Source organism: Monodelphis domestica, chromosome 2 (genome assembly GCF_027887165.1).
Source record: "Monodelphis domestica isolate mMonDom1 chromosome 2, mMonDom1.pri, whole genome shotgun sequence".
Lineage (NCBI taxonomy): Eukaryota > Metazoa > Chordata > Mammalia > Didelphimorphia > Didelphidae > Monodelphis > Monodelphis domestica.
Genome location: NC_077228.1, coordinates 232,062,421 through 232,350,778, shown reverse-complemented (window position 1 = coordinate 232,350,778; position 288,358 = coordinate 232,062,421). Strand labels below are relative to the sequence as shown.

Genomic DNA, 288,358 nt, shown 5'->3' with positions numbered 1-288,358 from the left:
AACAAAAGGATAATTTAAGGTTATAGTTCTGTCTGAGGAGCCAGAGAAGCAAAGTAAAGCTTCCCCGGTGACTAAGGGGTATTGAATGTGCTCCCCCCCCCCAATCTGACCTCAGTTTCCACAACTGAAGAAGCAACTAACTTGACCTAAAACTTTGAAATTGAGAGGAAAAAAAAATCAGGCAGGGTCTATCAAATGTCAAACTCCTTAGAGGCAGAAGCTGGAGATGATGCAAGACATTGGAAATGTGGTCTGGTTATAGGCAAAGTCAGTCTGATACTGAATATCCTAGAGAAAAGCTCACTAGAGTTCATTATACTCTTTGCTTGGATAAAAACCCAGGAGAGCAAGACCAAAATCTCTTATTGGACTGAAGAATCCTCTCTTACATTTAAAAGGGAAAATTCTCTTTTCTCCAAACAGAACCTCAAAAGATGAGAATGTGTGTAGATACAATCAGTTTTCATGATCCCTGAATTTCTTGAGGAATTTGAATATAGAAATGACTATCACAAATGTCAGTGCTGGAAAAGACCAGTGAGTATCTGATGCATTCAATAACTGGACAAAAATCTTCTCTAGGGCAGAGGTATCAGATACATAAGTGGCCTGCAATGTTCTCAAGTATGCTGAAATCAGATGAAAATGTAATTGTGAAATATTTAATAAAATAAATTTTAAAACTTTAAAAATAGACAATATTACATCTTGAAATTAAGTCAAAACAGCCCACAAGGATCCTTGTTTTATATTCTTTGTTCAGTTGTTTTTTAGTTGTCTGACTCTTCATGACCCCTTTTAGGTTTTTCTTAGCAAAGACACTGGAGTGGTTCACCATTTCTCTCTCCAGCTCATTTATTTGACAGATGAGGAAACTGAGATGAACAGGTTTGTGACTTGCCCATATACAGATTAGTGACTACTGTTTCTTTTTGATTTTGAAATCATTGCTCTGGAGCACTCCCAACAAATGATATCTAGCCTTTATGCAAAGATTAGCCCCGATACCAACCATTCCTAGTGCTTCAACCACTTTCTGCCCACTGTACTAAGTTGGTCCACTCCATAGAGGACTAGACTTAGAGTCAGGAAGACTCATCTTTCTGAGTTTAAATCCAACCTCAGACACTTACTGGCAGTGTGACTCTGCCAGTAAGTCAAGTCACTTAGCCTTATTTGTCTCAGTTTCCTCATCTGTCAAATGACCTGGAGAAGGAAATGGGAAACCAGTCTAGTATCTTTGCTAAGAAAACCCCAAATGGAGTCAAGAAGAGTCAGATATCACAGAAACAACCGAACAACACAATTACTTAAACTGTTTGGTTCATCCTTCATTTTCTAAGAGGACCAGGTGATGCTTTCACTTTGTGCTCAAATTGGATTTAAGTGAGTCAGAGTTGTATAAAGTTGTCAGCCTCACTTTCTTTTCTCTTTCAGAGTCATCCAAGTCCAGTAGCAAGACAAAAATCAGGATGACTAGTGATGGCCCCAGATGCCTGAATCTGTCTATATCTCTAGAATTAACCTCTCCAGGCCTACATTTTCAAATTTCTTCTATACACATTCTTCTAGGGGATCTTAATGATAGGACATCACAAGTACTTTTAAATTGAATCTAAATAGAGATTTTTTTGAGATGATATATGTTCGTGGTATTATTGCTTATAGTTAGCATTCCCTAAGTATTGATTGAGCAACTAGATTTTTAGGTGTTTGTTTCTACTAATAGACTTGGCTCTGTAGCTACCTCCTTTTTCATCTTTGTAGCCTGCCGTGCCCTTCCCAACTTTATTAATAATTCTGATCTCTATGCTGTATATATATAAACTCTTAAAAATCACAGAATAATAGAACTTCAGCCTGCTAATTTCTGTTCAACAATCCTGAAATGTTCTCCTTCCTTACCTGTCTCTTTCTTTAAGAACAATTTGGGTACTGTCTATTATGCAAAGCCTTTCACAATTTTTGTCTCTGTGTGTGTGTGTGTGTGTGTGTGTGTGTGTCTGTGTGTGTGTGTGTCTGTGTGTGTGTGTGAATAGCCCTAAAGCTCCCAGGTGATTTACAGGAACTATTAATGACAATTCTGAACATATTTTTTGGTGAGGGATGGAGGAGAAGGAATCATATCACTACATTTACATTACATCCATTTATGAGGTAAAATAATCATAATAAGTACTATATTTATGTAGTATTTTAAGGTTTATAAAGTGATTTACAAATGTTTTCTTATGTGATGTTCACAGTAACCCTGGGAGGTAGGTGCTATTATTATCTGCATCCCTCCTCCACATTTCACTATGTCTTGTGACAAATCATAAGCTCTTTCCTGATGTCCCTAGCTGTTAGTTCTTCTCCTCCTACCCCAGCCCTCCAGACCAAACTACTTTGTTTATATTTTGCATTTACTTATTTATGTGCCTATTAGAGTATCAGTGGAACGTAAGCTCCAAGAAGACAGGAATTTTTGTCTTTGTCTCCCTAGCACCCAGCAGTGTGCTTTTTGCATAGTAGGAGCTTAATAAATGCTTGCTAATGGAATTTTCAGAGGTTTTTATTTCAGCAAGGTGTGGGAGGAAGGAAGGAACAGAAAAAATTCTTTCTGGCTTTTAAAAGCCTCCAGTCAATACTCAAGGTAGCAATTATAATGATAGTAAAGAACTGGAAATAAAGTAGATGTCCATCGGTTAGAGAACAACAACAAATTGTGGCACATGAATGAATGTAAAGGAATATTCATGCATTGTAAAAAATGATAAATAGAAGATACTAAGAAGTATCAGAAAACTTAAATGATTTGATGCAAAGTAAAGTCAGCAAAACTAGATAATAAATGACTAAAATAATACAAATAGAAAGAACCAAAAGCACACCTAAAACAGTATGATTATAACGATCGAGTTTGGCCCCCCAAAATGGAGGAGAAAATGTACTACTTATATGCAGAAATGGAGCATAATGGGTGTAGAACATTGCACATATCAGACTTGGTTGAATTGTTGATTATTTGGGTGAACTGTCTTTTCTCCCTTTCTCTTGCTACAAGGCACAGCTCTCCAGGAGGCAGAAAGTGATACCTTTGGAAACAAAGATGATATAAAAACAAAAGATATCAGTAACAATTTTAGAAGCTTCAGACTTACTGCTCATCCCTCTACACAGAGTCCTTAGACTTGTTCACGTCTTGATTCCCTATCCTATTTGTGGAAGGGTTCTTATATAAGAACCACAAAGTGTTCCAGGTAGGAGTTACCTTGGAGAAATCATAGTAAATGCTTAATAAATTCTCTTTCATTCATCCACTCATTCTTTCACCTAGATTTTTAAAAATTTTATTTAGTCAATTTAGAACATTATTCCTTGGTTACAAGAATCATATTCTTCCCCCACCCTTCCCATAGCCGACACACAATTCCACTGGGTTTTACATGTGTCCTTGATGTTTGCACTAGGATGATCATTTAGTCTACATCCCCAATCATATCCCCTTCAACCCATGTAATCAAGCAGTTGTTTTTCTTCTGTGTTTCTACTCCCACAGTTTTTCCTCTGAATGTGGATAGTGTTCTTTCACATAGATCCCTCCGGGTTGTTCAAGATCACTGCATTGCCACTAATGCATTCACCTAGCTTTATTATACTCAATTTAGAAATGAATAAACTTATGGCCTTATGCTCTTCTGCCTTAGAACATATACTTAATATCAATTCTAAGAAAGAAGGTAAGAGTTAAAAAGAAAAAGAAAAGAAAGGAAGAAACTGAGACCAGAGAAGGGAAGGGAATTTGTTCAAGGCTGCACAGCTAGTTAGTGGCAGTAGAGTCAGGATTAGAACCCGGGTCTCTTGACTCCTTCACTGGTGCAATATGTAATCAGGATAGGACAATAATTGCTTCTAATCATTTAGCCAGCATCACCACTATCTCTGCACCTGTACACTGTTGTGCTTGGAGCTTGGGCTATGACTTTCCAGAGCTGGTAAATTGCATGGGGGACCCCCCTTGCACCCTGAAGATCTTCTCTTTCTTGCTAATGGCTTTTCAGGCGTCCTCTGACTCGCCCTGAGACCTAATCCTCCCAGCCGGCTTGATTAATAATGAGTGCAAAGCCAGGGAAATTATTAATTTCCATCACTCAAGTTTACTTCTGGGAAAGTTTGCCAATTAACTCAGCAAGCTGAGGCTTCCCAAAGAAAAGTGGAAGGAGCTAAGAGGCTGCAGGAGAATTCATTGGAGGGGAAAAGAGAGTCTAAGTATCCTTGGAGGACTCTGTAGAGCAGCAATGAAGTCAGTGTTAGGGCGATCTGGAGAAAGCCCAGTGGTGTATGAAACTAGGGGTGATCTGGAAAGAGGACAGAGAAACAGTACCTTCTTTACCCAGCTTCATACAAGGTTAGGAAAAGATGTTTGATCCCCAATCCCCAATTCCCCTCTCTCTCTCCAAGGGCAGAGATGGCAGGGCTATATAAGGAGTTTAGCTTAAAAATAATAACATGCTGCCTATCAGAGCCACATACAGAATAATGTTTAAAAGGAGTTTTGCCAAATGATCTAATAATCAGTCATGTGAGATGTAAAAGAGTTAACGAGATAGGGTAAAAGTCTATCATACATTAGATAAGGTCATTTTGCTTGATTTTGGAATGTGTGGAGTGCCTTCTTCCTCTGTTTCTTAGAATTCTTAGTTTTCTTCCAAGTTCAGTTCATGTACTTTCTTCTTCAAATATACTTGTCTCTTTCCATGTTGTATCCTGACCAGTAAAACATAAACTTCTGGAGGGCAGGGATTATTTCTCGGTGCCTTACACACTGTCAGTTTTTAAAATGCTTTTTTAGGGGGCAGCTGGGTAGCTCAGTGGATTGAGAGCCAGGTCTAGAGATGGGAGGTCCTGGGTTCAAATCTTGCCTCAGACATTTCCCAACTGTGTGACCCTGGGCAAATCACTTGGCCCCCATCGCCTAGCTCTTACCACTCTTCTGCTTTGGAACCAATACACAGTATTGATTCTAGGACAGAAGGTAAGGGCTTTTTAAAAAAATAAAATGCTTTTTTAGTATACCTCTTATTCAAATTAGAACATAAGTGTACAGGAGAGATACCAAATGTATGAGAAATTAGAGATGGAAGACTTTCCAGATGGGCTTAATCATGGAGGTCCCTGTCTCTCTTTCCCCAAACATTTCCCCTCTTTTGTTGTGTTGCTAATTCATGTGTCTCTCTTCCTTCAAATATGTAGCTCAAAGTTTATCTCCAAAAAGTTTTTCCTTGAGTTGAACCCCCTCATTTTACAGATAAGGAAACTGAGACACAAAGAATTTAAGTGAAGACCAAGGTCACACATCTAATAAGTGCCTGAGGTGGGATTTGAACTAGTTTTCTTTACTTCAAGTCCAACCAATTTCCTGTCTGCTGTAGTATTGTATCTTTTCACATTTCAGTTTTGTTTGAAGACTTTCCTGTACTTTCCAGGAGTATCATGAGGTGATGGCTCATTTAAAATTAGTTTCTATTATAGTTACATGGAAAGAAAAGAGGGACAGCTTCTGAAGAAGTGGTCATATTCATTCTTAACCAGACAAAATTCATTATACATTTCCATCCAGTTTTCATTTTTACCTCCTTTCTACTTTCTCCTCATCCTTTCCTTTTCAATTTTCTCATATACTCTGCCCAATTTCTGCCCTGCCCTAACACTGTACCTCATTTCTGATTTCCTTACAGACGCTGCCATTTCCTGGTCCCCATCCCAAACTGTCAATGATTCACCCACCCCAGTGAAAAATGCCTTGGAAGGGCTCTCACCGAAACTCAAAAGTATTTAGAAATATAAATTAAAACAAATTGCATTTTTATATCACAAATAAGGGCAGTTTTATCGTTTTTATTGCATAACAACCATTAATGAAGTACAGTTCCAGCCGCCTTAATTGCTTGGAGACTAAAGTTCAATTCCTATCTTTAGTACAGGCCAGATGATGCAGTGTGTCATGTTAAAGTACCTGGCATATTAGAAATGTAAATAAATTTATGGACACTATTAGGAGAATGAGAAAGAGGGAATCTATTTATCTGGTATATTTATTTAAGGGGGAAGTCTTGAAGGTTAAATAGTGAAGCCATAAAGCAGTTCCTGGAAGAAAACTAGAGAGGACCTACTATCTGGGCTACTAGAATAAAGTGATCAGTAGATTAATAGGGGCAGGAGAGAGCAAAGCTCCTGAGTCAGAACAAAGGCCAGTTCCATTTGGGAATTCAGATGGCCTTGGTAAGAGTAGGTGTGTCCACTGATACTCATGAGTTCTAATCTATTGCAAACCACTATCCTTTCTGTTTCCCCATCCTGGCCCCTTTCTAAGGAGGGTCAGGTGACATTCAAGGAAGATTGGGGTATTGTTTCTGCAGGGCCCCCAGAGTACTATGGGAAATTCTAGCCCAGATGTGGCACTTGCCAGAGCAGAATGAAATCCCCCTTGTGCCTCACTGCTCTCTCCCTCCCCCAAACTGTAGGGAATAGAAATTGACCATCACTTGGAAAGAGTTGCAGGATCCTGAGGGGAACCTAGTCAATAAAACAGGCACCAAAAATAGATGAAACCAATAACCTTTAACATTTTTTAGTGGCCTTTCTTCTTCTAGGCATAATTTTCCTGGGATCTCCAATATCCCTGTTGTGCAGGAGAGTGCTAAGGCTTCCTTTCATCTCATGGATGAGGAAGGTAAGGGTCCAGAAAAATTATGGAAGGTCATGATCAAAAGTTTAGTGTGGAGAATAGAGCCCAGTGTTTCCTGACTCCCATGTTACCTAAGAGGAATGACCACACTGTGATTTAAATTGTTCAGTTTAGGATTCAGTGGGTTTCAGTTCCTTAAATGCAGGTAGGGTTAAGGGTGGGAGGAGGGGAAATGAGAAACTGGAATCTGGGAATCTAAAGAATGGGGTCAGAGGTAGAAAGGGATCAAAACCTGTACCCCCTGGTACCTGGGGAAGGAAGATCACTGATTTAATCCTTTTTGCTTGATTCTGTTCCCCCTTCAGGAGGACAGAAAGGTGGGAGGTCATTGATGCAGCACTCTTTTCCAGTGTTCTAGAGTCCCCTTCTCTCAGATTCCTTCTCCTTCTCCCTCCTTTCCCCCCATTGAAATGAATAGGGTTAATGTTTCACCAACTCTAAACTAGTTTTGACACCAAAATGGAATATTAAGGGAGGATTCCAAGGAGAGAGATGCCTCATATCTACAACAGGAATTTAATTGGGATTTAGAAAGGGAGAGAGGTTGCTAAAGGAGAGGTCAAGGTAGGTTGTTTTGGGAATCACAATTGTCTACTGATGAGGGAAAGTGTCATGGAGGGATTACTCCTAACAATGTAGAGAATAACTGAATCTAATAACAGAAGGATGGATGAAGCACCACCACCAATAACAACAAAAATAGAGGTTTAGAGGTGTCCAAATGCTTGGGGGGGGGCTTCTTAGAACTAGAGGAATTTTTTTTGCTACCTTCCAAGACCTGAGAGCAATTTCCCACTGAGGAAGGGGAGTGGAGGTCTGTACCTTTGAGAGATGGGAGCCAAGGATAGTGAACAGTTGTTCATTTGTAATCTGGAAAGGAATGAATACCTTCCTAAGGCTAAACCAAGTCTGGAAGGAAGAGGCAAGAATGAAAGAGAAGGAAGGTGGGAAAAGGGAGAAGATGGCAGACTTGGAGAGGTTCACTTGCTGCCCTATAGGGATAATCTGGGCAAAAAGGGTTTTTCCATCTTCAGGGTTTGGGAATGGGATGGGAGCTTTAAAGGCAAAAAGGGGACTATGGAAATTTTCCATTTCCCAGAGTTTATTGGAAGGAGAAAAGGAAGTTGACTAGGAAAGAACTGCATGGAGATAACTTGAGATCTATTTTCAAGGAGAATTGCTCTGGGTATACATCCCATCCAGGATCTTGAGCAAGGCATGTTTCTCTAGAAAGCCACCAGGTCTATTGTTAAACTTTCTGAGACCAGAGAATTTTTCCAGCTGACTGTGGCAACAACAACAACAACAACAATAACAAAAAAAATGTAAAAATGAGAAACCCAGCAGCAGTAATTCTGGAGAAACAGCTGCTGTCTTTATCAGCCTTGAGGAAAAAACAAGGTCAGGAACATGGAGGGTTTAATTTAACACACACACATTCATAATCACGCTCATTCTCACTCAGCCCCAACATACCAACTTAAAATTTTACATGCTCTTTCACACTCATGCTTGTGTGGCCCTAGTTCACACTCCGAACTCTGAAAGCAGGACCACGTGGGAGGGGGGAAGGGAGGAGGGATAGAGGGAGGGACAGAGGGACAGAGGGAGAGAGACAGAGAGAGACACTGAGGAAAAGGTTCAAAGACTTGATCCCTTCCCCCTCGCCTTTCTCCTCCCCACCCCCATCCCCAGAGCTTTCCAGGCGGCCTCAAGAATAGGACTGTGCAGGAGGCCCCTGAGGAGCGTGATGCCACAATCCAGGCGACTGGCTAGGGTCTCAGCCGTTTACAAGTGAATCTCGGAAGCTGAGGTCTGAAAAATAAGAGCCTAGAGGATGGCGGGGGAGGTGGGGGTGAGCAGCTAAGACTGTGGTAGTAAAGAGATAAAGGGACTGCAGTAGTTGGGATGTCGGATATGGGGAGAGGTAAGTGAAGTCTGCAAAAGGACCATATACTTGCTCAGGGTTGGGGGCACAATAAAAAAAGAGCTCTGCATTTGGGGTCAAAGGACCCCAATTGTGACTTTAGTACTTTGCTTGTATCACCGCGAGTCATTAACTTCTCTGAGCCTCAATTTACTTATTCAGTAAAAAAGAAGAGCATTGAACTAGATGGTCCCTTCCAGCTCTAAATCAACGAAGATCTCCGTTTGTCTCCGGTCCCTAGTTTTTCAGGTTTAATTCTGCCAGCAGCACGGCACCAACGAAATGGGGGATGGGGAGAAATAAGGGGGAGGTGAAGCTGCCACTCTAGGGAGAACAGAGGACTACTTTAATGAGAAGCGACAGCCGAGTGCTTCGGAGCCAGCAGCAGAGAGCCGGGGAAAGAGGCCCAGGCACCGAGGCCCTCTCCTTTGCCCCCGTTCTTGTCTCATTTTCTGTATTGTCACTGCTCCCCTCCTTCCACCCCGAGATTTGTTTGGTTTCCTGTGTATGGACTTCCGAAAACCCAACGAATCAGCCGGGGTCTGTGGCCTTCAGCCCCTTACTTTGCAGGCCCCCTCCCCACACACACACTGAATTTCTGTAAGCGCTGAAGAACTCGCAGCGCACACAGGCTTGCGTGGGTATTAGCACAAATACACAAGAGACGGTCAATCCAAGAGATCTCGTATTTAATACAGTGGGGTCAGAGACTCACACCTATTGTGTGAGTCTTCCACCGCAGTCAGTTCCATCCCCAGTTGGATGGTCTCCAAGTCCAGAAGAGAAGGAAAGGCTCTCAACCAGGAGCAGGGGACCAGGATAAACGCCCAGGACCTTGCCGATATTGTACAGGCATATGCGTATAACCCTAGGGGTCCCAACATACACCCGTAGTGCCAGTCGGTTTCTACTAGTGCATAAACTCCTTAGGGGTAAGGGACCAAGTGCCGCATTTTGTAGTTTAGCTACTATTCACTTTGTAGTACAGTTAAATACTTGTTCCGACTCTGAGTGAGAGTTTCTGTGCCTGGAGGGAGATGGAGGTGGAGGTAAGCAGCCTAGACCACTGCGGCACACCCTGAGGGCTGGCACCTTGCATATTACACGGACCCCACCAGTCATCCCTCCCTTCCCTTTTGGGAAAAGGAGCACCCATCCGGAGATTTACAATCCCGTGTACATAGCAAGAACTTAATAAGTATCCGTTGAAGAAAGGCAAGGAGGACAGGACTCTGGCTAGTGTTTCTCCATTTTGGAAATTACAGCTGAGGGGAAGATGAACGAGTGGGATCCTGGTGATTTTGTCCATGAAGTCATGTGCGTGGGGGTAAGAAGGTTAAAGATTGGGAAGAGATTTGAGAACACGCTAAATACTACTCGGAACATTTGTGAAGAAAAATACTTCCTTGCCCCTTTTTGCCATATTTGAAGTGGAAGGAGCGGGTGGGAGAGGGCCACCCTACCCCCAACGACCTTAATTCATCAGGCTGCCAAAGGAAAGAAGAGGTCCAAGACAGAGGGTGGTAGAAAAGTGAAATAACTGAGTCGGTAGCTCTCCCTCCAAGGGTCAACAAAGGCTCCCTTCTTTCCTACGTGCTCCCTGAAATAGAGGCTGGATTGGAGAAATCTGGGAGATCTTCCCCCCCCCCTTTCACCCTCAACCTAATGCATTGGGACAGTTTCCTGCAACTGGGCTGGAATGAAGCCCATGGGGAGAAAGTAAAGGGGAGGAGGAGGAGCCCTGGTTATAGCCAGTTCCCCAGAAGACCCAGAGCCCTTGCTAATAAAAGAGGGGAGTTCTCTCAATCCGTCCACTTCCTACCCTCCTTTCCTGCCTCCTTAGAAGAGGGGGTGTTCAAATTCCCTAGCCAATCACAAGGATTATTAGTGTTTCCGAAACTGGGGGGAGGGGACGAAAAGGGAGGGGAGAGGGTTGAATCCCTGCTTTATTTTACTTTTAAAATTATATATCTTCACGTCACAATCGTTTTTTGTTAAGACCACAAACATCCAATTTGGCTTGGCATAATAAAATCAGTCGGAGCTCCCTTAAACGGAGCCATTCTGGTGAATTAAGTTGTGAAATCTAATCTATTATATCCATAAAGGAGAATGCTTTCATTGTAAATTCAGGTTATAAAGAAACTATACCTGTGCAGTCAGCCTACCTTTCAGATTTGCTACTTGATGGCTTATCAAATTACTTCAAAATGCTGGCTCCCCTTTCTATATCTCAATGTAACAAAAATTAAATGTGGCAATATTTTTTAACAGCAGGGAAAGGTCAGAAATGGGCCCAACATAAGGAGAATAATTTTTTTAAAAAAGATTCTCCCGTCCTCATTTTTCTACTTCAGTGCTCTAGTTGGGGGCTTGTAAAGGTGATTTTCCTAATTAATTTGAGTAGAAAAATAATAACCGAAAACCTGAACTATACTTTAAGACTTACTCCTGCTGAATAGATGGAATCAGAAAGAGAATGTGTGAAGGGGAGGAGGGGAGGAAATTGGAAATATACTAAATAATAATTTTTAAGATTTCTTTCTGCTCTAACATTCTGTGTTACAAATGGACAAGTAATGCAGAGACATCAGATTTGGTAGCCATCTAAAGCTCCTCCCTGTCCATTCTTGTGCTCACAATTAGATAAGCAAATATATATAGAAAAGAGAAGCTGTAGGTATCCCTCTGTGTGTGTATTTGTGCACAAGACACACAGAACCATATACAGGCACACACATACAGAGGAACTTGATCTATTAGCACGACCAACACTCTATATTTAATCTAGGATATTCATTGAACTGAAAGGCTTTCTCCCTTACTCATCTATATAGGACTCAATGCCTGCCTCTCCTCCTTTCCCCTTTCAAAAAACCCTTCCATTATCCACAAGATTAACAACTTCCTTGGGAAACTGAGTCACAAGGGGAAAATAGTATTAATCATTGGAAACCTGGGTATAATGGAAAGAGGAAAATAATTTTTAAAAATTGATTACAATTAACTGATCTCTCCCCCCCCCCTCCATATTTTGGGGAAAAGGAATGGGTTGGGATCTGAAGGGAGTCTCAATTCAATTCCCCTTCTCCCCCACAAGAATTAACTCAAATAACTAATTATTCATTTGCCTTTCAAAATACACTTGCTAGAAAAGGACCCAAGGATTAGATACTTGTCTGAAATCAGATTCGTTGGAGAGCTTTTTCCTTCTCCCTCAGAAAGCTAAAGGTTGGGGCAGAGCTGGTCGATAAGTTTTGAAATTCAAAGGGGATGGGACAGAAGATGAAGACAAAAGCCTGGAAAAAGATTTATGAGGCGCCGGGCGAGTGTCCTGGCCCCAGTCTCTCTTTTCAGTCCGACGTTCTCTCGTCTAATCTTTGATTTCCATCTAATTATTTTTTCCTGCTGCTTCTAACTCACTGTCTTGAAAGCAAAACAAAGGAAGAGGGGTGTGGGGACAAGACAGGCCTCAGGAGAGAGGGAAGCAGGGAGTCTCCCCACCCACTCCTTCCCCCCACCCCCAGCTCACACACACAGAAGACAGGGATCCTTTGAAACTCCTTACAAAAATCTAACGGATACCCTAACTTCTCCACTCACACATACTCCCTGGAAAAAGTAATCTGGATCTTGGTCAGGCTAAGAAATTTTGGGCCACAAAATTGCCTCCAATTTGGACATTTCAGAACAGGATGCTGGAAGAAAGAATATCTTTCCTCCCCCTTGCTGAGATCGAGTAGAACGAAAGGCAAGGGTCTCGGCCTGCCACCAGGGCTTGGAAAACTTTAGGCAAGCATGAAGAACATAGGGCCGGGGCTGAAGGATCCGTACACTGAAAAATCCGTCAGGAAGCCACAAGGAGGAGTTGGGAGAATTAAGAGTCAGCATCTAGGAAAAGCGAGAGGGATCCTAGATAAATATACCCTATACAACCAGGCACAAATTCAGCGGTGCCTGGATCTCAATCCCTGTTGCCAAACTGTCTCAGCCTGGATGCAGGGTGGAGGGAAAAGGATATGTTTCCTAAGAAGGGAAGGTGCATGAAGAAATCATTCTTTCTTCCGAGTCTGTGTAGTCTGAGGACCCCGGGGAAAACCCTTAAAAAGTGTAAAAACAAAATTAAATGCAAAGAGTATGGATTAAATGCAAAGAGGATGGAGCTCAATCCTAGAAAGAATAAAACCATTGTATTTGCTTTTTCTAGGGCTCTCCCCCTCCCCCAGGAAAAAAGTCCTCAAAGCAGAGTGCGCGTTTGAATCCCTCCCATCTATTTTCTTTAAAGAAAAAAAAAAAAAAAGAAAAAGAAAGCCCCAAATGAAAAATGTTTAAAGTGGTCACTGTCCATAAGTCAACTAAAAATAGGGATAATTAGAGTGTGGGGAATTTGGGGAAACATAAATCTTCAGCGCTTTTTTCCAAAGGAAGCTGACGCTTTCTGGCTGGTTTGGTTTTATTTTGAGGGAGAAATAAATTTCCCTTGGTTTAGGCTGGGAGTCCAGGGTCGCTGAGTGCACACAGACCGCATGGAAAGGATTTTTTTAGGCAAAAAGATTTTTGCCTTAACGCACAGACTCCCCTCGGACGTTGAAACCGAAACTTGGAGTTCTCCCGCCTCAGAAAAATTCGTCCCCTCCTTTACCAGAGGCGGCGAAGGAGCACTGGTCAGGGAAAAGGGAAGCCAGAAGTCCCTAAGAGAAGTGGCCTCGGACCTTCCCAAGGTCTGCCGAGGCCTGGGCTTCCTTTTCTGGGCTGCAAGAGCCACCACAAGCTGAGACACAGCCAAGGGCAGTAGTACTTCCGTAATAGTACCACACCATCTGCATTAGAGATTTATCTGTTTCTTCCCCGCCCCCAACCCCACTCCACTACATTTAAAAAAAATTGGGGGGAGCAAAAATTTAAAGGAAGGTGTAGCATCCGGGGTGTCAGGAGACAAACTTTTTTAGTTCTATTTTTCAAAACTTGCCTCCATTGGAGACAATTCCCAGTCCTCATTTTCGTCTCTTCCTCTGTTGGGCTCAGACCCTTTGTTCTGTTTAATTTATGGGAAGGATAAAAAAGGAGCCAAAGTTTTTTCTTCCTGATCACTAAATATTATTCATTTTCCGGCCTAGATTTAAATACATTTCACCTGGAGGGGGCTTTCAGGAAGAGATCTGGCATACCAAGTTCCCAGCTAAATAAGAACTTTATCTCTCCTACTTACACGAAACAGAAAGTCTTCAAAGAAATCAAATTAAATGCAAAATTTTTTAATTCTTAACTAGGATTAGGAAGGGGAGAAATCTTTTTCTCATCTATAACTTTTGGGGGGGGATGATAAGCCCTCTTTAAAGATAACATAAAATGGACTTCCTGTTCTTTCCATATTTCGTTTCTTTTTCAAAAAGGTAGCTCTCAAAAGATGGTTGGAGGGAATTTTAAAGAAAAACGCTAAACTTGGGTGCTTTTCCTTCCCTTAAAAAAGAAATTGGACGGGTTTTTGTTGGAAGTGAGTGGGGGAAGGGAAGCCGACACAAGGGTGGGAAAGAAAGAATGATTAGCCAAGGGAGAAGTACTCCACGGGAAAAGTGATGAGGAAGCTTGTAGGGGAGCTATGCCGGTTCTTTCCACAATGCAATACCAAGTTCCCGGAGACCCAACCAGCAAAGGCCAAATCTAGGCGGGTTTTGAGGAAAAGCTGAGACTGTGGTCCTCAGAAAACAAAGCGCTAAGGCTCAAAATGTTTGGGAACTCTTGAACCGGCTGCAGTTTTTTTGGCTGGAAACCCGAGGCTACAGGAGGGGAATTCACTCCAACCATTGCATCCTTTCTCCCCCTCCCCATTCCCCCACCCGAGCCCCCGGCCCCAGCATGCGTTTGGAGTTTGAATAAGGTCTGTATTGCGGGGCTGCGAAGCTGGAACCAGCCTATAACTCAGCTCCCACAGTGGCTTAATTGCTTCCGATCCCCAACCCCGAGTAAAGACACGTTTACAAGAAAACCACTTACACACCAGCGGCGATTTTATTCTCTCTTTTCTTTTGGAGAGAAAATTAAAAATAATAATAATAATAATGAAAACCGCACGTACCTGGCAACTCTCCTGAGCTTCTGACCCTTCAGAGCTTCCGAAAGCTACAGAGAAGGAATTTACGACCCCCCACTCCACCCCCATCCCATCTCTCCTCCCCGCCAAGCTTCAGCAGAGTTATTCTGCAATAACCAAGACCATCCCGCTTGTGGGGATTCTCCTTGGCTGACCGGTTTTTGGGGTGTGGGTGTGGGTAAGGAGACATCCTTTTGCCATGGATAGAAAAAAAATTTCTTTCTTATCACTTAAAGAAAAAAAAAAAAGCCACAGAGTGGGTAGGGAGAGGTGTAGCTCCCGATTCCACTCGGCACTGTCCGCAGGTCATGTACCATTTGGCTTTGAGCAGTCAACTCCAGTTCGGTCTCCCAGCCCTTGCCGGTTCTTCTTTTGCACCTCTGCTCGGCTCCTGGCTCAACTGTACCTTTGGGAGGTCACCAGGTCTGGACTATTTCCCATCCTGTGGCAGCGAATATCTGTTAAAGCCTCAGGAAAAGTTGGGGGGATGGAGGTTCTCAGTCAAAGCACTTGGGGGAGCCCCCAAGAAAGACATTTAAGGAAAGCCCAGATTCTCTATCTGCCAGCGGCGAGTTTCGAAGAATCCAGTGACGCAGGCGGGGTGGCGCAGGTACCCCCTTCTCGTCTCCATAGCCTTTGGGAGTTGCCAGTATCTTTTCCATCTTCTTCCCAGCCACAGCCAGCTCAGCCACCCACCAGGCAGTGGCTCCACACAAATTGCTGCCTACGCCGCCACCTTCAGCTTTCTCCAGATCCTGGCTCGGAGAGCCGCCGAAATGCAAACCCCAGGCGCTGCCTCCTACAGCAGCTTCCAGCTCCAGGTCTCACCCCCGGGGAAAGAGGAGGCGGCGAGAGTAAGAGCAGGCGGAGAAAAGGAGGTGTCGGCAGCCACGGATTCTGTCTGGGAGTATCCCAGGCGAGAGGTAGAAGGGGAGGGGAGGGAGGAAGGCACGGGAGTGGTGGCAGGAGACAAGGGGAGGGAGGGGGGAGGCGGGAAGGCTGAGGGGTTGGGGGAAGGGAGGGCTTTGCTTCTTCCGTCTTGCATTTCCCACGCGGGCTTATTTAGTCAATGGAAGTACTTCGCCACGCCTCTTTAAGGAGGTGGGACCTATCCCTTTAGGATGACAAAAAAAAAAATCCCTAATTCAAACCTTGCAGTTAGTATTCAGTCAGCGTTGATTTCGGTACTAACCCTAGTATCCAGATGTTGTCGGAACTCTCTTTTCACCCAGTCCCTTATTGAGTAGCAGGTATAGACTAATCTAAGAGCGGTGCGGCTTCTTAGCCTGGGACAAATCAAGAACCACCTTAAATCTTGCAAACACCCTTTCCCCTCCCCCAAGATGAACACCACCTCTCCTCCTCCCTAGCCCAACTTCATTTCTCACACACTCAGCTTCCTCAACCAATCCTGCACCATGAAAGACTCTCCCTTTGTTTGTGCCCGGAGCCCCAGCCTATGAGAGCTAGGAAATAGCCACAATCTTCTACAAGGGGTGGATCCAATCGCCTAGTTGGTGGTGAGAGTTCGTAGCCCATAGGAGCTTCGGGCTTTTGACTCTCCCGGCTTCGTACCTTTAGCTTTTTCAACTTAATCCAAGGAGAGCTACTATACTACTGTACCACTAAATTCGTTGCCTGTGTGTTTGGCGGATATTTGAAAATTCCCCCCTCCCCCCAGCCTGACACTCTTAAGTCTGGATTGAAGGAAGAAAAGAAGTAGGAATGATGCATATCTTTAAATTTTTCCTTTGGGGGGGGGGGGTGGTGGTGGTGACTAAATTCACTAAAGAAAAACTGGCTCAACTTTCTTTTGGGTTTCTAAATTTCCGTATTTCTCCCTCCTAGTGTAGAAGGGCTAAACTAAAATACCATCGATAAAGCCAGAAGGATAACTCTGGTTATCTTCGACAAAAATTAGGCACAAGAATAATTTGATTGAGGGACAGCTAAGTTACACATTGCGAACCAAGCCTGCAGGAAAACCTGGGTTCAAATCCGACCTCAGACACTTCCTAGATGTGTGACTCTGGGTAAGTCACTTAACCCTGTTTGCCTAGTCTTTGCCCTTCTGTCCTTCCTAAGAATTGTTACAAAGACTGAAACTGTGTTGTTTTTAAGAATAACTTGAGAATATTCTACAGGTAGTATCTCAAAGCATTTGAGATCAGCAATTGTTTACCCTGCTTTTTTTCTACACCGTGGTGTCCCCAAGTATAAAAAAAACTTTAGTTTTAGTTTTAGAGTTAGGTATATGTATTTACATACATATATATACAAATACCTTTAGGCAAGTGGTGGGATTGTTGCAAAGTCAAACCATCTAGGTTTAAAGATTCCAAAAAATAGCCAAATGAGAATAAAGTTCTAATTAGATGACCCCTTAAATTACCTCCCAGATCACACCTTTTTTTTTTTAATAGTGCCTACCTAGATAGCAAATGGAAACTTTGTGGTGATTCATAGTATAGACATTAGGAAAATCACTCAAAAGTCAGAAAACTTTTTGTTCCCCCTCCCAAGTCCTGCACTATTTAGTTGTGTGAATGAGTTGGGCAAGTCATTTAATCTTTTGGGGTTTCTTTCTTCATCTATATAAAACAAAGATGAGACTAAAGGACTCTTTTAGCTCTAACATTCTAGTATTCTGTGCTTAATAATAGCTAATAATAATAGTGTTTATATGGTGTTCGCAAATGACTTTACATGCATCAACTTAGTTGATTCTCACAATAACTCTGAGGTAGATGCCATGATTATCCTCATTTTAAAGATAAGGAAACTGAGGCAGGCAAAGGTTAAATGACTTGTCCAGGATCACACAGCTAGTAAGTGTCTGAGCTCAAATTTGAACTCTGTTCTTCCTGACTCCTGGTGCAGAGTTCTTTCCATGGGACAGTTAGCTGCCAACATGAGAGGTGGCACGAAAAAAGAGTTTGGAAACTTGAAGTGAAGAATATCATCACATCTACTGGTAATATGAGCCTAAATAAATCAACTTTTCGGTGCTCCTGGGGAACCCTCTAAGAATAAATTACAAATAAGGTTCTGAGCTGCATAGTGGGGTATCCACCAAGGAGTTCTTCATATTAAGGAACAGCAGGTTCATATCTACCCCATTCCCACTGGGGAGATTTGACTCAGGCTCAGAAATAGGTATTTCTGGAACTGGACACTCTAGAAGGTTTGAGTGATTCTTGTATTTGTTGTTGTTCAGTCATTTTTCAGTCCTGTCTGACTCTTTGTGACTCCATTTAGGGTTTTCTTGGCAAAGATCCTAAAGTGGTTTGCCATTTCTTTCTCCAGCTCATTTTACAGATAAAGAAACTTAAGCAAATAGGGTTAAGTGACTTTTCCAGGGTCACACTGAGGCTAGATTTGAACTAAGAAGAGTTTCCCTGACTCCTCTCTCAGTACTCTATCTACTATACCACCTAACTGCCCTGATTCTTATGTGAGGAATTAAATGGGAATTAGAGATCTAATCATTAAAGAGTACAGTCCTTCCCATATTTGGAGAACCTCTTTTAGGGATAACCATGGTATGGATTGAGAGAAATTCCCAATTCAAGTCACTTAAGCAGTTCTTTGAAGTTCACATCCAGTACAGAAATAGTTCTCTCATCTAGAATGGTTGTTGCCCCACCCCTAACCCCCATATTGTAAGCTTCTTGAGGGATGAGAATGTTTCAGTTTTTAGCACTTACAACAGTGTCAGGCCCATATAGCAGTAGGGGCTTAAGAAATACTTAATAAGATGAAGGGAATGGGGGCAGCTAGGTGGCTCAATGGATTGAGAGCTAGGCCTGGCCATAGGACAACCTGGGCTCAAATTTGACCTCAGATACTTCCTGTGTGACCCTGAGGAGCTAGTCACTTAACCCCAATTGCCTAGCCTTTACTGTTCTTCTACCTTAGATTCTAAGAACGTAAAAGTAAAAAATAAATAAAAAGAATGTTTTCAGATAAATCTGGAAAGACTTGTATGGACTTATACAAAATGAAATCAGCACAGCCAGTAAAGCATTTTATACAAAATGACAATATGATAAAGACAAGCACAATGTTCAACACAATGACCAATCACAATTCTAGAGGACTCAATATGAAACATACTTCCTGCCTCCTGATAGGTGATAAATTCATACTACAAAGTGAGACATATTTTTTTCTATGTGGCCAGTGCATAAGTTTGTTTTGCTCACCCATTCATATTCATATTTTGCTTTCTCAATTGAGGGAGGAAAAAGAGGTCAGGGGCACAGAATGCAGATCTGAAATTTTTTAATTCAATTTTTAAAAAAAGAAATAATTATTGATCTTTAGGGACTTTCCGATGATCCTTGCAAAGTTGCAAGCACTTGGGTGATTTCCTTGATCAGAAAAGCTTTCCCTAGATAATTCCAAGACCTCCATTTAGTGACCTAAGGCAGTGCTGGGGTGAAGTTTTTAAGAGCCTTCCTCATACCTCCACCGCTTTTATTCCACCAACTATTCTCAGTTTTATCTCTCAGCTCACCAAGCAATCTCCCAACATGCCCCAAAACTCTCACTCATGATATTGGCCCTGGCAGACTCTTAGGGCTGGTTAGAGAGTTCAGTAACTCTTCCAGTGGCCCTGGGCTTTTTCATTTATGTACAAAAGATATGAGTCCTTAATGTCTTGAGGGTAGGGTAATCAGCCAATAGAGTGTCCAGTGTTTTCCTTTCTCCCTTTAGTTAGAGAGATCAGGGTTGAAAGCTACTAGTTCCCAACAAAGTTTTACTTTTCCATGCCCCCAGGGAAACTGTTTAAGACATATCAGTGTTTCTTCCTTCTCTCAGAGTCTCTACTGAATGTGAATAGAGAAAGATCTTGAACATTCCCACATCTTTGCTTACTGACCAATTCAGCTAAGATGTCACAGAAACTGACCTTTGACTCTTCCAGCTTCTATTGAGGGACTTCTAGAACTGGAGACACTGTCTTGAGAAAGCGAGATTACATTTATTTTGCATGGCTCCAAAGAGCAGAATCAGGACCAGTAAGAGTTTTCAGAGACAGATTCTGGCTCTACAACATACGTAAAGGAAAATTTTCCTTGAGACAGACTTGCTAGGAAAGGCAGAGGGTTCCCCTTCAAGTGAAGGCTGCATGACCATTTGTCAGGGAAATGATAGAGGGAATTCCCATTCAGGCACTTAGATTAAGATGCTCTCTTAGATTCATTCCAACTCAGACACTGAAATTCTGTGAATTATATTCATTAGAATCTAGGCTTATATTTGTTAACTTAACTCAAAAGGGGGTTGGGGGTAGGGGTAGACTGGAAAAGAATCATAAAAAAAAAAAAAACCAGGGTCATTTGAGAGACCAAAAAAAAAAATATCTACAAAGAAGTGGCAGTCAATAAAACTACCCAGAAATTTGGCTCACCAGCAGGCTGGCTCCTATCCAAATTGCCTCAGGTTAAACTTCTATCTTCAGGTTTCTCTCTGAATCTTCTCTGGAGCCTGGGAATCCCATAGGAGGTCTGTGTGTGTGGTGTTGGGGCTTGGGGGAAGGCAAAGGAGGGTAGACCAGGAGTCCAAGTGTAAATAGGGTTGAAGGTCAGGAAGGGGGCTGAGTAATGTAGAGAAAGAACAGCTGAAAGCTGTTGGAGTAAAGGGATTTTGAGATAAGAGTTGCAGAGCAGATGTGGGTCAATGGCCAACAGAGGAAGCTAATCAAGTGAGGCCTGCTTGGGCTGGAGGCTGCTTTCTATTACAGAGGGATCCCTGCCAAAGGGAAATTCATTGCTTATTCAGCAAAAATGGGAGCAAAGGGTTCAGGAACCCAGTTGGAGAGAGGAGAAGGCACATTAGAGATTTTCTTATGGGTACTGCTAACCCACTCAGGATAGGATTCCCCCAGAGGGCAATGGGACTCCCAGAGCCCTGTGTGATCCTCCTCCTCAATGTGCTTCTTTCCTTGGGATATGAGTATGAATTCTACCTACACAACCTAGATTCTGAAGGATGAGAACAAAATATCTAATCCTAAAATGTTGAGGTTTTGGAAGGGATGTGGCATATCTAAATGCATCAATCAGCTAATAAGCTTACCACATATCTGGTATTCTACTAGGAACTAGAGATACAAAAATCAAGATAGAACAACAGTTTTTGTCCCCAAAGAGCTTACATCTGAAGTGGAAATGGGTAGGAGACAACATATAGTTGGACCTGATGAATTGTATGATGAGCCAGGGCTATTAAAGGATTGGGGGATTTTTTTTTTTATCATTGAAGTAGAACATACCTAGATGATATTGAGTTGGAATAGGCCACATCTGACTCTTATCTGATCACAATCTGTTGTCCTTCTACCTCTTCATCTGCCTTGAAGCCCCAAACCCTATTCTTTACCTCATAGTGACCTGAAGTTCCTTGATCCTTTAGTTCTTTCCCAGGTCATCACCCCATGCACTAGACACACTCTCTTCCCTTAGTAAACCAGTTAAACTCCACACTGCCCTCTTTAATCTTTTGTCCTTTTATCCTATCATTGATCTTGACCTGCCAAGCACCAACCCTGAATTACTCCCACCATTACTCCTACTCTGCTGACAAAGCTAGAGAAAATCATAAAATGCCGCTAACTAGATCCACTATAAATATATGTAATAATAATCATCTCAACTGGGTCCTCACTGCAGTAAGGTAATCCTTTTTCACCCCCCTAATTGACTTTCTATTCCACTCACCACAGTGGCTTTTCCAAACTTTGTCATCCCTCCTCAAACCTCTCATGGCTCCTCCTCCTCCCACTCTCTCCCCTAGAATCATGCTTCCATTTCACTGAAAAAAAAATTGAGGCCATTTGCCAAGAGCTCCCTCTTCTCCCTTTCTTTTCAAGCCACATCTCTCAGATAGATGCCCTCTGCCAACACCACATTCACTTCTGTCTCACAAAAAGAGATGACTCTTTTCCTTGTCAAGGGAAACTCTTCTATTTGTACAATTTCCCCAATTCCATCATGTCTTCTCCAGCAGTTTGCCCTTTTTATCATCCCCACTACTCTCTCATTTATCTTCAATCTCTCTTTGTCTATTGACTATTTCCCTACTGTCTATAAATGTGCCCATTTCTTCCCCATCCATAAAAATCTCTGACTTGATCTGTTAATCTCTGTTATTTCATATCTTTCCTACCTTTGGTGGCTAAACTCTTTGAAATGGTCATCTGTAATAGGTAACTCTACTTCCTTTCCTCTCACTCTCTTCTTAATTCTCTTAATCCAACAGAAACTGCTCTCCCCAAAGTTAGTAACAATTTTTTAACTGTTAAATACAATGGTTTTTTTTTCAATCCTTATCCTTCTTGCTCTTTCTGCTGCCTTTGACCCTCTGAGCCACCCTCTTCTCCTTGACATTCTCTTCTCTCTAGATTTCCAGGGCACCACTTTCTCTTGGGGCTGTTCCTCCTCGTCCAACTGTCCCTTCTTGGCCTTCTTTGTTGGATCTTTGGGTGTCCCACAAAGGGCTCTATCATGAGACCACTCCTCTTCTTCTACAATACTATTTCACTTGGTGATCTCATCTACTGAAATGAATTCAATTATCACATACATGTTGATAATTCTGCTTATCCAGTCCTAATCTCTCTCCTGACATATAATACCATATATCCAAATGCACATTGGAGATCCCCAACTGTATGTCCCATAGACATCTTAATCTCAACATGGCCCAAACCAAACTCATTATCTTTTCCCCAGAATGATCCACTCTTCTTAACTTTTCTGTTACTGTTAAGGTCTCTACTATTCTTCAAGTTGCCCAGGCTGGCAATATAGGTATAATCTCAGATTCCTCATTCTCCCTCATCTTTTATATCTAATCTGATGACTTTCAATTTTACCTTCATAATATCTCCCATATACATCTCTCCTTTAACACTGCCACCACCCTAAAGTGGGGAAAGGAAAGAATAAAATGCTTATTAAATACTTAATCTGTGCCATGCATTATGCTAAGCAGTTTGTGAATATTATCTCATTTGGTCCTCACAATAACCTTTGAAAGAGGTGCTGTTATGATGTAGATACTATTTTACAGTTGAGGAAACTGAGACAGACAGAGGTTAAGGAGTCTGACTAGTGACAACTAATAGGTATCTGAGGGTAGATTTGAAGATTTGGGGATTTTCAGATCATTGAAGTAGAACATACAGAGATGATGTTGAAAGATTCTTTTTTATTTTTAAACCCTTACCTTCCATCTTAGAATCAATGGGGGTTAAGTGATTTGATCAGGTTTACACAGCTAGGAAGTGTCTGAGGTCAAATTTGAACCCAAGACCTCCCATCTCTAGGTCTGGCTCTCAATCCACTGAGCCACCTAGTTGCTCCTATGAAATATTCTTACATATAAGTGATGTAGAATGAGGTCATGGAAGTTAAAGACAAAATATTAGGGAAATTAGGATGCTATATGGGGATATAAACATTTATGTGGATGTCTCCTAGTATAAGAATAGGAATTAAATGGAAAGTAGTCTGACAGAAATTTAGGTTTACACCAGTATCTCACACCATATACTATAATATTAATAAGCTCTGAATGAATTCATGACCTAGATACAAACAGTTGTATTATAAAAGAATTAATGGAACTGTTTCCCAGTTCCACCTATGGGATCAGTAACAGGCACAGTACTCCATTGCATAGCTTTAACTTTTGCCATTGTCTCAATAGTTAGCTACTTTTACTTGAGACTGGCACTGGAGTCTTTTGACATTACCATTTTGCTTCTTGGCGTGTATCACTTTTCACAGTCCATCGACCATCTGCTCTCTTTCCCAGCAGACAAATAAGGTACAGAAGGCTGATTCAATGAAGCAAGGTTCAAGTTCACTGCTAGCATACTGTCTAGTAGAAGTCCCAAATTTTTAGCTGCGTTGTTATTTGTTCGTAATCCAGTTCACTGAGTTTTACATATTGTACTGATTCTTTTTTTTTAAGGTATCACCATGGCTTTAGTGTCATGTAGTCGTCAGGACAAAGTATCTGAATCTATATTAGTCTTTCATGGCTGGTAGTATACCTTAAAGACTTGATTGGCTAAAGCTATTGTGTGATTATAGGAAATTATCCTAATACCTGCCTGATACCCTGTTATCACATTCTAAGTCCTTCATTACAGAATCATTGGAAGGATAGAACAGTAGCTGTCTCTCCCTTCCACTGACAACATTCTTGGTTTTTTGTGACTATATTATCTGAGATGGGAAGAGACCTTCCTCTCTTAACTCATAATTGGTGAGCTTGAGAGGAAAATTTTAAATGGAGGAAGTGGTAGGGGGAGCTGGCCAGCTTTGGAGAGAGATCAAATAATGAAGTGAGAAGTCAGACTGCTGAGAATTAAAGGAGTGAGAGGCAAAAAGTAGAAGCACTGATTGTAGGTATCCTTCTTAAGGAACTGAGCCATTAAAGCGAGGGGAAATATAGAATATAGATAGAAGAGATGGGTGGATTGATTGAGGTGTTTTTGAGTATGGGGATAACTTTTATGCTTGTAGGCAGTAGAAAAGCAACCAGTAGACAAGGAGAGATTAAAGATTAATGAGGGAGCAAGGATAAGAGATGGGGCTAGGGAAGACAAGATGGAATGGGATCACTTGTACATTTCTCTAAAGAGAAGGGTCATTTCATCATGTGAGACAGAGGTGAAAGAGGATAGTAGGAGATGATGAAGGAAGAAGAGAGAGCTTTGGACCAATGGCCTCGATTTTTTCCAGTGAAAATTGAGGCAAAGTTCTCAGCTGAAAGAGTGGAGAGTAGAAGAGCCATAGAAGGTTTGAGAAGCAATGAAAAGGTTTGGAAAAGCCACTGTGGTGAGGGGGATAGTGAATTGATTAAAGGGGCATAAAGGAATTACCTTGCTACAGTGAGGGCCCAGTTAATATTACATAACATAAATTTGTAATGGACCTAATCAGAATTAAAAAACTTTCATCAATGCAATGGACAACTTTGCTACAACTCCTGAGGCCCAGGGATGAAATAGGCTTCTTGATAGACAGGTGCTGGGGTAGAAGTGAAAAATATGATGCATTTCTTAACACAGGGCAATGTGTGGGTTTGTTTCATTAGACTATGCTTATTAGAGAAATTGTTTGGTTTTTTTAATTTTGGAGGAAGGAATTGAGAAAAAGAAGAATAAAGATCATGATTAAAGAAAATACAAAGGAGCATTAAAAAAATAGTACACAGAGGGGGCAGCTAGGTGGCTCAGTGAATTGAGAGCCAAGCGTAGAGATGAGAGGTCCTGGGTTCAAATGTGACCTCAAATCTGGCCTCCTAGCTATTTGATTGATCCTGGGCAAGTCACTTAACCCCCATTGCCTAATCCCTACTGTTTTTTTAAATTTATTTGATTCTAAGACAGAAGGCAAAGGTTTAAAAAAACTAGCAACAATGATTGTTAAAATTTTTTAAACATGTAATTGGGAAATATTTAAAGGTATAAAAATAATTTACAAAGCTTTAAGTGTTATAGAAATGTGAGTTATTGTTATCCAGATATAAAAGGAGTGCTTACAGCTCCTAGTCCCAATGAATGTAACCAACAAAATGCTCTAAACTCTAAAAACTTTATCATGTGAAAAAGCCTCTTTGTATTTCAGAATCAATCAATCAAATGTGCAAACTAGGTGTGAATAATTCTTAGATACTTTTATTCAGTCAACAGATCAAAGGTAAGTTAGGTTTAAAGACTTATAGTAAAGAAGATGAAATAAAATGATAAAATTGATTGGGATTGATAGAAAGAATTATGGCAAAGGACATCTGGGAGACTCAGTGGATTGAGATCCAAGCCTAGAAATGGGAGGTCCTGGGTTCAAGTTTGGCCTCAGGCACTTCCTAGCTCTGTGACCAAGAGTAAGTCATTTAATTCCCATTATCTAGCCTTTACCATTCCTCTGCCTTGGTACCAATACACAGTATTGATTCTAAGATGGAAGGTAAGGACTTAAGAAAAATAAAAATAAAAAAGAACTATGGCAGCAGGTGGTGCGATAGAGTGCTTATCCTGGAGTCAAGAAGATTTCTCTTCCTGAGTTCAAATCCAACCTCAAACGCTTGTTCACTGTGTGACCCTGGGCAAGTCACTTAACCAATTTGCCTCAGTTTGCTCATCTATAAAAGTATATGAAAAAGGAAATGGCAAACTATTCCAGTATCTTTGCCAAGAAAACCCCAGATGGATCACAAAGAGTTGGGCATGATTGAAAACAACTAAACAACAACAACAAAAGATTTAGACATACTTCTGAACTCTGTATATCAGAAAAGGAGACTCCAACCAGAACATTTCAGCAATTGCTCCAAGCATAAGCTTTGGGAGGATTTTGAGCATCCAGAACCTTCTATCTATAGCCAGAAGGCAGAAAGGGGGAAGAGGAGTGAATCCAGAGGGAGTGTTACACTCCCTACCTCAGTTATGGGAAAGAATGAACCAGTAACAATCAGTGTGTCTTCCTGAGAATGGAGAAAGAGGACAAATTAGATACATAGAAGAAAGGCATGACATTCAAGGAAGCAAACAAGAATTAGTTTCAGATATTTACAAGGTCCCTGACCCCATGGATCCCAGCAGAGAGATGCTCCAATCCCACCACCAAAATGAGAGAGAGAGAGAGAGAGAGAGAGAGAGAGAGAGAGAGAGAGAGAGAGAGAGAGAGAGAGAGAGAGAAGAGGGGATTTCTTGAGGTCTCCAGGAAGGAATAAAAGGACTGTCAGGCAACCAAGGATTATGAATTAAGGGAGCAGCTGGGTGGTTCAGTGGATTGAGAGTCAGACCTAGAGATGAGAGGTCCTAGGTTCAAATCCGGCCTCAGACACTTCCCAGCTGTGTGACCCTGAGCAAGTCTCTTAACCCCCATTGCCTAGCCCTTACCACTCTTCTACCTTGGAGCCAATACACAGTATTGACTCTAAGACAGAAGATAAGGGTTTATAAAAAAAATTATTAATTACCTCTTTGTTACATATGCTGTCTAAACTTGAGCCCACTTTCCTCTAGACTCTGTGCCAGGTTTGTGCTAATATTTAGCAACCAGCTTTCAAAACAAAACATAGGGGGCAGCTGGGTGACTCAGTGGATTGAGAGTCAGACCTAGAGATAGGAGGTCCTGAGTTCCAATTTGGCTTCAGACACTTCCCAGCTGTGTGACCCTGGGCAAGTCACTTGACCCCCATTACCTATTCCTTACCACTCTTCTGCCTTGGAACCAATACATAGTATTAATTCCAAGATGGAAGACAAGGGTTTTAAAAAATATATACACAGGACCGTCTTTTAAGTTTAATCTACATTATTAATATTTTTCCATCACTTTCTTCAAAAAGATAAATCATGCCCTGATTTGTAGTGTTTGTTACATTTGTAGTATTCTAAGATGTAAATATTGGCACTGAAAATTTAGTAGATGCAGAGCTAGAAAAACCCTTCCTTAGAAGACAGGGGCCAGAGGTGACCAAACAACATGAGATAACATTTCTGAGTGAACTCCAACCAGATGGAAATGTGATTGGGAAATATTTAACAAAAATTAATAAAAATACAATAATTATATTGTTAATATGGAGTTTTCTAAGTCAATGTGTAGCTTATAGAGATCCATTTTTTGTAAAGATACTTTATTTTACCAAAATGGTCTCCCTTCTTCCCTTCCCTCCCTGCTCCCAGCATTGGCAAGCAATTCTATTTGGGTTATACATGTATCAAGAGATCCATTTTTTAAAAACCCTTATGTTTTGTCTTAGCATTGATACTAAATATCATCGGTTCCAAGGCAGAACAATAAAAGCTAGGCAATAAGGGTTAAGTGACTTTCCCAGGATCACCACGCTAGGAAGTATCTGAGTCCACATTTGAACCTTGGACCTCCTGATTCCAATTCTAGCTCTCTTTGCACTGAGCTACCTAGCTACCCCAGGGATCCTTTTTTTTTTTTAAGTTAAGGATTCCCTTTCCTATTTGAGTTTGACACCTCTAATCTATCCTGAACCCATTGTTTTACAGATGGACAAAGAGAGGAGAGAGAAATGAAATTATTTCAAGTTTATTGTTGCTTGACCTTCACTTTCCAAGAGGACCGACTTTACATGTGATGTCTTGATTTGTGCTTATATTGGATCTAAGTTAGGCAGTGTTGTATAAAGCTATCAGCCTTATTCTCTCTTTCACAGTCATCAAAGTTCAGTGGCAAGACAAATTCAGGATGACTGGCTGTAACCTGCGATGCAGTGGTTGACTTGGGTATCTTCAATGTCTGACCAGGCTTTAAGCATTCCATGGCACTTGTATTTGCCCTCCTTCATTACTGTTGGAACAAATTGTTCTCATCCTCCCCATTCTGCCAGGGGAATTCTTTCATATGCTTAGAATAGACACTAGTCTAGAAGAGACATCTAACTCTCCAACAGGTTTGAGGCATGCTGGTTACCCTCGAGATAATTTCAAGGTTGTAACAGTTAGCTAAGAACAAAACTGGCACTAGAATCTATAGCTCCTGACTTCTGGGCTAATGTTTTTTTGGATTCAGTTTGGATAACAAGCCATACAAACCTGAAGAGGGGTCATTGTATAAAGAACAGAAAAGCTCTTTCAATTGAAATGGAAAGAATGCTAGTTTGGGAATTGGAGGATCTGGGTTGGAATCCAGGTTCTGCCTGCTGTGTGACTTTGGATAAGTCATTGAATCTATATGGGTCTCTATTTCCTTACCTGTGAAATGGGGGAGAAGGGAAATAAGAGTACTGACCTAAATGATTTTTTAAGGTCTTCTCCAGCTCTTAGTCTGTGAAACTGTGATTCTCTAATCAATCTAGTGGAGAAGTGCTGTGTACACTCAGGTTCATTTGTCTGATGAATTTGTCAACACTCCAGTTTATGATACTTCCTGTTCCAGTTCAATTGCCAACATAACCACAGACAGACTAATGGCATGTTCATCATCACACCTGGGGAGGTGGCTCCAGAGAACCTGTCCTCACCTCACCTGAATGAGTTGTCAGAGAAGCCAGACACCTTGACAGGCAGGAAGAGTTAGAGGTGGCTGGCTGATCCACCTGGGAGTTTCAGGAAGTTTCCTTGCAGAGAGAACCCCTTCATAACAGGAGTCGCCATGGTGCCCCCAGGGTCAGCCGACAGGGTCGTTATTATATTGGCTGAATGAGGAAGTGCCAGCCTCTATGATTCTCAACACCTGTCCAACTCCTCCTGTCTTCCCACCTTCACTTCCAGGCATGCATACATGAACCCAAACACAGACACACACCAGAACCAATGTGATGGTCTCTTCTAGCTTGAAATCATGTAATCCATTTTCCAATCCAGGTTTTAAAGCAAAAATTTGAAGGGAAAAAAAGAGAAATCATGATAATAGTTCATACTTATGTCATAAGATTTATAAAGCTTTTCATATTGTATTTCCTCTTTTTTTGCCTCATAGTAACCTAAAGGCTGTTGTTGTTCAGTTTCAATCATATCTGGTTCTTCACTGATGCCATTTGGGGTTTTCTTATCAAAGATACAGGAGTGGCTTACTATTGTCTTCCACTAGCTCACTTTATAGATGAAGAAACGGAGGCAAGCACAGTTAAATGATTTGCCCAGAGTCACACAGCTAGGAAGTGTCTGAGGCTGGATTTGAGCTCACTAAGATGAGTCTTCCTGACACTTGGTCTGGCATTCTATCCACTATACCACTTAACTGCCACTAATCCAAGGAGGGAGGTTCTATAATTATCCCCATTTTATAGATGAGGAAACTGAGATCATGAGAGATAAGGTAAATTGCTCCTGGGGTCACACAACTACTAGGTGTTTAAGGCCATATTTGAACTCAGAACTTTTTCTGACTTCAGATCTTGAACTCAGGGGTCTCTCTGAGCTTTAATATTTTATGTTCTTCTCAAGATGTACAAGGAGTGAGTAAATCTCACAGCTCTCAGATCAGGGACTACTGTAGGGGTTAGGGGTGGGGAACAGGGGGATGACTTTCTTCCCCTTCTGGGGGGACTCTGGGAATAATAACATCTACTTTTCTTTGAGGCTATCTCTCTCTATGCAACACATAGAGTGGAGAAATGGCATGAATAATCCAAACGACTGTTGTTTGGCTTTGGAATGAATCAGATCCAATTTCCTTACATTAGACAGATCCCTCGTTTTGGCTCAGGATGATGTTAAAATGAGTTTACATTTCTTCAGTGTATACCATCAGGTTAGATATGGAGAAGCCAAAAGTGACCATTATGATGAGAACTGATACTTTTTACAGTGCTGTATGCTTTCCCAAATCCTCCCATATCATCAATATTTCTATGATCTTATTTTTGACCCACCCTAGTGAGGTGAGTTGCTAGCATTATCATTCTTGTTTTATAGATGGAGAAGTTAGTGTAGGCAGAAGATAAGTGATTTCCCTCCTAAAATTACACACCTAGGATTATGTCCAGAGAAGAAATTACAACACAGATTTCTGGACTCCAGACACAAAATGTTCCGTATCAGGAAAATACAACTCCTCCTTTTTTTATTTTAGCAATCAGATTGAGGGCTCAGTCACCCTACCTGAATTGGAACTGGCAGGTTGGATCCCCAAAGGGGTAATTACAGACAGACAAAGAATTCTAGAGGGTAACCTGTGGATGACTATTTGTAACAGGTAGGAGAGAGAGAGAAAGAGAATAAGCATTTATATAGTACCCACTGTGTGCTATGTGCTTTTACAAATATTATTTCGTTTGATCCTTAAAACAAGATTCTATTATTTCCCTCATTATAGTTGAAGAAACTGAGGCAAACAGATATTAAACAACTTGCCCCAGGTCACACAGCTGGCAAACAAGGTTAAATGACTTCCCCAGGATCACACACCTAGTAAGTGTCTGAAGCCAGCCCTATTTGAACTCAGATCTTCCTGATTCCAGCTCCAACACTCTATCCACTGTATATTACCAGCCGCCTTTACTGTAGTGTAGCTCACCAACCCTCACTAGTGTCTTCCCAATTAATAATCAGCCAGGATCCCAGCGACTTGACTCTGAGCAAGTCACTTAACCCCCATTGCACAGCTCTTTCTGATGTGGGCAAAGTGTTGATTAGCATCATTCTTGAAAGAACTTGGCCTCAGACCTTTATAGCAGATAAAATGGGATTTTATTGTGGGTCTGGGGACAACACATCATGTAGGCTCCTCTTCTTTAAAGTGTAGATGTGCATTCTTCTTCTTCCTGGGGTAGGAGTGTGCCCCCCTCCCTAAGGGAGAAGACATATAATAGACATCTGTAGGCTGATTGGTCCGTGGACTGTCTCCCTAATCAATACAAGTCCTCAGACACTGGTCATTCCATCAGGATCCACCCTCCCTCCCTCATTATTGCCGCTTCTGCCTTGGAACCAATACACAATATTGATTCTAAGATGGAAAGTGTAAAAACAAATCAAACAAACAAAACACACCAACAACAATCCGCTAGTAGTCTCAGTTGTTAGCAAAGGCATTTTTCCAAATAGTCAGTAGTTATAAACTTTTGTCCCCTGCCCTGAAAATCCAGTATACATTTTCCAAAAAATATACATAGAGTCTTTGTGGGGTGGGTGTGTGCATGTGAGGAGAGTGGGCAGAAACTTAGTGTATAATGGTAATGAGGAACTTATGCAGGGAGGACATGTATAGCAACTCCCAATTCTGGAACAGTAGGACCCAATGTCCCATCTTTCTCCATAGAATCCTTCTGAAATTCATTGTGGAGCATGGCATCAGTGGTGGATAAGTCACTCCACTGCTTGGCTGTCTCCGTTGTCTCCTTTTAGGGCATAGAGGTCTTTACTGGATGTGTGGATATATTGGACTGCCTTGGCTTGCTCTTTGATAGGTAGCTTCAGTGTCTAACTCCTCTAGACTCTGGCTCAGCCAGACATTTCTGTGTTCCTATTGTTAGAGGAGTTATAGTGCTCTTTTCAGGTGAAGTGCTACTGGGTATTTTCAGAAAGGTTAGTAATTCTTAGTTTAGGAGCATACTTAGAGCCTTTCCTCTTTGACTCTCTCAGGGTTGTAGTTCTAAGGTTTATGACCTCCCAGAAAGGAGGTGGGAGAGATATAACTTTTCCTTTTTGACAACCTGTTTGACAGCTCTTCCTAGTTTCAGATCTGGGTTGTCTCAGTGACAGGCTCCCCTCTTCCTAATGATGACTGGCCAGTTCCATTTTCCAGATTCCTGTTGGGGCCTCATGCAAATAAGCGGGTCTATGTTCTATGGATCCTTCTTTTTTTCTTTTTTTCCCCATTTGAATTAGTTTATTTAGTCAATTTAGAACATTATTCCTTGTTTACAATAATCACTTTATTTCCCTCCCTCCCCTCCATCCACCCTTCCTGCAGCCAACACGCAATTTCATTGGGTATTACTTGTGTCCTTGATCAGAACCTATTTCCATGTTGTTAATGTTTGCGCTAGGATGTTCATGTAGAGTCTACCTCCCAGCCATATCCCCTCGACCCATGTATTCAAGCAGTTGTTTTTCTTCCGTGTTTTTACTCCCACTATGTTTCCTCTGGATTTTCTGGTAGATTCCTCCAAGTTGAATCCAGAATGGTGGTCTGAGACCTGTTATTTCTAAGGCTCTTGGGTTCTGGGTCTTGGACAATCCCCATTGGGTTTAAGGGAACAAATACAATTAAGATATCTGAAGTCTAAGGATACTTTCTAAGCTTCCTTTACACGAGAAAGGGCCTTACCTTTGCATTTCTTTTTTTTTTCATTTTTGCCCCTCAAATCTTTCAATTTTGTAGAAGCATAAAAGGGGCATGTTCTTTTTAGAGCATTTAAAGGACCAACAGTCAAGTGTAAAAAACCTTCAGGCTCTAGGCTATTTTCTGAATGTATTCCTAGTTGGAAAAAAGAATCTAGGATCTGAACAATTTATTTACTGACTTTTGGGGTTGAAATGGAATTGTACAAATATTGTGGTCCCTCCCACTGCTTGATTTTATTGAAGCCTCTGGCAGTGAATGTGAGCTCTCAGGGGTAGATATAATCCCCAGATAGAAGGGACCTGAAAGTGGCAAGGATGATAAAAGATGGAAATAATGTTGGAAGGACTGTGGGAAGAAAGACAGTGTTAGTGGACCTGTGAATTGACCCAGTTTTCCTGAAAAAAATAGTTTTGAATTGGTTCCAGCCAGCTGATTATTGGAAAATATATCTAAGAAGATCAGAGTCATAGGGGAAGGTCCTTTATATCTCAAAATATTTTTAATAAAACATTTTTTCTAGCAATACTGGAAATAAAGTGATGCCAATTGATAGAGGATTGGCTGTGTATGATATATGAATATAATAAATTAAGATATGACAACTTAGAGGAATTCAAAGAAACATGAGAAGACTTGAATGACCTGATACAGAGAACAACAAGTAGAATTGGGCAAAAAATATACACTAAGACTATAATAATGTGTACTCCCAGTCCAAAGTCTATTGATATGGGACTCTTTTTCTCATAGGAGAGAGCAATGTATCAGGTATCAGACATCAAGGGAAGCTAGAGGAAAGGGGAGATGTCTGCCTTCATGCTGGAGTCTCTTCAAGTTTCTTTAACTCTCTTTATGTCTCTAAATTCTTCAGGCTGAAATTCAGGCATGTCTGCCTTCTAACTTGAGAGAGAAGATAAAAGATGGGAAATAGCCAACATGAGAGGATCTGGTGGTCTCTAACATGTCCCTGTCTCCAGCTTGCTACACTATAGACTTCAGGAAACTATTCCTTGCATGAGATCCAGGACTCTCTTTCTTGGTTGAGCTGATTACCCCAGTCCCAATGGGAAAACTCCTTCACTCTTTATTGTTTGCTGTGTATTCTCCTATGCATACTTTCTCTGACTTCTATTTTGCTGCCAATTTGGATAAATGGGTTTCTTGGCTAGTCACTATGTGTATTCACTGTGGAACTAGAATTTGATGGAAAAGAGTTAGAGTCTTGGACATAAAACTTTGGGGTTCTTTCCCCCTCAATAATGAAACAGTGATCGGGGCAGCTAAGTGATAGATAAGTAGATAGAGATGGGAGGTCCTGGGTTCAAATTTGACCCCAAACACTTTTAGTTGTGTTACTCTGGGCAAGTCACTTAACCTCCATTGCCTAGCCCTTGTTATTCGACCTTGGAACAAATCATAGTATTGATTCTAAGATGAAAAGTAAGGGTTTAAAAAACAATTGAAACAGTGATCTGAAGTTACCTGGAACCTAAAAATCACATCCTCTAAACTAACAATATTAAAAGGAGAAGGTATTTATAAGTCTAGCTTGGTATTCCCTCTCCTTGAGGTGATCAGAGTGATATTCTCTGATCCCAACTTCCTGATTCCCCTTCTGGCAGGAATTAGTCTCCCTTGGAGAAGGTGGGGGGGAAGGATAGAGATGTCTATTCTGCCTTCCTTTCAGTCACATAATGATACTCCATCATACTACATGAAAGGGATAGCCTTCACTACAAATGTAAATGAAAACAACACTAAATATTGGTAGAGAAGACACCATTAGATGAAGTCACTGTCTGGCTGTTTGCTTAAAAAAACAAACAAACATTTTTTGTACTTGTTACAAGAAAAGTTTTAGTAGTGGTGGTTGGTGGAGTTTCAAGAAAACAAAAAACAACAATAAAAACTTTAAAACTAGAAATGGGAGAGAAATGGCATGAGGTTCTTTGGACCTTGGTTTCCTTGTCTGTATTTGGAGAAGTCAGACTAGATGACTTTGAGGGTCCCTTTTGTAATAAATGAAAGTAAAATTATTAAATGTAATATTAATAAAAATATTATAGTCACTGTTATAAAATTAATTCTCAAGTCAGGAGTCTGTTAGTAGCTCTTAACAATCTAATTTTAACAACAAATGGAGGTATAGGGAAAAAAAAGAAATATAGGAAGGGGACAGAAAATCTTACCTATCTAGAAAAATACTCAGCCAAAATCCAAAGCAAAAATGGGGTGTGGGGTAGGATAGTGGTTTCTATCATCACACTTTCCATCCTAAGTCCTTCCACCATTATATCTGAGAACAAGGTAAATGGTTAATGACATCATACATCAGGGCTCATAGTCAACATGTCTTTTCTCTTCCCTTCCCTTTATCTATACCTACTGCAATCCTTCTTTCTACCTCACTAGTTACTGTTCTTTCTCACTCCTTTCTTCTGCCCTCCACCCCACATTCATCCCAATCCCTTCCTAGTGGGGAAAGCTCACATCAGAGAATGATGTAATAGGACAGGGACCTTGCTCTGTCATTGTTTTGCTGTGTGGCTTTGGGCAAATTACTGAAACATCTTGGGGCCACAGTTTCTTCCTCCTTCAAAATGAAGATAACAATACCTGGCCAACTCTCTCACAGTTATACTAAGAATAAAAGGAGGAAGACAGTTGGCCTACATGACTTCTCTTCAGCATTGGACTCTATTGTTCACTCTTTCCTCCTGGATACTCTTTCCTCTCTGAGTTTTCATAGCACTACTATTTCTGGATTTTCCTGTGATGCAGCCACACTTTCTCAGTCTCCTTTGTTGGTTCTTTATCCATGTCATACTCATCAACCCTTGGTGTCCCCCAAGGCTCTTTTCTTTCTCTAAAAAAAAGGGGGGGGATTTATTTTTACATTATTATCTTTCTTTTCCATTGCTTCCTTCCTCCATATTAGACAATTTTTAAAAATGCTCACAACAAACACAAATAAGAACAAATTTCCACATTGGTCATTTCCCAAAATGCATACCTCATTCTGGATTTTAAGTCCAAGGCCTCTCTATTAAGAGTTTATGCATGGTTCATCCTCATTTGTGGTTATGATTGCATTTTTCAAAGTTCTAAAGTCTCTCAGAGTAGTTTTTCCTATAAAATTGTCATATAATATATACTATATAATGGTATATAAATTGTTCTAGATTTGTTTACTTCATTCTGCATATGCCCACAAATGTCTTCTTAGCTTTCTCTCAAGCTACCTATTTCATCATTTCTTCATTATTATTATTATTTACCAATTACAAATAAAATTTCACACAACTTTTCCTAAGTTATATGATTGAACATATCCTCCTCCCTCCCTTTCCATTCCCCTTCCAGTACTGGCAGGCAATTCAGTCTGGGCTTTACATGTATTATCATGCAAAACATATTTCTATATTGTTCACTTTTATGAGTAATCTTATAAAACCAAAACCCCAAAATGTGAGCCCAAATAAACAATTGAAAAATCATATGGTTTCATCTGCATTCTGACTCCAACAGTTCTTTCTCTGGAGGTAGAAGAATTGCTATAAATATATACATTTTTTAACATATAGGTCTTTCCCTTTTTTGCTTTGAGCTCTTTGAGGGTATAACCTAGAAGTGATTTAGTTGGGTTAAAGAGTTGCTTAATTTGGGGGGCATAGTTCCAAATTGCTTTCCAAGAGTGACTGGGCTGATGAACAATTCTACCAACAATGCATTAGTGTGCCTGCCTTCCCCACTTCCCCTCACCAGAAGCCCTTCCAATATTTGTCATTTTCCTCTGTTGTTGTCTTTGTCAATCTGATGGTTGTGAGGAAGTCTCATAATTGTTTTAATTTTCATTTCTCTATCTAGTTTTTGGGGTTTTCTTTTCTTGAAAGTTAGTTTACTCTGTCTCCTTGTTGGTTCTTTCACCACTGTATTCTTTTTCTGGCAATATTGAGGATTCTTGTGGTGACATGGAGGTGTTCTGGTTTACTCCGACATCTTGACTCTGCACCCAGAAGTTGATTTCTCTAATCATTTGTTATTTTGAGAATTTTTCTCATAAAAGTCATTGACAGTTTAGATTTCTCTCTTTGAAAACTGCCTTTCATATCATTTGGGAATCTGAGGATCTAAAGCCTTCAAATCTGTCAGTCACTCTCTTCTCCTTGATACTATCTTCTCTCTAGGTTTTCCTGACACCACTCTCTCTGTTTCTCCTCCTACTTATCTGATCACTTCTTCTCATCTCCATTGCAGACTTGGATCAGCATCCAAGTCAAGGCTGTTAATCTTGGATGCCTCCAAGAATATATCCTGGGTCCTCTTCTCTTATCTCTCTATGTTAGTTCACTTGCTGATTTCATCAGCTCCCATGAATCCAATTATCCCTATGAGCATAATTCTCAAATTGATTTAAACATCCCTAACCTCTTTGATGACCTCCAGATTTGCACTCCCCATTGGATAGCTCAAATTAAATGTCCAAAACTGAAGTCATTACCTTTTCTCAAAAAAAACCTCCCCACCTTCAGATTTCCCAATTACTGTGGAGGGCATCACTTTTCCTAGCTCCCCAGGCTGAAAACCTAGGTGTCATCCTCTACTTCTTCCTTTCTTTTAGCCTCCATATTTAGCCTCTTTCCTGTCAACTTGAATTTAACATATCTCAAATACTGTAAGAATGACCATCTATAGCATCTTTTAAATATGCCTTCTTTCTCCTTCATTACTACTATTCTGGTACAGGTTCTTATCACCCAATGCCTAGACTATTGCAATAGCTCACTGGTTGTTCTCCCTGTATCATGTCTCTCCTAACTACAATCTATTAACCTCAGCTGTCAAAGTGATCTTCCTAAAAGTCCAGCTTTGACCATGTTACCCTCCTGGACTCAAACCCTAATGGCTCCCTATCACCTTCAAAATCAAATATAAAATCCTCTGTTTGGCATTCAAAGCCCTTAATGGTGGACATTTTTCACTGGCTACCTTCTATTCCTGGAATATTCTCTTTCCATGTCCCCAACTCCTAGTTTCCCCAGATTTCTTTCAGGTCCCAGCTAAAATCTGACTTTCTAAGGAAAGTCCTTCCTGATACTGTTTAATTCTAGTGCGTCCCCACTGTGATTATTTCCAATTTATACTGTATATAACTTGTTTATACATAATTGTTCGTATGTTGTCTTCCACATTAGAAGATTAACTCCTTGAGGGCAGGCACTGTCTTTTGCCTTTCTTCACATCCCCAGGGTTTAGCACAATCTCTGGCATTTAGTAGGTGCCTAATAGATGTGAACTGTAGTATGTGATGATCTTGTTAGCATAATGAACCTATAAATCCATGGGTTCAATGATAATTTCTCTGCAGAAAATTGCTAGATTTCTGTTCTCCCTCCTGAGCTTTAGCCATGCTTTACCAATTTCTTTTAGGACATCTTGAACTGGATATCTTGTAGGCATCTGAAACACAACTTGTCCAAAACAAAACTCATTATTTTTCCCCTTAAATCCTTTCTGTTTTTTTTAAACCCTTACCTCCCATTTTAGAATCAATACTGGATATTGGTTCCAAAGCAGAAGAATGGTAAGGGCTAGGCAATGAGGGTTAAATGACTTGGCCCAGGGCCACACAGCTAGGAAGTATCTGAGGTCAAATTTGAACCTAAGACCTCCCATCTCTAGGACTGGCTCTCAATCCACTGAACTACTTAACTGCCTTCAACCCTTACTGTTAAAGTTACTCCCATTCTCCCAGTCACCCAGGCCTGCAAACTAGTTGCCATCCTGACTCCTCACTTTTACTTATTCCATACATCTTATATGTTCCTAAGTCTTGTAGAAAGGAAGGAAGGAAGAGAGGAAGAAAGGAAGGAGGGAGAAAGGAAGAAGGAAGGGAAGGAAGGAGGGAGGGAGGAAGGGAAGAAGTGAAGGAAAGGAAGGAGGGAGGAAGGGAAGAAGAGAGGGAAGCAAGGAAGGAAGGAAGAAGGAAGGAAGGGAGGAAGGGAGAGAAGGAAGAAAGAACTTACTAGGTACTTACTCTGTGCCAGGTACTATGCTAAGTGCTTTACAAATATTATTTAGTTTGATCCTCACAAACTGAGATAAAGAGAAGTTAAGCAACTTGCTCCACATCACATGGCTAATAAATGTCTAAGACCGAATTTGAACTGAGATATTCCTTTCTACAACCTCAGTATTCTATCCACCTAGCTACCTCAGATTCCTTTGTATCTCTTGTAGATCTCTTTCTCCACTCACCCAGCCAGCACCCTAGCTCAAGCCCTCAGCTCTTGCTTGAATTATTGCAATAGCCTTCTAACTGGTCTTCTTCCTTCAGGTCTTTCCCCATTTTAATCCATCTTCCCCTCGACTTCCAAGGTGTTTTTTCCCTAAAGTGTAGATTTTTCTACATATCCTCCCTTGATCCTATTACCTTCAGGATCAAAGGTAAACTCCTCTGGTATTTAAAACTCTTCATACCTGACCTCTTCTTCCCTTCCCAGTCTTTTATCTCCCTGTCTACATATTCTGTGATCAAGTTATACCGGTTTACTTGCTGTTCCTCATGTGACACTACAGTATTTTCATCAACTGTTCCCCCTCAACATCCCAACTAAAAATGTTCCTTCTGAATTGTAGCAAACTCCCCATATGGGGAACCCCCATGAGCAGAAGCCATGAAGCTGCCTAGGAAGAGGCAAATACCATCTCAATCCAGGAACAGAATAAGTCAAAACTCCCATTGCCATGAGTAACCCCTTCATTTACAGGTTGGTCAAGACGGGGAGACTCAGTCTTTAAAGAGGGAAGAGGACAGTTAGGTGGCTCAGTAGATTGAGAGCCAGGTATAAAGATAGAAAGAAGGTCCTGGCTTCAGATCTGGCCTCAGATACTTCCTAGCTCTGTGACCCTGGAAAAGACACATAAACCCCATTGCCTAGCTCTTATTTGCTCTTCTGCCTGGGAATCAATTTTCAGTATTGATTCTAAGATGGAAGGAAAGGGTTTTTAAAAATGGAAAAAGGACAAAGAAGTGAGAAGGAAGTCATCTGATAGTCAGCATACCCAAGACTGAAAGAGTCCCAGACAGAAATATCTTTATTTCAGTATCTCAAGGTAGGGCAACAAGGACTTTATATTTTGCTTTTCCTTCTGTGCTTAAAAAAAATTGTACATTTCCTCCCAAGTCCTTAAGACTAAAATTCCATTTTAACAAATATTTATTAAGTACATTTTATGTGCTAGACACTGAGCTAAAGGCCTAGGATGCATAGACCAAAAACAAAACAAAACAAAACAAAAAAAGCCCAAAACATATCTCTGCCCTGAATAGATCAACAAACATTCCTTAAGTCCTACTGCCAGGCATCGCACTAGATGCTGGGGATGCAAAGACAAAAATGAAACTGTTCTTACCCTCAGTGAGCTTAGGTCTATAAATAGATAAAAACAAGCTAAATTTCAGAGACTAGAGATGAAGTATCACATATGAGGAAGAACAAAAAAGCCCTTGCTTCTTTCCCAGAATACAGGAAGGAGAATAATATATAATCATATATCTTTTTATTCAACAGATTACAATAGATTTTAATTTTTTAAAAAGACATGTCATTGTCATCATTTGACTTTTTTCTTCTTCCCATTTCTTCTCCATAGCCAGAACAACTATGCCAGCAGGAATAGGACCTCTAGCAGGGGCAGCACTCCATGTTGGGGCAGGTCCATCAGTTTCTCCATTGCCTTTGAGTCCAACAATGTTTCTATTGGACAAGACCTTTGCAAATAAACTAGGTCAAAAAGGTTCAACATTTACACCTGTTGCTTTAATAAACACATTCATTTTCTCCACTTTGATCAGGACCTGATTTCTTTGAAGGATGTGGGAGGAGTGGACTCAGGTAAGTTCAGCGCTAGGGTAGCCGGGATAGGTCATTGCTTCTAGCAGTGCTAGTGGTTGGCTGAAGTGACGATTCACACCAATTTAACATTAACTTCAAAAGAAGGATCCAGCATGTTATAGTCAACTAAAGAAAGCCCCAAGAATCTTTTTGAATATATGGGTGAATGAAGCATTTATACAGTGCCCGTTACATGCAAAGCCCTGTGCTAAGCCCTGGGAATACAAATGGAAAAGTCAAATAGTCCTTGCTCCCAAGGAGCCCACATTCTAATGGAGGAAATCACACAGATGGAAACTTTTAGCTGGAAGTCAGATGAAAAAGGTCCCATGGTCCTTAGGGTGCAGCAACAAAGCAGATGTTGTTTTATTCTTCTTTAATGCCGTTTCCACTGTTGAAATTGTATCAGTTGATACATGTTGAACTATTTGACAGTGCCCAGAGTTTTGTTGGCATAAACTTTCCTTTCTGGGTTTTTAGCAGCTGTGCTGCTAAAGGGCAAGGGCAGGGGCTTAGATTTCTCCTCTGTATCTCCACCCCCACTTCCTCTTTCCAGAGATGAGAAGGCTTCCCAGACCTTTTAAGGACAACTTATCTAACTCTGGCATTCAACTTTCACCCAACTTTTACCTGTGGCTTCAAGAAACTGTACCAAGTGCAGCAGCCACACTCTAGTAAAACCATCTCAGCAAAAGGGCTAAAGCATGTTGAATGTAACTGACAGCCCTTAAACCTGCCAGAGTGACTTAGAGGAATGTCCACACTGAGCATGTGAAGATATTCTTCCACCTCGGGGGGAGAGGAAGATGAGAACAATTTGTTCCAATGGCCATGAAGGAAGCTAAAGCAGGTACTGTGGAGGACCTCAAGCTCGGTCAGATGCTGAAGATGCCAAGGTCATCCACTGGCTTCCCACGCCATCACCAGTCATCCTTGGATGACTGGAAAGGAGAATGAAGCTGATGACTTTGTGCAGCTCTGTCTCACTTAAATCCAATTCACCAGTAAGTCAAGATATCACTGTCATTGGTCTTCTTTGAAAACAACGGACAAGGAAGGAAGGAAGGAAATAAGCAGTTATTAAGAGTCCACCAATTATCGGCAAGTGCTTTACAAATATTATCCCAGGACAACACTGGAAGGTGACTGTCAACATGATCTCCATTTTGCTGACAGGAAAACTGAAACAGAAGCCAAGCCTCTTGCCTGAGGTTACATAACTAAGAAGCGTCTACAGTCAGATTCAAACTTAGGTCTTCCTTACTGTAGGACTAGCACCCTAATCACTTATGTGCCATTTAGCTGCTACCTACCTATTATATACAAGAAAGAGAGCTAGCAGGGGCAGCTAAGTAGCACAGTGGATAGAGTGCCAGGCCTGGAGTAGAAGGGAACTGGGTTTAAATCTGGATTTAAAGGGACACTTTCAAGCTATGTGACCCTGGGCAAGTCCTTTAACCCTGGTTGCCTAGCCCTTGCCATTCTCACTTAGAACTGATACTAAGACAGAATAGAAGGAAGGAAGGAAGGAAGGAAGGAAGGAAGGAAGGAAGGAAGGAAGGAAGGAAGGAAGGAAGGAAGGAAGGAAAAATTAAGGAAGGAGGAAGGAAGAAAGGAGGAAAGAAGGAAGGAAGGAAGGAAGGGAGGAAGGAAGGAAGGAAGGAAGGAGGAAAGAAGGAAGGAAGGAAAGACCCCTATCAGGGACTGGATTTTGAACTCTCACCCCAGAAACTATTTCATGAAAGTGGTACTTAGTCTAGTTACCAAACCTTTTATAAAAATAAGACCTCATTAAGGTCCTTTTTCCCTTTGGAGATAATCTGTTGACACTATAGTTTTCACAAGATACTTCCTTCATGATCTATGAGAAAGAACATTATCCACATTCAGAGGAAAATCTGTGGGAGTAGAAGCACTGAAGAAAAACAACTGCTTGACTATATGGGTTGATGGGGATATAGACTCTAAATGATCATCCTAGTGCAAACATCAACAGCATGGAAATAGGTTTTGATCAAGGACACAAGTAAAACCCTGTGGAATTGTGCATCGGCTATGGGAAGGGAAGGGGGAGGGGAGGGAGGGAAAGAATATGATTCTTGTAACCAAGGAATAATGTTCTAAATTGACTAAATAAATTTTTTTAATTAAAAAAAAAGATACTTCCCTCATATTTGTTCTAGTTCACTCCAGTCTCTTCCTCTTCTCCTAATCCCTTTGATTCAGAGTTTATCTGCTGAGGCAGAATTCTGTTCCCTGTGGTATCTCATTTCCAACCATCCCAACCCCCCTTTATGTCCAGTCCCTTTCTTCCTCTTCTCTCTCTTTTCATCAAGCTACATGGAACCTTAGTTTTTAGTCTCCTAGATGGCATAAAGGATAGAATGCCAGACCTGGAACCAGGTAACCTGAATTTCCTGAGTTCAAATTTGGTCTCAGACACCTACTAACTGGGTGACCCTGGGCAAGTAACATAACCTTCTTTGCCTCAGTTTCCTCATCTGGAAAATGAGCTGATGAAGAAATGGCAAACTGCTCTAGTATCTTTAGCAAGAAAACTCCAAATGGAGTCAGAGTCAGATAAGACTACAATGACTTGGGGTCCGCTGGGTAGCTCAGTGGATTGAGAGCTAGGTCCAGAAATAGGAGGTCCTAGATTCAAATCTGGACTCAGATACTTCCCAGCTATGTGACCCTGGGCAAGTCACTTGACCCCCATTTCCTAGCCCTTACCACTCTTCTGCTTTGGACAGAAGGTAAGGGTTTACAAAAAAGAAAAAGACTACAATGAGTTGAACAAGTCTTCCTCCAGAAGAAGCTGTAACCTCGGCCACCTTCTCTAAGGTTCTGACACACTGAGCCAGGAAGAGGAGTAAGTAAGTATTTCTTGATTTTTCACTGCTACTCTCAGATGTTCCCTCTGTTGTCATCAGTTAGTAATCACTTTGATGTTTACTACAACTTTCTATATCATCTTATCCAGGTCCTTGTTGATTTCTACCAGCTTCCAAGTCAACTTCCCTTCTTTGTTGAAAAGTTCAATACCTGTCTCATGGCCACAGCTTGCACACCAATTACTGTTCTTCTATTCTTCCTTAGCCATCAACTATAACAAAGAAGGTAAAAGTGATGATCCAGATCTCTAAAACTCTGGGACTATGATCATTACTTCCTATTATTCCATCTCTCCCTTTGTCTTCTAATCCTAATTCTTCATCCATACTGTGTCCCCCAGTTTCTCTACCCCCTTGTTCTCCCAAACTATTATTTGTGCCCTGCTCTTACTTTTCGTCTTCAATAGTCTTGATCTAGATTTGGACACTTCAAATATACAATTATCCCTTCCTCCTTGCAACTTGCCTCATCACAGTATCCATATATCACTGGTTGGCATAAGAAATAAAATGAGAATTTGGGGGGAGTTTTGTGGAAGCTGAAATTGACAAAGAAAAAGTTTAGAAACTCAGAAATGAAAACTTAACCCCAAATTTAAAAAAAATGTACTTTAAACACCCCTTTATATATCCCAGATCAGATTGCTTGCTGTCTCTGGAAGTGGGGAGAGAAGGGAGTAAAGGAGACATTTTGGACTGTATAACTTCAGAAAACTTATATGAAAAACTGTTATTACATGTAATTAGTAAAATAAAATATCTTTGGGGGCAGCTCAGTTGCTCAGTGGATTGAGAACCAGGCCCAGAGACAGGAGGCCCTGGGTTCAAATTTGACCTCAGACACTTCTTAACTGTGGATAAGTCACTTAACCCCCACTGCCTAGCCCTTACTGCTCTTCTGCCTTGGAACCAATACACAATATTGATACTAAGATGAGAGGTAAGGGTTTAAAATAAAATAAAATATCTTTATTAAACTTAAAAAAAATAAACACCCCATAAAAGAAAAAAAATTCAGACTTCTTCTCTAGTACAAAGGGAAGGCCAAAAAATTTTACGCTGATTTTCCAATTCTCAAGAGCTCAATGTCCCTAATCCCTGAAATGTAGAAGGGATTATTGCATACTGTTTTCTATCCTTTAAACATTTCTGTCTTTATCTTGTCATTGCAAATGACTTGCCCCATTTGAACCCTGAGTTACACCATCCAGCTTTTCCACTGCTACTTGTGTGCTTCTGAACACCACAAGGACCCTTAGATCCTTGACACACAAACCACCACTATATTTCAGACTCATGATATTTATGTAACCCAGTTCAGACTACCTTGTCTCTCCTCCAATGCCTGCCAGACATAATTATAGAGACAGGGGAGAACTTTAGAGCATAGAAATATTCTGGGGTAGAATATGCATGGGTACGTAGAAAAACTCAGGGTTTCTGGTTCTGAATATGTTGAAAACAAATTTCTCCTGTGGTCAAGTGTCAACAAGATGGAGAAAGGGGTATAAGGAAAATCACTATGGGATTCCATGCTTGTTGAAACAAGGAATGGAACGGTGTGCTGCTACCCAACCTGGCACTATGAGCAGGGAAAATCTATGATGAGCACAAGACAAGAGTCAAGTGCTAACTGGGAATGGACTGAAGTCAGTTGAAGGAAGCAAATTATAAGGGAGCCCAGCAGAGAGACAAGGCTCTGATTGGATAGGACTAGCCAATGGCAATTGGTAAGACTAAGTGAAGTCCAGTTCCTGCTCTTTTCCTTCTTGTTTTCCTAGAATTCAGTGGTGGGGCAATTTCTAGGCAAAGTTTGAATTTCAACCCCAGTACTTCCTCAGACTGACTAGATGGAAGAATGAGGAAGAAAGGAAAGTTCACCCCCCAACTGCAATTGTATTGCATCCTGCCATGCATTGATTTAATAATTATTTATATGATGAAGTCAGACAGAAATTAATATTGTTTTGCCTATCTTATGAGTTTGAGGGAAGAGGAGCTAATCCATGGGGAAATGGGGGCTCAATCCAATTAAAGACGGAGAATTTTTTTGATTATGGTCATTTCTATGTGAACTCCAGAGTATACCAGCTAGACTGCCTTTGAACTCACAGAGAAAGATAAGGAGATAAAAAGCCTATGGGACGTTGGTAGTAGGGTTGTCCCTAGATTAATATTTTGTCATGGTTTCTAGTCTAACATCAGATGACAATCCACAACCACACTCAACCCTGATATATCATCCAGTATCTGTTGCCTTGATTTCCAATGTATATCAAGACCTTAATCCCTACTGGGTGTGGCTCATCTGAACTTGATTTTTTTTTTGTTTATCATAATGTGGGCTATTTAGAACACTCTATGTACTTCAGGAGTCCACCAGAAAAAATTTGGGGTGCCTGAATGGCTGAGAAGGTCTATGGAAAAATGTATTTGGGATATCCCAAATAGCATCATTTGGAATGAATTGAGATCCTGGCTCTGATATTTATTACTTGTGTGTCTTTGGCCAAGTCACTTTTCCTCTCTGGTCCTCAATTTCCTCATCCAAAAAATGAGGGCAATTGTAAGATACCTCTAAATTTTCTTCTGTCTCTAAATCAATGATCCTATGAAACAGAGGTTCAGTAGAGAAGTATATTCACAAATTGACAAATAATTTTTAATTGGCATGTAAACTAAATATCAGTCGAGACTGGAAAAGTGTTTGAAGCTTGATATCTAAGAAAAAGGCGTGGATTTACAGTCAGAAGACCTGGATTCAAATTCTGGCTCCTCATCATTGAGGAACAATTTCTGTCAAGGAAGATATTGGCCGGTCACAGACACCCTAAAATTTAGAGTTCTTCCCAGTTTGAGAAGAAAGGAAACAAACTTAAAATCAGACCTTGAAAGGAAAGGCATATGTTTTTCACCTACAAGGCATAGCAAGAATTTTGAAGAACACAGAGGAAAGAAAGAAGACAGGAGAAGAGGGAAATGGCAGTCTTACCATAGCTGCATCAAGATAAAGCAGTGTCAACCACATCTGCAGTTCCTTCTTCAAGATTATGAGAACATTTTTAAATTTTTTCCTAATTAGATGTAAAGATAATTTTTAACATTTAAAAAAATATTAAGTTTCAAATTCTCTCCTTCCTTCCTTCCTTTTCTCCCCACTCACTTAGATTGTAAACAATATGATATAGATTTTACATGTGTAATCATGTAAAATATTTTTCCATATTGGCAAAAAAAATTAAATATTTATTTTTACCAATTACATATTTTCCTAAGTTATATCATTGAACTTCTCTCCCTCCCTCCCTCCCTTCCTTCACACACACTCCTTCCCCCAATGCTGGCAGGTAATTCTAACTGGGTTATACCAGTATTATCATGCAAAATACATTTTCATATTGTTCATTTTTATGAGTAATCTTATAAAATCAAAACACCAAAACCTAAACCCAAATAAACAATTGAAAAATGGTATGTTCTTATCTGCATTCTTACTCCAACAATTCTTTCTCTGGAAGTGGATAGTGTTCTTTGTCATAAGTCCCTCAGAATTGTCCTGGATCATTGTATTGCCAATAACTGCTAGATCTACCACAGTTGATCATCCCACAATATTGCTGTTATTGTGAACAGTTTTCTTGGTTCTGCTTATTTCATTAGTTCATGAAAGTCTTTCCATCTCCTTTTGAAATCATCCTGTTCATCATTCCTTATAGCACAATAATATTCTGTCACCATCATATACCAAAATTTGTTCAGTCATTCCCCAATTGATGGACATCCCTTTATTTTCCAATTCTTTGCCAACACAAAAAGGAGCAACTATAAATATTTCTGTACAAGTAGGTCCTTCCCCCACCCTTTTTTATGTCTTTGGGATACAGACCAGGTAGTGATATTATTGGATCGAAAGTTATTGTTTTATAGCTGTTTGGGCACAATTCAAAATTGCCCTCCAGAATGGTTGGATCAGTTCACAACTCCACCAGCAATGCATTAGTATCCCAATTTTGTCACACCCCCTCCAACATTTATAATTTTCCTTTACTGTCATATTGACCAATCTTATAGGTGTGAGATGAGACTTGTTTAAATTTATATTTTTTTCATATGATTATTGATAGCTTTGATTTCTTCATCTGAAAACTGCTTATTCATATCCTTTGATCAGTTGTCTATTGGGGAATGACTTGTATTCTTAGAAATTTGATTTTGTTCTTTATGTATTTGAGAAATGAGACCTTTATCAGAGAAATTTGTCATAAAAATTTTTCCTAGTTTGTTTCCCTTTTAATCTTGGTTGCCTTGGTTTTGTTAGTACAAAACCTTTTAAATTTAATATAGTTATAATTATCGTTTTATATCTTATAATGTTCTCTATGTCTTGTTTAGTCATAAATTCTTCCCTTCCCCATAGATCTGACAGGTAAACTATTTTATCTTCTCCTAATTTACTTAAAATATCACCCTTTATATCTAAACCATATACTCATTATGACCTTATCTTGGCATAGGGTATGAGATATTGGTCTATACCTAATTTTTGCCATCCTATTTTCCAAGTTTCCCAGCAGTTTTTGTCAGATAGTAAGTTTTTATCCCCAAAGCTAGGATATCTCGGTTTATCAAACACTAGATTGCAGAAGTTATTTATCCCTACTTTATTCCATTGATCCAGTGTTCTCTTTCTTAGCCAGTAACAGATTGTTTTGATGATTAGTGCTTGCTTTACAGTACAGTTTAAGATCTGGTTCCACAAGGTCACCGTCTTTTATTTTTCTTTCATTAGTTCCCTTGATGTTTTTTTTTAAACCCTTACCTTCTGTCTTGGAATTAATACTGTGTATTGGTTCCGAGGCAGAAGAGTGGTAAGGGCTAAGCAATGGGGGTCAAGTGACTTGCCCAGGGTCACACAGCTGGGAAGTGTCTGAGGCCAGATTTGAACCTAGGACCTCCCATCTCTAGGCCTGGCTCTCAATCCACTGAGCTACCCAGCTGCTCCCTCCCTTGATATTCTTGACCTTTTGTTCTTCTAGATAAATTTTTTTATTTTTTCTCATTCTACAAAATAGTTTTTTGGTAGTTTGATTGGTATGGAATTGAATAAATAAATTAATCTAGGTAGGACTATCATTTTTATTATATTAGCTCAGCCTACCCATGAACAATTAATGTTTTTCCTTGCTATCCTCTGACGGTGACACTCTCATAAAAGACAAAAAAGGCATCAGCAACAGGTGGAAAGAGCACTTCAGCCAGCTCTTCAACCTACCCTCCTCAGTCAACCAAAGGTCCCTTGACCAGATCCCCCAAAACCGCATCATCGAGCAACTTGACGTCCCTCCTTCAATAGAAGAAGTCCAAAAAGCCATTAAACAAATGAGGGCAGGCAAGGCACCCGGTAAAGACGGGATCCCAACCGAAGTGTACAAGGCCTTAAATGGAAAGGCGCTCCAGGCATTCCACATAGTGTTGACCAGCATATGGGAAGAGGAAGACATGCCCCCAGAACTCAGAGATGCCTCCGTCATAGTCCTATACAAGAACAAAGGAGCACGAGCAGCCTGTGACAACTACAGAGGCATCTCACTACTATCTGCTGCTGGAAAGATCCTCGCCCATGTTATACTCAACAGACTCTTGTCATCTGTCTCAGAGCAGAACCTGCCTGAATCACAATGTGGTTTCCGACCAGATTGCAGCACCATCGACATGGTCTTCACGGTGAGACAAATGCAGGAAAAATGCCTTGAGCAGAACCTGAGTCTCTACATTGTCTTCATAGACCTGACAAAGGCGTTCGACACAGTGAACAGGGACACATTGTGGGTGATCCTCAGCAAGCTCAGTTGCCCAGCAAAATTTGTCAAACTGATCCAGCTCTTTCATGTCGACATGACAGGGGAAGTCCTATCTGGTGGAGAGACTTCCGATCGCTTCAACATCTCCAATGGCGTGAAACAAGGCTGCGTCCTTGCTCCGGTGCTATTCAACCTATACTTCACCCAAGTATTACGACATGCTGTGATGGATCTAGACCTGGGCATCTACATCAAATACCAACTGGATGGCTCACTATTTGACCTTCACTGCCTGACCGCAAAAACAAAGACAACAGAGAGACTCATCCTGGAAGCTCTCTTCGCAGATGACTGTGCTCTCATGGCCCACCAAGAAAATCATCTTCAAACCATTGTGGACAGGTTCTCTACTGCAACAAAATTGTTTGGCCTGACTATCAGCCTCAGCAAAACAGAGGTGCTGTTTCAACCTGTACCAGGGAGGCCAACGAACCAGCCGTGCATTACAATCGATGGCACGCAGCTTTCCAACGTCAACACTTTCAAGTACCTGGGCAGCACCATCGCCAACAACGGGTCCCTAGACCAGGATCCATGCCAGGATCCAAAAGGCCATCCAGGCACTCGGGTGGCTGCACTCCAAAGTCCTCCAACACAGCAGTGTAAGCACTGCAACGAAGCTCAAAGTGTATAACGCAGTGGTCCTCAGCTCGCTCCTGTACGGTTGCGAGACATGGACACTGTACCGGAAGCACATGAAACAGCTGGAGCAATTCCACCAACGCTCTCTCCGGTCAATCATGAGGATCTGATGGCAGGACTGAATCACCAACCAGGAAGTCCTCGACAGAGCCAACTCCACCAGTATTGAAGCCACCATGATCCTCAAAACCCAGCTACGATGGTCTGGACATGTCATCCATATGGACCCACAGCAAATACCAAGACAGGTATTCTATGGTGAACTGTCAGCTGTACTCAGGAAACAAGGCCAACCAAAGAAAAGATACAAGGATCAGCTAAAGTCAAACTTGAAGTGGGCAGGCATTATACCAAAGCAACTAGAACTTGCTGCCTCTGTCAGAAGCAGCTAGCGTACCCACATTAACCATGCCGCCACCACCTTTGAAGATGAGCATCATCAATGCCTTGCTGCTGCGCGTGAATGCCGACACCAGGCCACAACCGCACCTCCCATAACAACTGGCGTTCCATGCCCCATGTGCCACAAACTTTGTGCTTCAGTCTTTGGACTTCATAGCCACATGAGGGTACATCAATAGATGATAATGCACAAAGACAATCGTCATTCTCGGCTTCCGAGAGACTACTACTATAGTTCTAATTTTATTTGTGTGAAGTGTTTTGTAATTGTGTTTTTATAATTCCTGTGTTTATCTTAGCAAATGGATTCCCAAGTATTTTATATTGTCTAGAGTGATTTTAAGTGGAATTTCTCATTCTAATTCTTGTTGCTGGATGTTGTTGGAAATGTATAGAAATTTTTGTACCTTTATTTTATATCTTGCAACTCTACTAAAGATGTTAATTATTTCAACTAAAAATTTAAAAATAAAAACTAAAAATTTCAACTAAAAAGTATACTGTAAAAAGGAATTCTTTATTCCTTTTTTAATTAAACAGGGTAACTGGAGGTCCTCTTACCATATATGACTGATTAACTTAAAAATAGGCAAGGGGAGAGTTAATCCTAGCTTCACAATTCCCCCTGTGATTCTTTGGGAGACTAGTTACCCCAATGAATCATGTAATATAAATAGCTCATACCTCTAAAGATCTTCTAGGTAAAGGTGCATACAATAGTGTACTTTCTAAGAGGAAACTACAATAGTTGGAGATAAGAGGGAAATAGAAGAGAGAGAGCAAAACCAATGTTTACTAGGTGCATTGACAGAAGGCCAATTAGGGGGCAATCCCCTTTGACATAGGAATTACATTCAAAATAAATGATATGTTCAACTCTCTTCAGTTCAATCAATTAAACCCCAAAGTTCATTCTGGATCTTCTGATGCAGTGTAGGTTTCCTTATGGCACTTTCTCCAAACAGTTTACTTTCTTGATTCAAGGAGTTAACGAGCTTCTTTTCCTGAAATTTCTCTCAAAAAAAATCTTTTTTAATCTTGGATTTTACAAAAATTATACAATCCCCCTGAGGAGGGTGTTGACCAACACTCAGATCAACTCAGGATACATGCTTAAGTTATGGCGTGTATAAGTCAAGTGTCAAAAGAAAATCAAAATCATAAAAAAAGAAAAACAAATAGAAGAGAAAAATTAAATTTTGGGAGAAAGAAAAAAATAAAAATAAATATCAAAATCTATCTATCTATATCTATATCTATATCTATATCTATATCTATATCTATATAAATTTCTGAGTAAGCAAGAGTACTCCCATAACAGGTTCTTAAATCAGGGTCCAATTGAAGTGATTTCTGTCCCATAAGTCTGTAGGACAAATGTAGTAATATTGCATTTACCCATTGGCAGCCGTAGGATTGCAGAATGTTGCCATACTATAAAGAGAGAAAAGGGGAATAGGTGTTTTTGAGGACTTCCGGTTAAGATGGCGGCTTAGAGAAAGCTGAAGTTCAGATCTCCGGAAAACCCTTCCCGACCGATCTCAAACTAGAAGCTCCTAAGGCGCCGAAATTCAAAACGATCAACAGCACAGAACCTGGGAACCCTCCTCCTGGACCTGGACCCGGTTCAAAAGGTACGGCTCCCCTTAAAAGCCAGAACCCGAGATCCCTCGGACCTCAGGGGTAGGAGCGCAGAGTCCAAGGCTCCCGGAAGCGGCAGCCGCGCCGGGCTCAGAGAGCAGGGTCTGAGGAACAACAACCCTCAGGGTCTTCTACCCAAGTCCCAGTCCGGGTGAAAGTTACTGCCTGGGGCTTCCGCTGCAAAGAGCCGGTTGGTCAAAGAGCCGGTAGGTCCGGGTGAAAGTTACTGCCTGGGGCCTCCGCTGCAAAGAGCTGGTCGGTCCGGGTGAAAGTTACTGCCTGGGGCCTCCGCTGCAGAGAGCTGGTCAAAACAACAGCAACCCTCAGGGCGGGCAAGACAGCCTCACGGGCTGGATCCTGCTATCCAAGTCTCAGTGAAAGTCTGTGCTCTCGGAGCTTGGGGAAGCGGCAGCCCATCCCCCCGCAGGCCCACGAAACAGCCTCACGGCCAGGGATTCTGAAGGCAACTTCCGGAAATCGAGCCAGGGGGAGAGTGTGGCCTCGTGGTCCGACCCTTCCATTCCAGTTCCAGTGAGGCATATTCAATTTAACCCAGGGAACGCTCATAGAACCAACATCTGCCCAGGACTAAAGCCACTGATCACCAGACAAAGACAAGAAAAGCCAATCCTCCACGTTCAGAGATGACAAATTCCACAGAAGCACAGAAGCCCCAAAATACCAAGAAAAATAAGAAGAAAGGGGCGACTCTGGACACATTCTATGGAGCCAAAATACAAAATACAGAGCAGATAGAAGAAGATATACAAGAAAATTCTCCAAAATCTTCCAAAGGAAATAGAAACTCTCCACAAACCCATGAAGAATTTGAATCAGAAAGGACCAAAAAGATGGAAGCCCTCTGGGAGGAAAAGTGGGAAATGATGCAAAAGAAATTCACGCATCTACAAAACCAGTTTGACCAAACTGTAAAAGAAAACCAGGCTTTAAAGCAAGAACTAATAAAGCAAAGCCAAAACACCAAGAAATTAGAAGAGAACATAAAATATCTCACCGACAAGGTGATAGATCTGGAAAACAGGGGGAGAAGAGAAAATTTAAGAATAATTGGACTCCCAGAAAAGCCAGAAATAAACACCAAACTGGACATGGTGATACAAGATATAATCAAAGAAAATTGCCCAGAGATTCTAGAACAAGGGGGCAATACATCCACTGACAGAGCTCACAGAACACCTTCTACACTAAACCCCCAAAAGACAACTCCCAGGAATGTAATTGCCAAATTCCAAAGCTATCAAACAAAAGAAAAAATCCTACAGGAAGCCAGAAAAAGACAATTTAGATATAAAGGAATGCCAATCAGGGTCACACAAGACCTTGCAAGTTCTACGCTGAATGATCGTAAGGCATGGAACATGATCTTCAGAAAGGCAAGAGAGCTGGGTCTCCAACCAAGAATCAGCTACCCAGCAAAACTGACTATATACTTCCAAGGGAAAGTATGGGCATTCAACAAAATAGAAGACTTCCAACTTTTTGCAAAGAAAAGACCAGAGCTCTGTGGAAAGTTTGATACCGAAAATCAAAGAGCAAGGAATACCTGAAAAGGTAAATATTAAGGAAAGGGGAAAAATGTTATCTTCTTTTACTCAAACTCTCTTCTATAAGGACTACATTTATATCAACCTATGTATACTAATATGTGGGGAAAATGTAATGTATAAATAGGGGGTAAAGAAAGACCAAATAGAATAATGGTTCTCACACAAAGATTCACAGGGGAAGGGGAGGGGAAGAAAACTCCTATAAGAAGGAGAGGAAGAGGGGGGGGGGGTTTACTTAAACCTCAATCTCAGGGAAATCAACTCTGAGAGGGAAAAACATCCAGATCCATTGGGATCTTGAATTCTATCTTACCCAACAAGGGTAAGGAGAAGGGAAAACCAAGGGGGGGAGGGGGAGAGGGAGAACAAAAAGGGAGGGAAAGAGAGGGGGGAGGGGGAGGGAACAAAAAGGGAGGGACTAAAAAGGGAAACATCAAGGGAGGGGACAAGGGGGACTGATTCAAAGTAAATCACTGGACTAAAAGGTAGAGCCGAAGAAGAAAAGGTTAGAATTAGGGAAGGCAATCAAAATGCCAGGGAGTCCACAAATGACAATCATAACTTTGAACGTGAATGGGATGAACTCACCCATAAAACGTAGACGAATAGCTGAATGGATTAGAATCCAAAACCCTACCATATGTTGTCTTCAAGAAACACACGTGAGGCGGGTTGACACCCACAAGGTCAGAATTAAAGGATGGAGTAAGACCTTCTGGGCCTCAACTGATAGAAAGAAGGCAGGAGTGGTAATCATGATATCTGATAAAGCCAATGCAAAAATAGACCTGATCAAAAGGGATAGGGAAGGTAATTATATTTTGTTAAAAGGGACTCTAGACAATGAGGAAATATCATTAATCAACATGTATGCACCAAATAATATAGCACCCAAATTTCTAATGGAGAAACTAGGAGAATTGAAGGAAGAAATAGACAATAAAACCATACTAGTGGGAGACTTAAACCAACCATTATCAAATTTAGATAAATCAAATCAAAAAATAAATAAGAAAGAGGTAAAAGAAGTGAATGAAATCTTAGAAAAATTAGAATTAATAGACATATGGAGAAAAATAAATAGGGATAAAAAGGAATACACCTTCTTCTCAGCACCACATGGCACATTCACAAAAATTGACCATACATTAGGTCACAGAAACATAGCACACAAATGCAAAAAAGCAGAAATAATGAATGCAGCCTTCTCAGATCACAAGGCAATAAAAATAATGATTAGTAATGGTACATGGAAAACCAAATCTAAAACCAATTGGAAATTAAACAATATGATACTCCAAAACCGTTTAGCTAAAGAAGAAATCATAGAAACAATTAATAATTTCATCAAGGAAAATGACAATGGCGAAACATCCTTTCAAACCTTTTGGGATGCAGCCAAAGCGGTAATCAGAGGCAAATTCATATCCCTGAAAGCTCATATTAACAAACAAGGGAGAGCAGAGATCAATCAATTGGAAATGCAATTGAAAAAACTCGAAAGCGATCAAATTAAAAACCCCCAGCAGAAAACCAAATTAGAAATCCTAAAAATTAAGGGAGAAATTAATAAAATCGAAAGTGATAGAACTATTGATTTAATAAATAAGACAAGAAGCTGGTACTTTGAAAAAACAAACAAAATAGACAAAGTACTGGTCAATCTAATTAAAAAAAGGAAGGAAGAAAAGCAAATTCACAGCATTAAAGATGAAAAGGGGGACAGCACCTCCAATGAGGAGGAAATTAAGGCAATCATTAGAAATTACTTTGCCCAATTATATGGCAATAAATACACCAATTTAGGAGATATGGATGAATATATACAAAAATACAAACTGCCTAGACTAACAGAAGAGGAAATAGAATTCTTAAATAATCCCATATCAGAAATTGAAATCCATCAAGCCATCAAAGAACTTCCTAAGAAAAAATCCCCAGGGCCTGATGGATTCACCTGTGAATTCTATCAAACATTCAGAGAACAATTAACCCCAATACTATACAAACTATTTGACATAATAAGCAAAGAGGGAGTTCTACCAAACTCCTTTTACGACACAAACATGGTACTGATTCCAAAACCAGGCAGGTCAAAAACAGAGAAAGAAAACTATAGACCAATCTCCCTAATGAATATAGATGCAAAAATTTTAAATAGGATACTAGCAAAAAGACTCCAGCAAGTGATCAGAAGGATCATTCACCATGATCAAGTAGGATTCATACCAGGGATGCAGGGCTGGTTCAACATTAGGAAAACCATCCACATAATTGACCACATCAACAAGCAAACTAGCAAGAACCACATGATTATCTCAATAGATGCAGAAAAAGCCTTTGATAAAATACAACACCCATTCCTATTAAAAACACTAGAAAGCATAGGAATAGAAGGGTCATTCCTAAAAATAATAAACAGTATATATCTAAAACCAACAGCTAATATCATCTGCAATGGGGATAAACTAGATGCATTCCCAATAAGATCAGGAGTGAAACAAGGATGCCCATTATCACCTCTACTATTTGACATTGTACTAGAAACACTAGCAGTAGCAATTAGAGAAGATAAAGAAATTGAAGGCATCAGAATAGGCAAGGAGGAGACCAAGTTATCACTCTTTGCGGATGACATGATGGTCTACTTAAAGAATCCTAGAGATTCAACCAAAAAGCTAATTGAAATAATCAACAACTTTAGCAAAGTTGCAGGATACAAAATAAACCCACATAAATCATCAGCTTTTCTATATATCTCCAACACAGCTCAGCAGCAAGAACTAGAAAGAGAAATCCCATTCAAAATCACCTTAGACAAAATAAAATACCTAGGAATCTATCTCCCAAGACAAACACAGGAACTATATGAACACAACTACAAAACACTCGCCACACAACTAAAACTAGACTTGAACAATTGGAAAAACATTAACTGCTCATGGATAGGACGAGCCAATATAATAAAAATGACCATCCTACCCAAACTTATTTATCTATTTAGTGCCATACCCATTGAACTACCAAAATACTTCTTCACTGATTTAGAAAAAACCATAACAAAGTTCATTTGGAAGAACAAAAGATCAAGGATATCCAGGGAAATAATGAAAAAAAACACATATGATGGGGGCCTTGCAGTCCCAGACCTCAAACTATATTACAAAGCAGCAGTCATCAAAACAATTTGGTACTGGCTAAGAAACAGAAAGGAAGATCAGTGGAATAGACTGGGGGAAAACGACCTCAGCAAGACAGTATACGATAAACCCAAAGATCCCAGCTTTTGGGACAAAAATCCACTATTCGATAAAAACTGCTGGGAAAATTGGAAGACAGTGTGGGAGAGACTAGGAATAGATCAACACCTCACACCCTACACCAAGATAAATTCAAAATGGGTGAGTGACTTAAACATAAAGAAGGAAACCATAAGTAAATTGGGTAAACACAGAATAGTATACATGTCAGACCTTTGGGAGGGGAAAGGCTTTAAAACCAAGCAAGATATAGAAAGAATCACAAAATGTAAAATAAATAATTTTGACTACATCAAACTAAAAAGCTTTTGTACAAACAAAACCAATATAACTAAAATCAGAAGGGAAACAACAAATTGGGAAAAAATCTTCATAGAAACCTCTGACAAAGGTTTAATTACTCATATTTATAATGAGCTAAATCAATTGTACAAAAAATCAAGCCATTCTCCAATTGATAAATGGGCAAGGGAAATGGATAGGCAGTTCTCAGATAAAGAAATCAAAACTATTAACAAGCACATGAAGAAGTGTTCCACATCTCTTATAATCAGAGAGATGCAAATCAAAACAACTCTGAGGTATCACCTCACACCTAGCAGATTGGCTAACATAACAGCAAAGGAAAGTAATGAATGCTGGAGGGGATGTGGCAAAGTAGGGACATTAATTCATTGCTGGTGGAGTTGTGAACTGATCCAACCATTCTGGAGGGCAATTTGGAACTATGCCCAAAGGGCGACAAAAGAATATCTACCCTTTGACCCAGCCATAGCACTGCTGGGTCTGTACCCCAAAGAGATAATGGACACAAAGACTTGTACAAAAATATTCATAGCTGCGCTCTTTGTGGTGGCCCAAAACTGGAAAACGAGGGGATGCCCATCAATTGGGGAATGGCTGAACAAACTGTGGTATATGTTGGTGATGGAATACTATTGTGCTCAAAGGAATAATAAAGTGGAGAAGTTCCATGGAGACTGGAACAACCTCCAGGAAGTGATGCAGAGCGAGAGGAGCAGAACCAGGAGAACATTGTACACAGAGACTAATACACTGTGGTATAATCGAACGTAATGGACTTCTCCATTAGGGGCGGTGTAATGTCCCTGAACAACTTTCAGGGATCCAGGAGAAAAAAAACACCATTCATAAGCAAAGGATAAACTATGGGAGTGGAAACACCGAGAAAAAGCAACTGCCTGAATACAGAGGTTGAGGGGACATGACAGAGGATAGACTTTAAATGAACACTCTAATGCAAATACTATCAACAAAGCAATGGGTTCAAATCAAGAAAACATCTAATGCCCAGTGGACTTACGCGTCGGCTATGGGGGGTGGGGGGGAGGAAAAGAAAATGATCTATGTCTTTAACGAATAATGCTTGGAAATGATCAAATAAAATATATTTAAAAAAAAAAAAAAAAAAAAAAAAAAAAAAAGAAAAGGGGAATAGATTTTGAAGTAAAGGGGAAGTATGTTTCCCTGATCTAATTTTACCTTCACTCTCAGGGATAGGGGAGCCAAAATGGCAGCCAAACTAAGGTACTTGTCAGAATGTAGCACAGGGAAGACCTGTGACTAACCTATGTTAAACAGTCACTACCTCTAACCTCAAACAAGTCCTCTGTCTTGGTGCAGATCTCATTAATCACACAAGGATTGTTAGTCTCCTTGACCTTGTGCTTCTTGGCACTGTACAATGGCTCTTTTGTGATCCCTTCTCCTGGAATCAGACACAATTATTAATCATAGTCCCACAATATTTATCAATCAATATAAGGTTTCCATAGTCTAAAGCTTTTGGGTATGTATTGATATTAGGGCTAATGGATATTTTAAAAGATTAATATTGATTGTATGTACTTTAAGTATGAAAAATAAGAAAGGGAAAAAATCAAATATTCTATTGAAAATAAAAAGAAAAGCAATAATAAAAAAAATTCAAGAATTCAATGTATCAGCCAAAACAGTATTTACTTGTTCATGGACTTTTATCTCCAATGCATGTGACACGATACAGTCAATCAGTGTCAATAGAAGGTACTCTCTTTTTATGTGAGCAATGAATCCAAGAGACCTTTTCTCCAATTTTGATAGCTAGTGGAGTAGTTAACAGTACTTGGAACAGACCTTTCCAGGCAGGCTGAGTTGCTCCAGTGTGCTGGAAGTTCTTTATGTACACCTTGTCTCCTGGGTTTAGGTCATGAAGTGAAACATCTATAGGTCCTGCTTGTTCTGCAGCTCCGAATTCATGGAGTTTCCCCCTACCCAGTAGTGATGTGTATGCAGGAGAAAAAGGCTTAACCTGTATGGGAGGATGACCCAAAATCATCTCAAAATGGTAAGATATGTAGATCTCCCCTGGGCCTGCTTCAAAGATAAAATAGAGCTAGGGAGAGAACTTGAGGCCATTTTAAATGAGTCTTAGTGCACAATTTTCCAATCATGGTCGTAAGTTCTCTGTTCATTCTTTCAACTTGGCCTTAGCTCTGAGGATAATATGGTACATGGAATTTAGGAGTTATCCCCACAGGAATAAATTTGAGATAAAACCAAATAGTGATATAAAATAAATAATAATATTATATATATATATATATATATAAAATAAATAATAATATAAAGTAAATAATAAAATAAGTAAAACCAGGCATAGTGATAAAAATCTATTTGCAGATGTTCAGGAGGTATATAAGTCAGAGGACACCCACCAAATGCTTTGCCACGACAGGTGTGTGGTTATATGCTTTGCAGGTGGGGCAGGCTGCACACACTTTAGAGGCTATGGTAGTTATATTAGAGGCTATTATTATAGTTAATTAAGAGTTAATTAAGTACTTGGACTAATTAGGATTTTTGATAACTAGAAATAGAGAAAGAAAAGTGAAGGGTTACCTTAAGAAGTCAGCTATAATCTTCATGGAAGTTTCTTAAGAACATTGCCAGGAACCTAAGGGGTCTGTTGGGAAAATAATGGACCCTCTTGGAGTTTGAATACTCTGGGAGTGGTTGGTTGGATCTGCCCTCTGAAAAACTCTGGAATAGCTGGTGACAGTTGATGTAGGAAAACTTGGAGATTTGGAAAAAGTGTTGTGGAGAAGATCAACTGTAAGGAGAGACAGATTGCTTTTTCTCTGTGTCATTACAGAGGGAAGTAAGACCTGAAGGGAGCTAGCTGAAAGAGTGAGAGCAACTGAATTGATCTCTATCTGGAGGAAGTAAAAGGAGACAGTGAATTTATATATATAAAGATAATTAGTATAGCTTAGTAAGAATTAGATGTTGGGCACTGCTGGGCTTGTACCCCAAAGAGATAATAAGGAAAAATACTTGTACAAGAATATTCATAGCTGCACTCTTTGTGGTGGCAAAAAAATTTGGGGAATGGCTGAACAAATTGTGGCATATGTTGGTGATGGAATACTATTTGCTTAAAGGAATAATAAAGTGCAGGAATTCCATGGGAACTGGAATGACCTCCAGGAATTGATGCAGAGTGAAAGGAACAGAACCAGGATAACATTATACACAGAGACTGACACACTGTGGTACAATAGAATGTAATGGACTTCTCCATTAGTGGCAATGCAGTGATCCTGAACAACTTGGAGGGATCTACGAGAAAAAACACTATCCACATTCAGAGGAAAAACTGTGAGAGTAGAAACACAGAAGAAAAACAATTGCTTGAATACATGGGTCGAGGGGATATGATTTGGGACATAGACTCTAAATGAACATCCTAATGCAAACACCAACAAAATGGAAATAGGTTTTGATCAAGGACACATGTGAAATTACATATCAGCTCCGGGAAGGGTGGGGGTAGGGGAAGGAGGGAAATAATATGATTCTTGTAACCAAGGAATAATGTTATAAATTGAATTAATTAATTAATTTAAATTTTAAAAAAGAATTAGATATTGGGGTTAGAATTAAGTTAGAATTAAGGAGTTTTAAGTCAGGCTTGAGGATCTCAAGCAAGAAGACAGCCTCTTGCAAGGCAGAGGGGTACTGGGAAAAAGTTTAGTTCTCTTAGATTAGGGAATTATCTTCAATCCTGTATTTATCCTTTCTGTCCTTTCCTTGATCCTTTCAATAACGTAATAAGTTTGTGTCTCCAGTAAGTCTACATCATCAAACCTCTAAATAGACCCAACTCTTACAACTGAATCTCCACTGACGTCAGTTAATAGGCAACTGCCTACTTAAGATCAATAACTATAGTTCAACGGATACAGTATCAGTTTCTATAATTACACTATCCATACTCTTTTAACAGAGTCTACAGTGCCCTGGGTGCCAAAGTGACCATTTTTATGAATGGATTGACATATTTGGTGATAAAAACTTCAAGGAAGTAGGGGTTTTCCTTCAAATGGCACCCATACTCCATTGATCTGTTTTGCTTTGAACTCATTTCCATTTTCCCACTTCCTTTTCATTATAGGAAAGAGATAAATCTGAATCATTACTCGTTGCCAAAGTTAAAATTAATTCAGACCCTTCTAAGGCAGCGAGTTTTGCAGCAGTATCTGCTCAGTGGTTTCCTCTAGAGACAAGGTCAGTTCCACCTGTATGAATAGAGCAATGAACTATGGCTAGGGCTTTGGGTGGCTAGAGAGCAGAAAGAACTTCATTAGTAATTTCTGCATTTGCTATACATTTTCCAGCTGACGTTAAAAAGCCCCTTTGAAGCCATAATATTCCTTTTTCAAATAGGAATATTATTTCAAATGCATATTTAGAATCTGTGTAAATTGTTGCCTTCTTGCCTTTGGCAATTATACTGTAATGTTTTAGATCTATAAGTTCTGCACCTTGAGCACTTATATTTGAGAGCAGTGAAGTTGACCACAGAGTGGCAAATTCTGTGACTACAGCAGCTCCAGTGTAATGTATGCCACCCTTCATGAAAGAAGAACCATTAGTTATGATTACCATCTATTCCTCTCCATCTTATTTTCCCCTTTAAATTCTGTCCTTTCTTTTTTCACTCTGTCTCTCCACAAAAGTGTTTTTCTTTTAATCACTCCTCCAACTTCTCCTTCCCTTTTATTACTCCTCTCCCCACCATTTCCTTCTTATTTCCTTTTTGCTTCTCTGTAGGATAACATAGAATTCTAGACCCCAATGAGTCTGGCTGTTATTCCCTCTCTGAGTCAATTCCAATGAGAGTAAGGTTTAAGTATTACCCATCACCACCCTTAACCTCCCCTGTAATAGTTACCCCCCCCCAATGACTCTTTATGTGATATAATTTATCCCATTTTTACCTCTCTCTTCCCCTTTCAACACAATCCTCATTTTCACCCTTGATTTTTTTGGATATTATCCTAAATAGTTTCCTACCACACTTTCTGTTTATGTATTCTACTTCTAACTACTATGATAATAATAAAAATTTTAAGAATGACAAATATTATCTTTCCATGTAAGAATATCAACAATTCAACTTTATTGGATCCCTTAAATGTTTTCTCTATCTTTTTTTTTTTAACTTTTTGATGCTTCTCTTGAATTTTGTATTTGGACATCATATTTTCAGTTGATGTTTGGTCTTTTCTTCAGGAATGTTTGGAAATCTTATATTTTATTATATGAACATATTTCCCCTGAAAGAATATAGCCCATTTTTTTAAAATTTTATCTAATTAATTAACTTAGAATATTTTTCCATGGTTACAAGATTCTTGTTCTTTCCCTTCCCTATCCCCACCTCCCTCCCATAGTCAATGCACAATTCCATTGGGTTTTACATGTGTAAAGATCAAGAACTATTTCCATATTATTGATATTTGCACTAGCGTGATCATTTAGAATCTATATCCCCAATCATATCCCCATCAACTCATGTGATCAAGGAGTTGTTTTTCTTCTGTGTTTCTATTTCCAAAATTCTTTCTCTGAATGTGGATGGTGTTCTTTCTCATAGATCTCTCAGAATTGTCCTGGATCATTATAGCCAGTTTTGATAGGTAGATGATTCTTGCTTGTAAACCCAGTTCCCTTGCCTTCTGGAATTTCATATCCAAGCCTTCTGATCCTTCAATGTAGAAGCTGCTAAATCCTGTGTAATCCTGACTGGGGCTCCCTGATATTTGAATTGTTTCTTTCTGGCTGCTTGCAATGTTTTTCCTTGGTCTGTGAGCTATTGAACTTGGCTATAACATTCCTGGTAGATATTTCTAATTGGTAAGATTGAATTTAAAAAGTTAGAACCCCTCTTCTATGGCCTGAAGGAGACCCCAAATTAATCTCTCACTTTGCCTGCTATTGGGTAAGTGGGTATAGGATTTCTTAAAGCTAGCTAGAGTAATGATTATTGAAAAATACAAATGTTGCCTGACTTTCCTCCCAACACTTGCCAATTGCAAATCTAACTAGAACATCATCTGTGATCCATGAAAGCCCATGCAGGAGCATATCTGAAGTTTACTTCTATGAGTCCCCCAAAGAATACATAACTTCATTCACATTGACCCTGGGATTGAAGTAGGTGCCTTGGATAGACCAGGCAAATCACTGTAATCCTGGAACAAAGTTCCCAGGGCTGAGTGCCCTGACTCAGTCTCCTTCATGTTCCCAACCCCTCTGCACAACCAGCACCTGCCAGAAAATTGTATAAAGTCTGATTATTGATAGTGTAAAGTGCTCCCTTAGGGTGAGTTTGTGCATGCAATCATTTATGTTCCAGGTTTTCTGAGATGTCCCTAATTTTAGCAAGACTTTTTATATAAACAAATTAAAAATAATTAATCTCAGATCTTGTTTATATTCTGAAAATATTGTCATCATGTTCCCCTTCTTTAAACAGATGTCCAGAGAAGTAATCCAGAAGACCTGTGGTCAGGCTGTTGCTCATTTAGAAAAGGTCTGAATGAGGGAGTAGTCAATGGAAAGCTGCCACTAGCTAAGTCCTCTGAGAGACTATACACCTAGAGGTTAAAGTAGGATTGGAATAAAAATGAAAAGGAACATAGAATCATATGATTTAATGTTACAAGGGACACTTAGAGACTATATAATTCTAACCCCCTTGTTTTACAAATTAAGAAACTGAGGCTTAGAGAGATTAACTGATTTTTCTGAATTCACAAAGTTAGGAAGTGCAAGGCAGGGATTCAAATTTGGATTTTTGGACCCCCAAACTCCTTTTCATGAGGTATACAATCTAGTAAGAGAATGAGGGATGTTGAATCTCAAACCTTACCCAATGCCTGATGTTTCTCAGAACTGTTTCCTCGATTTGTACTCCCACCTTTGTTCACACTGGACCTAACTGGCATTCAGCTTCTCACACGTGACTCCAAGAAGCTGTAGCATGCCCAGTTGTCTACACCTCAGCAAAACCCTCTCAGGTCAGTGACTTAGGAAAATGTCTATCCCAAGCAAGTGAAGACTTACCCAGCAGAATAGATGATAACAATTTGTTCCAACAGCTGAAGTTGGCTCTGTGGAATGCCTAGAGCTTGGTCAGATATCAAAGAAGCCATTATTATCCACTACATCCTGGGCAATCGACAATTGTTCTGACTTTTGTTGGACCACTGACCTTTGATGAGTTTGGAAGAGAAAAAGAGGCTGATGACTTTGTGTGAATCAGCCTCGCTAAAATCCAATTCACAAGCAAATCAAAACATCATCCCATGAGATCATTGGTCCTCTTGGAAAACAAAAGAAAAACAACAAACAACAACAACAATCCCCCTTACATGGAATGCCTGTTCTCCTCCACTACATTTATCCAATGTTTATTTCAATCTTATGCTGACAATTGCACCAAGCAGACTGGATCCTCACTCAGTAGGCTACAGCTTTGTGTTCTGAGGACAATCCTATGGGTGTCTTTTATTTTAATAACCCCAACTAGTGTGCTTTCCCATTAACAATCGATCAGTAGAAACAATTTACTTTTTAGAAAAGGCATTTATTCAATTAGTATTGTAACAGCAGTAGTTAAAAAGCAGTTCTCCCCCCCAAAATGGGGTATACTCTCCCACACAAATACAGAGTCTAGTGGGAGAGGAATGGGCATGAACTTAAAGTTTCATTGTAGTGCCACATGTGTAAGTAACATTTGTGGCCAAGGTAACTCATAACCCAGGAACAGAAATCACTATATGACTTTTCTTTCTTTGTAGAATTCTATAAAATTCATCATGGGTCAACAAAGATCTCATCTCTGAGGATTGCCATCTTTAGGAGCAGTGTGTACTCTTCTTGTCATGCATGAGATTTGAATAAACTTTAGATAAATATAATGAAGGAGTGCAGGCATTCCAGGTAAGGGGTTTGTTGTTATTAAACTCAAATAGAAAGGAGACCTAAGAGGATCCATAAGCTCCCTGCAGGCTGAATAATGACCTAGTTTTAAAATGTAATATTATCTATGGTTTATTGTATTTTTATTTATGTTGTTAAATATTTCTCAATTGTGTTTGACATTGTGAACTGTAGATTACTCCACCCTACTTAGTCTAACAAAATCAGGAATATCTACACACATACTTAAGGATTAATTATTTAGGAGGATGGCTTATGACAGACATGTGCTAGCAAATGACAAATCAGAAACAACTGACAGACCCCTGGGCTGTCCTAAGTCAAGCCTAAGATATCATTGGTACATGTGAGATGCAGGAAAGTGATGTAAAATCATCTATATATTTTGCGTCACTTCCTCTTTCCAGCTCTTTGACAGAGGAGAGGTGGCTGGCAGCAGCTTGCTAAGCATGTCAACATCTTGGCTTTGTGGCAGCTATTGTCCAGGGTTGGCAGTAAGTTTTCCTTGATACTATATTGGGAGAAGCTTAGTAGCCTAGTTCAGGTGAGGCATCTTCACTGAGCTCTCTCGGAATTTAGGCTGATTCTTTTCTCCTTTACCTTCCAAACACTATCCTCTTAGAAAAGCCTCTAATCTTCTTCAAAGACCTCATGGTGGAGGTCTTTGAACTACCCCTGGCACAGGCCAGATGGGAGAAATCCTATACCTTTTTCCTCTCTCTTCTTGATTTCTTCCCTATATATTGATTAAACCACCATATATTTCCAAACTGACTTGGCTATATTATTTGGGATATCCCCTGGCAACCAAAAAATCAAATTTAGATTAGGTCACAACCCTAAATTATCCTTACAACATTTATCCCAAGGAAAGGTTCCTATTTGGAAAGGGGAGATACTGTGTCCAGAAAGGATTGTGATATAAAAACAAAATCGTATAGTTAAACCAGTTCTTATTCAGCCTATACTAGTACCTTTGAGTTTAAAAAAAAAAAAGCTAAATCCAGGTCCTTACTTTTATTTTCTTTAAGCTCCATATTGTTTCAGTCTATTAAGTTGCTAAACTATTTCTGAGAGTAAACTGACATCTTCTGCCTAAAATCCTAAAGGTCATTGTGGACTTTGGGTCCCAATTTCATAGTATATATTCATCTGGAAAATCCAGATCAATTGAGCTTTTGCTCTTCTACTCCACTTACCTTCTCTAGGAATCATTCTTTCCTTAATTGACCCCCACCTGATTATGGCCACTCTATTCTATCCTAAAGTATTCAGTTTATACTACTATACTCTATCCTAAAGTACTTGGTTTATACTACTACAAGCCTAGCTGAGAGGGTAGCTGGGTGGTGTAGTAGATAGAGTACTGGGCCTAGAGAAAGGAAAACTCATTTTCTTGAGTTGAAATCTTGCCTCAGCTACACACTGTGTGACATTGGGCAAGTCACTTATCCCTTTTTGCCTCAGTTTTCTCATCTGTCAAATGAGCTGGAGAAGGAAATGGCAAACCAATTTAGTATCTTGGCCAAGAAAATCCCAAATGAGATCATAAAGAGTTGACATTGAAAAATGACTTGACAACACACCTAACTGAAGTGAGTAAGCAAGTCTGTCCTTTTAAATGCCTTAGTTCTATGTCTTCCATAATGTTTTTCAGTTTCTCTAGAGCGGGTACTATATCATCTACATTTCTTTTGTATTTGCCCTCTTCCCTCCACACATATATATAATGTGTCTGTTTCATAGCTCCCCTTCCACTGGATATTTAATCTACTGTTTTGGGTGAGTGACTGGGTTGCTAATGAAAAAAAGAGGGCTGATACCTTTGATAACTTTACTTCCTTCTCTTGACCCAGTGAAAGAGGAGCTGAATAATATCTAGTCACTTCCAATCTCCACTCCCTTTCTTTTTTTAAAGATATTTTATTTTACCAATTACATGTAATAACAATTTTCCACATAAGTTTTCTGTAGTTGTATAATCCAAATTGCCTCTCTCCCTCAATTCTCTCCCCCTTCCCAGAGATGGGAATTTTGATCTGGGTTATACATATATTATCATGCAAAACCCATTTCCATATAATTAATTTTTGTAAAGAATAATCATCTAATGCCAAAATAAAAACCCAAATAAACTAAAGTTAAAAATAGTATGCTTTGATCTGCATTCTGACTCCTACAGTTTTTTCTCTGGAGGGCAATAGCATTCTTTGTCATATGTTCTTCAGAATTTTCCTGGATCATTGTATTACTGAAAACAGTTAAATCTTTCATAGTAGATCATTGCATAGTATTGCTGTTACTGTATACAATGTTCTCCTAGTTCTGCTTATTTCACTCTGCATCAGTTCATGTAGATCTTTCCAGCTCTTTCTGAAATCATCCTATTCATCATTCCTTATAGCACAATAGTATTCCATCACCATCATATACCACAATTTGTTCAACCATTCCCAATTGATGGATATCCCCTTAATTTATAATTCTTTGCCACCAAAAAAAAAAAACCCTCTATAAGTATTTTTGTAGTAGGTCCTTTCTCCTTTTTTAAAAAATATAAACCTAGCATCTCCACTCCCTTTCAGTGGCCTTTTCCTCTTTCTCCTTACTATTATCGAGACTGCCCAACATGTTAAAGACTTCACTGTACAGTAGAAGGATTAGATATGGAATCAGAAGAACTGATTATAAACCCTACCTCTTTCTCTTACTACTCTTTTGATGCCATGCAAATCATTTAATCTGATAATCCAGTGGCTAGAGCACTAGAACTGGAATCAGGAGTTCCTGGAATCAGCTGAGTTCAAATCCAGTCCCAGACATTTAGCTGTCTGACCTTGGGCAAATCACTTAAGCTCTGTCTTTCTCAGCTTTCTCATCTATAATATAGGGATAACTTCTCAGAGGTGTTATAAGAATCAAATGAAAATTTTAAATATAAAATGCTACTTGAATTTTATTATTCTAATTATTATTAATACAGGGGTTTGGACTAGATAGCTTTTAAAATCCCTTTTGTTGTTATTCAATCATTTCAGTTGTCTCCAGTTCCTCATGATGCCATTTGAGATTTTATCTTAGCAAAGATATTGAAGTAATTTGCCATTTCCTACTCCAACTCATTTTTTTATTTTTAAATTTAAATTTATTTATTTGTATATAATATTTTTCCATAGTTACATGATTGATGTTTTTCCTACCCCCCCCTTCCTGCCCTGCTTCTGGAGCTGACAAGCAATTCCAGTGGGTTAAACATGTATCATTGTTCAAAACCTATTTCCATATTATTCATATTTGCAATTGAGTGATCATTTAAAGTCATCATCCCCAATCATATCCCCATTGAATTATGTGATCAATGATATGTTTTTCTTTTGCATTTCTACTCCCACAGTTCTTTCTCTGAATGTGAATGTGAATGTGAATGTGTTTCTACTCCCACAGTTCTTTCTCATAAGTCCTTCAGAAAAGTCTGTTACATTTGATTGTCCCACAGTGTTTGAGTTTCTGTGTACAGTGTTCTGGTTCTGCTCCTTTTTCTCTGCATCAATTTATGGAGGTCTTTCCAGTTCAATAGAAATCCTTCAGGTCAGGAGGTGGAGTCAAGATGGCGGCCTAGAAGGAGCAGAAGTTCAGACCTCTGAATACCCTTCCTTATCGATCACAAACCTAATGCTCCAAGGGGATTGAAAATCAAACCCAACAACAAGACAGAGCCAAGGAACCCTCCTGCTGGGTTCAATTCAAAAGGTACCCCCCCCCGAAAAGCTGGAATCCAAGAACACTCCAGTTTAAGGGGAAGGCAGAAGGAAGGTCCCAGTACACCTCCCCCCACCCACCAAGAGTGCTGAGCCTCCAGCAGCAGTGGGAACCTCTGGGTGGGCAAAGGTGCTGGTCTGGAGGGTGTACCTTGTGGGCAGGGCTATGCCAAGCTCAGAGCATAGAACACAGACAGTGGGGAAGGAGCTGGAGAGGGAGCATAGAGCTGGCAGCCTGGCCAGAGCTGTGGAGAGCCTCCATATTTTCTCCAGCCTTCCAGGAGGTTTTGGCCTCAGAGAACACCCAGACCAACCCGGCTGAACTTAATCCCATCAAAAGTCTTCAGAACTCAGGGAAGCCCAGGCTCCATACCCATCCTCATTGACAGCTGGACTTTAATCCAATCAAAAGCCTCCAGAGGACAGGGAAGCTCAAACCCCAACACCCTCCCCCACAGACTGCACCGAGAGATCTTCTGTCAAAGCTCCAAGAGAGGAGACTGACAGAAGCCCCCAAAACCAAAAAAATGAGAGGAGCAAGAGCACAGACAAATACGAGGAGCAAAGAAGGGCTGAATCTGAGCAAACAACAGAAAAAGAAGAAAGAAATTACAATAGACACCTTCTGCACAGGTAATGAGCAAAGAGCGAAAGAAACAGAGGGGGAGGGATCAACAAAGGAAAAATAAGAAATCCCAGTGAATTGGATAAAGGCTTTGGAAGAACTCAAAATGCAATTCAAAACACAATTAAGAGAGTCTGAAGACAATTGGGAAAAGAACTTAAAAACTAAGATAAGTCATCGGGAAACAGAGGCACTTGAACTAAAAGGAGAAAAGAGTATCTTGAAAGCCAAAATCAACCAGCTGGAAAATGAGGCAAAGGAGATGAAAGATGAGGCAAAGAAAATGAAAGATGAGGCAAAGGAGATGAAAGATGAGGTAAAGAGGATGAAAGATGACTTCCATAGAAAATCAGACCAGAAAGACAAGGATGACCAAAAAGCCAGGGATGAAATCCATTTTAATTTTAAGAACCAGAATACAAAAAATAGAATTAAGTGGCCTCACAAGTCAGCAGGACACTATAAAACAAAACCAAAAGAATGAAAAAATTGAGGAAAATATGAAGCATCTCACTCACAAAACAGAGGATTTAGAAAATCGTTCAAGGAGAGACAATTTTTTTTTTAAATATATTTTATTTGATCATTTCCAAGCATTATTTGTTAAAGACATAGATCATTTTCTTTTCCTCCCCCCCCCCACCCCCCATAGCCGACGCGTAAGTCCACTGGGCATTAGATGTTTTCTTGATTTGAACCCATTGCTTTGTTGATAGTATTTGCATTAGAGTGTTCATTTAGAGTCTATCCTCTGTCATGTCCCCTCAACCTCTGTATTCAGGCAGTTGCTTTTTCTCGGTGTTTCCACTCCCATAGTTTATCCTTTGCTTATGAATGGTGTTTTTTTCTCCTGGGTCCCTGCAAGTTGTTCAGGGACATTACACCACCACCAATGGAGAAGTCCATTACGTTCGATGATACCACAGTGTGTTTGTCTCTGTGTACAATGTTCTCCTGGTTCTGCTCCTCTCGCTCTGCATCACTTCCTGGAGGTTGTTCCAGTCTCCATGGAACTTCTCCACTTTATTATTCCTTTTAGCACAATAGTACTCCATCACCAACATATACCACAGTTTGTTCAGCCATTCCCCAATTGATGGGCATCCCCTCATTTTCCAGTTTTGGGCCACCACAAAGAGCGCAGCTATGAATATTTTTGTACAAGTCTTTGTGTCCATTATCTCTTTGGGGTACAGACCCAGCAGTGCTATGGCTGGGTCAAAGGGTAGATATTCTTTTGTCGCCCTTTGGGCATAGTTCAAGGAGAGACAATTTAAGAATCACTGGTCTACCAGAAGACCATAACAAAAGAAAAAGCCAGGACACAATACTACAGGAAATTATTAAAGAAAACTGCCCCAATATTCTAGAAGAAGAGGGAAAAGTGGAGATTGAAAGAATCCACAGATCATCTCCTGTACTTAATCCCCAACTGACAACACCCAGGAATAGTATAGCCAAATTCAAGAACTATCAGACCAAAGAAAAGATATTACAAGCTGCCAAGAAGAAGTCATTCAGATACCATTGAACTACAGAGAAGATGACGCAGGATCTGGCTGCATCCACACTGAAGGTCCAAAAGGCATGGAATATGATATTTTAAGAAGCAAGGGAACTAGGTCTACAACCAAGAATCAACTACCCAGCAAAACTGACTATATTCTTACAGGGGAAAGTATGGTCATTTAACAAACTAGAAGAATTCCAAGAATTTGTAAAGAAAAGACCAGACCTGAACAGAAAATTCGATGCCCAAGCACCTAATGATGATTTTTTTGATTTTGAGAATCATCAAAAGGTAATTTAAAAAAGGAAAAAAGAAAAACAAAACAAAACAAACAACACCCCCCCTTTTTAAAGAGCCTCAATAAGTTAAAATGTTATATATCCCTATAAGAAAAGAGGTCATTTGTAACTCTTAAAAACTTTTGTTATCATCTGGGCAGCTAAAAGAATTACACTTAGAGGAAACAGAGACAAACTGTATAGGATGAAAGGACAAAACATAAATAAGCATATAGATATATGCATGCATAAATACATACACATGTCTATATATGTATATATACAACTAGAGCTAAAAAAGAGGTTAATACTAAAAGAAATGGGAAAAGAAACAAATGAGGGTAAATTTATATGTCACAAATAAGCTCATGGCGGGAAGGGGGAGAACATCAATACACTGGAAGGGTAAAGAGGTTGGAGATAGGAAATACTCAATTCTTACATGCTTTGAAATTGACCCAAAGAGAGAAGAACAATCCAATCCATTGGGGAAGAGAATAGATTTGCACCCCATAGGGGAATAGAAGGATAACAAATGGACTGGTGGGGAGGGAAGCAATACAAGGGAGGGAGAGGGTGGGGGGGGTAAGTTTAGAAAGACTACAGGGAAAATAAGAGGGGAATAAGAAAGGGGGGTAGAAAAGGAAGTAAAATAAGGGTGGGAACAGGGGGGACTGATTAAAAACAAACATTGGAGTAGAAAGAAATAGTGAAAGAAGAAAAGGCAGGACCAGGAGTAGAAATCAAAATGCTGGGAAATACACAGCTAGTAATCGTAACTCTGAATGTGAATGGAATGAACTCACCCATAAAATGCAAGCGAATACCAGAATGGATTAGAATCCAAAACTCTACCATATGCTGTCTACAAGAAACACACATGAGGAAGGTAGATACACATAGGGTGAAAGTGAGAGGATGGAGCCAAATCTATTGGGCATCAAGTGATAAAAAGAAGACAGGAGTCACAATCATGATATCTGACAAAGCCAAAGTAAAAATAAATCTAGTTAAAAGAGATAGGGATGGTAATTACATCCTGATAAAAGGCAGTATAGACAATGGGGAACTATCAGTACTCAATATGTATGCACCAAATGGCATACCATCCAAATTTCTAAAGGAGGAACTAGTGGAGCTCAAAGATGAAATAGATAGAAAAACTATACTAGTGGGAGACCTGGATCTTCCTCTATCCAAACTAGATAAAACAAACCAAAAAATAAATAAGAAAGAGGTAAGAGAACTGAATGAAATCTTAGAAAAATTAGTTAGTAGACATGTGGAGAAAAATAAATAAGGACAGCCACACATGGTACATTCACAAAAATTGACCATGTATTAGGGCATAACAACATTGCAAACAAATGCAAAAGGGCAGAAATAATAAATGCAACCTTCTCAGATCACAATGAAAATAATAATTAGTAAAGCTACATGGAGAGGTAAATCAAAAATTAATTGGAAATTAAACAATACAATTCTCCAAAACCAGTTAGTTAAAGAACAAATCTTAGAAACAATTAATAACTTCATTGAAGAAAATGACAATGATGAGACATCCTTTCAAACCTATGAGATGCAGCAATTAATAACTTCATTGAAGAAAATGACAATGATGAGACATCCTTTCAAACCTATGAGATGCAGCCAAAGCAGTACTCAGGGGGAAATTTATAGCCTTGAGTTCATATATTAACAAATTAAGAAGGGCAGAGGTCAATGAATTGGGCATGCAAATTAAAAAACTAGAAAGTGAACAAATTAAAAATCCTCAGATGAAGACTAAATTAGAGAACCTAAAAATCAAAGGAGAAATTAATAAAATTGAAAGTCAAAGAACTATTGATTTAATAAATAAGACTAAAAGCTGGTACTTTGAAAAAACAAAGAAAATAGAAAAGTACTAGTCAGTCTAATAAAAAAAGGAAAGAAAAAAACAAATTGACATATCCAAGATGAAAGGGGAGACTTCACCTCTAATGAAGAGGAAATTAATGCAATCATTAAAAACTACTATGCCCAATTATATGGCAACAAATATGGCAATCTAGATGATATGGATGAATACTTACAAAAATATAAATTGCCTAGACTAAAAGATGAAGAAATAAATTACCTAAACAACCCCATATCAGAAAATGAAATTGAATAAGCCATCAAAGAAATCCCTAAGAAAAAATCCCCAGGTCCAGTTTGATTCACAAATGAATTCTATCAAACGTTCAAAGAACAACTAATCCCAATATTATACAAACTATTTGACAGAATAAGTAAAGAAGGAGTTCTACCAAATTCATTTTACGGACCAAACATGGTACTGATCCCAAAGCCAGGCAGATAAAAAATGGAGAAAGAAAACTCCAGACCAATCTCCTTAATGAATGTAGATGCAAAAATCTTAAATAGGATACTAGCAAAAAGACTCCAGCAAGTCGTCACAAGGGTGATTCACTATGACCAGGTAGGATTCATACCAGGAATGCAAGGATGGTTCAATATTAGGAAAACCATCCACATAATTGACCATATTAACAAGCAAACCTACAAAAATCACATTATTATCTCAATAGATGCAGAAAAAGCCTTTGATACAATACAACACCCATTCCTATTGAAAACACTAGAAAGTATAGGAATAGAAGGGCCGTTCCTAACAATAATAAACAGTATATATCTAAAACCATCAGCAAATATCATCTGCAATGTGGATAAACTAGAAGCCTTCCCAATAAGATCAGGAGTGAAACAAGGATGCCCATTATCACCTCTATTATTTAACATTGTACTAGAAACACTAAGCAGTAGCAATTAGAGAAGAAAAAGAAATTGAAGGTATTAAAATTGGCAATGAGAAAAAAAAATTGGCAATGAGGAGACCAAGCTGTCATTCTTTGCAGATGATATGATGATTTACTTAAAGAATCCTAGAGAATCAACCAAAAAGCTAGTCAAAACAATCAACAATTTTAGCAAAGTTGCAGGATACAAAATAAACCTGCATAAGTCATTAGCATTTCTTTATATCTCCAACCCATTTCAGCAGCAAGAATTAGAAAGAAATTCCATTTAAAGTCACCCTAGACAATATAAAATACTTAAGAATCTATCTGCCAAAACAAACACAGGAACTATATGAACACAACTACAAAACACTCTCCACACAATTAAAACTAGATCTAAACAATTGGAAAAACATTGATTGCTCATGGGTGGGATGAGCTAACATAATAAAAATGACAATCCTACCCAAATTAATTTACTTATTTAGTGCCATACCCATTGAACTACCAAAAAACTTTTTTTTAATTAGAAAAAAAACATAACAAAGTTCATTTGGAAGAACAAAAGATCAAGGATATCCAGGGAAATAATGGAAAAAATGCAAAGGAAGGAGAACTTGCAGTACCAGATCCCAAACTATACTATAAAGCAGTGGTCATAAAAAAACAACTTGGTACTGGCTAAGAGACAGAAAGGAGGATCAGTGGAATAGACTTGGGGTAAATGACCTCAGCAAGACAGTCTTTGACAAACCCAAAGACCCCAGCTTTTGGGACCAAAACCCACTATTTGATAAAAAAAACTGTTGGGAAAATTGGAAGACAGTATGGGAGAGATTAGGTTTGGATCAACACCTCACACCCTACACCAAGATAAACTCAGAATGGGTGAATGACCTGAATATAAAGAAGGAAACTATAAGCAAATTAGGCGAGCACAGAATAGTACACTTGTCAGATCTTTGGAAAAGGAAAGACTTTAAAACCAAGCAAGAGCTAGAAAAAAATCACAAAATATAAAATCAAATAATTTTGATTACATCAAATTAAAAAGGTTTTGTACAAACAAAACTAATGCATCCAAAATTAGAAGGGAAGCAAGAAATTGGGAAACATTCTTCATTACAAAAACCTCTGACAAAGGTCTAATGACTCAAATTTATAAAGAGCTAAACCAGTTGTACAAAAAATCTAGCCATTCTCCAATTGATAAATGGGCAAGGGACATGAATAGGCAATTTTCAGTTAAAGAAATCAAAACTATTAATAAGCACATGAAAAATGTTCTAAATCTCTTATAATCAGAGAAATACAAATCAAGACAACTCTGAGGTATCACCTCACACCTAGCAGATTGGCTAACATGACAGCAAAGGAAAGTAATGAATGCTGGAGGGGATGTGGCAAAGTTGGGACATTAATGCATTGGTGGTGGAGTTGTGAATTGATCTAACCATTCTGGAGGGCAATTTGGAACTATGCCCAAAGGGAGCTAAAAGACTGCCCTTTGATCCAGTCATAGCACTGCTGGGTTTGTACCCCAAAGAGATAATAAGGAAAAAGACATGTACAAAAATATTCATAGCTGCGCTCTTTGTGGTGGCAAAAAATTGGAAAATGAGGGAATGCCCTTCAATTGGAGAATGGCTGAACAAATTGTGGTATATGTTGGTGATGGAATACTATTGTGCAGAAAGGACTAATAAAGTGGAGGAATTCCATGAGGACAGAAAAACCTCCAGGAAATGATGCAGAGTGAGAGGAGCAGAACCAGGAAAACACTGTACACAGAGACTGATACACTGTGGTACAATCAAATGCAATGTACTCTCCATTAGTGGCAATGCAATGACCCTGAACAACTTGGAGGAACCTACGAGGAAAACCACTATCCACATCCAGAGGAAACACAGTGGGAGTAAAAACACTGAAGAAAAAACAGCTGCTTGAATACATGGGTTGAAGGGATATGGTTGGGGATGTAGACTCTAAATGAACATCCTAGTGTAAACAACAACATGGAAATAGGTTCTGATCAAGGACACAAGTAATACCTAATGAAATTGCTCATTGGTTGTGGGAAGAATGGGTGGAGGGGATTATTGTAACCAAGGAATAATGTTTTAAATTGACTAAATAAATTAATTCAAATGGAAAAAAGAAAGAAAAAGAAAAATCAACTTTACACAATAAATTGGAAGTGGATGAGAAAAAAAAAGAAATCCTTCAGTTCATCTCCAACTCATTTTTTACAGTTGAGGAAACTGAGGCAAATAGGTTTAAGTGACTTGCTGAAGGCCACATGGTGCCTGAGGCTGGATTAGAACTCAAGTCTTCCTAACTTCAGGCTCAGTGCTCTATCTCTTGTACTACCACTTCTAAGATCCTTACCAATCTAAAATTATGAACTTTTTTTTTCCTGAGGGATACTTTTGTTTTCAATTGACCATGAGACCAAAACTCCCTTTCCCCCAATCCTTACCAAAACAGCCCCACCCTCCAATACCTGCCAGCTCCAGCAACACCTGGCCAAACACCAGGATATCCTGTTCCTTAGCCTGTACATTTACATCTTGCATGTCTGAGTATCAGCTTGGGAATCAGCCCCCTACCACCAGAGACCAAGAATTTCCACCCTTCTCAGGGACATCCAATGAACTTAATCCGGGTAGCTCACCTAGCTCAGAGGCAACCAATAGAAGCAACACAGATTATATTATCCCTGCAACCACCTACTTCTCCTACCCTATAAGAAGTTACACCCTTCTCCACTTCCTCCTCCCTCCCTCTGTTATCCGGTTTGACCTACTGTGGCCAGAGGAAAAAAAGATGGCGGTGGCCGCTACCTCTGGGGCAGTCCAGCAGATACGCCGATTCACCACTTCAGTGGCCAGACCATTTGCCAAACTTGTCAGGCCTCCAATTCAACTGTATGGGCTAGAAGGTCGATATGCCACTGCTCTTTATTCTGCTGCATCCAAGCAGAATAAGCTGGATGCTGTTGAAAGGGAGTTAAACAGAGTAACAAAACTTCTGAAGGAACCCAAAACAGTTGCCTCTTTTATGAATCCCCATATCAAGCGTACCATTAAGATGGCAGCCCTAAATGACTTAATAGCCAAAGAAAAGTTTTCCCCCATCACAACCAACTTCATGAAATTGCTTGCTGAAAATGGCCGTTTAAACAACACCCCAGGAATTATTTCAGCATTTTCTACTATAATGAGTGTGCATCGTGGAGAAGTTCCTTGTTCAGTTACTACTGCGTCTGCTTTAGATAGCGCAACTCTTTCAGAATTAGAAGCAGTCCTGAACAGCTTCCTACGTAAAGGTCAAGTCCTGAAAATGGAAGCCAAGACTGATCCTTCAATCATGGGAGGAATGATTGTTCGTATAGGAGAGAAATATGTGGATATGTCTGCAAGAACCAAGATCCAGAAGCTAAGCAGGATTATGAGGGAAGCTGTTTAAAAGTAATGTTTTTCCACACTTCGTTGATGGAACTTCTAAAATTTGTGGAAACAATAAAGTACTTAAAATTTAAAAAAAAAAAAAAAAGAAGTTACACCCTTCTCCACTCAGGTGGAGATTCTGCAGCCGTCTTTACTGGTGTTGGACTCCCCCATTTCCCCTTGCCTCTCCTCCCATCCACCCGACAGCCACATCTACTGGCACCAGGATCCCCTCATAACACCTTTCCTCCAATAAAGCTTTGCTATATCACTTCACTCCAGTCTCATTTGTGTCTTGGGTTGGACCCCCATCAGTTGGACTATTTTATTTTGTTTTATTTTTCCCAGAATGGGAGTAGTTTGCTTAATTAAAGATATAAAGGGTTTTTTTTAAATACCACAGCTAAAGTTGGGTTTTTTGTCCAGTAGGGGAATAGCACTGGATCTTTAACTTTGGTTCTCTATTGCTTCTGTTATCTATTTTTTTGATGGTTGGGCAAGTCATCTTTGCAATTCCAAAGGTTTCAGACTTCTTATCTGTAAAATAAGAGTAATAGGGGGCAGCTAGGTAGCTCAGTGGATTGAGAGCTAGGCCTAGAGATGGGAGGTCAAATCTGGCCTCAGACACTTCCCAGCTGTGTGACCCTGGGCAAGTCACTTAATCCCCATTGCCTAGTCCTTACTGCTCTTCTGTCTTGGAGCCAATACACAGTATTGACTCCTGGATGGAAGGTAAGGATTTTAAGGGAAAAAAAAGTGCTAGACCAAATTGTTCTCTAAGATCTCTTCCACATAAAAGTTTAGCTAGCTATAACTATGCCCACCTTTGTATTTTTGGAAAAACAGATACATTATTGATAGAATGGTAACTTGATTCAACCATTCTGGAGAACAATCTGGAATCACACCCAAAGAGCCTTAAAACTATGCATACACTTTGAACCTCAAATATCACTACTAGTTCTGTATCCCAAAGAAATCAAAGAAAGAGTAAAAGGACTTATTTGTACAACAATACTTATAGCGTCATTTTTGTAGGGATAAAGAGTTAGAAACTGAGATGTTCATCAATTTGAGAATGACTGAATGAGTTGTGATATATGATTGTAATGGAATACTATTGTGCCTTAAAAATGGTGAAAAAGATAATTTTCAGAAAAACCTGAAAAGATTTATATGAAGTGATGCAAAGTGAAATGACCAAAACCAGGAGAACATTGTACACAAGAACAGCAATATTGTAAGACAATCAACTGTGAATGATTCGACTATTATCATCAATACAGGAATCCAGAACAATTCCAACGGACTCATGAAGAAAAATACTATCTATTGCCATAAAAGAAACGAAAATCTGAATGCAGATCAACGCAGATCATTTTCTACTTTATTTTCTTCCTGAGTTTTTCCTTGTATTTATTTGTCTTCTCTCACAACATGAAGAATATAGAGATTAAAAAAACTAATCATAACAACAAAGGCAGAAATGAAAAGTGAAAGGAAGAATTAATTTCTCTCCATCTCTGGATTCCAGGTCTGGCTTGTTATGTAATGTTTAAAAATAACCTAGACTTAAAGTAGGCTCCATTCTTCTATTTTGACAGGAGGATGGGGCATGTGATTCCAGGGACCACATGATGAGGCATGGGATGGTGGTCATCTAGGGCAGGAGATTCAGAAGGTGAAGTATCTTGTCCAAGGTGACAAAGGTTGTGTCAATGGCCTGGGATACAGAATGGTCAGCTGATTCTGAAGTCCTGAGTGCTTGTGGCTCCTGAGTTCTTGTAGTTTTGGTTTGCTTGGTGTTGGTCATTTCCCAGTCTTCCCAGTCTTTATATACCTTTTCTCCTAACACACATTATTTGATCCAGTGACACTATTTCTGTGCTATTTCTCAAACAAGACACTCCATCTCCTAGCTCCAGGCATTTTTACTGGCTGTTCCCCATGCTTGGAATTCTTTTCTTCTTCATCTCTACTTCCTGACTTCTTTGGTTCCCTTTAGGCCCCCTAAAATGCAACTGTTTGTAGGAAGCCTTTCTTTTGATGATTCTTCTTAATGCTAATTGCCTTCCTTCCATTGATTATCTCCAACTTATCATGACTGTATGTGTAGTTTCCCCTCTGTTGGATTATTAGGAACTTGAGAGCAGGGACTATCTTTTGCCTTTCTTCATATCCAAGTAACTCTGATGTGTGGGATTGCCAAGCTCTTTTCAGGGCTGCTCCACCCACCTTTCCCTCTTATTTTTCCCATCTTCATTTTCCCCCTGTTCATCCTTCTCTTTCTCTCCTTTCAGCTGTCCTCTGTTCACAAATAGTTTTATTTCTGCTTACTTGCCTCTTCTAGTTTCTCCTCCATTTTGCCTCTCTAGATTTATATGCCTCAATGTGGATGTTGGACTGTAAGGATAATTTAGGGTTGTTACCTAATCTAAATTAATTTGATTGCCAGAGAAAATCCCAAATAAAATAGCCAAATCAGTTTGGAAATTTATGGTGATTTTAATTAATATAGAGGGAAGGAATTAAGGAGAAGAGAGATAAAGAGGGTATAGGATTTCTCCTGTCTGGCCTGTGCCAGGGAAAGTTCAAAAACCTCCGCCACAAGGTCTTTGAAGAAGATTAGAGACTTTTCTAAGAGAATAGTGTTTGGAAGGTAAAGGAGAAAAGAATCAGTCTAAATTCCGAGAGAGTTCAGTGAAGATGCCTCACCTGAACTAGGCTACTAAGCTTCTCCCAGTATAGTGTCAAGGCAAACTCACCTCCAACCCTGGACAATAGTGCCACTATGCCAAGATGTTGACATGCTCAGCAAGCTGCTGCTAGCCACCTCTCCTCTGTCAAAGAGCTGGAGAGAGGAAGTGACACAAAATATATAGATGATTTTACATCACTTTCCTGCATCTCACATGTACCAATGGTAGCTTAAGCTTGACTTAGGACAGCCCAGGAGTCTCTCAGTTGTTTCTGATTTGTCATTTGCTAGCATATGTCTGTCATAGGCCATCTTCCTAAATAATTAATCCTTAAGTATGGGTGTAGACATTCCTGTTTTTGGTTAGACTAAGTAGGGTAGAGGAATCTAAAGTTCACAGTTCCCATCTTGTGCCAATTATGATGAGAGTAAGGTTCAATCAAACATTCAATCAACCTGCCATTCCCAGCCCTATCATCTTCCTTTCCACTGTATTGATTCTTATATGCCTTCTCATGTGAGATAATTTACTCACACCTTTCTCTCTTTTTTTCTATTCCCAGTGTATTCCTCTTTCTTACCTTGATTTGGGGGTGGTGGCATGGGGGATGGAAAACATGCCATAATATTCAACTTACTCTCTGATCTCTATCTTTATATGTTCCTATTTATTGCTCTACTAGTGATAAAGTTTTCAAGTATCTTTAATGCCTTAAGTATCTTGGGTACATCAAGTATTTTATACATATAAATATGTATGTGTGTATATATGTGTGTGTGTGTGTGTGTATCTTCAGCACTTCAGTGATCACTTAACTAATTTAACCACATTGTTTTTCTTAATTACTTCAAAGTATCTTAAATTTCTTAATTTTGTGCCATAAGTATCTTGAGTATTCTAGTTACCACTTTCCCATGCAAAGAATGTAATCAGTTTAACCCCACTGTTTTCCTCAATACCTTAAATGTATTAAGTATTTCAGGCATCTTTTGTAACATAGAAGTCTTAAGTATCCTAGTTATCACTTTCTCATGCCGAGAGGTGATTAATTTAATCCAACTGATTCCTTTGAGTTTTTTCTGTTTATATTTTTATGCTTCTATTGAGGATGAATTTGATTATTAAATTTTTTTTTAGCTCTGATTGAGGTCAGGAACGCTTAGAAGTCTTCTATTTCATTAAATGTCCAGTTCTTCCCCTGGAGAATTATGTTTAGTTTCATGCTGTAGGCGATTTTTTATTGTAAGCCTAGATTGTATTCCACATCTTATGCTCCTTTAATGTAGAAGTTGCTATGTTCTATGTAATCCTGACTATGCTTCCACAATATTTGAACTATTTTTTTCTAGCTGCTTATAGTATTTTCTCCTTGGCTTGGGGGTTTTAGAATTTGAATATGATTGTACTGGGCTTTTTAAATTTGGGATTTCTTTAAGGAAGTAATTGGTGGATTCTTTCATTTTGTATTTTCTTCTCTTGTTCAAGAACATCAGGACAGTTTTTCCTAATAATTTCTTACAATATGTTGTCCAGGTTTTTTTGTTGATCATGGCTTTCAGATAATCCACTGATTCTTAGATTATTTCTCCTGGATCTATTTTCCAGTTCAGTTGTTTTTCCAGTGAACGATTTCAGACTTTCTTGTTTATTCATTCTTTGGAATTTGTTTTATTGTTTCTTGCTGTCTTATTGGGTTATTATCTTCTATTTGTCCAATTCTAAATTTTAGAGGGTCATTTTTTGAGGTTTTGTACTTCCTTTCTTAGGAAGTTATTTTCCTGTTTGAGGTATTGTATTTCCTTTTTCAGGGAACAGTTTTCTTCAGTAAGTTTTTGTGCTAAGCTATTACTTTTTTCTATCATTTTGTTTTTTAAATTTCTCTTCTAAATCTCTTGTTATTCATTTTTCTATCCTTTTTTTTGAGCTCTTCCATGAGTTCATTTTGGGCTTGCCATCCTTTCACATTTTCCTTTAAAGCTTTACATGTTTTCATTGTTCTGTTGCTGTCTTCTTCTGAGCTTGCATTTTGATCATCTCTCTTGCTAAAGTACTTTTCTAACATTGGGCTTTTTCTCTGTCCTTTGCTCATTTGGGAGGTTATTTTTCCTTTGATTTTTTTCTATTTGCTGAAGTTTAGCTCCATTCTAGTATAGGAGGGAGTACTGTCCCACCCTTGTACTGGGCCTGGGGTTCGCTCAGCTGTTTCTATCCCAGATTGAGAATTTTGCAGAGAAAGCCTGGTTCACCTGTTGTATGGAGATATACAGCTATTCGGTTCAACTGGTCAAGATGGATTCTCAATGCTCAACCATCTTCCGTGTCTATCTTTCATCCAACTCTCATCTGTGGCTCCAAGAGACTATAGCATGCATATAGTAAAACTGTTACAGCAGACAGAGCTAAACCAGATTGAGGGTAACTGACAGGCTTCAAATTTATCAGTGAGTTAGGGGAATGTCTGTAGAGAATTGTTTGTTAATTAAGTAAAAATTCATTAGCAATGGGTAAAGGAGAATTTTCCCAAGGTGCTTTGAGAGTCAGTTAATCCAATGGACTTCACTCTTTGGGCTAACTCTGTTCTGAAAGGAAGTCCTAAGAGCCACTCAGCAAGATTGGAAAAATCTCAGTTTTTCACATCTAAAAATCATCTATCAGGTCAGACACGTGAAGATTGTTGCGTGCAATACCAGTGCAAGGCCCAGCAGGATTGCTGTGCCAGTGGAGAAAGGCTATGGAGATTCTAAGCTGTATTTTTCATCAAGACAACAAGGAAGAGAAATCTAACTTGTTCCTCTTGCTTATAAGTTTATAATTTAGGGTAGGATAGTTAGATAAGTAATTTTTGGTTTTTCAACTCTGTTTGAGGGAGAAGCTGATCCTTGAGGATCAGATTTGGTTGGATGGCTATAGTAAGATTTATTAGTTTAGGGACCTATATATTATAAGAATTTCCTTTCTACCTGTTTCCTTTTACTATCCCTTACTTTGTTTTTTTTTACCCACAATAAAAATGTTATATATATATATATATATATATATATATATATATATATATATATATATATATATATATATATATATATATATACTGGCCTGAGCCCAAATTCTTTAGACTGCTCTGAGAAGCCATCTTTCTTAACAGTCAAACCAACAGCCTGTCCACACAGGACACAATTATTGGTAATATCATACAATACCAATAATCAATGTCTATCCTAAACATGTGAAGACTTTCTTAGTGGAATAGGCAGATGAGAATAATTTATGCCAAAGGTCATGAAGACAGCTAAAGTAGGCACTATAGGGCTCCCAGAGTTTGATCTGACATTGAAGGTGACAATGACTATTCACTGTATGCCCAAGGTTACTAATAATAGAATCAGGACAAGAACTCAAGACCTTTACCTTCTAATCCATTCCCTTTTTTTGATTCAACATGTTATCTCATATCTCACTCATTTCAGCTATCCCTTCTAAAATATCCAAGACTGATAATCAACCAGTCTCTTATTGAACATTGCCATTGACATAGCATGACTCTTTCAAGAAATTCATTATATTTTTGTATATTTTTAATTGCTAGTTTTTCCTTATAACTGGCAGAAGCCTGTCTCTGTATATAGATTCTATATTCTTGTTCTACCTTCCATACAGAATGAATCTAATCCTTCTTTTGAGGGACACCTCTTTAAATATTTGAAGAGAGCTATTATGTCTCCCTCTCTTCAGTTCTTTCCATTTTCCTTTATCACCATCTAATGACCTCTTTTTTAAAACTTTTAAAATATTTTTCAATTATAATTTCTAACAATTTTTATATGACATTTTTACTTAGATTCTCTCCTTCTCTCCCTTCCTTCCCCCTCCCTGAGGCAGTAAATAGTTTCATATAGGTTATAGCAGTGTTGTCATGCAATACATATGTCTATATTCCTTGTGTCATTAAAGAAGACACATATCTCACAAACAAGAAGAAACTCATGAACAGAATAAAGTGAAAGTGTAATGTTTAAAAGGGCTGTATGAAAATAGTCATAGCTTGGCAGCAAAGGAATGTGATAAATGTTGGAGGGGATGGGACAAAATTGGGACACTAATACACTCCTGGTAGAGTTGTGAATTGGTCCAATCATTCTGGAGGCCAACTTGGAACTATGACCAAAGGACTATAAATGACTATCTACCCTTTGATCCAGCCATACCAATATTGGTTAGTATCCCAAAAGAGATAATAAGGAAAAAATACTTGTACAAAAATATTTATAGACATGCTTTCTGTGGTGGCAAAAAATTGCAAAATGAGGGAGTGTCCATTGATTGGGAAATGTCTGAACAAATTGTGGTATCTGACAGTGACCAAATACTATTGTGCTGAAAGGAATCATGAACCAGAGGAATTCCATGTGAACTAGAAAGACCTCCAGGAATTGATGCAGAGCAAAAGGAGCAGAACCAGGAGAACATTGTACACAGAGACTGATACATCGTGGCACAATCTGATGTAATAGACTTTTCTACTAACAGCGATGCAATGATCCAGGACAATTCAGAGGAATTTATGAGAAAAAAACACTATCCATATCCAGAGAAAGAACTGTGTGAACAGAAATGCAGAAGAAAAACATATGATTGAGTTAGCTCTTTCCTGTTTGTAACAATGAAGATACTTGGTTTAACAAAATCAGGAATGTCTTGGGAACTCTAAATTACTCCACCCTACTTAGACCATACTTTAGGGGAAGATAAAGTTATAATCTCCTGATTGAACAATGAAGGTACTTAGTTCTCACCTTATAGTGAAGCTAGAACTTTAAGCTAAGGCTATTTTTAGATCTTAATACAAAAAGGTGTTAAGTAACTATAAAGGTTAAATTAATCACAAAAAGGTCAAGTAACTCACAAAAGGTGAACTTAACAAAGAAGTGTTAAGTAACTCTAAAGATATAATCAAATCAAAGAAGATGAGAACTAAAAGTATGGGCAGTCCTGGAGAAAAGCCTTTGATATGATTGGTAAACATGAAAATTTAGAGGAGATCCAAGAGTGAAAGGTATATATATTTGGGATGTTTGCTCTCTCTGGCATCTTATTGGTGGTGGAGAGTTAGATGAGAGCAGCTTTGCTACAAGCTATTTGTCCAGTTTGGTGGTGAGTTTCTGGCTGAGTTTCTTCCTTTACTTTTCCAACTTTATCCCCTTAGAAGCTTCTAATCTTCTTCAGAGACCTAGAGGCAAGAATTTAAAACTCCCCCTGGCACAGGCCAGGCAGGAGGAATCCTATATCCTCTTCCCTCCTTCTCCTTAAATTCCTTCCCTCTATATTAATTAAATTACCATAAATTTCCAGACTGACTTGGGTACTTTATTTGGGATTTTCCCCGGTGACCAATTAAATCTAGGTTTTAAGTCACAATCCTAAAATTATCTTGACAATATGATTAGGGTTTTATGTTAAAATATCACTCTACTGCAAATATGAATAACATGGAAATAGGTTTTGAACAATGATACATGAAAAACCCATTGGAATTGCTTGTCAGCTCTGGGAAGGGGGAAGGGAAGAATGGTGGGAAAATCATGAATCATGTACCCATAGGAAGATATTCTAAATAAAAATTTAAAATATTCATAGGTGTATTTCTGAGGAACTTATGAGAAAGAACACTATCCACATCCAAAGAAAGAACCTTGGGAGTAGAAACACAGGAAAAACAACTGCTTGATCACATTGGTTGATGGGGATATGAATGGGGATGTACACTCTAAAAGATCACCCTAGTGCTAAGATCAATAATATGGAAATAGGTCTTGATCAATGATACATGTAAAATCCAGTGGAATTGGCTATTGGCTATGGGAGGTGTGGGAAGAGGGGAGGGAAAGAACATGAATCATGTAACCATGGACAAATTTTCTTAATCAAATAAAAATTTTAAAATAGTTGTCCTCTTTGTGATAGTAAAAAAAATGGAAAAATTAGGGGGTATCTCTTGATTGGGGAATGGCTGAACAAATTGTGATACATGATGGTGATGGAATTCTATTGTGGTATGTGAAGATTGAATTTAACTATCTCCTGATTGAATGAAGATACTTAGCTCTTTCTTTATTGTGAAGACAAAATTGTAATCTCCTGATTGTAATAATGAAGATACTTAGCTCTTCCTTTATAGTGAAGCTAGAATTGTAAGCTATAATCTATTTTTAGGTTTTAACTACAAAAAGGTGTTAAGTAACTACAAAAGGTGAACTCTTAACAAAAGAGGATTTAAGTAACCCAAAAAGATAAAATCTAACCAAAGAAGGTGAGAACTAAAGAATGGGCAGCCCTGGAGAAAAGCATCTGCTGTGATTGGTAGATGCGAAAATTTAGAGGAGATGACACAAGAGAAAAAGGTCTTTAAATAGAGGGGGAAAAGACTGGAGACAGTCAGTCACCTGGGCTTGGAGTGAAGGATCAGTCACTCGGAGCTGAAGGTAAGGCAGACATTTGGAGATTCGGAGATTCATTCAGACATTCGGGCACTGACTCGGAGAAGCAACTGGAATAGACAACCAGACTTCTTTTAGACTGTTATTGTTGGTGAGTGAAAAGCTGACTTAGTGACTCAGCCTTTCCAGAGGCGTGAAGCCTCCAGGTAAGGCCCATCTTCTTGAGACTCTCTTCCCCTGGCTGGGACTTAGAAATTATAACTGGTATAAGAAGAAGCCAGAATTTTTTTTTCTCTCTCACTCTCTCCTTAATATCTTCCTTCTATTGTAAATATTGTAAATAAACTACCATAAATTCCATTTACTTTAGTAATTCATTTTGGGATTCAGATTTAAATCCCTGGCAGCCACCTAATTTATATATTTCAGTCTCAACCACACAAAAAAAATTTAACAGGTATAAGGAATGATGAGCTGCCTGATTTCTATATGAACTGGAAAGACCATCACAAACTGATGTGGAATGAATTGAGCAGAACCTTTGTACACAGAACACTGTACACAGAAAGTGAAACATTGTGAAATGATCCAGTGTAATGGACTTTGCTACTAGTAGCAATGCAATGATCCAGGACAATTCTGAGAGACTAATGAGAAAGAATGCTATCCACATTGAAAGAAAGAACTGTGGGAGTAGAAATGCAGAAGAAAAAATATCTGACATGGGTATATGATTTGGAATTTTGGTTTTAAAAGATTATTTAAAAATTAATAATATGGAAATAGGTATCAAGTGATAACACTTGTATAACCCAGAGGAATTATTTGCCAGATCTGGGAGCAGGGAGGGAAGAGGGGCAGGGAAAGAAAATGAATCATTTAAGCATGGGAAAATATTAAAAAAATTTAAAAAAGGAATGCTTTCATCTGCAATCAGACTCCAACAGTTCCTTTTTTGGTTGTGGATAGCATTTTTCATCATGAGTCCCTGGGCATTATTTTGGAACCCTGCAGTGATGATAATAATTTGGTCCTTCACTGTTGATTATTATATATAATATTGTGTTCTCCTGGTTCTAATTACTTCACTTTGTTTCAGTTCATACAAGTCTTTCCAGGTTTCTCTGAAATCCTCCTGTTAATCTTTTCTTATAGCACAATAGTGTTCCATTGGAACAATATACCACACTTGCTCAGCCATTCCCCAATTGATAGACATCCTCTCAGTTTCCAATTCTTTGACACTATAAGAGCTGCTATAAATATTTTTGTACAAGTAGGTCCTTTTATCCTATATTTGATCTTTTTTGTGATATAGACCCTGTAAAGGTATTGATGGGTCAAAAGATACAGTTTTATCACCCAGCATGGTTCCAGATAGTTCTCCAGATGATTATATCTGTTCACAATTCCATCAATTTTCTGACATCTTCTCTAACATTTATCATTTTCCTTTTTGGTCATATTAGCTATTCTGATAAGTGTGAAGTGGTATCTCAGAGCTGTTTTAATTTGTATCTCTGCCTCCTGACTTCCCTGGCTTCCTTCAAGTCCCAGCTAAAAATCCACCTTCTCTAGGAAGTCTTTTCTGATCCCCCTTACTGTCAGTCCTTTTGAAGCAATTTTTGTGGTAGCAAAGAACTGGAAACTGAAGGGATGTTCACCATTTGGGGAATGGCTGAACAAGTTGTGGTATTTGATTGTAATGGAATACTTTGGGACTATAAGAAAATGGCAAATATAATGATAAAAAAAAAAATCTGGAAAGACTTATATTAACTGATGCAAAGTGAAGTAAGCAGGACCAGGAGAATATTGTACACAGTAACAGTAATTAATATATGGCAATTAACTGTGAATGACTTAAATATTATCAGCAATGAAAGGATCCAAGATAGCTTCAAGGGAAAAAGTTATCCATCATCATAGATGGAATTATGTAGCCTGAATGCAGATTGAAGCATACGCTTCTTCACTTTATTTTCTCCATGAACATGCATGATATGTATCTTTTTTCACAATATAAAGAACATGGAAATATATATTGTATGATAACTCATATAGAACCCATACCATATTTCAGGGAGAGGGGAGGAAAGGGAGTGAGGAAGAGAGCATAGATTGCAAAATATGAGAAAATGATTATTAAAAATTATATCAACATATAAGGGGGGGGATGCTAGTCCCTTATTTCTGTTCATTATACCTAATTATCCTGTGTGTATTTTCTTTGAATGTGGCTGTTTTCATGTTGTCTCCCTATTAGACTATAAGCCTCTGGAGAGCATATTTTTGCCTTACTTTGTATCTCTAACATGTAGCACAGTACCTGGAACATAGTTTTTACTTAATAAATGCTTATTCACTGACCATCTTTACCTTCCTCTGAAGGAACTCTAGTTTGTCAGTCTTCCATATGGGCTGACCAGGTTGGAACAGAATAGAGCTATAACTGTATATAGCTTTATGCTGAATTAACTTTTTTACAGGCATGACACACATAAGCTCTCATATTGAGTTTATAATCACCTAACAGCCTCAAAATGGTTTTTTTCTCTTTCATACAAACTGTAGTTAAGCCAGACCTTCCCTACCCTTTACTTAGTGCAATTGATTTTTCAAAAGTTGAATCTAGGACTTTACATTTATTCCTCTTAAATTTCATATTGTTTCAGCCTGCTAAGATATTTCTGAATATTGATTCTGTCATTCAAAATATTAGCTCTTCCTCTCAACTTTGTGTAAACTTCCAATTTCATAAGAATATTTTATACATCTTCATAAAAGTCTTTGAACAGAACAGCCAGTATAGAAGAGAAGGAAAAGCAGAAGACCAAGGGTCTTGGCTTTAATCCTAGAGTCCTCATTTAAAGAATCTCAGTTTCCCATTTGTAAAACCGGATAATACCTTTTTGAGAACCAAATTAGATGATGTTTGCAAATGCATGCTGCATAAATGAAGCCAGGAACAGTCTTGTGGCATTCCACATACAGGTAAAATGGTTCAACCACCCAAGACTCTCTAATCTATTATCCCACATTTTGCCAGTCTGCAGATTTCTTGAGAGATTTGGTCAAATGCTCTCCTAAAATCGGTAGACATTATGTCTCTAGTATTTCCTTAATTTATCCATTTTAGTAGCCCTATCAAGAAAGGAAAAGAGATTAGTTTGCCATCACTTGATATTAGCGAACCCATGCTAGTTCCTTAGTGATTGCCTCTTTCCTTTTGAAGTTGATTAAAGAAAAGACCTCTAATGATCCACCCTAGAATGTTGCTAAGGGTCAAAATCAAGCTTATAGACTTGTAGTTTCCAGAATATATATTTTTTCTTTTTTCGAAAATCTGGACATTAATCCCATTTTAAACTCGAAGTACACCTTTGTCTGTCCGAAAAAGCCAAATAACCAAAGCAAAGGTTTTGGTGACTTTTCATTATTATTGTCCACATTATTGCCCAGATTGTCTACTTGAGATGAAGAGTTAGACCTGGATACTGAAATATCCTGAATTTATCCCTTGCCTTGGGTCGGTGGGGTCAACTAACCTCCCCAAATTGAGGGTGTGTCCTTGGGCCTGAGGGAGAACATTCTGATGAAGATCCGAAAAGGAAGAGGAAATTTTTGCAAGCTCTGTGAGAAAGATCTTGCCTTGAAGAGCGTGTGTGTGTGTGTGTGTGTGTGTGTGTGTGTGTTTGTATGTGTGTGTGTGTATGTGAGAGAGAGAGAGAGAGAAAGAGAGAGAGAGAGAGAGAAAGAGAGAGAGAGAGAGAGGAGCGCCCGTTTTTATTCCGCCTTATAGCAAGACCACTGGGTGCTGCGTCTCCTTCCCGGGCTCAGCGGTCTCCAGGCAGTGACCTTTCTGGATACGAGGACAAAAGACTACTGGAGGGAGGAGGTTGAGAGAATATAATGGAGGAAGGCAGAGACTGCGAGAGCCACAGTGGCGTGGCGCCTTTAAGAAAGTAAGGCGGCGAACTCCAAGCTACGCCGGCTCTCTAGTCCCTGGGCCTGTGCCAGGAACCGCCGGGTGCAAAACGGGGAAGCGCCGTATAGTGATGTGCTGCCAGGCGAAGGTAAAGCAAGGCGGGTCGCGAGGCAGTAAAGCGCTGCTGCTGTTTGGCAAGCACTTCCAAGAGTGTCTCGTGTGGTCATTTTTTTTTTTTTGGCCAGAGAGGATTTTAAGGGCAGGGCAGAGGGGAATTTCTGGGATGCTCCGGAGCTCTGTGGTTCCCCGCCCTGGGCCCATATTCAGAAATATGCGGAGATCCCCGCAAAACCGAGTTTCCGCCAGGTACTGGAAGTTTCTTTGGGGGTTCCTGCCCTTCTATCCCATTCCCAGGCTTCTAGTCCTGGCGGTTGGGACGGGGGCCACCAAAGCGGAAAGCGGCCGTACAATCAAAAGGGGATTGGGGGAACGGCGGACCATTCCCCAGGGGCTGAAATGGGGGTTGGGATAGTAAAAGGAAGGGGGGGTCGCAATGGCCGCAATTGGGCACGACACAGATAGCCGTTGTCTCCTTTCTCTCCGCATTCGCCGCCGCGGCCCCCACCCTGGATTTTTCTATAAGGTAGAGTGCTCTTCTCCACTCCTACCCCTCACGCCCTCCACATTTCTCCCGGAATGGGTAGCGCGAAAAGGGAGCCGCAATTCCGCTTGAAAATATACGAAAAGATCATATGACGGCCACTTAGGGGCTAAAGCAAGGCGCACCCCTCCCCCCCTTTCCCCTGCCCCGCACCTCCCTTGAAAGGAAAAATGAATTAAGAAGGAATAACCTTGTGCCGCGAACTCAGCGATGTCTCTCTTCCTTTCCAATTCCCCTCCCCCTAACTAACCCCCCCACCAGAAAATGCAAGAAGAAATGGCGTAGAGGTGGAAAAGAGATTAGATTTCGCTTCTCTCTCATCAATTTTCTGTTTAATGTCACCGGGCCCCATTGTGGGAGAGGGAAGCACGTCACCCATGCCATAAATTTGTGGTTATGGAGCGCCTGGCCGCCTCCCCGCTCTAATGGAATGGGATTTACTCGGTGCTAGCAGGTAGGGGACGCAGGAGCTGCAGCCTCGGGAGGATTTAAATAAAAATAAAATAAAATCTCACATCTCGATTTTTAAAAAAGTTATCTTTTCAAACCTCCAAATTCCCTGCTCAACTGGAGATCCAGAGCAACTCCCACTTTACTTGGGGGAGGGGGTGGATCCTTCCTCCAGGACAAGTCTTCGAGGTGTTGGGTGCCGTGCAGCACTCCCCCCCCCCCCTCCCTTCCCGACCCTGGATTCGGAGTCTGGAGAGGCCATCTCCCCGGGGAGATTCCGCCAGGACCTTGATCCTCTGAGTGGACCGCCAATCCCGGTAGGTGGCTTTGATTTGGATTGGGGCGGCTTGGCATTTCTTCTTTCGTTCTCTGCCGCGTGGCTGCTCCTGCGATGTAGGGGGTTTTCCTTATGGAGATGGGGAGGAAACTCCCCCTACCCCAGCTTTCTTCTCTCCTCCACCTTCAGTGTTTCTCCTCTCCAACCCTTCTCCCCCGAAGAAAAACACACGGCCTTCCCCACCACCCCCCTCTGCCGCTTGGGAGACTAAAGCTTCATGGGACGTGATGGGGACCCACCAGAGCAGGGTTTCAGGCTCGGCTTTATGCAGATCCGCCCCATTCTGTGTCCTCAGCCGCTGAGCTACTCCCCTCAGCGGGTGCAATGCAGGCAGAGATGGCTCGCCCATCCAGAGCTTACCTTTAACTTTTCTCAAACCCTTTTCTCCAGACCCGGTCCTTTCCAGGAAAAAAAAAAAAAGAGCACGCCCTCCATTTCCCTCCACCCCCATCAGTTCCCTACTTTTTTTCCACCCCACCCTCCATCAGGATCTTGCTTCTGAAAAAATTTTCCTAGCCCAGCCCACTGACTATCCATCCTTTGGGGTTAGACTGTTGGCTCTAAGAGAGTTTTTCTTTTCATTAAACGTGTTTGTTACCCTCACACACACTGAGATTTTAAAAAAAATAATAATAATTACTGCCTTAGTAGTGTCTGTGGTTTTTTATTTGTTTGTTTGCCCTCCTAAACTAGGAGTCTTTTGCATGGACATTAAAGGCTATTTATTTAATATATATAAAAGATATATGTATATATACATATATATTCAGCCACCCTATCCCAAGGGATGAAGAAGTATCAGTAAGGCTTTGGGAATTCGTTCCTTGATCTGGTAAAGATTTTCTATCTTTGCATTTTGCACATTATAAGTAATAATAACATTAAGGGCAAAAAGTCAAAGTAGATAGACATGGGAAACCTATTTTCCCCCTGCAGCCCACCTCTTGGTTGTGGGCCTTGGATTGAAGAAAGGTTTAAAAAATAATCTAGATTCCAGGTTGGCTTCATTTTCCTTCTATTCTAAACATGAAATCTTGCTCCCAAGGAACCACATGTTTGCCTTACAAGTTGCTGAGTTCCTCCTCAATTTGAACCAGTATCTGGACCTGATACCCCAGTCAAGAAGCAAAACTAGTAGCGATCGGAACTGGGAGCTATGGTTCGAACGTTTGTCCCACCGCAGCCAAGCTGCACCATCCTAACCCACTCCCAACTCCCCCCACTACATCTCCTGCGCACTTGACAGGAGGGAGAAGGTTATGGGGGCTAACCTCTCGAGGGGCAAAAGCGAATACTTACTCCAAGGGGAAATTTTTGCTCTCCTTTCCCCACTGCCTGAAAAGAACTCCATTCTTTTGGCGGCAAAGCTTGGTGAGGGGAAAGTATATTTTCATTACTGAGAAAGAAAATTCATTAAATGATTTTGAGGGGATGGACGTGGCTGTTTGCAAAAGTGGCGACTGCTCTTCTTTGATGCTCCGGCTTCCAGTTCCTAGGGAAGTAAAACGGCCGTTTGCACGTACAGGCCCCAATGACCGTGCCTGCTCTTGTCGCTATCTTCGGGAAGAAAAGGGGCTGTGTGGAGGGGAAGGTGGGTAGGGTGAGAGGTCCTCCGGATTCTATTCTCCCTCGGAAAAAAAAAAAGGTGTAAAATATATAGCTGTTTCGTCGGGTCTGGAAGCCACTCCTTATTTCCCCCTTTTCCTGGCGCTGGGTAGAAAACGCAAAAGGGAGGATCGAAGATGAAGCGGGTTTGTGACTTAGCTGCTTTGGTTCAACCGCTTCACCCTGAGCTACGCTTTAGTTCCGAAAGGGGATAGAGGGAGAAGGGTCATTCTTCTCCATTCCACTCCCTCCCTGAACCTCGTCTACAGAAGTTTAAAAGGTACTGCGCTATTTGAGCTATTGGAAAATTGGGATATTAAGGGTAAAATAAATTCTCTCAAAGCGGGACTGACTCTGGAAGCCTGCTTGCTGTAAGAGCGGAGCGGTCGTTTTCTCTCCCTGTTGTGTGTGTGTGTGTGCATGCTTGCGCGCGCGCGCTCGTGTGTGTGTGTGTGTGTGTGTGTGTGTGTGTGTGTGTGTGTGTGCCGCATGGAGCTTAGTAGCCAGGGAAGAGATGCAGCGAGATCCCAGATCCCAGGCTTGGCCTGGAAGCCGGTGCGCTGGTGCTAACTGGGCCCCCAGGGGTGGCTAGCTACTTCTGCCCTCTTTCTGATACCCTCTTACTCCTCCCGCTCCACCTCCACCACCCCCCACCCCCCGCGCTGGAGTGGGAGTCCACAGGCGCCTGAGCCTTGTAAGGTGGAGGGTCATCGTCTGGGGAGGCAGGATTCGGGGAATCAGTGGGCGGGTGACGATTTTGCAGAAAGGAAGGGAAAGAGGAAAAGTGTTACACTGTGAGTGAGTGTGTGTGTGCGTGCGTATGCTGGCAGAGATAAGGAGCGTGCTTAGCATGTGTTTGCTCAAGTGTCACATTTTGTGTATCACAATCAAAAGTAAGGAACTAGCAGCGGACTTTTCTTTCTCTGACCCAGAGCTCCCGTAGTCTCTCCTCCCCGCCCCACTCCGACCCTCCCAACCCCCTCCCCCCATTCCCCAGCCCAATTCCCTAGCTTTGCCCTCCGGGGTCGGGGCTGGAGTAGAGGCTGGGTCAGGTTGAGGAAAGGCTGCGACCAGGCAGGCTCCTCACAGTGGGGGACCGCAAGGGGGAGGGAACTTTTCCAATTCCTGGAAAAGGCGTGGGGTGGGGGTGTGATACATACAGTGGGGGGGGGGGGAGTTTTCAGTAAGCTCTTCCAAATCATAGAGGAAAGGAAAGAAGGAAGTGATGGGAGAGGATGATATCCGACATTTTCCCTCTCTGCATTTCTTTCCTTCTCTGGGAGATCTAGTCATCTTTTCCCCTTCACCTGAGAGCTGGGATCGACAAGACCTTGTTTGGGGCGGGGTTGGGGGAGTTTGAGGGGGGTGATGAGAAGGTAATGCCAGACAGGTACTTATTGCTCTGGGAACTGATTTTTCCCCCCCTTTTGGTTTTTCTTTGTTCTTTCTTTTTTCTGGGGTGGAATTCCCTGCTTTGAGCCTTGGGTCACACATTGTGCCAGGGGACAATGTGACCTGCGTTAATTTTCCCTTGTCAGCTCTGGGATGGCCCTCTTTAAGAAGGAGGACAAGGTCTGGAGACTACTGGCGCAGGGGGGGGGGGGACACATAACTTTACCAGGAAACCAGAGGAGATGTCTTCTCCCTTCCCAACCCAGTGATCAGCCATGTAGGTAGGTTCCGGAACCCTTAGGTGTAATATCAGAGAGTCCTTGGGGGGAAATAATTTTGACTCCTCCCCAAGGCCACCCTTTCCACCCATCCACCCCCTTTCCTAATTCTAGACACATGCTGACAGTGATGCATAGTCTTACAAATAAGCCTGTACTCAGGGGAGTGAAGCCTGCCGTCTGCTTACCTCTTGTGTAGTTCTTTAACTGAGGATGAGCTTTACTAGAGAATTCAGGGAATGCCATTCTATTTTTCTTCTGGAAGGCCTGAAACCTCTCTGTTTGGTAGTTTTGCCTGTAAACAGTTTTGTGTCTGTAGCTAACTATCCCACTTCCTTATTTCTGCAACAGAAAAGATATAAAAATCATCCCCTTCCTCGAACTTCTCCCTCAATTGCATCCAAGTGGAGTTGTCAGTCAATCAATGGAATATTTACAAAGTTAGCCTGACTTCAAGTACCTTCTGGCAGTAACTGTCCCTACCATTACCCTATTTGGGCAAGGAAATTAGGGATCAGTTACTGTATTTCTCTTGAAATTCATATTGGACAAATAGGATAATTTTGGATAATTTTACTCAGGGGAGGAAGATTAAGAAAGAATGGACCAGAGTGCAATTAGGCTTATGGTTAGAGACCCAAACTTAGAGGATCTAGGTTCAGATTTATCCTCAGACACTTCTTAGTTGTGTGACCCTGGGCAAGTCACTATAATTCTGTTTACTGAGACCTTGACCATCTGTCTTAAAGTTATTACCAAGACAAAATGTAAGGTGTTTATTTTTTTTTTAATGGGCCAGTGATTTTACAGGTATGGAGATCTTCAGGTATGGAAACTCCTGCATTTTGTTCAAAGCCAGCAAATCCAGAGACTAAATGATTAGCCTATGGTCACACAGTATATATCAGAGACTGGACTTGAGCCCAGGTTTCTCCAGTTGTCCTGATGCCATACTGCCAGTCAATGAAAAATGAATGTGTAATACACATATGAACACACACACCTACTTTAAAGAAAAAAACAGCTGTACCTTTGATTTCATTGGCTCCTGCTGAGTAACTTTTTTCTGCTGATGCAGATCATCTCTGTATCTTTAATCTTAGAGAGTTTCCTGGGAGCACTGAGAGTTAGTATCTTGACCAAGATCACACAGCCTGTAAGAAAAAGAGGCAGGCTGGAACCTTATTCTTTCTGACTAGGAGGCCAGCTCTCTGTCTACATTCTAGCAGAAAAATATGTGTGTACAATACACACATGTATCCCCCCAAATATATCCTACATACTGAATCATGACTCATTCCCCAGGGGAAGAGAGGGAATAAGCATATATTAAGTGCCTAATATTTGCCAGGCACTGTGCTAATAAGGGCTTTATAAATATTATCTCCATGGCTGCATCATCCCTTCAAAAAATACTTTTGAAGCTTCTAAGATTCTTTATTGATCTCTTGGAAACCTACTCTTCTCCCCACCCCTAACCTCATCTCCCCAGATTCCACAGAGAACAGAGCCTTCTAAATTGGAGCAGGTACTGGCCTCTGGGGTTGTGGGAGAGTATATGTTGGGGGGTGGGAGGGGGGTGGAGTAGAGTTATATCTGCCAGGACCAAGCATCGATTTCTTCTTTCCATTAGTGACCTCATTTGGATTGTACAAATTCGGATTGTACAATCTTCTTCCTCTTCCCCTTGGGGAGAAAGGGGAAATTTAACCGAGGGCAGTGGCTAGAACTGGGATGGAAGAGGCCGTTTCAAGGGAATGAAGTTGAGAGGGGTGTTCCAGACCACCAGATTTTAATTCCTGGAGTCCCCAGCAGTACCTTCCCTCTTACCCTAATGGTTCTGTTAGTCTCCCTATGGTCCTTTTTCTTCCCTTTAATAACAACAATAACAATCATAATGACCCTAATTTTTTTTGGAAAAAAGTCAGTGTGGTACTGGAATGGATTTGTCTGTTTATTAAAATCACTTGAATTTAATCCAGATGGGTTTTCTCATTGATAACCTCCCACAACAAGCATACTGAGTTATGCTGTCCCTGTGAATACACTGAGATGTATTTAGCTACAAATTAAGACCCCACATTTAACAAAGCATTATTCACTGAGCTGAGGAGGTGGAGTAAGCAAGCTCCTGATCTGGTTAGAGTGAACTAACAATAAAAATTAAAAGTATGCATCATCCTTAGGAAAAAAGAAAAGAATGCTTATCTGACTCTATCTTCATTTCAGTGCTATTCCTACAACTCCACTCCACCTCACAATGTCTGAATCTTCTGTTTACACTGCCTTAATATGTATGCACAGATGTGTCTGTATTTATGTGTATGTGGATCTGATTGTCTGTGTTAACTCACAAATGAACATAATGTGTAACTGTGTGGGCAGGTCATGGGATGAGTCTCAACCCTGTTTCTGTCCTTCAGTCTTAGCAGAGATCCTGTCTTCAAAAGAAATGGAGCTTTGATCCCTAGAAACCAATACAGACAGTGCTCTGGCAGAAGGAACCTAGAATGTGTAGTGGAGATCCAGGTTCTAAACTGAAAACTTTTAGATTAAATGGAGGGAATAAACTAGAGAAAGCACATGAACATTGACTGTGTTGTTCTGTGGGGGGGGATTTATATATGTGGATTGGCATCCTTTTGGACATATTCAAACTCCTTTAGGGTCCCACAGCAACGTTCTTTTTTATGCTATTCCTTGATTCTATATTGCCTTCCTGTTCTCATGCCAGCAACTCCTTTCTCATCCTTGCTCTAAACTCTAATCTTGAGCAAGGGGAAAACAATCGCAAAGAAACTCCCATCTCCGACAAATCTCAGAGAAGAGGTCTCAGAGGCCTTAAGGCCTCTGCCTAAGGGCCTATCTTACCCTGGAAAGTTATGAAAGAATGAAACTAAAGGCTACAATCTATATAAATCTATATGGAATTAGATTGTTCATTTGGGCAACTAGAGACTGAGATGTTTCCCTGGGGCAATTCATGAAAGGGACAGTTTCTCTTTTCCCTTGGCCTGTTGTAGCCTGCTACCTTAGGGGCAGGCAAGGGTCAAGGGTCACACTCCTACAGATGACTGAGATTCCCCCTCCTTCCTCTCCTCTGTTTTGGTAAACATGCTGCAACAGAACTTAAACTATGCTAAGAACCGATCCCCCCCCCCAAGCCCCCACTCAAACACACATATCTACAACTGTTTGGAAAGAACCCTAGGAATTTACTGGGGACTTTTCACCTTTACTATCATAGGTGCTGCATGAGGGAGAATCACCTTGGATTCTTGAAGTTGTTTCTGGGCATCATCTGAAACACAAACCTACCAAACCTCATTTTACTCGACATATCCCCCCAGATCTCTAGATATCAGGGAAAGCTTCATCTTTACTCACTGGGGTTCTCTGCTTCCTTTTGGCATAGTCTACTCAGACCTAGGTCTTCCTGGCAATTGTACAGAATACACATCTGAGAGATGATGGCCGGATGAATTATCAGAAACCTGGCCTCTTGCACACGGTTCTTACAATCCTGGTGAAAAGAATAACATAAAAATATATTCCAGGTATCAGCAAGTTCAACAAGGGTCTCTTCCTCACAAACCCTGTTGATTTCTGGTAGTCAGGAACAGAGAGCCTAGAACATGTGTGAGGAGGCAACACTGTCAAAGGACCATGTTCTGGGGAATCCAAATTCTATAGGTATTTATTGAGGGACGTATTTGTTTTCATCTTTATTTCTTTGCTTTTGTCCTACTCTACCTTAAAAGAATACACACTTCCAGAATGGTTCCTGGGAAAATTGTCCCTGTTGGTTTCAGAGGAGCTTTGGGGACCTAAATTTCTTCTGGTGAGGTCTAAGAGACAAGAAATGCCTGCTCCATCTCCTTCCTTGGATCTCTGCCCAAGCAGTCAGAGACCAAACCACAAGTCAAGTGTGTATACATTGGAGGGTAAGGGGGAGATTTCCTTCTCCCTTACCTTACTCCCTTCAAATTTAGGGTCAATGAATGGTTGTTGAATTGAGACACTCCCAGGTGGCTGCCGAAGAGATTATCAAAAGACCAGCAATGGCTTCTTTCTCTCTCCTGCTTGCCTTCACTAGGAAGAATTGAGTCATTTTTCGTAGTCAAGAAATTGTTTCTAATTTGCTCTTTGACTAATGGCTCTCTGAACAATGGAGAGGCACCAACAATCGCATTAGTCAAAGACACCCAACATACAATTACCAGAGCGTAGATTTGCATCTATCTGGCTCTTATTTTGGCCCTTATTTAGTGCCCTGAGTTAATTCACAATTTTGTATAACTCACAGGGACCCCCCACCCCAACCAACCACCCTTAGTGGTTAGTTTTGTCAGTTATTACTTACTTCGTGTTCTCTAATGGGATGGAACATGCTTATATGACCAGGCAGGCCTGAGGACTCCAGGGACTCAGCAAAGAATCTCAGACAGGCCGGGAATGGATCGCACTCTTTGGACTCTCCACTTCCCTTCCTACTAGGGATTCCTCTCTCCAGTTCTGTGCCTTCCCCTACTTCCATTCACCTACCCCAACAAACCTTCTGGAATCTTCTCCGACGCCCCCATCAACCCTCCTGCCGGGTGCTTCCAGAGTGGGAAGATGCTAGCTGCCCGTTTTCAAAGCCCAACTCCACGTTTAGACTACCCAGCAGGGGAAGGAAAGGGAAGCTGGAAGTTGTGTGTGTATGTTAGAAGTGAGGGGGAGGTGTTGAAAGGGGTGAAAGCAGGCAGTAGGTGGAGAGGATTGGGCTCCCCGGCCCATTTCTGTAGGGGATGCTTCTTTGTCCCAGGCATAGGGAGGGTGTTTAACTCGATTCTGGGCGGGACACCGTGGGTGAATAAGGTGTTTGTGTGTGTGACACGGTATGTGGCTCTATCATGAGTTTGTGTGTACATGGAAAGATGTGCATGGTAGAGTCTGCACCACTGAGGTGTGAGGACAAATCGGTATGGCTGTGTATATCCGTCTAAAGGCATGACTAGTTAATGTGAAGCTGTGAGGGGTTATCTGACTCCTTTTTTGCAACCCATATACAAGCCTGAAGGATGTAACAAGACGCGACCAATTCTGGTGGAAGAGAAGTGTAGGTTTTATACCATGCGTCGATTTCCAGGCATACCAAGCGAGGTTTGAGGGAATATAGGGCCGGCCTTGGGCAACTCGGACTTCTGCAGCCAGGGCCTTAGAAAAAAAATAATTGGATAGGTCTAGTGAACCCCGAGATATGAGGAACTTACAGTCCGCTTAGTCTGGGAGACTAGCGGGTGCGAGTGTGGGAGAAGAGAGAAAGAGAGAAAGAGAGAGAGAAAGAGAGAAAGAGAGAGAGAAAGAGAGAAAGAGAGAAAGAGAGAGAGAGAGAGAGAGAGAGAGAGAGAGAGAGAAAGAGAGAAAGAGAGAAAGAGAGAAAGAAAGAAAGAAAGAAAGAAAGAAAGAAAGAAAGAAAGAAAGAAAGAAAGAAAGAAAGAAAGAAAGAAAGAAAGAAAGAAAGAAAGAAAGAAAGAAAGAAAGAAAGAAAGAAGAAAAAAGAGGAGAGAAAGCATCTACTGAAAAGGAAGATGGGATAAAGAGAGAAAAGCATTTATATGGCTCCTTATCTGAGTTTTCCTGGTTAGGAAGAATCGAACCTGCTTAAGGTTTCTCTAGTGACTGGAGTTGAACTGGGGAGAGGGGCTCCTGAAGTAAGTAGTACGCGGAAGGAGACTTCCAGGCGCCTTCCCTTTCATTTGTAAAAACGGAGGAGATAGCTCAGACCCAGACTCTCAAGTGTAAATATTTACCTCCCCCCAGCCTTATTATCTGCACCCTTTTCTTCCAATCCTTTTTTTCTCTGCCTATCCCGTACACCTTTCTCTATGGAAGGCGAGAGTCTACAGATATCAACATCGTGTTCCTGTAAAATTAAAAGCATTTGTTAGATTTGGACAGCAGAAAGGGAGGGGTGGGGTGGGGGTGGGGAAGAAAACAGGAAGCTTTAATCCTGGTGCTGATAATATGACCATCCAAATATATTCCTATCCAGAGCCTTTCTGGGCTAGCCCGACCCTTGTATCTTTCTGAGAGTGGAATAAAGTGATCTTATTTTGGTAGTGCAGAGTAACTAGGTAAGGCAGACCGCTTCTTCAGGGCTGGGCATCTGCCAGCCACCTCGCTATATACAACAGGCCCTGTCTCCAGCTATTTACTGTAACAACTGTTTTGAAACATTTTTTTTTAATCTCAGGGTTTGTTTTTTTTTTAAAGTGAGTCTAAGAGATAGTGGAGGAGGAAGAAAAAGAAGAAAAGGAGACAGAGGGAGATAGAAGGGCTAGCAGAAAAGGAAAACAATTAAAAGGCAGTAAGATTAGTGCAGGTTTTTTTTCATCTTTCCCCATTCATGTCCACAAGCAGTTCCCTTGAAGATTGAGAAGGAAGAAGCAAGTTTTTGTTAATTCTAAATGTGTATGTGGGTGGGAGGAGGTAGGGGGCTGGGCTAGTAGCAAAGCAAACCTACTAAGGTTTTTTTTTTAAGGAGTTGGTCCTTCCCTGCCCCCAAGTAATCCCACAATAAAATTGGCTGCTATTGATCTTGCACTATTTTCAAGAAGTGATCCCTTGAATTTTGGAGGGAACCCACAAACCCCATGGAAGCAGAGCATTACCCATGTGTATATTTTAGCCTTTGCAGGCCTCCCTGCCCCACCCCCCATGAGGTTTTCCCACTGCCCCTCGGGTCCTCAGCCTCCTCCCCATCATCTCTTTTCCTTTGTGTTGTGTTTTCATTCCTCAATCCTCTTCCCTTGGTAGTTGGGGGCATTTTCTGCCCCCTTATAGCCTTAAACCCGTGACTGGGGCACTGCTGGGTGGGGGGAGGGTCCATCATCCACGCTCCAGGGCTCCTGGACAATTCTTAAAGCGCCCAGGCCCCTTCCCCCTAACTCCTGGGGGGCTGAAGACTCCAAGAGCCCCTCCTGATCTTTAGATGCTTTGCCTAGTCCAGGACCAAAGAGAGGGTCAGTCAGGCACTGGAAAGGCTAGGGGCTCCGGTCCTCTTCTTTCCCCTCCCTTCAGACAAAGGGCAGCAAGGACTCGGACAGAGGCTTGAGCCCCACTTCCGGGAGCAAGCAAGGCCCAAAGTTCTTTTTCTTAAACCAATTTTGATAATTTACAGAATATTTTTAGCAAACAAGTCTAAAAACCCACCAGACTGGAAATTTTTCTGTGTGGTTGTTCTAGGTGGAGTTATTTTGTATGTCTCTTTCTTATGCACCTCTCTTTTTAAAAAAAAAATTCGCTTAATTTTTAAAAATCGGAAAATTTAACCTCAATGATGGGAATGGGGAGAGGATATATTAACATGAACAGACTGAGTGGAAACCTGGATAATTAGGCTAGGAGAATAAGAGCAATAAAAAGGAGGAGGCAAGCAGATGTTTTAAGAAGAGGTCGAGTCCTTTCTTATCCCTGATTGTGTCTCCTTTTACCCCCCTCCCCAAATAACCAAAAAACTAATTTGTGTGGGAAGTGCACATTGCCTAAAAATTGTTTGCTTTTAGAGCTAAGCAGCACCTATTTTTCTTCTACTTCTAAAATCTGAATCTTTTGGATCAGATTTCTGATTTAGGTTTCCCAGTGATGAGAGGGAGAAAGAGGAGATGAAGAGCCCATGAAGGCGAGGAGAAGAAAAAGGGATAAACGATATAGTTGGACTAGAGAGGCAATACAGTCACACTACGGGGGTAGTTTAGAATCTAGGACCTGGACACCGAGAAATCAGCCTGTATATTGTGTAAAAAGATAGGTAAATTAAGGTCCGGTCCCGGAATCTTTCTTCCTTCCCTTTTTGATCTTGCCTTTTATTGGCAACAGCTTCAACAGAATTGTCCCTGGAATGACTTCTGGGGCTGGCCTGGCCCCATGTGTGAGGAGAACCCGTTGCAATCTGGAAAAAGGGGGAGAGGATATTGGGACTGGGGTTCTCTAGCTTTGCTCGGCTACTCTTGTGAGCCTTAGTTTTCCAAGGGAGCTTGATCCAGGTATTTAATGTATTTGTTCCCAGTTCTTACTAGTTTTTTTTTTTCCATGTCACTTTCTATTAAAAGGATCTCTTCCCCGATGCCTTGGCTAGAAGCAAGTTACTAGGCTCTCTCCTTTTTTCTCCGCTGCACCCGGGTCTGTAGCATAGACAGATTCAGCCTAAGGGTGCAAAGCAGACAAGGGACTGGGGGTGGGGAGGGAGGTTCCTTTTGCTTCCGATGCATTGGTGTCAGTGAACCGAGCAACACCAAATCTCAGCCAGGGACCTGGGAATCAGGGCTTTATAAATGAACTTTTCCTTGGATCTTTCCGGCAACTGAGAGTGTGATGCTAACTCCCCTCCCTCCCCCTAGTCACAGAAAATAACCTCGTATGCCGATATGAATTTCTGGATATGAAATGCTGCAATTTAGGGCAAGAAGATTGCATTAAGACAGGGTAACTTGGTTGCTCCTTCACCCTCTTTCCAGGTGTCGAATTTCTGAGGCCAATTCACCCCTCCCCAAACTCCAATGTCTTCTAGGGCTTGGCCTGAATTTTCCAGCTTCCTCCATCTTAGGGTCTCGGGCCCGGTGCACATCCCGTTACCCCCGCCGTTAGGCTGTGTCTAGCAGGACCTCATTCAATCATTTCCCTGCCTAATGAATAGCCTTACGCTAATCGGATCTCGTGGGCGCTTTATGGGGATTTATTTATTCCGCATTTCCAATCCATCAGGCGATTTAACACTAACACACAATAACAAACACTACCCCTCTGTCAAAAAAACAAACAAACATATATTTAATCTGAAAGAGCCAAACTCTCCTGCCACTCGCTTCCACAATTGCCAGTCCCGCGCCTCACGGGCTACCTCGAGTTTTACTTCTCCTAATTTCTTCCCCTACTTTGGATCTCAGTCGCTGGAGCCGGGACTTTCTTAAAGGCCGGTTAAACCCTCCCTCCGTGCAGCTGCAGCTCTGCTCTTGGGCTTTCTCTCCCCTTTGCCCCAGCTTAGTTGCTTCCGCGGTATCAAGGGCCGCCTTGGCATTAGGGGGGAAGGGTTGGGAATGCTCAGTAGCCTCCTTTTGGAGCCCAGGTTTCCTGTGTTCTGTGCCACCCATCTTCCCCGATCCCCTTTTCCCTGGGGATGTTGGAGAGGATCCACTCGATTGCAGCTCCCAATCTCCTTTCCAGTGTGTCCTACACCCCTTTTCTCTCAATCTTCGGGGCTGGCCGAAGACAAGTTCTGTCCCAATCACCCTCCAACAAAGTGCTTTACAGCGCTTACCTCCTCGCCCCGGGGCCAGCTTGGACCTCTCGGATTTAGCGCCCCGGGGGAGGTGGTAGACCCTGAAGCAGATCAGCAGCGATTCCCACTCTCTGCTTCCTAGTCTCTTTTATCCTCTCCTCCTCCTCTGAAATCCCCGCATCCCCTCCGACCCCAGAGGGAAGGGGGGGGGGGAGGGTTAAGCAGCAACCCCGCTATCCTGGGTTTCTCCTTTCCCCAGTTTGGAAATTACATCCCCCTCCCGGAGCAGTCCTAGCCTCTCGATTGAGGGGGAGTCCCTAGGGTCCTAGTCTGTACCCCAAGTACTGTGCCCTCCCACATCGTCTACCCACCCCCCCTTAATTTCACGCGCTTAATAAAATAAATATATAGAAATCAGTTTGTGGCATTCAGTCTGCATCTCCTTTCTCTGGATTCTCTTTGATCCGCTCGCTCTCTACTCTTCGGCTCTGGGGCCGGTGGGGGTCGACCCGCGGGGATCCTGGAAACCGTCCCTAACTTATCTCCTTTTATCCAGCGGCAAGGGGCCGCCTTGAAACCGCGGGGCCAGTAATTGCTTTTTTCAGGCAGCCCAGTGCGGACTGGACAACAGCCAATCAGCGCCCTGTTTACACTTAGTGATTGACAGCGGGCTGGCACATTGCCAACCAATCCCAAGCATCCCAGAGGAAAAGGGAGGGGAAGGAAAAGGAGCAAGGGCCTGGGCGGGGGTGGGTTGGAGGAGAAATCAGAAAAGAGAAAAAAAAACCCCTAAAACCCTCGTTCTTAACCCTTTTGTGCCCAGACTTAATTTAAAAAAAAAAAAAGATTTTCTGTTGCATGTGAGTATATGTTGGCTAACTTCTAATTTAGAAAAAAAAAATTTTTTTCTAGAATGGGGAACAGATATTTCCTAGAAGAGAGAAGAAGAAATAATCCACCTCTATAAACTAGCAATACTCAAGAAGCAAGAGTGTGACTGGGAACCAAATACTAACTACTGTGCGTGCAGTGTCCCAAAAGTCTTAGTGCATTGCATTAATTTCAGGGGGATATAAGGAAAGCAATTTACTTCTGATTACGATAAATAAAATCATTCTGTGGATTTTTTTCTTAAATGGGGGAAAACTATCGGATTAGTCCAAGGAGCTGGATGTTTAGAAACACAATGCATGATTTTCTCGCATTAACCAAAGACTTCTTAAATTCTCATAACACATTTTAGATCTTAACCTTTTGGTTCTAATTGAGAAAAGCATAATCTTTCTCCTTGGCAATTATTCCAAGGTTTCTATTTTGTTTGCGGTCCCTTTCGTTCTAAGAATTAGACTGTGTGGGGGTGAGGAGGGGGGACCCAAACCCACCATCTGCCTGAAAAGGAATTAAATAACCTTAGGTCTGATCCAGGGGTAAGTAATCCGCTGGAGGTGGAGGTCATCAGGGAAAATTGGAGAGAAATGTAGGCTACTACCGAGATAGGACGAGATGGGGGAGGAGATAGAGTCAAGTGCAGATCTTGATTCTCAATCTAGAGGTTAGCGTCCCTTGGCGTGTGCCAGTACCTTCACATGGTAGAGAGAATCTGCCCTTCTGCAGTTGTTCTGTTCCTTGTGTGACAGCCTTGAAAAGGCAGCTGTGCTTTTAGTCTAGGCCTATCAATTTGCTGATTCACCAAAACAACTTTACCTACTACGCGCGCGCACGCACACATCACACACGTACACACAATTGCGAAGTTTACTTCTGCCTTAAATGATGGCGCGATTTTTTCTTTTAGTTTCCCATAGATCACCAGTTCAAAATTTCGGCCGCCGCAAAAATATGAAGACAAAAAAAAAATTCGGGGTCCCCAGCCGCCTCCACTCACACATTTCCACCTCCTCCCTTCTCGCTACTCCACATTCTCATTCAGCAAGAACTGATCTGCGCAGAGAAGCTGCGCAGTTGAACCGCTTGAATTAGGCGCCATTGGGCTCAGTAGTAGCCCTGCTGCTCTCTGATTGGCAGCTCCTTGGCCCAGCGCCAGCCTATTGGGAGGCCTGTTTACGCCGAGTGAGTGGCACGAGCTTATTACAGTGGAGGGCCGCACAACCAATCAGCTAGCTGGCCCATCTTGGGTGAGTGGCACGAGCTTATTAGTATGCAGGGAGAGTTGCTTTCAGGACTGAGCTCCAGGGTTTGAGAGCCGCTCTGGATGGGCTTGCTATATAGTCGTTGTTGTGGAAGCGGCGCATTTACAGTGCGACAGTCAGCACATTGAAAATACCAATAGGAATACAAAACAAAGTCACATTTACTGATTTAATTGTATTGCATTCAATTGTATCCAGGGAACAGCCTCCAGTAAGTAATTGAAATTGCTTTCATTTTTAAATTTTTTTGGTCTTTTTTATTATTATTTTTTCTTTGGGAATTTAATTTTTTTAAAGGAGAAAGCCAGGGTTGTGATTTTAAAATATTTTCTTTAAAAATTATTCGTTATAATGTCGAGCAGGTTTTTTTTTGTCGAGATGGAAGAAATGTATTACATAATATATATACACGTGTGTATATGTATATATAATATCGACGCGAGCGATTCCCCCCCTCAAAAATCGAATCGATCTGTTTAAAATTCTCCCCACCCTGTTCTGTGTCCTTGCTTTGCTGTGAGCGGTTGTTGTCTCGCTATACACCTCGAATTAAAAATAAATAATAAAGAAAAAGGACAGAGTTTCGTTAGGCCACCGATGGTCCAGGGATATAAGACCAGGCTTATTTTTTAATACCGACCGTAAACGAATCCCCAGATACCTTGGAAATTTGTGCCCACTATTAGTTGAAACACTAATGGAAAAAACGCCCTCCCGCCACCCCAACTTCTCTGTTTTTCCTCGCGCATCTCCCAACAGCCTCAGCTTTTTTTTTAGATGTTCCCGGCTACTACCACTACTAGGAAAAAGGTTCATTGTAAGACCTTAGCCCGCGAGGGAGGTGATTTTAAGGACTCTAAGCTGCACTCTCTGGGAAGGGGAGAGAGAACTACTGCTTCCCTTGGTAGCTGGCGCCTTATTTCGGGGGAAAGATTTCCATAGGAAGAGATAAAAAATCCGGATGGAAAATGGAAATGTATATTTCTGCGCTTCAGCGGTAAAGAGGAAGGGGTCAGGTTTTTGTGTGTGTGTGTGTGCGCGCGCGCGCGCGAGCTTTTTCTTTTCACTTTTTTCTTTTTGAGGTGAGAGTTATTTTTGTAATTTTCATTTTTCGTTGGAGAAAGTCAAAGAAAGATGTCTCTTGGTCTAGGGGCTTTGTAGGGGGATGCAAGAGAAAAGGTGCCGAACTGGAGATCTGCTTTGGGACCGGAATCTGCACAGTGTTTAAATAATGTCTCTTCGCTCCGCTCCTTCCCCCCCGGGGGGTCTGAAACGGCAGCTGAAACCTGGTAGTGGGAGCACTTGGCCTGGGGTTTTTCAAGCTGGGGATTCTGGGGAGGTAGTGAGGGGACGAACTGGCCTGCTGAGGTGAAGAGGGTCTATTTTTTTGAAAAGGAAAGGAAAGGGGAGGGATGTTCTATCTTTGCGTTTTCCAAGTTCTTTTGTTTTCTTTGGAGCCCCGCTGCTCCTACGCTATGGAGCCTCGGGTGGGAGAAGAGGGCGGCGGAATAGCTTTTACAATTCGCTGTGAGCGGGTTCTGGAGACTTGGGTTCTCTCGGCCTTCCGGCTTCTAAGGGAGGAAGAGTAGGATCCGAGGAAATTCGTGGGGAACAACCCCTCCACCCCAGCCCTGTGGAAGTGCGCAAGACGGGACAAAGCCCGCTCCTCTCTTGGTGGCCTAGCCTCTTCGCTTGGGCGGTAGAGGCCTGCCGCTCCCTCGGGCCGCCTCCACCAGCCTCAAGTAAACGCTCCTACTGCTTCGCTTCCGTAGTACTTTACGAGCCTAAAAGCAGGCAGATTGGGGCCCAGGGCTTAAGCTGGGTCCACTCTTGGAGAGAAAAGGGTAGTGGCATAAGAGAAGAGTGGATCTTGGTGAACGGTGAGGAAATGCTTTTTTGGGGGGTTGAAAAAATTTTTTTTGCTAATTTAAAACAACTATGTGTATTTATTTTAAAATTCACAACCCGTGTTCCTAACTACAACCAGTTACCGCTTGGAGACAACGATAATAGTCAGTTTGAGATTCAAGGATCCTCTAGCACTCGAGGGGCCCCTGACTAGCTTCACCCGGGCTCAGAAATCAAACAAACCATAGTGGCTGGGCAGGGTTGCCGAGAGAGGCGGCTGCATGAGCTGGGCTCGGCCAGCCCCACGTTTTATCGCTCTGCAACCGCCAGGCTCAGCTCTTTGTGTGTGTGTGTGTGTGTGTGGTTTGGTGACTTAGTTAAAATAGGTTTTCTCCTTTTACCCCCTTACAAGAACCCTGGGCCTGCGCTTCTCTCACAGAAACAAAGTTAGTCCATGTTCTTTCCTCCCTGAAATATCACATACCCTTTCCTTTGAATTTTTATACCAATTACTCCTTTTCTTTCTCGATTCACTCCAACTGTCTTGTCTGGGAAATGCTAGTGTGTTATATTATTAATGGAGGTACTGCTCGCTCACTTCAGAGCTCAGTCACCTTCTCCGGAATATAGTAGAGACGATTGGAATGGGGGGTGGGGGTGGCCGAAGGGACTAACCCGTGGCTGGGCGCTGCGTGAGGTTTGTATGAGGTCTGGAGATGCCAGCGCGGGCTTTCACCTCTGGAGCGAGGCAAACTGAAGGCTCCTGGATTCGGATGGGTCACTGTGTCCTTGTTTAGGCCACCCCGTAGCGGCTCTTCGGGTAGTTCTCCCTATCCTTCCCGGGGAGGAATCTAGCAAGCTCTGGGGTTGAATGAACCTCATCCTTAGCTCACAGGAAGAATCCAGGGCTGAGTGAAAGTGGCTTCGCCTGGGAAGGGAAAAAATAAAAACTCATAACAAAGTAATCTTAAACATAAAGGTAATTTACCCACGATTTTTTAAAATAAGAGTTACAGAACGGTAAAGAATAATCGGCCCAGATCTTCAGTCTCAATACTCCTAATCTTGTTCTCTCAGAATTTTTTTAGTCACTTTCTGTGGACTACACCGTTTCTGCAAACTCGTCCTTTCCAGTCTCGGATGTTTAGAAACTAGCGATTTTCCTTTCTTCTCTCTCGATATCTCCCTCTTCCTCACTCCGGGGTCTGCCCTGCTGCGGCCCTCATCCCTCACTTCCTGCGTGGACAATTTACTCCTGAGTCTCTGCTAGTAGGCCTGCTAGCTGGGCGATCTTCTCTTCTCCTTTAGGGGTTTTCAAATGTTCTTCTCCTTCTCTTTCCCCCACACCGCCCCCCTACTTGCGCCTCAGAGGACTAGGCAATATTTGTTAGATCGAGGGAGATAGCTCGGGCTCACCACCGGGGAGGGGGAGGGGGAGGGGAGCCCCTAGCCCCTTTGTGTGAAGTTGTAAGACAAAGAGAACTCATTGTGTAGTCCCCTTGTATTTACAATGCAAAAGCTCCTCGTGTAAATATGAAAAAAGCTTATCAGCTGAGCAAATATGTATTCACTTAATACATTAAGTTTTCAGTTATAGATTAAATCAGACACAAAATTGCTTGCAAATAAGACATTGTAGAACTCAGAGCATTAAATATAGCAATTTTAAATGGTATTCACGAAATGAAAAACATCTTAATCACTTTGTTGTCACGGTGGGGTGGTAAAAAAACACACACCAAACCCATAAGGCTTTCTGTTATATTCACAATTAAGAACATTGAGGCTATTATTGTCTCCTTTTGTTGGATGTGGTATTAAACATTAAAACAATGTGATGAAGAAAGGAAAAATATGCAGAATGTTCGTTGGAGTGCTGAGAAAGCCGAGGAGGAGGGAACTTAACTTCCACATATAAAAATATATGTATACACACAAATATGTATGCAATATATAGATTATCTCCTCTCTTTCCCGCTTAGGTATTCGGTATTCGAGTCCGATTTTTGTCTTAACGAGAGTGACTACTATTCGACTTGAAAATATGGAGGGGAGTGGAGGAGGGGATAGGAAAGGTTTTGGGTAAAGAAGGATGATGTTGGAGTGATTATTATATACTCTTAGCCTTGAAATCTGGAGCAAGTGGTGGTAGAGAGGGGACGACTTGGCCCTCAACCCCTCTTTTCCCAGGTGTAGTAGGGAAGATTTGCTGTTGGTCTGGCGTTGTGCGAAGTGGACAGAAGCCAAAGGCTGGTGTGTGAGTTGCAGCGATTGCAAAGCGAGCAGCTTACATAACTGTTTGGTCTGAGTCTGGGTGCTCATCCCTCTTAGTGGGAATCCCCAGCCGAGATGCAAAGAGAAACGGTAGAGGCCCCTGGTTGAGGATTTTTCTTTCCCCTTCATGTGTCTGTGAAAGGACCAAGGCATTCCAGAAAAGAGATGCACTTTTAACCTTCTCACCTATCCCCACGCCCATTTTTACAGCTAGGGATTTTGTAGGGAGAAATTCAGTTGCAGGATGGATCCTTTGAAAAGGCCAATATCTGGACCTTGGAGAGCTGCCCCCCCTCAAGCTCCCATTCTTTAACCTGGAGTGCTGTTTTTTGATTCTTTTGGAGAGAAAAGGATGAAATGGGGGAGTGAAAACCATTTAAAAATTATTCATTCGGAAAAATGAATTAAAAATTATTTGTAATCAAATACATCCCAACCTTTCATTGGGTCTCTGGATCGTGGGTCCCCCAGGTACTCGAAGAAAGGAGATAGTTTGAGATAGATGCAGTTCTGGCTAGGTAACCAGTGGGGGTAGGGTACAGGGAATGAATTTGGAATTTGAGGGCTTTGGGAGCTCCACAGTTCAGGTGCAGTTACCAAAAGGTGGGCGTATAAGGAGGAAGAGATTGAGAGAGAAATAGGGGAGGTGACTGAGGGTGTTTCCAGATTCAAAAGAATGGGGCACAAATCTGTTATGGTTGGGGGGTAGGTATATGGAAGAAAAAGAGCCGGTTATTTTTTTAAGCAACCTCTTGAGTTACAATCAATAAAATTACTCGCTTAATTAGCATGGTTATTCGGTTAAGAGGAATGCAGTAAAAGTAGGGCCTCTGAGGGAGGGAAGGCTAAAAACCAAGTGTGAACAAAATTCCATTTTACTAGAGACACCTGGGGAGGGGGAGTGGGAGGGGGGAGAAAGAGAGAGAGAGAGAAAGAGGAGAAGAAAGAAACTGCTTCATAGATTTGGGTTTTTATTGTCCAAGTGAGAAACATCTTCGAACCAGGGACAAGGATCCCAGGCTAGAGTGAGGTGGAGGGAAAAGAAAGGAGGAGGGGGTAGGAGAGAGGGATGACATTGTAGAATTTCATTAATTTATGAGAGTGTGTGTTCATTATCTCTATGATCTTTGTGTGGGTGTAAGTCCCTGTGTGTTTGTGGGTCTGTGTCTCGATGGGCCACCGATATTGGTGTTTTCATGTGTCCATCCTTAGGAGTAATTCAGTGTCTGTCTCAGTGACTTTGTGTATATGCACCTCGCCTCCCCCCACTAACTCCTCCCTCCATTCGGGTGCTTAGATGCCCTGGACATCCCGTCTGACTGTCGGGTCACTTTGAAAAGGCCTGGGTTGGGGGGGGGGGGTCGGGGGCGCCGCGGGGGACCCCAGAGCCGGAATCACGGTGTCTTTCTCCTTCACTCCACAGACCATGAGCCCCGATCGCAGGAACTGCACCTGGCTAGCCCGGGAGGACCCCAGTCGACTGACCCGTTGAAGGATTTAATCCCTAACTCCGGATCTCTTCTTGGCTGCTTTGCCCGTTATTGTTATCATTTAATTATCAGTTTTGTTTTGTTTTTATTATTTAAAAAAAAAAAACTCAACTCATTACTCTCACCATCATTCCCTCTTCCCCGAAACACCGTTTCACTTGGCTTCGGATTCAGTGTCTTTTTGCTCCTCTGCTTCTTCCACCAGCACTTTGTGGCTGGCTGCTACTGCTGCCGCTCGGGGCTACCGCTCCCGCGGCTTAGATCTCGGCGTCCAGCGGAGGAGGCTCAGCGGCAGTGGGGGGAAGAGTAGGCGGATCGGGGAGGGCGGCGGCGGCTGCTGGCTCCCCGGCATGGATGGCCGGGACTTCGCTCCGCCGTCGCATCTGCTCTCTGAGCGAGGGAGTCTGGGTCACCGCAGCGCAGCAGCCGCGGCTGCCGCCTCTCGCCTAGCCCCGGCAGGCCCCGCAGTTCAGCACCCGGCTCACTTCCAGCCTGGCAAGTACTTCCAGTCGCCGCTGCCCATGGCCACGCACACAGGTCAGTATCCTTCCTGCCTACCCAATCCCAACTTCGGTGCAGAAGAGTAGGGAGGGGTTCTTCTCCTAGGTACTGGAACTCTGGGGAACTCCCGACAAGGAGTCTGAGGGAGGAGGTTGTGGAGGCCTCTGCCTGTAGGCTGCCACTGTGCCAGGGACCTGGCTTCCCCGGATGCCTGGGTTCTCTTCTCTTCCACGGACTGTTGCTAAGAAATGTTGGGGGAATAAAAAAAAAAACAAACCCAAACCTTGAGGGTGTGTTTTCAAGATGATTTAAATTTTTCTTTCTTTCTTTTTTACTAGAGGATTGGTTTAATTTTATTTCACTAATTTTTCCCCATTTCATTGATTTTATAGTTTGGCACGTGTAAACAAATGGGGCCAAGCTTTAGTGGCCTCCACATTTTTTGGTCCAGCCGAATTTTGCTCTGTGCTCCACTGGCCCGGTTATCTGATTCTTCTCCCTACTATTATCTCAGAGAATAGAATAGCCCTTTAGAGCCGGGGTACACTTGGGACTCAGAGGAACAGCCGCAGAAGGAGCTAAAAATAAAGATCCCCTCCTACTTCTCCTCCTCCCTACTCCTCCTCCAAAAGAAAATAAATTCCGTTGAAACCTCTTTTCTGCATTAACATCCTTAAAATATTCTGGTGCTGGGACAAGGAGGCGCTTTCTGGTGGAACAAAACGGCTGTTCTTGGTTGGGGAAGGGGTGGGGGGAAGGAGCAGCGTCGAACTCAGAGTGGCCTTTTCAGATTAGGGGCAGTTGTGTGCACAGGGTTAGTGTTAATAGGGGCTGCTGGTGTAAGACTAGAAAATCCTGTTTCTATATAAAGCCTTGAAGTGTCAGGGTGAGAATGGGTTTGCAGGGGATGCATTAGCTTTAACAAGTGCCTCTGGTATCCTGCTAAAGACATACAAAGCGTGGCTAGCGAAAGGGCCCGGGGAACTCACAGACACCCTTTCAAAAAAAAAAGAAAAAATTCTGTTAGTTAAAGGGGTTTGGGGCTGCATGGGTTGTGAGGTGGGGGCAGAGGGAGGAGAGCATGACCCTCAGCATCTAGAGATCTGTGGGTCATTGTAGCCCCAAAGATAGCTGGTTAGAATGTGGTTATTCTGAGTGTGCTTCTTGAAGACCTCTCTGCATTTAGTATTTTGGCAGAGGGCTGTGAATTTGTTAGAAAGGGAGAAAATAGAGTTCTCCGTTGATTTTGGCTTTTGCTGTAAAGCTAGGTGCTGGTCCTCTGACAATATTAAGGGGAGGAAGGTGGAAGGTTGGTGGAGAAACTTGAAAATTCTGATTGTGGAGTTTCTGAATTTGCCTTCATCTACATTTGCATGTGGCCTCTGTGACTATTTTATTCCTGTCCTTGGGAAAGTAATTTCTAGACCAGTGAAGTTGGAGACCCTTCCCTCTTCTTAGGACTTTGTTGAGTTTTTTTTTTTTAAATAATGTTGAGGTAGAAAAAAGTGGTGGGGAAGTTTTACTGTGGCATTATCTAACTATATATGTTGGAGGCAGGGAATTAGATTACTCGTGTGTCACCTCTTGTTGGGAAGAGATGCCCGTGGATCTCTAATCAGGTGGTTCAGCTCTTGGATCATGCAGGTTGGCTGGGCTTTGTTTACAGTTTGCTTTAAACATGACTCATTTTTTTTTTGCAGTTTTTTAAATTCGACAGTAACAGTTATTATTGCTAGCTTGATGAACTGTGAATACTAATAAAATTATATCTGCTTTAATGGGATTACAATTAGTATGTGGATTAAAAAGGATAGCACAGACAAGGCTGGAAGGAAAGTTGTCAGTTGGGAGTGCACTCAAAAAGAAGACTATAAATTTTCTAAAAAGAAAAACATACACAAAATTGCATAATTACTAATGGCTTTTAGCATTTATAACATGGTGAGATCCCCAAAAGTGCCCCTAACAAACACAGTGATCTTGACACTTTCAAACATGCTGTTTTATATAATTACAACACATATCTGTAGCCTTTTTCCATTTGAGTATTGTCTGATCCAAATTTGACCTCTCTTTTCTCTAGTTTTTTCCCCTTTTTTGTTTCTCCTTTTCTTTCCCTTCCCTCAGATGTATATAACTGAGGAGGGGGCAGGGTAGGAATTGGAATTGGTTGTGCAATTCTTGATTTTACATCTTTTCCTACATCTCTATTTTATTAAATGTCTCTCTTCCTACTCCCTTAATTCAAGGTGCTCCTTAGGGGATCCCTTGGATGTGGTCAACTCACAGAAAGCAGCAGAACTTTGATCTCCTAGCCTCTAAACCTTTTCTGAACAGCCTAAAGTTGCCTCTGAGCAGAGGGTCCCCAAGCCTTCAGTACTAGGCTTGAAGTATATGCCTCCCCGAACATTCTAGGTGACTAGAATTCTTCCCCAAACATGCCACTGCCCTTTAGCCTGGGCAGGTAAAAATTGAATCAGAAATGAGTGTCAAATAAATTATGGTTGGGATCTTGACACTGAGTATTTAATTATAATACAGAGACAGGCTGGGGACTGACCACAAGCTCAGCAGCCTTCTCCTACAGATGAGGCTATGTGGGGATGGTGCCAATTTTTGAGTGAGATCAGGTGATTAATACCTCCCCAGCTCCCTCTCACCTCCCATTCCCCTTCATATTCAGTATCTCACAGCTTCCATTGGGCCTATACTCAGCTTGCAACTCATCCTTTTGGTCATTCAATGTTGTAGAAAAATCTCCCAGGAAGATGGGAGCCAAGGAGTGGAATAGGATGGAAATTGAGCCTGCAGCTTAGGTAATTGTGGCTCTTAGTGTACTAAATGTTTACCACTTGATAATTTCAAGTCCTCATTTTGAGTATAGACAGCAAAAATATATTAAAAATAAGAGATCTAGGCCTTACTCTCCCCTATCCATTTTGCTTCATTTACCCCATACAGTTTATTCTTGCTGTCCCTTCCCCCAACAAGAAACCACCCCCTCCACCCCGTTATACATCTGGTTCCAATGGAGCCAACCTAGAGGGCTTCCTCAGGGATAAGTTGAAGGCTTCAGAAAAGACCAAGAACTCATTTGATCTGAACTCTGTCCTGACCCTCCCCACTCACCCAGTCATTTTCTTGTTTCCCCTACTAGCCAAAAGGAGGGTTTCAGAGAGACAAAAATAGCTAGAAGATATTTGAGTATTTAGAACTTTTGTGGCTGGAGACGTTGTCTGGACCTATGTAAGCTGCAAACTGGCCAGCATAGACAACTTCATCTGAAGATGGTTTGAAAAATTTTTATTGATAGAAGTATTATTAGACAAAAGTGAACCAGACAGATGAACTTTTTAAAAAATCATCATATTTTATTTGGGAAAAAATAAAAACAAATCAGTATAATTTACCTCGAACTAGGTGTAGGCCATCTGTTTTTTTTTTTAAGAAAAAAGTATTTTCTCTAAAAAAATCATGCACCAAAGTGGTAACACATTTTTATAGCACTTTGAATATATTATCTCATTTGATGTTTACTAGAACCTTTATGAATCAGGCTAGGCAAATGTTTATATTTTATCCCATTTTATGGATGAAGATGCTGAAGCCCGAATTGGTGGGTGGGTGGGGGTTGGCTTGCCTTAGGTGAAACCAAGGTAAATAAGTAATAGAACTGGATGGATGTATTCTAACTCCCCATCTCCAATGTTTGTTCTGCCATATTATCAAGGTTTTTAAAAAAAACTAACTTGGTTGAATTTTTATTTTGGTTGATTGATTGAATATTATATAGACCTGCCCTTAGGCCTTAGTGTGGGTCCATTTCCCCTTTTCCTGCTACCAAGTAAAGATGCCTGATAAAAGAGATCAAGGCAAATTATGCTATTCCTACCCCCTCCACTTCCTCCTCTCATTTGTCCAACTGGAAGATGGACATTAAGATCCATTCGAGGGAGAAGGATTCTACAGATCTTTCAAGAGAACTGCATTCTCACAGTTGCCCATTGTGTCCTTTTCAGTCCAGTTAGATTCCATCAGGCACTTGATTAGGTTCTTACTCTCTTGCTATGGATTTCTCTCTCTAATCGAGAGCTGATCTTTCTTCTTTTGCATAGTGTTTTTTTTTTTAATCAGTTGCTGGAAACTTTGGTGGGAAAGTGAGGATCAGAATGCCTTTCCAATTGTTTTTTCTTAAAATGAAAGTGCTGATAGTTTTATAATTGAGCTGTAGGATTTTATGGTAAAGTGCTGTTATAGTAACCTTGTCACAGAAAGGTGCAATTAAAATGTTTGGTATCATTATTTTTAGTGCAGTGTTAGAATTTGTCTCTAATACAGATGGTCCAGAGTCAAAGCTGTGAAAGCAAGGGGGGTGGGGGGAAGAAAAAGAATCAACAATGAACCAACCCAAGATTTTTCATCAGCCCACTCTGCCTCAAGCAATTGGGATTTCCACATCATGCTGGATTATTTAGTCAGGGGAGATAGTTATATCTTGGGTAAAACTCCCAATATAAACATATATATTTATATGTTTATAATATATATGTATTCCTTGATGATGGTGTAGTTTATCTCTCCGGACTTCCTATCTCTCTCTCTTCCTTCTCATTCCCTCTTGGTGCTAAGAAATTGAAGAAAAGAAGCAGTTGATTATTTATGTAATTCACTTGGAAATAGGAAATTCACCTGGAATTCAGGCCTAGGTTTTTTGGTTTGTTTCCATGCAGGAAGTGAGGAATTGGAAAGGATCTCAGAGGTCACCTAATATGACTACTAGTCAACAATTGAATGTTATCTATGATCTGGGGTGTGGAGTTAATCTCTACTTTGATTTCTATGTACAGATAAAACTGAGGACTTTCCGATTCCTCCCCTTCCTCTCTTCCCTCCCACTATCCTCCAATCCCTTTTCTTTTTCTCTGTTTCCTTTGGGTGCAAATGACAATGGACTGGGAAACTTGGAACTTCCAAAGCTTGGGAGGGGGCTGTTATCAGTAACTGGATCTCACACCAAAAGTCAAAAACATGGCATCCCCCTCCCCCCATTTATTTTAGGGGTAAACCGGTATAGAGAGATCCCTGGATGGTGAAAGAAATGGAAACTTCTCAAGTGCTAATAGAGCTTTCAGTAGATTGCAGTTCTCATAAAATTCTGTAAGAAGGATCATTTCCTGGTGTGAAAAGACCCTCATAAAGGCCCGCCCCTCTCTTCTTATGTGTTTTTTTTAAAGTAAAAAAAATACATTTTAGTAAATACCTCATTAACTCTCTGACTCAGAGGAGTGTTTCTGCAACAGTTACCAACATTAAATAGGTGTGAAAAGAGTTACTTTTCAAAGGCTGCTTTCCCAAAGAATCCAACCATCTTTCTTTCTCAATGACAAGGAGCAAGAGACATCAAAGCAAATTCGGGGAAAACAGGCAGGAACTGCCAGCCAGGAGCTTGGTGCCCTGAACTGCCAGGCAGAACATTGTTATGCAAGGCTTCAGTGGGTGTTCTCTCTTTCTCTCTGAAATCAAAGCTCATTTTTGGAATGTAGTTTTTACCAGTGGGGATCGCACTGCCATCATATCTAATTATTTCTATAAGGAGATGCTGAATTTTTCTATAGGAATATCCAGGTCACGTGAATAATAAGGCAAATTAGGGAGAGAGGCTGAGAGAATCGCTGAGCAAATAGCACATCTCCCCTGGAAAAAAAAAAAGGTACACCAGTTATTCTTAGAAATCTCCTTCATCTTGCTGTGAGACAGGGGACAACACAACCAGCATAGGCAGGATGAAATGCATAGGAGGCTGTTAGAATAACATGTATTAAGCTAAAAATACCCCTCAGAAACACACATAAAAAAGCCAAATCCAACAACAGAATGAGCTAAAAATATTCCAGGCTTTGGCAAAGAGCACAGAGTTAAATAAATTAAGGAGTTAAAGAGCCATTCATGGGAGTAAGTTGACTTTCTCTCTTACTGGAACTTGGTTCAAGCTAATAAAAATAATAATTTACTAGCCACCGAGCTTTTCAGGAGTTGAAATTTAATTGGTGGGGTTTCTGGAGTTTGTCATTTCTTGGAGATTAGAAGGTTTGTACTGTGTTGGGGGTGGGAACAGAACACTACTTTGGGCCAGATTGAGAAGCAGAATCTATTGTTAGTGGCTTCTTTGGAACCCAGGAGATCATATTTTTCCCTTACCTCTCCATTTTTTGGGGTGCCTGGGATGGAAAGGGTAGAGGGGCTAGGCACAGAGGGAGAGGCAACTTGAAGGTAGAATCATGGCTCTGGGGGAGGAAGGGAAGAAAAAAGAAAAAAAAAAGCAGAATGATTATTTTAATTTGATAAATGGATGTGCACCTTTAAATGTCTTTACAACTAAGATACACTTCAGCAAGTTGATAGCATGTATACTGTCAACTAACATATGTCACTGGTGCAGGCTGTAAACATAAATAATGTGAACATACATTGCTTTGGATTATCCTTTCCCTGAAACTCCAGCATTTAATAGCTCTTTACCCCTTCTGAACAGGCTGGGCCAGTGGGGCCATTACCCTGCAGCTTCCTTTTTTGACTCTCTTACCATCCCATTTTGACTTCCAGAGAAGGGTTATAGTGATAGTGGTGGTAGAGGAAATGTGGTCCTTTTCAACCATATTAATTTCTAGAATTTGATAGAAATGTGATGTTGGAAGGAGTTGGTGATATACTTTGGTAGTAACTCTCCAGGGTAAAGTCTCCAATCACCCAACCAAAATAAAAGCCAATGGTATGTGTACTTAAAATAAATAACCAGTGCCACTCACTTAAGCTCCCTTCCCCAGCTCTATATATGATTAATTGGTTGATTTTTTTTTGTTTTTTGGTCAGACAAGAACAAATTTTCTTAAAAATTTGTTTTGACCCAGAGAAATCTTCAGTTAATATTCTCAGCCAGTTCTCATGGATTCTTAAATGTCTGAAGATCCTTTAGATCCAGAGAGGCCCAATCTGGATAATCCTGGTGGATTTCTGCTTTGTCTTTTCTTCATCTTAGTGTCTGTCCTACTACCCAGTCTTCCAGAAAAACCACTAAGGTTTCTGGGAATCTCAAAGAAATACAATTCCCAGAATGCCTGTGCTTGAACTCTAAGGCCCTGATGGGGATGGGGGGGGGGGAGTTCATATTCCTTGGGCTAAAAATGCTTGAGGTCTAGTTAAAGAACCTAGTCACTGCCACCTGGAAAAACATGTTTTCTTTAAGCAAGGTGGTACTGATTGGTTTTTGTCTCAAGGCTCTAGGATTCTTTCTATCCAATCCCTTCTGCTAGCTGGACAGGGCATTTTGACTCTGAAGCCAATAGTAACTTTAGTACCACATATTAATAGAAGCTACCATTAAATACAAAATGCTTCTTCCACCCCAGTATTCAAAGCAGTGATTTGGATACAAACTCTTTAATACTTGGTATTCCTGGCTCTAACATGGAACTACAAAGTAAGAAAACTGATTTTTTTTTTAAACATCTCCCAGTACTTACATATCCAAATGATGTGCTGTATTCTTCAAAGTAGTTGCCTTGGGAGGCTAGACACATCCCAAAGATGACAACTTTTGCTCAACTATTCATTGAATCCCTCTATGGGAATTTCCTTCTGAGCCAGTTTATAAACCACCTTAGAAAAGCAGCTTCGTTGCTTTAAAGTCACATCCCATTTCTGACTCAAAATGAGATCACTCCATTTTGATAACTCCACTTAATTCACCAGACTTGGCTCCTTATGATTTCTGGCTCTTTCCAAAAATCAAATCTACCCTTAGTGGATTAAGAGTTTCTACCACAGAGGATATTCAGAAGAATGTGCCCTGAACTGTAAAGGTATCTTCCATCCTGAAGCTCTAGACATACTCTGAACAATGGCAACTTCAGTGGAATAAGTATCTCTGGGTGACTACTTTGAAAGAAAGTTTTCCTTCTAGGTGTGGAGAGCTAAGGTGTACTTAAAAAAATATATATTGTGCACTGTATATTGGTTCCAAGGCAGAAGAGTGGTAAGGGCTAGGTAATAGGGGTTAAGTGACTTGCCCAGGATCACACAGCTGGGAAGTGTCTGAAGTCACATTTGGACCCAGGACCTCTAGGCTTGGCTCACAATTCATTGAGCCATCTAGCTGCTCCCAAGTTTATGTTTTTCTTTTTAATTAAAAAAAAATCTCATTGTGGGTTAGAGAAAAGCTTTAACATGCAGAGGAACCACTCTTTCCTAGCAAATATAATATTTACCCTAGAACCTCATGTATCAAAGGAACATTTCCCCTCAGACTTCCCTTGCCACCATTAACATCTCTGAACCTCATCTCTCCCAGTAAAAATGTGACATTAAAAACAAAAACATAACTGGAATAAAATGTGTAGAAATAAAAATAAAGCCTGGAGCTCAGCCTCTGAAAAGCTCCTGTAACCCGGTCTGCTTGCATGCTCACGACTTGATGTTTGCCTCTAACTTTCTGCCACTCTGACATTTTTATGAGATAATATACCATTTAGATCATGCAAGAATATTTGTCAGTGCATGGGGCCCCTCTCTTTGTTGTAATATATAATAATACTTTCTACCTTCCATTGCCCTGTAAGTAAGCCGATCTGGAAAATGTGTACATAAGGAGGTGATTGGAGCCCATCAGCCTGTACATCTCATTGGTGGTAGGAGATTGTTCAGAGCTCCTGTCCCTCAGTTATTATGGTAAATGCTGTACTTCAATCAAGCTCCTGGCCTATGAGATGTTAGCCTTTAGTGTCCAAGTTGTGATGTGAACTTGCATCAGCTGGCTATTGCTGCAGCTGTCCTGATGGATTAAATTCCAGATTGGGATCAGCCAGGAAGCATTTTTCATTCTGGCCTGGGATGGGGGTGGGGAGAAGGGATAGACAGGTGGGTTGGTTTCCTCCCTGCCCTCCCCCCACTCCAGTCCTTCTGCCTATTTAATAAAGAGTCCAGACTGTTTTCTTTACATTCTTAAGACCACATAAGCAGCCCATTTCATTTAACTTTTTTTGGGGGGGGGAGGGACAGGGAATACAAGGGAGGTGGAGATCAAGAGGCATTCAGTTAATTTGATTCATTCCTGAGCACTGATTGTTTTATATACAGCACTACACTATGCAAAATGTCAGCCAGTCAATAATATGTGTCAATAAATAATGTCAATAATGTGTCAATAAATAAATCAATTGAATATTTATTAAGCACCTACTATGTGCCAGGCACTGTGTTAAATGCTAGTGATACAAAGAAGCAGAGGGCAGTCCTTACTCTTAAAGAGCTCATGGGGGTGAGAACATGAAAACAACTAGGTACAAACAAGATATCTAACGGATAAATTGGAGGTAATCAGTAGAAGGAAATTAGAATTAAGTGGAATCGGGAAAGGCTTCCTGTGGTGGGTGGGATTTTAGCTGGAATTTGAAGGAAGCCAGGAGGCAGAAATGAAGAGGCATAGGAGACAGCTAGTGAAAAATGCCTGGAGATGGGAGACAGAGTGTCTTGTTGGAGACACAGCAAGGAAACCAGTGTCCCTGGATCAAAGGATACAAGGGGGGGGGGAGAGTAAGGTATAAGAAGCCTCAAAAGGTTGTTGAGGGGGAGGGGAGTGGAACAGGCTATGAATGGCTTTGGATGCCAAATAAAGGATTTTATACTTTATCCTGGAGGTGATCAGAAGCCCCTGGAGTTTATTGAATAGGGGATGACAAGGAAAGAAAATCCTCCTCTATCCTAGCACACATCCTAAATTTGCTTTTGTGGTTAACTTGTCACATGTCTGCATCTCAGCCCTCTAAGTAGAATGTATGCTTTCCCAGGGCAGGGACCTGCCAGCACTCAGTCCAGTACTTGTTGAAGGAATGAACACATGGAGAAGCCAAATAGAAGAGCTTTATTGTACAGAGAAGATAAGGGATTAGAAAGGTTGGGCATAGAAAGGGTTGGAAGGAAGCAATGAATGAAGGCCTGACAGAAGAATTTAGATTTCATCTTACAGGTGAAGAGATCCATTGTAGGTCAGTTTAGGAGGAGAATCAGCAGCATTTGCATATAATTATAGATTCAGTTATATAGCTGGGAGATACAGGAATCAGGAGAATCAGCTAAAGGGATGTTGACATAGACAAGCCATAAGATGATGAGGACCTAGAATGTGATAGTGGTAATGGAACATCAAGAAACCCATTGAAACCAAGAGGTTGGGTTTGGGAGAGGGGAGAAAGGAAATTAAAATAAGCCCAAGATGGTGATGCTATTTACAAAAACAGAGACTTGTTTAGATGGGGAGACAATGAGTTCAGCTTTCAATGTAATATATTTGATGGGGGCAGCTGCATAGCTCAGTGGATTGAGAGTCAGGCCTAGAGATGGGAAGTCCTAGGTTCAAATCTATCCTCAGACACTTCCCAGTTGTGTGACCCTGGGCAAGTCACTTAACTCCCATTGCCTAGCCCTTACTGCTCTCCTGCCTTGGAACCAATACACAGTATTGATTCCAAGATGAAAGTTAAGGGTTTAAATAAATAAATAAATTTGATGATAGGTAAATACTCACTTAAAAAAAAAGTGTGAACATACAAAATAAAACCCCTGCTGACTTAACAGCAGCATGGATTGTGCTTTGACCATTGCATATGTAAAAACTAACACATGTACTATATATATGTGTGTATATATATATATATACATATATATATATACACACTTGAACACATTGAATGCCTGTGCATATGGTATGCAATATGTATACATGCAATCAAATCTATAAGCATGTATGCATGACCTAATCCCTTATCTTCTTTGGATTGTTTTCTTGTACTCAGGATGGGTTGTGTTGATCCATCCTATATTGAAAGCCAAAGTTAGTCCAGTCCAGTGATTCAGGTTTAGAGGTTAAAATGCAACAGGTCACTTGGGGAGCCATAAAGTACAATTTAAAATAGGAAATTAAGAGAATAGAACTTCTAAAAAAGATATATTCTCCTCCTGTTTCCATAGCAATGAATCAAGCTAAGTCATGAACTCAGATATATCCTCTGACACCAATTCCCACTTGGCTGAATCTTTTTATACTTAAGGTGACAAGGAAGCCAAATGGTCTCCCCTTCTCCTTAAACCAGAAATCTAGTGTCTAACACCTGCCCCACAGGTCACTAGTTAGGGCTGCCAAAGAGAGATAGGCAGGAAAGAAGTAGGAGTGAAAGGGAAAAGAAGAAAAAGCTCTGGCCATACCAACTTCTTCCCAATAGCTCATCAATCGCCTACTACTCTCTTTCCATTTCCATTGCCTTATCTTCTTATACTTACACTATAAAGAAAAAGTTTTATTCAAATTTTTGTTTTTTATATCACATTTTTAGATATACCCCCTCCTCTTTTCACCCTCCTAATTAAACCTTCTATTATATCAAAGAAAAACAGTTAAGCACCAACAATGGGTACAGAGACCATTTCTGACAGTATATTCAACATTCTTCTCTTGTAGTCCCCTAACTTTCTGCCAAAACAATTGTAATCGTCTTCTAAATGTTCTCTGAACGTTAGTCTTTTTCCTCTGCTCTCTCCAGTGCTCCCAATATGCTGCCACCATTTTAATCTTCCTAAAGTATGGCTCTAATTATTTCATTCCTTTCCTTAAAATCCTCCAGCTCATTTAACTCCATGCTCCCCATTGCCTATTATATAATATTTAAATTCATTATCTTGGAATTTGAGGTCATCTGCAATGTTGTTATGTTTTTAAACCCTTACCTTCTGTGTTGGAATCCATACTAAATATTGGTTCCAAGGCAGAAGAATGGGTAAGGGCTAGACAATGGGGGTTAAGTGACTTGCCCAGGGTCACATAGCTGGGAAGTGTCTAGGGCCAGATTTGAACCTAGGACCTCCCATCTCTGGGTCTGGCTCTCAATCCACCCAGCCACCCAGCTACACCCCCCCCCCCCCAGGACTCGCTCTCTCTGAACACTGAGCCATCTACCTGCCTTCGACTATAACTTTCAAACCTGTCTAATATAATGACCTCCCACTACTCCTCTTGAACTGTGTCCTCTAACCAAACTGAGCTGGTTTACTCATTGTTCCCTGAAGCCCAATCTTTAAAAGTTCCTTCCAGTAGTAAAATTCAACAACATTTTCAATTTTCATGCCCCTTGTGATTTTGCTCATGATCTTTTTCCTATCTGGAATGCCCTACCCTTTATTTCTATTTATGGAAATCCTACCAATAAATGTGTATTGTGGGGAAATTCATTTGGGACTATGATGTCTCAAAACACAATTTATCCATTAAAACTGATTAAGCAATTTCTGCTATCTGAGGCCCAGCCTAAATCTCTCTTAGAGCCATTCTTGGATGGATGGATTGTTGAATCATTAATTGCTTTATGAGAGGTCATGGCCAGTCAGTCACCTATCATCAACTGCTGAGTCTTCCTCAGTGCTGAAACCAGAGTCAAACAATTCTATTCTCCCAGGATGGCATTCATAAGTTTCTTCTCAAGGTATCTTCTTCACAGAATAACTTATTCCCTCCAAGCTGTCTCTTTAGACCCTCTTTTCCCATGATGATTAACTCATTTGGTCCCTGAAGAAAGGACCTCTTTCAGACTCTGTCAGCCATGACAGCTAAATTTACTCCACAACATTGTTTTCACTTAAAACATAACAGTATCAATTTTTTTTCTGTAGGAGAGGTCATTTAAACTAAGGTTCCCATGCCCAAAATGTTTCAGTTCCATAAAAATCATTGGGTTGGGGCAGCTAGGTGGTTCAATGGATTAAGAGTCAGACCTTAGAAACAGGCCTCAGATACTTCCTAGCTGTGTGGCCCTGGGCAAGTCACTTAACTTCCATTGTCTAGCCTTTATTGGTCTTCTGTGTATTAACATAGTATTGATTCTAAGATGGAAGGTAAGGTTTTTTTTATCTTTGAGTTCCATCAAATCAACATTAGTATGTATAATAAACACATAACAGTGAAAACCATTACTGTCTGAGATATATATATATATATATATGTACATATACACATAATATAATAAATGTATACATTTCAACCATACATAGAAGAAAAATGTAGCATTTGCAATAAGTATATACAATAATACTTGCATAACACTGCATATATTGATATTACAAAATAGAAATAACTCATTGAATAGTGAAATAGGCAATCCATACAAAATATATAACAATTTAGGTTGCAATAGCAGAGCAACATTACAAACACTTCATCTTTGTGACATCTTACCTATAATATGAGGGGCTTGGCCAGATGACCTCTGAGGTTCTTTCCAGGTCTGTTGCCTTATGGTACTACAGGTATTCTATCATATAATCATTGGGTTGTATTGAAGTTTCTTTTCTTTCTTTTGGGGGGGTATTGTACTCCTTTCTCAAATTCTCTGACCTTATAGGCGTCAATAACATTAATGTTGATGGCTTTACAATTTATTAACCAGGTTTTAAAAAATAAAGACATTTAAATATTTTAACACTATATCTGCTTTGACATGTAAAAGATCACAACCTTTAATTATATCTGCAACTGCCAACTCCTCCGCAGACACTTGAAACCATCATTGAAGAATTGAGCTCTCTCAGGATGGTAAATTCTTTTCAGGATATCCTCTCCACAGGATATCTTCTCCACAGCCCAAGTTAAGCTTGGTTCTCTAAAAATCTCTTTGCAGATTCACTCAGTCTCTCTGGCTTTTTCCTGGTGGGAGGCAATTGAAGCTGGGGGGTCTTATTTCTCCCTGTGGCCAGCAATTTCTCAGTCCCTGAAAAATCATTTGAGGGTATGTCAGATACATACATAATAATAGTATATCCTTCAATATGTTAATACTTACACTGTATGCAAAAAGGTGGGGGAGGAGCTTTGCAACATTAGCAGGAATAATATAATAGATATATAATAACAATTCATGTATAAATAGCATATGGGAATCAAAAAAGTATGTATCAATAAAACAGAAACAATAACAATAACCCTTTGCATGATGAAACACGCAATTTATATAATATATCCATAAGAACATAGGTTGCAATTACATAGCAACATTAAATATAATTCATCAGGAACTACATCTGGCTGTGTGAGTAATTACCATTTCTCCTGCAACATTGTAAATTAGTTTAGTGAGAGGTCAGATGGTTCTAGTTTTTTTTTACCCACTTACCTTTTCTTGTATATACACCCTGAACTTGTTGATGTGGGCCAACTGCCATCTCTAAGTTTTATACATTGTCTCTTTTCCCCAATGGTATCTATAGCTAAGATTGTAAGGAGGAAAGGTGTTGCCTCTGGGTTTAGTTCCACCCTCTCCCCCAAGTTGGTCTTTAAAACGTCCTCTTCATTCATTCCCAGGCATAGTTACTGGGACTGGTAAAATGGTCAGTTCTTGGAGGTTTCCAAAGTCAAATAGTTTATTGCTTATCAGGTGACAGATTCTTTTTTGGAGGTGGGGGTTGCCCATAACAATTTATGAAGCACCATTTTAGGGGTGTGAATAGGTGGTTTGAAATCAGAGATCTTTGGAAATATTTGCCAGACCCTGGGGGGAATTAGTCGAGGAAGGAAGAAGGAAAAAGAATGGTAGAGTGGAAAGCATGCCATATCTGGTATCAAATCCTTGCTCTTCCACTTAAAACTGGTGTAACTTTAGGCAAGTGGTTTTACCTCTTTCCTGATCTATAAAAGAAAGAGGGCTAGGTTATATGACTTCTAAGGTACTTTCCATTTCTAAATTGATAATTTTTTGAACTTGCAACAGAAGCAAGTTCTTCTTCCTCTGCCCCCCTCTCATCTTCAAACTCATCTCTTTAAAATAAAGGCTCTGATTAGATTGCATTCCTTGGCCTCCATTCCAGAGTCCCACTTAATGCCCCTGAAACCAATAGCACTCAGCTTCCCAGAGGACCCAGACTTGGGCATGTTTGTCCTGGGTGGCAGCTGCCTGGCAAAATGGACAGATGCATACTCTTCTGTTCTCTCCTTTCCCCCTCTCCCTTCTTGTCTCTCTCCTCTCCCTCTCCCTCTCCCTTTCCCCGCACTGTAGAGAGGTATTAAAGAAAAAATCCCTGAATTTAGAGGTGGAAGCAATCTTCAAGATTCTCTAGTCCAAACCCTTCATTTTCCAGAGCTGACATTAGGTCATGACATTAGGTGATGAATCTTGTGAATTATTATATAGGTAAAAAGGAGGGGATCCAGATTAAAATTCAACTTTACTGACTCCAGAGTCAGTGCTTTTGCACTGACTTAACCACATTATCTCAGTCTCTTTTTCCCTCTCAAGTTGTTACTGGAAAGATTATGGAAATGACTGTGAGGGGAAGAGGATTGGGAGAAGCCTGGGCTATCTGGTGCCTGGGGGTGGGGCAGGGAAGAGCAGAAAGGGATGGAGCAGCATTCTTACTTTGCTTTGATGAGAGCCAGAAGAAAGACTGGAGAAGGAGGTATGAGAAGAGGGAGTTCCTCTCTTCCTGCAAGAGAACATCCTTGATGACTGTCTAGTTTTACCTCCTCAGCATCTCTGTCATTTCAGGAAGTGGCAAGGCTGCAGATAGTTAGGGCTATTGTGACCCACAGCATGAAGCTGAGAGGGAATTTTATATTTTTGGTATTAAACAATAAATAGGAAATAATGGCACACACAGGGAAAGTTCCTGGCAAATGAGTGAATGAGAGTGAGAAGAAGAACCCATGGGGAGAAAATTCTGAATCACTTCTCTTTCCTTCTCCAATGATGTCTACACTTGGACATCCTCCTCAGGGAGGATTTTCAGAGCCACTGATGTAGAAGTTGTCCGAGACTTAAAAGATTTTTCATTATCAAGACGTAATGCCACCTAGCCAGGCCGGCATTTACCAAATTCAGTTCCATCACTGGGGTGACTTTTTCTCCCAGACCTCAGTGTTCTAAGGAGTTTCTTTGTTGAAATTTGGACTTCTGGAAGCTTAAGGTTTTTGCTTCACTCAGCATAAAACCCAAGGGCAGAGGGGCTCAGCAAGGATCTGGCACATTCCTATTTTAGCATTCATTCATTTATTCATCAAAGATTTATTGCATTTTCACTATTGGCAAAGCACTGTGGAGAATACAAAGGAATTTAAGTTTCATCTTCAAGGAATTTCTAATCTAGGAAGGATGATAAAGCAGGTATACAAATAAAGACTATGGTGTTCTAAGAGAGGTCCAAAGTGCTAAAGAAGAGTCCAGAGGGGAGGGCTCACTTCTTGCTAGGGTAATGAGAGAGGCTTTATGGAAGACATGGCAGTTCAAACTGGAATCTAAAAAATAAGTAGAATTTTTATGGGTGAAATCAGGAGGATATTCTAGGCAGAGGGAATAATATGACTAAAAGCTGAGAAATGGGGACATGGAAGCTATCCTCATGAAGTATGAGTAGGGGAGTGGTAGAAGATTAAGTTGGAAATGAGATTGAGATAAATTGTAGAGGGTCTTGAATGCTGACCTAAAGAGCTCAAACTTTTTTTTTCAGTAAGATTTTATCCTGTAGGAGGAAAAGAGCATAGGTCAAGAGAAGAATTCAAAGGCATAAGTAAATGTAACCCAAAGAAGAGGAAAAGGTGTCAATTTAGGGCAGGTAAGGAATGGTCCAAAAGGCAGGAGAACAGCCAGGAGTATATAGTGTCTGGCAATGCAAAGGGGAGAATTTTTCAAAAGGAAGGACTTGTCAGTGTCAAAAGCTGCACAGAGTTTCTGGAAAATGAGGACTGAGAAAATCCATTGGATTTGTTAATTAAGAGGTCACTGGTGACCTTAGAGCAATTTCAGTAGAGTGATGAGGACAGAAACCAGATTTCAAGGAATGAGTGGGAGGTGAAAAAAGGGAAGTAGTGAGTGTAAATTATTCTTTGTTGAAGTTTGACAGTGAAATGAAAGAGAAAAGATAGGATGGTAGTCTGAGGGTGTAAGGAAAAATTCCTTATTTTTCTCCTCTTCCTTCTTTCCTTCTCTTTCTCCCTCCCTCCCTCCTTCCTTTCTTCCTTCCCTTTTCCTTTCTTTCCTTCTTTATTCTAGAGGCATGAACATGTGAGGCAAAGGGGGCTATAGGGGAGAGATTTAACAATCAAGAAAGAAGGGATAGCTATATTCCCTACCATAGTACATACTAAAAACTCATCACATATTTGTTGATTTAGTACAGGAAAGATGGAGAAAGGACCAGGTGGCCATAGATTTGCTATTTATATAGCATTTTTAAAAAGTGCTTTATATACATTATCTCTTTACAACAACCATATGGATTAGGTGCCATAAGCATTATTATCCTCATTTTTCAGATGAGAAAATGGGGTTCAATAAGGTTAAGTGACTCAACTATCATAGTATAGCTAGTGTCAGATCACAATCCTGATAGATTTAGGATTCAAATCTAAGGCTCTTCCAATTCTGAATTCATAGTATTATTTTTATTGCACTCTCTCCACATTCAACATTTTATAATGGGGAAAAAAGACTATTTTTGAGTCAAAGGGCCTGAGTTCAAATTAAAACTTTGCTTCTTACTTAACTGTGTGATTTTAGACAGGTTACTTGACTTCTGAACCTGTTTGCTCATCTATAAATAGGCACATTGGTGCACTGTTGTTGAATCTGTGAATGGGTGCAACAATTCTGAAAGCAGTTTGAAATTATACACAAAAGATAATTAAATAACATGTGTCCTTTGACCCAGTTATATCATTGCAGGTCTATATCCAAAAGAGATCAGAGAAATAGGAAAAGGTCCTCTGTATACAAAAATATTTATAACAGCTTGTGTGTATGTGTGTGTGTGAGTGAGTGAGAGAGAGAGAGAGAGAGAGAGAGAGAGAGAGAGAGAGAGAGAGAAGTGGAGGTGGCAGAAAAACTAGAAATTAAAGGGATGGCTCATCAATTAAGGAATGGCTAAGTTAGATATAAATGTGGTTGTGTAAAAATTAAATTAGTCTCTAGTAATAAGATATTATATTTTATGAGGTTTATTAAAGATTATTAAAAATCAAGGAAATAAAGAAATACAAATAAGAAAAACCATGTGCCTAGGGCTGATTAGCCCATTCAAAGCTTACTTACTACATCTTGCAATGGCAAGAGGGAGCATGAGCATAGAAGAGGGAGAGGTAGGATCTTGCCCAGGTGGAAACTCAGGTGAGATTATAGGGAATTCTGAAAAATACCAACAACTTCTGGGGATTGAAGTCTAGGGTTCAAATCTCCATTTTACAGTCGAATACTATTATGCTGGAGGAAATAGGTGATTTGAAGGAGATAGTAGAAATCTTGTATGAACTGATGCAAAGTGAACAGAACCAGAAGGATAATTTATAAGATCAATATTATAAAAAAAAATTATTTTGAAGGCTTTTATAAACTAATGAAGAATAAAATGAGCAGAACCAGGAGAACACTATACAATTGTAATAAGTTTTGGAAATTGTGAAAATAAAGATCAATCATTTTTTTTTAAACATTTGCCTTCTATCTTAGATTGGTTTCAAGGAAGAAGTGCAATAAGGGCTAGGCAACTGGAGTTAAGTGACTTCCAGAGTCACAAAACTAGTAAATGTCTGAATCCAGATGTGAAGTGGACTCCCTGCCTCCAGGTTTGACTCTATTCACTGAACCACTTAGCTGCCCTGAAATGACCTGACCATTCTTGAGAACCAATGATAAAAATTACTATCTGCTTCCTGATATAGAGGTGATTGATGAATTTAAGATCCAGGATGACGTATCTATGTATTTGTATACAGCCAATGAAGGGATCTGTTTTCCTGAACATACATATTTGTTACAAGAATTTTTTTCTTTTTTTTCTCTCTAGTGGTGGGGAGGAGGGAGAGCAAAATAGATTTTAGTTCATTTAAAAAAAACACTTAAAAAATAAAGAGAATGGGGAGGGGCTATAGATGGAGAATGTTGGCTATTTTCAGAGATCACTATATTATTATTTTTGTTTAACTGTTTCCCTCTCTTACAAGAGAGCTAACATGTAGGGGAAATCTGGAAATGTTTATAATGGAAAAAAAAACCAAAAACACATCAATAAAACTTAAAAAAAAATCAAATGAAGGAGGTGAACTCTATGACCTCAAAGGTCCCTTATGGCCCAAATGGTGATCCTAACTTCAGGAACCACTTTTTTTTTTTTTGAGTCTCAAAGAGATACCAAGACTGAGTCAATAGTGTGCTGGACTTGCAAGACTTAGGAAGATGAGTTTGATTTGCACTTCAGACCCTGGGAAAGTCACTGAAACCTTGCAGGACTTCAGCTTCCTGATCTATAAAATGAGGGGGCTGGACTCCATGACCTTCGAGATCTAAATTTATGATCCTAATTAAGAGAATGGTTGGAAAGAATCAGCTTTGTAAAGACAGAGAGGCACTTCTTTCTAAGGCAGAAGAATCATAGGTTTTAGAGCTGACAGGGGCCTTAGAGACCATCTGGTTCAACTCTGTCATTTTACAGAGGCCAAAACTTGAGACCCAGAGAAAGAGAAATGACTAGCCCAAGGCCACATGTAGCTAGGGAAGAGAGGACAAGTGAAGATATCAATTATTTACATATATGTGTACACTCACCTCACCCACACAGAAATATAGGATGTCACAAAAGTCTTGGTGTAGTTTTTATTTTTAGACTCTTACTTTCTGGGAGCAGCAAGGTGATTCAGTGAATAGAGAGCCAGGCCTGGAGACAGAAAAGTCCTGGGTTCAAATTTGACCTCAGATACTTCCTCTCTCTGTGACCTGGGCAAATTATAACCCCAATTACCTAACTCTTAATACCAATTCTAAGACAAAAGGAAAAAATTAAAAAACAACAACAACAACAAAACACAATCTTTCTTTCTTGGTAAGAACTCTAAGGCATAAGGGCAAGGGCTAGGCATCTGGGGTTAAGTAACTTGCCCAGGGTCACACAGCTAGGGAATGTCTGAGGTCAAATTTGAATCCAGGTCCTCCCAACTCTGGGCCTGGCACACAATCCACTGTGTCACCCAGCTGTATTTTTTGAGCTTTACTGTATCACATTGGAATCAATAGGTACATTCTGAGCCTTAATATACACATTTTTGTCATTAATATTCTTTGTCTTTAAATCATAATCATTTCTGGAAACAAACAAAAACTCTCTTCCTGCTATATAGCTCAAACCCTCATATAATGAGAAAAACAATTAAACAAAAACACTCAATACAGAACCGTATTTGACAATGTATATAGCACTGTCCCTAACAACACCCTCTTTCTCTACTATGAGAAGAGCTATGTTTCACAGTCTGTTTTTCAGCACTGTTTAATAACTCAGAATTTGGCTTTTTTTAAAATGTAAAATCATTTATTTATTTAATTTTTAAAAAACCTTTACCTTCCATATTAGAACCTATACTGTGTATTGGTTCCAAGGCTGAAGAGTGGTAAGGGCTAGGCAATGGGGGTTAAGTGACTTGCCCAGGGTCATAGCTAGGAAGTGTCTGAGGCCATATTTGAACCCAGGACCTCCAGTCTCTAAGCCTGGCTCTCAATCCATTGAGCCACCCAGCTGCCCCCTGCAAAATCATTTGGCTTTTAGTATTTGCAAAGAATTCTGCTAATCTTATAAAGGATGTGAGAATCTTGAAGATGACAATGATATGAAAGCAAATGTTCCTAAAATCCAAGGATGATCTTGGAAAGATGGAAAAGATTCTGAGGAAGGTGGGCAGAGGAAATTAGGAGCAGAGTTGAGCTTTGGTGATGCACCTGGAGGAAGGAGGGTCATGAGCAAAGGGATGAGCCATGTTCAGGGAAAAGAAAACAGTCTTGTTTGTGTAGAATGTAGGGCATATATAGGGGAGTAATAGGTAATGCTACTAGAAGGATAGATTGAGAATCATACCAGAGAGGACCTTAAATGCCAGACTAAGGAGTCTTGTGGACAGTAGGGAGCCATGGAAAGTTTTTGAGTAGAGAACTCCTAAATAAATACACAAGTCTTCTGGACCTTGGACCCTATCTTCCTTTTTATTTATTTATTTACTTTTTTTAGATTTGAAAAATTTTAAATAATTAATTTAGAATATTTTCCATGGTTACATGATTCATGTCCTTTACCCCCTCCCGTAGCCAATGAGCAATTCCACTGTTTTACATGTGTATTGATCAAGACCTATTTCCATATTATTAATATTTGCACTAGGGTGATTGTTTAGAGTCTATATCCCCAGTCATATCCCCATGGACCCATGTGATCAAGCAATTGTTTTCCTTCTGTGTTTCTGTTCCCACAGTTCTTCCTCTGACTGTAGATAGTGTTCTTTCTCCCAAGTCCCTCAGAATTGTCCTGGATCGTTGCATTGCTGCCAGGAAAGAAGTCCATTACATTCGATTGTACCACAGTGTGTCAGTCTCTGTGTATAATATTCTCCTGGTTCTGCTCCTTTCACTCCGCATCACTTCCTGGAGATTGTTCCAGTTCACATGGAATTCCTCCAGTTTATTATTCCTTTGAGCACAATAGTGGAATTTGGCTTCTTTTTAATGATCTTTTCCCTTACATATTTTGGTCATTGTCTATATTGTTATTTTCATTATGTTTATTTCTCTATGCAAAAGTTCATATTAATCTTCCTGTTAATTCTTCCTATTCTTTCTTGATATGTAAAAATGTTCTTTTACATTCATATGGTGCATTTTTTTCCAACCATTTCCCAATAAATTTATTTCTAGGTACAAAAGTGTATGAGGTAGAGGGTAATTATTATTCTAAATATCATAGGATCTGGGCAACCAGGGAACACAGTAGAGAGTGCTCCAGGCCTAGAGCTGGGAAGCCTTGGGCTCAAATCTAGACGTAGATGCTTCCTAGCTGTGTTTCCCTGGGCAAGTTATTTAACCCTCATTTGCCTGCCCTTACTGCTCTTTTGCTTTAGACAGAAGGTAGGAAGATTTAAAAAAAAATACCAGAGGATCATGTTTGGAGCTAGCTGAGGTCATAGGAATGATCTTATAAGATGTTGAATACATTTTATAAGATGAGGAAACTGAGGCCCATAGAAAGTAAATAATTTGGGGCAGCTAAGTAGCTCAGGGGACAGAGATCCAGACCTGGAGACAGGAGGTCCTGGGTTCAAGTGTAGCCTCAGACACTTCCTAACTGTGTGATTCTAGGCAAGTCACTTAACCCCAATTGCCTAACCCTTACTGTTCTTCTCTCTTAGAATTGCTACTAAGACAGAAGGTAAGGGTTAGAAAAAAGAAATATTTATTGTTTATTATATGCCAGACACTGTCCTGTGTACAGAGGATACAGCTATGTCATATTAGCAAAGGAGTATACTATGTCCTTTGGCAAGGGAACCACATTTTCATGTCCAGCTTCTTAAAAAGGTTCCCTCTTTATCTTTCTTTTTTATTTTATATTTAAAAATCACCAAATAAAACAAGCATTTCCATATATAAAGTAGAACAGAAAAAGGATTGTACATGAAATTACAAACCTCTGTTATGTTCAGATTGCTTTTTCTTTTAATTACATAATAAATTCATGTAACTTTCAAGACTGTCTGTCTGTTTTCTTTCTGTTCTATGCATTTAAAAAATCCTTCAATGATCTTCCCTCCTCTTTCTTGCTCTTTCTTTGTTTTTTTCTTTCAGTATTATCCTTCCTCTCTCTTCCACCTACTCCCATCAAAAAATGAAACATAAAACTTAAGTTTAAAAACATATATAGTGTCAAATGAAATCATTTTTTATATTATTTTTACCTGAATACATGTCTCATTATGCACTCTGAGTTCATCACCTCTGTCAGGAGGTGGGTAGCATGCTTCATCATTGAACTGGATCATCTGTTGGAACTATGGTTGGGCATTATATTGGTCAGAGTTCTTACATCTTTCAAAATTGTTTTTCTTTACCATATTGCTTGTGTTAAATACATTTTCTCTTCTTTCTGCTCATTTCACTTTGTACTAATTCATACAATTCTTTCCAGATTTCTCTGAAACCATCCCTTTTATAATTTTTTTTTTGTCAGAATAGTATTTCACTACATTAACATACCATGACTTGTTTAGCCATTTCCCAATTGATGGATGTGTCCCTTTCTATCAAAGGTCTCTGCCCTATAATTTCATCCTGTAGACTAGGAGACTCAGTTAATGAAGGATTCTTTTGATCAATTCTGCTATGTGTATGCCTTGGCTATCAGCCCTTTATTAGAGTTATCTGATATAAAAGTTTTTACTCCTCTAATAGAAGCATTGAGCGGTTAGTGATAGCTTCTAACATTTATATCCTGCTTTTAAGACTTTCAAAGTGCTTTACACATATCATATCTTTCGATAATCAATAACCGTTCTTTTCTTAGTTGTGTTCATTCTTTTGCATGTAAAAATTGTGATGGTATTTGCCTACAATCCCATCTACTGGGAAGGTAAGGGCTGGCAGATCTGTAGCCCAGGAGTTCTAGGCTACAGTAGGCTAAGCTGATATAGTATCTTCACTAAGTCATGAGCCTTCAGGATCCTGCTTGGCCCCACTGGGTTAACTTATCTAGAGGTCAACTAGCCCAGGTCAAAAACAGATCGTGTCAGAACTCCTATATCAATTAGTAGTGGGATAGAACCCATGAATAGCTTCTATACTTTCAGCCCAGGCAATTTAAGGAAACTTTTGTCTTAAAAAAAAAAAAAAGCTTACAATTGTATGTAATCCTAATGATCTATTTTATCTTTGGTGATTGCCTTTTCTCCTTATTTGGTTAAGAATCTTCCCATTAGTGATATAATTGTGAAATCTTCCTGATCTGATTCTCTTCAAATTTAAAAAAATGGTGTCAACATTATTATCCACTTTGAGGGTTTTTTTGTTTGTTTGATTTTTGGTGATAAATAATATAAGCTACTGGTCAAGACCTAATTGCTGCCAAATTTCTTTGTAGTTTTTCCAGTAGTTCTTGTCAAATAGGTTGTTCTTCTCCAAGTATTTCATGCTCTCCTGGTTTTCAAACACTGGCTAATTAAATTCATTTGAGGCATTTAGATGGTATAGTGAAGAGAAATTTAGAATCAGGAAGACCAGTTTGAATACTATCTTAAACTCTTAAGAGTGATGTGATTTTGGATTAAGTTAATCATCTTTTTTCATTTATAGTTTCCTTATCTCTGAAATGGGATTAACAATAATTTACAGGGTTTTTGTGAAGATCAAGCAAGATCATATGTATAAAGACCTTTATAAACCTTAAGGTGCTATATGAATGGTAATTATTATTGTTTTGATTAATAATAATATTTGCTTCTGATTCATCTTTGATCTGCTTTTCTATTTTTAGACAATCATCAAGTAGTTTTGATGATGAAGTCTGGAATTACTATTCCTCTTTCATTCTTACTTTTTTCCATTATTTCTCCTGAAATCTTAGATATTTTGTGCCTTCCGATGAATTTTCTTATTATTTACATAGTATTATAAAGTATCCCTTTGGTAGTTTGGTTTAGCATTAAATATGCCAATTAATTTAAATAGTTTTGTTGTTTTCATTATAATGACACACACACAGTACAGTCATGTACACTGACTTCAAGTTGTTTTTCCTTTTTCTTATAGTTTTGAGCTACATCTTTTATTTATAATTGAATGAAGAGTTTTCCTACAAAGTCTAATGGAAGTAGCTTCTGGTTGTGTGTGTGTGTGTGTGTGTGTGTGTGTGTGTGTGTGTGTGTGTAGGTAGGGATGGGGAATCCATGATCATTTAAATGATCTTTAAAAATATAAGAATTTGATTTCCTTATGGATCAATTGTGAAACTGAAAATCCAAAATAAAAAACATTTCCCCAAACTCTCCAGTCTCTAATCCATTGTATATATGTAGTTTATATTTCATAAACCTTAGTGACAGATCTTACTCCTAAGGAGAACAATGTTTACCTTATACCCACCTAGAGGATCTGCACAGGAAATAGAGAGACCTAGTCCTTAAGTATTTGAATATGTAGCTTTTTCTACCTCCTGCTTAGCCCGCTTCTTCTTTTGTTCTTTTAGGCTTTTCTCAATAGATACTTGGATACTTTCTTTCTCCTTATCTGTTTCTTCTAGGAGGACCACATTTTCTCCTGAGACAACACTAAATGAACAAACATTTATTAAGTCCTTATTATGTGCCAGGCGGTGCTCTAAGAACCATGGATACAAAAAAAAAAAACAAAAAACCCAAAACTTGAGAGCAGGGAAGTACCTTCTAATTAGGGAGACAACACACAGAAATCAGAACACACAAGATGAATCCAGGGAAAATAGAAGGTAACCTTAGAGAAGATGGCTCTAGCAGTAGTGCAGAGTGGGGATCAGGTAAGGTCTTCTGGAAGAAGGAACACGAGAGCTGGATCTTAAAGGAGGAAGAATAGGGGTAAGCATTTCAGGCATGGGGAATAGGCAATGCAAAGGCACAGAGCCCGGAAATACAATTAGAATGCATACATACATACATGCATACATATAGATGTATATATATAACAATTAATATGTATATATATTTAATATGTGTATAATATTTAATGTAGATATCTATATATATGCACATTTAGAGCCTGGAAATATATAAAAAGGCTAACATGACTAGATCATGGAAGTAGAAAGTAAGAAAATTTCAAAAAAGTCAGACAAGGATAGGATGTGAAAGATCCAAATGGGTCCAATTTAATCCAAATTAAATGCCAAAGGACTTCAAATTTGAGCCTGGAAGTAATAGGGAGCCACTAGAGTTTATTGAACAAGTGGAATGGCATGGTCAGAACTACAATTGAGGAAAATTATTTTGGCCACTTTCAAGTTGGATTGGAGTGAGGAGAGAGGGAATACAATTAGAATGCTATTACAGAAGTTCAGGGGAGCAGTTATTATGGCCTGAATGAGGTTGGTGTTTATGTGAGTAGAGGGAAAGGGACATGAGTGAGAGCATTTACAAGATTCAATAACTGACTGGATATGTGGAATGAGCCAGAGAAAGGAGTTGAAGATGACACTGAGATTTTGAAATTAAATGATTATGGATTGTGGTAACCTCAACAATGATAGAGAAGTATGGAGACGGGTTGAGTTTTGGGGGGGGTAATGAAGAATTCTGTTTCAGATATGGTGAGTTTGAGATGCCTATGGGACATAATTTGAGATACAGGCAACTGTTGATGTGGGACTAGAGCTCAGGAAGTAAACTTGGACTGTATGAATAGATCTGAGAAATATCTTCTTAAAGATGAAAATTGGATCCATGAGAGCTGATGAGATCAATAAGTGAGAAGAGAAAAAGACCCAGGATAGAGCTGTAGGGAAAATCTGAGACTAGTGGACATGACATGAATGCCAGCCAAAGAAAATGCCAGCTAAAGAGCAGCCAGACATGGTTATGGTCAAGAGAGCAGAGTCTTGAAAACCTGGAAAAGAGAGACTATCCAGGGGAAGATGATCAATTGTGTAAACTACAAAAAGCCTCAGGAAGCTACAAAGAGGTTTGAGGATTGAGAAAAGGCTAAGAGATTTGGCAATTAAAAGTTCATTGGTAACTGGAGAAAGCAGTTTCAGTTGAAATGATGAGGTTAGAAGGCAAATTGCAGAGTGTTCAAAGGAGAGGAAGTGGAGAGACCTAGAACAGATAACTTTCTCAAGGAAGATATCTGAGGAGAGAGAGGAGAGGTATAGAATGACAGCAGTTAAGTGAGATTTTCTGAAGAATGGAGGCATCATGGATGTGCTTGTACATAGCAGTGAGACAATAAACAGAGAAGATTGAATATTTGAGATAGACTGGGGGTTATGATGAGATCAAGCTTCTAGAGAAGGTGGGAGAAAGAATCAAGTGAGCAGTTTGTGTGTATCATCACCACTTTGGCAGGCTGATGAAACTTATGGAACCAGAAAGGGTAAAAAAGAATATTTTTAAGTGCAAAAATAGAATACATAGAATTACAAAAGAAAGAATATTATATGATTATATATATTATGTGTCTAATACATAATATATATTATATCATATATTTTTAAATATGATACTTCTCTTCAGTTCACAGACATTTTTGACAGAAGCTGAAGGGTCATCTTAGCACTGAAAAGTAGAATGAATGAATGAAGTAAGGGTGGGGGGAGGCTAATGTTCAGGATGATATGAGAAGAGGAGGAGGAAAGAAGTCAATAATATCAGTGTTTTCAAGGAAATAGGAGTCAAGGACAAACCTTAACAGAAATAGTGAGTGGAGACATATGGGAGACTTTGGGAGAGAAGGTTTGGAATAGCTGTTATGGTGAGTGAGATAGGGAACGAGTTAGGGAGAAGGAATAGCATTACTATGCTGTAGTGAAGGTTGAGATCAGCCAGCAAAAATTTGTAGTGGACTAAGTCAGCACAATTTCTTCATTTCTTCCTGTTCCATTCAGCAGCATCATGAGAGAGAGTAACTTAGGGATGAGGTTTGGTGGGGGTATGATTAGTGACTGGACAAGAGAACAAGGGATTTAAGAGTAAAGGATAGTGTCAAATTGAACTGGTTTGCCAAGGTGTCAAGATTGTGAAGGGAAGGATAGCCAGGGCACAGGTAACCTTGAATAGTGCTGAGAGATGAAAAGATTGGAAGTCATGGTGAGAACAAAGAATAGGTTTTATGAGGAATGGGACAGAGCAAGAAGAGATTATGATCAAAGAAAGGAAGACAAAAATCCATCCAGGAATACTGCTATATTTTTTGCCCACATGAATGCTCTCTGCAATGTGATATAACCCTTAGTTAGCAAATTGACCACTGCTTTGCTAATAGCTTATGTGGGTCCCCCCATCTCAATGGAGCACCAAGTGTTCTTGTCAGTGTCCTTGATGAAGCTTTAGTACCTTTCCCCCCAACTCCCCTCCCCAACACACACACACACACACACTCATACTGGACTGAGTTGTGGTAGGGTAGGGAGGAATGGGGCACACCTGCCAAAGCCTTCTCCTCCAATAGCTTTAGCTTCCTCATGGAGGCTGGATCAGCAGGGGCAGATGATGAGACTCAGTGGGCCCACCAGATTATTAAATCCTGAGTGTATTAATAGACCCGGAGATACAATGTAGTTATTTTGAAAGGGACTTCCCTTTCTAATTTTTCTTTGGGGTTTTGTTATTACTATAGAGAAACATTGTTAATTTTTGTGGGTTTATTCTGTATCTTGCTACTGCACTAAAGCTTTTGTCTTTGTTTCAGGAACATGACTGACCACTTTACCCCAATACTTTTCTAGAATTTTATAAATCAGTCATGTTTTCATCAAATTGCCGTAGTTTTGGATCCTCTTTGCATATGGTTATACCTTTAATTACTTTATCTTGTCCTATTTGTATCACTTGTGTTTCTAGTTCTTTGTAAACAAAAATCAGGAAAACAGACTTGCTCTGTATTTATTATTACTTTCTAGTAGTTCTCCATTGCATATAATTCAGAAAGAGGAAATTATGAGCCAGGTTTTGAAATTATCATGCAACGAGGAAGTATACTATTGCAATCTAATCTAATCCAATCTAATAGGCATTTTTAATTTAAATTTTTATTGATATCTTTTTTTACTTCACTTTTATTTTCTAATATATTTGCCTACCTCTCCCAGAGAGCCATCCCTTATAACAAAGTAAAGAGTTTAGCAAAACTACCAGCATATCAACCAGTTCTGTCATATGTAGTGTTCCACTACTATAGTACCTTTGGGAAGAAGGGAGGAAGGTTTATTCTCTTAGGTCTTCTTCAGAGCCACATTTTCATAGATTTCAGTTTGATTTTGTTGTTGCTGTTTTTTTTCCATTTACATTCCCATAAGCATTTAATATATGCCTCTTGTGTTCTTTGTATGTGTTTTAGGAACATAACCCTCTCCTCCCCCCCAATCCTTTGTCCTTGTGGATTGTACCTTAGACATTGCTTTAAGCAACATTTTGTGACTATACATCCTCTGCATTAGGTGGTGTTGTTATTTTAGGTAAACAGGGTCAAAGGTCCCATAGCTAGTAATATGAGGCCGAATTTGGACTCGAGAAGATAAAGCTTTTCTCTAGGTCTAGTGCTTTATCCATCTTGCCACCTAACTACCCTGCCAATCTGCGTTAGTAAAGAGAGTCTCTTCATGTTCCCTATACCAGTAAAATCACAAGTCCATAAAATAATTAATAATAGTAGGCAAGCCAGCCAGCCTAGCTGAAGCAGTAAGTAACCCTGAGTGAAAGACAAGAGGAAGAATGTGCCAAGAAAGACAAGTCACCACTACTGTCTTGACTACCATCTTTCCTCAGATGCCAATGGAGATACCTAAACCTGAGAGCCTTGGGAAAAGTAATGCTTACAATCATTATCTTGGGAAGCAATCCTTGTAGACACTCATCCTGGCAATGGCTCCTTCAGGAGCTGTAGCCACAGCTGCAGAAGACCCAGAAAAGAAGATTCTTGCCCCCAGTGTTCTTAACATTGGCAAATGGTTCGATGTCACACACTAATATGATTTTTATCAGTGGCAATGACATTAAAGAACCATTACCATCTGCTTTGCTATTGCATCCCAAAGACCATGGGACCAAAAACTGACTTATAACTGAAATCTTCCATAAGTGTGGTCATTCCATTAGCATGTGAGCTCCTAGAGAGCAAGAATTATCTTACTTTTCTAGCTTTATTTCTGGTATTTTGCCCACAAGGATTAGTAAACCCTTCCTAAATAGTCTGTTCATTAATTCAACAACAAACAATTACAACCACCAGGTTGGATTCATGTGATCTCTGATTTGCCTCTCAGCTCTTGCATTTTATGATCCAGGACTTAGTCCTTGGCATCCATCAGATACTTCATCAAAAGCACTTCTTTGAATCATGTAACCATGGGAAAATATTCTAAATTAATTAATTAGATAAAAATTTTCAATGAAAAAAGAGCACTTGTTGGGCAGAGAGGTGGCTCAATGGATAGAGTGCCAGGCCTGGAGACAAGGGGTCCTAGGTTCAAATCTGGCCTCAGACACTTCCTAAACTATGTGACCCTGAGCAAGTCACTTAACTCCAATTGCCTATCACTTTTGTGCCCTGGAACCAATACTTGTATTGATTCTAAGGTAGAAAGTAAAGTTGTTTTTTTTTTTTTAATCCCTTCTTGAGTATCTAGTTGGTATGTAGCAAGAGCCCTGGAATTGGGAATTAGAAGCCTTGGACTTGTTATTCCTTGGCCAAGTCCCTTAACCTCCTTGGCTCCCAATTTCCATCCAGTAGAATTCCTTAATCAACCTCCTTATATGTAAAATGATCTGGGTTCATCTTGCTGATCTCTAAGATTCTTCCCAACTATAAATCCCATGATCCTACTTTGTGCTTAGTATAATGGAGGAATTTTGTTTCTAATTTCAAAGTACTTAGAGCCTAGCTGTCATGACAAAAGAGTTATGAACCAATTTTTGTGTGGTATAGGTCTTGCTTTGAAAAAGAAAAGATGAGCATGGGATGATGAGACTCAGAGATTAATAGATTGCACACTGAGGAAACCTTAGAGATCATCTGGTTCATTGATCTCATTTTAAATCCTAGAAGCTGTGGCCCAGTCATTTGCCCAGATCACACAGTAAGTGGCAGGTCCTTATTTTTTCATTTATATAAGGAAGAGAAAGGGATTGGGCGTGAAGTGAGTGGGAAGAGCTGAGGCTAGAAGGCAAAATAAAGCAAGGGGGCATAAGGGCAGTGAGTAGATCTGGTAGTAAAGGGAACGTATATGTAGCTCATGGGAAAGGTTAGAGAGATTTTTAGAAGGATAGAAGAGGATACCACCCCCAACGGCATTATTTTTCTCACCTAGGCCTGCCCAAGTTCCCAGAATACCTAGAGGAAAGTAGAAACCAGAATAACAGTGAATTAGTGAGTAAACACTATGGATGGAGTGCTAATCTTTCGCTGTAGTATAAAGCTTCTCTAAAAACAAAACAAAGCAAAAAAGCTGGGCTGCAGACTGGATTTTATAAACCTAACTTTATGTTCCTTTTGACTCATTTTACAGTTGTAAGATGTCTCCCAGGTGTCTCCAAGGTACTATCCCTTGAGAAACCATTGTCCTTCCCCAATAGCTTACCCAAGAAATCACTTACACATTCCCCATCCCTATTAATTAAGCTTTTTGTAAACCAGTAGTTAAATATTCTAAGAGGATAGTGAATTACTTTATAATAATTATCTCATAATTTATCTCTCTTGAATGCTAAGATTTTCATTTTGGGGATAGCTGGGTGACTCAGTGGATAGAGAATGAGGCCTGGAGGCAGGAGGCCCTGGGTTTAAATCTGGTCTCAGAAACTTCCTAGCTGTGTGACCCCGGGCAAGTCACTTAACCCTGATTTCCTAGCCTTTGCCATCCTTTTATCTTAGAACTGATACTAAGACAGAAGGTAAAAATTAAAAACAAAAAGCTGTGTTAATGCCTGGCAATGAATAAATACTTATTCCCTTCTCTTTACATCTTTCTATACCTCTCCCAATATGGCACATGGCTAGCATAGGCCAGTAGTTGATAAATATCTGTTGAATAAAATTTGATAGAATGGGGAGAATCAACCCATTAGTTCTTCCCACATTGGCTTGTCTTCAAAAAATGCCCAGGTCAGTTCAATCCAGCAGGCATTTATGGGCAAGGAAACTAAGTGGAATAATTTCTGAGGCCAACTTCTCCTCTGCCCTACAGCATACTTTAGAGATTCTTTCAGTCAGTGTTTCTTCAGTAAATGCAAACTCATTTTAATATCAGTCTAAGTAAAACAGAATTGGGAAGCTAAATTTGCATCAAAAGAAATCACAGCCAAGCCAAATAGAAAATAAATTTTGGTTGCCACAGGGGTTTGGACCAACTACCATAGTTCCCCTTCTAACTGTGAACAATGGCTTGGTTCTGTTTTGGTTTGGGGGGAACAAAAGCTAAGCTCTTCTCATCTATGGAATGCCTTCCATGTGGATTAAGTAACAGCCATTCTCTTTAGGGGTCAAAATAATCTAAATGTTAATGTATTTTAGATATGCTAATGTTTGACTGAGGAGGCTGTTAGTCCTTTAAGTGTTAACTGGAACTCTGCTAATCTGGTGGACTGCTAAGGAAACTTAACATCTGAATGACCAAGATGGTGGGGAGAGAGCTACTGGAGTAAAGGGGAGAGTATCCAGGGACATCCGTCTCTCTCTTACTTCCTGGGATCCTATCTTTTAAAATAGTCCCTTACCTCTTTTATTTTATTGGGCCTCCTTGTTATCCTATGAAGTCACTTTGACAGATGAGGAAATTGAAGTGAGGAAAGTTCCCTGACTTGACCAAGGCCTCCAGAGCCTTACATGATGGACCCAACTTTCTTTGTAACCTACTGTGGTCAATGAGTAAAGAAACTTAAGAGAACTTGATTCAGAAAATGTGAATTGGATTAAGTTAAAAAAAAAAAAAGTGGATTATTTTTTTCTCTTTTGTTTTTTTTTTTAATTGACTCACACACCCCCATAACTAAACCTTGTATCCTCAGCTAAACTGGGTGTTTTTCAACACCTTCTTCAGGGGGGATTGTATTTTCATAAAATCCAAGATTTAAATTTTTGTTCGAGAAAGATCTTCAGAGAAGAAGCTTGCTAACTCCTAAATCCAGAGAATGAACTGTTCGCAGAAAGATACCTAAACCCTTACACTACAAGAAGATCCAGAATGAACCTTGGGGTGCGGTTGATTGAACTAAAGGTTGATTGAACATTTATTTTGAAAAAAAACATTGGTTTTGCTGTCTCTCGCCTCTATTTCCCCTTATCCATATTGTAGTTCTCCTCTTAGAGGGCAAAATTTTGCATACACCTGCAGTTAGAAATTTTTGGGGTACAGGATGCTTATGTTTAGTGATCAGTTGGGGAGACTAGTCCCCCAGTCATCATCAGGGGGGGATTGTGATTTTTTAAAATTCTCTCCATCTTGCTTGGTCTAGCACCCAGGAATGTGCACACCCACCTTACACAGACATGTGCTAGCTAATGACAAATCAGAAACAACTAACTGCCCCCCTGGGTTGTCCTAAGCCAAGTTTGAGCTACCATTGGCACATGCGAGACACAGGAAGTGAGGTAGAGAACAGCCTTTGGAGTTCTCATCACTTCCTGTGGAGAGGATGGGATGCCAGTTCTATCCTGGAGCTCGAGCTTGGAGGATCCCTACTGACAGCTTCCCTTCAGATAGGTCAAATGAGTGATAAGGACTAACTCCCTTCTTTACTTAGACTCTCACCTTGGCTCAGGCTGAGCCAGAGTGGTTTTTGAGTTAACCTCCTTTCCTTCTCTCCCTCTCTCTCTCTCCCTCTAATAATTTCTTCCTCCTGTTGTAATTAAATCATCATAAACTCCAAAAAAAAAAAGTGGGAGTTGGGAAATCTTACCTTGGACCCTGGTTACAGAAAGGGAAAATCTAATTTAGGGAAGTTCTTTAAAAAAATTTTTTTTTTAATCCTAGACTTTGGGTATTAATTCTATTCTTGTTTGTTTTAGACCCTTACCTTCCATCTTGGAATCTATACTGTGTATTGGTTCCAGTGCAGAAGAGCAGAAAAGGCTAAGCAGTGGGAGTTAAAGGACTTGCTCAGGGTGACACTTCCAGTCTCAATTCACTGAGCTGCCTTAGCTGCCCCACATCAATTCTATTCTAAGAAGGAACAGTGGCAAGGGTTAGGCAAATGGGGTTAAGTGATTTAGGCATGGTCACAACAGCTAGGAAGTGTCTGAGGCCAGATTGTATCCAGGTCCTCCTCACTCCAGAGAGCCTCAGAGTCCAATTTCATTTGCATTTGCATTTGTTCTAGATGGATAGTGCCTTGAGTTCTAGGAGTAAGTTTGTATAGATCTCTTCCACAAAATATTCTAGAATTGGCATTCTTCCAATTTGGAACTGCCAAAATGTATCCAGCTATTTAAAATACCCCATCTCCTAGATTATGCATCTAGCTAACTTGCTTGCTCAGCACTTTAGTCCTTTCTTTAACCAATCAAAGGTGTTAAAATCTCATCAGGGTATCACAGGATGTAGATCTATATTGGTTGTACTTTAAAACTTCATCTCCTGAGATATCACATTCTGTGATTTTTATTGGCTGAGTTGAAGCAGCGGTAATGAAAGTCATATGCCACTCTTCCCTTATATATACCTATATACATACAAGTTAAATTGGTCAGTGAGACTGGATCTGAAATTATCTGTGTCATGGGATGATAGGTCTAAAGCCAGAGGGGACTTCAGAGCCCTTCTAACCTACCCCTTGACCCCATTTTCCAGAGGACATAACTGAAGTCCTTGGGGGTCAAATGACTTACCCAAGGTCACATAGATTTTAAACATATTTCTCCAGAATGTATGTTTAACCAGTACTGGTAGCACTCCACACCTCTGGAGAGATGTCTGAATCTAAGCCCTGAATCATTCCATCAACAAGTTTTTATTCCATGACTGCTTGATAGATTCTGAGGTTATAGATATAAAAGTGAGAGTCCTTGGACCTCAAGGGGTTTTGTATTTTAATGAGAGAGGTGGGGAGAGAGAGTTTATAATATGTTGTCTGTGGTGTGGATGTGGGGGAAGGAGTTTTGGGGGCTGGTTGTGGCAGAGATTGTGAATGGAGTCAAAGGACAGGAGACTTTCACACCCTCCCAGAAGCAGGGGGCAGTTCTGACTATTTGAACATATTTCCTGGAGCAATAGCAAGAAGTAGAAGGGGTGGGGGACTGAGGCATGGGTGTGTGTTTCTGGGTTGGGACAGAAGTGGGATATGAGGAGGGAAGTGGGAGATGGGGATACTGTATCAAGAAATCTGGGGCATTAGCTCAGATCTGGCTTTTTGAATCAAAGGTCCCTGTCCTCCAGCCCCAAGGGAATCTTCTCTACAAAGCGAGACCAAAAGGTTGACCTGGGTTCTATTGCTTCACAAGGTTTGTTGATTTTGAAAGTGTCCTAGAGTTCTAGGGAGGAGGTTGTATGCTGGAATTAGTGCCAGAGGGGAAGTGTTTGTTTGGTGAATGGGCCAGGAATCTAATTTGAAAGGATTCACCTTGGACAGGTTTAATCCTCAAAGATAGAAAGTTGGGTGTCTTGTTATTGTTGTTTTGTGGGGAAAGGGCAATGAGTCACTAAGCCAAGGTGATAAATCAAGATGAAATGGATAGAGTACTAAATATGCTCTGGATAACATATATCACTAACTGGGAGAGTTGTGTCCATCTGTATTATTATTTCTTTTGAAATATTTGAAATCTAGTGGAGTGGATTCTTTTTATTACATGTAATCAATGAGACTGGATTTGTAATGAACTATTTCAAGGGATGATAGGTCTGAAGCTGGAGGAGACTTCAGAGTCTACCCTCTCCCTCACCTCAGGATGCCAAAGGAAGTTATAGATATGATGGAGAAATCATTGTCAGGAAACTTTGAGGGGAGTAACAGAAAACAGGATTGGTACTAGAATCTGGAAGGGAATTTAGAAAACATAGAGCCCAACCCTCTAATTTTACAGATGAGGAGACACCTAGGAGGTCACATAGGTACTAAGTATCTGAGGTGAGATTTGAATCCAGATCATATTAACTATAAATCCAGTGCCCTATCCACATGGGTTCTCAAGGGTCTCCTCAAGGAGCTTTTGTTTATGTGGATTATAACTATTGATAGTTACTGCATTAGAAAGTCTTAGTAGTATTATTTTTTTAAAAGAACTTTGACCCAAAGGTCCCCTGAAAGGACCTTGGGAACTCCCAGGGATCTCCAGACTGCACTTTGAGAATCATGCATCCTGATTGGAAATAGGAAACGTTTCCAGTTTTTAAGAAGTGGGAAAGGCTTGATACTAATTCTAGATCTACTCATTAGAAAGCATTTTATGATCACTTGGCAGGAGAAACAGTGATCATTAGAAGCCATCATGGAGTAAGAACATATCATGCCCAATTAACCTCATTTCCTTTTCCTATTGGGTTACTAGAGGAATGCCATTTCTGGCCCTAAAGGAACTTACATTCTAATGTGGGAGACACCACAGTGCTAAGATAAATATAGAGTAAATGGAAGGCAGCTTAAAAAGGGAAAGAATTAGTAGTGTTCCTGTTTCTATTACTGGAAGTTGAGGATAGTTGACTATGGAATAAGATGTTTCTATACAAGCTAGAAGTTTGTAATAGATTACTAGATGACCTCTAACTCTGATTTTATGCTCTGGATAACATATATCACTAACTGGGAGAGTTGTGTCCATCTGTATTATTATTTCTTGCCTTCTGTCAATGCTCAGTTCCCCCTTTCAACAAGATTATTGTAATGACTAATGTTAATAATTCATACTTCTCCTATACATCTTTCTAGTGTACAAAGTAATTTCCTCTGAACAACTGTATGAGATAGGCAATGTGTCCTTATTCCTGTCTTGTCAATGAGGAAGCCAGAAGGATTAATTGACTTGTCTATGGTCAGGCAGCTCATAAATGCACTTGAACCCATGTCTTCCAGCTACTCCAATTTCAGTTCACTTTTCCACTCTATTTTGACATTTTCCCTTCCCTTCCCTTCCCTATCTATTAGAATCAATGCTGTGTATTGCTTCCAAGGCAGAAGAATGGTAAGGGCTAGGTAATGGGGGTTAAGTGAGAACCTCCCATCTTTGGACCTGGCTCTCAATTCACTGAGCCACTTATTGGCCCCCTTGATATTTCTTCATTAGAACAGGGAAGTAAACATAACTGGTCAGTTTGGGTGTTCATAATTCCACAATTAAATAAAGAACTATTCCTGGAGAAAATCTCTTCTTTCATTCCTGACTTGACTGAATCATTATTTCCCTCATCCATTCATCCATCTCTTCTCACCATTACATAGAAAGGGAATAAGATCTTGTCATCTTGTTGTCTTGACTGGCCATTCTCATAGTAAGCTTCAAGACCCAATATGTGCTTTGGGATCACAGGGTAAGAGAATCAGCCAATTACCAAGCATTTATTCAAAGCCTTCTATCGGAGTCAGTGTACCATAGTTAATAGAAGGCTGGATTTGGAGCCAGAAAGGCCTGAGTTCAGCTCTTGCCTCTGACACCCATTGACTTGTGACCTTGGAGAAATTAATTAACCTCTATGAGCTTTCATTTCTTTCTGTATAAAATGAGAGGGTAGAACAAATAGCCTCTAATGCCCCTTCCAACTCAAAATATATGATTCTTTTGATCCTACACTATATGATGGGAATTGTACTAGGAACTGGGGATACAAAGACAAGAAATAAAGCAGTTCTTCCTCATAAAAGCTTATATTCCTTTGGGGGACACAACATGTGCATAAATATATTCAGAATAAATGTCTACAGAATGTATGAATAACTACAAGGAAGGAAGACTTGGAAACTGAGAGGAACCAGGAAAAGATTTGTGGAGAAGGTGTGCTTGAACTGCATTTAGAAGGAAGTCAGAGAATTAAAAGGAAGAATATTCTAAACATGGGGGATGGCCAATGAAAAGGCATGGAGATCAGATATGTGAGGAACAGAGAGGAGCCCAGTTTGGCTGCACTACTGAATGCAGGAAGGGCAGGAATGAAGACAGAGCCTAGAAAATTAGAGTGGACTGATTTTGAAGGTCTTTGAAAGCAGCTTGGTGGCATAGTGGATAGAGTGCCAGGCCTGTTGTCAGGAAGATCTGAGTTAAAATCTGGCCTCAAACACTTATTAGCTGAGTGACCCTGGGCAAATCATTTAGCCTTATTTGCCTCAGTTTCTTTATCTGTAAAATGACCTAGAAAAAGAAATGGCAAACCACTCCAGTACCTTTGCCAAGAAAACCCCAAGTGAGGTCATGGAGAATTGAACCCATCTGTAAACAACTAAACAACAACAATTGAACCAAATAGTAGAGTCTATATTTTATCCTGGAAGCAGTAGAGAGTGGCTAGGAGTTTATTGAGTAGGGGTAGTAATGACATTGTTAAATCTAAACTTAATGAAAATCACTTTGGTAAATATGTGGAGGATGGTTTGGTAAGGGGAGACTCTAGTCAGAAAAAAACAATTAGGAGGCCATAGCAATAGTCTAGGAGGAAGGCGATGAGACCCAAATGTAAGATGGTGGCTGTGTGAATAGAAAAGGTTTGGATATGAGAGATAATGTGAAAGAAGAAAAAGAAATAATAAAGTAAAATATCTAAAAAAGAAATGGGGGGGGGGAAGATAGGTGGCTCAGGGGATTGAGAGTCAGGTCCAGAGTGGGAGGTCCTGTGTTCAAATATGACCTTGGACACTTCCCAGCTGTGTAACCCTGGGCAAGTCACTTAACCCCCATTGCCTAGCCCTTACCACTCTTTTGCCTCGGAACCAATACACAGTATTGATTCTAAGATGGAAGGCAAGGGTTTTGAAAATAAAGAAATGGTAAGATTTGGTAGCTGATTGAGTGAAAAGTGGAGAATAAATACTTAGATTGCCAACTTGGAAAGACTAGAAGAATAGTGGTAGTAGGAAGTCTATATTAAATGAATGTGAATAAAAGACTTAATGAATGAAACATTTATTCAACATTTACTATGTACAAAATATTGTTCTAAGAACTGGGGAGACACACAGAAAAGATGGCCCCTGACCTCAAGGAGCTCGCATTCTATTCGGGGGATAATTTGTATGGAATTTTTTAGCTGCAATTCAGATAGAAAGGTCCCATGGTCCTTCCAGTACAGCAACAAAGCAGATATGTGTGCACACACAAGTATATATACATATATATATGTATATGTAAATATGCAGATAGGTATGTGTATATGTATAGATAGAAATTCCTCTGGTCCTATGCTATGCGACAGGAATTGTACTAGGTGCTGGGAATCCAAAGACAAGAAATAAAATAGTTCTTCCCCATAAACACTTACATTCCTTTGGGGGAGACAACATGTGCATAAGTATATTCAAAATCAATGTCTACAGAATGAATGAATGACTACAAGAGAAGAAGACCACTGGAAATTGAGAGGAACCAGGAAAAGATTTGTGGAGAAAGGAATGGCTCTTCTTTAATGTCATGGCCACCAATAAGAACATATTTATTTTCAGACATCAAACCATTTGAGAGTGCAAACTTGGACTTTGGGTTCAAGCACTTTCTTTTCTGGGTCTTCAAGGTGCTGTGGGTGAAGCATCTTTCTGAGCAGTGGTCTAGAGGTTTAAATCTCCCCAGGGGTTGCTTCCCAGGATGATGGCTGAGGATCTTGTGCTAGAAGCATTGCCATTTCCAAGGCTCTTGGGTTCAAGATCTTGGACTGTCTGCTTGGAGGCTGAGGTCAGTTGGTAGCCAAGGTAGTGGTGATGGATTGACTTACTTGGCCCCTGCTGCCTCCTGTTTCTCTCTCAAGGGGACTTTCTGCTTCCAAAAGGCTAACTTGCTTGCATGTTGAGCATAAAGTATGACTAGTATATGGTTTAAAAAAAAATCCCTTACCTTATAACTTAATACTAAGCATTGGTTCCAAGCCAGAAGAGCAGAGTGGGCTAGGCAATGAGAGTTAAGTGACTTGCCCAGAGTCATGCCGGTGGGAATTTGGCCGAGGCTACATTTAAACCTAGAACTTCCTTGTCACCAGGCCTGGCTCTACTGAGCCACTTAGCTACCCCTAAACTGTACCTTTTATACCAATAATTTAATATTTTTCCATGGTTCTATGATTCATTTTCTCTCCCTCTCCTCTTCCCTCCCCACTCCCAGAGCTGACAAGCAATTCCACTGGGTTATACATGTGTTATCACTTGATATAAGGTGTACTTTTTGACACTGAATACCCCTGCTTGAGGTTTTCAATAGTGCTAGGTTGGAGTGGAAGAGAGTAGAGGGAAATTGGAGGTAGATGGGATGGGAATGTGTAGATGCCTTTGAGATTCCTTTCTTCTTATTCTTTTCTTTTGGCTTTCTCCTTCCTGGAAAGGACTTACTGCATTTCCTTACCACATCTGGGTACGTGCCTGGTGGTCTGTGGCATGTGTGAGATTAAAAATGAATAAATACTCAAAGTATTTATTATATAGGATTTAATAATAATAATAATAAAGTGAGTAAGAAAGGGGTTAATTCAGCCAAATGAGCAGAGCTAGCTCAGAACCAGAGAGACCCATACCTGCCATGCTTTACCAAAAAACCCAAGCTCCAAAAGAGCCCTGCAGCATGGGTCTCAGCCAAATTTATCTTCCAAGCCTCCATACGTAAAATGAGGATGTAACGTAAGAGGATTCTGGGTAAGTGTAGTTCAGGTGTAGCAAATTTCTACTTGTGCACATCATTCACTGTTTGAACTTTCCTGGGGGCTGGACAAAGAGAGAGTAGGGATGGAGCTCTGTCTGAAGAAGCAAAAAAGAATCAAATAGAATGTGCTGATATACACTATAAGGACTTGTCTTCAGTGGTAATAGCTGAGCTCTTACCAAGTAGATTTTCTCCTCTGCTTCAGAGAAGCATCATAGGTAGTTTGAGGACAGAGCCCTGGTCTAGTCCAAGGCAAGAGTGAAAAGGAGAATAAAATAATAATTTTTAAAAACTGAAAAGGAATACGGGAAGGTGTAGCTAAGGTGGCATAGTAGATAGAGAACCATGGCCTGAAGTTGGGAGGACCTCAGTTCAAATCTGATCTCAGACACTTCTTAGCTGTGTGACCCTGGGAAAGTCACTTAACTCTGTTTGCCTAGCCCCTGCCCTTCTGCCTTAGAGTTGTTATTAAAACAAAAAGTAAGGATTAAAAAAAAAGGAATAGGAGTTGACATAGTGTGTAAAGATGTGGCTATGAAGAAATGAGTTATTTCTTTGTGTGTGTAATCAGGGCAAGTTGCTGGTATCTACTAAAAAGTAAGAGTTAAAAAAAAGGAATAGGAATTTTTTTGGTTTTATTTTGTTTTTTTAAAGACAAACTCTTGTTCCTGCAATTTCTTCAGAGACACTGTGGTAGTGAACAAGAGTCAGCTAGGGGAGTCAAGAGATCCTGGTTCTAATATGGGTACTTTAAGATATTCTATTCCCACCTCCTCTTTTGGAAGATTTAGAGATTTAGAAACCTAAAGTCCAGGGAGGTTAAGTGACTAACCTGAAGTCATCCTGAAGTACATGGCAGAACCAGGATTTGAACCAAGGTAATATGATTCTAAATTCAGCATTCTTTCCTGTGATCTCTAAGGTTTCTTTCAACTTCAGCATTCTGCTCTTTCATTCAGAGAACAATTATTATTCTAGAATTTTGCCAATCCCCTGTCAAGCCCTCTAATCATCACCAAAACATGGAGTTGTTTTTGGTTTCTACACTTATCCCCAGGTCTGCATTTTGCTTTTCAAGGAACTTTTCCCCCCTCAAGAACTGCTCAGTACCAGGAGCAGTGAGGGTGACTCAGTGGGTTGAGAGCCAGGCCTAGAAAAGGTCCTGAGTTCAAATTTGATCTCAGACACTTCCCAGCTGTGTGATCCTGGGCACAAGTCACTTGATCCCAGTTTTCTAGCTCTTACCACTCCTCTGCCTTGGAGCCAATACTTAGTATTGATTCTAAGATAGAAGGAAGTGTTTAAAAAGAAACTGACCTTGGATGTTCATTTATCCTAATTTTATTTCTATAAAATTATTGTGGGGATAGTGAATACAGGTGGGAGACACAGCATAATTCACTCCAGCTAGTGCCTTAGAAACAATAAGGGGGGAGGGGGAGAAAAAAGGGGGGAAGGAGGAGAGGGGGAGGGGATAAGAGGGAAGGTGGAGGAGAGAGAGGGAGGGAGGGAGGGAAGGAGAGAAAGTATTCATGGCTTGACCAGCTTGGTTTTCTATATTGGTAAGCTGTGTATATTTTGTGAGACAGTGGGGTATAAGTCTTCATTGGTAGGAGAGACTGTTTCTAGGCAAACGTGTTTGCATGTGTGAGTGTGTGACTGCGAACATGTGGGTGTGTTCAGAGAGAGTCTGCATGTGTCCTTATCTCTCTCTCTTGTTCAAATGTTTGTTTCTTTTCTCTGGTGTTTATTTTGGAAGATCTTGGTCTAGCCCTCCCAGAATTCTGCTGCTGAGCTGGCTGGGCTCCCAGTGGCTGGTGCCCTCACTCCTCAGCAGCCTGATCTCAGCTCAGGGTTGGAGTAGGATTGTTTTATAGGGTAAGATAGGTGACAAATCTCACTTATTGCCCTTGGAACTATGAATGTTAGTCTAGGATTTTTTCCCCCTTGATAGCATTCTCCTCTACTCCCCTCACCTTCAGACTGGTCATTTAATCCTCCCATTCCAGGTCTTAGAACTGAAAGCATGATGAAATCAAGCAATTGCTCACTTAAAAAAAAAACAAACAAACAAACAACACTTACCTTCTGTCTTAGAATCAATATTGTGTATTTGTTTCGAGGCAGAAGAGTGGTAAGGGCTAGGAAGTGGGGGTTAAGTGACTTGTCCAAGGTCACACAGATGGGGAGTGTCTGAGGCCAGACTCTAAGTTTGACTCTCAACCCACTGAGCTACCCAGCTGCCCCCCTTTTTTGTTTTTTAAAAACCCTTCTTTCTTAAGAGTCAATACTAAGTATCAGTTCCAAGACAGAAGAGAGGTAAAGGCTAGGCAATAGTAGTTAAGTGACTTGTGCAGGGTCTCATAGCTAGGAATTTGGCTGAGACCAAATTTGAACCCAGGACCTCCCGTCTTTTCTATTCACTGAGCTGCCTGGCTGCCTCAATTATTCACTTTTTAAATCTCCCACATGACACCCTGACCCCCTACTTTCTATTAGGACTTTCACCCCTTCTAATATCCTTGAACCATACCAGAGGTCCAGGTAAGTTGTTTGGGAATGAAGTCAACACTGCCTCTTCTTTTATATTTCTTCAGGATTCCAAATAGAATTTGGACCCCTAGAAACTCACAACTATATAGGGATAAAAGATTTAGAGCTTATAAAATTAGGTTCTGCCTTCCCTTCTCATCCACCTGCTCTCAACAGTTGGGTCTTACCCAGAAGTGTTCTGGTAATTGTTTAACAATCAGCTTTCCTTAAAAATAAAAAAAGGGAAAGACAAAAAAAAGTGTGACACTCTTAAGTTTAATCTGCATTATTGTCATTTTCTCCATCACTTTTAAAAAGTCTAAACAACCAAACAATAAATTAAGTCTTGATTCATAGTGCAATTTCCGAGGTGTAAATACTCTCACTGAAAATTGAACAATGGGCTCCCTAGTTGAAGTTGGCTCCAGCATACCCCTGGTCCTACTGCTCTTTGTACTGTCTATTATGCAGCACATTATTACTTACTCTATAAAAACTTAATGAATGAATGAATCTGCCTACAGTCCACATCAGCCTAGAATTGCTAATATCCAACCTTCTCCAGAAGCCTTTTCCCATTCCCCTTAATGTTAGTAGTGCCTTTTTACCCTGTTGATTATCTTTACTATATTCTTTATGTATCTCTTTTGCATGATTATTTGCATATTGTCTCTCCCATTAGACTACGTGTAAGCTCTTTGATGTTGGGGACTGTTTTTTGTTTGTTCACTTTTGGGTTTTTTTTTGTTTTTTGTTTTACCTTTCTGTGATTCCCAGCACTTAGTACAGTGCCTGGAACATAATAAGCATTTAATAAATGCTTGTTAAAGTTGGGGCAGTTAGGTGACTCAGTGGATGGAGAGCCAGGCCTGGAGATGGGCAGTCCTAGGTTCATATCTGGCCTCAGATACTTCCTAGCTGTGTGACTCTGTACAGATCACTTAACCCCGTTTGCTGAGCCCTTACCCTTCTGACTTGAAGATGTTACTTAAGACAGATAGCAAAGGTATTTAAAAAAAAAGATTCTTTAAAATTTTTTTAACTAGACTTAAGACTTCATTGTTATGGGGAAACAGTAAAGAGACACCCTCTACTAAGTCAGGGTAGTACTTTCCACAATTAAAAAAACAACTTAGAACTAAGGTTCTTAACCTTTTCTGTGTGTCATGGATCCCTTTGGCAGCCTGGAGTCCATCTTAGAATAATGTTTTTAAATAATTGGAGGAAATGCTAAATTTCAGTCAGAGGTTAGGATAAACAATGGTTTCCAGAGCACTTGGCATCCATTTTCTCATTTGATCTTCACAAACAGCTCTGTGAAATAGGCATTACTTATATGATCACCTCCATTTTGCAGTTGAGGAAACTGTGACCCAGAGAAGCAATGGGACATGCCATGGATATGGTTTGGGAACTTCTTCAGGATGACTCACTCCTTTTTCTTCACTTTTTTACTTTTCTTCCTCTCTTCTTTCTTTTTTTTATTATAAAGATTTTTTAAACTAATTATATGTAATAAATTTCCATTTAAGTATTTTGAAGCTTCCTGTCTTCTTTCAAGAAGTCATAGTTTTACTTTTGATGGCTTCCTCCTTGATTCACAACTGCCCCCTTTCTGCAGAAGACTTAGAAGAGATTTATTAAGAATGCCAATGAGATGTTTTTGTCTAAATCTTCAATACTATCAATCCATATTTATAGAAGGCTTTAAGGTTTGCAAATCATTCTCTCATAACAACTCTGTGAGGTGGGGAGTTATCTTTAGTTCCATTTTTGTAGATGAGCAAACTAAGACTCAGAGAAGATGACTTGCTCAGTGTCATTCAACTAGTCAAGGTCAGAGAGAGGATACTTGTATTAGGGATAGTTCAGGAGGCTAGTCAGTATCCTCCCCACCTTCCCTATCACTACCAAAAAAGAAGGGGAAGAAGGGAGGCCCTTTGGTTCCATAGTCTTATTGGGCATCCCCCAGGAAGAGGAAGGAAGATGCTGAAGATTTACCCTAGCAGGATTTTAGTTCTGCAGTACTGCAGAAAGCTCTGGGAGGTGGAAGAGAGGTGTGATCCAGTTATATCTAGAGCTTCAGATGAATGCAGTCACACTAGGCAGCCCCTGGAGGTAGAAGATGGGACCTTATAAGTCTTCATGGTATGGCAATCCATGGATGAAAGAAGGGCAAGTTCTTTCAGAAAACATGAGTCAGTGGGCAGGTCAAAGGGAATGGCAATGGGATGGAACCCTTCTGGGGTAAGATAGCCACCCCCTTCAAAGGTTACAGAGTCAGACACGAATGAACAGTAGCAACAGAGGCTACAAAGGAAAAGGGAAACCTTCCCCACAATCTCAGCCCTCAATGAGAGTGCATTATAATGGGGGAAGCTATCATATAAAGAATGAGGTACATATAAGATATACACAGAATAGCCGGAAGCTAGTTTAAAAGGGAGCTGGCTTTGGATTAGCAACTGGAGGAGGAGGAAAGAAGATCCAGAGAAAGTTCTCTTGCAAGGAAATCAGAAGGTGGCTCAATGAATAGGGCCAGGTCTAGAGACTGAAGATCTTAGGATTAAATCAAGCCTCAGACACTTCTTAGCCATGGGACCCTGGGCAAGTCACTTAACTCCAATTGCCTAACCCTTCCTGCTCTACTGTCTTGGGATCAATACTTTGTATTGATTCTAAGAGAGATGGAAAGAGTTTTCTTAAAAACTTAAGCCCAATTGTACCCCAAAGAGATAATGGACAAAAAGACTTGTACAAAAATATTCATAGCTGCGCTCTTTGTGGTGGCCAAAAATTGGAAAATGAGGGGATGCCCATCAATTGGGGAGTGGCTGAACAAATTGTGGTATATGTTGGTGATGGAATACTATTGTGCTCAAAGGAATAATAAAGTGGAGGATTTCCATGTGAACTGGAACAACCTCCAGGAAGTGATGCAGAGCGAGAGGAGCAGAACCAGGAGAACATTGTACACAGAGACAAACACACTGTGGTATAATCGAATATAATGGACTTCTCCATTAGTGGCAGTCTAATGTCCCTGCACAATCTGCAGGGATCAAGGAGAAAAAAACACTATCCAAAAGCAGAGGACAAACTGAGGGAATAGAAACACCGAGGAAAAGCAACTGCCTGACTACAATGGCTGAGGGGACATGACAGAGGAAAGACTCGGAGCGAACACTCTGATGCAAATACTAACAACATGGCAATGGGTTCAAGTCAAGAACACATATGATACCAGTGGAATCACACGTCGGCCACGGGGGGTGGGAGGGAGGAAAAGAAAATGATCTTTGTCTTTAATGAAAAATGCATGGAAATGATCAAATAAAATACTATAAAATTTAAAAAAAAAAAAAACTTAAGCCCAAGAAGCTAAGAGATGACAGAGCAGAGCATCTTGGCACAAGGGACAGTAAAAGTACAGAGACAAGCAATAGAATCCTGTTTGAGGGACTGAAAATAGGACAGTGTCACTGAGGGGAAAGAGTTAGAAGATCAGAAAGGTTGGAAGGAACCAGGTTATGAAGAGGTAACCAAGGACTCTATGTTGGTGGAATTCATGGATCCAGGGGGGAGGTGACATATGCTTTAGAAAAATCACTTTGTCGATTGAGTGGAGGATAGATTGGAGTGAGGAGAGATGAAGGCTGTTGAGTATAAAGTGCCAGTAGGATACCCAGGTGGAGGTGTTCATCAGGTAGTAGGCAGTTTGGGACCGAGTTCAAGAAAGAGATGAAGACTGGATTTATAGATCTGAGAATCATTTTCATAGAGATGATAATTGAACCCATGGGAGTTGATGAGATCACTGAGAATGAGAAACATAGTGAGTGAAGAGGACCCAAAACTGAGCCCTGGAGACTCTCTAAACAGGATATAGATGAAGCAACTGATTGATTGTGGGAAATGGGCATTATGGAAGAGTCAAGGAGTAATTATTGCATAGCTGTGAATTGGAACTAGGTACCTGGAAAGAGGGTGGCATCCTCAGCAGAAAGAATAATTTTGGTGAGACAGCTAGGTGGTTCAGTGGATAGGGAGCCAGGCCTAGAAACAGGAGGTTCTGGGTTTCAATCTAGCCTTATACACTTCCTAGCTGTGGGATCCTGGGCAAATCACTTAACCTCCATTGCTTAGCCCTTACTGATCTTCTGCCTTGGACCAATATACAGTATTGGTTCTAAGTAAGTTTTTTGTTTTGTTTTTTTTTAAAGGGAGGGAGGGAGGAACTAACTTTGGGAGCGATCTAGCAAAAGAGAGCAGCATCCTCCTAGTCAAGGAAGTATCTAGGAGAAGAGGATGGTCAATAGTGTCAAAAGCAGCAGTAGGATGTCAAGTAGGATGAAGCCTGAGAAAGGGCCCTCCGATTTAGGAATCAGGAGATCATGAGAGTATCTTTGAAGAGAATAGATTAGTTGAATGATGCAGAAGGGAATCATATATCAAGGAGTTGCAAAGTGAACAACAGGTGAGGAAATGGGAGGCAAGAGGTATAGACAGCTCTTTTTTGGAGTTTGGCTGTGAATGGGAAGAGAGATGTGATGATATAGCTTTTTTTTTTAAATCTTCTCCTTCAGTAATATTTTATTTTCCCCCAATTATATGTAAAAAAAATTAAATATTTGTTTTCTAACATTTTGAGTTCCTAATTCTCTCCCCTCCCCCTCCCTGAGATGGTAAACAATTTGACATAGGTTATACATATATATAGCTAGTTATTTATTTAATAAGGGAAGCCTTAGCTGGAATGTGGGAATGGTCTGCATTCCATTTTGAGCTTCTCCTCATACTGTGGAGTGTCATTAGATAAGTCATTTACCCCCTCTGTACCTTAATGACCCCCACTCTTGAAATGAGGTTGAGGGAATTATTCTGGTATCCTCTTCCTAACTGGAGCAATTTGAATGAGAAAGCTATGGAACTTCCAGCACTTGAAAAATGAATTGTAGAAATCCCCATCTTTACAGTTAAGAGACATTGTTGCCATCAGACTGTGCCTTGGGAGTTCTTGAGTGTGGATTAGGGGGAGGGAGAGGAGAGTGTATCCCTGGGGTTCTGTACCCAGGGCTGTTCAGCTTTGGTCCAGGCTTTCTGCTCTCTTTCCCCCCTCAGGGTGATGCAATCTTGCTGAAAAATAAACAGCATTTTAAGTTAATTGGATCCCTGTATTTTCTCCATTTCCCTCCATCCCTGCCTGTCATATCTCATTTCCCACAAAACATTTACTGCCTTTTACATGTTCATTACAATTTATTTTCTCCTCACAAGTCTCCATGTTGCTGTGCTGTGCTTCTCTTGGGGTCTCTGTTACTTACTCTCCAGGGCTCTCCCTAGGCTTGTCTCCCCTTCAGTCTCTCTGGGTTTGTCTCTCCCTTAATCTCTCTGGTTATGTTTCTCCCTTGTTCTAGGTCTCTGCCCTTTTCTGGGTTTACTTCTCTCTCAGTCTCTTCTTCAGACTCTCTGTTTGTCTTTCCCTAAGTCTCTCTAGGTTCCTGTCCATCTTTACCCTTGATGCTAAGACAGTTTCCCCTAATGAGACACAATGGAGGTGCTTAATTTACATAAATGCTTAAGGGGCTCAAGGAGCTGATTATATTTAAGCATATCTTGGCTGGGAGATTTTTTGGACAAATTGAAGACAAAACCAGATGGGATTCGGTCATTAGAGTAGGGCAGGGCCCAAGGCCTCCCAGTTGTTAAGACTGAGATATCTGGGATTACTTTCCATCAGGGAGGAAGGAGACAGACAGATATGGGGGCTGGGCCATGGAGAAAAACTGGTTGGCACAGATGGAAATTCTCCCCAGAATCTTTAATCACCCCTAAGCTCCTCATTCTTCCCTTCTCTGTTTCTATCTCCCCTTGTCTCAGGTTTTCTGACCCTGTCACTTCATTTTGTCTCTTTCTCTCCTTGCCATTTCTGTTTTTTTAAGATCCTAGACTCCTCCTCTCTTTACTTCTTTCTCTTTCTCTACTCCTTCCTTCATCATGACATGCCTCTAGCTTATATTCTCTTTTCATCATCATCCTTTTTCCTGATGTGATGCTAGTTCATTCATATACCAGTTAGTTGAGTCTTTCCTCAGTTAATAGACACTTGCTTTGCTTCCAGTTTTTTTGCTATCACAAAAAGTGTTGCAAAGAATATTTTGGCATGTGTGGGACTTTACCTCTTTGTCTTTGAGTTCTTTGGGGGTCAGTGCCCAGCTGGGCTATCCCTAGGTCAAAGGGCACGAACAGTTTAGTAACTTTTCTAGTATAGTTCCAAATTGTTTTCCTATCTCTCTCCTTCAACCTTGGATTCCCCCCCCCCCCACCTCCACACATGAATTTCCCTCTTTCCCCTGCCTTGCTTAGTCGCCTCTGTTTTTTCTCTTCGCCGGTTCCCAGAGTAGCTCTCTTGTCTTCTTGCCTGCCCTGTTTTCTTTCTTAGCTGTATCCTTAACCCTGTTTGGAGGCTGTGTTCTGTTCTGAATCACTCCTGTCAGGGCCAGGGGAGCATAGGCCTGGGCCAGTGACCCAGGATAGTAAGACTAGTGGGGATGTTGGAGAGTGGAAGGGGCTGAATGAGAAGGCAAGGCAGGGGTGTAGGAGAGAGAAGGGAGTGAGGACCTTGTGTCTAGGCTCCGAAGTAGAAACCAAGGTCTGAGCTGATTGATTCTTTAGGACCTGGAATGACTCACACTGTTCATTTTGTTCAGAATTGCTGGCTTCACAAACATTCTCTTTTTTTCTGGAAACCCTGGCTAGGCCCAAAAGCCATATTGGTTGATGTTGGAATAAGACAGTTTGTGGAGCTTCTTGTAACCCTTCCTTTCTAAGCCCCCTCCTTCAACGCTGGTAATTTCTACCTTAGAATAAAACCACCTCGAGGGCAGGAATTGTTTCCTTTTTCCCTTGTTATTTTCAGTGCCTGGCACAGAGCTGGTCACATAAAGGCTTAATATATGTTTGTGGCTGGTTGATGGAATGATTTTCCAGTCCTATTTCTGTTTGGTTTGAGCCCTGGATCTTCTTAGCTCCACTTTGGGTCTTCAAAGGTACATCTCATATGCTGACAAATATGGCAATCTCCATATTGGAAAACTCCTCCCCAAGAGTTGAGGTATAGTAAGAACCAGCCCTTACCAGGTTATCACAAAAAGTTCTGGTTTAATTAATTTTAAAAGAGGATTTTATTATTCTAGAAACAAGAAAGAGGAGAATAAAAAAAATAATCAACTTAATTTTCAGTTTGGCTACTGAGACAAACTCCTCGGTAGAAATTTGGGTCAAAGGAAAGGTACTATGTTAGAGCTGGTGGAAAACAAAGAGACAGGGGGCAGCTGGGTAGCTCAGTGGATTGAAAGCCAGGCCTACAGAGAGGAGGTCCTGGGTTCAAATCTGGCCTCAGACACTTCCCAGCTGTGTGACCCTGGGCAAGTCACTTAACCCCCATTGTCTAACCCTTACCCATTCTTCTACCTTGGAACCAATACACAGTACTGATTCTAAGATGGAAGGTAAGGGTTTAAAAAAAACAAAGAAAGAGACATTCCTGAATCTGGAGTCAAAAAGAAGGTAATAAGCCTTTTAGTTAAGCACTAACTGTATTCCAGGTATTGTGCTAAGCACTTTACAAATACTATCTTACTTCATCCTCACAACAACCCTAAAGAGTAGGTGCTGTTTATTATCCACATTTTATAGAAGAGGAGAACTCAGACATAGAGAGATTAGGTGACCTGCCTAGGGTCATACAGTTAAATGTCTGAGGCAGAATTTGAACTCAGCTCTTCCTGATTCCAGGCCTAGTATTCTATTAATTCAACTCAATAAATATTTATTAAAGGCATCTTGCTGACACAGTGTCTGGCCTGTGGTCAGGAAGACTCATCTTTCTGAGTTCTTGTCTGGTCCTGGGCACGTCACTTAGCCCTATTTGCCTCAAGAAAGAAAATTAAATAAACATTTATAAAATGCCTAGTATGTACCAGGCACTGTGCTAAGTGCTGGAGAAATAAAAAAAGAAGCAAAAGACAGTCCTTGTCCTCAAGGTGCTTAGCAATCTAATGAGGAAGATAATATGCAAACAAATATATATATGTATATATATATATATATATACACACACACAAATATATACAAAGGAAATTATGTACAAGATAAATACGAAAGAACTAAAAGAAAGAAAGAATGGGAATTAAGAGAGGCCAGATATCACAGTGGATAGAGTGCCAGGCCTAGAGTCAGGAGGACCTGGGTTCAAATCTAGCCTTAGATATTTCCTAGTTTTGGGACCCTGGCCAAGTCACTTACCATCAATTTCCTAGCCCTTGCCACACTTCTGTCTTGGAATTGATATTGGGACAGAAGGTAAGGGTTTAAACAAACAAACAAAAAAGAGGGGTTAGGGAAGAGTTCATGTAGAAGATGGGATTTTAGTTTGGACTTAAAGGAAGCCAGGGAGGTCAATAATAGGAGCAGAGGAGAGTGAGAGAGGGACAGCCAGAGAGAATGCTTAGAGTAGGGAGATGGAGTACCTTGTTCATGGAATAGCCAGTGTCAACGGACCAAAGAGTACATGCCAGGAGTAAGATAAGAGGACTGGAAAGGTAGGAGGGGGGACTTTAGAGCATGTTGTAATTTCTCCTGAAGGCAATAGGAAACCCCTGGACTTTACTGAGTAGGAAGGTGACATGACTGGACCTGCATTTTAGGAAAATCACTTTAGTGGCTGAATGGAGGGTGGATTGGAGAAAAGAGACTGGAGGTAGGCAGACCCAGCACTAGGCTACTACAACAATCCAGGCAGAAGGTGATGAGGGTCTGTACCAGAGTAGTGGTGCTGTCACAGGAGAGAAGGGAGTTTTTTGAAAGAGTTTAAACATTTGAAAGATGTTAAAATGGACAGGACTTGGCAATTAGCTTGGATATTTGGGGTGGGGGGAGGTCAGAGAGAGTGAGGAAACTGGTACCATCTGGGATCAAGCCCTGGCTTTGACACTTATCTCCCAGAGTTAGCATGGGAGATTCACTTGATTTCTCTAAGCCTTCATTTCCTCGTGGGGGTAATACTTGCATCACCTATCTCAGAGGATATTGTGAGGATCAGGGGAAATAACATTTAAAATAAATCATAAGGCACTATTTAGTAGAGTGGAGAGTTTGCTAAATTTGGAGACAAGAAGACCTAGGTTTAAAACCTGATTCTGACATTTCTTACTATGTGACTTTAGCCCAGACACTTAAAATCTCTGGGCCTCATTTTCTTCTTCTATAAAAATGAGCCCACTGGTTCAGTGATCTCTTGAGTGTTGGTATATGACTAACAACCAACTTTGGTATAGGGAGTAGGAATATACATACAATACACACGTGAAAATTTAAACTATTATTTTTTAAACCCCTTACCTTTCATCTAAGAATCAATGGCAGAAGAACAGACAGTAAGGGCTAGGCAGTGGAGGTTAAGAGACTTGCCTAGGGGTCCCATAGCTACGAAGTGTCTGAGGTCAGGTTTGAACCAGAACCTCCCATCTCTGGGCCTGGCTCTCACTCCACTGAGTCACTGAGCTACCCCCTTTAATCTTCAGTATTAAAATTTTCTCCATTGCTTTCCTAAGTCTAGACATTCAACAAAATAATAAATCAAGCCTGATTTGCAGCCCTGGTGCAAATGCTCATGCAAAATTTTACAATTTTTTCCAGAGCTGGCTCCGGCATACCACCTTGCTACCAGTTGTAAAGCTATCATCTTATGAAAGAGCTATAAGTTCAGGTTATGGAGAGTGGTTGGAGACTGTTGAAGAGGGAGGGCAATACCCAAAGAGGAATCACTAATGTCCAGGCCCTATGGGAACTAAAAATAAAAGTAGATAGTGAAATGGACCCTTCCACATACCATATTAGTAAGTAGGCGCCATACATACATGAAGAAGCATCTGGAAAAATCAGGTGGGCTGAGATCCCAGAGGACAATGGGGTCACCAAGCAGTATTGTTCCAAGTGTGATATATGTTAGTTATCCTTTGGTATAGGAAAATCAGTATCTTGGGATGTTTTTTTCTCATAGTGGAGGTAGGTTGGCACTGAGCCATTCATAACTTTTTGGCCAGTCATCCCAGTGTTTAGTAGAGAATGGGGATTGGTTGTAGAGCAAGAGAAAGGGATACTGGAAAAAGAGAAAGGGGGATCCACTTGAAGGACTGAAAGCTGCCATTCCTTATACCTCATACTGTTTTTGACAGGGTGTTTTTTGTTTGTTTCCTTTTATTTTAACATATTGAATCTTATTTTATTTTTTCCCAATTACATGTAAAAACAGTTTACGTTTTTCAAAGAATGAGTCTCGAATTCTCTCCCTTCTTCTTTCCTCTCTCAACTCCTACCTCCTTTTAGAAAGTAAGGAATCTCATATAGATTTTACTTGTGCAATCATGTAAGACATTTTCCCATAGTAATCCTTTTTTGGAAGGAAACTCAAATAGAAAAATTTTAAGGAAAAAAGTTTGCTTTCATCTGGATTCAGACTTAGGTGTTTTTTTTTTTCTGGAAGTAGATGGCATTTTTTATCATGAGTCTTTTGGGATAGTTTTGGATCATTGTATTGCTGAAACTAGCGGTTATTCACATTATTCCTGTCACTCTATAGTGTTCTCCTGGATTTGCTTATTTCACTCTGTTTCAGTTAGTATAAGTCTTTCCAGGTTTTCTAAGTTCATCCTGCTTGACAGGGTCAATGTTGGTTCAGCTCCCTTACCCTCTTCAGTTATCTTATTTTTCTGGAGTCTGAATCCCCTCTGGTCTCAAAAATTGGGATTCTGAATTAGCTACTATCTTCTTCCCTTCCTTTGTCTCCTTCTTGCCAATTCTAGTAGGGTGATGGGGCAGTGAGGTCATTGGGAGGTTCATAAGGAAGCCAGGGGAATGAGAAGATTTGAGCTTGGGACAAGGGAGCAGCAGCTAAAGCAAGCAGCTCTCCCCACAAACCCTAAGTCTTGGGGGAAAAAAAGGCAATAGAAATCCAGGGCAGAGCAATGCAGAGTCCTGCACCCTTACCCTTATTTGCCAAAGAAATTAATGGGAATTTCTGGAGTTGTTAGGTGGTCTGGGGGAGAGAGAGAGAGAGAGATTGAGAGAGAGAGATTGAGAGAGAGAGAGAGAGAGAGAGAGAGAGAGAGAGAGAGAGAGAGAGAGAGAGAGTGTTCTCCCTCGTTCTTGAGAGGTGGGAAGAATTGCACCCAACTGGGCATATGGCACTATGATATTTGGTCAGGCTTTGGTGATAAGTTAGGTTGCCACATATGGCTGTCTAATGGGTGTAGCTATCTCTGTCCACAGCTGTTTTAATGTACTGAGTCTCCTATGTGTAAAGCAGTGAGTACATGTGGTATAGTAGCAGGGCCATATTTTCCAAAGTGAGACAAAAATTCCAAGCACATTGTCTGACAAGGGATATTTCTTTTGCAAAGTCTTAATGAAACTTTGCTCACTTTTCTACGAATCAATCAGGATAATTCCAGCAAATCTGGGTCATGGGATACTTTAGAATCATAGATCATAATCCAGGGGACTCATTGGCAAACCATGCTTCCCCCTTCAGATTGAGAGCTGATTAACTCAGAGTACAGATTGAGTCATATTTTTGTACATTTATTTTGCTTGACTAAATAAGTATATGTGTGTATAAACAAAGCCATTACAAATATATATTTACAAATATGTATATCTTTCCTTCCCTCCTTATTTCTTCCTTTATCTTTCCTTCTTTTACTCCTTTTTTCTTTCCTTCCTTCCTTCATCTCTCTCTCTCTCAACTTGGAGCTGAAAAGTAAATAAAACTGAATTAGAAAATTTGTGTGTATGTCTATCTATCTAGATACACAGATATGTATGTATGTATTTAAAAGAAGCATAGATTTGTGGCTAGAAGAGAGCTCAGAACCTGGTTTACTCTATCCTCCTCATTTTATAGATGAGAAAACTGAGGAGCAGAGAAGTTCTGATGACACTTCCAAGGCTCCTTTCCTTCCACCACACACCCTCCATTCAAGTGTAGTAGAAAGAGCCCGGACTTCACTCAGGCAACCCAATTCTAGCTAAAACTTGGTCACTAATTTTTCTGCCACCATTTCTCCCTTTAGGCCTTAGTTTCTTCCTCTGTGAAAGATCAAGTTCCAATTCAAAGATCACTTCCAACGATGACATTCAATAACAGCTGCTTCTGGGCTAGCAATATCCAGGAGTTTGCATTTCTGTGTTCTCTAGCATATGCTACAATTAATTTTCATTCCACTGAGGGTGCAGACCAAAATCAGGGCTAGCCAAGAGTGGAAAAAAGAAAAGAGAGCCTTAGATTCCACCTTGGATAGGAAAGGGGAATGGGGAATGACTTAAGCGTACAGGTATGCAGCTAAACAGGTGCTAGCCCAGGCTACATCTGAGAGTAAAACTCCCAAGAGAGATCTGCCAGCCTTCTAGATTTATATTCATGAGCTTTTCTTTACTAGACTAGCTAATGGTAACCAATTTGATGATCATTCAACTTTCTTTTTAAAACCCTTACCTTCTGTCTTAGAATCAATACTGTGGGAGAGGAGGGAAGGAGACAATTTAGATCATATAACTTTGGAAAACTTTTGTGGAAATTTGTTATTACATGTAATTGGTAAACAATAAAATAAAATATTAAATAATAAACTAACAAAAAAAGAGTTTTTCTTTTGCTCTTGGAACCTGTGTTCCAGGGCACAAGTGCAGTAAGGGCTAGGCAATGGGAGTTAAATGACTTGCCCAGGGTCCCACAGTGAAGAAATGTCTGAGGCTAGATTTGAACCCAAGATCTCCCTTCTCTGGACCTGGCTCTCAATCCACTGGGCCACTTAATTGTCCCCAAGCTCTAGCCTTAAGAACCTTCCACTCTGGGGCAGCTCAATGGATTTGAGAGTCAAGGGTCATGGGTTTGGATACTCTGATACTACAATACTCTTCTCTCTTTTCTGTAGGGTGGAAGAGGGAATTGAGTCTTAGAGAAAGGGAGACTCTCATATCTTGGAACTGCTCTTGATGCCATTCCAGTATTTTCCAAATCCTAGTTCTGCTTATGATTCATATCCTGTCTTGAAACTCTACTGCTCTAGAATAGACCCCAACATTACCATCACCTCCACCTTTATCGTCATCCAGAGTGATTCCCTGTGTCATTCTCCTTATGTGTGTTCTGGAATTTGTCAGGAGTAATAACCCCTCTCAAATAATCCAAAAGGAGAAATAATTTGGTTTGGCACAGGGCACTTCCTGAGGTAGGCTCTCTAGGAGACTCTAGTAATCTTTCTTGGTCCCCAGATCCCTCTTCTCCCTCACTTCTGCTTCCACAGTCTCCTGGTATGAAGGAGATAAACTTTATGTTGTGACTTCCTCTGTCCAGGACCTGGATAGGAAAGATCAAGCTCGTCAGGATTGTCTCAAAGTGGAGGATTTCCTCCATCTATTTGGGTGACTACTGGAGGCTGATTGAAAAAATTGTGAGATGCACTGAGAGCATAGGAAAGATGTGATACACTAAGAAAGAACAAAGTTTAGGATCTGAGTCACAGAGAAGGTCTCTTAAGAGGGGAGACAGAAGGGAAGCAAGGAGGCTATAGAATCATTCATAAATGTGTATGCTTTATGCCTGACTAGTCTAGAACCCTCTGTGAAACTGACAGGAGTTGGGAGTGTTCTTGAGCAGATCCAGGGTAGTACCCCAAATTCTAGTCTAAACCCCAGACTATTCCCAATTCATGGATCACCTGGGCTTATGCCTTTCTTGAATCTTCTAGCCAGTTCCCCAACCCTTGTCAGCTAGAGGAGAGGTAGCATGATCTAATGGCGAGAGTACTGGAAATTGGAAAGAGGTGGTTTCAAATGTCATCTCCAACTTAATCCAATCTTTGACCACTGTGAGCCTCAGTATGTTCATCTGTATGTTGGAGATAAAAATACTTGTGGAACTTACCTCACAGGGTTTTTGTGATCATGTAAGCAAAACTCTTTGCAATTTTAAAATTGCTATGTAGTTGCAAGTTTTTATTATTTGAAGTGAGGCCAGCCTGGCTCTTCTATCCTTTCCTTTGCCTTTCTTCTCCCTATAGTCTGTATTCCTCACCTCTCTCTGCCTGCATCCTTCCACTCAGTCATCTCTATCCATTCCCTCCCTCCCCCAACCCCCAGAGAGAGGACTCTTGACTCTGACTCACCCTGCCCCAGCTAATCCCATGGCCTGCCTCAGCTGCCCTACCCCAGCTGCCCCAGCCACAGGGCTAAATTTACCCTTTTAATAGAAACCAGATTTATATCCGAATTTTTCTTTTCTTTTATTAGTTTTTGGGTTGTTGGTTGTTGGGTCCTAGGGTGGGGTGGGGGGAGGGGGCCAACGTTGAATCTCAAATGTTTCCATATTTGTTTTGTCTGATGGCCCAGTGTCCAAATATTTTTCCTATTATGGGTAGAGAGGAACTGGCCTTTTGGGTTTGTCTGTGGCTTTTGGGGAGGTTTTCACACAAGCTTACTGTGTGGGGTTCCTAGGCAAGGACTTGAAGAGGTTTTTGAGATTTAATGGCTAATATTTTCAGGCAAGACTCCTTCCTAGTCACCCCAAGCCCTAGTCCCAGCCCCACCTCCCATGGTGTTCAGGGGAGGAGACACCCCTTCTTAGAATTCTGACTCATTTTTTTTCCTTTTGTCTTGGTCCCTCTTCTTTCTCTCTCCCAATTTCTTGAACTCTAGCTCATAGCTTTGTTTTTTCAGTCACTGCTCTCTACCTTTCTCCATTCTCTCACTCTTCTGTTCCACCCTTTTGCCTGTCCTATTTGTGGAGTTTTTCCTGTCTTCTGTTCAAATGATGGGCAGGAAGGGTGTCAGCATGAGAATAACTGTCCGAGGCTGATGGCAATTTGAGGAATAAGTGCCCAGAATCCTCCACAGTATCTCTTATCTCTCTCCTCTATTCCCACTGCCACCATGTCTTTTTTAACCCCCACCTGGACTATTTAATGAAATAATCTTCCAATTTCCAACCTTCCAATCTTTCTCCCTTCCTTCTACATGCTAATTAGTATCCATCCTTCATATTATTTTTTTCTCACCTGCAGTGTGACCCATGCCAATCAATCCTCCATACAGCTACCAAAGAGATTTTCCTTAAGGGCAGCTCCAACTATGACACTTCCTCACTGAATAAACTCCAGTGGCTCCCTGTTGCCTTCAGGATAAAATTATAAACTTCTCTGACAATATGCTTTAGCCAAACTGTCCACCCTTCAGGCTCCCAACACATACCCTGTGGTTGCCTATCTCCTCAATTTTGCTCACATTGTTACTTTACTTGGATTTTTTCCCCTTCCTCTTCTTTAGCTATTGAATTCCCATCTATCAAGCCCAATGGAAAGGCTACCTCCTCCTTGAAGCCTTATTCCTTTCTGTATTTCATTTCACACCTTTCTAGTCTACTTATCAGATAATATTGTATATTATAGTTATCCACATTTATGCCCTTCCTTCCAACTGGACTAGAAACTCTATAATATGTGACATGTGTTATAGAATGTTAGCTCAGTGGTAAGAACTTCATTTTGGTCATTATATTCCAAGAAGCATAGTAGGGGCCTAATAAATGTTTGTCAAATCGCAAAATCCTCCAATGCCCAATATAAAGTAGAAGCTTAAAAATGTTTTGAATTAATGTGCAGTTAGAGGAATGAGAAACCCGTTGGTAAGTGAGAGCCAGGATAGCTGAAGTTTTGAGTATGTATGTGTTGGAGAGCAATGTATGGGAGATATTGTAAGCTGGGACCCTGGAGCTTACCCCTGAAGAGGTACCTTTAAATGTGGATGATGATGGTGGAGAAGCAACATCTCGTAACAGTTGACTCAGAGGCTCACAGGAATTGGTATGGGTAGGAGTCTCATTCAGCATCTTTTTCTGTTGGCTGGAGTGCCAGGCAAAACTGAGGAATCTGAGTGTCTTGGAAAGTGCTTGGTAAGGGAGGAATAAGAATGACTTTCTATCACATGTTAAGTTCTAAGATGGGGCAAGGTCCTGGAAGAAAGACCTGAACCACCTCATGCTAATTGACTTAGTCTCAGCTTTGCCTTCTGGAAAGACGAAATCCCCAGCTTTTTAATTTTAAATAAACTCTTATTTTGAATTAATTTTTTATTTTAAAATATTTTTATTTTTACTATTATGAACTTTACATATATCAACAATCATGATCATTTCATTATAAAAGACCAGAAAAAGAAAACTACATGGTTTTATGAATTTCTATTAGACACAATTTTTTTCATATATGTTAAATTTGCCACAATAACTCTGTCCTGCCTATCTATATCCCTTTCTTTTTTACTGCTTTTTTCTGTGTTTTTAATGTTTCATTGATGCTCTTTGCCTTCTTTTCCTATTATTTTTTATGATTACCTCCCATAACATGCTCTTCTTCTCAATTAAAAAACATTCTTATAATTTCAAAATACAGTTTGAAGAAAATGACTCATTCTGCACTTCTAGTCCATCATCTCTCTGCCAGGTGGTGGGGAAACCTGATTCATGATCAGTCCTATGGAGTTGTGATTAGTTATTTTATAGTACCTCAGTTTTTCATGGTTGATTTCCTTTAAAATACAGTAGGCAGGGGTAGCTGGGTGACTCAGTGGATTGAGAGCCATGCCTAGAGATGGGTGGTTCTGGGTTCAAATCTGGTCTCAGACACTTCCCAGCTGTGTGACCCTGGGTAAGTCACTTAACCCCCGTTACCTACCCCTTATTGCTCTTCAGTCTTAGAACCAATACATAGGAGGAAGGGGAAGGGTTATAAATAAATAAATAATAAAATGCAGTAATCATTGTTTTCCTGAATCTGCTCACTTCACTCTGCATCAGTTCATACAGTCTTCTCAGTTCCTCTGAATCTGTTCCATTCATTATTTCTTAAGGCACAATAAAATGCTATTATGCAATATTTAATTTAGCCAACCCACATTTAATGGTCACCTCCTTTGTTACCAGTTCCTTTCTTCAGTTAAGATCTTTTCTTTATTTCTTTGTAGGATCTGATCTTTAGTATTAACTCCTCTAGAATACAGTGTTCAAGTTCTAGGAGCCACTCTCAGGAAGATATCAATAAGCTGGAAGATTGTCCCAAAGGGCCCTAATGGGGGTTTTGGATTTCCAGAGCTCACAAAGTCACCTGAACATTTCCTTTTGGAATTATTTACTTAAGATGAAAATATAAAAGAGAAAGGTCTTTGAAGACAGGGCTGCTGCCCTCCAATTCTCCTGTTCAAGAGCCTACTCTTAATTCAGTCTTCCCCCCTTGGTGAGAGAGAGATGCAGAGATAGAGACAGAGAGATTAGTGGGTAGCACATGTAATTGAGGCTCAGCAAACCCTGAGTCATTACTTCTTCAGGCTCTGTTGCCAATTACAGAACTTTTAATACTGGAGTTCTTGAGTGTCTACTGGTGTGCTTCCCATTATGTAGTAGAAACTCCCAAGTTATCATGGCTGCTAGTAAATAGTTTCTCTCCAAGCTTCCATATGGTTGCTTGTACTGGACTCTGGGAATATCTATTTGTGTTACAAGGACTGATTTCCCCTCACTTCCCTAATTAGTTTAGTCCCATTATATCAGTATTAATTGATATTTCAAAGTTTGATAGAATTTTCCTCAAAATTCACCTAGAATTTTGTACCTTGCATCTTTGGCAATTTCTTTTTCATTTAAATTTGTATATTATGTCCTAGTAACAACTCTAAGACAAAAGGGCAAGGGCTAGGCAAAAGGGGTTAAGCCTAGAGTCACACAGCTGGGAAGTGTCTGAGTCCAAATTTGAACCAAATTCCTCCTGACTTTAGGCCTGGCTCTCTATCCATACAACTCCTCTGAACAATTCCTTTACTGATATTTCAGTTTCCTTTTTAGAAATTAGATTACTTAAAATCTCTATTTGGTGTTCTGTTCATTTGTATTTTTATTTTTTTGTAAGTTATTCCATATTTCTTTTAAATTCTCGGTTTTGATAATGTAAATATGTGTAGGAGATTCTGATAGTTTTCTCTATTCTCTGTTATAATTTCACTTTGTCCATTGTTTATTTTGTTAATTTAATTTCCTTCTGTCTTCTTTTTACTCACTTTAGCTATAAAGGCTTATTAGTTTTGTTATAGTCTTCCCAAAGAACCAGCTTTTAGTTTAATATATAAGTTCTTTAGCCTTTTCCTGCAATTTTTTTCATTTTCAAGATTTCCTTTTTGGGGTTTATTTTATAATTTTTAAAATTGCATTCAATTCATTGATAATCTTTTTTTTCCCCTATTTTTAAAATGTATATTCTCAGGGTTGTCATTTTTTCTCTAAGGAATGATTTGTGTGCCATGGATTTTGGTATGTTACATTTTTTTCATTCTCTTTCACATAGTTATTCATTGTTCCTGTGAGTTGTTCTTTGACCCATTCAATATTCAATGCTTAAATAAATGTCTTCTTTTAACTCTGTATCTTTTGCTTATACTTTTAGTATTAATTATTATTTTTGGTGTGATCTGTAAAGTATATGCTTAGTATTTTTAAAAAATGTATACTTCTAATTTCTCTGTGCCATAGTAACTAGCCTATTTTTTTAAAGGTAGCATGTGATACTAAGATATGTTCATAAGTCATTCAGCTGTAAATTCTCCAAAAGTACTCCATTCTGTCACTCTTTCATTTTATTGGGTTGTTCAGTCCATTTACATTTAACATTATATAGGTAGACTTCTGTTTTCTTCTCTTTGTTTTGTTAGTGTTGGTTTTTTTAAATCCTCTTCCTTTTAAATCAGTACTTTGTTTAAACTATTTTTATATTTATCCCTATAAGCTCTTTTCCTTTGTACTACTGATTTTGCCTGCCAGTTCCCTAGTTTTGGGATTTTGCTTAAATTGCTCTATTTCTTTTAGAAATTTGTTTATCTATTTCTTTCCTCCTCTTTTGTTCCTTCCCTTTCCCCACACAGTTAAGTGGTAAGTTCAAATTTTTCCCTTCTTTTCTTCCATTCAACTTCTTATTTTTATTAATTTTCTTTTACTGTACCTTTTTCTGAGAAGTTTGTCTTTGTTTTGTTCTCTTTGCTGTTCTCTTCTAGTCTGTTTTTAATTTTATTTTCTGATTCCTGGGTTATACCTTTATTTGTTCCTTTTTTTTATTCCTACTGTGTCCCTCATGGGGTTAAAGCTCCTGAAGTGCCAAGCTTGAGCTCTATCTTCTAATCAATTTTTGTGTTATTACTTTTATAGATCTTGCCCTATCCTCCCTTTTTTCTGCTGTGTTTCATTCTTGGAAATATCCATTTGTGAGGGAAGCAATTTGGATAGAAACAGCACCTTGTGGTAGAAATCGCTATCTCCTAAATCCTTTGGCCTAATAACCTTCTGCCCTGTGATCAGTCTCCTTCCCAGGCCTTGACATTTCATCTTTGGTTCTATGTCCTGCCAGCTATCCCTAAAAATTCACATACTTCTTCCCTTCTTCTGAGGCTGGATGCTACTTCTTGAGGCATAACACTCTCTCAGAGAGGCGTCTGCTCCTTCTTCATCTAAACCAGTTACCCCATGAGCCTAAATCTCCACCATGGCAACTTTTGGACTGGTCCCATCTACTCTTCAAGTATTTTAATTCAACATTTATAAGTCAGACTGGCAACATTCAAGCATTGGGGATTCAGATATGACAATAAGACCAAGTCTGTGCACTCAAGGTTGAATTCTTACATCTTTGGAACCTGCTAGCCTGTAGACTGCTCATTCTATCTTCTAAGCCCCATTTTGTAGAATTTGAGATGCTAACTTCAGGAGCTCCTGGTCCCCTTGCCCCTTGATTCCAGCCTCCTGATCATCATCAACCCAGTTACTGGGAAACTGAGCTCAGAAGAACTGAATCTAACACGTAGTTAAAAAAAATAGCACGGTCACAGTTTTCCTACACCTGAAGAAACACACACGTTCTTTTAATAGCCTTCTAATTAGTCTATCTGCCTCTCATCTCTTCCACACCCATCCATTCTTCTCACAGCTGCCCCAGTGCTTTTCATAAAAGCTCAGGTCTGTTACTGCCTCTCCCCTGATCCAGTTAACTCCAGTTTGCTCCCTATTACCACAAGGAGCAAATATAAAATCCCCTGTTTGTCTTTTAAAGCCCTTCATAACCTGATCTCTTTCTTCTCCTCTGCACATACTGTGAGATCAAGTTATATTGGTCTCCTTGCTATTCCCCCATCCAGATTCTCCCTCCCCCAGTTCTGAGCATTTTCACAAGTTCTCCTTCATGGCTGGAATGCTCTCCTCCTCATCTCCACCTTCTTTAGAAGGCCTTTCTTAGTTCCTTCCACCGCTGGTGCCTTCCTTCTGTGATTGTATCCATTTCCAGTGTGGATATAATATTTTCACAATTAATTTGCATGCTGATGGGTGGTTTGGTAGATAGAGCCCCAGGCCTGGAGATAGGAAGACAGGGGTTCAAATATAGCCCCATACACTTCCTAGCTGTGTGACCCTGGGCAAGTCATTTAATCCTATTTGATTAGTCCTCTTCTGTCCTTAGAGTTGTTACTAAGTCATTAAGGGTTTTAAAAAAATCAATAAAAATGTACCTGCAGTCTCCCTCATTAGAATGAGCTCTTTAGGGCAGCAGTACATTTGCCTTCCTTCCTATCTCTGGAATTGCTTGTCAACTGACTGACCACACTGGAAGATTCTAAGGGCTAGCCATGAAACTTCCTCTAAGGAGTTAAATGGTCCCAGTTACAGAGCCAGGCCTGCAATGAGAAATTAATTATTCATCTCCCTGGAAGTGTGGGCCAGGGGATGTGACAGCAGGAGGCTCCCAGACACAGTCACACAGCAGCTTCTTGTCTGCCTGATCCACAGCTGTGCTGGGAGGGGGTGGGATGAGGAGGAGAAGGGATCAAGGATGATCGCCTCGTTCCGACCCCACCTAATCCTGCTCCCACCCTGTTCCCCCTCAGTCTCCTTCAGCCAACCCCACCTGCCTTAGAGCTCTCAAGGATGAGGGGCTTTCCATCCAGCGCTCCCTCCAAGAAGTGTAAGGCTGACCCATATCTCTTCCCTCGCCCCTCTTTGTTGGAATGTAAAAAATTTAGGGTGGAATTGGGGATTTTCACTTTTTTTAGGCATCTCACACCCATGGATCTCTCATGTTATTTGTGGCTGTTTCTCTCGTCTCTGGCTCCCTTCCTCCCCGGGGCCTGTGCCTGATAGCTTTGGAAGACTGGGACTTCCCCCTAGAGGCTTTCCCCGGCTGAGGTGTGTCTCCTGTTGCCTGTTCTGCTGCCTCTAGTGGCTTCTTGGGAATGAAAGGGGAGCCTGGGAAGGAAACTTCCCCCCACCCCATCCTCATTGCCTCCTCCTCCTCCTCCTGAGCCCTAGGGCTGTGGCAGGTTGAGTACTTTGGGAGAAGAAAAATAGAAGGCTTGGGACAGGGAACCAAGGTATTGGCTGGGGTGGGGGACAGACAGACAGAAGGGAGGGGGAGGGACAGACAGACAGAGGGGAGGGGGGAGGGAGAGAGAGATTGAGAGATTGATTCAGATGCCAGACTTGAAGCCTGGAGAGTGTGTGCTCAGAGCTTGAGGAAGGAAAAAAGCTCTGTTAGTTCTCAGGGAGCCTGCAGCCAGGAATAGAAGAGGCATTTTTTTTTTTAACAACCCATTTCACAGCTTCCAGAAAAGGAGGGTGTGCTCTCAGTGGCTCACTTAACTGAAAGCAAATGTTTCCACTATTTCTTTTCCCAACTCCTGCTCACTCTCCCTCACCCCTCCTCCCCCACTCTCTCTTTCCCTTTCCCTGTATGTTCCTCCTTCCAGCTTCTTCCCTCATCCCGTGTGACTGTGGGACCAGACCTTCCTTCTCTTCATTTTTCCCTTCCCTGGGGAGCTTGTTAAATGCCTCTCTGATGGAGTAGGGATCAGGGATAGAAGAAGCTGGAGAAATCCTGAGATTTTGGAACAGAACCCTCTGAAGCAGGGCTTGGGCTTGGTGTTAACTTTCCCTTCAGTTTGGGGGATCATTAAAAGTCTGGAGTAGAATGTTTAGAGACCTCATTCAAAAACGAGTTAGTCCTATGCCACCTTGAGCCTATGATTCAACTAATCATGGAGTTTCAGGACTGCTGATTCCATTGACTGGCCAATTGGCTTCTTCCCGGCTCTCAGGTCTTCTTAATTTGCCAGGTCTCAGATCAGCTTGAGGGTTTATCCAACTGCCTCCATCACCAGTCAATAAGTACCTTAATTAGGATTATCTAAACATTACTTGTCACCTTCTTGGAAGGATCAGGGTTTCTTTCTGAGACTCCCAAGTGAGAGAAGTCCCTAGGAATGGGGTGAGTAGGGTTGAGATTGGGAAAGATGTCACTGATGAGAGCATAAGTTATCCCTTCCTTACCTTCTCCTCTCCCCATTTGGTACTAAGCCCACGTGAAAGGAAGGACTGGCAGAAGCAGAAGAAAGATGTGTCTGGAGATTTCAAGGGACAAAAAAGGGAAATTGGATTGGGTTCAATTCAGCCAACATTTAGTAAGCCTTTACTTTGATCCAGGCACTATGGGGTTAGCCACCCACTAATAATAATAATAATAATAATAACAACTAATTTTCTATAATAGCTTCAAACTCACGACCAGGTAGAATATAATGCTTGAGGGCAGGGCCCATTTTTCCTTTTGTCTTTGTTCCCCCTAGTTCTGAGCACAATGCCTTGTTGTTAAATGAAGATATTTTTATATGTTAACTGATTGAACCCTCACCCCAACTGTGTGAGGTGGTATTATTATTTTATACATAAGTATGAGAGGTTTGGTGATTTGTTCATTGTCATACAACTAGTAAAAGTCACAAATGATTCAAACCCAGGTCTCCCTTAATGACAAATCCTGCACTTTTGTATTGTTCCACAGCTTCTTAAAAAAAAGAAAAAAGAAAAAAAAGTAATTCCCTTCCTTAATTGAGTTCCAACTCCCTCCACGCTTCTATAAAGTGAGTGTTCCCTTTGTGACAAAGAAAAAGTCAATTTAAAATGAACAGATGGAGTGACTCCATCTAATAGTGTATGTGGTACTCCCTACCCACAGTCCCTACCTCTCAATCCACACACACTCTTCACAGACTAATTTCTCAAGACTATGATAAGTATAATGTGTTAGATTAAAAAAAAAAAACAACTCAACATTAGGGTTTCTCTAATGGAGTAAGCCTGATGGATATGGGCACCTGGGCCACTGAAGTTGGCTTTATCTTAATTCTTGAAGGCTTCCTCCCTCTAAACCTTGTCTCTTCGGGCTGGGATTCTAGGAACAACACACATTGGTGTCCAGCTACGGAAAACTCTTCTTTCACCTTAATTTCCAACAGAACTTTGGGCACGGGGACTTGAGAGCCTTGAATCTCACAAGACAGTAAGCTTTTGGTTAAAGTATGGGTTAAGGGGTGACTCTTTGTCTCCAAGAATTTTATGTACCTCAGATTCCTCGTTTGTAAAATAGAAATAATAACATCCACCTCCCAGGGTTGTTGTGAGGATAAAATGAGATATTTGTAAAGCTCTTTGCAAACCTTAAAGCGCTCTATAAATAATATTATCGTTATTATCTACTTATCAAAGTTTACTTTTTTCAAAGGGCTTTCACGTGTCTAAGTTCACTTGCCATCCCTACAAGCTTGTGATTGTTGGAAAGCCAATTTCCCTATCTCTGACAATTGCTCGCAATTTATGTAACCAGCCCTCTTCAGCTTTCTAGGTGTAATTCTCCAAACAACCCTACCTTTGCCAAATGTGGGTACAAGTATCATTTCTTTTCTTTTTAAAACAAATAAACAAAACCCTTACCTTCTGTCTTAGAATCAATACAAAGTCCTAAGGCGGAAGTTGGGTAAAAACTAGGCAGTTGGGTTAAGTGACTTGGCCAGTGTCACATAGGTAGGAAGTATAAGGTCAAATTTGAACCCAGCTCCTCCCAACTCCAGTATCCATTGTGCCATCTAACTGGCCCCCACAAGTACTATTATCTCCATTTTACAGATGATAAAAACCAAGCCTTTAAGCAGGTAAATGGACTGCCCAGTTACAAGTGGCTGAGCTTGAATTTGAACCAGGGCTTTCCAATTCCCAATTTAGGGCTCTTTCTCTTTCATAATGTTGCTTCTCAAATTGGAACTAATAATGCCCAGGTGCCTTCCTTACAACATGGCTCTGGCGAGGGTCATGAGATGCATATAAAGGTGCTTTGAGTAGCAATAGAGTGCTAATACTGAAGTCAAAAGACCTGGGTTCTAATCTGGCCTCATTCTTCCTAACTGTGTGACCCTGGGCAAGTCACTCAGCCCCCAGTTGCTTACCCTTGTCCTTCTGTCTTAGAGTATTTTTTTTAAGAATAATAAATGGCAGCAGCAATGTGTAAGGTATCATTATTTAGGGCAGACATTATCTTCATTTAGCTGATGAGGAAACTGATTGTCCAGAGAAGATAAATGGCTTCACCTAATCACCTAGTTGGCAGACCATTTCCCCATCACAGCCCAGGGATGTCCTCCATCACCTGCTTACCCTGGCAACTTTTTTTTTTTAAAGCCCTTACCTTCCGTCTTGGAGTCAATACTGTGTATTGGTTCCAAGGCAGAAGAGTGGTAAGGGCTAGGCAATGGGGGTCAAGTGACTTGCCCAGGGCCACACAGCCAGGAAGTGTCTGAGGTCAGACTTGAACCCCGGACCTCCTATCTCTAGGCCTGGCTCTCAATCCACTGAGCCACCCAGCTGCTCCCTGCCCTAGCAACTTTTAACTCTTTGCATCCCTCCCCACAGCAGGCAGAGTCTTCCCTTGGTTCCCTTCTGTGTTGCTAACCACAGTGAAAAGCAGAGATGGATGGTGCCAAGTGGAAAGAAGCCGGAAGCCAAGTTCCCGGCTCTGCTTGGCCCCGGGAAAGCTCTGTCTCTGACTCTGGCTCTGGTCCTGGATCTGATTCCTCCAGCTTTCAAGAAGAGCTAGGGAACGTCGCTGTTTGGCTTTTGGTGTGACTGACAGGATGGAAGATAGAGAAGGAGTTGGAGCCTGGAGAGTGTAGGCGCCCCTACCCGTCTCGCAGCTCTTCCAGGAGCCAGGCTGGGCACTGGGCCTCATATCCCACGCTTTCCTCTGGTGGAGGTAACAGTTAGGAGCTGGTGAGGCTCCGTTATTTCTAGCAGTTGTTGGGCCTTTCCTCCTGGCGGCTTGGGCTCTCCAAGGAGAGCCTCCTTAGGAGCCATGGGGTTTGTTGGGATTACACGGGAGTAATCGGGACAAACGAGCCAGGAGAGAGGGTTGCAGACATCATGAGGCTCTAGGTTGGGGGGAGAAGGGGAGAGTTTCACCTAGGACCCACAGACTGTATTTTCTCTTAACTTCTCACTAAAATTTAGCATTTTCTTGAATGACGCTTTTTAAAAAATATATAATTTTGAGAATGCTTTGCCAGATGGGGAAAGGGTATGCCATGATCAAATGAGATAACAAAAGAGATAGTGCTCTGCCAACCTTAAAATGCTAGCTGCTATGGTGACCACACACAAAAAAGTATTAAGGACTCTGTTGGAGGTAGAAGCCAGGATTTTGTTTCCTCTTTTAACCTGGCTATATCCTGTTAGAAAATCTTGAACCCCTGAAACTATATTACCTAGAATGCTTTTCCCTTTGTGTACATTTGCATCTTCATAATTGTTTTATAAGTTCTGTAGCTCCTCCCTTTCACTCTCTTCTCTCCCGATTGGGCTGGGTTTAGGTAGTTCTTTTACTTTAGTTATTATTAATAAATCTTTAAAAATATAATACTTAGTTATTGAATATTGCTTTTAATCTTTAGGGTCATCACTCTCTCTCAAATCTCCTCTTTTTTTTTTTCTTTTTAAAAAATCCTTACCGGGGGCAGCTGGGTAGCTCAGTGGATTGAGAACCAGGCCTAGAGACAGGAGGTCCTAGGTTCAAATCCGGCCTCAGCCACTTCCTAGCTGTGTGACCCTGGGCAAGTCACTTGACCCCCATTGCCTAGCCCTTACCACTCTTCTGCCTTGGAGCCAATACACAGTATTGACTCCAAGACAGAAGGTAAGGGTTTAAAAAAAAAATCCTTACCTTTTATTTTAGAATCCATACTGAGTATTGATTACAAGGCACAGAAGAGAGATAAGGGCTAGGCAATGAGGGTTAAGTGACTTGCCCAGGGTCACACAATTAGGAAGTATGTAAAATCAGATTTGAACTCAGGACCTCCCATCTCCAGGCCTGGCTTATCTTATGAGCTAACTAGCTGCCCCTTTCAGACCTTCTCTTATTACCTCTACCTACCCTATGGACTGGCTGCTTTGGTTACCTTTGAATTGCCAACTTAAAGGATATTCTGGGTTGAAACTAGGAACTGACCAGGCCAGGGAGGAAGGGAGTAGAGATATAATCTCCCTCCATTTCTTTCTTTCCTTGTACCCCTGATTGCCTTTGGCCTTTGTTTCTCCTGGGCTTTGGGTTTCCCCCTTTTGGATGACTTCTGGGAAACAGGCTGTAGAGAAGGGCCCCGAAGGACAGCTAGCACGCCAGGCCAAACTGTTTGGGGGCAGATGAAGGGGTAGAAAAGGGGATGTGCTGATAGGGAGATGCCTTTCGTCAAGTTCCAAATTCCTGTGGCGAGAGCATGAGTCAGAGCCTAACGTGTTTGCCAAGGCTCTGGGACACCCGGGCTGAGCCACCTTTCCTTTGGGTTTCAAGAGGGCTTTTTCAGGGAAGGATGAGGGAGGGCAAAAGGACTTCCTTGGAGCAACTTTGTGAGCTAACAGCCCTGCCATCGGACTCCCCGAGTGCCAGGATACCGAAGGAGAGATTTGTAGAACGCTCTCCTCGGGACACTGGGAGTCAGCGAGTACTCGTATTATTAGACCTATTTAATAGGAAGAGGAAAATGAGGCTCAGAGATTTGATGGGACTAGTGTTGCTGGGGTAATTACAGTCAAACCCAGGATTCGAACCCAGCTGTCTCTGTCTCTGTCTCACGAGCCCCTGCAATCCTGCTGCTTTTGAGCAGCCTCTTTTAACCAAGACGATGTCCCCTCTGCCACCCCAGAGAAAGACTTTTTCTGTCAGTTGGTAAACATTTATTTATTTAAACCCTTGCCTTCTGACTTGGGATAGACATAAAACATTGGCTCAAAGGCAGAAGAGCAGAAAGGGCTAAGCAGTTGGGGTGAAGTGACTGGCTTAAGGTCACCCAGCAAGGCCACATTTGAACCCCAATGCTCCCAATATCAAGGCAGGCTCTCTATCCACTGAGCCACTTAGCTGCCCCAGGAAGTATTTATTAAGCACCTATTGTGTGCCAGGCACTATGCTGAGTGCAGGGGATACAAGGAAAGGTAAAAGACAGTCTCTGCTCTCAAGTTCACCTTCTAATGGAGGAACATGCAAACAGCTATGTACATACAAGATTTTCTATATATAAATATATACACCAATATGTGTAATATATAAACATATACCTATATGTATACTGTGTGCAATATGTATCACATATTTACTGTATACACACAATATTTAGATATACGATATGAATAAAATTTAGATATATGTGAACATATATTTATGTATAGTATATTATATAAATAAAATATGTGCATGTATCTGTATGCACATGTGTATTCTATGTGCAGTTAGTCATCAAAAATGTGCTGTGTACATGCAAGATTTATGTATGATATATAAATTATCAATATTATGCATGTTGTGTACACCATACACATACAACTTCACATACAAGATTTTAAAATAATATATTCATATATGTATGCTATGTGAAGTAGGCATCATATATGTACTATAGACACACGAGTCTCTCTGCCCTTTGGAAACTTACAATCTATTGGGAAAGATAGCGTGCAAAAATATCTAAACTATATACAAGCTAAATAGGAAATGATCAACAGAGGAGAGGCATCAGAATTAAGAGGACTAAGGGAAAGTTTCCTGCAGAAGGTTGGACTTAAGTTGAGGCTAAAAGGAGGTCAGGGAGAGCAGCAGGGAGGAGGGAGAGTGTCCCAGGCATGGGAGACAACCAGAGAAAATTCTAAGACAGTACATCTCTCAAGCCTCTCTCCCCTTCCTCTCCTCCATTCCTTCCTCCCATTTCTTACGACTTCTTTTTGTCTGTATATCACCTAGATTCCCCCCTGTATCCTTCCCCTTCACCCCTGCCAGAGAGCCCCCATGATCAGTTTTTCTAACAGTCTGAAAAGTGCTTTGAAACCAGCCCTCCACTCCACCCCCCCACACCGGGCTCCCTGCCCACAGCCCTGCTAATGTCACATCCCCAGCCTCCCAGCCAACTGAACTGTCTCTCCATCTTGAGCCAGAGGCCCGGTCTCAGAGGCCTAGGGTTGGACTCCCACGTGTGGGAGAGCATAAGGTGTTGGGTTCTCAGGACTGAACGCTTGAGAAAAAAAAATTCCTCCATCCAGGCCCGACTTTTGGACTTTTGGTGATTCCCACCAAGATTCAAGTCCTTCTGTTCGCCTCCGGGTGGAAAAGGGGTGGGAAGGGACTGCCCAGAGAGGGATGAGGGGGTGGATCTGCCCCTGGGATTTAGGGCCCAGCCCCAGCTGATGAAGCAGGAAGCGTATGAATTTCTATCCCTGACACTCATCCCACAGGCATCCCCTTGCAGGAAGTTGCTAGGGAGCAGGGGCCAAGGCTTTCTCTTTATTCCCCACCTCCTCTTCTTCTTCTCCCCAATACATCGCCTGCCTCTGCAGAGCCGGAGGAAATGAGGAAGTGGATACTTCTTTTCTCCGTCCATCCTTCACCCACGACTGGAAACACATGTGGTCTGGGCACGCATACAGCGAGAGCCATCTCTGCCCTAAGGAATCCCTGGGATCTCCCAGCAAGATTGCTTGGGACGCCCCCAGCTCTTGGTCCCCACTTCCTCTGCTTTCTTCCCAGACCCCTTCATCTCCATGTCTCTCCCACGCAGCTCCTTTCCCCTTCACTCTCCAGCACATGTCCCAGACTCCTCCTTCCCCACACCCTGTCTGACACTCTCTCCCTGACAACCTCATGATATTCCCACATTCCCAGTCCAGCTCACACACATTTTCCCTTTGCTCCTCATTCACTCACACAGTCTCACAGTCAATACTAACCTCAGGGAGCTGGAATGTTTAACTGTCTCTTCCACATACACACATCTTCCAGTAGAAACCAATTTTTATTCCGTAACCAGTGTCAGTAAGAGGCCTCAGGGACTCAAGGGTGAAGCCACTGTCCCTCCTTTTCTACTCCTCGCCCCCCCACCTCTGCCCTGCACACATGGGATAGACATTAAATCTTTCCACCCCTTTCTCCTACACACACACCATCTCAAAGCATTTCTCAGGCCCTTGTTCTCACACTCTCTTGGCTTTCACATGTGGAGCCTATTCTCACAGCCTTACCTTCCACCCTTCCAAATATTTGTGCTTTCTTCCTATCCTTCGGAGGTTCTAGTGTTGAGTCACTCTACTGTCTGAAAAGCTCCTGAGGTCTCAGAGCTGGACCCAGATGAGACATCATAAATTCCCCACCCCCAGGCGATGGAATGACTTCCCTGACTCACCTTCATCTATGAGGCTGGATTAGAGAAGGTCAGCTTCTATTCCATGGGAAGGAGGCATCTCAGCATCCCCTTAACTATACTGGGCTGGGCTGGTGGCGTCTCTCTTCTCTTTAAAACCCCAGTCTCTCTGCCTCTATTTGACCAATGACTTTAGCATCCCTTCCAACTTTACCCAACACAGGCTCCAACCCACCCCTTCTCTCTGCTCCTCATCCTTCTTTCTGCAGCCTTCTGGCACATATGCCCATTGTCTGTGCCTTCCACCAGTTCCCAGCTTAATTCCTTGGTTCCTTTTGCTGGTTTGTTCATGCTTTAACATTGAATTGACAGAAGTCAACTGGATTAAGAATTCTAAGAAAACAATCAAGGGATCCATTGACTCGGTTGTTTTTAATAGGGCAGGGTTCCATAGGACAAGGGACCTGAGGGACATCTAGCCCACTTGTCCTCATTTTATAGTTTGGGAAATTGAGACTCAGAGCAGTTAAAAATGATTTATCCAAGCTTATACTAGCATGGAGCCAATATTCGGACATGGTCTTCTGACTCCAAATGGAATCCTCTGGTTTTTTTTTTTTTTAAGTGAGAGTGTCCTTAGTGCCAACAGAAAGTAAGGTCTACAGGTCTAGCCCTAAACTTAGACTGAGCTGCTGGATTTAAGGCACGATAGTGGATAAAGTACCAAGCTTAGAGTCAGGAGGACTCTTCTTCCCCAAGTTCAAATCTAGTTTTAGACACTAATTAGTGTGACTTTGAGCAAGTCACTTAACCCTGTTTGACTCAGTTTCCTCTTCTGCAAAATGAGCTGGAGAAAGAAATTGCCAACCACTCATTGGAGTGGTTTTGCCAAGAAAACACCAAATGGGATCAGAGTCGGGCATGACTGAAATAACAACCAAAAAGGGTAGTTTTGGGGTGGGGGGTTGATCACCCAAATAAGAAGATTCCAGGGTTCAAAGGGCTTTTAGAGGCTATTGATTCTAAACCCCTCAAGTAAGGAGAGGGGCAGGTCTGGGGGTGGGTGAGTGGAACAGAGATTGGATTTGTAATTTCAGTGGCATAGAGAATTCCCAGGCAAAGAAACTCTCTCCTCCATTGCAGGTTTCTCCTTTCTCTCTAGCTTCTAGTCTTCAGGAATCACTTAGAGTTATTAAGAAGTTAAGGGATTTGCCCAGGACTAGTTATAATCTGCAATATCATTTCCTTTTAGAAATTATCATGACACATCCAGTTTGTCAGGGACAGGACTTGAACTCAGGTCTTCCTGACTCTTGAGTCCAGCTCTCTATCCGGTAGGAGGTATATACATATCTCTCAAATCTTTCAATGACTTAGGAAGATGTCTACCCCAAGCATGTGAAGACTTTCTCTGGTGGAATGGGTGGATGAGAACAATTTGTTCCAATGGCCTTGGAAGCAGTTGAAGCACTGTGGAGCTCTTAGAGCTTGGTCAGACATCTAAGATACCAACGTTATCCATCACATCCCAGGCCATGGCCAGTCATCCTGACTTTTGTCTTGCCACTGGACTTAGATGACTCTGGAAGAGAGAAGCCGATAAAATTGTGCAGATCTGACTCACTTAAATCCAATTCATGCTGGAGCCAAGACATCACCCTGTGATATCATTGGTCCATGAAGGGCAAATAAAACACACGCGCATACACACACACACACACACACACACACACACAGACACACACAGACACACACAGACACACACAGACACAGAGGTTTGGAGAGATGGACTAGGGCCTCCAGTCAGAATTTAAGAAGATAGTTTGGGACCAGACCTTTGCAATCAATCACTTCAGGACTAGGGGATGGGGAAAATAGCAAGCCTGATGCTTCCAGTAGGGGTATAGAGGGGAGCAATGTCCTTCATCTCCATCACTAAAGGTTATATACTATATTCTCTTTTTTTTAGTTCTTACCTTCTAACTTAGAATCAATATTGTGTATTGGTTCCAAAGTAGAAGAGTAGGGTTATGGGTTTAAATGACTTATCTAGGGTCACATAGCTAGGAAGCATCTGAGGCCAGAATTGAACCCAAGACTTTCCAGGGTTTCAATTCACTGAACCACCTAGCTGCCCACCCCCATCCTCATGCTAGTATATTCTAAAGGAAAATGGTGACTTATATATTGCTGCCTCCAAGAAAGCTCTGACTCTAAAAATGATTAGAAAAAATAAAGTAAGAGAATCCCTACAAGTTGTAGTTAAGTCCAGTAATAGAGTGTGACATGCATGAAACATTGAAAAGATTGCTAAACAGATCAGTTGAATCACATGCTAGATATTCAATTAAGATCTTCTCTTCCCTCTCTGCTTTCCTTTTCCCTCTCTATCTTTTCCTTCTCTCTTTCTACTTCCCTTTCTCCCTCCTTCCTTCTCTCTTTTCCTCTTTCCCTCCTCCTTCCTCCTCTCTTTTCTTTTTTCCTTTTTCCTCTCTTTTACACACTTACACACACACACACACACACACACACACACACACACACACACATGACCCAAGAACTCTGTTAGCAGGACCCAGAATTAGACCTCAGAAAGGATGTGCCCCAACAGTCAACATTCCCCATGAATGAAGATTCTTCTCTACCCCCCACCTTAAGGAGACACGCTCCTCATAGCCTGTTTAGTCAGAGGTATCAGGTTTTCAGACTGGAACTGGCCCCAAGGGGCACTATCTCTTTTCTGCCAAAGTAATGAGGCCAAAGCTGCCAAGCCAATCAGTAGAGTCCAGTTGGTCTGGGAGGCATTCAGGCTTTTCGCATTTGCTCTTGGGAATGTGATACCTTCTCACTTGGAGACAGAAAGCTCCTGGCAGGCTTAGACACCCACTCCTGTCCCCCTCACTGGAAGGATAGTTCTAATCCCCATTAGGACCGTTGGCATTAAGAGCCCCCTCCCCATAATTCCCCTCTACCTGGATAGACTGTCCCCAGAAGCTCCTCCCTCCTGAGACTTGAGCGTTTAGGACTTGGCTGAGTGGTGTCAACTGAGATGATCAGGATAATGGCTTGGTGGCCTGATGCCAGCTACTCTGGGAGGAGGACAGTGGGTGTGAGGTGAGCCCGGGGGCTGTTGTTCACCGCCATGGCTCTGTGCTACACTAGAGAGGTCCTGAGCCCTAGGGAGCCACTAATGGTAATGCCTGCAGATACAAGACCATCCCTCATTCTTGCTCTTCTTTCCCAATATACATGTAGATTAGTTGGGTACCCAAGTGAGATCAAACTGTCAGAGTCCCCGAGTCCTTCTCTTGAGTGAGCACGTCACACGTGTGTGATTATGCTCATTGGGATGTGCCCACAGCTGCACATTGCTGGTATGGAGACTATTTTCAGCTGGACTGAAAAGATGCCCCACTGTGTTCCCCAGGGGAGGGAGCAGTTCCATACTGGTAGCAGTAGGCCTTTTGGCCAGTAGGGTGGTCTCTAAATATATGTGTCCATTTGCATATAATCTTTTCCTGACAGAAATTGGAAGGTAGCAGGTGTCAGGCAGTCAGTCAACAAATATTTATTAAGCATTTACTTTATGCCAGATAGGACAGCTAAGTGATAGAGTACCAGGCTTGGAGTCAGAAAGATTCATTTTCCTGAGTTTGGATCTGGCCTCAGATACTTTCTAGCTGTATGATCCTGGGCAAGTCACTTAACCCCCATTGCCTACCCCTTACTTGCTCTTCTGTTTCAGAAGTAATACTAAGACAGAAGGTAAGGATTTAAAAAAAGAAAATAGACTGACACCATTTTCCAGATGAAGTCTGAGTCCCATGCATCAGTCCGCACTGGGATGAGCTCCTTAGCCTGTGAATAAACTTGTGGGAGAATATGCACCATGCTGACTGATGCATGAGACTCAGACTTCATCTGGAAAATGGCATCAGTCTATTTTCTTTTTTTCAAATCCTTACCTTCCAAGTCTAAGGATCAATTTTAAGACAGAAGAATGACAGGGGCTTAGGCAGTGGGAGGTTAAGTGACTTGCCCAGGATCACACAACTATAATGTGTCTAAGGCCATATTTGTACCCAGGATCTCCCATCTCTAGGCCTGGCTCTCTATCCACAGAGTCATCTCACTGCCCCTAAATCATTCTTTTCCTTTCTTTTCCTTTCCTTCTTTCCCTTTCCCTTTCCTTCTTTCCCTTTCCCTTTCCCTTTCCCTTTCCTTCTTTCCCTTTCCCTTTCCCTTTCCCTTTCCCTTTCCCTTTCCCTTTCCCTTCTGGCAGTATTAATTCTGAGACAGAAGAGCAAGAAAGGGCTAGGCAATGGGGACCGTGGGACTTGCCCACGGTCACCCAGCTAGGAAGTGTCTGAAGCCAGGCTTGAACTTGGGACCTCCCACCTCTAGGCCTGGCTGTCTCTCTACTGAGCCACCTTGTTGCCCCTGAATATATACTTTTCTCCAGATAAATGAATGTAAACTCAATAAGAGCACAAACTATATCATTTTTTCTCTTTCTCCCATATTTACCATAGTGCTCTGCATATAAAAGGTTTTCAAGAAATGTTTCAATGAATGAATTCATATCTATATTTTGTGGAGGTGACCCCAAACAGTTACTGACTATACTCATTTCTTTCCTCCCTTTCTTTGTCCACAGCCAGCAGCCGCCTAATGGGGAATCCTCCAGCCTCCTCTTTCATGGGCAGTTTCCTCACCAGCAGCCTGGGATCCACTGCCCCTGCACATCCCAGTGGTCCCACTTCCTCCCCCTCTGATCAAGCCTATCGGGGCCCCCATTCTGGTACCTCCCAGATCTGGTTCTCCCACTCCCATGAAGGTAAGGAAGGGCTTCTAGAGTCTCCCTGCTCTCAGACTCAGCTGTACTGATGGGGGAGGGAGAAGAGGGGGGCTCCATTTTCTGCACTTAGATTTTGTGGGGTAAGGAGTTGGGAGCAAGTAAATGACCCATTGGCCTCTACTAACCTTTACAACTAGCAAGAATAAGCCCTAGTTAAGGGGGATGGGACAGTACAGGACTAAACTGGGAAGATGTGGGCATAATATAGATCTCAAGCATTTCTCAGTGGGGATGTCTCCATGCTCTGGTGGGTCAGGTGAGTTCTGAGCCTGGGGCTAAGCCTTTCTCATCATCCTCTTCCCTATGAAAGCTTCAGACTTGGGAGGAGGAAGAAGGAAATAGAATAATAATTATTCTATCCTGATGTGCAAAAGGCCAAAAAAGTTGTTTTTGGTTGGGGGGAGGGTAGACGGAAGGGGAAAAAAGCTAGTTGTTAGGGAAATGTGTTTCACAGCTGGGTTAAGACCCCACTGTAGGATGCTCATCCCACTAGATGTGACAAGGCTATTTGGTAGCCCTGGTAGGAAGAATGTTCACCAGATGGGCCAGCCTGGGGGTGGGAGGGGGTAGAGAGCTGTCAGTGTGAGCCGGGCGTGCCACCCCTTAGCAATCCATGTCCCCAGTAGGGGGTGGGAAGTTGACAGGCGCCCCCCCCCCCCCATGCTTGTAGCTACATAGTGGGGCCTCAATAAATACTTATTGATTAATCTGTGCTCCGTCGATTCAGCAACTGTTGAGAAGTGGGGGGAGATGAACCATGAAATAAACTCTCCTCTCTTGATTTGGGGCAGTTTGCTTTTTTCTTAGTTAGTTGTCCCTCCCTGTCTCTTTCACCCAGCCCATCTTCCTCAGCTACTTCTTCCTCAGGACATGGAAAGAGTTAAGCCCTTGCTGCCGACTGGCAGACAGAGAGGTAATTGCAGTTGGCATCGGGTATAGAGGGCTTTCTGCTCCTGGCACTCAGCTCCTCCGTAACTCAATGACTCTGATGAGCGAATGTCGTATTTACTGACAGTCCGTCAGACTCATACTGTACACCTCATGTTCCAACAAGGGAGATTAAAGTGCCTAGCCAGAGACAGAGACAGACAGACAGACAGAGAAAAGAGAGGAGGGACAGACAGAGAAAAGAGAGAGGGAGAGACAGTCAGAGAAAAGAGAGAAGAAAACAGAGAAAGAGGAAGGAAGCAGGAGAGAAATAGGGAGAAGTGTTTGCTTTTCATACAGGACAGGTGAAGAATGAGCAGCCATTGTTAAAAACATTTGTTTTAAGTACCAGAGCAAGGCTTACATTTTGGGAGAGATTAAAGAACAATTCTCTTACCCACCATTCAGGATGCTGGGAGCTGGTAGGGGCTGTAGGTGGCATTTGGGGAGAAAATACCTTCTGTCCTAATCTCTCCTCTCTTTCTTATTTTTTAATCATATTGTAAAACCTTTTATGTTTCATCTTAAAATCAACACACGTATCAGTTCCAAGGCAGAAGAGTGATAAAGGCTAGGCAAAGGGTGTTAAGTGACTTGCCCAGGGTCACACAGCTAAGAAGTATCTGAGGTCACACTTGAACCTAGAACCTCTGATCTCTAGTCCTGGCTCTCTATTCACTGAGCTACCTAGTTGCTCCTTTAAATTCTATCTGCCCTAAGATAAAAATAATAACTGGCATTTACATAGCAATTTAAGGTTTATTAAAAAAAACAATTTATATATTCTCATTTGATCATTACAACAACCTTGTACGGTAGGTACTAGGATAATTCCTCATTTTACAGATGAAGAAACTGAGGCAAACAAATAGGTTACAGACCTCCAGAATCACACAGTGTCTGAAAGTTGATTTGAACTCAGGATTTCCTGACTCCACACCCTACACACTATATTCACTGTATTACCTAGGACCTCTCAGCAACACCTTTTTCCCATCACAGAAAGGAAGGTGAAGACAGAGAAGGCATTGACAGAGACTGAAGGCAAACAGGAAAAACAATTCTCTCCAAAGCCTCAGGTCTGCTCCTTGCTTTCCCTAATGTTGTTCCACTCATCCGTACCCCCCTTAGGACTCTGAACAAAGTGACCCCTCTTGTTCCTACCCCATTGCAGACTGTAACCCCAAGCCCCTTAGCCTAGGCTCAGTGGCAGGAATAGATGGTGTGAGGGTATGTGTGGGTCTAGAGAAGATGTCACAAGCCAGCCCACAGGGGCCAAAAGAAACTATTCTAACAGCAACAACTGTCTGCTCTATGGACTCTCTTCCGATTGTCTCAGGTGCACATGAGTGGGGCATGATGATGGGGGCTCAGGCTAAGCTGGGTGAGGGAAAGTGACCTTATTTTTTATTTTCTCATCATGATCCCAATTTAGAGAGCTGGTGGATGGGGAGGATAGTCTGTCCCCTTGTGATTTGTACTGGGCTACTTCTGAGATGGAAAAGGCTGCTGGGGCAATCTTTTATTCTTAAGAGCCCCTCCCTCCAGCCACACGACTACCCCCCACCCCACCCCACCCCATCCCACATAGCTCTGGGAATTTTGCCAGCAGAAGGCGGCGGTTTGTGGGCAACACCACCTGCTGAGACCCAGAGAAAAGGGGTCTGTCCCTCTGTCTACCCTTGCCCAACCATAAGGAGCTGAGTTTGGGGGGAAGGGGGAGGGAAGAAGAGTTCTCCTCGAAGACAGTGACAGGTTGCTAGACCTCACCCCCACCCCCCAACTTGGACCTAAAGTCCCCCTCCTGATGTCCCTGAGTCCAACCGCCCCCAGCTACCCACTTCCCCCTCCACCAACGGCAGCCCAAAGGACAGTTTAGACTCAGCATCTCCAAGATATTCCACCTCCCCCCATCTCATTTCCCTTTATGGATTCTTTTCCTTAACAGAATTAGGATAGATTAAAAGAGACCTTAGTATATAATTTAGCCTCGGGGAGGGCAGGAGAGCCTCAGAAACTAATTCCCCACTCCTCTGCCCTAAAGCCAGGGACTCCCCAAAGTGAGCCCAGAGGCAGAGCCTGGCTGCAAAGTGGAGTGACAAGATAATGCAGAAGGGAAGTTTGGTAAATTTGCCACATAGCTTACTCACTACTCCCTTCTCCCCAACCCCACTACATGATATCATCTTTGGGAGCCCCTTCTTTCCCTTGTGTTTCTCTCTCTGCTCCATGTCTCCAGCTCGAGAAGGAATTCGCCCCTTTACCCTAGATGGCATTATTGAATGAGGAAGGTAGGGGGGAAAGAACTCAGATTGAGGATGCTTTCACAGGCCACTCTTCCTTCACCTGTCCTTGAGATGCAGCTTTTTCAGGAGGGAAGTGGGCTGACAGTAATGAGGATACAGCATTTGTATATTGATCAATATATCTCATCAAGATATTCTCCTATCTGTACTTATTTGAGTCTTACCACCCCATGATGGACTGTTATTTCTCATTTGATAGAAGAGAAAACTGAGGCACAATAAACTTAGGATAATACACTGAATTGATGACAGAGATAGGACTAGAACCTAAGTCTTCTGACTCTCCTAATTTGTGAGCTACACTGATATAGCACTGGACTCAGAAAGGAGAGAGAGAGACCTGGATCTCTGGCTAAAGACCAAGAACCCAGCCCTAAGGGTGACCAGATCAGAACTTCAATAGGTTTTTATGCTTTATTCAGAGTTGCATTCTCTTAAGCTTCTACCAAGTCTCTAAGTGTTTATTCCTTCTAAAAAGCCTCTTAATTTTAGGTTTACAGCTGTGGGCCAGCTCAAGGTCTCAAAGTCCCCAGTGGTAGGGAGAGCTTTTTTTTTTTAACTGTGCATTTTCTAAACTTTAATCCTTAATATGCCACTCTGGAAATATAAATTTAAGACAAAACATCATGTAGTTATAGCACTTTTTAACATTTTCCCAATTTCTCAAAAGTTTTATTCGATGAAGAGCCTTTGCATCATTAAAATGTTAACTTAGAAAATCAAATACCTTCTGAAAAGAAATTTCTAATGCTTTTAATAATCAAAAATAATTAACACTATTCATTAAAAAAACAACAGTGCTTATCTGTACGGGACTGAAAAGTAGATGGTAAGCAAAGCCCAGAGGAGTGAATGGGGGAAGAAGGTAGGATTTCATTTATAGATAGAAGAGAAGAGAAAAGAAGAGCCAGCTTGGCCAGCACAGTTGAAAGGACTCTACCTAAGGAGAATGTATGCATGTATGTTTTGTGTAGCTTTGTATGTCACTTTTTTTATATGTGTATAAGTTGGTTTGGGTATATGTGTGTCTAGATAGGGATGTGCTGATGTGAGAACAGAAGTCTCTATATAAGAGCGAGTTTTTGTAAATTTAACCACCTACCATGCTCCATGTCCACATGGGAAAGTCACCATGCTGAATTTACCAGTGGTCAACCCTTTTCCAAAGCAGAAAGTCTCAGATTGGGAGGCAGAACTCCTGGACCAATTCTGCTACTCCTTCATTATGTGACCCAGGACCAGTTAGTCCTTTCCCTTCTCTGCCTCTATTTTCCTACCTCATCTTTACTTTCGTGTTATGGTTTTACCCCACACCCCACCTCCTTTCCCACGTTCCCAAGCCCTGGGATTTCCTCTTTTCCTTGAATTTGGGTGGCTAGAGAACCAGTGGGCCGAAGAAAAGCCATGGCAGGAAGGAGAGGGGAGGAGAGAAAGAAACAGAGATAGAAAGACAGAGAGAGGTGGGGGGGGGACAAAGAGAGAGACAGAAGGAGATAGAGAAGAGAGACAGAAAGAGAGGGGAGAGACAGAAAGAAAGGAGGGAGAGATGGAGAGAGAATCAGAGAGAGACAGATGGAGAGGAAGAGAGAGAGACAGAGAGAAGGAGAGAGACTGAGGAAGAAAAGGAGGAGAGAGAAAGAGAAGGAAGGGGAGGGAGGGAGGGAGAGAGAGAGAGAGAGAGAGAGAGAGAGAGAGAGAGAGAGAGAGAGAGAGAGAGAGAGAGAGGAGGTAGTATTGGCAACCTGCCCTGGCATCATGCCTGGCTGCTAGTTTGGATGGGTGCCAGCTGGCTTCTGGCATGCTCAGGCCTGTTCCTTTGCCTTGTGTGTTCAGGGGAGAAAGGGAGGGAAGGCCAGGTGGGGGCACACGACAAGGCCAAGAAGGCAGAAGGGAGTGAGTTAGGAATGGGGCAGACCCAGGCACAGGGTGGAACATAGAAGTCTTTTCACCATGAAATTGCACTCAAACTGACCAACCCAGGCTCACCTCCCCCATTTCTCTTCATTCCCTAGAAGAAAGAAAACCAAATCATCATATATTCTATCACTCCCTCCCTCCATGCTCCTTCCCCAACCATCACAAATCACGTAACGTTTGGATCCCCCCAAAAGCAGCTGTATCAAAATGGACAGGACTTTCAAAAGGGTGGTGGACAACTGGGCAGGACAGAAGGGTATGGGGGTAAGGAAGGCTTTGAGACTGAAACAGGCAGAAAAGGAGCCAGCTCCCGTCCTCTTCAACATTCCAGAGTTGTGTCCTTCCTCCTCCTGCTCCTCCTGCTCCTCCTGCTCCTCCTGCTCCTCCTGCTCCTCCTCCTGCTCGTCTTCCTCCAGCAGGCACTCCCTCCCTGGTCTGGGGACTTTTGCATCTGCTGTCCAGAAAGGTCCTTGGGTAGGGGAGGAATGAACTTCCTGATGCTCCCACCAGCCCAGAATTGATGTTGGAGCCCTGGTGGTGCCTGGGCTCTCTGCAAGCTCTTTGGGTGGGACTTGGGGAAGCTAATAGGCTCCTGTAGAACTGGGCAGAGAAGTTGAACTTGGTCTGGAGCTGGTCATGAAGTAACATCTGGTGACAAGACAGAGAGCCAAGGGCAGCTGCTACCCCCTTATCCTGCAAACCCCAGGCCCTCCCAGGAGACCTATTCCAACTAGGGGAAGATGGATTCATCTTCTGGTTAGAGGTTGTGGTGAGTGGGGTGGGTCAGAGGGGACTTAGGGCCTCTCTTGGGCTGAGGTAAGCCAAGCATCCTGGCCCACCCTGTTCTGGGAGGGTTAGAACAGGGGTGGTGCTGGTGGGGTTCGGCGCAGCTGGTTCTATTGTCAGGGAATTCCTGCCCCCTCCTTCCCCACCCCACCCCCCAGCTGTTAGGGCCAGGACCACCCACAGGGCCGATGAAAGGAGATGCTGTTTGATGGGGGCCTGTGCTGGGGAGGGAAATGGGGAACAGGCTAGAAGTTGGGGGCGAGGAAAGCAGAGCAGAGACTTCTGAAACTTATTTCTCTTGTGGTCTCTTGTCTCTGGAGGGGGCAGAAATTCTGAAAGAAGCCAGGCATGGCTTATGCCTTATATATGCCCACCTTTTACCCTAACTTTAACCCCTTATCCTTCTGTTTTCCCAAGCCTTCCCAAGGTACAGTTCTCCAATACTCTCAAACTCTCAAATATCTGGTCTGCTGTAGTCTTAAGTCAAAGGTTTGTCTCTAGCTGGGACACAGAGAGATCATAGTCAAACTGACAGATCCTGAGAGATCCCAGGCACTCTCCAGTTTCAAAAATCAACTTCTCCTTCCCCATGATCCTCAGCATTTTTTTTAATAATAGCTTATGTCTGGGGATTAAGCTTAGTCTTTGGGGAAAAGAGACAAATTTTCCCATTTTCATAACAGGTTTTCTGAAAAACCCAGAAATATCTATGGACATCACTGAGAGATGCTAACCCTAACATTCCATGAAGTCTATATCTTCTTAAAAAGAACTAGGATATTCAGTTCCCCCAAATGCACTTAAAAGACTTTTTTTTTTTTTGGTCAAGAAATGACTCCAGAGGAGGCCTTCTAAGGTTTGGGAAATGTATCAATCTCTAAGGTGGTCTTCCCACCGTCATGGCTTCCCTTTTTTCTCTACTATATCTCTGATCAAGGACACTTTCTAAGAGATTAATTCCCTTCATAGAAGGGATTTTTGAGATATCTGTGGTCCAACACCTTCATTTTATTCTTGATAAAAGGGAGGTAGAGGTGACTGGAGTCCAAGGTCATACAGTCATTCTTCATCAACCTTGCCTTCTCCCTTATTTCCAAGCCAAGTTTAAACATAAAGTCTTTCAGGATTCTAAACCAAAGTGTCCTGGTGTTGGGAGTGACATAGAATTGCTTTTTATAGCCATTTAATGATACATAGCTAGATGGTATAGTGGATAGGGACCTGGACTTGGAATCAGCAAGATCTGGCCTCACATACTAGTTGTATGACCCTGGGAAAGTCACTTAACCCTGTTTGACTCAGTTTCTTCATCTGTAAAATGAGCTGGAGAAGGAAATGATTCTAGTATCTCTGTCAAGAAAACCCCAGACAGAGTCACAAAGAGTCAGACACAACTGAAAATGACTGAACGACAACAAATGATGCTCAGAGTTGACTAAGAAGACTGGAAGGTGATAGAAGTGGTATTTTAGAATAGTACCCAACCTGAAGTCAAGAGGATTTAGGTTCAAATTGGATTTACGAGCCACAAGGCCAGCAGCAAATCTTCTGTCTTTTTAACCTCTCAGAGCCTAAGTTTCCTTATCTGTAAAATAGAAATAATATAATACACAAAGGTGTTAGTAATACCTCACAGGGTGCTTTTGATTCTCAAATTAGATAATTACATAAAGCACCTGCAAACTGAAGTATAATTTTATAAATGTGCATTATTATTATCATGAGAGCAAATCCCTTCTAAGATGATCCTAATGCTCCAGAATGGTATGGAGCCAGGGATGATAATGATAATCTTATTAATAACTCACAATCCTATGGCACAGGTAAGTTTCAGAAGAGCTTCCCTCACAGAACCTCACTTTGAGGTAGTAGAATAAGAATTGTTGCCCCCTATCTTATGAGGAAACTGAGATTTTTCAATTAAGTGGCATCATTATCATCAATAATAATAATAGTTAGCTTTTCTATAGTGCTTTAAAGTTCACAAAGCACTTTATATATATTGTCTCAACCCTGGGAGGTAGGTGCTATTATCCCCCCCCCCCCATTTTACATAAGAGGAAACTGAGTCACAGAGAGGTTAAATGACCTGCATAGGGTCACATAATTAAGTGTCTTTATCTGGATTTGAACTGAGGGCTTCTCAACCCCTGTTCCAACCCTCTGTCCACTTCATCATCTAGCTGCCCTTAAGTCACCTAGGTAATAGGTGTCTGAGAAGTTGCTGAAATTCACCAGTTTTCATGCAAGGTATGTATGTGCTTCTGAGTTCTTGTGTGTATTCCCATATCTATATATCTAGAGAAAAGGCATTGGTGCCTTTTTCCCCGGGGGAGATAGACCTCACAGGGCCATTGCAAGGAAAGTGCTTTGTCCACCTTAAAACCCAATAGAAATGTGAGCCAAGATCATTACCACTTTTATTTTTATTAGATACACACATCTGTTGGCATGACCCCAAGGGCAGTCTGAGGCTGTGTCTTTAGAAATAGAAATGATGGTCAAATAGACCAGTCATACTGGAAGGTGTGGGCTGTTTGCTTGTTGAATTTGTAGCCTCAGTACATAACCCAGTGGCTGGCACATAGTGGGCACTCTTTAAATGCTGGTAGATTGATGGATTGACAAAGTTAAGAGGGCCTCCTTGGGAAAGTGGCCAGGTTAGCAAGGGCTGTTGTAAGGGAGAAAAACTGGATTTGTTTGCTTGCATTAGAGGGCAGAATGAGAACCAAAGGGTCTGAGTTATCCTAAGGGAGGCAGAGAGCAGCCTGCCTAAAGGGGTTGGGAGCATTCTGTCTCTGGAAATGTTTGAGAGAAGTTCATTGAATCACTTGTCCTGAATATCAAAGATATTTTAAGGCTTTGGAGTTGGAGAAAGGACTTCTGCAACGAGCCCAGAGGCTCTTTCGAATTGGAAGCCTCCAGGCTTCTGGGAGTCCCAGGATTCCGTGTGTCTCTACACCTGCTCTCCACGTACCCAGGCCAGAAGCCTGCTTGGCTTCCTGCTCCTCCCCCCACCCCTCAGGGCTGGACTCCCTTTTGGAAGGGTTCCCTTCTGAGCTTGGGTTACAGTGGAATACCTCTCCTGCCTTTGAAGTGTGTGCCAGGGGCATAGGGAGTTCCCAGGGCTCTGGGGCAGATTGCCCACTCCTGTTGTTCCAAAGGAACCTGACCACTGTTGCCCGGCTTTTGACATCTTCCCTCAGATGGAAGAAGTCACAGCTTCCATCCCCTCAGGCAGAGCCAAACTAAGGCATCTGGGCAAAGTTTGAAAATTATACCTCCTAAGGATCTTCACTGAGGCTTTGAATCTGAGCCTTCACTGTAGCACATACATAAACAAAAATTTTTAACCCATAACTTCTTTCTTAGTATTAATTCTAAGACAGAAGAGTGGCATATAGGCTAGGCAAATCTGTCTGAGGCTATATTTGAACCCAGGTTCTCCCAAATCCAGGCCTGGTGCTCTGTCCAATCTGCTATCTAGCTGCCAAATAAACATGGATTCCCTGGAAAGTGAGATTTTCTGATATTAAAAATATTTGTATATTTGAAAAGTAATATTGAATCGGATGACGGTTATCTGTGAAAACTTGGCTACTCTCAGCAATGCACTGATCTGGGTCCAGCCTGAAAGACTTGTGCTATCCACCTCCAAAGAACTGTTGGAGTCATCTTTCACATCACATCTTTCACATTTTGGTTTTATTCTGGGGTTTTGGTTATGTCTAACTTTGCTCTTACAACAATGATCAATATGGAAATATGTTTTGCATAACAATAAAATAGGGAAAAAATATTGAAAAGAGGCAGTGTGAGGGGAATGGAGAGCTCCCTGGGAATCAAACTGACCTGGGTTCAAGTCTCATCTCTCATACATACTGACTGTGATCCTGGCCTCATTACTTAACTTCTCAATGATCTTGTTTGGTCATTTTTCAGTGTTGTCCAATTCTTAACCCCATTTGGGGTTTTCTTGGCAAAGATAGTGGAATGGTTTGCTATTTCCTAGAGCTCATTTTATAGATGAGGAAACTGAGGCAAACAGGGTCAGAGTCACACACCTAGTAAGTATCTGAAGCAGGATTTGAACTCAGGAAGATGAATTTTCCTAACTTTAGGCCCTGCATTCTATCCATTGAACCACCTAGCTATACCTATATGCTTCTTCTCAGTGGTGATGGCAACTCTTATAGACTTTTAACTTGGAGGTAGATGCTTATCTGCATTGACAGGAGGGATGAAATCACCTACACCAATAAATCACAGATTTGGACCAGGAAAATAAAATCCTTATTGCTATTTCTCAAACACCAGATTCCATCTCTTTACACCAGATTTTCCGAATGTCTGGAATTCCCTCCCTTCTCAGTACTTTCTCCTGATCTCGATAGCATCCTTCAAGTCCCACTTTCTGCAAAAGCACCTTCTTCGCCCCTTTAGCTCCAAGGACTTGTACTAGCCCTCTGAGATTGTTCTTTAATCGTTTCAGTCATGTCTGACTCTTCGAAACCTCATTTGGGGTTTTCTTGGCAGAGATATAGGACTGGTTTGCCACTTCCTTTTCCAGTTCATTTTTCAGATGAGGAAACTGAGGCAAACAGGTTTAAGTGACTTGCCCAGGGCCATACAGCTAGTGTAAGACCAGATTTTAATTTATGTGAGAGAGAGAGAGAGAGAAAGAAACAGAGAGAAAGAGAGAGAAATATGGAAAAATTGGGGCTATCATATAAAAATTGTAAAAATGCATGAAGTAGGATCAGCTATTGCTGCATTTGTTGCACATACATATACACATATGTAATATATTTTAATATATGATAATATTTATATATTAGTATTATATACCATATACACATATAATATCTCATTTGTACATACTTAAAATATGAACACTCCAAGAGTAAGGATGTGGATTTTACCACTCTTTTTTTTTTTTCATGTCCCTTGCTTAATTCAGTGTCACGGAAGAGGGCTACACATATGAATCAGCTTAATGAATACTTAAAAATAACCTTTGTGCCCTTCCTCCTATTGGGACAACTACTGAACAGTCTAGGTGAGATGGAGCCTGGGATAGCAAGGACAGTAGACTCTGGGGAAAAATGTTGGGTACATTGTTGGACCTAGAGGACTTGGGAAGCTGCTGAGATTACTATAGAGGAAGGCTAATAGTTCATGTTTATATAGCAGTTTACAAAGTACAGTACTTTTTCTTTTTAGAGCTTACAGTTATATATGTAGTGCAAGTATTATCACCATTTTATAGGTGAGCAGCTGAGTTTCAGAAAAGTGAACTGACTTGTCCAAGGCCTAACAACAACAACAATAGTATTTATGTAGCTTCTTAAAGTTTTCAAAGTGCTTTACATAGTAACTAATTTGATCCTCACTACAACTGTGAAAGGTAGATGTTATTATTCTTCCCACTTAACAGATGAGAAAATAGAGGCACAGAAAGGACTAAGTAGAATGTCCAGAGTTACATAACTAGTTGGGGAAGCTAAAATACAGTGGATAGAGTGCCAAGTCTGGAAGACCTCAGTTCAAATGTGTTCCCAGAGACTGTGAGCTGGAGATGGTAATGGCAGACCATTCCAATATCTCTACCAAGAAAACCCCAAATGGAGTCATAAAGGGCCTGACACAACTAAATGACTAAACAACAACATATAACTAGTAAGTGGCTGAGGCAAGACTTGGACTCAGGTCTTCCTGGCTCCCCAGTCCTGGGCATTCTCTCTACTATATTACAAAGCAGTAGCTTTGTAACTTGTAGGTCAGGGGTAAAATTTTATCCCAGACTAAAAAAAAAAATTATGAACTTTGAAAATATTGAAAATGAACATTTTCCTACACAAAGAAGAACAGAAAAAGAAAACTGCACAGAAAATCACAAATCTCATTGAATTGATTTTGGGGGGTATGTTTTAAATTTAATATGGTAGTTGTATCACTGCCCTGCTTGATCATGTCCAGTTTTCTGAACTTCCTTTCTGCTCTCTTTATATTTTTAAGGATTTGTTGTAGTTTTTGTCTCTTTGCTTCCTTTTCCCCCCTCATTATTACTAACCCCTATTCTTCACAACTCTCACTCTGCCCATTCCACCCTCCCCAAAGTTCTTTCTTATGACAAATTCACAAATCCACACATATAGGCTGTATCCAAAGATGTAGGACTCATTCTACACCTCCAGTTCATCTTCTGATTGATCACTGAACTGATCAAAGTTCTGATCTTTTATAGTTATCTTTCTTTATAATACTGAAATCATTGGATAAGTTGTTCTCCCGACTCTGCTCACTTCCCTCTGCATCCATTTATACCTGTCTTCCCAGGTTTCTCTGAGTCTTTCCTCTTGTCATTTTTTATGACTCAATAGCATAATAATCCATCATTTTCTTGTATCATAATTTGTCCAAATTGATGGGCAAATATTTTGTTTTCAATTCTTTGCAACAACAAAAAATGCTACTAATATAAATATTTTTTGTGAATAAAGATCCTTTCCCTTTTCCTTTAGTCTGTCTGGGACAGATTTGATTCCCAGCTCAAGTATCCTTTCTACCACACCACTTACAATCAGATAGGATTTTCGATTTAATACTGGGCTATTTGTTGATTCTTGAATTTGTCATTCTTAGCCCTCAAGCTTTATGCAAGGAAAACCCATGAGCCTGGGGCAGCTAGGTAGAGTGCATAGAGAACTAGGCCCAGAGTCAGGAAGACCTAGGTTCGAATTTGGCATCAGACTCCTTAGCTGTATGATTGTGGGCAAGTCACTTAACTCTGATTGCTTAGTCCATGCCACTCTTCTGTCTTAGAATTGATAACAGAGAGAGAGACAGAGACAGAGAGAGACAGAGGCAGAGACAGAGACAGACCCCCATGGTAGCTGACTTTCTTTGGCATTTTAAGGATCCTATCTTTAGGAACCAGACCCATGATTTTATTTGCATTCACATGTATGAGGAAATTCCTATCAAGGTCAGCCCTTCTCTGCAACTTGTTTGGAGAGTAACCCAGAGCAGTAGACTTGCCTATGGTGAGTCAGCTAGTGTGTTGGGAGTGGGATGAACTCAAATCTTTTGGTTCCAAGACTGACTCTTTAACCCATCTTAGATTTTATATATTATTATATTAAAATATTATTATAATTTAGTTAAGGCATTATCAAATCAAGGAACTAGCTCATGGTTGCATTTGCCACCCTCCTTTTCTTATAACCCTGTCCTAGAGCTTCTTAAAGTTTTATTACAGTGGAAATCAAGGGGGGAAAAACCTAACCAATTCGTGGCCACAAGAGCTTGGTGGCCCAGTGTTTTCCCTTACCCTTCCCATCTCCAAATATTCTCATACCCCTGCCCTCTTCTTGCTCAAGGAATGAAGTTTGGGAACAGGTGAGGGTCCTAAAAAAAGCATGGGAGGGAGTACTAATGCTAATGACTTCTCCCTATCAACTCCCTCCTGCATCCCCACTCCCACCCTCCCACCCCCACCCCCTGGACAGTAGGGAAAGAAGGGAACTGGGAGCTGAGCCTGGGAGACAGACCCTGCTGCTTTGTGCCTTTGGGAAAATGGCCTTATTGTCTCAAGACAATGATGGGGGGAAGGGAGGGAGAGGGGAGGCTGGAGAGGCTGCTTTCCATAGAAATACTCCTGGCTTGAAGAGAAAGGGAGTTATAGAGGAGGCCCAGGGCTGGCTGGCAGGGGAAGCATTGGAGTCCTGTAAAACCTTCCCTAGGCCTGTTAAATCCCAAACAGAGCAGGGCTTTCAGAGCAAGGGGGTAGGGGGTGGGGAATGCCCCAGGAGCCTAGGTCTGCCCTGGCAAATGTCAGCCCTCAGCTGTGGGCCAGAGAGGAGGCCAAGGGGGCTGCTACTTGAGCCGGAGAGGAGGAATTGGGACACATCTTCTCCCACCCCTTCCTTCCCCAAGTTCCATTCAGTTCCCATGCCAGAAGTCTTGTTTCCCCATTTACCTCCCTTCCCCTCTCCCCAATCCCCAACACCACCAGCCATTTCCTCCTGGAGAGTGACCAAATGGGAAATGGTCTGGGAGAAGAAAGAGGAAAGGAAATGAGAAGGGGAGGATCTTTATTCTGGGACAGGGAACATTGTCTGAGGAAGCAGAGTCCAGGAAACATCAGCTCTGAGAGGAGGACTTCACAGAGCCCATTGTGGCTGTTGTGAACAGTGTCTGTATGACTGAGGAAGGTTACTCTTCTCTCTCATATCCTCCCTATTTGTATGATGACGTGAGAAAAGGCAATAATTTAAGCACTCATCCAGTGAATAAGTATAACTGACCCCCCCCCTCCCCAGCCCTCCTCCTCCTTTTTTCTAGCCTGAAGTATAAGGATAGTCTGAGTAGCTTCTGGATCCTCTTAGCAGAAAAAGAAAAGAAAAAAAGAATATGAGACCTCCCCTTCTCTTCTACCCCCCCCCCCCCCCCGAGTTCAGCCAACCTTAGAATTACTCTAGTCTGAGTAGGAGAGATTGAATTGGAGGGTTCCTTTCAGGCCCAATTGGATATTCATCAAATTTGAACCCAAGGCTCTTCCTCGAGAATTGCCATCATGGGGGAAGCTTCTAGTAGAGACTGGCCAGTAATGGAAAGAGTACTAGATTCAGAGTCAAAGTTCTAGATTTGAATTTTGGACCTGCTACTTAATATTTGGGCTAGAGGGTCTCTGAGATTCCTTCCAGCTCAAGGTATGTAATCCATGAACCTAGCTTCCTTCAGATCTCAGTAAAAATCCCACCTTCTTCAAGAAGCCTTTCCTTGTTTTTTCCATCATTTTGAAATCATCTCTCATTTACACTGTGTTTACCTTGTATCATTGTGTGTACCATTGTCTCTCTCATTAGAATATGAGCACCTGGGGCAGCAATGTAGCATAGTGAGTAGAGCACCAGGTCTGGAGTTGAGAAGACCAGAGTTCAAATTTGTCCTCAGACACTTCCTTGCTGTGTGATCCTGGGCAAGACATTTAACCCTGACTGCTTAGTCCTTTCCACTCTTCTGTCTCATAATTGATACTAAAACAGAAGATATGGATTATTTTTTTTTAAATGTGAGCACCTTGAGGACAGGGTGTGTTTTTTGCCTTTCATTGAATTCCCTAGCACATTATAAACACATGATAAATACTTGTTGACTTAGCATGACTTTGGGACATTGGACAATTCAGCTGACCTCTTAGGGCCTTTATTTTCTCATCTATAAAATAAAGGACTGGATAATCCATAAGGCCTCTTCCAAGTCTAAATAGAATTTTCTGGTGTTTGGGGACACCCTAAAGTCCAGTTTACTGGGGCTAAACTGTCCTGGCAATTATCCACCATTATTACAAGAAACTCAACTTTATTGCTTTTTTTCCCTCCTTCTCTGACCATCACCTAGACCCAGTGGATGGTTCCCTTGTGAATCACTCTTGTTCCTGGGCCCATCCTTTAAAATGGAGGCTACCCAGACCTTTCCACTGAGGGAGAGCCAGGCAAATCTAGTCCAAATCTAGCTGGCTTCCTCTATCCTTAATGCTAAGCACATTAGTTATATACTCATTTTCTTGGAACATTCCAATTTCAGCAAAAGAAACAGTTTTAAACAAAGACTTTACCAAGGAAACATCATTTAGAATCTTAGATTTTACAGTTGAAAAAACATCTTAGAGAGGTTATCGGATAAAGGGTCACATAGTATCTATTATTAAGTATCTAAGGAGAGACTTGATCACAAGTCTTTTTTTTTTTAATTCAGATATTTTATTTTCCCAATTACATGTAACAGTAATCTTTAACATACATTTTCCAAAATTACAAAATCCAAATCATTTCCTTCCCTCCTTTCCCTCCCCTAGTCAGAGATGGTAAGCAATTTGATCTGAGCCAAACATGTATTATCATACAAAAAACTCTTCCATATTGGTCACTGTTGGACTAGCACACTCATATAAAACTGAAATCCCAAAATAAAACCACAAAAACACTGCTCTGAGATAGTATGCTTTGATCCTCATCTATCCAGTTCCAGCAATTCTTTTCCTGGAGGTGGATAGCATTTCCTGTCGCATTAGTCCTTCAGGATTGTCCCAGATCATTGCACTGCTAAGAGTAGCCAAGTTTTTGTAGCTGATGCTTGTACAATAATGCTGTTACTTTGTACAATGTTCTTCCAGTTCTGCTCTGCATCAGTTTATGCAAATATTTCCAACTTTTTCTGAAATCATTCTGCTTATCATTTCTTATAGCCACAGGTCTTGACTCTAGATCTGACATTCTATTTGGTTTACTACATTGCCTCTCTTTGCCACATGAAAGGTTCATAAAATAAGGCCACAGTATCTATGGATCTATCTGATCTTGTTCATAAAATAAGGTCATAGTATCAATGACTAGTTCCTTGCTCTTGGGAGATCAGAGACTCAGAAGAAAGCTGGGGGTTGAATCACACCTTCTCTTTACATTTTCTTTCTTAAAAAAAAAAATCCTTTGCTTTCTGTTTTAGAATTAATACTAAGTATTGATTCCAAGGCAGAATGGGAGTTAAGTGACTTGCTCAGGGTCACACGGCTAGGAAGTGTCTAGGATGTCTTTCCACTGAGCCATCTTGCTACCCCCTCAATATTATCTTTCTATTCTACTTTCTCAAGGACTTCCTCATGCAAATACTCTGGACCTTCAGGCATAGGACCAGATAGAGGAGCCCTAGGGCACCTGGAGAGGGAGAAGTTTGGAAGATTTAACTAAAGTTGGAACACTATTTCTGCTTCACTCTAGCCCAGAGACCTAGTGGGGTCCATGTGGTTTTTTTCCTGCATCCCATCCTCCACCCATTCCCACAATTGGCTTGTAGAAAGGCCAAATGACTTCCCCCAGCTTTATTACACATCATTAGGTACTGATTGCTCCCCAATTCTGAATATCCTCTGCCTAATTGTTGCCATTTATATTAATAGGATTTTTGTTTAAAAAAAAAAAGTCTCTTGGGTCTCCATGGCAATTCCCTTCTGCTAAGAATGGGGCAAGGGGCACAGTTAACAGTAGAGGGCTTGAATCCCCATATGGACTTGCCACAACCTTACTTAAACAGTAGTCAGACTCTCCATAATAGAACACAGCCAATTAGAGGAGAGGGAAAGGAGGGGATAAGGTGTGTGTTGGGTCCCCTTCCCTTCTGGGAACATTTGTGGGAGGGTACTGTCTGGTAGTGAGCTAGTACTCCAAGGCTGAAGTTCAGAAAACGTCATTTCACTGCTCAGTTCTCAAGTCTATTTTTCTTTTTACCTTTTTCTCCCCCTTTCCTACAGGTCTTTCAACACCGGCCCTCATCTCCCTACTTTCTTTCCCTGCCATCCCTGAATAATACCAGCCCTACCCCCAACTGTCTTCTTTTCCTTGTCACATCCCAAAGCCATCTCTTTCCTAGGACCATTTGTCCTTGACTTATTTCTTCATCTTCCCCTTTTCCCTTCAGCATCTCTCCCTGACCCTCCCATATAATGGGATCCAGTCTCAAGGTACTCATTCTCCCAAGGACTGGTGTCAACCAAGCCCTAACTGAAGAGTGGATCTAAGCTCCTCTGGGTCCTACAATCAGCTAGTCCCTGATGACCTATCTCCTCCCCCTCTTTCCCCCTCCCCACCACATCCTCTCTCCACCACCCCCACACCCATCCTCCAGGCTAGCTCAGCAATGAGCCATTGCCGAGCCCAAGGCACATTCCTTGAGCACAGCTGCAGGCAGAGCCCAGCCCCAGCCCCTGAAAGAATCCCAGTGTTTTCCCCAACTCAGGCAATAAACAGAGGACGAATGGGTCCAAGAACAGCTGCTCTAATTCATAAAAATCATTTTTAAAAATTTTTTCTTCAATTCAGAGGGTTCTATCTTGTTTGAAGAAAGAAAGAAGTCTTTTATCATCCAGTTAGGCAGGCCTATCAGAGTCTAAGGGGCTAGTTTCCCATCTTCTCTGTCTCTGGTCTTCCTTTCCTTCCTTCCAACTTTCTCTTTCTTTCCTTCCTTCTTCCTTCCTTTCTTTCTCTTTCTCCCTATCTTTTGTCTTTTCTCCAGGCACCAATTCATTACTTTCTCATCCCCCCCCCCTCTCCTCTCTCTCTCTCTCTCTCTCTCTCTCTCTCTCTCTCTCTCTCTCTCTCTCTCTCTCTCCCCTCCCCTCCCCTCCCCTCCCCTCCCCTCCCCTCTCCTCTCCTCTCCTTTCCTCTCCTCCTCCTCTCTGTCTCTCTGTCTCTCTCTCCTGCTTTGCTTTGTTCTCCCACGATGTTTTCTCCCAGTGGTCTTTTCTTTTTCTTCTTCCTCCTACTCACCCCATCCCCACCCCTTTTCTTCTTCCCTGTCCTCATTCTCATCCCTTCTGGTTCTTTTTCTTTATACATCTCTTTCTCTAGGGTCAGGGGGAAACTAAGAGCCCCAGTGTTGGCCGAGGCATTTTCCAGGGCCAAGCCTCCCTCCCCCCTATCCCCCAAGTCTCCCTGCCTTCCCTCTGCTTCCACAGCTGGTAAGGGAGCCAAAGAATAGAGGCAGTGGTACACAGAGCAGCCTGGAGCTGATGGGGTCTGCCTAATTGGCACTGTGATCTTCCTCAGTGCTCCTGACAGACATAGGCAGATTCCCTCCATTGTACCTACCACCTCCCCCTATCCCTCTGCAATCATTCCTGCCACTTACTGAACTCTAAGACATTAGGAACAGCTGTTATCTGGCTATATTTGGTCCAGTTTAAAGTTCAGGAGAGGGCTCCTGCAGAAGAAGCAAGCTCTTGGTTATGGGGTCTCATTTTGATGGAGAACAAGTGGTCCACTCCCACCAGCACCAGCCTTTGCCTCCTGGGAATCCCTTTTCCCAATTCCCTTGACAGAGAAAAAGAGTAATTTCTCTGGCATTCAGTGGTTTAGCGGTCCACCCTCCCTGTCCCCAGACTAGGAGGGAAGGGAGCCATGGAGGACTGGGTGGGGAGGGCATCCCTACCCTGAGATGTCTTTTCGGTTGCCAGCTGTTTGTATGGGCTCCTCCCAATGGGGAAACAAGAGGCAAGGACCTCCTGAGGGGTTACAGGGGGGTTCTGTGCCTGGGAAACTGGCATCTGGGATAGAGGAATTTACAGACTTCTGTTTACCAAAACGAGGGCCAGTAAAAGTTTTAACAACAGCCAATTAAAAGAGAACAGCTGCAGTGATTTAACCAATCTGTCCCTTCCCCTAGCTTAGGGTAGCAGAGAAGCAGTAACCTCCCATCACCACTACTTCCACCCTTGCCCCTCCCAACCCTCCACCCCTGTTTTCCCCACACTCTCAGCTTCTCTCAAAAATGTTTTCCAGCAGCTGAGGTTAATCTAGCAAACATCTGTTCCAGATGTGCCTCAGTACAAACCAGACAGGGGCCAAGTCTATCCAAACTCTCAAACTTGCATCTGCGTCCTCATCGAGGAAGGCAGCCGCAGTAGGGGTTGGGCATCATCGTTTTGTCCCTTTCTCTGGGTTGGGCATGTCCTCCCAACCTTCTTCTGAGATAAGGGTAGCCATGCACCCACCATAAGACTTACTGACCAGCCATTTTTCGTATGATCATGGCTGGACAGGTAAGGATGAGGAGCTGCATTGGGGGTGCAGGAAGAAATGCCAGGGGTCCACCCAGACCAGTAGCTGGGGGAAGAAGGAAAAGGAAAGTGTTAAGGAGGTTTCTTTATTTGGATTTTCAGTTGTTAAAGACTGGGGATTAACCACCTAAGGCACTTCTGCTCTTGTCTCAGCAAAAGTCCAGAAATTCAATACTAGGGTTTTACTCTCTAAAGTGAGGCCAGGACATCCCCCATGAATGACAATCATAAGAGTTACCATTTATATAGAACTGTCTATGAGCCAAGCACTGTTCTAAATGCTTTACAATTATTATCTCATTGGATCTTAAAAACAACCCTGGAAGGTAAATGCTATTAAGATCTCCATTTTATAGTTGGGGAAACTGAGGCAGACGGCCTAGGATTGGACACAGAGTTTAGGTAGGGGAGAGATGTCAAGACTAGGTATCTCCAAGCTGAGAAATCTGACTTACAACTCTGCATCCTTAACTCCAGTTTCTAACTACTGCATCAGGAGACTCTTGGTCCTGGTATCTGTTAGCCCTATCCTTCAGGATCCTAAAATCTTTCCTCTTGGGCTTGGGCTTTCCTCTCTCTTAGAAGTTATCAAAGTTCAGAAGGCCCTTTTCAGTTGAAAATGAGATTGCAATTCATCTTTGCAAAAGGATAAGAGTGTTGATATCAGGGTGCCAAGAGCCTGTTGGGTTCCATTCCACCCTCTCCTCCCCTCCAACCTGTGTCTGAACTTCTAACTTCTTTTTTTAAACCGTCTTAAACCCTTACCTTCCATCTTAATATCAATACTGTGAAGAGTGGGAAGAGCTAAGCAACTAAGGTTAAGTGTCTTGCCCAGGATCAGAGCTAGGAAGTATCTGAGGCTAGATTTGAACCTCTCTCTAGAAATCTCTCATTTCTAGCCCTGGCTCTCGATCCACTGACCCACTTATTTCTCTACCTTCTAACTTCTCAAACCCAGTTCTGTTACTCAACATCAGGTCAGGTAAGCATGGAGAGTCATGTCTAGAGACCTGGACTTCTGCAGTGCTACTAAAAGTGTCTTATACTTGAGCCTGATAGGCAGAAGTCCAAGAATGGTTCCATACTCATGAATCTCCTTAAAACATAAGCAGGATGGCAGCAAACAGGCTGGACTTTGTAATGCTAAGCTGTTAGGTTCAAGCTATTCCTTTTGCTTCATCCCACCCCCCTCATTCTCTCCTTGAGAAAGCAAAAAAAAAAGAGTAGTTTCTTTTCCTTAAAAAGAGTCCATAGGCTTTAGTAGGACAGGGGGTAATTTTCTTAGTTCAATGAAGCTAGTCTCAGGACCTGTAGGAAGAGAACAAAAAAAGCAGAAGTCATTTGCTCTTGAACCCTATTTAGTGACTTAAAAAAAAAAAGCAGATATCCCATTCCAGCCATGGTCATCCATTGAAGAAGGAAGTCTTATTCTCTCTATTTCTAAGGGAGAGAATTGTCCTAATTGAGAGAATAAGTTTATTTCTTGGCCTCTTGTTGGGTAGAGGCTAGAAGTAGTAAGGAAGATGACTCTCTCAGCCTTACACGTCATTCCCTTAAGGGAAGGCTGCTAATGGACTAAACTGAGGAATTAGAGATTCCATATTTGTTATGGCAGCTGCAAGGTAGAGGAGCAGGGTCAGGATTGTGGAGAGGGGGTGGGCCTGTGGGAGAAGCAGGCTATGGAACACATGTCCCTACTGCTTGGGTAGAGTTGATTTTAACTTTGAACCCTATCACCTCAGCCAAAGCCTTTCTCTTTATCTCCATGGGGAGGCTGTCTACTTCCTCAGTTCTGATGCACTGAGGCTTAGTGGGAGAAAAAAAAATTCTGACCACAAAGAAGAATCCCACACTTTATGCCAGCCCGTGAGTAGTATCCTTTCCTCTCCGAACATACCCAATCCCCCCAATCCCTGTCCTGTTGGCTATAGTGGAGTGACAGTAGGAGACCCCTTTTCATTATCTAGGAAAATAGAGCCTAAAATCAGAAAGATTAGGACTTGAGATCATTTTACCCATTCTAATTTTTTACTCAGTTAAGCAGAGAGAAGCATGGGAAGATGAGAAAAAAAAAGACTAGGTCTGAAAACAGATCACCAGCTTCTCTTCTCTCATTCTACCCCAGCCACAAAGAAGGAAAGAGTCTTCTTAGCTCAGGGATGTGTGCTTGACCAGTATTGTTCAGCTTTTGGAACTGAGATGCTTGGGGTAGATATTGTGGACTCCAGGATGCTTTTGGAGCCTTGACTGTCTCAGACAGAGTTAGACCAAAAGGAAGATCTGGTCTGGTCAGGAGAACGACACCTGCATCATATAGCGTCACTTGGGAAAGACGCAGAAATAATACGAATTTATATGGTAACTGAGAAGGTAGTATATTCATATTTAGGAATAATTTACTTTGACTTTACCATCTTTGTTGCAGTTTAGTAATTTTTTCAGTCATGTACAATTCTTCATGACCTCCTCCCCTTTTTTTCTTGTTAAAATACTGGAATGGTTGCCACTTCTTTCTCTAGCCCATTTTACAGAGGAGGAAACTAAAACAAACTGGGTTAAGTGACTTTATCAGGATCCCACAGCTAGTAAGTGTCTGAGGCCAGATTTGAACTGAGGGAAAAGAGTCTTCTTGACTTCAGGGCTGGCACTCTATTCACTATGCCTCCCTTTAGGACTCCATAAGGCCCCAAGACATTTCAGCCTTCTGTTCATGCTTCTTACACAGCTCCCCTATTCTCTTGTGGCCCATGTCTCCAGTAGAATGTAAGTCCTTCGAGGTCAGAGACTGTTTTGTTTTTACATCCTCAGCACTGCCATGCATAGAGATGATGCTGAATTAAGTTCTGGTTGGTTTGGATTAAATAAGAAAAGGTGGTGGCCAGACTTGATTCTCACTTCCTACCTTTCCATCAATTAGACACCCTGTCAAATGGGGATAACTGTGCCTCTTCTACCTAGCATAAAAGGCTTCCATTGAGGTTCCAATGAGATCATATATGTGACATCCCTTACAAACTGTAAACCACTATATAAGTACTGGTGATTATTATGCCTGATGGTTCTCAGTCCCTTGCTAAGGATAGGAGGCATTTCCTTATTTTCCAATGGACCAATTAAGGGTTTAGGAGAAATGCTAAAAAGTCCAGTGTAAAAGCTCTCTGCCCCATTTCCCATCACCAAGCCACCCTGTCTGTACCCTCTGCACACTGCCCTTGCGATAATGAGAAAAAGCCTTCCTTGTGCCCAAGGCTACCTCTCTCACTGACAGATCTGGAATTCCAGTCAGAGGGTCCTTGGAACTGCACCTTTTCTTCCTGATCTGCTACCAAAAGCAGCTCTTCCAGCCCCCTCTCCTGTAAGGTGAGCTCAGCTCTCACCATTCATCTCCCTTCACCTCTCCTAAGAGGTTTCTCAAAAACTCCTCTCTTGCTGCTATCCCTCTGAGCACTTCTCACCATGGTGGCTGTGGTTGGGAAATGAAAATCAAAGCAGGTCCCCTCCCCTCTTTCCTTCCCCTCTCCACTCCCTCCATCCCATCAGCAATTCAATTTGTGCAGCACCGGAGGGATGGTATTAGTCAAGTCAGAGTTAATATGATGTATTGATGGTTTGATTTCCCACTGGTGTGCTATATGGAGTTCTATAGGGTTATCTATACAGGGCTGGACGGTATCTCACTACTTTTGGTGTCTGGGCTGGGGCTGCAAGGTTCCCAGGGGGCCAGTGGTTCTGCCTCTCCAGCCTGTCTCTCTGTTTCTCTAGCTCCAGGGTACCCCAGATTTTCGGGGAGCCTGGCATCTACCTTCCTACCCATGAGCCACTTAGATCACCATGGAAACAGCAACGTTCTCTACGGGCAACACCGTTTTTATGAAACCCAAAAAGGCAAGTACCAGTGGCAATGGGATGGAGCTGTAGCTGCCATGGGAGCTGGTGGGGAATGTTGAAGAAAGCAGCTTTTGGTGCCCAAGTAGGAGAATGTGCCTGAACCCCGGGGACATTCCCTCTGGGGGGTGGGGATGGGGGTGGGATGAGGGAGATAAGTCAGAGGGAGATCTATGATTGGATGACACCAAATTCTGGCAAAATGGGGTGGTTTGTGGGGTAAAGCAATCCAGAAGAGAGCACTCTCTTGGGACATTAAAGGAACTGGTCAGGAGGAGGACACTTAACCACCTAATGAAGAAAATATCCTGATGAGTCAAATGATGGTCCAGAAGATTTGGAAAACACTTTCTGTGGGTCAGGCACTGTAGAAAGAGGGGAAAAAAATAGTCCTTGTCCTCAAGGAATTCACATTCCATTGGGGGGAGTCTACATGCAAATTAGTTGAGCATATAGGAGACATATCCTGAATCAATGGAAGGCAGGTATAGAAGGGAAGGCCTAGTTGTGAGATAAGTAAGAGCTAGAGACTGAGGCTAGGGTACAAGGAAGGGGAGACCTGCCCCATTTGGCTGACCCTGCCAGACTGAGTCCAATCTCTCCTCCTGCTCTTTAGCTCCACCCTTGGGGTTTCAGGAACTTGTCCTAAATTCAGAAAAAAAGATGATGGACTTTATAGTTATTGTCTCTGAAGGCCAGACCAAAATGCTCCAGAAATCTTTTTTTTTTAAACCCTTATCTTCCATCTTGGAATCAATACTATATCTTGGTTTCATAACAGTAGAGCAGTACAGTATGGGCTAAATTGATGAGGGTTAAGTGACTTGCCCAGGACCACACAGTTAGGAAGTGTCTGAGACCAGATTTTAACCTAGACCCTCCTGTCTTTGGGCCTGGCTCTTAATCCACTGAGCCACCCAGCTGCCCCTTGACCCCATCCCCCAAACCTTTTGTTCACAATCTGGGGAGAAGACCAGAAACTTTCTGCAGTGGTGCTCTCAGCCACCGAGGAACAACAGTCGGATATTTTGGAATCTCCCCACAGTCTAATGAGCCTCCCTTTAGCTTCTCTTGTCCTCCCTGCCACCTAGTGATCGGCAAGACATGTACCCAGTGGTCTCTTACTATTTTCTGTCTCTAAATGGAGTGAGGGCAAGAAAGAAAGCTCTGGGGGCTCAGCATCCTAGAGATTCCCTCCCTGGGCATGCTCTGAAGAAGGTTGCTATTGAGAGAGAGAGAGAGAGAGTCCCCTCACTTGTCATCTGTGTATTTGTGTGTGTGGGAGGGGGGATTCCTCCCCCACCACCCTAAATTAATCTCCATCCCAGCAGAGCTATTTTGACAGCATTTGTCACAAGCAGGCAGGTGGCTTGTCCCAGGCCCAAGAAACTTGACCCCTCCCTCCCTTGCAAACCGGAGCCCCTGGGGAGCTCCTGGGGTGCTGCCTCCGGCAGGCAGGTTTCAACAGGAGGCTGCCTAGTGGGCCTCTCAGCTTTCATAATATTGTGTCGGGAGCCTAATCCAAGAACATTATTTGGTTTTGGAAATTGAGCTAATTAGGTTTCACCCCCCCCCCCTCCTCCCTCTATCCCCACTCCCCTCCTTCTTCCACTCTCCCCCTTGTTTTTAATTAGCAGGAAATTGACAGAGGAATTTACATGACTGAGGACAGTTTTACAAGTTCCAAATGTTTCTTTTGTTTCACCCTCACACCAGTAGTCTTTCAGCTCTCAGCCCACAGCTCCCAGCCTATGCTGGCCTGGCCGGGCTACCCTAATGCTTGTCAAGTTGGGGCATCCCCAGTGAGGGAAGGTTGGGACCCTCCTGCCTCTAGGAGTCCTTTGTGGCCCCCAGGAGCTGGAGGCCTGTTTCTACCAAGGGCATTAAGAGCAGGGCAGGAGCCTGCATCTTTGCAGAGGCAAAGGAGAGAATTGCTTGAAAGGGTGAGGTCCGAGGAGGGATTCCTTCTACCTGAGGGCCTATTCCTCTCTATGACATGGGTTTCACCTCTGGGACCTGTAGGGATGGGCATATCAGTCAGGCAGACAAGAAAGCAGGCAAGGCCACCTAGGGAAGCTTGAGCCTCAAGGAGAAAGATTCCCCTGAACCATATATCCAGCCAGCTCCAGGGAAGCAGCCACAATCACCCTTTCCTCCCTGTGGCCAGATGGAGAGCCTAAAGCATGGAAAATGCCCACCTAGTCCTAGGAGCTACTCCTGGAAAGACCCCTCCTTCCCTCTCTCTCTCTCTTCCTCTCCTTTTCCTCCCCCCATCCTGTGTGTCTCCTCTCCCACCTAACTCTCCCTTCTTCCCCTACCTCTCATTCTCTCCCTCCCTTCCCTACCTCTCTTCTTGTCTCTGTCTTTCCATCCTTCCTCTCTCTCCTTTTCTCCTTAATCTTTCTCTCTTTCTCCCTTCCTCCCTTCCCCTCTCCTCCTCCTCCATCTCTCCCTCCCTCCCTCCCACCTATCTCTCTCTTTCTCTCTCTCTGTCTCTTTCAGTCTCTCTCTCTGTCTCTGTCTGTCTGTCTGTCTGTCTGTCTCTCTCTCTTGATCTCCCTTCCCTACCTCTTTTTGCTCTCTCACCCTCCTTTTCTCTCTCCCTCTTCTCTCATTCTTTCTTCCTTCCTCCTTTCTCTCTTCTTTTTTTCTTTCTCTCCCTATCTCTTTCTCTCTCTCTTTTTTTAAAGTCATACCTTCAGTCTTAGAATACTAAATATCATTTCTAAATACTGGAAAGTATATATCAGTTCTAAGGCAGAAGGACAATAAAAGCTAGGCAACTGGGTGACTTGCTCTAGGTTCTACAACAAGGAAATATCTGAGATAAAATTTTAACCCAAGACCTCTTGCCTCCAGGCCTGGCTCTCCATCCACTGAGCCACCTAGCTGCTTACTTTCTATTGCTCTCAAAAACACCTTGAGGGTAAGGACAGTTTTCATTTTTGTCTTTGCATCAATAGCTCCTCATTCAGTGCCTGGCACATAGTAGGGATTTTATAAATGTCTGTTGATTGATTGAATGAATGTGAAGAAGAAGCAACCTCTGGTTGGTTAGGGGTCTCTCCTTAGTCAATAGTGCCAAGAGACATTGAGGTGTTCAGATGCTGATTGTTTCTGTCCACCACTTCTCCTCTTGACCTTCTATTCATTTGTGTTCTAGATAACTTTTATCTACGCAACCTGCCTGCCCAGCCCACGCTTCTGCCCCCCAATCACAACTTCCCCAGCATCACCCGAGCAGCCCCAGGCCATCCCATCGGCTCTTGCAGCCGAGATCGAGAGGCAGGCCACCTCCAGAAAGGCCCTAAGGAGTTTGACCGATTCCTGATGAACAAGGAACTGGGCAAAGAGAAGACGGGCAAGGCAGAGGGCAAGGATCGGCCAGTAGAGGACGATGTAAAGGAGAGGCACAAACTGGTCATGCCCATGACTCCGGAAGGACACTGCAAAGAGAGTACCCATCCTAGAAGTACCTGTGAGAACCGAACCAAGCACCTCAACTCCTGTTTCCTGAGTACCAAGGTGCTCAATGGCGAGGTGGGCAAAGCCGTCCTGGCCAGCTGTACGGGGGGGATGCTGCCTCGACACGGGGCAGGGGTGGTGCCCAGCCGCTGTGCCAAGGATGCAGGACGGCCTGAGCGAGAGCGGGAGTTGGGCCACCATGAGCCAAACCAGCCATACGGTGAATGTCTGGAGCGGAGGCAGTTGCTTCACCATTCAGTTTCCTACACGGTGCCCTCTAGCCTGCCAGCTGTGCCACCCCCACTTAGCACCAGCTCTGGGACATTTCCTTGCTTACAGCTTCACTCCAATCCAGACATGTTATGCCCCCTGCAAGACAAAGCCACCCGAGACCTGAAACTTAGTGGGCCCACCTTTGTGCCTTCTGTGGGGCACCTACCTGACAAGAGCCGGTCATTCCAGGTGGCATCAGAGCCATGCCTGGCAGGAGAGGGGAAGGATCGGCACCATGAGGTGGGTGCTGACCACCCAGTGTCCTACGGAACCTCCTACGCCCACCTAAAGGCCGAGGGCAAGGGGGATCGGAGGCTGGGCTTTGAGGCAGCCCTCAACCCGAGGCTGAAGGGATTGGAATATCTCAATAGCACTGGATCTGAAGGCCCCTTTCCTAACCTACCCCACGCACCCCCCAAAGGTGGCCTCGAGAAGGGAAGCTACTTTGAGATGCCCCCTCCCTCTCAGGACTGCTCCCGCCCCAGCCACCAGGACCCCTTGTGTGTGAAAATCAACCAAACCTGCTGCACTTTAGACAAGGGTGCCAAAGAGGCCCCTGGCCCCAGTGCCCAAAAGGTTGCTAGGATACGGCATCAGCAGCACTTGTTACCTGAGATGGAACAGACGGGAAATGGGGCTGAAGCCCAGAGGAAATCCATTGAGTTGGCATCCCTGGGCTACAATGGGCCCCACCTGCCACCATGGACGGTCCATGGGGGTCAGGGCCCCCCAATCTCCATCAGTGAGGAGAGGAAGGGCTCCTACCTTGACCCCTTCAGCAACAGTCTGCAGCAGGCAGCCCTCATGTCCCAAGAGCTACCAGCCCCACCGGACGAGGTCTCTGCCATGAAGAACCTGCTCAAGTATAGCAACCAAGCACTTATTGTGGGCCAAAAGCCCCCCTTTGTCGGTCTGGGAAATATCAAAGCCAGCTGTGTCCAACAGGAAGTGAAGTTCCAGTCAGGCAAGGGTCAAGGGGAGCTAGAGAGGCCTGACTGTGCCCGGAGCCGGGAGCATGAGGCCCCCCATAGTGATGGGGAGGTGAGGCAGCCCCCTGTGGGCATTGCTGTGGCTGTGGCCCGCCAGAAGGACACTCTGAGCCGCCCAGAACCTTCCTATGGCACTAATTCTAGCCGGCAGGGCCGTGCAGTGCCTGGGTTCAAAGGTACAGCACCAGAGGGGAAAAGGGGGGCTGGGGAGGGAAGAATTGGGGTGATATCACCAGAGCTCCAAGCTAGAGCGGGGGTGGAGTGAAGAATGGGCTCATGGATCCCATCTGGTTCTCATTGCCTGACCTCAGGCTCACCCACAGAGCCCTAAGGCCTTCCAGAGTTCAGGAGGGATAGCAGGGGGAAGAAGTGGAGGCAGCCATTCTTTTCCTCATTCCTCCACCATGGCTGGAGAGAGGGTGCTTTATGCTGACCCAAGGCCCTTTATCCTACTCCTCTCCCCCTTTGGATTTCCTGCTGCCCTCTAATGCAAGACCCTATAATCACTCCATCAAACATTTACCCCAGATTTGCAGTGCCAGTCTCCCCTTCCTCAAGCTCTGCTCTGATAGACCCCTTGTCTGAGCCCCCCATCCAGTCCATGTTGACCATTAGCCCTTCGTTGCAGCTCCAAGGAGCTCCTAAACTTGGGCCCCGCACTGCTAACTCTTGTTTCTCCCTCATTGGCCTCTGGGCAGCGGGCCCCAACCGCTCGGTGCACGTGATCGATCTGGAAGCCGAAGAGGAGAGGGGCCGACTCTGTAGTGATGAGCGGCTGGGCCTGACGAGTCGGGAGCTGCTTCTCCAGTAAGGACCTGGGCTCCGAGGTGTGGGGGGGTGCAGGGGGGGGGGGTGGAGGGCTCATGCTCACTCATCTGTACAGGATCCACTTTGTCCTGGTCTAGAGAAAGGTGATGTAGAAAGAGCACTGAGCTAGGGGTTCTGACTTCCCTTCCTCCCTGTGTCTTTCTCTGGATTGTATCCCTCTAAGCCAGTCACTTCACCCGACCCAAGAAGAGCTTTTTCCTCACCAGAATAGGTCAGGGTAATCCCTGCCCTTCCAAGGATCTCATACGGATACACTGAAATTATTGAATGGAACAAAACAGAATGTCTCCCTGCTAGCACTGTTGTTCTGCGGAAAGTACTTTGTAAGCTTTTTTTGTTCATTTTTTATTTTACTTTTTAGCCAACCGAGAGCATTCTCAGAGAAGAGGTAGAGAAGTAGTATAATAGCAGCTGGCATTTATAGACTACTTTAAGATTTACAAAATGCTTTACAAATATTATCTCATTTTATCCTCAGGACAACCCTGAGATAAGGCTGTTCTTATGCCCATTTTACAGATAAGGAAACTGAGACCCAAAACTACTAAGGGACTCACCCAGGGTCACATGACCAGTAAGTGTCTAAGACCAGATTTGGACTTTCAAGCCCAGTGCTCTTAACTACTGTACCATCTAGCTGCCCCAACTCAAAGGAAGTTCTCCTCTGCCAATAGCATCTGTTTAGTCTCAGAGAGCTCCCTGAGGCTCTGAGAGGTTGGGGTACTTGCTTGGGGTGACACAGCCTGTACGTGTCAGAGGCGAGCACTCTAACCCCTGTGCCACACTGTCTCTCTTGGAAGCTACTGGCTTTATCGCTGCTTTGAAAAACAGGTGATTTTTTTTCCCCTTCCTCCAATGCAAGCTCCCAGTCTTCCCACACCTAGGAGTTGGCTTAATAACTTACTGTAACCAAGCAAATTCACCCAATGGCTGGCTTCTGCTAATGCTCTGAGCCAGGCTGATCCTCAGGCCACAGACGCATACATCGTCTGTCTCAGGCCTGTAAGTATTTTTGGCTTAGTAAAACATGCCAGAACTTATGCTCTGCTGGCACAGCCATTAAGAATAGGCCATAATGAGGCAACAGAACAGAATTTTAATGGTTGTTGTAAACCATTAAGAACACTATATAAATGGGAGCCATTATTAGTGATAATAATAATAATATTAATAGCCTACAGGCTGGGCTTCCACCCACCCAAATATCCCCATTAGTTACAAAGGTCTTAGATCATGGAACTGACCTGATCTTGATTTGTCCACTCTACCTCAGGTTTGGAATGTTCCATTACTACAAATCGATTTGACATCTTATCCATGGGGCTCTTCCTCCAATAGAGGCACAGTCTATCCATGCTTTCTCATTGTAACCAAGATTCTTGTCCATATTCTTCCAGAGATCCACCATCTGTAGGATCCCACCGACATGCTAGAGGCCTTCCTCTAAGTCACAGGTTCTTCACCTCTTTAGGGTTTGGGATTCCTTGAAAAGTCTGGTGAAACATGGGCCCCTTCTCTTAAGAACATTTTAAAACATTTTTATTTGTTCCAGATTGCGTGTCAATACAATTTTAATTGTGGTTTTCTGATATTTTGAAGATTTATAAATGCATAAAATAAAAACATGATGGAAAAAAATCATTATCTTAAAATAAAGATGTAATTTTTTTCTCATCAAAATCGTAACTCTTAACTGCAGACACAGGACTTTTATAGCATTTTGTGAGTGTCATTGGTACACTTGTGTTGTCCATATTTTATCTCTAATTATAGGAATAAAAATGTTATTTCCCTCCCCCATAATGTTATCTCTCCAGAGGCAGGCTATGTACTGTCAAAGACCTGGTTTTTTGAGGTAAGGGAGAGGAGCCCTAGAGTACTAGACTGAGAGTGAGACCTGGGTTGCATTCTTAGTTCTTCCAATTACTGTCTGTATGACCCTTGGGCAAGTCAATTCACCCCTGGGACTCAGTTGAACATGGGACTCCAATTTGTTGGGTCCCTTGATAACTGATTGGACGCCCATCAGAAGTGCTCCTATAGAGGTATACCTTATCTGAAAGAAGATGGAGTGTGGGGAATGAGGAAGCTGAACTTAATTTTTTTTTAATTTTTAAATTCTAAAATCTTCTGTTTTAGAATCAATTCTTATTTTAAAACTTCCTTTTATTTTTTCAATTACATGTAGAAATAATTTTTGATGGACATTTTCAGATTCAGATTCTCTCCTTCCCTCTCCTGTTCCCTGAAGCATAAATAGTCTGATACAGGTTATACTAGTGCTTTCATGCAATACACATTTCCATATTCCCCATGCCATGACAGAAGACACATATCACACACTTAGTATCAATTAGAAGACAGAAGAGTGGCAAGGACTAGACAATTGAGGTTAAATGACTTGTCTAGGGTCACACAATTAGGAAGTGTCTGAAGTAAGATTTGAAGCCAGGTCTTCCCAGTTCCAGGTTGCTACCTAGCTTCTCTAGTTGCACTTAATTTCTAAGCTTCCTTCTCTCTTTGTCTCTTGTCTCTCCTCCCCCCCCCCCCATTTCTGTCTCTTTGACTCTGTCTCTCTGTCTCTGTCTCTCTCTCTCTCTCTCTCCCTCTCCTTTCCTGGATGGAATTATAGAAACTCTTCATAGGCCCAGGCCCACTCCTGATCAGCACAAGGGCTATCTATATCCAGCCTGAGTCACTTGGCTTTTCTTTAGGCAGCCTGATAACCCTCAATCCTGGGCACTTACCATTTTGGAGCTGGACTAAGTGTGGACACCCAGGTGGCTTCCACCCTACTGTAGCTCATAATTCTGAGCTCAAGGAATCCCAGTAGGGTCAGCCTCTCTTGGAGCAAGAATGCCTATCTCTGCTGACTAAAAATCTGGGATTCTTAACATTTTTGGTAGCCTGGTGAAACCTATGTCCCCTTCTCAGAATAATTTTGTTAAATATGTAAAATAAATAGCATTGCAAAGGAAACCAGTTCCATTGAAATAGTTAATAGATTTCTTTTTAAGTTCATGATCTCCAGTTTAAAATTTCCTATTCTAAGGTAGAGGGACTAGAGTCTGAGTGGAACTCCCTGACCCTATTCCATCCTTCTTATTTTTACAGGGATAACAAGGACCTTGTTGAGTTTGCCAGAATTCATCCATCCAGTGGCTGCCCTGGAGACGTAACCTCTCACCTCATGATTGCTGGAGGATCATCTCTACAAACCAGCCAGCTTGGGGGTGATCCTACCACCCATGCCCATCCAGCTCACCCCCCCTGGCTGCCCCGAACCCGCAGTCCCTCCATTTGGATGGGAGGACATTCCTATGGTCAGTATTCAGGGGTAAAATGGGGATGGACACAGGAGATGGGAGAAGTGGGATTGATGTGGCTCACTGATTGTTCCTTATTTTGGTGCCCAAATGGTGATTAGAATCACTGGGTGCCCTGCACCCTATTCCAAGGCCCTTATCCTTCCTACATATCCCCTGCTAGCTTACATTTAGGTTGGGACAATTTCCCCAAAGCAGGTGGGGTTATTCTCCAGGATGCTAAGTCTTTAGGCCAGTGCTTAGCTACATTTGTCCCTTTCCATTTTTTTTCTGACTCACAGAACTTTTGTTCTCGAAGATCCTTTTTTTAAAATTTTAACTTAGAAACAGAATCCTGATTCTCCCTGAATCCTGTACTGGTCCCCTCCTTCTCCCTGGCTCCCACTCCTCACTCCCAAAGCCACTGGAAGTTGTTCTGCCAAGCCTACAGGGAGTAGAAATGTCATAGTAGAAAATACAAATATTTTACAGGTCTCTGGTCTATTTTTGAGCTAGGAAACACTTCTGGTAAGCAAAGTGTCCAAGGTAATCAGGCCACTATTGCTCTTTGCCCTCATAAAATAAAAAGGACAAACCATTTGGGGTCTTCCATGGGCCCCTGGCTCTGTGTTCTATTGCTTCCTGGGGATACCATCTATCTGTTCCTCTCCTGTGTGGCTTCATGTAGCTCTGCCAATCCTTCCTACTCTCTAGCTAGGTCCTTGACTTTACCAGGCTTAGAGGGAGGCTCTGGAGGGAGGCTAAGAGACAGCAAGATCATTTCCTTTAGTGCTGTACTCTAGTTTGGCTTCCATTCCTCTAGAAGAATTCCTCCCATTGAAGCCCATAAGTCACCATGAGGCTCAACAAATTGGAGCCCCAAGTACAGGCTCCAGGGTTGTCCAACTCCACAAGCTATATAGCCAGCAGCTTTGATTGTCATGACATTTTCTCAGCCCTGGCTTTTTTAGCATGCCAGCCTCAGTGTTACCTGCCTTCCATGAAAGCCAGTGGTACCCTCTGCTTCCACCATTTTGCACTGACCACTGTGTACCTGCTCTTCTGCAGGGCTTGGCCACCCGGCTCTCCACCAGAACCTGCCACCTGGCTTCCCAGCCACCATGCCCAGCACAATGCAGTCCATGTTTCCCCTGTCCCAGGACCCCCCTGCCCAGCTGGTCATCTTGCCCACCGAGCCTACACCCCATGCTGCTCCCCATTCACTTGGTAAGGGAAAGCCTAGGGACCTGGGGAAGATTCTGTTGCCATCCCCTTTTGGGTATCATAAAGGGCCTGAGGCCCAGGAAGCACTAGGTCGGGTTTCTTGCCAGTTCTTTACTCACAATCATGAACCAAGCCTCCTCCTGGATCCAGCCCCTGGAACAAGAAGGCAGAAAAGAATGGAATAATGAGGGCTGAGATAGAGAGACACAAGAGAGAAAGAATCAAAAAAGAAGGCAAGATAAGAATAGTAATAGATGTGACAGGAGGGAGGAAAAAAGGAAAAAAGAGGAAAAGTAAAGAATAAGGAAAGAGAAGAGGGAAAATGGAAATAGGAAAGGGAGGAAAGAGAATTGTCCTTCCCTACCCCCATCATAATGTAACTTCATTGGAAGCAGGGATTATTTATTTCACTTCTGTCTCATGTCCACAGTGCCTAGGCCAACATATATTAGTTGCTTAATAAATAAAATAAAAGTCAAAAGGGGAGGAAGAAGATGGAGGAAAGACAACAAGCAGGGAGATGGGAAATCTTAACATTGTAAACCACTTTGGATCCCACCTAGGAAGAGCCGTTTGTTTTTTGGACAATCTAACTTGTTAGAGTGGATAGGTTTAGGATAGTCACTTCAGTCCCTGGGAATTAGGGGTGGGCTGAAATCGGGGCACAATTTAAAATGCAGCACATACACTCCCTCCCCACTTGTCTAATGTTTTCTGTGACTTTGGTCTCCTTCCTCCTTCCTTGTCCAACCTTCTTGCAGCTGACGTCATGGACCAGGCTTCGTTGTGGCCACCCATGTACCCAGGTCGTGGGCCTGCTTCCCACATGCAGCACCCCAGCCAGCTTCCCGTCTACTCTCGCTCCCAGTTTCTAAGGCAGCAAGAGCTCTATGCCCTCCAGCAGCAGCAGAGAGCAGCCCAGGCATTAGAAATGCAGCGGAAATCCCAGCTTCAGGTACCAATGAGACCTGTTCCTCTTCTCCCTTCAGGTTTTTGCTCTGCTCTTCCCCACAACACCCACAGTCCTACCCATAAGGGTAATGTTATCACCTAAACCAAATAGCTCCCTTTCTCCATGTCTGGGGATAGGAAACCCTTCCCTTGTCCCTTCTGGAGAACCCATTACCTCATCCAGAGTCTTTACAGTTTAGATCTTCTCTCTTATTTCTTATCTTACCACCTTGCTTCACTCTGTCCTATGGCCTAGGATCTCCCTTCTCATGTATGTGCTAAAGACCCTCTTCCCTGCCCCTCATGCTGGACCCCCAGGGCACTGTAGCCCTAAGAAGGGCCTAGTGGTCCCCTCTGCCCCTGGCCAGTCATGGTGATGGGGTTGACCATTCTCTGTCTCCACTTCCCCAGAGGAAGCCTGAGGACTACCATGCAGAGTTTGAAGAAGCAGTCCCAGAGAAGACCCTGAAGTCCTCTCATAAACCAGTTGCCTTAACCCCCATATCCAAGGGCGCCTCTTCACCGGCTGCTGCTCCGTGCCCTGCCAAACTTTCACCTTGCTGCCATTCTCCTGCCCTGCGGCACCCCTCCAAATGCACCACGCCACTCTCCACTGCCCCGTGCACTTTACCCCTCTGCCCCACTGCTAGCTCTGCCGTGGCGCCCCGCTCCCCAGCCACCAGTCCTGGCCCTGCTCAGAGCTCAAAGGGTATCGAAGTCGAAGACAAGAGAGGAGAGGGCCAGCCCCCGCAAGACTATCCCAAATCATTAGAACCAGGTAAGACTTATGGGAGGCAGCCTGGGGGGCGTGGAAAACATGTTGGATTTAAGAGTCAGAGACCCTGGGTCCATATTCTGGTCATCTACTACCTACTTCATAACCTTGGGCAATTTTCCTAGCCTCAGTTTCCTTATCTTTGTAGAGGGAGGGTTGAGGCTAGATGACTTTTCTAAAGTAGCTTCCAATTCCCAATCTATGATGCTATGGCTGGTTGGTAAGAGAGCATTTAAAGGAACCACTGGGAGGACCGAGGGACAGAAATTGTTGATATCATGGGTATGTTAGGCTGAAACATTCAGTCTTAATGATTTCAGGAGTCATGCTTTAAGCAGTGAGTAACCCTAACCCAAATGGAAGACCATCATTTTTCTGGCCCTGCCTTTTAGGAAGGACCTACTTCTCACTTCTTTCCAACAAGACACGCTGAGTCACATACCCTATCCATGAAAAGGCTGGATCTCTAGAGAGGTGCCTCTCCTTCCCTTTCCCCATCTGAATCTTCTTAGGTCATAGGCTAGTGTGATGGGCAGGGTCCTAGCTATTTCTTTTACCAATCCCTGGACAGAGGAGTGGAAGGAATTAGCAATACCATTCATCCATTGATGGCCATTTCCTGAGCAGAGAGATCCTAGAAACAACGATGTGTGGGTAGTGCCATTGCTTCAGGGGACAATCAACTACAAGGAAACTTTGGAGGCAGAGGAGACTAGAGGATAGGTTCACTTTACAGCCACTAATTCTATGGGCTTTTGTGGTCTCAGAACAGGAAGGAATAAAAGAGACTGGGATGGGGACAGGGATGGAGACATTGAGGGGGTTAGCCCAAGAGAAAGGAAAGTTATTCTAGCTCCTGTTGGAGACCCAGCCCAGGCCCTGGTCTCATCTCCTGCTTGCCCACCCCCCTCTTTGCCACAGAAGCCACCTCTGCCTGAGTGCCAGTACCAGCCACGCCAGCCAGCTCTCAGTGCCAGCTCCCCGACAAGGCTATTTAATTCTCTCTGAATTAGGCTGAGTGTTTACATTGGAAATCCGTGTGGCGAACATAAAACCGGTCCCAGTTTCACAATAAGGAGACAGAGCCAACAGGGTTGGTTTTTTTTTTTAAGTTTTTTTTTTTTATTACAGTTAATGGGGCGTAATGCCTCCAACATGCAGCCGGCTCGTTCTGGTTCAGGGAAAGCCCTGATTCAAGCATCATGGCTTAAAAAAAAATCCCCCTTCTCTGGTTAGCCTGTCCTTCAGACAGACCAAAGGGCATATCCACAAGGTGGAGACACAGTAGGCAGTTAGGGACAAGACTGCAGGCTAGAGGAAAAACAATTTGGATTTAGGGTTGGCGGAAATGTCAGAGTTGTTTCAATGTGACCCTCCGTCTTCTCAACCTCTGACACCTTGAGTATTCCCTGTCCCTACTCTCAGGTCCCAGAAAACATTTGACTCCTTGTTACAGGGAGAGAGGTGGAAGAAGGTGGTCACCCCATCCTTATGTGCTAAAGTAATTGATGCACTTGCCCTTTGAGTAAGAGTCACTGAACCCTAGATGCAGAGCCTCAGAGCTAGCTTAGCCCTATACTGCCCACTCTCCTGAGTCTGATGTTCCAGGACCTGGGAGCAGCTTGGGGCAGGGAGGGAGAGGAAATAGGAAATATGATGGGCTCATCCAGCTTTTCATGGGCAGAAAAGTCTCTGTCTTTTTCATCTTGGAGCTGGTAGCCATACAGAATTTAGGGTACTCATTGGGACAAATCAGGGCACTCTCGCAATCAATAGATGTTTAGTTTCTAGAGAACCATGTTGGGGATCTCCTGCCCCTAGCGGGATTCTCTACCCACCTTAGTGTCCTCAGTTTATTCACCAGTTTCAATGACTTTCTCTCTCTGTCTCTCTGTCTGCCTGTCTCTCCCACAGATCTGCCCCCAGGATACACCTACCCTGCGGTCAGCATGGGCTACTCTTCCCCCTTGCCCCATGACATGCACTCAGCTGATCCCGCAGACCCTGAAACTATGCAAACTGTTTCCACGGCAGCCGAACCCGAGCAGTCCAGGACATTTCCACCCTCTGAGCGGCCTCACTGTGATCCCAATGCTCTGGATGAGGCCAGCCTGGTAGGAGGAGCAGGTGGCCAGGTGGAGGGCACTGAGTCAAGGGCCCTGGAGCTGGAGTGCCAGTCGCATACTCATGGGCATCCACACCCCATGGAGTTGGGGCCCCCCAGTGAGGCAGCCCCTCCCAGTGGGTTGGGGGAGCTTCAGGAACTCCCCTATGGTTCCCTCATGGAAGGAGGAGGCCCTGAGACAAGGAGCTGCATAGATTCTACTCAGGAAGGGGCAGAAGAGGAGAGGACTGAAGAGGGGGACAGCAAAGGGCTGCTGACAAGGTCCTCCCCACTGGCCTCTGAGGAGGGAGCACTACATCCTCTGGGAAAGGAAGAGGTGGGGGAGGGGCCTGACCCACAGGAGGAGGAGGAGGAAGAAGGAGAAGAAGAAGACAGAGAAGAGGAGGAGGAGGAAGAGGAGGAAGAAGAGGAGGCCTGGGATATGATTCAAGAGGAAGACCACCTACCTAAGTCATTGCCAGGTCTGGATGCTTTGGTCGCAGCCACCATCGACCTGGGCGATCTGCCCTCCCTGAATCCATCCAGCACTCAATCTTCAGGCCCTCAACAGCTTACAAAAGCTCCTGCCCTTCAGGGTAGCTCAGGAATCCATGGGATCGCCCTTCTTAGTGAACTGGCTGACCTGGAGTTCCAGCGACAGAAGTGTGAACAAGTCACAGAAGGTAAGGAATTTGGGCTCTTTCTCTGTCCTCTGTTCTCTTCTTTGCACACATGGGACTTACTTCCCCATATACCCCCCCCCTTTTTTTTTTTAAATCTTACCTTCCATCTTAGAATCAATGCTCTGTATTGGCTCCAAGCCAGAAGAACAGAAAGGGCTAAGCCAATAATGATGAACCTAAGGCACGAGTGCCAAAAATGGCATGCAAAACATTCTCTGTGGGCACAAGGCCACCCTCCACTCCCCCCCCCCAATTCATTACTAGAAAGACAGAGGGACTCAGGTGGAGCTATATTCCCTTTCCCCCTCTCCACCTTGACTGATGGCATCTTTTCACATTCCCCATGCCCCCTCTGCCCAGCAGCCAATGGGAGTACACAGGGGGTAAGGTGGGTGGCTCACAGGAAGCAGAACTGGAGGGGAGCAGAGCCACTCCCCTCCTTTTTTCTACATGTACTGAGGATATTCCTCACTTACCTGCTGGAGGGCCCAGCAGCTTAGCAGGAACTCTTTTCCCCGTCCCTGTGTAGGGTAAAGAGGAGGGGGTCAGGGTGCACCTGGCACTTGATGGGGGGATGAAGGGGAGGTAACAGCATGTGGTCTCTTGGGGGAATGGGCACAGCACTCAGTCTTGGGGGTGGGGCCTGGCACTCCATCCCTAAAAGGTTTGCCATCACTGAGCTAGGCAATGGGGGTTTAGTAACTTGCAGCTAGGAAGTGTTTGATTTGAACCCAGGACCTCCCATCTCTAGGCCTATACCTCAGGCCACTGAGCCACCTAGTTTCACATATACCCCACCACCACCACCACCACCACCACCACCACACTTTCTTTGTGATACCTAAGGTAAAGTGAGCTTCTCGGAGATTCCCTTTGAACCCAGGTAAACTAATAGCCGATGAACTAAGTCCATAAGCTTTAGACCAGAAAGAGGCCTTAGAGACCACTTTGTCAAGTACTCTAATTTTAAATATGAAGAAATGAAGTCGAGAAAGTAAATTGACTTGCCCAGTGTCACATAGGAGCAGAGCCAGGATTTGAACTGAGAATTTGACTCCATTTCACAGACACACACTTAAGGGATGATCCTGATACCCATCTTTGACAGTCATGGACTTCTGGTGGCTAGAATTTGATAAATTATTTTTATATTTTCCCAAGTTTTATATAAAAATGAAAGACTTTTCTTGACCTCATCCAGGGAGACCTGGTGTCTTTTTCTCAAAGGTAGCCTACCCAATCCCCCACCCCACCCCCAGCCCTCCTTGACCTGCCATCATGAATAAGCTGTGGTTCAAAGGAGTTTCTCTTTTTTTGGCTGTAGCCAAAACTTTGGGAATGAGTAGCTTCCAGGTATGGAGAGAGGCTTGTTCTCTACCTAGCACTTTAGCCACAGGCCTCTGCTTAATTCTTCAGACTTCTTTCATTCCCTTCTTCCTTCATTCCTTTGTATTTCTTTCTTTCTCTCTGTCTCTCTCTCTATCTGTTCCCTTCCCTTCTCTTCCCTTCCCCAGAAGAGTGGTAAGGGCTAGGTAATTAGAATTAAGTAACTTCTCCAAGGTCATATTCCTAGGAAATGTGGTCTGATTTGAACCCAGGACCTCCTATCTCTAGGTCTGACTTTCTATCCACTGAGCCACCTGGCTGCCCTCAGATTTATTTCTTAGCTGATCCTCCTTCCTGCTTTTCTTATAGATCCTCAGTTGTACTGAGGATCTCAATTTTGGGATTTAAAACCGTTCTTTGGGGACCATTTAAGGGGTAGAATATCGAGGGAGGAGCCCCTTCTTTCCAAGGAGAAGAGAGTTAAGTAATCAGATGACCCCAACTTTCTCCAAATGGTACAGCTGGGAGAGGTGAGGAGGGCTGGTACAGACTCTAACATGTCCCATTCCCCTCCCTACACATACACAGATACACACACTCTCTTCCTCTAGGCACCTGGAATGAGACACCAGAGGAAACCCATCCTCACAGTCCTTTACCCTTCCCCAGTCGGGGGTTGGGGCGTGGGGTAGAGAATCACACCTCCCAAGTCCACATATTACGTTTCATTGATATTTATAGAAAGAAAATAGCACAATCCTCATGGCTCAGCCTGCATTTGTTTTCCCAACACATAAAACTCGCCAGCCAGCACTGGCTGCCAACATTCTTCTCAGTCTTTGTGTAGGGCTGAGATAAAGCGAATGTTCTTGTAAAGTTAATTTCCCCAAAGGCCTGTATGTCACTCCCTCTCCTCTGGCTGCGGCTTGCCTTGGCCATTGGATGGAGCTGCAGTCAAGGCCAGGGAGGAAGGGAGGGTGTTGGAGCCACCCACCAGCAGGGAGAGGGCTTTTTCAGGCCTGGAGGAGGTTCTCAGGGAAAGGAACCAAGGCCATCCACCTCCTGAGCCTTTTGGTTCTTTGCAGAATAGGAAGCCAAGACACCTCCCTCCCCCCAATCTTCCTTTCTTCAGTTTCCTTATCCCTCATCCTTTACTCAAGAAAGAGGCAGCTGCTGAGATATGGTAGATTGTGTGCCTGGAGAGAAGAGGGATTCTCCTGTTGGATTTGTCTCCTTAGGGAATTCCTAACATGCTCATTCTCCCATTAATCTAGTCCTTCAGTACCTGCCCACCAGCAGCTCCTTCCCATCCCATCCCCTGGAGAAAGTCGAGTGGGATGGCCCCTCCTGGGAGATAGGAGGGAGAAGCCAGGTTTTATGGGGCCTCAAAGCTGCCCACAGTGGGTGGTAGGGATGTGTGCTGTCTAGACGAGCCCTAGCAAGTGTCTATGTGGGAGTGGAGGCATAGAGTGGGATGAATGTTTGAAATGGAGGCCCTTCACCTCTTTCCAGTGTGTTCACCAGAGAAATCACTAGATTGGGACTTGAAAGGCCTAGATTCAAATCCTTCCTCTGCTGCTATCATTGAGTGACATAGCCATGACCTTTTGGGATCTCAGATTCCTACTATGTAAAATGACTACAAATCTATGATACCATCATTTCTTTATGCAAGATACCTGGACTAGAGGGGTATCTGCAGATTCATGTTTGCTTATTTGTTGAAATTGTGTGTTGTGTGTATGAGTACCCACATGGACATTCTGTGTCTTTTGGCCAAATATAAGCAGCCTGGTGATATAAGCCATCTACAGTATTTTGTTGTTGTTGTTTATGCCTCACACATCTTAGGATTTTGTGTGTGATGGATGTGCACTTAGCATGTCCCAGGATCCATCAGAGTGATTTTTAACCAATGGTGGTCTAGGGATGACTGCAGTGAATTGCTTTCTTTACATCAGCTCCCTCCCCCATAGTTGCTTGCCCTAGCACCATGCCGGTGTGGCAAGAGTAGCCCTAGGGATGCAGCACCATCTTCACTAGAGGCAGAACTGGGTATAAGGGCACATTCTTCCAGGGTCAATTGGCCAGTCCCATACAGTCATTTGGATCCAGAGTTCTTTCCCTGATTATAAATGCAGTGACAGCTTTCATTAGGAAATCTGATACAATCACCAGGTGATTTCCCCCCAGTGAACAGAAAGATTTACAAGAGAGGAAAAGTAGAGGAAGACAAGAGCCAAGAGCAACAAAAATGATTAGATACAAAGAACAGTAGTGGGGCCCAGAACAGCATGGATAGAGCCACACCCACCCTCTCTGCCTTTGATCTTTTGGTCTGTCCTCTCTGCTAAGTAGCCATCTCCACTGTCCAGTGGTGACACATACACCAGGACAGATATATTTTCACCCAGTGAAATGGAGAATACATCTTTCACCCAGGAGGTTACTTGGGATCATGCTAAGCTGGACTGAAACTGAGATTCCTGGTACTCAGTCTCCATTCTGACATAGGCCAAGTACTTTCCTGTCTGGGCTTGGAGGACATGGGCCACTCTCTTCCAATAAAATTAGCATTTACATAGCGCTTTAAGATTTACAAAATACTTTGCAAATATTATCTCATTTCATCCTCAGAACAGCATTAGGGAGGGAGGGGGAGAGAGAGAGAGAGAGAGAGAGAGAGAGAGAGAGAGAGAGAGAGAGAGAGAGATGATATTATTATCCCTGTTTTACAGATGAAGAAACTGAGGCACTCAAGAGGTTATGTAACTTGCCCAGGGTCACATACTTTAAAAGTATCTGAGGCTGGATTTAAACTTGGGCCTTTCTGACTCCAGATCCAGTATACTGTCTGTACAGTATAGGATGTGAAAGTGCAGAGTAACAGTCTTGGAGATGCTCTTGATCAGTTAAAGTCATGTAGAGATTTCTGGCTAAGATGGTGGCATATTAAGCCTAAGAGCAGCCCAAATCTTGCGCAGGCACCTCCATTAAAGCCTTTAAAAATATTCCATAAAGAAAAACAATGAAGACTTTCCCAAATATATTACTAGAAACCTGCAGAGACTGAGTAGAAAACAAGAGAGGTATTTAGGAGGTATAGCATAGAAACAGCAATGATCCTGGGCAAGTCACTTAATCCCTATTGCCTAGCCCTTACTGCTCTTCTGCCTTGGAACCCATACATAGTATTAATTCTAAAATGTAAGGGAAAGGTTTAAAAAAGAAGAAGAAATGAAACAAGAGATGTCACATTAATGTTACATTATCCAATGTATCCAATAAGAACTAGGGAGGAAAGAATGGAAAAAAATTAATGGCTCAGAAGAGTAGATGGTAAACTTTATTCAAGAATTGAACTCCTTGAAAATTAGAAAAGACCAAATGGAAAATGGGATTTCCTGAAACATAAAAGAAATATTAACATTAAAAACCAGAAAATTGTAAAAAGAAGAAAATATGATATATGCTAATTAAAAAAACAATTGGTTTGGAAAACAGGTCAAGGATATGTAGTCAAGAATTATTACATATGAAAATTACAATTCGCTCCCTCCCCCCCAGCCTATATTCAAGAAATCATAATTTAAACCAGAAACCATTGGTCACCTTCTGTAACCAGTTTCAAAAGAATAACTCCTAATAATATCATAGCCAAAATTCAGAGCATCCAAGTCAAATAAAAAATGCTATAAGCAGTCAAAAAGAATGTATTTAAGTACCAAGGAGGCATGGTCAGGATTATACAAGACTTGGCAGCTAAGACTTTAAAGGAAAGGGGAACCTGAAATATGATATTACAAAAGATAAAAGATAAAGGCTTATAGCCAGAGTGAGAATCTTTGGGCAGGGTCAGTATAATAAAGAGTTCTGCTTTCAGTGCCCTCCTTTACCTTTCTGTTTCATAATATCATCTATTTTGAATTTGTTGTACAGCTACACACTGTAAACCTCCAAACCTATTTTCATCTCGATTTTCTATTTCCTGCCAGCATGAGAGGAGCTTGAGACAAAATAACCAGTGTGGATGATGTCCCAGGCAATTCTCCCACTATTTATTTGGAGTGTCTGACCCATTATTAGTCAACTGATATTCAAAGACTCTAAGTCCCCTTGCTTGCTTATGGAAGGTGTCTTAGGGAAGATTGACTCCTTGAAATGTGTGTAAGGCTGAGGGAGGATGGGGTTGGGAAAGGAAGAGAAAAACTTTGCGTCTCTTGGCATGTGAAACATTAAAGTCCTTTCCCCAGAAGAAAATTTACCCCTTACAAAACTAGCCCAGAAGTCTAGGCATCTTCTCCACTCCCAAATCCAACTTACTGAAATCCATGGCATCAGAATTTTAATTGCTGCCTTCTGTTCTTTTTGCCCTCTGTTGGTGATGGTTGAATCTCTGACCCAAATTCTTCCTCCCTCTTCACTATCCATTCCAAAGCACTTCCCTCCTTATAGTCCTCCAATACCACCCACAAAAAAATTCTCAACACCAAACTATTTCAGTGTCTTCAAAACATTTAAACAACTTCAAGAAAAGTATATCTGCTTAGCATCCTGGTGCAGTAGATAGAATGCTATATTTGGGGTCAGGAAGACAAGAAGACCTAGCTTCAAATCTAGCCTTGAACTTTAGCTTGTCTCCCTTAGTAAGTCACACAGACACTCTCTGGACTTCTCTTTCCTCATCTTTAAAATGAGGAAGGTTGACCTTTAAGGTCCCATCCAGCTCAAAAACTATTATCTATGACAAGCCAATAACTCATTCCAGGACTATCTCAACCTCAGAGTTCTGATTAGTCAGACAACTTCTATAGTCTACTTTCCCTCTAGTCTCCCAACCTGCACAATGAATAGAGCGCTGGTATCAGAATCAGGAAGACCTGAATTCAAATCCAGCCTCAGATATTTACTAGCTATGTGACTGTGGGCAAATCATTTAACCTCTGTCTGCCTCATTTTCCTCAACTCTAAAATGGGAATACTAATGGCATATACTTCCCAGTGTTATGGTGAGGATAAAACAAATAATATCGTAAGCAACTCTGCAAATCTTAAAGCACTGTATAAGTGCTAGTTATCATCATTATCTTCAGTGAAGCCTTCTAAGTTGTTTTGTCTCAGGTACTATGCTACTTTCACTAGCACATCTCTGGCTAAAACTTGCCCAGTGCTTAAAAGATGTAGGAAATTCAAAGACCTGGTTGTAGGAGTGAGTGTGCATATGTGCTTACAAAACTGGAGGAAGCATATATTTATGAAAAATGTTTGTGTGTGCTCAGGTCAAGTCAAAAAGTATTTATTAAATACCTACTGTAAGTCAGTCATTGTGCTAAGTGCTTGGGATACAAAGAAAGGAACAAAAAAACAATCCCTCCTCTATAAGAACTCATTCTAACAGAGGATATAAACATGGATGCAACTATGAACAATTGAAATATATAAAGGAGAAATTAGAACTAATCTCAGAGGGAAGGCATTATATTTGAACTGAGGCTTGAAGAAAGGCTATGGAGATGCAGATATTTGTATGTTCTAAGGAACATGTGTAAGTGTGCATACATCATGCAGAGGTCTGTATAATTCTGGAAGTCTGAATCATCACTTTGCCAACTGATCACTTTGTGCCTGAGATATTTCCTCTTTTTATTCAGCAAATCTTTTCCCATGATACCAAGTTTGGGAGACCTATACCCTAGAATTCAAGTACCATTTTTCCACTTGGCCCCTCCCTTCCCCCAGGCTTTGGGGTTGGCAATCAAAAGTGAATTGAGTCAGAGTAGATATTGGCTCCAGGGACTAAGCTCAGCCTATGCCTCCCTCCCCTAAACGAATGAGCTCCTCCTTGTCCCAGCATCCTGCAGGTGCTTCCTCTTCTTATTTCTGGTTATCTCCCACCAGTCCTTCCTGGAAGCACAGAGAGAGCTAGTTTTATCACATACTGGAGGGAATAACAGAAGGTCAACTAAGCTATCCTCCTACCTCTTTTCTTTCTTTCTTTCTTTCTTTCTTTCTTTCTTTCTTTCTTTCTTTTCTTTCTTTCTTTCTTTCTTTCTTTCTTTCTTTCTTTCTTTCTTTCTTTCTTTCTTTCTTTCTTTCTTTCTTTCTTTCTTTCTTTCTTTCTTTCTTTCTTTCTTTCTTTCTTTCTTTCTTTCTTTCTTTCTTTCTCTTCTCTTTCTCTCTTCTCTTTCTCTCTCTTTCTCTCTCTTTCTCTCTCTTTCCTCTCTCTTTCTCTCTCTTTCTCTCTCTTTCTCTCTTTCTCTCTCTCTTTCTCTCTTTCTCTCTCTTCTCTTTCTCTCTTCTCTCTTCTTTCTCTCTTCTCTCTCTCTCTCTCTCTCTCTCTCTTCTCTCTCTCTCTCTTCTCTCTTTTCCTCTCTTTCTCTCTTCTCTCTTCTTTTCTTCCTTCCTTCTCCCCCCCCCCCCGTCTCTCTTTCTTTCCCTCTACCTTAAACCACCTCTAAACAGAACAGAATCTATTCTTCCGTTTTGATAGTCTTTTTCCCTCCCTTCCCATAAGGAGCTAAGTGACTTCTGTAAATCAGGCAGATCAAACCACTCAACTAGATAAGCTGTGTGGGGTGGGGACAAAAGGAGAGAATCTAACCTCAGAAATGGATATCGCATATGAGGTGGTGCTAAATACTAGTTGGAAATTAGGGAGAGAAATGTTTAAGATCCCTAGAATAGTTCTCAAGTTTGGGAGATGGTCCCAGGAGAGGGGAAGATCTCAACATAATTCCCATAATAAATGAGACAGGATGGACCATCCCATCTATGTGGCCTCCTCACAGCTTAGGAGGTGGAGGAGTGGATTCCTAGGAAGGCACAGTCACCCCTTCCCAGCCTTTCTCATACCATCATTTATATCCTTGTAGGACCTCCCCAGACTACCCCCACTTTGACCCCAAACTGCCTCCTTCTATGGCTGGCTGTATTAGTGTGGCTGTCAACACTATGGCCTGGCACAGATTCCTATGTAGAGGTCTTTAGTATCCCTGTCAAAACTTCCCCAACTGCCCCTTAACAACTGCCTGGTATTTTAGAAGCAAACAGATGCATGAGTGGAGAAAGACTGGGTGGTTTGAGTCTAGGCCCACCCTTGTTTTATTTTTAACCCCTGGATGAAAAAATCCCTTACGCACACACCCACTGTGAACTGCCCTTTGAACTTGGGATGGAGGCTCGATCTAGTCGAAAAGAAGACTTAAATGACTCAGGATCTCAACACTTTTAGGGTACCCCCTCCTTCCTTTTATAAGGGCCCAAGATCCTAGAAGATGGCATCTTGTTTCTAAATAGGGTAGTGGTGGACTGGATAAGAAGAATAAAACCAGGAATTTTAAACCCTCTGCTAGCAAAAGACTATGGCTTTGTCTCCAACCCCTACCAACACTGTTTCAGCTTCCATGGTGGTTGGCAGTATCTATCTGTGGCTTCCCCCAGAATAGCAAACACCTAGACAAGGAGGAGCCCAGGGGACCAAGGAGTCAGGAAAGCAAAGCTTTTGGCACCCACTGCCATAAGAACAGGAAGGAGCCCAGATTCCCACGCCCTGGGCCTGCAGCAGTCACCCACAGTAGACCCTTCCTCCCTCCCCCAACAAAACTGAATAGGAATCTCTCAGTCTTCCACCCACTTGTTCTACCCACCTCTCCACCTGGGGCAAAAACCTACAGAGCTGAGTTCTCTCCTAGGAGGGGTTTCTGCTCTATTTCATCAACCTCCAGACCAAGGGTAGATTGGAAAGAAATCCAACAAAGAAGTCATCTAGCGTCCTGGCACTGATGCCCAAGAACCTGGAGGCCTGGAAAAAGTTGACAGTGGCAAAAAAGGGAGTTTTATAAAAAGACATCAGCATAGACAAAATCAGGCCTGAGGAGTAGGCAAAGAGGGCAGCTGAAAGAGATAATAAGAGATAAACTTTGATTCATTCATATATATGTATATTTTACGAATTACATATCTTTGATGACCAAAGAATGTCCCATTCTCCACAGCAGGTATTTCTTTCCAGATAAGCTTATGATAAGGTAGAAAGATAAATAAATCAAGAGTACCAAGCTTCAAATCCTGCTTCTTTGTGTCTCAGTTTCCTCATCTGTAAAATGAAGTGCATTTGACTTAGATCCCTCCTGAGTTCCAAGTCTGTGATCAAAGATTAGACACAAGATAATATATCCTTTTGGCAAAAGTGCTATTAGATGGCAGGAGCATTGTGGTCCACCTTGGAGGACTCATCATGGACCCACCAGGATGAAATCCTAGAGCTCTGAAATGCCAAAGTAATGCTTGTGACATGTGCTCTATGTGGATATCACACACACACACACACACACACACACACACACGCATGTGCACAATGTTCTTCAAACCTTAATTGACTAAGACTTTTGTCATTCAGTCATTTTCAGTCATGTCCTACACTTCACAACCCCATTTGGGGTTTTCTTGGCAAAGATATTAGAGTAGTTTGACATTACTATCTCCGTTTCCTAGATGAGGAAACTAAGGCATACATAGCTAGTAAGTGTCTGGGAGCAAATGGGTCTTTCTGACTTTGTGCCCAGCACTCTATCCCCCGTGCCACCTTGCTGCCTGAGACTTAAACTGTGTTGAAGAATGGACAAAGGGTTTGAACACAGGTCTCTAGAGGGGCGGGCACTTAATGCTCTGTGGTAGTGCTTGGCCATCAGCGGATTCAAGGGACTTAACCCTCTCCCTTTGGACACATCTTTCTACCTGTAATTGAGATTATTGTGTATTACTGATATTAACACAACTCAATAGAACCAAATTAGCCTTTTTAAACTTTTCTAACCAGGCAGCCTCCTTAGAAATAGGGACTGGACCTGTGAATTCACCCATACCCATAGTTTCTCTGTACCAGTGGCATAGAGGATTCCTGGAGGAGGAGACTGCCCTGGTGAGCAAGTCAACTCCTCTTTGGCTTAGGGTTTTTAAACCCTTACCTTCTGTCCTAGTAACAACTCTAAGACAGAAGGGCAAGGGCTAAGCAAAGAGCGTTAAATGACTTGCCCAGGGTCACACAGCTAGGAAGTATCTGAGGTCACATTTGAACCCAGGACCTCCCATCTCTTGGCCTGGCTCTCAATCCAGTGAGCTACCTAGCTGCCCCTGGACTCCTCATTTTTTGCCTCAGTGTTCCTTTTGAGCAGCTTCATTGCTTTGCCTTTCCCACCTCTCTGGGAATAATGTCAGCTTTTAATAGAAGAGCATCTCCAAACCTTGGAGGCAAAAGAGAGATGACCTGGGCACCGACTGACCAGGCTTTGAATTTCTAGGCAACTCAGTTACCTGCTTGAATAACTGCTTCACTGAGGAAAGATGAACCAAGCAGAAGGAAGAAAGGGAGTATAGCTAAGTAGTGCAGAAGATAGAGCACAAGGCTGGAGTCAAGAGGATGTGGATCCAAATCTGGCCCTAGACACTTCCTAGCTGTGTGGCCCCTGGGCTAGTCACTTACCCAGTTGCCTAGCTCTTGCCACTCTTCTTTCTTAGAATTCATACTGAGACAGAAAGTAAGAGTTTTTAAAAAGAGAAAAAAGGGAATAAACATTTGTAGGGTGTATTCTCTAAGCCAGGCACTGTTTTAGATGCATTACAAATATCTCATGATCCTAATAATAACCTTGCAAAGTAGATCAGTGCTATTGCTATCCTCATTTTATAGTTGGAGAAACTGAGGTAAACAGGTTAAGTGACTTCCCCAGAGTCAGAGGGACAGAGTAGGGCTGAGTGAATTTCAATAACTCAAACCCACCTTATCACTCTAATGTGGTATTTGAGAGATGGAACCTTTCAAATATTCATCAAACACTCTAAATACATGATTTCACTTGATTCTTGAAACATCCGTGAGATAAGCAATACAGGTATGATTATTCCTAATTTATAGATGAAACTAAGACTCAAAGAACTTAAATAACCTGTCTGTGGTCACAACACTAGTAATAGTCAGAGGATAGAGGAATTAGGACCTTCCCTTCCCAATGGCTAAAAAGCTCCTTATTCTCTCCTGCCCTTCCCCTTCCCCCCATTCTCCTCCCATATTCATTAACTTTCTTCCCATCCAGTGGAGGAAGAAGTCTTGATGGACTTCAACTTACAACATCTGGCCACCCTGGCTGCTGCCTGGTCTCTAGTGGAGGCTGCAAGCCTAGAGACTGAACCTCCTGCAGCTGGGCTCCCTGTTCCTGGTCCCTGCTGTTCCACTCTCACACCCCGGATGCAGATCCTCCGACGTAAATACACATGGACCCCCAAAACCAAACCTGTGAGTAGAAAATTCCCCCATATCTTCCTGGGCAATCCATAGTGGGGGTGGGGTGCAAAAGAGCAAAGGTGGGGAGAGTCGTGGCCATGACTTGATTCTAGGGAAGACTGACCCCAGTGTAGGTCTGATGGATGTTCACTATGATCCCAAGAGCAACTTCCTTCAGTCCTCATCCCTCTCTTCCCTTCTACTTTGGAGATGTCTTTACCACCCACATGGAGAAACCCTGAGAGCCATTTCCATGGATTCTTAGACCTTACCTGTGACCAGAACAGAGCAGCCTCCCCATCCTGCAATTATGTGTTCCCTTGACCCTTACTAAGAGAATTTCCATGCCCTCTTGACCAGGTGTGCCCTCTCAAAGCTGCCATTGACCAGCTGGGCACGAAGGAGGTGGAGATGAGGATGAGGCTGGTAGACCTGCAACGGCGTTACAAGGAGAAACAGCGAGAATTAGCCAAGCTGCAGCGACATGACCATGAGTAAGTCTGTAGGAAGCAGAGGAAGCAGCAGAGGCTGAGGTGGGAGCAGAAGAGCAGGAACAGAGAAAGAGAGGGGCATGAACCACCACAGGAAAAGGCAAAGAGATCATTTGACTGACGTCCGTGAAGCACTTCTGCCTCTTCCTGGTGCCCCACTGGCCAGGCACCATCTTTGTGACCCAAAGATCTCTTTCTTTGGGATCAGACCTCTGAGAGAATAACCAAAACCTAGTGTTAATAAAACATACAAAAAGAGGTAATGGACTTCAGTGGGCTAGGAATGAAGGGGAAAAACATAAATAATAAATCTACAAACATTTCTCCAGTAGGTTTAGAATACTGAATATCCTAACCCTAATTCTAACCCATAGCTAGGCATTAAGGGAGATAAGGAGTTTAGATAAGACATGGGCCTTACCTTTATGGGGTGTACAGTCTAATTTGGGCAGCAGACACCAATTTATCTATAATAGAATTGCTTAAAATGTCATGTATTGTCCAAAGAGGATGGCCATTCTCAACAGCAGGGAGATAAGGTGAGAAGCTATTTTTTTTTTAATGCTTTACTTTCTGTCTTATAATTGATACTAAGTATTGGTTCCAAGGCAGAAGAGTGGTAAAGGCTGGATAGTTGCAGTTAAGTGACTCATTTAGGATCATACAGGAAGTATCTGAGGTCAAATTTGAACCCAGGTCCTCTTAACTGCAGGCCTAGTTTTCTATCCACTAATCCACTAACCTTCCAATTTTAAAGGATGGGCTGGAATTCACCAGTAAAAGGTGAGAAAGGAGGAATTATAGACCTGGGAAATAGAGGAAAGTCCAGGGCATGTTTTGAGGGGAAAGGATTATTTAAAAAATTTTAAATATATTAAAAAAAGAACCACTGGTGTATACAGTTCTGTATAATCCTGTACTCCTTTCTGTTGAGCTAAAAATCTGCCCTCCTATAACTTCCACTCATTGGTTCTGCCCTCAGTAACCTTATGGAATAAATAACCTTCCAAATGGTAGCCTATGAGACATATATGAAGGGGAGGAGGAATCAGAGCTAGTTCTCAAAGCAGTCCTCCATGCAATTTCCTAACTCAAAGGAGACACCATTCCAGGTCAGTGGGCTCGGAGGTTAGAGTTCTCTAGAGGTGAAGATTATTCTAGAAGGCTCTCATTGTCATCGTTATTATTCTCCCTCAGGAGAGACGAGCGGTCCAGGAGCCCAGCTCGTCGGGGACCAGGACGACCTAGGAAACGGAAGCACTCTGGCATCCTGCCAACCCTGCGACAGGGTGGCCACCTCCCCAAGTGTGACAGCAAAAAAGTCAAGTGAGTATCCCCAGGGGGAGGGAGTGGGGGCCAGGTCTGGGAAACCCTTCAGTCTGGTTGCTCAGGGGGCTTGCAGGAATGCCAGTCTTGTCCTACAAGTTCCAACAAGGTTCTATGTGGATGGAGTGGATCAGAGTCAATCCACCACCCTGTCTCAGATCATCTCTGTCATTGTATGCCTTTCTCCTTTCCCTCTGCTCACAGGAGCTCTCTTTCAACCTCTGTACTTCTCTGTGTGGTCTCCACCTTTTTTTTTTTTCATTAAACCCTTCTCTTCTGTCTTAGAATCAACACCATCAGTCCCAAGGTAGAAGAGCTGTAAGGGCTAGGCAACTGGGTTTAAGGGACTTGCCCAGGCTCACACAGCTAGGAAGTGTCTGAGATAAGATTTGAACCCAGCTTTTCCTGTCTCCAGGCCTGGCACTCTCTATCCATTGCCCTGTACATAACTTTTTTTTCCCCCTCTAAAACACTTATCTTCTACTTTAGAATCAACACTGTGCATTGGTTCCAAAACAGAAGAGTGGTGAGGGCTAGGCAATGGGAGTTAAGTGACTTGCCCAGGGTCACCCAGCCAGGAAGTGTCTGAGGTCAAATTTGAACCCAGGACCTCCTGACTCCCCATCCACTGAGCACCCATCTGCCCCAACATTTTTTTTAAATCCTTACATTAAGAATGAGAATCAAAACTAAGTATTGGTTTCAAGGTAGAAGAGCAGTAAGGGCTAGGCAATGAGGGTTGTGAGTCAGTTAGGGTGTCTGAAATCACATTTGAACCCAGGACCTCCTGTCTTCAGGCCTGGCTCTCCATCCTCTGAGCCACGGAGCTGCCCCTGGCATCTGCCTTTTGGTTCCTCTGGAACTAGAGCTGCTAGTTGAAGGGTTCCCAGCTGGTGCCCAGGGGAGTTGGGTCCCTTCTTTTCTTGGATAGCAGCTCTGGCCCCAGCCGACCGACCGTGCCCCCTCTTCCCCTCCCCCTCCCGTGTTAATATCACAGCCCGGGCGGCTGAACTACACGGAATCCCTAAACTCCCCGGATCCTGCTCCCCCTATCGGTCGGTGGGCGCCTCGGCACCCACGGCAGGGGGGCCGGGATGTTGATCACCTAGTTTTGGAGCCAACATCCCCCCTCCCCCTGCCCTGTGGCCTCCCCCTTCTGAAGTGTGAGGCCGCGTTGCATAAAAGCCTCTTTATCTGTGCTGTATAAAGTCGTTGGTCACGCTGCAATGGTGTTCATCGCTGCCGGCGCTTTGTTATTATCCATTACCCGCCCGGCGCAGTCATTCTCGCACTCCCGGGCCCTCTATAATTGTCCTTCTCTGCTACAAATTGCCTCTCCCGGCAGGCCCATTTGCATAAATCCTCCAAGCTCTTCCAAACATGATTGGAGTGAGTGTGTGTGCACTGCATCAATCCTGATGATTTGGTAATAATAGTTAAATCTGCACTAAATGGTTCCTTCAATTAAGACAGAGAAAAAAAATTAATCTCTGGGTTTTATGTCACAAAACATTAGCAAATGTAGTGAAGGTTAGACGAGGGGAGGGGGGAGAGAAGTTAGTGTTGGCTTCAGGTTGCATCAGGGCTCTAGCATATGGCTGGGGGATGCTCTCCTTGGAGCCCCTCCCCCATCCCCAAGATCAGAGAGCCCAAGGATCCCCTCAGTTCTCCTAGGCGTCCCTCATGCTCCCCTCGGGGGAGCTGCCAGAACCCAAAGGGGAGGGGCTCCTTCAGACCAGGGTCCTGCCCAGGATCTTCTGTCCAGGGAGTTGCAGGAGCTTCTTATGCTGAACAGGGCCCCCAGGTTGAGCTGGGAAGGAGCTTCAAGATGGGTTGGGATGGAGCCATGTGTAGACTGATGGGTGGCAAAACGCCTGGACCAGTACCACCCACAGCCTTGACTTCCTCCGGGGCCATCAGATGTGACTCAAGGCTATATCCCTCTGTTCCAGCACAAGACTTACTACCACTTGTGGCCTGGCCAGATGTCCCCTCAGGACTACAAAGGTGGAAGAATCCCCTGGTCTTCAGCTCTTAGAGGTGGCTTTATATGGCCTTCCAGAGTCTCAATAGTCACTGACAAAGGGGCATTGAGGTGGCTTAGTAGAAAGAGAGCCAGGCCTTGAATTGGGAGGATCTGAGTTCAAATGTGACTTCAGACACTTTCTAGCTGAGTGACCCTGGGCAAGTCGCTTAATCCTGTTTGTCTAGGCCTTGCCTTTTGGTCTTAGAGTTGTTATTAAGACAGAAGAGGGGTTTTTTTTTGGTTTGTTTGTTTTTTAATAGGGACAAGCAGGAACAAGCACCATTTTGGCTCCCTCAGAGTGGAATTTTGGGGAAAGGGGACATTTATTGATTGACAGGGAGTTGTTAGGAAGCTCCCCAGAAATGGAAGAACTCTGTGGAAATAGGTTCTTTTTTTTTTTTAAACCCTTACTTTCATTGGTTCCAAGGCAGAAGAGTGGTAAGGCTAGGCAATGGGGATTAAGTGACTTGCCCAGGGTCACACAGCTACTAAGTGTCTGAGGTCAGATTTGAACCCAGGACCTCCTGTCTTTGGGCCTGACTCTAAATCCACTGAGCCACCCAGCTGCCCAGTGATAGTTGCTTCTTGCCCTACTTGAAGCCAAAGCTTTCCTCAGACTTTCAGACCTGAAGAGCAAGAGAAGAAAGTGCCAGGTACTCAAAAGTATAATACTTTCTGGCCAAGGAAATGGGAAAAGGTAATGAAGGTGAAAGGTAGTAGACTTTAAACCTGGGGGAGAGGTGAGAGAGAGAGACAGAGAGAGACAGAGAAGGAGAGGGAGAGGGAGACAAAGGGAGGAAAAAGAGAAATAAGGTATGTTTGGGGGTGATTCATTTCCATTAAACCATCTCACAACTACCAGACTCCTCCTGGGGAAGGTTAAAAGATGAATTCTGTCCATCAACAATCATTTTAAACACCTACTTTGTGTTAAGAGATAGGGAATCCAAAGAAAGACAAAAAAACAGGCCCTGTTCTAGAGGTCACAGTCTAATAAGGGAGGCAATATACAAACAAATGTGTACAAATAAGATATAGAAAGGATTAATTTCATATATATATATATATATATATATGCACATGCACACACACACACATGATTGATTGGTGATAATGACAGAGGGAAGAGAGAAATAAAATGTAAAAAAACTGGAAAGTTAGAAAGGATCAAGTAGGGTATGAAGGGTTTGATGAGCCAAATAGGTGATTTTATTTTTGATTCTATTGGTAATAGGGAGCCACTGGGATGATATGGTCAAACCAGCAATTTAGGACAATCACTTTGACAGTTAAATGGAAGATGGATTGGAATGAGGAGAGCTTGGGACAAGGGAAACCAACCAAGAATTATGGGAAGTGTAAATGAATGGGCAGATGTAGAGACAGTCCCTACCCCTCCTCAGTCAGAGGGGAATGAGGAGGGGGAATGTCAGGGGTAGAAAAGATAGGAAGCTGGGATGATCCTGGTAGAGCAACCCAGGTCCCAGAATGGTATGGAGGGCCAAATGGTGGAATTTAGCCACTTCCTTTTGCTGATCTCCAGCAGAAACAAGGACTTTATAGCATGAGCAAGGGAAAGTGAATGAGCACTTGGGTACCTGTGGAAGCTGCAAATATTGGGGGAAGGCTAGGTACCTTTGGTATATGGTATGAGATGTCTGGCCATGTCTAATCTCAACCATATTGCTTCCCAGTTTTTATAGCAGTTTTTGTCAGATAGTGAGTTCTTTCTCCAAAAGCTTGGGTCTTTGGGTTGATTGAACACTAAGTCGCTATTGACATTAACTGCCACGTGGTGATTGCCTAACCTGTTCCATTGATCCACCACTCTGTTTCTTAGGCAGTATCAGATTGTTTTGCTGATCATAATATAGTTTGAGATAATATATATTCTTTATAGTAAAATTTGAGATCTGGTATTAGCCAGGGCGCCTTCCTTCATTTTTTAAAAATTAATTCCCTTGATATTCTTGGCCTTTTGTTCTTTCAAATGAACTTTGTTATTTTTTTCTAGTTCTATGAAATTTTGGGGGTAGTTTGATTAGTATGGCACTGAATAGGTAAATTTAGGTAAGATTGTCACTCACTATATTGCTTTTCCAATTATTTAGTTCTGACTTTGTGTGAAGAGTGTTTTATAATTGTGTTCAGTGTTCAGTGTTTATAATTGTGTGCATACTCTTGGCCAGTAACAACCTGGGAATGGTAAACCAACCAATGGAGTGTAGCAATAAAAGTGCCTGCCTGTGACAATATGTATGGCTAATATAGGTAGTTCAAGTCACTAGCCAAGCCAGATCAAGAATCCTAGTCTACCAAATGACTGTGGTTTCATAGCCAGTCTTCAAGGAAATACATCTGACAGACCAAGAGCCCTGGACCTTGGTACCCCAGACTTGGGAAGTAACTTTCTTTGAAGGTGTCTGCTTTAGTATCTAGGTGGGCTAAGTGATATCCCTTACACCTGAAACATGGATGGACATATTGGTTGGGTCCAATATATGAGTAGCTACAGTTTAAAAAAAAATTAGGTGAGGGCTTTCCCGTTTCCTACATAGGTGTGAGTATAATACAAACCTACCTAGCCCCAGTGCTCACCTGATTTCTAACATACCCGTGGTTGTACCAAAACAGATATATTTTCCTATTTATTTATTTATACCAATTTATTATCTATCCTTCCTATTTCTTCCCCTTTGAACATTTTTTAAAACCCAACAAACTTTATAACATATTTATAACCCAGTAAAACAAATTCCTACATTGGCCACGTCCAAAAATGTATGTCTCATTCTTCATTCTAAGCCTATCACTTCTCTGGCTAGGGATGATGAATGCGTTTCATCTTTAGCTACCTCTGGCATGGTTTGTCATTGCATTGATCAGAGTTCTCAAGTCTTTCAAAGTTGTTTTTTTCTTGATAATATTGCCTACCATATGTTTGTGCTCCTTCCCATCCAGCCCCAGTGCTGAGCAGTGGACAGCAGTGCTAGGGGAGAAAGAGAGTGAGTGGAAGAGAGGGGATGCAGTGGGAGCTTGATCTGAAATTGCCCTCCATCTTCTGGGCTGCTCAATACTCAATGGAAAACTTTCTCTGATGACTCAGTGGTGGTGGACTAAGAACTGGGGATGGAAGATAAATGTTAGGAGATCCAGAATTCCCTAGGCATGGTGCATGCATACAGGCCATTCCCTTTCCCCCTCCCCCAAGCTGGAACTGGAGCGGTAACCTTAGTCAGAACCCCAAGCCCTTGGAGAATGAGATAGAGGAGTGTGAGAGACCCATTCCTGGTCTTTGGAAAGATTCCAGTGAAGGAGCTAGAAGCAAATATTTGAAAGACCGTCACATGGAAGTGGGATTAGACTTACTCTTAACCCTCGAGGGCAGAGGTAGGAGCAGTGGATGCTGCCAAGAGAGAGATTTATGCTCAATATAAAGAAAAACTTAACCATCCATTAGAGCTCTCCAGAAGTAGAATAGGTTGTTTTGGAAGGCAGTAGATTTCCCTTCACTGGTGATCTTTAGGCAAAGATTGAGTGGTTACTTATTGGGGATGTTGTAGAGAGGATTTTTGGTTACATCCAAATTGGGTAAGATGGCATCTGAGGTCCCTTCTAACTCTGAAATTCTGTGGTCTTGGATTACAGCTCTCAGGACAGATGATATATCTGTCTCCTGGCTTGACAGCTCTCCCAAGCCATCAATTTGGGATCTCTTAGAAGAAATTGGCCCTAAGAGGTGTTCTGAAGAAGCAATCCATCTATCCATAAGCATTTATTAAATACCTACTATGTGTTGGGCACTAAACTAGGTTCTGGAAATATAAAAACAAAAGTGAAACAATCCCTGTCAAAGAGCTTATCTATATCAGGAGAAACATGTACATGCCTGCGTGTGTGTATATGTATGTATACACATACATGATAGATACAAGATGATTTTAAGGAGGATGATACTAGCATCTGGAGGAATTGGGAGCTTATCTGTTTCAGAGAAACATATCTGTGTATATGTAAGTGTATTTTATTTATATATATATTTTGTATACATATATATGTCTACATTTTAAGGAGGAACAGTATTAGCTGTTGGGAGAATTAGAAGCTATCTGTATTGGGAAAACATATATGTGTGGGCATGTACATTTATGCATGCATGTATAAACATGATAGGTACACAATAGCTATAAGGTGATTTTAAGGGGTGTTAGCAATTGGAGGAATCGGAAAGAAACTAAGGTGGGAGGGTGAGGTTGGGCTACATATGGAATGTAGGAAGGGCGAGTAGTATGTAATAAGGCTAGAAAGGAAGGTTGGACCAGCTTGGGAAAGGTTTGTCACTTTGGCATTGACGTGGGGAGGAGAGACTAGTACAGTTCAAGAGGCTATCACAGTACTGTAAAGGAGAGATGATGAAGGCTCAGAAAGTGGAGAGGAGAGATTCTATCAGGAAATTCTGTATAGGTGGAAATGACAAGACTCGACAATGGATTGGATATGTGGGGTGAGGGAGAGTGAAGAGTAGAGTGGGACGCTAAATTGGTGAACTTGGGTGACAGAAAGGGTGATGCTGAGTCTGGAAGAAACAAAAGAGTTCCATTTCAGGCATATTGAGTTTGAGAGGCCTGCAAAAGACAGGAGGTTTGAAACCTCCAAAAAGAAGCTGGTATTACAGGATGGGAGTTCAGGAGAGAGATTGGGGCTAGATCTGAGAATCATCTACCTGGAGATAATAATTGAAGCCCATGGAACCTAATGAGGTCATCAAGTGAGAAGAGAATCTATTTTTCTGTTCCATCTTAGTTCTTCAGGTTTTAGATGAGGCACCTCCAGCAGCCAGGTTGCACAGTGAATAGAAAGCTGGACCTGGAATCAGAAAGAGCTTTGTTCAAATCCAACCTCAGACACTAGCAAGACACTTACCTCTGTTGGCCTCAGTTTCCTCATTTGTAAAATGAGCTGGAGAAGGAAATAGCAAATCACATGAGTATTTTTGCCAAGAAAAGTCCAAAAGGGGTCATGAAGGATCCGTCATGACTGAAAACAACTGAATAACATCTCCAGCAACTCTGCTTCCTGACTGTTTGCCGGTCTACAGGAAAGGACATTCAGTTTGAGGCTGGAAGAAGGGATTTTAGCCTTATTATGTCATGGACTCCTTGGCAGTCTGGCAAAACCTATGGCCTTCTTCTCAAAGTAATATTTTCAAATGCATAAAATAAAATCCATAATATTACAAAGAAAATCAATTATGTTGAAATATAGTTATCAAAAAAAATTTTTTAAGGTCATGGGCCCAAGGTTATGAATCCCCTGAGGTAGAAGGAACCTTACTCATCATTTCCTTACCTTTCTCATTTTATAACTGAGGCTACTTTTTTTTTAAGTAGAGACTTTTTTATTCTTTTTTTTAAAAATTCTAAATATGCTACCATCTCCCCTACCCAAACAGATGACAAGAAAAACAAAACCTATTACAGATAAAACAAATTTCTGCATTCGTCATGTTCATTTCCTACCCCTCCAAAAAAAAAAAAAGAGTTCCATTTCAGGCATATTGAGTTTGAGATGCCTGCAAAAGATAGGAGGTTTGAAACCTCCAAAAAGAAGCTGGTATTACAGGAGAGAGATTGGGGCTAGATCTGAGAATCATCTGCCTGGAGATAATAATTGAAGAGAGAAAGAAAGGGAAAAAAATTACTTCCATCTGCATTCTGAGTCCATCTGTTCTAGGGCTATCTTTAGAGGGCAAAGGTCCATTCTGTCTTTTCACATATACCCACTGCCACCTGAGCTCAGCTTCCATAATAAGTTAAACAATCCCCTTCAAGGAGAACATTCCTGGACACTTGGTCATACTGCCACAGTGCCTATACCCAGAGACCAAACTCCAATGAGTTTGCCTGGCATGGGGCCACCATGATGATTTGAAAAGGATCCAAGTAGCCTACTTGGGAGCTACATCATCTCCATCTAAAGGAAACAAAGTCTATTTCTAGTAATACTATTTTATTTTTAACCCTTGCCTTCCATCTTAGAATCAATAGTAGGTATTGGTTCCAAGGCAGAAGAGCAGTGAGGGCTAGACAATAGAGTTTAAATTATTTGCCCAGGGCTCCTTGGCTAGGACATATATGAGGCCAGATATGAACCCAGGATTTCCCATCTCCAGGCCTGGTGCTCTATCCACTGTGCTACCTAGCTACCCTTCTTGGGTTGTTCTTTGGGAGGTGTTTTGTGCAAACATGGTCTTTGCCCTGTCATCCAATAATGGCCTATAGTAATTACCTTGACTATCATGGAGTCCGACACAAAAATCAACATATCATCTAATCCAACTGCATTTTACAGATGAGAAAACTGAATCTCAGAGTAGATACGTGACTAGTCTTTGCCAGTTCTGGTTACCTTGTCAGTCGCGGGGCTTCTGACTGGCCATCTAGAGTTCTCTCCACTAAGCCAACTTGCTTTCTGTGGGACTAAGTCATCGTTTCCTCCTTCCTCCCCATGTCTCAGGTCTGTGAAGGCCAGCCTAAGCATCCTGTGTGCGGAGCTCTGCAGTGAAGGAGAGCCCAAGAAGAAAAGAAGCAAATTAGATAAGGGGGTATACGGCAGTCTCAACTCCCAGGTGAATCCTACCCCCATATCCCTATTCAGTCTGTTTCCCTCCTTTCTATTCCCATCATTTCTTCCTTTTGGTGTCCTTGGTTTGTTTTGAAGTGATCCCTTTTTGTTTCAGCCTAGCAGTCACGGAAGGAACATGTTCCCATGTGCCTGTGTCTGTAAGGTTGTGAATGGTTGTTGTGGGTGAGAGTTTTAAAATTTCTTAATGGACTTAATGGTAAGGACCAGTTGTGAGTTTATTGCCAACTCTTCTCTATCCATGGAATTCCAGAAACAGACCCTGAATGGAGTGCCTTTGGGAGCTGCAGCTCTTAAGGATGCCCAGCTTAGTCCATGAGCACCATGTCCTGAGCATCTTCCTCCTAGAGACTTCTGTATCCTATAGGACAGGCCTCCATAGTGGGTCAACCAGGCATCAGCAGTTTGTGGATCTTGATCACTCCCTTGATTAAGCTTCCAGCTGGCAATGTCATCCCTGCCAACACCACCCCCAGCACACGTATACATGCATGTGCCTCCTCAGGGAGAGCAGGGCAGTATCAGCACTCCCATTCTCCTTCCTTGCCTTCCTCCTTCTCCCAGCACATATTGTCAACAGCCTTGACCCTGCTCTTAGGCCAGAGCTTTAGACAATCAAAAGTAGCATTTCTCCAGAAAAAAGGACATCTTTTGTCCTAAAAGGACATAAAATAAATAGGCATAGTCTCTGTCCTCTGGGAGCTTAAAGTCTAGTTTGAGCAGCTGAATGTCTGGAGTCAGAAAGACCTGAGTTCAAAACTTAATCAGAAACTTGTTAGCTGTGTGGCTCTGGACAAGTCACTTGACCTTGGCCTCAGTTTCCTCAACTGTAAAATGAAGATAATAATAGCACTGACCTCACTGGATTGTGAGGATCAAGAGAGTAATTATAAAGCACTTGGCACAGTGCCTAGCACATAGTAGATGCTAGATAAATGTTAGCTATTATTGTTAGTTGTAGAAGCAGAACACAGACTTAAAAGAACTGAAAGCTATTGAAGAAAGCAACATATCAGGCAATAAAGTAATATTTATTGAGAAACTTGCTATTCATTAATTCACCAAATATTTGAATACCTCTTTAATGTAATAATACAAGGGCAGTGAGACTTATAAAAGAAAGATTCAAGATATAGTATCTTCCTACAAGTTGCTGGCAGCCTATTGCCCTGGATAGAATTCTGGATTAGGAGTCGCAGGACCCGAGTTCATATCTTTTCTCTGCCACTTCACTACTTTTATGACCCAGGGCAAATTACTTCACTTCTGGGTCTCAGGTGTTTAATCTATAAAATGAGGGATTGGACTAGACAAATGACCTCTAAGGTCCTTTCAATCTCTAGATCTATGAAAAAATGAGAAAAAGTATCTGTTTGTATGAGTTCACTGGAAAGAAATAGTGGTGCAGACCTTTGAGTCTGGCTACTACTAGGGTAGCCGAGGCTGGAGGATCACTTAAACTCAAGAGTTCTGAGCTATAAGAGGGCTAAAACTAGTCAGGGGTCTGTACCATGTCCAAAACCAATATAATAGCATCCCCAGGAATGGGCTAGGGCCTTCAGGTCATGTCAAGAAGGGCAAGCCAGCCCAGGCTGGAAAGTAAACAGGCCAAAGCTTCCGAGCCATCGGAAGGGGTATTGGGCCTATGAATGACTGCCGTACATTTAGCATGAATGAAATAGGGAGACAGGGTCTCAGAAGGAGAGAGAGGGAAAAGGAGAAGGAGAAAGAACTGGATTTGGAGACCAAAGTCCCAAACTTGAATGCTTTCTCTGCTACTTAACAATCTTTGTGGCCTTTGGCAGTCACTTAACCTAAGCCTCAGTTTCCAAATCTGTAAAATGAAAGGTTGAATTTAGATTATCTCTAATTTCTCTTTTAGCTCTGAATTAAAAAAAAATTTTTTTTAAGCTTTACTTTCTGTCCTGGTAACAATTCTAAGACAGAAGGGCAAGGACTAGGCAAACAGGGTTAAGTAACTTGCCCAAGGTCACACAGCTAGGAACTGCCTGAGTTCAGATTTGAACCCAGGTCCTCCAAACTCCAGGTCTGATGCTCTACTATACTATGCCACCTAGCTTCCCTTAGCTCTGAATTCTTTTGTCCTCAGAGCAAAAACTAACACTATAGGTAAATTGCTTAACCTTTCTATGCCTCAGTTGTCTCAACTGTAAAATAAGGAGGTTATACTTGATGGGTTATGAGGTTCCTCCCAGTTAGCTCTATCTGTGCTCCCATTAAACATTAGATCCAATAGAGGAAAATTCAGATTTATAATGTGGCTAAAGTCCCAGATCGAGTTGCCTTACAGAAAGATTCCTCTAAGGAGCAAACTCCCCCAAGACACTTAAAATATGGCTCATTTATGGAAATTGGATTTCCACAGAACATTTCAGGAACTCATCTAGTATGTAAAGCAAGATCCACTCCTAATATAAATCAAATATACTAGTAGTAAGGAGATGCTGGGAGAGGGTGATAGAATCCTCAGTCTTTATTCTCACAAGGTAAGGATGATTTGTGAGGCAACATAGTGGATAGAGAGCTAGACCTAAGGTCAGGAGGACCTGGGATTAAATCTGGCCTCAGATACTTCCTAGATGTGTGACTCTGGGCAAGTCACTTAATCCTATTTGCCTAAACCTTGCCTTTCTGTCTTAGAGTTGTTACTAAAACAGAAAGGTAAGGGTTTAAAAAAAAAAGAATCATTTGTAAAAAAACAAAAACTCTGTCACTTGAGAAGTAGAGGATTCAGAAAGACTTCATGGCCACAATTTAGAGCACTAAAGGCCTTAAAAGAGCCTGTCTTTTCTTCCCATCTCCCCCATACATCTATACACAAATAGAGCCACCTCCTTATCCCACACACTCTGCAGCCTCCCAATATCTAATCCCTTGCATGTGCTCATGGCATCCTCAGTGACCTCTCTCTTCTTTCTCCCATCCCCATCTTAAAATGCAAAGCTAAACCGCCTCCACAGGCAATTCACTGTGTCAGAAATGTCCCTCACCTCCCCCCACCTTTTTTTCCCTTTTTGCTTTAGAAAAACCAACTCTAGCCAGACACTTTGGTAAACTGGAGTGGCCACATCGCCCACAACTTTCTGGGTGTCCCTGACCCCTCTGCCCACCCACATGGAATCCAGAATGGACCAGGGTAGGGGAAACAGGATTGCCGTGGTCTAGCACCAATTTTAAGCTTGTCATCAGGGAGCCAGACACAGTCAGATTCGGGAAGGCCCAAACAGATCGGCACCATTTCCACCCAGGCCCAGACTTTGCCTTGGCTCCTCTGAGGTGTGAGACTCCAATAGAGTTGGCACAGTCCAAGCAGGGCACTCAGCGAAAGGGAAACTGAGAAAAAAAATTCATATATCCTCATCCCACCTACCAATAACAAAGAGACAAGATCTGGCCTTCTCTCATCACTTGAGTACTAATCCTTTTACCCCCACCCACTTTTAGCTTCTGGTGAGATTCTGGGCAATTCTGCCAGAGGGCAACGGGCCCTTGGGATAATTTGCAGCTTCTGTACTTTTCCCAGAGGGAACAGAAAGGGAGAACTGAGCCAGGGGTCTAAGCCACCAAAAAACTCAGCCCAGTCATGCAGCCTAGCATCATGGGAATTTGCCTGGTCTGCTTGGGAAGGTGACCTCAAGCTAGATTTCTGTCCTTAAACACCATCCCACCCTGCCCTCCCCAAACCAACTGGGTATGATATGGGTCTTGAGATGCAAACAGGGACCAAACACTAAATAGTTTCCTTTTGCGGGCTGTCCACAGGAGAAGGTCCGGTGCAAAAAGAGTGGATCCCAGAGCAAGGTGGCCCAGCTGAAGCCGAAGGTCAGGAACAAAGGGCTGCCAGCTGGCATCAGCCCCTTCCGGCGGAAAGAGGCCAACCCTGGCGGGCGCATCCAAAAGAAGCTTTCTCGAGCCAAGAGCACCAAGGTGGCCTTGGCAGCCAAGCATCCGCAGCCAGACAGCGACGGCAAGGATGGACCCAAGTTTGCAGCCAAGCCTACGGCTGCAATAGGGGGAACTGAGGCAGGCAAGTAATTTTCGGCCCAAACCCATTCTCCATGGCCAGGGAGAGGTGGACAAAGACCTCGTGCTGCCAGAACTCAGGCAGGACCGTTTGGCCTGGCCTGGGCCCAGTGGCTTACTCTGAGTGTCTGGAAGGTAGAGAGAGAAAGAGGGGAAAGAGAAAGACTGCTGAGGAGGCTACGGGCATCAAAAGACATGTGTATGATGTATGTCTTCTGTTGCTGGGCCCCAGCAGCTAACCTGTGTGCCTAAAATGAGGATTCCAGTGTGTATATGGGGGGAAGGAGTAGAGAAGAGACACCAGACTTCATCATCCTCCCTCCTCCTGTTTCTCCATCCCAGAAGCCTGAGTGGCCCTGGAAAGCATCTTGGAAAATGGAATTTTAAAATAGCCCTAGTTTTCTTCCTGTGAATCTCCAGCCCAGGATTTGACCTGGGAGCCTGCAGGATGTGTTATCAGGCCCCAGAAAAACACACGCATACATAAGAAACACAACACTGAATAAATAGATATTTCCTCCCCATCTTCCTTTCCTCCCCCCCCCCCTTCCTCCTTCCTCTGACCTATTCACCTCCCTCACTCACTCAAAAAAAAAAAAGGTGGAGGGCGGCAAGAACTTCTCATTGGAAAGAACAAAGACAAATTCTGAGGACTGGAAGAGGAATGAGGAAGCAGGAAATAGAAAGCAGGAAGGACTCTCTGGATAGGAGGTTGGTAGGCTGTGGGATAAGATTGAAGGCTAGCCAGTGATTGCTGAGTGAATTCAGGAAGCTTCGTACTTTAGTCCTATGGCCATTTAGGCCCTAACCCCCACTGGGCTCGGCTGCATCAAAAGGAGGCAATCTTTGCCTCTGAGACTTGTGAAGATAAATTGAAATTATGCGTATTGCATTCTGTGACTTAAGGTAGAGTGGGTTGATAGCTGCCCCAGAAACGATAAGCATCAACCTCATTTATCATCTCACCTCATTCACCCAAACAAGGCTCAGAGCAGGTCACTCAGTTTCTTTGGCTCTGAGTTTCCTCATCTGCCAAATGACTAGATGATCTCTGAGGTCCTTTCAAGCTCAGCTCTCTGGCTTGGTCCTCAGAAATATAGACAGAATCCATCCTATGGGTTCCAGACCTCCCCTCTCCTCTTTTAAACTCACGCACTCCCTTACCAATAACCAAACAATTTATGAGGTGTGTGTGAAGTCAAAGTGATAGCAGCATCCCTGAATCCCTGCCCCATCCCCAGCTCACAGAGAACTTAATTCACTAGCCATGGAAGGTGCTACCTTTCATAATCTGGTGAACTGAAGACTGAGAACAAAACAATGTTGCAAAGCAGGAGTTCTTAGCTTTTTGTGTCATAGACCCCTTTGGCATCCTAGCAAAGCCTGTGGACCCCATCTTATATCAGTGTTTACAAATGCATAAAAAATATAGGATTACAAAAGAAACCAATTATATTGATATACAATTATCAAAATTGACTTGAAAAGAGACAGCTAGTTGACTCAGTGGATAGAGAGCCAGGCCTAGAAAAAGGAGATCCTAGGTTCAAATCTACCCTCAGAAACTTGTCAGCAGTGTGACACCCCCCCACCCCCATAAGTCACTTAACCTCAATTGCCTAGCCCTTTTGGCCCTTCTTTCTTGGAACCAATACTCAGTATTGATTGTAAGGCAGAAAGTAAGGGCTTAAAAAAAAAGATTTAAAAAAAAAAGTTCTCAGACCACAGGTGAAAGACCCTTGCTCTAAAGAGAAGGGCTCTCTCCTTGGCAGAAACCCTGGAGAGACAGTGACTGGAAGAGCATGGATGTCCCAGGAAAGGTCATCTGAGAACCTGAGCCAAGACCAGCTAAACATATTTTCTCTTCTCCCTTCTTGCAGGCGGAGGCCAGGATGGGGACTATGACAGTGAGGACTGTGAGGGACTTGCAGGAGATGAACCTCCAACCAAGGACCTAAGCCCTCCCCTCCACCCAGGGGCCAATGCTACAACGTTGGGGCCCTCCCCATCCTCAGTGGTGAAGATGGAAGCAAATCAGAAGGCCAAGAAGAAGAAGGAGAGGCAGGGTTTACTAGGTAATGAGGAAAGGAAATGATGGATGGCAGAGAGATGGAGGAAAAGTGGGAGTAACTAACAAGACCACCCCCCATGACAACATTGTGGCCCCATTCTGAGGGGACATGTCAGTGTCCCACATTTGGTGCCTATTCAGAATGGCTTGGCTGCATGGCATATGAGGAGCCCAGGAGGCATTCAGAAAGCGTCCTAGCGGCAGAGCCTATTTCTTTCAAATGAGTTTTTCTTGATATTTTCTGTTTCTTATGTCACCATAGTATCCCATGTATCCCTCCCACTCTGTTTCCCAGAAGGTGGGAATCCCATATGCAAAACCTATTTTTAGGTTCCGTTTCTATCAGCCATTTTTATGACTGTCACCCAGTACTGTGGCACCAGTTATGTGCACTTCTGTTAGCTCCAGCCCTCACGGGCACCAAAGGTATTGGCACCCAGAGCTCCAATAACTTGGCATTTTTATTTCTCATTTTTTCCCTAAGGGTCCTGCCGGATATCCAGCCCTGAGGGTGAGGTCAAAATTAAGAGGCGGGCAGTGAAGCCTGGAGCTGAGACTCGGAAACTGGAGCGGGCCCCAGTGCGCAGGCGGCCAGGAGTGTGTGATGGAGAGGGCAAGAAGAAACTAAAAGCCAAGCCCAAAGACAGCCTTCGTCCAGAGCCTGGGGCCACACCCATTGGGGATGATCTCTACAGCCAAGCCCGGGCCTTCTCTTCCCGAGAAGAGGGTGGGAAGCTGGCCAGTGAACGACTAAAGAAAGCCACAAGGAAGAGCAAAGTATTACAGTCGGCTCTAAGGGTGAGAGGGCTGAGTTGGATCCAGGGAATTTCCAGAGGGAGAATGAACAGTGGGAAATAATGGCCCTTACTGTTTCTGTGTGGCTAAGATTGTACCCCTGAGCATTGCAGCTAGAAACTGGCACAGCCAAGGCAAAGGATAGACTCCTTTCCCCTACACTCACACACACACTCTGTCTCTCTGTCTCTGTCTCTGTCTCTCCCTCCCTTCCTCCCTCCCCTTCCTTCTCCCCCCTCTCTCCTTCCTTCCCTCTCTTTCTCCTTCTTCCTCTCTCCCCCTCTCCCTCTCTCTTCTTTCCCTCTTTTCTCTCTCTCCCTCCCTCTCTATCCCTCCCTCTTCCCCTCTCTCTCCATTAGGGCACTTCACTATACCTATATCCTTCTCAGGTCACTGATCACCATATTGAGACAGAGCCAGCCTGCCCTCCATAGTAGGCCATGAAAATATGACTAACACAGATCCAATCATATTTGACACCAGTCAAGCAAGGGCCCTTCAATGAGAACATTCTCTGACATCTCTCTATCTTGTCTTCTCCACCAACAGCGGAAGAATGGGGCCTTGTCTATCGCCTTGTCACCCCGAAATGCCAAGACCATCTTAAGCAAAGGCAAGAAGCTAGGCAAGGTGAAGAGCAAGGCTGTGAGCAAACAGGTAGACTCCTCATTCCTTCCTTCCACTCCATCCACTCTGTCTTGAAGGAGTTGGGAGGATAAAGCCAGAATTTCCAAGGGAAAGAACCGACCTTAGTTGCACCCTAGGGACTGTGGCAAGGTGAGGGAAGGGGGTTTGTGGCCCAAAGAACTGTGCAGAAGTAACCTTAACCCCAGTCCCACTCCTGGAGTTCCCCTTGTCTCCATCCACGACCTGGTCAAAGGGCCAGTCGTCAGAAAGAAGTGAATAAAGCCCTTCTTGAGTTATATCTGAGCAGGACTCTCAGGAGTCTTGAGTTGGGGATGGGGAGATCAGTGAAGAAGTCTCACCCAAGAGGAAGGTCAGCACCCGTGGGCAACGCGTCGCGTTGGCAGTGCCCATGGATTTGACTGTGCCATCCTCCTAGGGTAAGGGCCGGGCGGTGAGCCGGCTGCTGGAGAGCTTTGCTGTGGAGGATGACTTTGAGTTTGATGACAACAGCAGCTTCTCAGAGGAAGAGAATGGCCCCCTGGGTGGAGAGCAGGGCATGGCTCATGGTGAGTTGATCCACTCCCGCTCAGTAGTACAGACTAAGAAATCCCTCATGCATGCAATATTGGCTTGTAAGAATTTGGTGAAGGTGGGGGTGGGGGTGGAATAGGGAAGGGATCAAGCCCTGGCCTTCATCCTTGCAGAATATCCCACATCTGGAGGCCAAAAGCTTACAGGCTGGATGGGAGTTTGGTGGGGACAACAGCATCTAATTGTCTTCATTATACTGACAAGTTTCCTTAAAGGTCATGCCAGCGTCCTTCTTAAGGGCTGCTTAAGACCTCCACACAGTTGCCTACCCAGATGGCTTCCCCTCTTTCTTACTGGGAGACCTGAATGTGGAAGGGAGACAGGTGGTGGGTAGCCACTGCAGGTTGTGACTGACGACCCTGCTTTGTCCTTCAGTCCAGTCATGTACGATCCACAAAGAAGACCTCCAGGACGGGTTACACGTGCTCATCCCCAAGGAGGACAGCCTGCTGTATGCTGGCAGTGTTAAAACTCTGCAGCCTCCGGACATGTAAGGATGGCCGCCCCTTCCCCCCCCCCCCAAACAGGGAGCTGTGAAGATGGGCGATGGGGGACAGGTTGAGAAATGAACCAAGAAAAGATAACAGGATATAGGAGAGGAGCCCCAGAATGGAGCAAAACCAGGCTGCCCCACTGAGGAGGGCTGGGGTTAGCATTCATTGAGTTACTGTTGGAAGGTCATCTAGTCCAACCCCCTCCTTTTCCAGAGGAAGAAACTGAGAGGGGGGCAGGGGGAGGGTTAAGTTACTTGTTCAAAGTCACACAGGTGAAAATAAATAGCAGAGCTAGAGTTCAAATTCAGGTTTTATTTCTCTAAGCTCATTATAGAGAAGAGAACCTCTTCCCCTCTTGCCTACCTACTGTAGCAGTTTTCTTCTTTCCTGGACCAAGGAAAGTAGTTTCTTTCCTTCTCTGCTAAAAGATGGTGGGATTTGCTCTTTTTCTCATCCAAAATGTGGCTCTAGGTTGGGACAGAGCTTCTTAGGTTTGACTTTTCAGTGGGCTGCATTAGACTGGCTAAAAAACAGCCATTTCCCTTGCCTCCTTTGCTCATTTACACCTTGTCGAGGACAGAGCTGCCTCAGGTGGGTCAGTGAGTGGTGAGTGAATGGAGGGTCTCTTTTCCTGGACTCTTTTCATCGGCTTATTCCAATCTCTGCATTTCAGCTACAGTATTGTGATTGAGGGCGAGAGAGGGAACAGGCAAAGGATCTACTCCCTGGAGCAGCTGTTGCAGGAAGCTGTGAGTTCTGTCTCCAGTAATCTTTCACTTTGAGATGAGTGGACACATTCCCCTGCCATCTTCTGCCCTGCTAAGAGAGGCCTCAAACACCTCCTCCTGTCATGCCCAAAAGGCCCTCTCGATGTCAGAATGAAGGAGCAGCTCCCAGCCAGAGGTCCCGGAGCTAAAAAGACTTTTCCTCCTTTTATTCCTTTAAGAAGCCCTTTATCCCAGATCTGCCATTAGTCCTCAGGGCCTGAAACATCTGCACTTCCCTTCCCCAAGGGTAGGCTGTGTAGAAGCTCAAATCCAATTAGGTGCCCTTAACTCACTTTGCGTTAGGGTCTCAAGACCCCAAACTCCCTCTCCAAATACAAATTCTGTCTCAGAATGCTTTCTCAGGATCTCTGCCCAAGGAGCTCACCTAACTTCCCTCTTACTCTTGTTCCCATTCAGGTCCTTGATATCCGGCCCCAGTCAAGTCGCTACCTCCCACCGGGTACCCGGGTCTGTGCCTACTGGAGTCAAAAGTCCCGCTGCCTGTACCCAGGCAATGTGGTCCAAGGTGAGAGAAGGAAGATGCCAAGAAGAGAAAGTCCATGGGGTGGGAGACAAAGTCCATGCTGGAGGAATGTTTCTGCTCCCACCCCCCACCCCATTCCTCCTCCCCCTGCTTCTAGCCTCCCTCCTTCCCCTACCTCAGGTGGTTAATGGTGACACTAATACCCTGAGAAAGCATAGTTAAATGCCAACAGAAGATACCAGAAGGAAAGAGCAGGTAGTCTGGCATAGGGTTATGGTCATAGAATTTTAGAGCTGAGAGGAGCCTTAAGGATCATCTCACCCACTTTCCTCATTTTACATATGAGGAAACTGAGGTTCAGGGAAGGAGGGGACTTTACCAAGATCATTATTACCTATTACCAAGTCAGGAACAGAACCCAAATTCTCAATGTCCCTTCTGCTCTTTGGCACTGCCCTCCCAAGAGGTATCTTTCCTCACCATCCCATCTTATCAAGTCCCCATGCTTCCCTGTCAGTTATGGTGGCCTTCAACACCATCTCCCTGTTATCACCCCTCTTCTAATGTCCCTTGAACATGCAGCAGCCTTAGCACTATAACCACAGCTCCTAACTGCACCCCCCCACACCCCCCCATCCCCCGCCTTATACCAACGGGGTCTCCTTCACCTTTCTGAGCTGAGACGCTGGTCTAACTCTGGCCCTGAGAAGAGGAGAGAGGGCTGAGGAGTTTCTTGGCTGGCAGTGACATATTCCTGCTTATAAAGAAGCAAGATAATAGAATCTGCTCTGAATGTCACCATAAAAAAGGTGGAGTGAGGAGGAGCAGTCATAGGAGGGGCTGGGAGTGGGGCAAGGGAGAAGGGAAGGGCTCCTGCGACCACTGCTGCTGAACTAAGCAAAAAGAGTAATTATCACCCAATGAGCCCTGATTCTGCTGCCATTGAGAAAACATTTAAATGTGAATTAGCTCTCTATTAGGGTGACCCATTCCTGCTGGACTTGGGAATGTGGGAATGGGAAGGGGATGGGGAAAGGATGGATCAACAAAAACCTAGCTTCACAGGGGAGTAGGGAGCTGCCCTTTGGAGGAGGAAGTGCATCCTCAGCTGGGTCTGTTTGACCTCAGCCTCGTGGATAGCACAGTGTGAGCCTGTGCAGGGATGGGTGGGAGACCGGAATTCTGTGTGTGTGTGTGTGCGTGTGGTACTCTGGTGGGTCTGTGCATCTGGCATGTACAGTGGAAGGGAAAGGGGCATGATGAATGGCAATAATATTGCAGTGAGAGCAGAGTGGCTGTTAGGAGTGAGAAGAGATGAAAGCCATCAGTTACCCAGGGCTGGGGGTGGGGAACTCCAAGGTCGAATGTGATCTGGGAGCAGAATTTTCCCAGTGTCATTTGTCAGAGCCCCCTCTGGGAGCCCTCGCCCTTCATCAATCCCTGTCTGATTGCACAGGGCAGCCCCCAGCCTCACTCTGTCTCACCTCTAGGGCTCCCAGACACACCCCAGCTCAGCACCTACCCCCTTTCTCATTTGCTTCTCCATCTAGTATTTAACATCCACAGGTGCTCAGAGAACTAGTGGCTCTCTACATTTCCACTCAAGGAAGGATGAGGATAGGGCAGTGGGAGGGCTTCTGGCTCCTGCCTTTTGGCATCATGGCTGCACAGTCTTTAACTGCCTCTGCCCCCACACCAGGGCTAACCTTCTGACCTCCACCACCTGTAGGTGCCTCCAGTGATGAAGAAGAAGACCTTGATTCAGTGGTAGTTGAGTTTGATGATGGTGACACGGGCCACATTTCCGTATCCAATATTCGATTATTACCTCCAGACTTCAAGATTCAGTGTAAGTCCACTTGGGAGCTAGAAAAGTACCCTTGCATCCTATAAGGCAGAGGGAGGTTCGTATCGATCAGTCATCATAGGAGAAGGCACCCCTCACCTGAGATCCCTTCTACCCTAGCATCCACCTTGGTCCCCTGGCCTCCTTAGGACTGGTTTCCTTGACTCCCATATCAGTTTGGAATGCTTTTCAGTGCAAGGATGAATTCCTTCTGAAACCCTAGCATGAAAAGGAAGTAGGTTCCTTCTTGCTATAGCAAGGAACCCTGATTATCACACCATCCTGAAAGGACAGGAATAAGCAAAGAGTCCTTCCTGACCTGCCTTGACCTGCCTCCAGTCTTCCCAACCGCCCCTCATAGAGTCATAGAACTATTGTTCGGGTGAAGAATGGAGAAGGGTAGAGTGAACCAAAAGATCCATTGGGATGAAGAGATCGCTGGTTCTGCATTTCAGGCACAGAACCCTCCCCAGCACTGCTCGTGTCCAGCAGTTGTCGCAGAAACAAGAGATCTTCCAGTGATGCTCCCCCACCCAGTGAAACAGCACCCAGTCTGTCTCCTGAAGGACGGGATATCCCTGAACCCTCAAAGAACTTGGGGAAGAAGGTCGTTAACAAAGAAAAAGCAGGTAAAGAAAGGGGGTGCTCAGGAAGGTGGGGACTCGGAGAGAGGGGTGGCCTCAAATTGTGTTCCCTGTAGGAACAGATAAAGCCCTGAGCTAATGGAAAAAGCAGAGGTGGCTTTGAGATAGGGGTAAGCACTTATTAATCTATAGGGTACAGATATCACTGATATAGCTGGGACCCAGCAGGTAGGAAGGACAGACCACAGCCTGTAGAGTAAGATATTGGAAGATCCACAGAAAATACTTAAAACTTTTTTTTCTCCAATAAATGCACAAATTGAAATTACTTTCTCCATGGCACATTAGTATTTATTTTATAAGTCAAATCCCTTGGGTTGGATCAAGGAAAGAGCAGTCTGAATTCTGTGATCTCACCATGTCTCCCTCCCACAGGCAAAGCTGATGTCTTAACACCAGGGGCCAAGACGCCGGTGGTGGCAGCAGAGCACTTCCTGGGCCGCCGGGGCAGCCCGATGCTGAGCTGGTCTTCGGTGGCCCAGACTAAGAAGAAGGGGACGACGGTGGCAGCTGTGGGAGGAGGAGGCGGCAGCAAGAGCACAGGTGTCCTCCAGAACCTTTTCCAGCTCAATGGCAGTGCCAAGAAGCTGAGAGCCCGAGAGGCCTTGTTCCCCGTGCACAGCATGGCCACCCCAGTCTTTGGCAATGGTTTTGGGGCAGACTCCTTCAGCAGCATAGCCAACTCTTATGCCCCATTCACAAGCGGGGCAGGGCTGGCCCTGCCTGGGGGTGCCCACAAGCTGCTACGGGCAAAGAAGGCAGAACGGCTGGAGGCTGAGAAGAGTGGGCGACGGAAAGTTGGTGGAGAGTTCCTGGTCAAGCTGGATCATGAAGGGGTGACCTCACCCAAGAATAAGAACTGTAAGGCCCTGCTCATGGGTGACAAAGACGACGGACCCAAGCTTGGGAGGCCCTTACCTACCCCTGGCTACGTCCATCCAGCTCTCGTGGGCAAGGAAAAAAAAGGGCGGGCTCCCGTCCACCCATTGCCCATGGGGCTGGCACTGCGTAAATATGCAGGCCAAGCTGACTGTTCACTGCACTGCGACAGTGACTGCCACAGCTCCTACTCTGATGAGGATGAGGATGGTCTGGCAGGCAATGTCCCCTCTCGGTTTCTCACCCGCCTCTCCGTCTCTTCCTCCTCGTCCGGTTCCTCTACATCTTCATCCTCAGGCTCCATCTCCACGTCCAGCCTCTGCTCCTCAGACAATGAGGACTCATCCTATAGCTCGGATGATGAGGACTCAACTTTGCTGCTCCAGACTTGTCTCACCCACCCTGTGCCCGCCCTTCTGGCGCAGCCTGAGGCCCTGCGCTCGAAGGGGGGCAGCCCCCACCCTCACCCCCAGCGCTGCTTCCTCGCCAAAGCCACTGCAGCCAGTGGCAAGACCAAGATGAAGCGGAAGGAGGCCCTGAGCTTCTCCAAAGCCAAAGAGTTTTCCCGGAGGCAGCGACTCCCCTCTGTGGAAAATCGGCCAAAGATCTCAGCCTTCCTGCCAGCCCAGCAACTGTGGAAGTGGTCTGGGAATCCTACTCAGGTAGGGAGGCAGGGTTACTGGACCCTGGAAGGCAGGGAATCCGGGTCTTCTCTCTCAAAGGGTCCATAGGAGGGAAATTTGGCGTGGAATGTCTTACCTAAAATTCCATGAACCCATGAACCTTTTTGGTAGAGAAAGAATAGTGCAGAGCTTCAGAGATTTATAACTACAGGTATCCCTTCCACATCGTGACTTTCCTTATTATGGTTTCGATTGATCACATAAGAACTTAAATGGGAATTTAGGGGGAATTTTATGGAAGCTGCAGATGACATGCATAGGCCAGAAGAAACAACACATGAAAAAGCTTAGAAACTCAGAAATGCATAAAAATATATATAGTATTGTATAATATCAACATAGTTTATCTTTTAATAACAATTTCTTTTTTAAAGTTAAAATAAATTAAAAAGTTAAAGTTTGTGGAAAAAATGTGAAAGCCAGAGAGAGGATGACATTCAAAGGCTGGAAATGCTAACATTGACCTATATATAGCCTATGACCAAATACTTAACCCAAATTTTACAATAAGGTATTGTAAACATCCCATAAAAGGAAAAAGGAAAAAATTCAGACTTCTCTGGCACTAAAGAGGGGACAAAAGTTTTATTTGCATTTCCCAGGGGTCCCCCACATTCCTATCCTCCACAATGTGGAAAGGATACCTGTAATAATGTTCTCTGTTTCCCTTCTCTCTGTCTTTCTGCCTCTCTTCCTTTTTCTCTCTTTTTCTCCTCTCCTCACTCTCCCTTCTCTCCCCTCTTCTCACCTACTGCTCATCTTTTTCTCCCCCAGTCTTTTCAGCAGTTCTAGTTTTTGCAAACTATCTTCTTCATTTCCTCACTAGTTACATTCACCTGCCATGCTTTATTGCATTTCCATCATGGCGTTATCTGCCCACATACACTCATCTCACACCTTCCCCATTCTGTAATTCCTAGCACCTCGTTTCCCTCCGGAGTACTCTTGTCCCTCAAAGCCCTTCTTTGGTCTCTGTGCAGAGGCGGGGAATGAAAGGGAAGGCCAGGAAGCTGTTCTACAAGGCAATCGTTCGGGGAAAGGAGACTCTCCGCATCGGGGATTGCGCTGTCTTCTTGTCGGCTGGCCGGCCCAACCTTCCCTATATCGGTCGCATTGAGAGCATGTGGGAGTCCTGGGGCAGCAACATGGTGGTGAAGGTGAAATGGTTCTACCACCCAGAAGAGACCAAGTTGGGCAAACGGCAGAGTGATGGGAAGGTGAGCCTGGTGGGTGGGTCTGGGTGCTCCCTGGGAGAAGACCGCGTCCCACGGCTCACGTATCAACATTTCCGGGGCTGTGGGTGCTGGGCTGATGCTTTGAAGCATGAGGATTATCTTGTCCTTCTCCCCAGGCTGGGCATACTTTGCCTGCCAGGGTCTGCTCTGTACTCCCACATGGTTCTTCTGTCCTCTGTTGGGAATTATGTTGTCTTCTGGCTTCCAGAATGCTCTCTCGAGCCTAGGAACGAACTCCATTTGTATTACAAGCCAGCATCCCTTGGTTCACAATGATCCAATCCATATTTCATCTGTCCTTCGGGATCATTGTGATGCTGGGTAGGTGCCAGTCGAGGAGAGGTGCCACAAACGGGGAGCAGTGACCTTCATTGCCTCCTTTTTCTGGACAGGGATAAGCTATAAAGATCCAACATCTTACAAGCCATCCATTATAACCCCTTATTTTACAGAGAAGGACGGACACTTTTCCCAGAGAGGAGAAGCGGCTTATCTAAGAAGGGAATGAATGTTGGTACTTGGTCATAGTGGCACCCCCAGGGACAAAGCTGCTAATTCAACTCCCTCTTTCCACCCTTCCCCCTCACAGAATGCCCTGTACCAGTCATGCCACGAGGACGAAAATGACGTTCAGACCATCTCACACAAGTGCCAGGTTGTGGGGAGAGAACAATATGAGCAGATGACACGGAGTAAGAAATACCAAGACCGACAAGACCTCTACTACCTGGCAGGGACCTATGACCCCACCACCGGGCGCCTAGTGACAGCGGATGGTGTGCCCATCCTGTGCTGATCTGGGCAGTACCACTGGAACTTGCCACTGCTTTGCATGAGGGGGTGCACTGAACAGCTCTCCCCAAACCCCACCCCAGGGCAGTGACCTCCCTAATCATCGGAAACTTGAAAACTTTGTTTCATCCTCCTCTACCCTGAGCCTCCCCCAGACTCCCCCCACCCACTCAGATGGCCTCTGCTCCCTCCGAGCAGTTTCCTCCCCAGGGATGAGGAGGAGTGTGGATCACGGAGAAGAGCCAGGTTGTGACGACCGACCGGCACTGTCAGGGGGTCTTTTATCCAAGCCCCAATCAGGACCCTCCCTGCCTAACGACAGCTTTAAGGCAGGCCCCACATGGCACTCCAAGACGGAGAGTCTGAGTAAATATGCAAAACCCATCACAGCAAGATTCAGGCTTTTTAAATTATTATTGTTGTTATTATTATTATTAATATTAATTATTTTCCCTGGAAAGAGAAAGCTCTCTGGCTTCAGAATCCAATTTCCCATCTGACTCTGATCCTGCTAGGCCCCAAGGTCTCTTTCCTGGGACCTGGACAAGGGGCCACATTCCCTTCAGTTGATTACACACACCGACCCATGGATTTCCACCTCTATTTTTTCTCCCCAGCATTGGCAGTTCACAAGAGATTAGAATTCAAGCCATATTTTCCCTAGTACCTCTGACTGTCTCCCACCAGGGAAAGCAGAAATCAGGTGTATTGTCTATTTATTTCTCTATGTAAATATTGTATTTCTTTGGGGAAGTTTTATGGAAAAAAACAAATAGGAAAAAAAAGAAGGTTTTCATGAGCGTATGTGTGTATGTATGTGTGTGTGCGTGTGCACATGTGTGTATGTTGGGAGGGATTTGGGTTTGGGAATTTTCTTTGAAAATGCACTGTTTTTTCTCAGCCTGGCTGAGCTCCAGGACTGGGTTAATCTGTAAATATAGAGGCAGCATTTGGGTGGGCGGGTAGGGGGTGTTAAGGGCCAGGAGAGCAACTGTGGTCACTCCAGTGAAGTGTTCTTAATGAGAGATATCCCACTTTAATTCACTAACCTCCTTGTGGAACTGTTTAAAGATAGAAATCACACCAAGGTCTCTTACCTTTTATACATCATTTAAACACACGCACACACGCACGCATGCACTCACACACACACCCTTTCAGGGGGGTTGGGAAGGGTGGCATGAGGATGCCCTCATAAGAAAAGATTCTAGATTACTCTAAAAATCAGTATCAACTGTGCCCCTCATCCCTTGGGGGCCAGGAGTTGGGGATGGGGGACAACAGCCACGTTTATCTTACCTCTATTAAAAAAAATCTACAAAATGGGAAAAATAAAATGAGGTAAAAAGCAAGAGAAAGTAAGAAAAGGTCATCTTTTCATTTTATTCATTCTATCTATTGCAAGTTCTTTCTTTGTTCAGTTTTCCATGGTTGATTCCATGCTCCCTCATCCCCACTTCATGGTCCTCAGAGCCCAGGAGAGTCTAGGCACCTGCTGGCCATCTAAGACAATAGAGGCTCAGGTCTCCCCCTCTCCCAACAACTTGCTTGTCAATACCCATACAAGGAACACCAAAAACAGCCCTTCCACTGACATAGGCAGTACTGCAATCCCCTCCTCAACTGAGCGCCTCAATTTTATTTTTCAAATCAAAAACCCTGCAAACAAACAGTGATGATGTATGAAAATTATACCTCAGTTCTCGGAAACTCAGGCAGAGATAGATCTACCTTTTCCTTCTTTCTAGCTCTTGTGATAGCCCTTCCTCAGTTTAGGAGGAATAGGGCAGGTTCCCTCTTTTCAGGTTCCTTCTTTTCATCCTCAGTCCCCTGTATGAGCCACCTCAGCATTAGGAAACTGGCACAGATTTGCTTTTTTCCAATGTGCAGAATAAGAGGAAGAAGGGGAAAAAAACCCCTCCTCCTCCAACCCGATCCCTCATATACACAACCCTCTGTTGCCCCAGAGTCATGCCATATGACCTCTGTGGCTTTCTTGGTGGGCAGCATGGCCACATGGACCACATGGCTGCTTCTCTCTCCCCACCTCACATCTCAAGTCAGACCGAATGACTTTCCATGAAAACATCAGACGATAAAGACAATAAAGAGCAAACCAAAGCAGAGAAAATGCCCTCCCCATCACCTTGCCACTTTCTTCCCACCTCCCCACCCTGTCCGCTGCCCTCCCCGACTTCCTGGCCTTTCTGTGGCCTGGGAGCCATCTCTGTGACACCCCTGGGCAAGTGCGATGAATACTGTCCACCTCTGACCTAGATGGGGCCCATGTGGAGGACAATCAAACAGCTCTCTGGAGCACATTCTTTTCAGGAGGAAATCAAGTCCCATCCTTCCCTTCCCAGCCTTCTCCCCTTGGTGCATGGGCTCTGGGTATTGATTGCCTTCTTTGATTCCCTGTTTTTTTGTTTTGTTTTGTTTTCTGTGGTGGCTTTTTTGTTTCCCTTTTGTTGGTTGGGTGGAAATGGAGATGGAAGTAGATGCTGGGGGCTAAGTGACCACTGGCCATGAGATGACTGCTTGCATCATGAAAGCAGCTGGTCTCCTAGGTCCTTCCTCATGTTGGCCAGCCAAGACCACTGAGAACACTTGCCAAAGAAGGAATGTAAGCCTTCCAGATTAGACCATTGTTCAGTCCACAGTTCAAATTGTTGTGGCCTTGTTGTGTGGTATTTTGGTTCCCTCTCTAAGATTCATTCAACATGATGCCTAATACCCTCTCTTGACTTAAAAATCAGTTTATCCCTTGGGCCCCAGAGTGCTATGCCCTAGTATTAATAGGACAAGGTAAGAATTTGTATTCATGTAAAGCATAGCACAATGACTCCAAAGACTGAGGCTGTCCAGAACTGTCTGAGAACCGAACAGCAATATTCTTTTAGGAAAAATTGTAGAAATCTCAGAAGTGGAAGAGATTTAAGGGAATCATCTAATCCAAAAATATGTGGGCCCTTTCCCTCTTTATTTTATAGCTGACCAGTTGCATCAGGCCTGAGCTGAAAATATGACTTCTTTTTTAGTAAATTACAAGTACTCTACCAGCCTAAGACCAGTACTACAAACTCTCCTCCTAGAGGGGCAGTTACTGAATGGCTGGACCAGAGGGCCCCAGGGTTGGTAAATCACCTTTTAGAGCATCCTTTCCTGCCCTCACCCTTATTTGAACCATTGGGTTCCCTCCCTGAGCAGTATTCCTCTTCTTGGGATGAGCCCTCTTAAAGAAATCCTCTAACAAGAGCAACGAACCCTGCAATAATCTTAGGGCACCAAAACATCTAAAACTGGTAGGTGTCACAATCAGATACTTTAGAACTTACGCTTAAAGGTAACATTAATGAGATTTCTACTTCAGGATTCAGGTCTTCCATCTCACCCATTCCTGCCTAACCACTGCTGATCTCCTCTCCACCCCCATTTATACTCTTATCCCTCACCTCTTAGCCTTCCTTTCCTTAAAAGAATGAGGAATAGAAATCAATGGGTTTCAAGGAATCTCTGGTGTTCCAAGAGGCAGCCTGTTCTTGTGTCTATGCTAATGACTTCCAGTTTCCAGGCAAAGTGATCTGAGGACATGGCAGAAAGTTTTGGGAAGGGCCTTTTAAAAATTTATTTGGGGGTATCCCCCAATGCCTCGGTCTTCTTCTGCCTCTCGGCATGAGTGCAATATTTGCTCTCTGTGGTTTTCTCCTTTGGTTGGTAAAGTCAAAGGCAGCAACCTCCTCTAAGCCCAAGGACCAAGGGTCCTTCTTTTGAGCTGAGAAAACTGATGCAAGTCTGTCAGAGACTAGCTCACCCCTTCACCACCCTCCCCATCCCCATTAAAAGTTCCACTTTCAGTCTGAAAATATACAAGGATATTTCGTGAAGAAAAAGTGATTAAGTGACAAGAGAAAGTGAGGAAAATGTTGTTGGCTGAAATTAGAATCTAAAGCTATTTAAAACCCCAAGTACAGAAGAACTGAGAGAGTGAAAGGGGAAAAAAAAAAAGACCTTTTTTTTTTAATCCCTCTTGTTGAAGTTTCTTTTCCTCCTTGTGTTGGGTTTTCTGTTGTCTTTCTTTCTTTCTTTCTTTCTTTCTTTTGTATAAATAACGTGAATTCCCCTCCCTTTCTAACCGTGGTTAAATGTTGTGAAAACCGGTATTATTGTAAATGTGTAAAGTATGATGATGGTTGGAATTTTTTTTCAATGTAAACACTAAAAATACAAAAAAACAAAACAAAGGTTTTATGAACAGCAAACTCTATGTAAAGGCATTTTAGTATTAATTTTTTATTGATAACTTGGCTTATGAATAAATATATGAAACATTGTTCAGGTCATCTGTTGTCTAGGTGTACACGCGTATGGATCTAAATACGTGCACCCTCACATGCATTCTCAGGGACACACATGGGTACAGGCCTTATTTCTTAGAACTCTGTTTTTGACAAATGCCTCAAATGACTGGCCTGAGCTTGGATGACTGAATTAATCATGTCTGGCTCGGTCTAATTTTTCTATTTATTTCTTCAAAGCCCTTACCAGCTGTCTTAGAATCAATACTGTGTATCAGTTCCCAGGCAGAAGAGCAGGAAGGGCTAGGCAATTGGGATTAAGCGACTTGCCCAGAGTCACACAGCCCAGGAGTGTCTGCAATCACATTTTAACCAAAGATGTCCCATCTCTAGGCCTGGCTTTCTATCCACTAAGTCATCTGACTGCCCCCAGCCCAATCTTTCAGGAACAATCCAAACATTAATATCATCAAGTGGATGGCCAATTGGAGACTTCACTCTTACATCATCATTTCCTCCCCTTACCGTTGCTTGCTAACTCAGTTGCCCATTTGTTCATTCTAACTGGGTTATCATTGCATCTGGCCACTGGGACTTAGAGAAAGTGAGGGGAGGGTGGGTAGGAGCAGATCTAGCATGGTTACAACTCTGAGAGATCTCCAGGAGTCCCAGGACTTGGTCCACTGTCCTTGAAAGATATTGTACTCAGAAGACCAGAGAGAGTTAGATGTTAGTCTCCCCCTGCTTTGGGGGAGACTGAGGCTAGTGGCGCTCTTGAATTTAGGAGTTCAGAGTTGCAATCGTTGATTGAGTATTTGCACTAGGTCTGGCACCAATATGGTGAGCCCTCAGGAGTGGAGGGCCCCCAGGCTGCCCGTGGAGGAGCAAACTGGCTCCAGCCAGAGCAGAATACACACTTCTATACTGATTAATAGTGCAATCAGGTCTGTGAGTTCCACTGTACTTCTAGCCTGTGCAGGTTACTTTCAAAAAGAGAAATTGGAGGGGGGAGAGACAATGAGACAAAGAGAGAGAGGAGAGAAAAGGAGAGGGGAGGGACAGAAAGAGACAAGGAGAGAGATAGGGGAGGGAGGGAGGGAAAGAGAAAGGGGAGGGAAAGAGAAAGAGAGAACCTTAATACAACCCTCGAGTGTAGTGAAAGAACACTAGATCTTGAGTTAGAAGAGGTTTGAATCCTGGTTCTGTTTCACTGCCTCAATTTCTCATCTTGAAAATGAAAGCATGGGACAGCTAGGTGGCACACAGAAGAACCTGGGTTCAATTCTAGCCTCAGTTACTAGTTGTGTGACCCTGAATGAGTCATTTAACCCTTGTTTGCCTAGATCTTTACCCTCCTGTCTTAGAGTTATTACTAAGACAGTAAGGATTTTAGGGGGAAAAAAATGAAAGGTGTCAGATTCAACAATCATAGCCTAAAAGCTAGAAGTTATCTCAGTAGTCATCTAGTCCACGATGCCCTCAGAGAAATTGTGACTTGCCCAAGGTGAGTCACAAGGGTGTCTAGACAGATGGCCTCTGAGGTCCCTTCCAACTCTTAAGCATGTGATTCTTTGTTCTAACAGGTCCTAGTTTTTCCCTTTTCTTGAACTGGTTTGCAAGAAAGAGAATAATGGACTGGAGTTGATTCCACCCAACACATTCCACTACACTGTTGAGACAGTGTAGGTGCACAAGGGGAAACTGAAGTCAGAATATACTTAATCACATTGTAGTTACTTAAGGAGATTCATTTAAGAATGAAAAGCCATGACAGAGCAAACCACTCCCCCACCCTAGCAGGGATGTAGAAATCAGTGAGGCTTTGGATTTAGTACTAAGGGCATCAAAAAGGAAAAGGTACCCACTGGAATGGGTATATAGCTCTATAAAGATATGGGGAGCATCCCACCTCAAACACTTAGCAACTGTGTGACCTTGGGCAAATTACTTAACCCTATTTACCTCAGTTTCCTCATCTATAAAATGAACCAGGGAAGGAAATGGCAAACCACTCCAGTATCTTTGCCAAGAATACCTCAGATGGGGTCGAGAAGTTTCAGAACCAGTTACCCAATTCTAGCTCCACACTGGGGAGACCCTACTCCCTGAGAGCACAACAGAGAGAGACCTTTGGGTGGACTTCAGTTATTGTGGTCTTTCTGAATACAGTTTTCAGTATTCTTCTCCTCTCCCCTTTTCCTACTCTTTCCCTCTTTTCCTGGAATTAGTACAATATGAAGGACAGGCCAGAATAAGATCTTATCCCTGCTTTTCCTTCCTGACATGGTGTGAAGCCCACCATGATTGAAGCTCATGAGCTAGCAGCTAAGTGGCTCAATGAATAGAGATCCAGGTCTGGAGTTGGAAGGACCTTTTGGTCCTGGGCAAGTCTCCTAACTCTGTTTGCCTATTGAACCAAAATGAGAGGAAAATCTGGAAGCTGCTTGGAGGCCAGAATTATATATCTTCTTTTGTCTACTTTCCAAACTCCTTTTCTTCTTTTTTTTTAAACCCTTTCCTTATATTAAGGTAAAAACCTTACCAATACTATGTATTGGTTCCAAGGCAGAAGAGTGGTAAGGGTTAGGCAATGGGAGTCAAGTGACTTGTCCAGGGTCACATATAGCTAGGCAGTATCTGAGAGCAGATTTAAACCCAGGACTTCCCATCTCTAGGCCTGGCTTTCAATCCACTGAGCCACCCAGCTGCCCCCCCTCCAAATTCCTCTTCTAGAAGGTGATGGCATCCAGTGGGCACCCAGGAGACACACTGAACTCACTAGTAGAGGGTACTGTGAATGTTCCAACAAGAAGCACAGGTAATTATCACCAATGGCTTCCCTGTGTCTGGGACAATAAATAAAGTACTATTCCCGAAAGCCAACAGGACATAGACCATGATTAGGGAAAATAATGTGCACCAGGTTAGAGGCTAAAGGGAAGAAATGTGGCCAATGCAAAAAGTGAGGAAGACTTTTGAGAAAAGCATGGTGAGGGAGTAGTTGGCAAAGCTATAACTAGGATGTGGAGGTGGGGGCTTTTGTCACAGAGAAGGAATTTAGAAGTCACTAAAAAAAAAAGTCTTTCCACTCATTCAGCAGAACAGAAGCCAAGCTTGGTACCCAAGTTGCAAGAAAAATTAGTTAAAATAGGACATCTCCATTGAAATTCCTCTCCTTATGGCTGGACGCTAGGTGAGTTCCTCCCCAAGCTCCACCTCCAATAGCCTCACAGCGTTGAAGGTGTCAGAACACAGTATTGTCCTGGCTTAAAAAGTTGATTCAAGGGCATGTTTCTCACCACTCACCTTGGCACAGTCTGTGATGCCCCCGGTGCAAAATTTACTAGTTTTAATGCTGGAACAAGGTTCACTCTCTCACTTTCTGCCTGAAAGGGCATAATGGCATAAAAAAAGGAGTACGTTTGAGCAATTTCCTAGTATTATTTTGAGAGAATAAAATAAACATTGAATCCTATTGGGATGTGAAATCTCAAGAAGGCCAGTGACTCACCCAAGGTCACATAGCAAGTCGTTGCCAAAGCCAACAGCACAGATCCCTTCCTTTTCTCCTCATTAGGTCTCACTATGCTATGAAATACTGCAAAATGCTGAAGGCTGAAACCCATCTGATGTGCTTTGTAGTGGAAAAGACAGGGCCTTCTGCCTCATACAAACACCCATTTTCCCAGTGACATCTGCTTTCCCTCCAGCTATTCCCACCATTACTGGACTCAGATTTGTCCTTCAGTACCCTACAAGACGCCTTGTATTCTAGCCCTTCTGTCTTCTTTGCCTCTTTTCTCTCCTCCTGTCTGCTGTTCCTCCTTTCCAGCTCAAACTTCCTCCAAGAGGCCTTAACTGCTTCTTCTTACCACCAATCCCACTGGATGCTACAGAGAGAAGAGACTTGTTAAAGGGTTAGAGGCATGAAATTCAGGGCTAGGTGAGGCTTAGAGTAGAACTGGATTTGGAGCCCAAGGGGTTAAAAATATAAGACTACACTTTGATCAAGACAAATGAGCTATTATGTGAAATGCTGAAACAAGATAAATGATAGCTGGGTGAGTGAGATCAATAAAAGTGATGTTTTATCAGGTAGAAATGACAACCAAGGCTGATCGCAATTAGTTTTTAATACCACAAACCAATTGGGGACAAGGGAGCTTTAATTGTTCATTCCACTGGCCTGGGCAGCAATCCCAAATGAAGGTGTGTATGTATGTGGCAGTGATGGTGGTGGTGGTGGTAGGGGGGAGGCAATGACTGGATGGGGAACAGGGAAGAGACTAGATCTATAGAAAACTCTAGACCTAAGCTCATCCCACACAAGAGGGGAGAAGAGACCAAAAAGAGAAGATTAAGGAGAGGAGGAGAAGAAGAAAGAGAGGAGCAATATGGTAAAAGGAGAACACTGCTATGCTGACAGAGCCCCTCTCAGCCCAGGATGCCTCACGTCCATCTGCATTCTTGTGCCCACTGGGCATATGGGAAAGCGGAGACACCAGAAGGGGAAATGACTTGCCCTGAACTATGCCCAGAAAATCTGAGGGAAAGTTGGCCACAGACTTGGGTCCCTTGCTGTTTCCATTAGATATGGCTTCTGTGAGGGACAAATGAAGAAATGAGGAGCTATCCAGTTCCGGGATTAGGCTATATCTTACAGATGAAGACCCAGCTCCCATTCTCCAAGTCTTCCTCCTCCTCCATCCAGCCCCCTTTTTAGCAGCTGGCTCACCTCTGACCTCCCTGGGTTCCTGTCTTGGGGGGACAGAGGAGTCCAGAGTCCAGTCCCAGACCAGATCTTGGCTCCAATCAGTGCAAGGGTCTAGGCTGCAGGTCCTAATCCATTTCTACTTGGAGCCAGAATCAGCCCAAATTAAGAATCTAGGGCAGACAGGAATGTGGCTGTGTACAAACCATGTACAAAGACTGCTACAACCAACTATGATTTCTTCCAGGGCAAACATGCTGAAGGGACCCACACACCCAGGCCTGAGGCTTTTCCCCTGGGATATTAGTTATTTACCCACTAATTCAAATAAATAATAATAGTGAGGATGATGCTTTTTTAAAAAAATCAAGCCCCTTTCTTTTATAGTTGTGATTTAACAAGATTTACTTTATTATCTCAGGTCTGATTCTTCATAGCTTTGAATAAGCCACTGCCTCGTCCCATGCCTCAGTTTCTCTACTCTGAAAACAGGAAGGAAAATCCTTTCCTTTGACCTATTTCACAGAGATATTGTGAAGATAAATGAGATAATGTCTGTAAAGTGCTCCAAGTTTCTCTGAGACAAACTCCAGATAAATAAAAATTGTCATTACTAAAGGCTCATGTTCTCTCCATTCCTTCCCATCCTATGATTAGGATGTAGCCAGCATGATGAATCTCCCAGCCAGAGTGACCCAGGACCTCCTCTTCCTGCACCAGCCTTCAAGGAAGAACATGATGGATGTGAGCCCAGAACGAGCTCCCCTTGCTCAGTGTGCAGAGACAAGGTAACGTAGGAGGCCTATGATTCACAGTGGCTGGTCTAGCTGGGCAAGGAGAAAGGCAGTGCCCCTGGGGAAAAAGGTCAGGGGAGGCTAAAAGAGCAGGACCCAGGAGAGAGAATAGGAAGCAAGAAGCAATTACAGTCAGTCAAAAACAGGACATAACCAACATGTTCCCTGAGAGCCCAGTGACCTCTTTTCCAGTGACTTCCAGTCTAACCCAAACCCTAAAAAGCACTAGACAAGAATCAGGAGTCCTAAGAGGAAGGGGGAGGGATTTCTAAAAATGTGGATACACAGGGACCTCATCAACAGACTCGGATTTTTTTTTATCTTTATTTAATTTAAAAACAAACTTCCAATAAGTCTTGATCAATGATGCGTGTAAAACTCAATGGAATTGCGCATCAGCTGGGGGTAGGGAGTAGGGGAGGGAAAGAATATGAATCATGTAACTGTGGAAAAATATTCTAAATCTATTAATTAAATAAAAAATTTCAACAACAAAAACTTCCATGTAAGTTTTCCAAAGTCATATGATTCATATTGTCTCCCTTCCCTCCTCCATCCCATCGACAAGCAATTCAATCTGAGTTATACATGAATTATCATGCAAAACATATTTCTATTTGTAAGCGAATAATCTTAAAACCAAAACCCCAAATCTTATACCCAAATAAACAAGTGAAAAATCATATTTTTCACCTATATTCTGACTCCAACATTTCTTTCTCTGGAGGTGGATAGCATTCTTTTTCATAAGTCCCTCTTTTATTCTGGATCATCGTACTGATGTTAGTAGCCAAGTCCATCACATTTGATTGTTCCACAATATTTCAGTTACTGTGTATCATGTTCTCCTGGTTCTGCTTATTTTACTCTATATCAGTTCACATAGGTCTTTTCACAAACTCAAGTTTTTTAAATGTATGTAGGAGAGAAAGAAGCAAAGGAAGGAGTGGATGAAAAAAGAGGAAATCTGATTGAACACATTAGGGTAGTGTTGTTTGAAAGAATACTTGAAAGAATATCCTAAGCAAATTGTTGTTCCTTCTTTTTTCAAAGGGAACTGATGGCATCACCAGGTGATGACTTTCGAGTGGACTGGATTTAAGTGAGGCAGAAATGCCCAAAGTCATCAACCACCCTTACTTTCTCTTCCAGAGTCATTGAAGTCCAGAAGCATGATAAAAGTCAGGATGACTGTGAGGAGGTCTGGGATGCAGTGTGATCTTGTCATCTTTGATGTCTGACCAAACTCCAAGGGTTTCACGGCGCCTGCTTCAGCCACCTTGGAACATATTGTTCTCAAATGTCCATTCCACCAGGGGAAGTCTTCACATGCTTGGTGTAGGCAACCCCCTAAGTCATTGATGGATTTGAGGCTTGTCAGTTACACCCAACCTGGGTTAGCCATCTGCCAATGATGGGAGCCACAGGTGAGAACTGGGTCCTTTCCCTTTTTAAAAAATCTCTTTGGGATACAGATATACTAGTGGTATAACTAGATCAAAGGGTATGCAATTCCAAACTGTCCTCCAGAAAGGTTAGATCAGTTCACAACTCCACCAACAATGCATTAGTGTCCCAATGTTGCCACACATCTTCTCCAACATTTATCACTTTCTTGAACTGTCATATTGGTCAATCTGAGAGGTGTGAGGTGGTACCTCAGAGTTGTTTTAGTTTGCATTTCTCTAATAAAGAAGGATTTAGATCATTTTTTCATATTATTAATGATAGTTTTCATTTCTTCATCTGAAAACCACTTATTCATATCTTTTGACCATTTGTCAATTGGGGAATGACTTATATGGTTATAAATTTGACTTAATTCTCTATATATTTGAGAAATGAGAATATCAGAGAAATTCACTATAAAAAATCCCCTCAGTTTGTTATTTCCCTTCTAATCTTGGTTATATTGGAGTTTTTTGTACAAAATCTTTTACATTTAATATGATCTTTACTTTTGAATTTAATAATTAATCATATAAACAATTATAATTATGTAATTAATCATTAAAATAATTTACTTTAATAATTACATCATGTAATGTTTCCTATCTCTTTTTCCTTCATAAATTCTTCCCTTCTCCGTAGATACCTTTATGTCACATTTGAACCTTGGTATATAGCGTGTGAGATATTGCAGATCTCTATTTTGAGGAAGGGTTCAGGACAACAAACCTTTAATCTACTCCTGCCTCTGCTTCTATCTCTTGAGACTTCACAAATTTTTCACAAGCATATACACTTCTAAGCTCCCTTTAATGTGTTGTTATCCCCAATTAGAATGTAAGCTCCTTAAGGGCAGGAACTGTCTTTGTAGCCCTAGGGCTTACCAAGATGCCTTTCATATACTATTTAATTTATAAATGTTTGCTTATTGTTAACTTCTTTCTTTTGGGCTCATGGCTTATAATTTTGCTGATCAGAGATCTGAAGTCTCTCACAGTGGTTTTTCTCTATAATGTTATTGTATTAATTATTCTAGTCCTACTCACTTTCCTGGGTGTCAGTTCACAGAGGTCTTAGTTTCTTCTGAAATCATCTATTTAGTCATTTCAGTGGCACAAAAATATTCCATCACATTCATAGACAACAGTAAGCCATTCCTTAATAAGAGGATACACTCAGTTTCCAATTTTGAGCTACCACAAAAAGACCTACTCTAGGAGGAGGAAGTACAGTGGATAGTCAGGCCTGGAGTGGGGAGGGTCTGGGTTCAAATCTTGCCAGAGACACTTCCCAGCTATGTGACTCCAGGCAAATCACTTAACCCCAATTGCTTAGCCCTTAATGCTCTTCTGTTTTCGAATTAATACTAATACAGAAGGTAAGGTGTTTTAAAATATATATATATATACATATATATATATATATATTTATATCTTTGGGAATTTTTCTTCCTTCTTTGATCTATTTGGACTACCATTTGGGTAAGTTTAGTAACTTTGGGGACATGGATCCAAGTTGCTTTTCAAAATGGTTGGGCCAATGCAGTGCCACCAACAATGTACTAATGTATTTATTTTCTTTTTTGCTTGTTTGTTTAAGCCCTTATCTTCCCTCAGGCTTAGTATCAATACTAAGTCTTGGTTCCAAGGCAGAAGAGCAGTAAGGATTAGGCCACTGGGGTTGTGACTTGCCAGTTCAAATTTGAACCCAGAACCTCTTGTCTCCAGGTCTGGCTCACTGAGCTATCTAACTGCCCCTTAAATGTATTTATTTTCCCATCATCCTTCCAATAGTTGACACTTTCCTCTTTTCTCATCTTTGCTAGTTTGATAGGTGTGAAGTGGAACCTCAAAACGACTTTAATTTGCATTTGCCTAATTATTATTGATTTAGAGCCTTTTTCATATTCATATTAACCTGTATTTCTTCCTCTGAAAGTGCTGAGTGATGCAGAGTGAAATAAACAGAACCAGGAAAATGTTGTACACAGTAACAGCGATTGCTGTGGAATGATAGACTTAGTTATATTCAGCAATACAATGATCCAGGACAATTCTGAGGGACTTCTGACAAAGAATGGTATCTACTGCCTGAGAAAGAACTGTTGGGGTGGGAATGCAGATGAAAGCATATGATTTGTCATATGTTTATTTGGGTATAAGAGTTGGGATTTTGGTTTTACGATTACTCACTTACAAAAATAAAGAATATAGAAATGTGTTTTGTGTGATAATACATGTATAACCCAGACTGAATTGCCTGCCAGCAAGGGAAGGAGGAAGGGAGACAATTTGGATCATATAATTTCAGAAAACTTATGTGGAAATTTGTTATTACACGTAATTGGTAAAATAAAGAAATTAATTAAAAGATTTGTTTTCATAAAATATTTTAGATTTATTTTTAGAAAATATAAATGTATTTATATTTATGAATATGTATATATTTATATATGTATGTATATATTTACTTTACAAATGTTTTATATTTATCTCATAAATATATTTTCTATTTCTAATCTTTTATATTTATATAAATTACATAACATATAAATAAATTATATAAAATATAGTATATTTTATAATTGTGTTTTTAAAATAATAATAATAGTTCATTTACCTAAATCAACCCTCTCTATCACTTGTTTTGTCATGAATTGTTCCCCACTTCACAAATCTAAAAGATGAAGTCTTCCTTGCTCCCCCAATTTGTTTATGATGTGACCTTTTATATCTATGGGGGCTTATCTTGGCATATAGTGTAAAGTGCTGGTCTAAACCTAATTTCCGTCAAGCCACTTTCCAGTTTTCAAAGCAATTTTTGTCAGATCCACAGTGATTTACAAATAAGTTTATATTCTATCAAAGTGGTCTTTGACTTCCATATCTTTCTTCTTGGCAAGGAAATTAAGTTTTCACTGGCTAAAGTGACTTCTGCATTCTATTGACAGCTTTACTTTGGTGACTTTTTTACATCATTTATTCTTTTGCAGCAAGTGGTGAAAATCAAAGTCAATATATTCACCTTTTTCCATTTCCTTTTTTTTTTTAATCAATGGCTCATGTGAATAGGTCAGGTTGAAGCCATTTCAATTGTTCGAAGCATCTTTTCTCACCTTCAACTTTTCTTCTACTTTAAGGTTGATTTTGACCTTTGCTTTAAATAGCTGATGGTCTGACTGAACAGATAGTTGATGGTGATAGGACTTCTACATCAATAAACAGTTGTTTCCTGCTGTTAAGGTTTGTGTGTGTGTGTATGTGATGATGGTACTCAACACATCCAATGCCTTCCAACAATCTGGAGGAAATTATTCAGCAAATATAAGTGTGATGCTTCATACTGGTGTATAAGCTTTTGGTGGTTTTTATTTCTTTGAAATGAATCATATTTTCCAGTGTATTTTTGTCATATTTACTTATAGCTTTACACTAATGATGAAAGTCTGTCAACTTGATTTCTTTGAGCTTAGCAGATTTTTCTCTACCTTTCCATCTTTTGCCATAGATGTTGGCACATACACTACCATTAACTTCATGGTTCACCAAGAATGTGAGAATTAACAGGGATAAATAAAAAGTTCTGTACTTGGGTTCAATAAATTCATGCAACAAACACAGGATAGCAGAAGCATTGTTAGATAATAGTTCATACGGAAAATATCTTTGTGGAGAGACAGCATGGACAGTTAGCTTCAGATTCAGGAAGCCCTGGGTTCAGAACACACAATGATGCCATAATCTTAGGCAAGTGCCTTCTCAGAGCTCCAGACAGTTCTCTTAAGATGTTGTGGTTTTTTTGGCACTTACCTTCTGTCTTACTATCATTTCTAATGCAGAAGAATGGCAAGGGTTAGGCATCAGAGTTATATGACTTGCTCAGGGCAACACTGCAAGGCAGTATCTGAGATCAGATTTTAACCCAGGACTTCTGATTCCAGGTCTGGCTCTTCATCCACCTAACTACCTCCTTAAATGACAAGTTTGTTGCAAATCCACATTTGTAAAAAAGAGTTTCTTCAGTGGAAGTTTCCACTATACCAACAAAATCATAGGTCTGGAAGTAAATTGGAAAAGAGTTAAACAGAGTTTTAGGTGCCAACAAGGGTGATAGGAATCAAACAAAAAAAAAGACTAATTAAATCTTTGCCCACATTAATAGAATCACAGTATCCAGAAATAGGGAAGCACTAGTTCTATGCTCTCTTGGTCAGGCCACATCTAGAGCAGTGGGTCTCAAAGTTTTTGGTTTCATGTCCTCTTTACTCTCTTAAAAATAGTTGGGGATGGGGGGGGGGGGAGGAGCATCTAGGTAAGTCTGGAGATGGGAGGACCTGGGTTCAAATCTGTCCTCAGACATTTTCTAGCTGTATAACTCTTACTAGCCCTTATCGACTGCTTTTCTGCTTTGGAACCAATACGCAATATTAATTCTAAGATGAAAGGTAAGGGTTTAAAAAAATAAAAATAATTGAGGACCAGAGGAGCCTGCAAAGCACAGTGGATCGAATACCAGGTCTGGAGTCAGGAAGATCTGAGTTCAAATTTGAACTCAGATATTGCCTACCTGTATGATCTTAGGCAAGTCACTTAACTTCAATTGCTTTGCCTTTGTTTCTCTTCTATCTTAGAATTCATACTAAGATAGAGGGTAAGTGTTAAAAAAATTATAATTGAGAACCCCAAAGAGATTCTGTTTATGTGGGTTTTATCCATTCATAAATACCATGATAGAAGTTAAAACAGATAAATTTTAAAATATCTATTTGTTAATTTATTTTAAAATAGCAATTACCCTTTTCATATGTAGCAAGGGCTGTCCCCCATATATAACATGAGGATATCATTGTGTGGCTTGGAAAAAGAATAGACATCTCTAGCCTCTTCTCCCCAATTTTTCTCCAAGGAAGACTTTATTTTCTGCCAGGAGGGGAAGCAGGAGGGAAAGCCAGAAACTTGGCCATTTTGCTCTCTTCAGAGAGGATATGTAGAAGAAGAATATAGAATATTCTGTAATATTCTATGTAATATAGAATGTTCTGTAACATTCTATATAGAATATCCTATATAGAATATATTATATATTATGTAGGGAATATAATATAATATAATATAATATAATATGTAACATATAGAATTTATCTGCTCCCATAAATATTGTTAATCCAGGAGAGGTGATTTTTCAGTTTTAATCTAATTTCTTATCACCATTCATTAACTGGAGGGAGCGGAACCCCAAGCTCTGTATCCAAGGCTTAACTCTTCCCACCAAATATGAGTTCCACAATGAACCCAATTACAGGTAACAAAGAAATTCATTTAACCAAGTCCAGAGCACATAGAAATTAGAGAAATATAGAAGAACATATGTCAGACACTACAGAGTGGAGGCTCTCCCATTGAGATCAAGAGAACTCTGTTCAGCCAAGAGAGCCCTAGATCTCACCAAAAGAGAAGTTCCTCAAAGTAGTGTAGCAAGCTGGAGCCAGGGATATGTTGGAGACTGTCAGCTCCTCTCATGTCAGCTTCTTCCCAGAATCTTATTTTTCTCCAGCAAAAATGAAGTGGGGTTGGCATCTCCCATCTTTCTCTTTCAAAGCTTGAAGTCAGAAGTACTCAAAGACCAAAGAAACTAAAGAGAGCCAAAGGGACTTGAAGAGAATCCCAAGCACAAAGGGAGTGAATCTCTCCTCTCTCCTACTCTTGCCAACTCATCTTCCCTCACACAGGCTTAGGGCATTGATCTCCCCCAGTAAGGTTATACCTCTGAATATAAATAGTATTTTCTAGGGGGGAAATAGCTATATTTTCTTTAATAAAAAGTTTAGTGAGCAAAGTGGCATTGTTTTACATATTTTTTGCAAATCTCTGTAATGCCTGACTTAAAGAACATGGATAGATACTTATATTTGCCTCTTTATTTAACTGTTGCAATGAATTGTTTTAATCGAGGCATATAAAGAAAAATTGACCTCACACAAATATGCGATTGTTAAGGAGAAGAGTATTTTGCTAAGCAAATTGTGCCTTAGTATGTTTATGAAAATAGTTTTGAGTTCCTGGGGCCCCGAAAGGATCCTAGAGAACTCCTAGATCTCTTTAAGAATTAGTGTTCTAGGTAGTAGCTAGGTGGCTATTGAGAGTCACACCTAGAGATGGGAAGTCCTGGGTTCTTCTCTGGCCTCAGACACTGGGCAAGTCACTTAACCCCCATTGCCTAGCCCTCACTGCTCTTCTGCCATGGAACCAATAAAAAGTATTGATTCTAAGACAGAAGGTAAGGGTTTAAATAAAAAAGAAGAATTACTGCTCTAGGGAGCAGCTAGATAATTTAGTGGATTGAGATCCATGCCCAGAGATGGTTCAAATATGGCCTCAGATATTTCCTAGCATTTACCCTTATTGCTTTTATTTCTCAGAACCAATACACAGTATTGATTCCAAGATGAAAGCTAAGGATTTTTTAAAAATTACTGTTCAAGGGTATTGCATTCAAATCTGGGCATCACACAAGAAAGGATATTGACAAACTAGTATGTATATGCAGAGGTGGATAGCTACGTGTTGAAGGAATTCACAAAGCCATCACCCTAGGTCAGGCTATTGTAATAGTTCAATTGGTCTCCCTGCTTTCAGGCTTTCCTGCCTCCAAACCCTCTTTCAAACATCTGCCAAAATAAACTCCTTGAGATCCATGCACTCAAAAAAACTTTCAGTGTTTCCCTAATGCCTCTAGGATAGAATATTGACTCCTTAGTTGGCAGCAAACTTTTTATAATCTCATTTCGTGCTATTGCCCCTTACAAACTCAGTGGTTCAACTGGGCTAAACTGCTAGCTGTTTCCCAAATGAAACTTCCCATCTACCTAGACCTGCGCATTTGGGCACCGTGCAGGCTTTCCTTAGCCACATTCCTAGAATGCTCTCCCCACTTATCTTAGTGCTACATCTTTGGGGGGGGGCCTTCCTTGATACCTCGGCAAATTAACCTCACATTTATTTCTCCAGGAACATGGTCTATCCCCAGGAGAAAAGAGAGCCCTTGAGGGCAGAGACTTTTTCATTTTCAGCATTAAATTCCCAATGGTTAGCATAGTGCCTTGCTCATAGTAGGCATTTATATAATAAATGTTTGATGAGCTGAATAATAGTTATGTCCAAGTATCTGAAGGCTGTTATGTGGACGAAGAGATCACAGTGATTATGCTTGGCTTGGAAGAGGGAAGCACCCACTATGTCCCAGGCATTGTGCTAAGAATGTTACAAATACCAGCTCATTTGGAAGGAAGAACTAGTTTCAAGGGGCAGAAGTTGAAAATGGGAAGCTTTCTCCTTGAGGAAAAAAAGCTGCCCCAAAGTGGAAGAGAATGTTCAGAAGGTAATGGCTTCCCAATCAATGGAAGTTAAAAAAAGTTTTGCGTTTCAGTGACCTGATCATCTCTGAGGTTTCTCATTCCCAAACTCAAAAGTATGTGAAACTACCTTAAACATTCAGCTAGAGATTATTGATGATCTTTGCTGCTAAATATACTCACCTGAGTCTTTTGCAATCCCTCTTCATTCAATTGTTTACTTTTCAAATCAAATTTGGATGCAAATACGTCGGTCTCTTTCCCCAATACCCAGATCTCCACTTGTCTGTCCATGTTGTGTAGAATTTTAAAAAAATTATTTTAATAACAAATTTCCACATAAGTTTTCCAGAGTTACGTGATCCATACCTTCTTCATTCCCTCCTCCCAGAACAATTCAATCTGGGTTATACATGCATTATCAGGCAAAACATATTTCCATATTATTCATTTTTGTAAGTAAATAATCTTATAAAACCAAAACCCCAAAACATAAACCCAAATAAACAAGTGATAAATCATGTTTTCATCAATATTGTGCAGAATTAAAACATTTAAATCCAGTGAGAGAGAGAAAAAGAGGAAGAGAGAGGGAGAGAGAGAGGGAGGGAGGAAGAGGAAGAGAGAGAGAGGGAGAGAGAAATGTTTTAAGGAGTAGCTAGGTCACTCAGTAGACCAGCGGTTCTCAATCTCTCAATTTGTAGCAATGAGAATACATAATGCATATCAGGTATTTATATTCTGAATCATAACTGTAGCAAAATTACAGTTTTGAAGTAGCCACCAAAATAATTTTTTGGTTTGAGGTCACTGCAACATGAGGGACTGTATTGCAGGGTCACGGCATTAGAAAGGTTGAGAACCACTGCAGTAGACAGAGTAACTGGGCTTGGGATTAGCAAGACTCATCTTCCTAAGTTCAAATCTGGCTTTAGACACTTATGAGTTTTATGACCTTCAGCAAGCCTGTTTGCCTCAATCTCTTCATCTGTAAAATGAGCTGCAGAAGGAAATGACAAACCACTCCAGTATCTTTGCCAAGAAAACTCCAAATGGGATCATGGAAAGTTAGACATGACTGAAAAACAATTGAACAACAAAAAGAGATTTCAAGGTTGCCCCTGAGGTGAGGTAGAAAGGGTATATTCTAGAGCAGTAAAGAAAGGAAATGGGGAGGGGTCCTATACGCTATTATAAAGCATAGTCCATTAAGTAATACTCTAAGGTCTCAGAGACCTTGAATCCCAGAATTTGAGAGCAGAGAGGAACCTCAGGGGCCATTCTGAATCCAATCAAGAGAATGTCCACTGTAACATATGCAACTCGTGGTCATCTATCCTCTGCTGTAAGAACTCCAAGAAAGAGGAACCCTCCCCTCCTAGGGGCAGTCTATGCTACTTCTGGATAGCGCTAATCTCTTTTTTTCAGGAGAGTCCTAAATTTACCTCTTTACAGCTCTCTCCCATTTTAGCCTTTGAGACCAAACACAAATCTGATCCCTCTTTCATAGGCCAATCTTTCTGCAAATACCTGAACACAAGGATCATTTCTCCCTGACCCCCTGCGTCTTCTCTTCTCTAGGCTAAACATCTCTAGATTGAACAACCTAGTTCTAACACACCATGGCTGTAAGGCCCTTCTTTATCCTAATTACTTTCCTATAGACATTATCCACTTTATCAATGTTCTTCCTAAATTGTGGTGTTTAAGCATCCATTATATGACAGGTATGGAGAAGAAAATGGCCAATCATTCCAGTATCTTTACCAAGAAAATCCCAATGGAATCACAAAGAGTCAGACATGGCTGAAACAACTGAACAACAACATGCTAGGTATGGTACTAAGCTTGAGGGATTCAAACAAAATTCTAAACTCTATCATCTAATAGGGAAGGGGGAGGAAACAACACAAAGACAATTGTTTACAAACAAGATACATACAAGATAAATTGGTGATAATTAATGGAGGGAAGTCACTAGCATTCTTGGGGGTCATGTCCAGTTCTTTTTTTTTTTCAAATTCTTTTTTTCTTTGATTTATTTATTTTATTTAAAAATTATTTTTCCATGATTCATTTTCTTTCCCTCCCCTTTTTCCTTTCCTCTCCCAGAGCTGATAAGTGTGGGGGGGCTTGCCCACAGCCCTCACAGGAAAGAAAAGATAGAAGGTTGATCTTGGGGGAAAGGGACTGGAACCAAGGGGATGGATAAGAAGGAGACAGAAACCACGCAATATTTATAATAATCGAGCTACACAGATCAAGCTCCAGCTACTTAACTTTCACAAGGACATGAAACAGTTAAGTAACTTTAAATCAACACACGGGAGTAAGCAATGAGTTTAGAGATTAGCTGAGAGAAAAAGGCCATGATCCCTTAGAGCCGAGGGCTCTAATCATGGACCAGTCCGGCTAGAGGGTAGGAGATTAAGAAAGGGAGGTGATTCACAGAAATAAAGGAAATTCCATGAGAGAAGCTGATTCTTGGCCAGAGGCCAAGTGCCAGGAAAGACAGAGACAGGTGAAAGGTAATAAGGGCTGGCTTGATGTGCTCCGCTCATATTTATTGGTATTGAAATGCAAATGTACATAATACATATTAATGAATACACAGTGGATTGCCATTGGTTCCGTTGCAAATTACGACAAGGCAGGGGTGTAGTTTATCTCAGCCAGGTGAGCACAAAGAAACCTGAGTTCGAGCCTAAGGACTGAGCATGGGCTTTCCTAAGACAATCCTTACAGATAAATTATTTCCCTTGTGCATACACAGGTGTGGACTGTTACAATAAGCAATTCCAATGGGTTGTACAAATGTCATCACTTGATACCTATTTCCACATTATTCATTTTTACCACAGAGCCAAAACCCCAAATCATATATCCATATAAACAAGTGATAAGTGATATGTCATAAGTTTTTTCTTTTGCATTTCTACTCCCATAGTTCTTTCTCTCAATATGGAAAGCCTCAATATGGAAAGTCCTTCAGGAATGTCTTGGAGTATTGTATTGCTACTAGTAGTAAAGTTCATTACATGGGATAGTTCCACGTTTCACTTTCAGTGTATAATCTCTTGGTTCTGCTCATTTCACTCTGTGCCAGTTCTTGGAGATCTTTCCAGTTCATATAGAATTTTTCCAGTTCATCATTCCTTATAGCACAATAGTATTTCATCACCAACAACAGATACCACAATTTATTCAGCCATTCCCAATTGATGGACATCCCCTCATTTTCCAAATTTTTGCCACCACAAAGAATGAATATTTTTGTACAAACATTTTTCATTATTATCTTTTTGAAGTACAAACCCAGTAGTGGTATTGCTAGATCAAAGGGTATATGCATTCTTTTAAAGCCCTTTGTGCATAGTTCCAAATTGCTTTCCACAATGGTTGGATCAATTCATGACCAGCAATTCATTAGTGTCCCAATTTTGCCACATCCCCTCCAACATTCTTTACTTTCCTTTGCTGTCATATTAGCCAATCTGCTAGGTGTAAGGTGGTACCTCAGAGTTGTTTTGATTTGCATTTCTCTAATTATGGGAGATTTAGAACACTTTTTCATGTGCTTATTGATATTTTTTAATTTCTTTATCTGAA

General features: G+C 42.1%; 2 protein-coding genes and 1 long non-coding RNA gene across 6 annotated transcripts; 2 read left to right on the top strand and 1 right to left on the bottom strand.

Moving 5' to 3' along the window:
• Window positions 1–63,658: 63,658 nt before the first annotated feature.
• LOC130457268 (uncharacterized) lies at window positions 63,659–91,405 on the bottom strand. Of its 2 annotated transcripts, none has more exons than XR_008916444.1 (3): window positions 91,317–91,405; window positions 86,544–86,647; window positions 63,659–64,270 (listed from the first exon to the last, which is right to left on the bottom strand). It is a non-coding gene; the product is annotated as an uncharacterized LOC130457268 (long non-coding RNA). The 2 variants fall into 2 exon arrangements; XR_008916443.1 differs by lacking the exon at window positions 63,659–64,270 and adding an exon at window positions 67,901–68,616.
• On the top strand, window positions 76,730–77,513 carry LOC100030487 (ATP synthase subunit O, mitochondrial-like). Its single transcript, XM_016430726.2, has one exon. It carries the CDS (start codon window positions 76,785–76,787, stop codon window positions 77,424–77,426), a length of 642 nt encoding a protein of 213 aa, XP_016286212.1. The 5' UTR covers window positions 76,730–76,784; the 3' UTR covers window positions 77,427–77,513.
• A 357-nt stretch (window positions 91,406–91,762) lies between the features above and the next one.
• On the top strand, window positions 91,763–270,479 carry BAHCC1 (BAH domain and coiled-coil containing 1). 3 transcript variants are annotated; one of them, XM_056817346.1, is made up of 28 exons: window positions 91,763–91,893; window positions 112,146–112,749; window positions 189,874–190,053; window positions 213,388–213,510; window positions 216,674–218,413; window positions 218,936–219,044; window positions 222,180–222,388; window positions 223,439–223,597; window positions 224,356–224,549; window positions 224,957–225,323; window positions 227,235–228,107; window positions 239,525–239,724; window positions 240,073–240,206; window positions 241,401–241,529; window positions 250,072–250,183; window positions 253,981–254,245; window positions 256,122–256,316; window positions 256,797–257,110; window positions 257,657–257,764; window positions 258,171–258,300; window positions 258,701–258,815; window positions 259,493–259,568; window positions 260,004–260,112; window positions 261,800–261,919; window positions 262,372–262,545; window positions 262,936–264,101; window positions 265,103–265,339; window positions 265,947–270,479. In XM_056817346.1, exons 2-28 carry the CDS (start codon window positions 112,563–112,565, stop codon window positions 266,151–266,153), a joined length of 7,932 nt encoding a protein of 2,643 aa, XP_056673324.1. In that variant the 5' UTR covers window positions 91,763–91,893; window positions 112,146–112,562; the 3' UTR covers window positions 266,154–270,479. The 3 variants fall into 3 exon arrangements, with proteins under 3 accessions (XP_056673324.1, XP_056673322.1, XP_056673325.1); XM_056817344.1 differs by lacking the exon at window positions 91,763–91,893 and adding an exon at window positions 106,575–106,811; XM_056817347.1 differs by lacking the exons at window positions 91,763–91,893; window positions 223,439–223,597 and adding an exon at window positions 106,576–106,811.
• Window positions 270,480–288,358: the final 17,879 nt, after the last annotated feature.

What these genes read in the sequence shown, in the direction of transcription:
- LOC100030487 (XM_016430726.2), top strand. Translation starts at nt 76,785, where the DNA reads ATGGCGGTGGCCGCTACCTCTGGGGCAGTCCAGCAGATACGCCGATTC.
- BAHCC1 (XM_056817346.1), top strand. Translation starts at nt 112,563, where the DNA reads ATGGATGGCCGGGACTTCGCTCCGCCGTCGCATCTGCTCTCTGAGCGA. An exon ending in TCCCAAATCATTAGAACCAG is followed by an intron (nt 225,324 to 227,234) that starts GTAAGACTTATG and finishes TCTCTCCCACAG; the next exon opens with ATCTGCCCCCAGGATACACC. An exon ending in AATAGGGGGAACTGAGGCAG is followed by an intron (nt 254,246 to 256,121) that starts GCAAGTAATTTT and finishes CCCTTCTTGCAG; the next exon opens with GCGGAGGCCAGGATGGGGAC.